Source organism: Microcaecilia unicolor, chromosome 1 (assembly GCF_901765095.1).
Source record: "Microcaecilia unicolor chromosome 1, aMicUni1.1, whole genome shotgun sequence".
In the NCBI taxonomy this organism is placed as follows: Eukaryota; Metazoa; Chordata; class Amphibia; order Gymnophiona; family Siphonopidae; genus Microcaecilia; species Microcaecilia unicolor.
Window position 1 is genome coordinate 153,900,039 of NC_044031.1, and position 288,358 is coordinate 154,188,396.

Here is a 288,358-nt window from a genome sequence, read left to right on the forward strand (position 1 = left end):
AAGAAAACTGGCAAATTCCACCTAATAGACAATTTGTCATACCCAGAAGGTTCCTCTGTTAATGTTCATGTAGGAATTTGTGGGAATTTGCACAGAATTTGTGCATAGAAAATTCCTTTAGGTTCCTCCAGTGTAAAATAAAAGAAGGGTACTCTTCAGTAAGCTGCAAGATCATGTCAACAGCCAGAGGAAATGGGAGAGTCCCAGCCCCTAATTGGTAAAAGTTAGAAAGGAGAAGTTTTATTCCTGGAGGGAAAGTTAGAGAAATATAAAAGGAATTTGTCTGTTGGCTTCTGCAGCACGAGCCCTGAACTATGTGAAAGGAACAGCCCTCCAGCAAGATGTCTCCAACCTTTTAGACACAGAAGCAATACTTACATCAGTGTTGTACTAACCAGTCCACACATTTAAGCTGTTTCTTTCTACAGACAGGACTCAGAAGTGCCACAGAGACCTCTGGCCTGCCTTTTTTACCTAGGACTGTGGTTCTCAAACTGGTCCTGGAGTCACCCCAGTCAGTCTGGTGTTCAGGATACCCACAATGAATATTCATAAGATAGATTTGTATGCAGTGGAGGCAGTGCATGCAAATCTTTCTCATGAATATTCATTGTGGTTATCTTGAATACCTGACTGGCTGGGGTGCCTCCACGACCAGGTTTGTGAACCACTGGCCTAGGCTGTGAGTCTGAAAATGGGGCATCCACCTTATTACCTTTGGGCTGATACTTGAAGGAGAAGAAGAGAGTATCTGTGTCTCAATATGCTAAACCTTTAAGCATCTTCTAGCTACCAACAAAAACACTGCAGAGTCTGTCAGAACCCAAATAACCAGCTGGGAGAAAACAACTTCTACAGTTTCTGAACCAAAACACCAGCACTTAAAATGTGAGTATCTTATTGGCCTCCCAATTCTTCAAAGGTGGCAAGAACTAGCACTGCATGGCTCAACAACTGTAACTGTATCAATTCCTTGTTAATACTTACAGTGATGGCATCTGTTGCTGCATAACTGGAGTGTAACTATACTCTGGAGGCATAGGCGGTCGGTGGCCCAACTGTTTGGGGAGGCTAAAGGGGTGGGGCCAGGGGTGGAGCTTAAATCCATAATTGTCTGATAACACGCAGAAAAAATAAATAAATAAAAATAAAGGTAACAATTAATACCTTTTATTAAATTTAGATATTAGATATGTATCATATGTCAAAGAATAAAGTGGTTGCTCAAAGCATATTCTAACCACAATCGTTCAACTGCAAAACACTATGCACAACTTTGTCCAAAAACACACTCAGAACCTTACTGTACCATAAATATTACACTGGGCAGACCTAATACACCAATATACCACCCATACGGAAAATGCAGACTGTCAACAATATGAAACAAGGGATCATATCATCACAATTTTCATGTAGAGCCACAAAACACCCTAATTCATGTTTAATGTGGGATAAAATGCCATAAATAAGTAAATAAATATAAACTTTTAATGTTGAGCACTTGATTCTCAAAGTGGACATATTCCAAACACTATAATGAAAATAAAATGATCTTTTCTACTTTTGTTGTCTGGTGACTTTTTCTGATCATGCTGGCCCAGTATCCGTTCTGCTGCTATCTGTCCTCAGTGCAGGTCAGGAAGTCATCCTCCTTAAATATCTCCCTGGAAACCCAGGACACCTCCAGCCAACCCCCCCTGCTTTCCCAGCAGTAAAGTAAACAAACCATAAACCAATTTCTACAGCTGCTAGAGGGCTTTCACTGCAGCTCCTTGTCACGCTTGTGCCCAGGTCCCTGGCTCGCAGTCACCTCAGTCCCCGGGGTTTAGACCTGGGGAATGCTGCGAAGTGATGGTTTACCGTTTCCCGTGTTCCAGAGGATATGCTGGTCCGGTCCGGATCTTCCAGCTCTCTAGATTGTTTTGGGAGTTTTTTGGAACCAAGCAGCACCCATACCTGGTGAACTCCCTTGTGACCTGCCTTTATTAACCACCTGGTAAGGTTCCTAGTTGCCTTGCAACAGTGTTCTTCAGAGGCGTTCCTTTGGTGTGAAGTGTTGCAGTGCCTTTGTGCTTTTCATGTTGGTGACTTTTACTCTGCTTGCTTTTTGGACTATTCTTCTGCCTGCCGCCTGCCCAGACCCGGATTGGTTATTGGACTATTCTTCTGCCTGCCGCCTGCCCAGACCCGGATTATTTATTGGACTATTCTTCTGTCTACAGCCTGCCCTGACCCAGCTTGTTTCTGGATTGTTCGTTTGCCTGCTGTTTTTCCTGGAACCCAGCGTGTTTCTAATGTTCCTGTTATTTGTCAGCCTGCTGCTGTGTCCTGCCTTGTCCTGCAAGTCCTACCGGCCGCCTGAAGCCCAGAGCTCGACTCTTGGTGAAAGGTGGGCAAGTGTAGGTGAAGCCCTACTGAAGTCCACTGTGTTCCAGTTCCGGTCTGCCTTATCTGGTGTTGGGGTGATTCTCCTGCCACTGCTGTTCCTCAGCAGTGGCCCAAGGGCTCAGAAACTCAGGTTCCTGCTGTGTATATGTGACACTCCTTGCTGTGAGGATGGAGGTAAATCAACAATTTAATCCCCTCAGAGCAGCTGGACTCCACAGCTGATCCATTCTGCTGCAGTAGGGGGGAGGCTTAGCCTCTCCAAGCCTCTTATACCGGGCGCCTATGTCTGGAGGACAACTCCATAATTCTCAAGAGAAGGGAAAGGGGATGGTATTTGATATACCACCTTTCTGTGGTTACAATCAAAGGGAAGGGGAATGGGACTCGATATACCGCTTTTCTACAGTTTTTGCAACCACATCCAAAGCGATTTATCTGGGACAAGGGAGGGTTAAGTGACTTTACCCAGAGTCACAAGGAGCTGCAGCGGGAATCGATCCCAGTTCCCCAGCACCAAAGTCCACTGCACTAACCACTTGGCTACTCCGTTTACATACTATATACAGGTACTTATTTTGTACCTGGGGCAATGCAGGGGTTAAGTGACTTGCCCAGAGTCACAACGAGCTGCAGTGGGAATCAAACCCAGTTCCCCAGGATCAATGTCCGCTGCACGAAGGAAGTGTCTGTATATGAAGATTGACTGGCCTACATTTATATTTAACAATTTTTATTGATGACCACACCAACAGTACAAAGCCACCGGAACATGTCAATCTCGAAGCATTTGTATATAACTCAGTGGAACATCACTTAAACAATTATCAGTACATACAGCCATCAAATTTTGTCATATAACATTGTCCCTCCCTCCCCCCAACCCCTATTCTGTATTTATTTTAATAATAAAAGAAACTATTGTATTGATATTACATTCAATTGCAAATATAATCAATAAACAGTTACCTGATACAACTCTTCGTCTGTTTTTTCCGTTTTGTTTCTTATCATAATCTAATCTAGAATGTCATCAAAGGTTTCATTAAATGTTCCTTTCCCCCCCTTCCCCCCCCCACCCCTCCCCCCCTGTACCTATACCATGTAATTCTATATCAACGTTAACCATGTAACATATAGAGCCATTTATCTTCCCCTACCTTCCTCTCCCATGAGTGTGTTCACCAATAAGCTGCGAGCTCTGCTTGATAAAGCCTGTATATATGGTTCCCAGACTTCCCAAAAACGTTGTCTACTTCTAGGACTACAAGTCATAGCGCGTGCTTCCATTCGCACCAAGGTATGAAGCGAGCTCCTCCACTGCCAGTAGGAGGGCCCTATGTCTTGTGTCCAGTGTTGTAATATACATTGTTTCCCAACTATTAGTACCTTATAGATAAATATGTTTTCTTTATGTCGTAGTGTTGACCCTCTTCCTCTTACTCCAAGCACTACAGTTTTAGCCTCTAACCAAAGCTTCTTGTGCAGCACGGCTTCACAGTATTCCAGCACTGAACCCCAGAACTCTTGTATGGCTGAACATCCCCAAAACATATGATACAGTGTTGCTCTCTGAAAATAACATTTACTACAATGTGTTTCTTGCAATCTACCTGCATAATAGGCCTGTATGGGGGACATATATGCCCTCAGAACAATTCTAAATTGTATCTCCCTATATCGGGCACTCACCACTTTATGTACTATCTCCTTTAGAGATTGGACTATATCTCCACTGCTGATCTCTACCTTTAAATCCTCAGACCATCGTCTTGCCACTGCTTCGTAACTACGATGCTTGGCTATCAAATTTAACTGTTTATATAGTAAGGATACCGTGGTCTGTTCTCTTCCCTGTGGTAAAAACAGATTCACCAGCATCTCATATATCCCTCTATCACATTTTTCCCTATGTAGTTTCTCAATATAGCTGTGGATCTGGCAGTAATCATACCATACCACATTCTCTACTCCCACCATGCCCTCTAAGGTTCCTCTTGATATAATCTTTCCCGTGTCCTGCATAACATCGGCCACTAGTACCACTCCCTCCTGTGCCCACTTGGCAAAGTTCGGGCACGTATTCCCTGGTTCGAATGCTCCATTCCCAACCAGTGGGAGGAGATCCGTACATCGTGGGTTTTTATTAAGTCTCCTCAATATGTACTGCCATATACTTCTCATTGGGTGCAATAAAACGTGATGTTTCCATTCCTTTGGTATCTTTGTACTCTCAACATGCATCATATAATAAGGGTGATATGGTCTAAACAGTACACTCTCAATATTCCATTCCGTATGCTCTTCTGTTTCCATAATCCAATCTGCTAAGTGTCTAGCTAGACAAGCCCAATTATACTGTTTAATGTCAGGCAACCCCAATCCTCCCTCAGATCTTTTCCCATAGAGATATTCCAATTTAACTTTAGCCTTTTTCCCACTCCAACAGAATCTAGTCAACATTCCTCGAATCTTCTTTATATCTTTAGTCTGTATGACTAGTGGCAATTGTCTTAGTACATACAGCCATTTTGGGAAAAGTATCATTGCAAACAAACCCACTCGCCCGCTTAAAGTTAAGGGCAGTCCCTCCCATATTGCTAATCTATGCCGCGTATATTGCAGTAACTGGTCAATATTCTGTCTATATAAGCTACTCATATCACTTGTCAATGTTATGCCTAAGTATTTAAATTCTTTGTTCGCCCATCTCAATGGGAACCTACCCTCCCATTTCTCCTTTACCCGAGTTGTTGTGGGCAATCCCTCTGACTTTTGAAAATTCAATTTAAATCCCGAAAAGGCCCCATATTCTTCAAAAACCTCCATCAATACCGGCAACGATCTCTCCGGTTTAGCTAGGTGAACCAAAAGGTCATCGGCGAACGCCGATATCTTAAATTCTCTGGTTCCCAGATTTATACCTTCAATCTCAGGGTTACTCATGATGTCTCTAATCAACGGGTCTAGCGTTATAGCAAACAGTAAGGGAGACAGAGGGCATCCCTGTCTGGTACCTCTATTAATTACAAAATTTCGAGAGTACGCTCCGTTAACCAGCACTCTCGCCATAGGATTCTTATATAATATAGATATTGCTTGTGTAAAGTACCCTTCAAATCCGTACGCTCTTAGTGAAGCAAACAAGAACTCCCACTCTACTCGATCAAACGCCTTTTCGGCGTCGAAACTGATCAATAAGGATTCTCCACCCCCTCTGCGCACATTCTCTATTGATGCCAGTATCAGTCTAATATTTTTCCCACTCTGTCTCCCCTGTATAAATCCCACCTGAGGGGTCGCCACTATGCTTGGTAGCACTTTTGCCAATCTTGAGGCCAGAATTTTAGCTAACAACTTAGCTTCATAACTAATCAGTGAGATTGGTCTATATGAGTCTGGTATGGTCGGATCTCTCTCAGGTTTTGGGAACACCACAATATCCGCTAATCGCAGAGATCGTGGAAGTTCACCTAATTCGACTGATCTATTAAAGAACTTTGTTAACGGGCCTCCTATGTCCTGCATTAGAATTTTATAGAATTCAGCCCTATAGCCATCTGGTCCCGCCGCTTTATGCAAGGCACTGGCTTTAATTTCTTTGAGGACCTCCTCCGTCTCAATCGGTTTATTTAGCTCCCTCTGCTGTTGTTCTGAGATCTTCGTCTTATTAATATTTTCTAAATATATATCAGGGTCTAGATCATCGTCATCATTTTTGGCATATAGCCTGGCGTAATAATCTTTAAATACATCTCTTATCTCTGTGTCATTATGCACTAGGTTCCCCCTCTGTGTCTTGATCCCCAACACTCTCCTCTGCCCCTTCATCTTCCTCACCAGCCCTGCCATGAGTTTCCCGGGTTTATTCCCAAATCTATGCAATTGATATTTATAATATTCAACAGATTTTCTGGCTCGCTGATGTATCAGTTCATTTAAATTTACCTGAGTAGCTAATAGTTGCTCTCGGATATGATTTGCTACCCCTTGTCCGTATGCCCTCCTCAATTGCACCAACTGCTCCCCCAATCTAATGATCTCTCGATCTCTTTGTTTTTTCTTTCTGACACTGTATGCTATGATCTCACCTCTTAACACAGCTTTCCCAGCCTCCCAGAACAATATTGATGTATCCCTATGTGACTCATTATTTAGTTCATATTCTTCCCACTTTCTCCTAATAAATTGCCTAAAATCCTGATCATAATACAGATCTAAGGGGAATATCCATCTGAACTCTCTGCTTTGCGAATTCAGATCTTTAAACTCAATCGATATTGCCGCATGATCCGAAATTATCGTGGGATCTATTGTTGCCTCTAAGATGTCTGCAAAGCTGTCTTCATCTATCAGTATGTAGTCTATTCGCGATTGCGTGTGGTGAGCTCTAGAATAGTGCGTAAAATCTTTAGTAGTAGGGTTAAGAACCCGCCACACATCAACCACTCCCACAGCCCCACATATCAAATTGATACCTTTATCTATCCCTCCCATCGCACCTGCTATATGATGTGATTTATCTATGGTGGGATCAGCTACTACATTGAAATCACCCCCAATTATCTTCTTCGACACATTAAATTGCTGTATCTTGCCTATAAGAGAATGGAAGAATTTCTTACTATACACATTAGGGGCATATATGTTGCTAATGAGGTAGGTAGTGTTATTCACCTTGACCTGTGCCAGAATATATCTCCCTTCGGCATCCATACATGTCTGTCCCACCTCGACCTGGAGTGATTTATGGAACAATATCACTACCCCAGCCTTCTTTCCCACCGCTGGGGTCTCCAGTACTGTTCCCACCCACCAGGTTTTAAGCTTAAGGTGCTCCTGAGACGTCAGATGTGTCTCCTGGAGAAGTGCTATATCCGCTCTTTTCTTTTTAAGACTATGTAATATTTTCTTTCTCTTAATGGGAGATGATATACCCCCCACATTCCAAGAGTATATCCTTAATCCCATCAGTCTCCTAAGTCTCGCTTATGCATCCGCCACTGTTCCACATTCACATAAGAGCAGTCGCGGTGTCCCAGCAGCACCACTCCCGCTGTTTGTACAAGCAGCCACTCCTCATTCAACTCACTCATATTTCTCTTCTGACTCCATATGTCTAATTGAGGTTCTGTTAACCTAATTTTATGTATCCCCCTATCTCTCCTCCCCCCCCCTCTCTCCCCCCCCGCCCCTATCCTTCAATGCCTCCCTCCCTCCCTCCTGTTCCTAGAACTAGTCACTTATTAACCCCTACACTCACCCTGCCGTGATTATTAACCCCTCTAACTCTTCCCAGTCTTAACCACCAACTTATTCACAAATTCACTTAACATTTTCGTATACCAGTCTTTGATCATCTGCTTCCACCACATCCTAGCAATGGTTCAGCACCCTGTGCTGTGATTCAGTTCTGTATATTCTTTCGGTCTCATATTGCGTTCCGCCTCTCCATACACATACGACCCTTGCAATTCCATATTATATTCCACAGTCCATGTCTGATTCCTCTGTTGTATATATATATCAAATCGTCTACAATATCCCATATATTCAAGCATTGATCAGGGCGTAGCTGAATCTCTGTTTCATCCTTCAATGTTCCATCCTAGAGAAATCAAAAAAAAATTTTTTTCCGGGGAGGATTCCCCATAGCAAATTAGTTTCAAGTAAGCCCCCGTCTTGTAGAGCTCCCTCAAATGCTTCTGTAGTTATATCCTTCCCATTAGAGGATCTGTTCTCCACCATGTTGTTGAATGTATGTTTTAGCTGCTTCAACTGTGTCCAAAAATTTTGTAACTCCATTTAGCGTGAGACGCAGCTTAGCCGGATACAAGAGCGCAAATTTTATTTTTTTATTGAAAAGGTCCGTACATAAAGGGGCAAAGGACTTCCTCCTCGCCTGCACCTGCTGAGAATAATCCTGAAAACAAAGGATCTTCTTATCTTGGTAGGTGAGAGTTTTGCCTCCTCTTATCGCTTCCAGAATTTGTTGTTTATGCCGAAAGTTCAGAGCTTTTAGTATGACTACGCGCGGCCTGTTCTCAGGCTGTCTCGGAGGTCCAACTCTATGGGCTCGTTCAATACAAAAACTCTGTAATTTGTCCTCTATATGTAATGATTTCGGCAACCAATCCTCCAAAAAGGTAGGCAAATCTTTATCGATAAGCGATTCTGGCAAGCCAACCAAACGCAGGTTGTTTCGCCTGCTCCTATTTTCCAAGTCATCGATCTTTGTCTCCAGATCCTGTACTTTCCTCTCCAGTTTCTTGTTGATCTCCTTCTGCGCCCCCACCGTCTCCTCCAACTCTGTAATCCGCTGTAATCCTTCATCTAGCTCCATATTTATACTGTCTATACGCTCATGAGCCTCCTCCGCCCTATCGAGCAATTGCTGAAGCTTTTTGTCCAAAGCGGCCTCGACCGCCGCTGTAACCTCGGCCATGATCTCCGTCAGCCATGCGGAGCCCACCGCTAATTCGCCAGGGTCTCGCTGGTCGGCCATCTTGGTTTCTGGCGGTTTCGATTTGTCTCGCTCTTTTCTCACTGATTTCGCTGCCATTCTCGATTTCTTCACTCAATCTCTACTCGCCAATCGCTTTCCCACCTTTTAAGTTCAAAATTGTGGCGTTTCGCTCCCTGGGTAAGTCAAATTATCTGATTTCCGGGTGAGTGTGCGCGGAGCTTAGCTTTCCAGCGTCAGCCCCGCACCATGGCGTCACGTGACCTCGACTGGCCTACATTTAAACTGCATCTGCCACAAATGCCTCTGATGACATCTGCCTATTTTTGAAGAAAATTATTATTGTGGTTCAGAGCACATCAATTGTGTGGTCTGCATTTATTTGGTATCTGAGTGACTGTGAATGTGGGGAACATAACCTTATTTGGCCTCCTGGGGGCTCTCCAGACCGGGCCCATGCCCTGAAACAAAATATTGTGTACCTAATTAGCTTTCATGTGCCAGAGCACAAACTAGGCAGTCACCTATGGTGACCCCAGAGATCAGGGCTTACATTCATATTAGCCCTCAACTCTGCTCTGTTCAATATGCCCCCATCAACCTGGTGATTTAGTTAGACTACCACCTTGGTGATCGAGACCAGTTGACAAAAGCTGATAATGAGTCTGCTTTCAGGCTTCTCCCACTGCATGGAGTAGGGGAGTAGTTGAATGGTTAGTGCAGTGGCCTGACAGTAACGTGGAGGGGCATAATTGAATGGGGCCGGTCATCTCTAATGACAGCCCCATTAAGCGGCGTACCCGACTGTATTATTGAAACAAGATGGCCGGCCATCTTTTGTTTCGATAATACGGTTGGGGCTGGCCAAATCTCAACATTTGGGCTGCCCTTAGAGATCGCCGGCATTAGAGATGACCGCCTTTGGTTTTCGCCGATAATGGAAACTAATGGCGACCATCTCAAACCCGGCCAAATCCAAGCCATTTGGTCGTGGGAGGAGCCAGCATTTGTAGTGCACTGGTCCCCCTCACATGCCAGGACACCAACCAGGCACCCTAGGGGGCACTGCAACGGACTTCACAAAATGATCCCAGGTGCATAGCTCCCTTACCTTGGGTGCTGAGCCCCCCCAAACCCCCCCAAACCCACTCCCCACAACTGTACACCACTACCATAGCCCTTAGGGATGAAGGGGGCACCTACACGTGGGTACAATGGGTTTCGAGTGGGTTTTGGAGGGCTCCCATTTACCACCACAAGTGTAACAGGAAGAGGGGGATGGGCCTGGGTCCACCTGCCTGAAGTGCACTGCACCCACTAAAAACTGCTGTTATGGAGCTGGGTATGACATTTGAGGCTGGCAAAAAAATGTTTTGTAATTTTTTGGGGGGTGTGAGGGGGTTGGTGACCACTGGGGAGTAAGGGGAGATGATCCCCGATTCCCTCTGGTGGTCATCTGGTCAGTTTGGGCACCTTTTCAAGGCTTGGTCATGAACAAAAAGAGACCAAGTGAAGCCGGCCAAATGCTTGTCAGGGCCGGCCTTCTTTTTTCCATTATCGGCCAAGGCCGGCCATCTTTTAACCACGCTCCCGTCCCGCCTTCGCTACCCTGCCGACACGCCCCCTTAAACTTTGGCCAGCCCTGTGCCAGAAAGCAGTTGAAGCCAGCCAAAATCGGCTTTCGATTATACCGATTTGGCTGGCTTTAGGAGAAGGCCGGCCATCTCCCGATTTGTGTCGGAAGATGCTGCCCTTCTCCTTCGAAAATAAGCAGGATAGTAACATAGTAGATGACGGCAGAGAAAGACCTGTATGGTCCATCCAGTCTTCCCAACAAGATAAACTCATATGTGCTACTTAATGTGTATACCTGACCTTGATTTGTATCTCCTAAATAGTAATAGAGTGGTAGTGGGTTAGCTGTCATATATTTATCTACATTAAATCTTTCCCACTGCTTCTGTAGGAAGAAACTCAAATAGAACCTAACTTTGGTGGCTTGTTATACCAGCTTGTAGGTATTGAAAAATTTTTTGTTTGAAAATTGGGGGGGAAAGCCTCAAGGATCAGCATCTGATTTCACTCGCAACACTTACTCCGGTTGGCCATTATGCTGATCATCAGAGGATTCATACCTCATCATTGGCTAAAAATCCACCCCAAAAGTTTTTCACTTTAATGTGGGAGAACAGAACTCTTATTGTTCAGTAGTTTAGTAACGGTCGTGAAACACTTAGCTTATCGGTCAGAATTTTGATCCCGATGGTTGCCTCATCCACCTCTTCCGCGGCCGACGTTGGCCAGCGTTTTGCTCTATACAGTGCTGACTAAAGCTGCATCAGGGTCCTCTACGGAAGGTGGGTACTTTAGCTGCAACACAGAACATGTTATAGTTACTGCTGTCAAGTTCTCCAAGTAATAACGCATCTAGTGTATAAACTTCATACATAATCTACTGACACACACAGTCTGGTCAGAAGGGCAACACTCTTTCATTCACAAAATGGCTGATATTTACTCTCCCTGTATGTGACGTCAGACGCCTACATCTCATGCAGCCAATCAGCAAATAGTGGGCTCTCATAGAGCAACTGGAGATAAAAGTTTATTACAGGTCACTGACATATATAAACAAGCTGGTCATTCCCTTTATAGGAACTGACTCCATTCTAAATGGGAATTCAATCCATTTGATTCGTTTCCAGACGAAATATCCATCGCTGTTCTGTTTGCACTAACAATTTCCTAAAATCTCCTCCTCTTTTTAGGGAAGACGCGTTGGATAACCCAGCATTGTAAATCGTCAAAGGTGTGTTGGTTGTTGTTACAGTGAACTGCTACTGGGAAGTTCAATTTCTTAGTGTTGATAGAACTTCGATGTTCTGTTAGTCTAATGTGTAACGCTCTCGAGGTTTGGCCCACTTGCAGCTTATTACAAGAGCATTTTAAACAATATATGACCCCTTCGGTTCTACATGATGTTTGATGTTTCAAATGATATGTAATGTTTCAAATGATATGTGATATTAATTGGAGAACTTGAAAGCAGTAACTATAACATGTTCTGTGTTGCAGCTACTATTACTTGTAAAGAAGTACAGGACTACACTTGTTACTTTTACTTTTACTTAAGGAATCATTTCACACTACTTTTACTCAGTTACATTTGATGCTTGCAGTTAAAAGTAAAAAGTAAGAGCGGAAATGAGATATAAATGATTATCCTTCAGTAAACCAAATGAAATCTCAAAACCTCAAACAGGATTTTGCTATTGTAAACCTCATCAAGCAAACAGTGGATCATCTCATCCTAAATTTTGTTGTTCAGGGAATACAACCTATGAGAACAGCAGATGGTGGCTACCACTGGTCCCAGTCGCACTATGTCAGTTCCTGTTTCTACCCCTGGTCACTGTCTTCGATGGGGTCACATGATGGGAAGTGATATAAAAAAATCCTGACACTGCCCGCTACAGCCGTAGAGGAATGTGCTTACTTGCAGCTTAACCTATAGCCATTTTGTTTTCCTTTTATCATTTTTTTTCTTTCAAAAGGATACCTTGTGCTTGTTTTTAAAGCTGTTTTTAAGAACGACAGGCTGATTACTAAATTAGGTTTTAAAACAAAAGAATTGACCCTTTATCCTCTTTGCTTTAAAGGGCACACATAGACAAAAGCTAAGCTGTTTTGAGATTAATTTACATAAAAAACCATACGGGGTCTGGCTCGTTAGGCTTTCAGATCCATTGAACTTGTTACTGGTCTACAGCTAAACAGATCAATGATGAAGTGGGCCACTTCGAAGTAGAAATGAAGCTGAAGCTGGTTGCAATTCTTGGTGAACAGACATATGTCTCTATCACAACAGACTGCTAGTCATCCCATGGAAAATGTTATATTAGGATGACTGTCCACTGGATTGACAGTCTTTAAGAAGAAATCTCTTGTCTGGCCTGATTGAAGGGTTTGTACACATTAGATGTTCTTCCATCAATTTTTGAAGATATTCAAACAGACGTTTTGCCATCAGATGAAAAATTGTTAGAATAAGAACAATGATTGTAACTTTGTGAAAGCCGTCTCGGTAATTGGACAGCATGACAATACTAATGAAGATGAAGATGCAAGTGATGAATTAGACAGCACTACTTCTAATGCAGATGATAAAGACAATGATTATAGTAAAGCATTCTTTGCTATAAGGAAGTCAAGTGTTTCAGAGATTCCCTTGATCAATACCAGCATACCCAGTCAGAAGACATCAGTAATATTGAAACTTCACCTGAACTGAAGGAACTTTTTATCAGACTGAACAATCCACTTCCTACCAGTGCAGTTGTTGAACACCTTTTTAGCTGTGCTGGATTAATGACTCACAAGGGCACTTGCGACAGCCATTTTCAAAATTTAGTTTTACTGGAAGTAAAGTAGATTGAATTATAGAGAAATAAAGTTGTTGGGATAAAAACATTAACAAAAGTTGCATTCATTGCAGTTGCGGTACTTTTACTTTTTACTCAAAAAGTATTTTATTAGGCAATAACATTTTTACTTTCACTTAAGTAAATTTTTAATGTGTTCTTCACTGTACTTTTACTTTTACTAAAGTATTAAGATATACACTTATTTTTATTTTACTTAAGTAGTTTGACCTAGTACTTTGAACAACACTGCCCCCCACCCAATGCTGCTGCTTTTCCAGCCCTCCCCCTGCTCAATGCACCTTCTCTAACTTTCCCTCCTACTCTATGCCAATTCTCCAGCCTCCCCAGACAATACTTCTCTAGTTCTTCTCTCCACTTCCATGTTGCTTCTTCTCCAGTTCTCCTCCCCCACCCAATACTGTTTTTCTAGTCCTTCCCCCACAAGCCCCCCTCCTGAGGACCCCTGGGCCTACCTGATAGAAATCCTTGTGGTCTAACGTAGAGCAGGCAGCAGCAATCCCCAGTCACTGCTGCCCGAGCTGGGTCTGGGTTCAAAATGGCAGCCAAGACCACTAGCAGTAGTCTCGAGACTACTGCTAGAGGTCACAGCCTCCATTTTGAACCCAGAGCCAGTCCAGGCAACAGTGACTAGGGATTGCTGCTGCCTGCTCTACCCTACACTATCAGAGCTATCATCAAATAAGCTGGGGGCAGGGGTCTAAGGGAAGGTGAGTGGGTGCACTGAGGGCAGAGGAGCTCATAGGGAGAGGAATAGAAGCTGCTAGCTAAGCAGGGCAGGCAATGGATTGGGTGCACTGAGGGGAGGGGAGCTCATAGGGAGAGGAATAGAAGCTGCTAGCTAAGCAGGGGAGGCAATGGATTGGGTGCAACCCTGCCTCCTTTGTGCACTGTGTGGTGATGGGACAGAATCAGGAGCCCCTCAACCAAGAAAGAAGGGCATCACCAAAAGGGGGTTTGAGGATCCTTCAAACTGGAAAGAAGTGTATTCCCAAAATCAACTCTCAGAGTGAAACACTGAGATAAAAACAGAAAAATTCCCTGCTGTGAGAAAGAAGTAACAAAAGTGCTAGCTGAATTATTTGGCCAAATTATTCAGTTAAATAAATCTCTGTCAAAGCTTCTATAATGCTATATTGGCTTTGTACTAGCAGGAGGAAAGAAAAGTGAGAGATCAAGAGGCATTGAAGGGACCACAGAGAAAACCCAACCATACACAGCACCGTAGTAAGAAGAAATTTCTTACCTGGTGTCCAGTGGTAACTGGTATCCCTGGGCAATCCAAAGCAGTCCAATTCAAAGTCTCCAGACTCCCATCCACCGACACTGGTAGAGAATTAAATAAGCAGTTTCTGTAGCATTATAAGAAAGTGTTTATTGTATCAGTGTTGAGAGACAGGGATTCAGCAATCATGTTCTCAGTCTGAATTACAAAGGGAAATGGGACTTGATATACTGCCTTTCTGAGGTTTTTGCAACTACATTGAAAGTGGTTTATATATATTCAGGTACTTATTTTGTACCAGGGGCAATAGAGGGTTGAGTGACTTGCCCAGAGTCACAGGATGCTGCAGTGGGAATTGAACTCAGTTCCACAGGATCAAAGTCCACTGCACTAACCACTAGGCTATTCCTCCACTCCACACAAAGCATTATGTTGCATCTTTTATAGCATTACAATATTGTGATTTCCATAAGTATAACCCAGGATAATACATACATGACTTGTTAGTGCATACACATAATACTGATTAGCATGGGTGTAGTTTGGAGGTGTGATGGGGGGGGGGGGGTAGTGCCCCCCCAAACTAGCTGCCCTTACCAAAACCTCATTGGACATAACCCACCACTAGCTTCTGTTCTCCCGGCCGCTGTCATGGCAGCCTGGAGGAACTATTTGTGTATCTAAAAGGTAAACCTCTACAAAACAGGAAGATTTGATTCCATGTGCCCCAGTGAATGGAGAGTTTAATTCTACTTCAATTTAATTTCAATATATTCAATCATCTTTATAACACCAGGCTGCCCAAGGAACAGTTAAGATGAACCCACCAGGAAACAAGATATTCTCACTGAAATTTGGCCATCTGTATTGTATAGAACAGCACAAACTAGAGTTTGTAATTGCTGTTCCTCTACCAGCTACAATACGTTTTGAAGCTGTTTTAGTTTTTTGTTTGTTTGTTTCATTTGTACCCTGTGCTTTCCCACTCCATGGCAGGCTCAATGCTGCAGTGGAGGGTTAAGTGATTTGCCCAGAGTCACAAGGAGCTGCTTGTGTCTGAAGAGGGAATTGAACTCAGTTCCTCAGTTCCCCAGGACAAAAGTCCACCACCCTAACCACTAGGCCACTCCTCCACTCCATTCAATTGTTACTTATTTTCTCCTCCACATTTTAACGCACTGCCTATCCAACTGAAAGAGCTTTAGACTTGTTCAGCTGGACCAACAATAAAGAACGATAACGCGGATGCAGCAGCTCATAGGTTTGCTTACTTTGTTTTGAGTGTATAGTAATGACGGCAGCGAGGGGGAGTGGAAACAGAGATTAACCAAATTGGCTTCCTTGCTTACAGTAGACTAGAAAGGTTCACTTCCACTCCTGTCTATTAAACCTCCTTCGATTCCACGTTCTCGGCTGCCGCAAGTGGAGGCGGAGAGACAAAAAAGGAGGGAGGAGCTTGGGCTGCTGTCAAGCTCCTGTCAGTGGGAGGTGCGTGATTGGACTTAGAGCAGCACAAGGTTGACGGCCGCAGTAGTTTGAGAGACTTTGAGGAGTGTCCGGAAGAGTCCAACGTGAGGTTGTGGCCAGCGTTCGCTGTGCATCTTGCTGGGGAGGTTGGGAAGTAGCAGCGACGTTCTTGCCGGAGTGGTTTCGCGGCCAGTGACGGCGGTCTAGGAGATTTTTTTAAAACTTTTGCCACGGTGGCGGTTGGAGTCTGGAGAGGTGCGGGAAGTTGGAACCTGACGGGCTGCGGGTGACGTTTCTGGCGCGGCGCGCGCGCGTGGGAGTCTCTCTTCAGGGCTCAGCTTGCCGATGAGGCGCGCGGCTGCTGCTCTCCGTGTCCGGGCCGTGAGCGAAGCGAAACTCGTCCCACGCTAATAGCGCAACACAGGCCGAGTGCAGTTGGGTACTGGGCGCGCGGCGCACCTACCTTCCCCGCCCCTTCACCTGGCCCGCGGGAGTTCTTGCTGTTTGTTGACTCTACAAGTCACTTGGGGGATCTACCCCGCCCCCTTTGGTTCTTAACGTAGTTATATAAATAGTTTTTTTTTTTGATTTTGCAAATTCTGCTAAGTTTTTGGCTTTTTGAAACCGAAAAGGATGTAACTTTTTTTGAAAATCGGTAAGAAGGGGGAAACGGGCACTGCATTAAATATTTACCAAGCATTGGGAGTTACGGCTGCCTTCGTTGGAGGAGAACAGGATGAATACTAACATTATTTATGCAAGTCGAAAGCGGCGAAAGCCTGTTCAAAAAGCGTAAGTGCTTCTGTTTTTATGTTTTGTTGCTGTGTCTTGTGACGGATTAATGTCTCCTTTTAAGTGTATGCATCGGAGTAGGAATATCTGCTGCTTATAAACTTCAAACAGTGTGAACGTTTCTAACTAAGGCGTTCATCCTGTTTAAAAAGAGCTGAAATGGCAAGTTATCGCTCCAAACTTATCAGTTGTCATTCGCATTTGTTTTTCCTTTGGCTTGGCGCACCGTTACTCTGGATTGTCCAGCGTTAAAATGCCGTCTCCACAAGTGACAGGGTGATGATATCTGTTACAGAAAGTAGATGAGAATTGTCATTTTAGATGTTGAACAGTGGCTATGAGAAGTGAAAAAAAAAAATCTGCTTCTCATCCTGGGCTAGGAGTGCAAAATTTCCTAGTCGTTTACTAGTTCTGGATATCGGAGGTACTTCAAACGACTGAAAGTCTGGTATTAAATAGATATGTTCTTGTTATTTTTAAATGGATGAAGCAGACAGCAGTATAGTGTGTTGATGATCGTAGCGTTAACCTGGATTGCTTCAGAGCAGTTTAAAGGTACATTATTTTTAATACTCTATAAAATGACTGACATATATCATAAACGTGCTGATGCATTTGGGTTGAATAGCACTCGAAATTAAAATTAAAAACTTGACTAAGAGCAGCAATTGAAAAAACAAGTCTGGCTTGGACTAAAGGCAGCTGAATTTGAATTTCTAATATTTATTTAGATTTATTTACTGTCTCTTTGAAGGAATTCACTCAAGGCGGTGTACAGCAAGTATAAGTCAAACACAAGCAGTAGGCAATTACAGCAGTAATTTATTCAAACAAAACAAAGTATGACATTACGCTACAATTGAATGAAAACACAATAACACATTTAAATAGTATAGGGTGTAAGCAAAGATGGAACATATTGATAGGGTAAGAGGATTAAGAAAATAAGGGACTAGTTTAAAGAAAGTTGCAAATGAGGTCAGAAAAGTGCCTGAACATTACCTTAACTAGGGTAGGAATGGATAAACATGCCTTGCTTTAGTATATGCAGCTGGTGTCATTTACTTCTGTTAAAGGCCTGGTTGAAGAGCCCTTCAACATTTTAATACAATTTTTGTAAAATTATAAATTTAATGAAAAATGGACCTTAAAAGAAATTATTTTAATTTAGGAACATTATAGTGTGCTTAAAAATCTTCTGTATGATTGCAAGAGAACAGGAGGTGTTTTTTTTTTTTTAATATCTGTGGTGTAATAACTGTGGTGTTTACGGTTTGACAGCATTGTAGAGGTGTAAGATCAACAATATGTAGTGTACTTGTTTTAATATAGACGTTCTTTGTTTAGTCTGGAAATAATTCTTTTATTTTGAATGTATACATAGTGGAGAAAACATTATTAAATAAGGATATGTAGATGTGAGAACATTATTATCTTTTGATATAATAGTGCTCAGATTTTGATTTGTAGAAGGTCAAGGTGCAAGGTAAGTGTTTTTATTAAGTCTAGTTAAGCTAAATCCTGTCATAAATATAATGTATTTAATTACTGCTTTGTTTCTGCAAGTATTTTCACAAATAGGGAAAATAACATTTTGTAAACTGAAAGTGTGTACTTGAGTGAACACATATTCTTCCATTAAGAAGCAGAAAAACATTTTAGTTGCTAAAAAGATGGTTTAAAAGATGTCTTAAATGAGCTTTTAAATGATCTATCTGAATGTGCATTTATATGTGGAAACAATGTGTAACTTGTTTAATAACTTCTAAGATTCATCTTTTTAGCAACCTTGCATTGCAATAAAGCAAATGCATAAGTAATGTATATGGAGTTTATAGGTCATTACATTATTCCTGTTCCCAATAAAATTTATATTTAGTGAATTATGTAACAGCTATTTTGTTAAAAGCATGTTACATATGTGACACACTTATAATTATGTATATAATATGGATACCAATTATGTTAGAAGATTGAAGGGCTGAGTTAACCAAGTTGACGTTGCTTCTTTTCTGCATAGCTACAAACACCTTAATCTAACCCTTGGGCCTCGATTCACATTAAGTTATATAGAATAGACTGTTTTCTGTTGACATTTTTGGTACAATATTTATTAAAACCAAAATAAGCAGAGTGATACTGTCTATATATCAAAAAATAACAATGGGGGAAAAAGTCTCAAGTGCAGCAATATTTATAGCAACAATATTTATTAAGACACATGTCGCTTGTATCTATATATGTGTATGTATGTATATATATATATATATATATATATATATATATATATATATATATATATACACAAGGTTCTGTAGCTGAATTAGTATATAATTCAGCCGCAGAACCTTGCATAACCAAGATTTTTATATATATATATTTCAGTATTCCTGGAAAACAAATATAGTCTATATATTTGTTTTCCAGGAATACTGATTTATGTGTAAGACAAAACATACTGGGCTTTTTATGTTTCGTAATGATTCACCTTGTGAAAGTTGGGTTTGTGCATAATAGGCACATTAGTAAATCTCCTTGGGATAGAGAGGTATAGCCCTGAACTGGCCTAAGTGTCTTCTTGTAATCTAAGGAAAAAAAATTATAGGACATGTAATGTTTACATGTACTTCATTTTTACAGCTCAGAAATTTTATACAGTTGAGGCATGAATAAGTATTCTGAAAATATTCTTTCCTTTAGTGTAGCTGAACTGAAACAGTCTTTTTATTGGTTTGTAGGGTCAGATTGGCCTTGCCTTCAAAGATCATTATATTTTATTTTTCTGTTGCATTTATTATAACGAATGTGTGTATTTTGGATTTTGTATCATGTTGGCTTTCTTTACATTGTTAAGGTTTGGATTTTTCTGCCTCTTCAGTTTAATTATGGGGCAAGTATTGTTTGAGAAATGCTAACGACCCCACCCTCCCCCAAAACCTGGAAGTTTGTTTATTTATTTGTAATTCTTGTTTAGCTCATATTTTATTTAATAAGAAAGAGACAACCTCTTTGTTCCTCGTTAAAAATGAGTGATTCATTTTTTAGGGTGCAGAAAGCAGGCTAGTCTATTTTTGACCAGTCTTTTCTGAGGTCTTATTAGTATAATGTGAAGACTAAAACATTTGTGTTCAGTATTTATGCTTTCAGTACTCTTTTTCTCTCCCCAACCATTTTAAAATATGATGAAGGGGGGGAGGGGTTGGTCGGGGGAGGAGAAGATTTGGGAGGCCTGTTTTATTTCTATGGTCTCTTTGGTAGATAGAAATAAATGATCTCTTTTGTGTTAGCAAACAGAACCTGATAGATTTATTATCTGCCTTTATTTTAGTTCCCCTAAATTGAAGTCCAGCACATCTGTTTTACAAACAGTAAAAAATAAAAATTCATTTTCAAACATGCTTTGCTTTTAGGGGGAAATGCTCAGTTACATCTGCATATATTTAAATAGAATCTGAAACTTTGGAGAGCATTTTGATTAGACATGTTTTTTTCTCTTATTTTAATCATGGCATCTGGTATGTATGTGAACTGCATTTATTTTATTTTTTTACTTGAAATTTATTTTCTTTGTATTTCTTGTTCAGCTCATATTTCCTTCAGTAAGAAAGAAAGGAACTCTTTTTCTGTTCCTCTTGGGATATTGAGCAATCTGCAGTTTTACAGAAAGGGGTGGAGTGGGAAGAGGAAACAAACTGATTTTTTTTTTTGTCTGCTCCAAAAATAAGTTGTCTTTAATCTTCTAAGCACTAGCCTACACTTGTAGATGGAGGATATTTTTGTGGACTGCAGAAAAAGTTTTAAGGTTGTACCAGAAACATAACATGTAATGATTTAATTAGTATTCAAGTTGCTTTTTTCAACTGTAAATGCAAATCTGTTCAGCAGTTCTTTTTGGAAGGCTGAACTGCAGCTCTTTAGTTACACTGTAAATGGAATGCTCATGGAAGAGCTGAATACCAAAATAACTGTTTCATTTTCAGGATACCTACAACAGTTTACAGTTCTGAATGCTTTTTAATAAAATGTGTACCAGAGGTACACTTTTTTTTATATATTTTAAAGGTATCAACTTGCAAGTTCATTGCTACATGCATTTTGATACTGATTCTGCCAGGCTCTTGAGAGCTGGATTGGCTATGATAGTGTAACATTTCTAAGATGTTTATATTTTCTAATACCTTACAGTTTAATTTTTATGAGCAGCATGGACTTGCACATGTAGTCCATTATTGTATTTTATTACAAAATTTTTACAGTTTTAGTAGCATTTAAAGTCCTTACTAAGCGTGCTCTAACAGTGCATGCTAAATAAGATGCCCATAGGCATATAATGGGCATCTTATTTAGTGCAGACTACTCATTAGAGTATCAAGCTCATTTTCAAAGCACTTAGCCTCCCAAAGTTCCATAGAAACCTATGGAACTTAGCCTCCCAAAGTGCTTTGAAAATATGCCTCATAGTATACTACTTACAATGTCAACACAATATGTAATAGAACATTTTGATTGATAGTGAAGGATAAAGGCCTGGGACTTTACTAAGCTTTTTTTTTCCCCCTCCCAAAATGTGGAGTAGGAGAAAAGGCTTTTAATGTTATCAGACTTGGGGCCTCTCTTATCAAGCTGCGCTAGTGTCTCCCAGTGCAGTAATGCCAATAAATCCCGTTCACTTTGAATGGGTTCCGTCAGCATTGCTGTGCAGGAACCACTAGCGGCGGCTTGATAAGAGACCCTTAGGTTAAAAGCGATATAATTGTATTTAACATTGAATAGCAAGGTTTAAAAGCCACACTTTTATTCTCAGCATCATTTGTGTAGGAATACCAACATCTGTCTCTATCAGTATTTTAAATAGTGTATAACACAACAGTATAGAGTAGTGGAATACATCTCTGCTGCCCTTTGGGAAGGAGAAATTCAGCTTTGGAAATAGATATGGAATGCCCTCATGATCTGGCACAAGAATCAACTCCTTTGTACAAGCAAAAATGCATTCAAAATAAATAGCAACTTGAGGAATCCTTTTACAAAAGCTTAACATATGCTAACAGACATTAGAATGCACTAAGGGCCACGTGGCCCATAGATATAAAATAGGATGCACAACATTTAGCACACACTAACCTCCCCTGTTTACTAAGCTGTACTGTTGGCATTTCTGTGTGGCTTAGTAAACATGAGGGTAAGCTTTGGTAAAAGGGTCCCTGAATTACATTGAAAGAGCTCTTGATCTGATGCACTATATACATTATATATATATATATATATATATATATATATATATATATGTTTTTTTTTTTTTTAAGAGTTTTGTGTGTGTAACATTTGCTGTTATCTTTTGTTATTGTAAGAGTGTAATGTAGGTTGTTTTAAGAATGCTCCTTTGAAGATCATTTTAATTTTTTTATTTTTTTGCATTAAGAATACTATAGTCTTCAGTGTGAATATTATTTAGCATCCATCTTAATAGAATGAATATACTGGAACTGTACTGCAGTTTAATGTGTACGCAGTTCCTCTATACTTCAATAAAATATATATAATTCAAAGTTAAATAAGTATAAAAACATTGAGAGCAAATCAAATGGAATTAATTTTTTAAATCAGATTTTTAGTGAATAGAAACCTTACATTGTAAATATCTAGCATATTGCCATTTCTAAGATATTTTTTGGGAATAAGCCAAGCATTAGATTAAGACGTGGGTTTAGGATGGACAAGTTTTGTTGTTGATGCAATCTTTGTTCCCTCTATATTTCTCTCTGCACTTTCCCCAGGTTCTCATCTGTATTTTGGGCATTCTTTTTGAGAAGTTCTGTATCAGATTTGTCCTTGTAGATGACAAACTGATCTATGACCTATGACTGAGGCTGTGATATAAATTTGTTTTCATTTTAAGAATATTGATGGAAATAGATTTACATTTGGAGGGCTTACTAAATGCAAATCAGATATTCTAACTCACATTCTTTAGAATGCATAACATACAATTTGAGTTTAACCTACTATCAACACCCCAAAATCTCAACGGCAGTCCCAGTAATCATAGTTGTCTAGCCACACTGAGATGCAGCATCTGCTGAAATGATAAATTTATTGCAGGTGTGGCAGCGAACTTGCAGGAACAAACTGGAAATGGCATGGCATTGAGCCTATGAAGTTTCTATGAGGGTGCAGTTTCTTATTCCATTTCCAGTCAGTTTGTGAATTAATTTCTACAGAGTAGCCAGGTCTTCAGAATTGCAGATAATGTTAACTGTTTACTAAGCTGCGCTAAGGACGTGTTAGTATTTTTAGCATGCGCTAAACAATATCGCCCATAGGAACATATGGGCAACTCTAACATTTAGTGCGTGCTAATTTTAGCACGTGCTAAAAATCCTAGTGTAGCTTAGTTGGGAATAGCCCATATCGAGCCTTTAGACCCTTTAATTGACCCCCCCACTAAACTCAAAATGGCTTCTTTAAGTAACTGTTGTGCTGTTGTGGGGTTTCCAAAGTTTACAGACGTTTCAGTATGTGAAAAATTATAGGATGTGGAAGTTTTGCATGATTTGATCTTATGCAGTGGTATTCTGTGTACCTTTTCAATTTTATAGGGCTGTTCTCTGTCAAATTTGGCAACACCTCTTTTGTAATTCAACTGGTTTGGTACCTTCAGAATTCTGAGCACTTGAAGTTTGTTTCAGTGAGGTCTGTTACAGTCTTCCCAGGTCTTATCTAATTGTGGGTAGGATCTCTCTTGTCTGACATTGCAGCAAGATAATCTGCTTGGAGACAGTTACGATGATATGCTTTTTCATGTCTTATATTTCTATCTCTGAAAGTGCTTCATGGTTCTTCTTTATTAACTTTTTACCTTTTAGTAACTTCATTAAGGAGTGCAGAGTTATTTGGGAGTCTGTGGTCCCTGCTATTTGAATGGGTTATAAAGGGTTAGGTTTTGATGACTTCAGTTGAGGCACTGGAGAAGCCCAACTTGTTTGATGTAATTAATGCTCTGTCTGCAAAGTATTTGGACTATTTTTATCCGCAAAAGAAAGTATTTAGGTGGTGAAAATTACTTTATGCAGAGCTGTTCCAGGATCACCATTCCTAAACAAATAGGTTGATTGTAAATGCCCCATCCAGCTAACTGTACTTTATCTTGCTGTAACTTGCCTTGAGCTGTACAGGGGAACAGATATTATTAATTTAGTAAATTTGGCATCTGTTTTTGATTTGGTGGGTTATGATCGCTTGCTTCAACTGTGCCAGATGGGAATAGTAGAGAAGGCCCTGCAATGACTTGGATCTTTTTGTTCAAGATTCCACAGCACATATAGTAAATTAGATGACTGTGCCTATTGGGTTTCATTATGGGGTCCCCTCAATGGTCCTGATAATTTCCTCTTGTTTTTAAAATATTTTTTGTAGCCTTTTTGGAGATTTAACAAAAGTTGAGTTTCATTGCATTTATGTATGCAAGCAATACATAGTTGGTGTTTTTCTTTTGGGAAGGATCATGCAAAAAACATAGGTTAGATTTGAATTAGGGGTTGATAGCTATTGCAGGTTAGTTGACTAGTTCATTCCATATGCCAAGAAAGCAGAAATTTTGTTAGTGGTGGATGATCTGGGATCATGTATGACACAGGTTGCCATACAATAGGGGACATATTCATTGGTGAAAATAGTAAGGGATTTAGGGGTGTTATTTGGACCAGGAATTGATAGGGCAGCTGAACACCAGAGATTTTGACTTTTTTTTTGGGGGGGGGGGGGGGGGGGGAATCTGACATGTTTTGTCGATGGTGTCACTATTGGTGCATACTGTTAAAGGTTGCTTCACTGTTTGCAGATAGCTCATAATCTGGCAGCTAGGGTAACCTTGAAACAACCAAGATGATTATCAACATTCTCTTTGGCTGCCTGTAAGAGTAAAGATTCATTTTAAATTACTTTTTTCATGCATACAGAGCCCTGCAGGGAAAAGGAACAATATACCTGAGTTGGTATATGGGTAGTAGACTTAGAAGTAATGTCAGAAAATTCTTTTTCATGGCTGTGGTTGTTGCCTGGAATGCCCTCCCAAGGGATTTTGTGGAGAAAAACTCTGGAGGAATTCAAAAAGGCGTGGGATGAACACAGAGGATCTCACTAATTAGAAAATGAATGGTATAAAAAGCAAAACTTTAAAGGGTTTCATATGTTTACATGTCAAGTGGTGCTTAGATAGCAGCTCTAGCTGTATCAACTAAGGCCAGTGCTAGGTTGACTTGTACGGTCTGAGTCCCGCATATAGTAATCCAGTTTAGGATGGGCTATAGAGAGCTTCGGAAACTGCTGTGGGAATTAAACACATATCACCAAATCCAAAAAGGAGTTGGCAGTGAGTGAGAGGTATATCTTGTATCATAAGAAACGTGACTAGAACAGTAAGAACCTACCTAATCCTTCACTACCGCAATTGGAAAGGTATAAAATACAAATCTTCACATGCCGCTAGCCTCTCGTTTATAGGCACACTACTTTGGAACTCACTACCCAAAGACATGAAACTCACAGAAAATTACCTACAGTTCAGAAAAAACCTGAAAGCACATCTTTTCAAGAAGTCTATCTTCCCCCCCCCCCCCCCCCCACAGATCTGCCTAATCCCACACCACCAAACATCACAAAAAGTTCAGAAATGGAAAACAACAATATTAACCTCTCATAATATGCTAATATATCAACTTAAGCGTTTATTGTACTTCTCTATTATGTGCTAGACTTCTACAAATCTAAATTTTGTAACCGTCTTTTTAGCAATATGTAAGCCACATTGAACCTGTCATACGGTGGGAAAATGTGGGATACAAATGCAATAAATAGCACTCTAGAAATATTTTGTAAACCAAAACTTTATGATACTAATTAATAGTCCAAATGTTATACTTAATGCAAACTTATACTGAGAGTAGTAGACACAAGGCTCAGATGTTGTTATAAAAAAAGGTAAAGCTGTTTATTTGATAGTACTGGCAGCAAATAATAATGTAATCAGAGACAATGAACCATGCAAATCACTTACAGGCAGATGATCAAAAGCCCCACGCTGTTCCAAATAGCACTCTAAAAATAGCGCTGGAACAGCGTTGGACTTTACCGGACCTATGATCAGAGATAATTGCATGCAAATTTTAAGCACGCAATTCTCTCTGATCATGGGGTAGAAGTGCAGGAGGATTGTGCCTGAGCATGCGCTCAGGCACCATCCTTCCTCACTTGACAATCCTCCCGCACTTGTTTGACAGTTCTGGGCGTCTAACACAGGGGCTGGAGGTCCATGGGACCACCAGACCCCAACTACCCTCACCTGAACGAAGCAAAACGGGGGCTGGAGGTCCGACGGACTTCCGGTCCCCCCGATCCCCCCCCCAAGAGACACAGGTTCGGGGGGGGGGGGCTGGAGATCCGGTGGGTCTCTAGCCCCCCCAAACCCCCTCCACAGCATCCCTCTGATGTCCCTGGTGGCCCAGTGGGCCGCGGGTAAGTCCCACTACCACCTAGTTATCTAGCAGCCCTACCCCACCCCCTACCTGCAATTGGAGGAGGGAAGTGGCACTATCGGAAAATGGTGTTGCCCAGCCCTACCCAGCGCATCCTGGGATGCGCTATGCAGGGCCTCACACCATATAAGGGGGGGGGGGACTGGAGGTCCGCTAGACCTCCAGCCCCCTGTTGCTGGGGGGAGGGGGGTCGGGTTAGGTCAGGGTTCCTGCCGGGGCTGCTGTATTGAGGGGAATGAGGACCAGCTAGCATGCAAATGCATGCTGGACAGGGCTCACCATTCCTCCCCAATGGTCTGCAAACCCTAACGCCAGCTCTGAGCTGGCACAGGGTTTGCCGCAGCCAGAAAGCCAATCTTTGGTTCGCTGGTTACTGATCATTGGGGATGAATAGGTTTAGTATGCATTTGCATGCTATTTGCGTTCAGAGCCCACAAGCTCGTTGTTTCACGTGCTTGGGGGCTCTGATCATGGGGCGGTAGCAAACGCAGACGACAGTATGATGCTAACAACCTCTAGCGCCTGCGTTTGCTTCTGTTCATTGGCCCATTAGAATGGTAGAAAAGTGTCTTAAGTACCTATCAGGAAAACTAGTGGTAGCACACACTCTCCTAATTCTGAAATATTAGGATGCCTAACACCCCCGGTCACTTACAAGCACTAAAGAGATAACTGTACCACCTGATAGATGATACCACTCAGGAACACTGGATGCGGAGGCAGCACAGAACTGATGATACTGGATCAGGACTCAGGAACTCAGCAGGTGGACTCTTCCAGCCGGGAAAGTCTTCAGGCAAGCGATGCCACAGACTAACGAGCCTTCATTCTGGTGGCTGGCTTGGATCCAGCTGATGGCCATTTATCAAGGCTTAGGCAGATAACTGTTTGCGTGCCAGCTAACTGAACACCTTCAAAGATGGGGTCTTTATACCTTTCTTCCCAAGTCTTGGTGTCCTGGAACATGAAGTCCATGCTGATAACAATAGAACAACAAAAAGTTGTTTTGTCCAAATTGTTTTGCTTTTAGCAGACTGAATGACTCCTTGTGGATCTCGAGGCCTTTACATGGTACCAAGCCTCTGCATTGGGTCTGAAAATGGTTGTCTGTAAAAGTCAGGTTGATGATGTAGGCTAGTGCTGAATTGTAGTGCCTTGATGCAGGTTTTTAGCCCTACAATCCAGTAATTTGGAACGTGAGGACGGTGCCTTGCAGACTTTTACGGTCTATATCCTACAAATGACAGGAAGGATTTAGATAGGCTGGAGTAGGTTTTGACATCAACTCTAGTATTTGGAATAAAAGGACAGAGCCGAGCGGATGTCTCCAGTCTATGACCCAGTAACAATAAACATCCTGATCAAGTATATAATATCACATTCATTGTTGCTTTAATCTTGATTTGAGAATGAATGCGACTGTTGGGCAGACTGGATGGACCATTCATGTCTTTATCTGCTGTCACTATATATGTTCAGTAGGCAGCTGGATAGACTACGGACAAGGGGATCTGAGAACAGGGCTTTTTCAGGGATTGTCCCAATGCTACGAAAATGAGTTTCAGGATGATTAGAGTTGAACATTACATAGAAAGTTGGAGACCTGTTTTTTTTTTCCTTCCTTCCAAGATAAGGAGCTATTTCTGCTGCTGGTTTCAAGGATTTGAGATTGGTGGTGGGGAGAATGTGGGAATACTTTTTGTGTTGTAATTACGTTGTTGTAAACTGGTTCAGTTGTTTCCTTGAAACGGTTTAGTAGTATAGAATTTTGAAAATATGCTAAGGTGGCAAATAAAAATTTGTCAGTTGTTATGGAGTCTTATTGACTCTTTGGTTTGGAAATGAACTTTTGGAGGAAAGTAACAAAAGCAGTTGCTATGGCACCTGAGTGGTGCTACTGCTGAATGATGATGTTAATCTTAGCCTTAACTGGAGTATTGTGTGATCCTTCTACTGCGGCCCTCTATGTGCAGAGAATCTTGAGCATAGATATCAAGCTTTGAATGTCAAGGGTCAGTGCTGCCACCCATTCCACTGAGGAATTCTGAACATTATTGGAGAGGGAAGCATCTCCATGCCCTCAAATTATCTAACTGTGTAGAAAGGGCAGTCAAATCATGGATTACCACAGAGTAGATTTGATTTTAAATAGGTCAAGAAGTTTCTGCATTGATAAAAGAAACTATAAAAGGAATTCATCACAACAGAGTAGTCCTCCACACGCACCCTAAGTTCCACCCGAAGGTGGTGTCTGAGTTCCATCTGAACCAGTCAATTGTCTTGCCAACATTTTTCCCCCGACCTCATGCCCACCCTGGCGAGTGCAGTTCGTACACCTTGGACTTCAAGAGAGCATTGGCCTTCTACGTAGAGCGGACGAAGTCCTTCAGACACTCCGTCCAGTAGTTTGTTTCTTTCGATCTGAACAGGAGGGGAGTTGCTATCGGAAAAAGCACAATCTTAAATTGGCTAGCAGATTGCATATCTGCACTTATGCCTAAGCTGGGCTGACTCTGGAGGGTCATGTTACAGCTCATAATGTTAGAGCCATGGCTGTGTCAGTGGCTCACTTAGTCAGTCTCCATTGAAGAGATTTGCAAAGCTGCAACGTGGTCTTCAGTCCACACATTCACATCTCACTACTGCCTTCAACAGGATGCCCGACCTGACAGTCGGTTTGGGCAGTCAGTGCTGCAGAATCTGTTCGGGGTTTAGAATCCAACTCCACCCTCCTAGGCCCTTTTTTTGTTCTGTTCCAGGCTGCACTTTCAGCTATCTGTATATAGTTTCAGGTTAATCTATGTTATGTCTTAACCGTTGCGAGGCCCAATTGACCAGTGTTTTTTGTTTTGAGTGAGTCTGAAAGCTAGGGATACCCCATATATGAGAACAAGCAGCCTGCTTTTTCAGAACGCTGGTTCCTGGCCGACGTGGACTTCGACCCACATGTGAGAACAATCGGCCTGCTGTCCTCGGAGAAAACCTGCTATAGGTAAGTATCGTCGCTTTATGTGAATGGTTTTGTCGAACTTTGAATCAACTTTACTTGTGTGAATTTGTAGTGGATGGAATATGTACTCTTAATTTTATAGAGTTCTTTTCCTGTTATTTTTTTTTTTTACTACTACTACTTAACATTTCTAAAGCGCTACTAGGGTTATGCAGCGCTGTACAATTTAACATGGAAGGACAGTCCCTGCTCAAGGAGCTTACAATCTAAAAGACAGGTGTACAATCTAGAGACAAGTGTACAATCTAAAAGACAAGTGTAGAGTCAATCTGATAGGGCATACTATATTTCTTGAAAGGTTAGGTGCCGAAAGCAGCATTGAAGAGGTGAGTTTTAAGCAGAGTTTTGAAGATGGGTAGGGAGGGGGCTTGGTGTAGGGGTTGAGGAAGATTGTTCCAGGCATAGGGTGAGGCAAGGCAGAATGAGCGGAGCCTGGAGTTGGCAGTGGTGGAGAAGGGTACTGAAAGGAGGGATTTGTCCTGTGAGCGGAGGTTACGGGCGGGAACATAGGGGGAGATGAGGGTAGAGAGGTAGTGAGGAGCCGCAGACCGGGTGCATTTGTAGGTAAGGAGGAGAAGCTTGAATTGTATGCGGTATCTGATCGGAAGCCAGTGAAGTGACTTGAGGAGAGGGGTGATATGAGTATATCGGTTCTGGCGGAATATAAGACGTGCGGCAGCGTTCTGAATGGATTGAAGGGAGGATAGAGGGCTAAGTGGGAGGCCGGTGAGGAGTAAGTTGTAGTAGTCAAGGCGAGAGGTAATGAGAGCGTGGACGAGAGTTCGTGTGGTGTGCTCAGACAGGAAAGGGCGAATTTTGCTGATGTTGAAGAGGAAGAAGTGATAGGTCTTGGCAGTCTGTTGGATATGTGCAGAGAAGGAGAGGGAGGAGTTGAAGATGACTCCGAGGTTGCGGGCAGATGGGACGGGGAGGATGAGGGTGTTATCAACTGAGATAGAGAGTGGAGGAAGAGGAGAAGTGGGTTTAGGTGGAAAGACGAGGAGCTCGGTTTTGGACATGTTCAGCTTCAGGTGGCGGTTGGACATCCAGGCAGCAATGTCGGATAAGCAGGCTGATACCTTGGCCTGGGTCTCCGTGGTGATGTCTGGTGTGGAGAGATATAGCTGGGTGTCATCAGCATAAAGATGATACTGAAAACCATGAGATCAGTGAGCCTAGGGAAGAGGTGTAGATTGAGAAGAGAAGGGGTCCAAGGACAGATCCCTGGGGAACTCCAACAGATAGTGGGATGGGAGTGGAGGAAGATCCATGAGAGTGTACCCTGAAGGTGCGGTGGGAGAGATAAGAGGAGAACCAGGAGAGGACAGAGCCTTGGAACCCAAAAGAGGACAGTGTGGCAAGAAGTAAATCATGATTGACAGTGTCAAACACAGCGGATAGATCGAGGAGGATGAGGATGGAATAGTGGCCTCTGGATTTGGCGAGGAGCAGGTCGTTGCAGACTTTAGAGAGTGCTGTTTCTGTCTAGTGTAGAGGGCGAAAACCGGATTGAAGTGGATCGAGGATGGCATGAGAGGAGAGAAAATCAAGGCAGCGACTGTGAGCTTATTTTTTTTTTAATGTATTATAAACTGTTCTGACTTGCTCAGCAAGTAGATACGGTATATGAAGCTTTATAAACGATACTTATGCCCAGGCTGGACTGACTTTAGAAGGTCTTGTCAAGGCTCACAATGTCAGCGTAGGTAGCTCATTTAAAGTTGGCCTCTAGTGAAGAGATTTGCAGGGCTGCAATATTTTCTTCAGTTCACACATTCACATCCCACTATTGCCTTGAGCAAAATACCCAATGTGTCACCTGTTTTGAGCAGACAGTCCTGCAGAATTTGTTTGGGGCCTAGAATCCAACTCCACCCTTCTAGGCCCGTTTTATTCTTTCTAGACTACACCTCCACAACAGTGTACATAAGTTTTCAGGTTAATTGACTTCTTGCACTTGCCGTTGTGAGTTCCAGTTGTCCTAATGTTGTTTTCGGTGAGCTTGATAGCTAGGATCCCACATGTGAAAATTAACCTGGCCTGCAGTCCTTGGAGAAAGTGAAGTTACTTACCTGTAGCAGGTATTGTCCGAGGACAGCAGGCCAATTCATCTCACATACCCTCCCTCCTCCCCTTGGAATTGTCTCCTTTTAGCCGTGTTATTGTACTAATGGTCCTGTGCTCGCAAGTCAGGTGAGAAGGCACCTGCGCGTGCGTGCTGAGAGTGCTGCCTCGGCTCTTAAAGAAACATTACGCTGGGCAGCGTTTCCACACTGGTATCTCTGAATATCACCCACGTGTGAATAATTGGCCTGTTGTTCTCGGAGAATACCTGCTACAGGTAAGTAGCTTCACTACAGTGAAACATGATAGAGAATTGCTGCTTTCAAGCTGCTTCCCTCATGTTCTTTATTCTCCTGGTTCTATTCCCTTCTTAACCCCATCTGTTGTAAATCGGACACAGTGAATATGCACAAGATTAAATGTGTATGCACTACCGCCACTGAATGCAAATTCATCTTGTGGGTATTCAGTGTTGGTATTGTGAAAGCCTGGCTGGCTTCGTATGCCTGAGGACTGTGTTGAGAACCAGTGCTGTGTTTCCCTGATCTTAAGAAGACCCTTGAAGCTGCCATGGGTTAAAAAAAAATCACTGGACATTTAGCATTGTATCCAGATACTGGCTGGTGCTGAATATCCAGAAATCGGTACTGACTGGTAGAACTATCTGGTTAGCAGCGATATTCAAACCGCTAACTGGATAGGTAGCCCAATAAAGTTAGGATTGTAGTGTGAATATTATTGATAGCCAGATAACCTCAGACTCTATCCAAGAACCACCACAGCACTGTCCAGATAGTACTAAGGCTGTCAGAAGGGTATTCAGGGCCACTGTTCAGTTAGTGTCACTGAATATCTTGCTTGCTGGTACTTAACTTACCTGTGGAGTTGTTTAGAGTTTGCTGTGTAAGACATACCTATATTTAATATAATGTTTTTTTTGGTTTGTTTAATAAAGTGTGATTGGAGGTTTTGGTTCCGGTTGGCAAATGATCGATGTTATGCAGTAGGTTCAAGGGTTTGGAATTTCTGAGCACTATAGGAGACCTAATAGCCTGGCCACTGAGAGTTTTAAACCGAATATGCAACCTAACTGATTACCAATAAATATCTCAAAGTAAAGGGGGTCACAGAATGAAAGCTTGAACAACTTAAAAATAAACTTAGCAGAGGCATTTTGCAACTAATTAATTTTGTGCATTAGCACCTTGTTCTGATAGTATAACTGTTTCTTCCTTAGCCTATGCAGCAGATGAATCCAGGAACTGGTGGCTTGTGTCATCTACCAGCAGATGTAGATAGAGATTACAAAGCTGATGGCAGTGATACCAGATGGTCAGCTCCTCCTCCTTCACGTCAGCATATCTCGATCTCTAGCAGGTGGTAGACGGTGTCTCTGCAGCTCCTGGATTTGTCTCGGGCCTGCTCCTGGACCTTTTGGCCAGTTGAGCTTAGGGGGTATTTGGGCTCTGTGCCAACTTTAGGGGCATACCTGGTGGCCTGGATCACTGCCTCACCCTGTGGTCCTTTTCCTCCTAGAGTTTGGCCTGTAGCCTTCCTTACTAAAAACAAACAAACAAAACACTTCTAGTCCACAACAGACCTCTGTTTGCTGCTGCTATCAGCTGTTAAAAAAAAAAAAAAGCAGCGATTTTGAGACACAGCCTCTGCAGCTGCAACAGGACAACAGGTTTCTAAGAGGAGCCTTGGGGGCAGCGTCTCTGGAGTCTCGCTGTATGTGTGTGTAGCCTGCTGAGCCAGTTTGGTGGCAGGCTTGCCTGGGAGGCTCATGTTCTGAGCAAGCGTTGGTGGCAGCGGGGGACATGTGTGCCGGGTGCACATAGGCACAGGCAGTCACCAGGGATTTATTTCTCTCAGGGATTCCCGCTCTGAGTCGTCGGGTGTATGCGCCATTTTCTTTTGACGCCTCCCGATGCGGCTCCTGCTTTCAGGCTGTTGGCTGCGTTGGCAGTTTCGCCTCTGCAATGGGGACCCCTTCAGGCTTTGTACCAACCTCTCCTGATTCGGGGGAATTGTTTTGTGCCCAGATTTCGTCGTCCTTTTTCTCCACGTCCACTGGTTGAAGTGGCTTTTGTCCCCTCAGCATTTGTCTGTAGCCCGCCCCTTTAGAGGGTTTCTTCGGGTACAGTAATGGCTTTGCTACCCTCTGCGGTAGATTCTGTGTTCCAGGAGAGGCGGCTGAGTACCATGGTGGAGATGGGGTCATTGGGACCTCTCTCTGGTTCCCTCTCAATAGTTTCGGGCTCGGGGGCAGATGGGTTCTAGATGGCAAGGTTTTCCAGAAGGAATCTGCTGGTCCTTCTGCAGTGTTCCTTGTTTTTCGGGATGCACCTCAGCCAATCTGGGGGCTTCTCTGGGGCTGGGGGCTTCAGACCTTCCCCTCTGAGTTCATTCTGCTGCTCTAGATGTCTATATGTTGCAGAAGTCTGGTAGGGGAACTGACAGCCTTTGGAGATTTCTGGCTTGTTCCCTGTCTCAGTCTCTACTGATGGACCCTGCTCCGAAGAGGGGATGTTTACTCTCCAGCTTAGCAGTAGGGTCTGTTGGAAGCAAGTGAAAGACAATGAGCTCCTGCCATTTGTTGTCCATTTGCTGTTCACATGAATGTGTGTATTAGCCTTTGAGAGACTTTTAGGATGCAGATCAAAGGAAGTTCCAGGTGTAGGGGGCAGGGTTGAAAGAGGAGAGAGAGATAGAAATCCTGTAATAAGGACTGGATAAGAAAACATTATTGCAGAAGGGGGAGAATCTCTCCCCTTTTAATATGGCCAAGAGACAGAATTCTTTCCCATGAGAAACAGAACTCTTTCCCATGCCCTTGGAAGTAAGGCTAATATATCCAGGACAGAATTTCCCTACAACCACAATCAGGTAACACCTTATTTCCTTCTCTGCCTAGAACAATTCAAACATTATCTCCCTGGTCCCTGGAGTCAAAAGCAATAGTTCTATTGACAAGAGAAACATAACACCTCTATAACAACTCTATAAGGAAACAATAATTAACCTTTTTCTCCTCTTTCAGAATAGGAGAAAATACTAATTAAAAGGTTTAAGAAAGGTATGTCCAAGACACTTGGACAGCAGACCAAATGCATCCTCAAAAGGAAATAGAAACAGATGCTATATATTTCTTTATTGTCCGGAGATCCTGCCTGAACATGGGATGCTAATTAAGGGGGGTAAGAAGAAACCCTTCCCCCTTCCTGTACTCCTCTGGTATTGAAAGGGAAAAAGAAATCCTATATAATATCTCTCTGCCAGACAGGAGGCAGGTCAGTGTGCAGTGCTCCTGTCTCATGCCAGAGAACTGGGAGTCTGCCCTGGCCTACTTTTCATTTGTAATTTCTATTTCTGTAATATGTTCTTATTTCTACCATATCCTATGACTATCTTCTTAATTTTTTTATCCTAATCTCTGGATAATTAAATAAACCAGTGTTAACCCCGAGAAGCGCTTCTCTGGTCCTTTTTTCTTTATTTCAGTCTAAATAAGTTTTATCCGCTGTCCAGCTCTTAAGATAACGATTGGGAGGAATTGGATTGTGTAAGTAGTGTGGACCGTGATTAGAGACTCTGGAGGCCACACGAAAAAGCACAAACAGGTCCATTGCTCCCATGTCTTTCTCTATTCAGAGGGAGTCTTTTCAGGGCAGTCCCTTTCTGCACAGAGGCAGCAAGAGTCACCTGAGCTGGAATGCCATGTTTGCCTAAGTGAATGCTTTAATGGCAGTAGTTTCCAGTAGGCCTCATTGTTTCTGGTGAGTTAAGATTTTCTTATAGTTCCTGCATTGGCTAAAGGCTGTTCCTGGTGTTGGAAACAGTGAACAGCATCAGAGCAGGGCTCCTTGTGTGTTGGCCCTCTGAAAGGGCCTATTTCGTATTTTTATTTACAGACTTTTCAGTCCCCTCAGTTTTTTCTCTGAGGGCAGTTGCTTAAACACCCTGAAAATTTCCCTCACTTCCTTTGTGGAACTCTTTATTTTGGCAGTATAGTTATTGCCTACGGGCACACCATCCTGAATGTGCCTGATCTCCTCTAATCTCGGACGCTCAGCAGGGTTAGGTCTGGTTTCCACTTGGATGGGTGACTGCCTGGGATTATCAGGTGCTGTAGGTTTTCTTTTTTTTCTGCACCTTTACAAGGGAGGTTCTAGGCTTAGTGCCTTTTGCTTCAGGTTTCTGTGGGAAATTACATATTGTTATTTTCTGGGGCTAATGCTCTGGTCTCCATGGTAAACATGGCACCTCAGTGCTTCCATGGGGTCTTTATCTCCAGGTTCAGTAGTTTCAGCAAAATAGTTTTATTTTTCTGGCAGATGGTTGGCTTTCAACCTGAAGGTCACGGGTTTAGGCTGGTTTGTGCATCATATTAGCAGCTGTGGCCTTTGGCTTCTTTTCATATAGGTCATATTTTACTTCAGTCTCCCATATTGCTTGCCTTGACAAGCAGTTCTTTGGATAGCTGGGACGGCTTATACTATGCTACAGTGCCAAAGGTTAGCTGTGGTGGTTTTCCACAGCATCTCTGCTCTTCTAGTATTGCACTCTGACACTGGTCAAACAATTGCATACCAGCTCCAGCTTCTACTGTATCTGTGGCACCTTTGTGTTGGACAGCTTGCCATATTGCAGATCTACTTCAATTTATCACTCTTCCCTGTACTTCTCTAGGAAGTGTTTCTGCTCTTTCCTCTTTGGCCCCCCTCATCTGTGGTTTCTCTGATTGGCTGTTCTGGACCCCCATGTTCAGTTTGTCTTTGCCTTTCGGCATGGCTATGGCTTCATGCACCTTTTCCTAGGTTTGGGAGTATTGCGGCATTCTCCGCAAGGGCGGCATCAGAGTGGACCCCGCTCAAGACGAGTACCAAGAGTTAATCTTCCCAGGTCTTCTTGCTGTTGGAATCCTTGGGCTGGGTGGTCACCCTTCAAATGAGCCACCTCGTCCCAACCCAGACAGCTCTGGTACGATTTTTTTCTTGACCGAGGACTGGAGGATCTAGCTTCAGATTCAGGTACGAAGTCTGTCCGGTGCGCTGAGTCCTCGGGCCTAGCAGTGCGTTCATGTCTTGGGCTCTGTGGCGGCTATTTTGGAGGTAGTGCCATGGGCTGTGCTCACATGCGACATCTAGAGCTCTCGTTTCTAGGCAGGTGGTCTCCTTTGTCCCAGGAGTCTCAGCGGCGTCTTCCGTGACTGTTCTCGGCACAGCTTCGCATGATCTGGTGGTTCTGCAATTCCTCCCTGTGAAGGGGATGCCTTGGCGCCTCCGCAATAGATGGTGGTGGTGGTCACGGATGCAGTCTTTCGGGCTGGAGACTCCTTTGCCTCCCGCTTCCACCTCTGGGGCAGTGGATGGCACGGCAGATGGTGTGGACGATCTCTTATCTGGACCTGTTTTTGGTGCTGTTCGTCTTCTAGCCTTTCAGGACTTATTGCGGACCAGGCAGTGCTTATGCCGTTGGAGACCAGGGTTGGACTCAGAGTTGGGCCCTGGGCACCAGGGCATATTGTCCCCATGGATTGGGTAGAGGACCTTGTGTTCCATTTCTCCACGGCCCACTTCGCGGGCTTTTCCTACGGTGAGCTTTCTTTTTCTGCTGTCTTCTGGTCTCGGTGGAATGGTTTTTCCACACCAGTGCTTCTTCAGTTTGGCCTCAGAGAGCTGCAGAGGTGGATCTGATGGGATCCCAGCTGGACACCAAGGTTCCTTCTTTCTGTCATCGGAGAGAGGGCAATTCGGCAGGGCTGGTTCAGCTGCTTCTTTAGCTGGAGGACGTTCTTCAATAATGTTTCCTCCATGGCCTCTCAGCGTCCGAGTTCTTTACGGATTGCTCGCCACCAGAGTGAAGTCATTCTGGTAGCTACGGATGGGCCACTGCACCCTTGGTATGTGGATCTGGTGCAACCTCCTGGTGGTGCCTCCGTTTCGAATTCCACTCAACTCCGGGCTCTTCCTTCAGGGTCCATTACAGAGTGGAGGATCCCTCTTGCTTTGGTCTTACTAGTTTTTTGAGAGGTTTACTCTGTTCCTCATAGTTCTTTGGACACAGTGATTACTTCTCTATTGCAAGCTTGTATGCGGTTCACTTCGGCTGTGTATTCTTGGGTATACAGGATTTTTTGAGGTATGGTTGTGGCCCATGCTTGGTCTCCATTGCGGGCATCTGTTCTTCAGTGATTGATTGATTTTCTTTCTGCAGGACGGGTTGCATAAGGGCATGGCCTCTAATTTGCTTCGGGTGCAGGTCGCGGTAGCCTGCATCTGGAAAAGAGTGTTGGGCTCTTCTCTGGCTTCGCACCTGGATGTGGTGCATTTCTTGCACAGTGCTTTGCTCCTGCGCTGCTGCGACCTTGTTTGCCCTGAAACCTCATTCTTGTTCTCCGAGCCTAGCTTAAGGCTCCTTGTCTACCGAGCATTTCTTCAGACTCCTTTTGATCCTTTGCAGAAGGCTTCACTTAGGAGCTTATTCACAAGCGGTGTTCTTGGTTGTCAATTCTTCTGCACGCAGAGTATCTGAATTTTTAGCACTGCTGTGCCGATCTGCTTTTCTGCAATTTGTTGACTCTGGAATGATCTTGCATACGGTTCCTCCTTTTCTTACCGGCTGTGGTTTGGCTTTTTTTCTTTTATCAGTCTCTCTTTCCTCTTTTCGGGAGGGGGATGTTCACACGGAGTAGGTGACGCTTTATCTTCTGGAGGTTTCTCCGGCATTCGCTGATGTTTCATGTTTTTCAGTGTTCTGATCTTCTTTGTCCTTCTTGCTGTTTCTTGTCATGGGACGGTGGCCTCTGATCCAGCTATTTCTCGTTGGATTGCAGATAGTTTGTTTCCATGGATTTTTTGGAGGTCACATCCCGCCGGTGGTGTTGCAGGCTCATTCTACGAGGTTGCTATTTACCTCTAGGGTGGAACATAGTAACATAGTAGATGACGGCAGAAAAGACCTGCACGGTCCATCCGGTCTGCCCAACAAGACAACTCATGTGTGCTACTTTTTGTGTATACCCTACTTTGATTTGTACCTATGCTCTTCAGGGCACAGACCGTATAAGTCTGCCCAGCACTATCCCTGCCTCCCAACCTCCAGTCCCGCCTCCCTCCACTGGTTCTGGCACAGACCGTAAAGTCTGCCCCGCCTCGAACTACCGGCTCTGCTATCCAATCTTGGTTAAGCTCCTGAGCATCCATTCCTTCTGAACAGGATTCCTTTATGTTTATCCCACGCATGTTTGAATTCTGTTACCGTTTTCATCTCCACCACCTCCCGCGGGAGGGCATGCCAAGCATCCACCACTCTCTCCGTGAAGAAATACTTCCTGACATTTTTCTTGAGTCTGCCCCCCTTCAATCTCATTTCATGTCCTCTCGTTCTACCACCTTCGTATCTCCGGAAAAGGTTCGTTTGCAGATTAATACCTTTCAAATATTTGAACGTCTGTATCATATCACCCGTTTCTCATTTCCTCCAGGGTATACATGTTCAGGTCAGCAAGTCTCTCCTCATACGTCTTGTTACGCAAATCCCATACCATTCTCGTAGCTTTTCTTTGCACTGCTTCGATTCTTTTTACATCCTTAGCAAGGTATGGCCTCCAAAACTGAACACAATACTCCAGATGGGGCCTCACCAACGACTTATACAGGGGCATCAACACCCCCTTTCTTCTGCTGGTCACACCTCTCTCTATACAGCCCAACAACCTTCTAGATACAGCCAACGCCTTGTCACACTGTTTCGTTGCCTTCAAATCCTCAGATACTATCACCCCAAGATCCTTCTCCCCGTCCGTACCTATCAGACTCTCGCCACCTTACACATACATCTCCCGTGGATTTCTATTCCCTAAGTGCATCACGTTGCATTTCTTGGCATTGAATTTTAATTGCCAGACCTTAGACCATTGTTCTAGCTTCTTCAGATCCTTTTTCATGTTTTCCATTCCCTCCGGGGTGTCCACTCTGTTACAGATCTTAGTATCATCCGCAAATAGGCAAACTTTACCTTCTTAACCCTTCGGCAAGGTCACTCACAAATATATTGAACAGAATCGGCCCCAGCACCGATCCTTGAGGCACTCCACTACTCACCTTTCCCTCCTCCGAGCTAACTCCATTCACCACCACCCTCTGGCGTCTGTCCGTCAACCAGTTCCTAATCCAGTTCACCACTTTAGGTCCTATCTTCAGCCCATCCAGTTTATTTAAAAGCCTCCTGTGGGGAACCGTGTCAAAAGCTTTGCTGAAATCTAAGTAGATTACGTCCATAGCTCGTCCCTGATTCAATTCTCCTGTCACCCAATCAAAGAACTCAATGAGATTCGTTTGGCACGATTTCCCTTTGGTAAAACCATGTTGTCTGGGATCTTGCAACTTATTGGCTTCCAGGAAATTCACTATCCTTTCCTTCAGCATCGCTTCCATTACTTTTCCAATAACTGAAGTGAGGCTTACCGGCCTGTAGTTTCCAGCTACTTCCCTATCACCACTTTTGTGAAGAGGGACCACCTCCGCCATTCTCCAATCCCTCGGAACCTCTCCCGTCTCCAAGGATTTATTAAACAAATCTTTAAGAGGACCCGCCAGAACCTCTCTGAGCTCCCTTAATATCCTGGGGTGGATCCCGTCCGGTCCCATGGCTTTGTCCACCTTTAGCTTTACAAGTTGTTCATACACACTCTCTTCTGTAAATGATGCTGTATCCACTCCATTTTCATTTGTACTTTTTCCAGTTCATCGTGGTCCTGCTCCAGGATTTTCTTCTGTGAAAACAGAACAAAAGTATCTATTTAGCAAATTTGCTTTTTCTTCATCACTATCTACATAGCTGTTCGCAGTATCTTTTAGTCTCACAATTCCCTTTAGTCATTCTCCTTTCATTAATATACCTGAAGAAATTTTTGTCACCCCTCCTTACATTTCTAGCCATTTGTTCTTCCGCTTGCGCTTTCGCCAGACGTATCTCTCTCTTGGCTTCTTTCAGTTTCCTCTGGTATTCCTTCCTGTGTTCCTCTTCTTGAGTTTTTGTGTATTTCTGGAACGCCAACTCTTTAGCCTTTATTTTTTCAGTCACTTGTTTGGAGAACCATATCGGTTTCCTTTTTCTCTTGCTTTTATTTACTTTCCTTATATAAAGGTTTGTGGCCCTATTTATAGCTTCTTTCAGCCTGGACCACTGTCCTTCCACTTCTTGTACTTCCTCTCAGCCCATCAGCTCCTTCCTCAGGTATTCCCCCATTTTAGTAAAGTCAGCACACTTGAAATCCAGGACTTTGAGTTTTGAGTGGCTGCCCTCCACTACAGCAGTCATATCAAACCAAACCGTTTGGTGGGCACCCACTCGGACATTTGACACGCTATCCCCATTTGTGAGCACCAGATCCAGCGTCGCTCCCTCCCTCGTGGGTTCCGTCACCATTTGTCTGAGCAAAACACTTTGGAAAGCATCCACGATCTGTCTACTTCTCTCCGATTCCGCCGACGGAACCTTCCAATCTACATCCGGCAGATTGAAATCTCCCAGCAACAGCACCTCCCTCTTCTTTCCTAACTTTTGAATATCCGCGATCAGATCCCTATCTAGTTCCTCCAGTTGTGTCGGGGGTCTGTAGACAACACCCACGTGGACTGAGGTTCTATCATCTCTTTTTAAGGCGATCCGTATCGCTTCTTCTTTTCCTCAGGTCCCTGTCATTTCAGTCGCTGTGATATCATTTTCCTATTTGGATGCTGCCTTTGCAGCGGCTGTTCTGTCTTGGGGCTTGGCGACTTCTCACCCTAATTAGGGATTGCTTTGGTACATCCCACCAGTTCTTGGATTCATCTGCTGCATACGCTAAGGAAGGTAAAATTATGCCTTACCTGCTGATACTTTTCTTTCCTTTAGTAGCAGCAGATGAATCCAGGACCCTCTGTCAGCTGCGTTTGTTTTGCCTGTCCTTGTTCTGGTCTTTAGATTAAAAAAAAAAAAAGAGAGAGAGAACAGAAACCACTGAAGAGGAATCTTATCGCGCTCATGGTTTTTCTAAGTCAGACTGATTAGTTTCTGTTGGGTTTGGGTTGTGAGGAAGGCTTCCTGGTTTCTTGTCTGATTTTGCTTGGTGATGAGACATATACTGAAGTGAAGGAGGAGCTGACTGTCTGGTATCACTGCCTTCAGCTTTGTAATCTCTATCTCCACCTGCTTGTAGATAGACACAACCTACCAGTTCCTGGATTCATCTGCTGCTACTAAAGGAAAGAAAATTATCAGCAGGTAAGGCATAATTTTACCTTACTCAGTATATACCTCTCTCTGTTACCTCGTCTGCAAACTGAATAGCACTTACCTATTTAGCTATTATAGGAGTCATTCCAACCCCATAATCATTTTCATTGCCCATTTTCTAGTTCTCTGGTATCTATCTAAGTTGTGTGTTGAAATAGGTGATAATATGTAATTTTTCAATTTGTATGTTGTATTCCTTATCTTTTCATTGATTTTTATTCTTTAAATTTTTTAAAGGCTGCATTTAGATTTAATTGCTATTAATGGTATGTTATTATCGTATTTTTCGGACCATAAGACGCACCAGACCATAAGACGCACCTAGGTTTTAGAGGAGGGAAATAGGAAAAAAAATGTTTTCCTTTTTCCCTCCTCTAAAACCTAAGTGCTCCGGTGCGTCTTGTCCGAGTTCGGGATCGCCCTCCCCTACTTACATGACACGATGTTCCCTGGTGGTCTAGTGACGTCAGGGCAGGAAAGAGCCCCCTCTTTCCTGCCCAGCGCACTGCTCTCCGTCCTCCTGACTGGTTCCTGACGGTCTCGGCGAGATTCAAATGGCCGCCGTCTCGGCGGCCATTTTGAATCTCGCCGAGACCGTCAGGAACCAGTCAGGAGGACGGAGAGCAGTGCGCTGGGCAGGAAAGAGGGGGCTCTTTCCTGCCCTGACGTCACTAGACCACCAGGGAACATCGTGTCATGTAAGTAGGGGAGGGCGATCCCAAACTCGCTACCTTCGGACTATAAGACGCACCCCCCATTTTCCTCCCAAATTTTGGGGGAAAAAAGTGCGTCTTATAGTCCGAAAAATACGATATTTGGCTTTCACTGCCTTCTACTCTCTGCGCCCTCTTTCTATGACTGTCATTTAAAAATCATATGTCTGTGGGTCTTTCAGCTTCTTCAACCGGCAGAGGAGTAGGAACCTCTATCAGCTGTAACTTTACTTGCTAACTCCAACTGCTTCTTACAGCTCCATAGGCATAGCTTCTGTGTATATGCACAAACAAAACTGTATACAATTGAACAAATGGGTTAGCAAGCAGACAGAACAGATTGAGCCTCAACAATAGGAATTAAAGAACGTAAAACAGCATACAGAATAGCTATAACCAGCTTCACAGTTTACACAGCCTACTTCAGAAAAGTAAGCCTAGTTATAACCCCTTATCCTCTCAATCATTATTTCCCCTCACTGTCAAAAACAGTCCCCCATCCATGCAGTCACTCATACTACTTCTACTCATCACTCCCCTATCTTTTTCTTCATTTAGTTTTTGTCAATTATAACCCCCATCCGCATTCTGGCTCACACAGTCACAGGCACGCCCTCCCCCTGGCATTTACTCCCTCAGTGAAACACGCCTTTGTGCTATGATTAGAGAATTCACTTTTTAAGATTTTTTGACCGGAACTGCACCCAATACTCATGTGTAACATTGACTGATAATAGAGAATTGTGTTTCCAATTTTTTTTATTCCTTTCCAAACAGTTCTTAACATTTTGTTTACCTTTGCATACTGTGTTGAGGATTTATGTGTATTATTATTAACAGTAGTTCTCAACCATTTTTCAGTAGGACACATTTCAAAGACGGCGCTTGCATCAGTGACACACTGCGTACGTGACCCTCACGGACCTTTGGTCTGTTACAGAATGTCAGTTCTTATATATTACTACTACTACCACTACTTATCACTTCTATAGCGCTACAAGGCATACGCAGCACTGTACACCATACATGAAAAGATAGTCTCTGCTCAAAGAGCTCACAATCTAAATGTAAACATATTCTGCATCCATAAAACCCTATCTCTCCACCCCCATCAACAGGTGTAGATCATAAGTACACATTTTCTCCATGGAAGTTAACATACAAAAAAGTATATGATTCTCACGTTCTAAGTAATAAATACATCTCTTCACAACCAGGCACATTGTGAAATAACACAATGACTGAAATAACATAAACCCTGAAAAAATCCTAAGACATTATCGAGTCTGGCAGTAGAGAGTGACCATTTCTGCGCTAATCAGCACATCTATATTACCTTGTGCTAACTGATTACCACAGAATTAGCTTGTGAGCCCTTACTGCCTAAAAAATAAGTGTTGGTAGGTGCTGTCGTGCTAATGGCAAAATTTAATGCATGGCCATTAAATCAGAAAATTGGAAAATCAGCCATTTTTTGGCTGTGGTAAAAATGGCCTTATTGTGTGGAAAAGACCCTCTCTAAGGTCACTTTTTATTGTAGTTTAGTAGAAAGACCCCTATTTCTTACCTTATCATATTACATTGTCTTCAAATCATGCCTCAGACTGTTCTTTAAGCTATTATTTGTTTTTATAATTTTATTTTGGCACTGGAATATGCGAGTCAAAATATTATATGTACGGGTACTTCCTGATGGAAACTTGCCTGCAGTTATTGAATGTAAAACACCTTGTGGGAAACCCATCATAAATCTATTCAGAGAGGGTCCAGAGGTTTGGAACTCGCTGCAAAGCATTTGACAAAATCATTCATCTTACCGTGACTATAAAAATCTTGGGGATCACCTTGGATTCACATATGTCTCTTGAAACACATGTTGCTTTTGTTATTTGAACCTGCTTTGGAGCTTTACATCTAGTAGAGTTGTTTGGCCATTTGTAGATAAGCTATCTTTATATAAGTTGGTTCACACATTAGTCCTGAATAGATCATAGATTATGGAAATTTTCTATTTAATGGGCTCCCAAGCTATGCTATTAATCATTTGCAAACTATTGAGAATTATTCTCATCAACCTTATCATAGAAGCTCAACAATTGGATCATGTAATACCTTATTTAAAAGAGGCTCTTGTGGTTTTCACATGAAAGGGCCCTTTTACTAAGGTGCGGTACATTTTGTTTCTCCCTTTCCACCCTGTATTATGGCAAATTATAGCATGGTAAATGTAAAAATGTTGCGGCAAATGCAGGGGGCATGCCCAGCAGCTGCCCTGCATTTACAGCAGCCATCTCACATATTCTGTGTTAGCGCAGGTGGCTGTGCTATCTGCCAGAGCATGTAATGTGGGAGGAAGCTGAAGAAGTTTAAAGAGAGAAATATCTTGAAGGCAATTCCAATGGCGGTGCATCTACCCACCCCCCCCCCCCCCCAACAGTGTCAAAAACATAAGAATCAAAAGGAAAGGGGAGAGGGGGAGTTGCTGGACTATAATGGGGGAGGGGAAATGAGGGGACATAGAGATACTGCACCGATTTTTTTTCGACCTGGGGGGCAAGTCAAGATGGCAATGCAGTCGGATGTTGAGTGAAACGCTCTTGACAAGCTGGAGGCAGAATATATTTTTCTTTATCAAAATGCCACATACTAAACATAAAGGGATGGTGGGAATGGTGCCCCCGCCCTCCTCAACCTCCACGCCGACCCAGCCAAACATAGAGCGCTTCCTCACCGCTTCCTCGTTTAGGGAAATGGATCCCATAGCGGGGAGGAATAAAGAAGAGGACCCGCTGCTGGGAGAAGAAATTTCCCTCTCTCCACCATCAGTGTTGTTACCTCCATGTCCGGCGTTGACGGCAACGCTAGGGGTGAACCATCAAACCCACCGGAAGTGTGGTGAAAGGATTACCAAGCGAGGGACTAATGCGGCAAAAGACGCCGAGCTCCGAGGCTGAGTCCCGGGAGAAAGTGTCAGAGGTCAATCTGGCGAAAATATGGCTGATGTTGAATAAAATGGATGCAACATTGCAAAAAAAACATCAGGTTTTAATCTCAAATTTGAAGAGTTGAAGCTAACAGTAGATTCGGTTAAACAAGAATTGGCATCTAAAGTTACAAATTTACAACAAGATGTCGAATCTTTGCAAGTTTTTAGAGATACGGTAGCAAAAGATAATACAGACATACGTCGGAAGATTGAACAATTAGAAAATTTCAATCGACGTTTCAATTTACGCCTCTTAAACTTTCCTAAACTTCCTGCATGTACCACAATGGAACTGTTTAAAAGATATTTGAATGAGAATTTGAAGTTTCCTTTAGATGCAATACGTCCTATAAATAAACTGTATTATATTCCGAGTTCCAGAAAAGGAGTTGGGATCCCTTTACCCGGTATCATACACTGTGTGAACCCTTACTTGAAAGTTGGACTATTGGCCCCAGTCGGACTGTCATTCATACCCTTGCATTGTTTGGAGGAAGTTTAGGTTTACAAGTGGAACAGACTGAAGTGCCCCTAGTGAGACCAGGAACTCGTGAGGTAGTAGATTTCTGGTTAATCACGTACGGTGTGCTTAACACTGATTGGATACCCTTTCTATACATTAGAGAGGTAGGATCAAGTCCTTTGGAGGTATTTAGCCTCTTTGAAACAGGTAGTCCCACCGAAACAGGAGCTACTAGAATCTATCCCCCTTACACAAGTAACACCTAATGATATATCAGTTCTTGGTGTATTTTGGAATAGTGATTGTTGTAATTGCAGCCCTTGCTAAAACCCTAGGACTAATTTTGTTACACTATTCATTACTCGTCAATTGCCATTCTTACAGTCCTGATATGGTGTTTAATCATGAAAACTGCCAACATGATGTGCCTAGTCCTCCTATTATGTGTGTTCACCATGCCCATTGTACAAGGAATGCAGACACTAGAAAGTTTAATTCAGAAAATGATACCCAATAACAAAATAACATTAGCTACAACTAAGGAGACGATTACAATAACCCTCGATGTGTGCGCTTACACTGCGTGTGGTGAATATCCTGTACAGCTATATCTGTCAGCTTTTGAGATATACCTGTGTCCCTTTTCCACATGTGGAAGTTGGGCAGAAGTATGGTGGTACACAGGTACATGGGTTCCCTATTCAGGTAAAGAGATTCCAGAACTCAAAAACAGTATTTCTATTATGAAACCAGGAGTAACTGCTGTTACGTATAGAACCTATTCCTTAGGAATAGATACCACAGGCAGGGATCCTATTGGCATATTTCAGATTATTCCCCCTCCCCAACCTGCAAGAAACCCCTTAATGCCAACCAAGATCCCAGAAGAAAAGATTCCCTATCAAGTTGTACCGATTAATAACTCCAAAGATTTAGTTGCACTAGAAACTGGGTTTGGGGATACAAATCTGTGGCTCGAATGGGCCCACTATACTACAGCGAGTCTGAATGTTTCTTATTTTTGCGCCCATACAAGGGCAGAACCTACAGTAGTCCCTTTTCCTTTAGATCTTTACAATGATCCAGATGGTTTTTGGTGTATGTTAGAGCTACTGCAGATAAAAGAAGAAATTAATCAGTCTTGTCAACATCTTGACAAACATCACCCCTACTTGCCCCCTCGGCTGAGGGTACCACCTGCATTCAGAATCCCAGACCCTGCTACAAGGTATCATACATGTCTGGACAGACATGCAGTTAAAAACCCACGGTTTCTGGGAAATTTGACCAATTGCAATACCACCCTAGGAAAGGGGGCTCTGCGAGGTCTGAACCTCACAGACTTTTCACAGGCTAGAGCCGATGTATGGTGGTATTGTGGAACCCACACCATCCACCATACACTTCACAGAAGTTGGACAGGCAGATGTGCCCTAGTCAAATTGGTAATTCCAATCATTATAGTATCTTTGATTCCTCCTCATAGCAGCTCTTCCTCACTAGTGAAGAGACATGCAATGCCTGGATCTTTTGATGATCGGGTCTATATAGATGCAATTGGAGTTCCAAGAGGGGTCCCTGATGAGTTCAAAGCCAGAAACCAGATTGCTGCAGGATTCGAATCTGCCTTCTTTTGGTGGTCAACTATCAACAAGAACGTAGATTGGATTAACTACATATATTACAATCAGCAGAGATTTGTGAATTATACCAGAGATGCGGTTCAAGGAATTGCAGCGCAGTTAGACGCCACTAGCAGAATGACGCTTGAAAATTGATTAGTGCTTGACCAATTGCTAGCGGCAGACGGCGGCATATGCCGCAAAATAGGTACACAGTGTTGCACCTTTATCCCCAACAACACTGCCCCAGATGGGTCAATTACCAGAGCATTGAAAGGCCTTACCTCACTGTCAAAGGAATTGGCTGAGAACTTGGGTGTTGATACATCCTGGACTGGTTGGATGGACAAAGCATTTGGTAAATGGAAGACATTTATCATCTCTGCAGCCACCACCATAATCATAGTGGTTGCAATTTTTGTATTAGTAGGATGCTGCATAATCCCGTGTGCTAGAGGCTTAGTAGAACGCTTAATTGAAACTGCCATAACCAAGAAAGCAGCCACAGGACAATATGTCCTGTACGAAAATCTCCTTCCCAATACCACAGGAGACAACACATTGGACTATCTCCCTATGAGATGGACCAATCGCTATGCAAATGTTAGAGACACTGTAGAGATGTCTGCAACTGTATAATCGATTAAGAGCACACAGGGATGCAATATAATGATGTAATGCTTTATAAAATGATGTGATCAATAATCAATATGACTATGTAATCAATGCAAACGTATACTTAGCATATAATCAGTATATAACCAAAGAATTTATGATTGTTAGCAATATATATACATACATATGTAAAAGCAAGATTTAACCTGCATATTAATAGGTTGAAAGATATTATCTTTGTAATCATAGTATGTTACTTAATCGCAGATATGGGTAAGCCCCAAGAAGGGTTAGAATAACAGAAACGGTGTCTATGTTGTGACCTGAATTCCAAAATCTTGGCCATACCAGCTTTTAATCAGACTCTCTAATCCGATAGTTTTACAGGATACCTTCTGGAATGGATGGTACCATAGTAGGATAACCCTGGTGTCACCCTATGAGATAGGGTGAAGAGGGGAATGTTAATATGTGTCCCAGCTTGAGACCCATCCACTGGAATAGTGGTGGGCCGAGTTACATAGCTTAAACTGCTGAAAAGCACTGACAAGGCCTAAAAATCTGATGGCCTTGTTGCTGAGCACCTGCAGAAGCAGGACTGCTTGATAAGCCTTATTAGAATTTAGTGTGACATTCAAAAGCAGTGCAAAAGCCAAGATCAAGGAATTGATGGCTAAAATCCTAAAAAGTTTGGTTCAGAACATGGAGTCTGTTGCAGTTAAAATGGCTCCCAGAGTCACAAGATACAAAAAAACCTGATCTCTCTGTATTAGGAGAGATGTTTACAAGTCCGGAAATTGACGTTATTAAGTAATATCAGAAAGGAGGAGCAGGTGGGCACCTGACCTGCGGTTAAGTATGATTCATAGATGAAAAAAATAGAAAAAAAGTCTTTCTCCATTGAGTTGTATGGACTGCAAATACTATATAAGGACTGTGAATCTGAGTTAAAATCGGAGTCCTTCCCCTACGCTTGTCAGACGGTGAAGCTACGGTCTGTTGAACCCAGAATTTGACTGATGTGTGCAACAGCTGGCAGTTTCATTTGGTGAGAATAAAAGACTATCTTTATCACTAAACTTCTCCAGCCTCAGTTTCAGTCTTTTCATTATCTATTTGTCTCTTTAAACTGTTTCACATAAATACTACACACATATCTTTCACTCATGTAGACATTATGTGGGGAAAATAAATGGCCAAAGATTCACATAGATCCTAGAAGACAGAAAGTTGAGGTCATGGGAATTAGATTTGAACTGCGCCTTCTGTCACCCCCTCTACACCTCCGTGTCCGAAGGCGGTCCTTTGGTCCCCTGTTCACCTCACCGTGGAAAGGGGTTCCATGGAGGTCTAGAGAGGGGTGGATAAAACAACTCCTGAAAAAACAGGAGGGGTGGGAGTAGCGCTAAAAGAAACTTAGATTTGAGTAATAGTTCAGAATTATTGGAACAATCTTTAGAAGGAACAACTGAAAGGTCTACACTTATTGTCTCATTTGTATTCGAACAGGATCTCAATTCAGTTATGAGACTTTATTTTAAGAATGCTAAAACCCTCTTCGGAGGTGAGAAAGTGTGGGTATTTCCTGATGTTACAAAACAAACCCAGCAAAAAAGAAAAATATTTTTAGCTATGAGGAAAAGAACTGTGGAGATGGGGGGGGGGGGGGGGGGGGGGGGGGGGGGGTCTTTTTTCTAGCTTATCCATTTAAGTGTATAGTAAAACGTAGGTGAAACAAAATTATATATTTTATTCACCAGAACAGCTAAAATCTTTTCTGGATATGAAATAACTGTAAAATAACATTGAATAGATATTCGAGGAATCGCCGCATTGTTAATTAGTAATTGTTTATCTTATATAATCTCTATTCATTATGCCCCCCTTTGTATTGGGGTCTAAGGAAGCAGAAAATTGAACTTGATATGAATAAGTTTTTTTTTTTTTTTTTTTTTTTTCTTTTTTTCTAATAATTTCTTAATGATCGAGATGATAGGTTTCAATCTCGATTTAAAATTAAGTTGAGTGAAAACTATTTTTCTTTATTGTGATTTATGCTGTATTGCTTTGACAAGTTTATTCTTGTTAAATATTTTGGAAGGATAATAAATATTAAAAAAAGAGAGAGATACTGCACCATAAGGGAAAGAGAACAGGGAGTTGTTGGACCTTAGGTTTAGTGGAGGAGGGAAGAGAAAACATGGAGCTGCTGGACTAATAGGGGTGGGAGAAGGGAGGACATGGAGCTGCTGGACTAATAGGGGTGGGAGAAGAGAGGACATTGAGCTGCTGGATTATAAGGGAAGGGAGAGGGACACAGAGCTGCTGCACCTTAAGGGATAGGGGACAGAGAGTTGCTGGATTGTAGTGGTTGGTAGTGTGGTGGGAGAGAGGTAACTGTATCCACATAACATGATTAAAGAGACTATCCAAATGGCACTACCAAACATCTAAATGTCTCTAATATGAACAAATAAGCAAACTTTCAGAAATTCAGTGCAAAACTTGAAAATGTATAGATGGGTCATGGGTCATTCCATGCCAAGTGGTCTAAAATTAAAAAAAGTTCCCACCATCATGTTCTCCAATTTTGTTCAAATTTTCTCTGTTGCGCGAGTCAGGTGTTAAACGAAGTTTCCCAAAATTTGAGGTCTCTTAACTGCAATAGTTGCAGATCTAGACCCCCTTTTCTGAAAGGTCAGTCCATGAGCGCGCGACATTTACCAAAATGGGGTATAATAAAATCCAAACACATTTATAAGAATGGCTAAAAAATTCAAATCCTGTACAGTTTTTTGATGCTAATTCCAATGAAATACATTTTAACATTATGGATGCAAAATACAATCAAACAAGTTGACTCAAAGTGTGCATCAAAATTGGTCGCGACTCATCGGAACATATTTGGACCAATATTCAGACCGCAACAACTTCCATGCAAACAAAGATACGGACTTGAAATTTTGAACAAGCATTATGCTTGTGCTGGACATAATACTGTCAGATTTGCAACTAACCAGCATCTATAACCGCCCTGCAGGATCTCTTCAAAGTTGGCACTGTCAGCGTAAATGGTAAAATGTACCAAAGTTCATAGCCAATTATTAAAAAAGAGTCTGCCTGAATCAGCTTGTGAACAGTATCATCTGAAAGAGAAAATTGTGCTCTACAACACTATGTTTTTGTTTTGCAATGCCACCTTAATGACCTTTACAATCAGAGACTGCAAAACAACTGTCTTCTATCAATGACAACAGTGTCATTATGCTGAGACTTGTACACATGCATTTTGCTACTGCAAGGCCCACAATGTGGAATAAATTCCAAGGACATTTAAGACTTTGTGTAAACATTAGTAAAAGTACACTGTTTTGGGAAGCTGAAATTTATTGATTGGACCGGAGCTGTGATACTCAGTCTAGTGTGGTAAGAGTGTTTTCTGACTCCTCCGGGGTGGGCCCGCGTTCGGGACGTTTTTGGCGCGAACCACCATTTTTGAATTTTACTGCCGTTTTCGGCGATGGCTGCGGAGACTGTAAAGCGCTGTTCTAAATGTGGCAAGCGCAAATCAGCAGCGGGGCTCTGTAATTCGTGCTGTACAGACGGTAGAGCCGGCCCGAGCATGGTGAGCGGCGATCTTTTGCGCTCTGAGCTGGCAGCGGACGCCATTTTGGATTTTTCACATGGTGTGGCCTCCGTTGCGACGGAGAGCCCTGAATCCGGGGGGGGGGGGGGGGGGGGTCCTCTGAGTGAGGCTAATAATAGAGCTGATAGCCCTGGGCAGGATCCGGGCGGTCAGGGAGGGTTTTCTCCCCTGATTTTGTTTTAATGCTGCATAGGACGTACATGCTTAAAAGAGCTCTTCCACAGGGATTTTCGGACCCTCTGCCTGCCCCCCCGGTGGATCCTGGCCTTTTGGAGTTGGCTTTGCCTGTTTCTTATCCTTCTGATAAACGCAGAAGGCTATGAGGATTCTGAGGGGTCTGGCAGAAGAACTTCTTGCACTGAGGAGCCAGAGTCGGGTGCAGAATTGCCACAGGAGCTTGATGATCCGTCTGCGGTGAGGATTTTCCACCGCGAGGAGCTGCCAGCGCTTATTTCAGAATGCGGACCTCCGACAGATGCTGTTGGAGGCTCCCTTTCCGTTACCTCTGGTTCCGCACCTGTTGTCACAGGGTCCGGTGGCCATGGAGGACGCCTGCCGCTTTGGTCTTATGGCATGGCGATTGAGAGGGCGCAATTGAGAGATAAAGGCTACTTAAATAAGGTAATTTCCACTCTCCTGCAGGCCCGTAAGCGCTCCACTTCCATGGCTTATGCCAGGATTTGGCGCCAGTTTGAAGTCTGGTGTGTTTCAAGAGCGCTTTCTCCGTTGCGGGCTCCTGTCTCGCTGATTCTGGACCTTTTGCAGGATGATGTACACAAAGGCTTGGCCTATAATTCCCTGCGGGTGCAAGTGGCAGCATTGGCCTCCCTGAGTGGCAAAGTTGAAGGCGTGTCCTTAGCTGCTCATCCAGATGTGGCACGGTTTCTCTCAGTACATGAGGGGGTTGCTGCTTCCCCAGTCGTTGACCCTGGGAAGGTCCTCCTCGAGCCTGCTTTGGGAGGTGGTGTCTATGGATACCAGCTTCTCGGGCTGGGGAGTGCCCTTTGCTGGGGTTCCTTGGTGCAGGGCTCTTGGTCTCCAAGGAGGGCATTGGCCCTCAATCCTCTGGAGCTGCATGCAGTGAGCTGAGCTCTGGAGGCCTTTGCTCCACTGTTGGGAACGCCTACAGTTGGGCCCTTTGGTCTTGCCTGCGGTGGTTGCCTTTTTTTGCCTCGCAGAGGGGGAGACTTCTAGCAACCTGCTGGCGGGGGAGTCCAGCTTGTTAATGGACGGGGCAGTGAGACTTTGGTTGTGCCTTTGGCTGGTTTGCGGGGTCCCTCAATATGGAGACAGACTTGCTCAGTCGATACGCTCTGGTTTCCAGCAGAGGGAGTGGTTGGTCAAGCCGTTTTCAGCTGGTGGCCTAGTCCTATGTCTAGGTTCCTTGGTGTTTCAGCCACCGCCAGGCGTAGGACTCTAAGGATCTATTCACCCTGTGACAGTTGTGTCTGAGCGAGAGACCTCCGTATGCCTTCCCCCATGCAGATTTTAGGCCGGCTGTGGGGGAGAGTGGCAGACCTTTGGGGCAGGGTGATCCTGGTCTCCAGCCTAGCCATGGCTTCTATGGTATGCAGATCTCGTGAGGCTCCTGGTTGGGGAGCCATTGTGATTCCCTCAGTGTCGAGGTCTTTCTGTCGGGGCCTAGTGGCCATGGAGGTTCCCTCCCCCCTTTCCTTTGCTTCTGCGGCCTGGCCCTGAAGAGGGCTCGGTTGAGGAAGAAAGATTATTCACTTTCAGTGGTGGCTTTCCTGCTTCGTGACGGGAATAGCTCTTCCTCATCAGCGTCTGCCAGAATGTGTTTCTAAGTCTGGCGTGCTGTGAGGTTTTGGGTTGCCTTTGCGTCCTTTTTGGGCCACTTTCTGGCTTTTTGGCAGGAGGGAAGTTCATGGGGCTAGTGCTGTAGGTCCAGTGGGGGTCCTGGCTTGCTTTCAGGGCTGCTTGCAGGAGTCATCGTTAGCTCCTCCTTCTGGACTGAGTCTTTTTTTGGTCCTTCAGGTGCTTCAGCACTCCCCGTTTGAGCCTGTTGATAGGTGGCCCTCGTTCTCTGGCACCATGGTTTAGTTGGCTAATGCACTCGTCTAGTTCTCTCTTTGTCCACGGTGTTCTTTGAGGTGTTTCTGTCAACTTGTTGCTTCTCGCAACTTCAGTCTCTTTCTCTCTTGGAAGGTCCCTTTTATCTGTTTTTCAGAGGCAGGGGTCTCACTTGGGGCAGTACCATGCTTCTTGCCTTAGTGTTTGTTGGTCTTTCTTTTTCCGTAGTCATTGGTCTGTTTTTTGGAAGCTTCTGGTCTTAGCAGGGCGTTCTTGCATTTCACAGTTCCCAGTGTTTTCCGCCATTCGTTTGGCCCCATTGGGCTGTTTGGTAAATAGCAGGGGGGTCTCATGCTGCCCAAGGCTTTCTTTGCCCAGTGAGTGAAGGTGGCTGTGGTCTCAGCCTGTATCCTGGAAGGCGCTTCTCAGGTTGAAGACTCCTGGACGTGTGGCTACATCTTGGGCGGAGTCTTCGTTGTCTTCTCTGATGGCTAACTGTAGGTCAGCGGCGTATGCTTCGCTGCATACTTTCAGTAAGTATGGGAGAATGGCTGGTGCCGCTCAGGCAGCAGCTACATTTGGGGCGTCGGTTCTGCGTATGGCAGATTCGGCTTCCCACCCTCGTAGGGATAGCTTTTGAACATCCCACTTGTCCTGTAATAGTGGGAATGAACGTAATGGAAGGAGAAATTAGGTCTTAACTGATAATTTTCTTTCCATTAGTTCTTCACACTGTTCCAGGAGCCTTCCCGTGGTGTGACGCCTTTGTTGGTGGCTCTGTGTACTGTCTTTGTATCCTGTTTTCAAGGGGCCTTATCTTTGAATGGTGCTTGGGGTTGGATAGGTTGATTGCTGACCATGTTCCTGATTGGGTGTGTTTTCTTCCTTGCTTGAGGACGGATACTGAGGAGTTGAGCTACTAGCAGGGAGCTATGTAGTGGTGCTCAGTTCTGTATTCTCTATCTCCACCTGCTGGTCAATGGACATAACTACCCACTTGCCCACTTGTCCTGGAATAGTGTGAAGAACTAATGGAAAGAGAATTATCAGGTAAGACCTAATTTCTCCTTTTGTTTTGTGGAATGCAGTGGTATATTATGAGTATGGACTTAATATTGTTTATTATTAAAAGAAACCTATTAAATGAGGGCAGAGCTACACCTTCATGCAGAAGTCCACAGTTAATCTAAATGTGCCAACATTCCAGTTCTGTGATTATATATTTATTTCTTCTTTAAGTCATTTTTCAACAGCATTTTCTCAGTTATTACCCAAACGCGAACACAATTACAATGTTAATTAAAAAGTTTTAGATAATACTGAATTCTGTTATTCTCTCACTGTATTTCCAGTTTTGGCACAGTATAAATCATCACAAGGACAAAATGTAAGAAAACCAATGGACTTTATTAGGGGCATGTAGCCCATTTGTTAATCAAATGAGAGATCTGCATGAAAGAAAATTATGTATTTTTATTATTCCATAGCGCCCCACAGATCAATCCAGAGACTTGTGTCCCTCTACCAGCAGGTGGAGATGAAGAGAACCTCAGAGGTTTGCTATATGTGGACCTGTGCAGCCAAGTAAACCTCAGTATTCTCTCTGACTAGCAGGTGGAGGGACCTCTCTGTGCAGCTCTGATTTGATCTGGCTACTGGTGTCCTTTGGGCCTAGTTTAGCACAGTCAGGGGTTGAGTGGCTGTTTGTAGCTTCTGGTGTACACCTGGTGGTGCCAGTTCCTTCCCGATCCCCCTCTTCCTTTCCTCCATCGCCCAGGGCTGTGGGCCTGATTGTGTGTTGCCTTTGTCTCCTGAGGGAAAAAAAAAAGTAAGCATCTCTTTAAGAGACTTTGTTTTTATTTTTATTTAATCATACGGAGGAGCTAGACGGGCTGATGAGTCTGTTTGAGGGACAGGCGTTTGTGGAGCATGTCAGTGCTTTCTGAGACGGCTAAGCGCTGCTCCCGGTGTGGGGGCCAGAGAGCAGCGGAGAATCGTAAGTTGGAGACTTGCTTGAAGCTGTCCTTTGAAGTAGCGGCCCTTTCCCTGCACGCTTCAGTTTGTGGTTCCTATGCAGCGCGGGCATGCTTATCGTGGGTACAGAAAGCCTTCTCTTTGGAGTACCTTGTGTCTGTTTTGCCGGCCATAGAGTCCAGTTTGGCTTTCCTTGCAGATCTTCTTTATGTTCTTTTCAGGGCTTTGGCGAAGGAGGTTTCCCTAGCGGTCACCGTGCGTCGCTGGCTGTGGTTGTGACATTGCAGACGTGGCCTCTAAGTCACAGCTGGCAAGGCTTCCTTTTAGGGGAAAGCTTTTGTTTGGGACAGACCTAGAACACATTGTGAAGGACCTCGGTGATTCTAAGGGCCAGCTCCTCCTGGAGGACAGGTCCAAATTTGTGCAACCGGCGGGACCTAGACTTAAGTTTAGGGATACACGTCGTTACCGTTCAGGTCGCTGGTCCTCTTTTCAGAGAGTAAGGTCTTCTCCGAGACCTCAGCCCTTTCGAGGTGACAGGCGGGCCTTCCTGTCCGGTAACAGAAACCAGCCCGCAGCCAGGCCCGCCCAATGATGGCGCCCTGGTCCATCTCCAGCCGGTTATTGGGGGCAGACTGTCCCTATTCCTGGTGGAGTAGACCAGGGTAACATCCGACAGATGGGTCTTGGAGGTTATCAGAGACGGCTACAAGTTAGAATTGGCTCGTCCAATAGTAGACTAGTTTATGGAATCTCCTTGCAAATCTCCCGCCAAGGTGCGGGCAGTTTGTCAAACCCTCCTCAACTTACAACGACTGGAAGCCGTCCAGCCTGTACCCCCAGCAGAAAGAGGGTGTGGTCGATACTCCATTTATTTTGTGGTGCCAAAAAAGGGCGGTTCTTGACGACCCATCCTAGATCTCATGTGCGTTAACAGGTCCTTACGGGTTCAGCATTTCCACATGGTTACCCTCCGCTCGGTGATCGCAGCGGTACAGCCAGGGGAGTTTTTGACATCTCTCGAGCTCAAAGAGGCCTATTTACACATTCCAATTTGGCCTCCCCACAGGCGTTTTCTTCGCTTTGCAGTGCTCGGCCGTCATTTTCAATTCAAAGCGATGCCCTTTGGCTTAGCCACAGCACCTCAGACTTTTTCCAAGGTCCTTTAGTGGCAGCCTATCTCAGAAAGGAAGGAATTCAAGTTCATCCTTATCTAGACGACTGGCTTGTGCAGGCGTCTTCTTTCGAGGAGAGTCGATGGGCAACCGACAGAGTGATCGGGTTGCTTCAATCGCTTGGTTGGGTGATTAACTTCCCAAAGTGCTGCCTTAGCCCTCCCAGATGCTGGAATACTTGGGAGTGTGTTTCGATACCCGAACAGGGATAGTTTCTCTTCCTTCAGCTTGAGCACAGCGGTTGCAGGGTCAGTTGCGAGCTCTGTTCCAAACTCCGAACCCACGGGCTTGGGACTATGTACAAGTTCTGGGTTCCATGGCCTCCACCTTGGACGTCATAAAGTGGGCCAGAGCTCACATACGCCCCCTAGAGTTGCACCTTCTGAGCCGTTGGTCTCCACTCTCGGAGGATTACGAGGTTCGGGTGCCATGTTTGACCCGTCTGCACAAAATCATGCACTGGTGGTTCATTCAAAAGAATCTGGTGTTCCTTCGTTTGATTAAATAATAAAAACAAATACATTTGGAAGTGGTGAAAGTATGTTGGGCATTTGGTCTGACAATGTCAGGAGAGCTTTCTATTGTTTCCACTCCACTGCTTTGGTATCGTTCATACTGAGGTTTACTTGGTTGCACAGGTCCACATATAGCAAACCCTAGAGGTTCTATCTATCTCCACCTGCTGGTAGAGGGACACAACCCACAAGTCTCTGGATTGATCTGACAAATGGAAAGACAATTATCAGGTAAGAATTAATTTTTCCTTTTTGACTTATAAAAACCACTTGCCCCTGAATCATGCTCAAAATAGAATAATCCATTTGTACAAAAGAGATGAGGTGAAGATGTGATTCCATGTGCCCCAATAAAAGGAGAGTTTAATTTTACATCCAATCTTAACACCAGTCTTCCCAAGGCAGTTTATAACAACAGTTAAGATGAATCCACCAGTAAACAGGATATCCTCACTGAAATTTGGCCATGTATTACTGTATTGTTTAGAACAGTGTAGAAAAATGAGCACAATATTCAGCCTTTATTACTGCTGTTTCCACCAGCTACAATAATCTTTGAAGCTGTTTTAGTAATATTCAGTTTTGATTTCATGTTATTTATATCTACATTTGGGACACTTTCAAATAAATTAAAAAGCTGTCAAGTAACAAAAAAATAATAATCTTGTCCTCCACCTTTTAAGGCACTGCTTATCCATTTGGAACAGCTTTTGACTTTTTACAGATGGACCACACATAGGCAGTCCATTATTTCTAATAATCTTTTGCTATTGCTTTCGATAGCATTTGCTATTGTTTTGAGTGTACTTGTGACTCCGCCCACTGTCAGCAAGCTACACTTACTGGTTTGAACCCGTATAATGGGCTTGATAGGCTCCTACAGTCTCCTATTCTCAATCTGTCTTCCTTGTGTGAGAGTTAACTTGATTGAGTGGATAGTGGAGGATTGAGGGATTTTGGAGGGGGCAGGGTGTGGTGACCTGCTGTGTAGCAGCAGATTAAAAAAATGTCATTGTCAGTCATGAGTAGGTCACCACTCTTGCACTGAAGGGGGGCATTTTACAATGAGCGTCAGATTATTGCTGTTGTATTACTATTTTTGTCTGATAGTACACACTTTTGAACTTGGCAGTAATTTGCATGCTCGTTGATTACTGCATTTTGGTGGTAAGCTGTGCAGTGTCTCTAACTACATTGACTACATAGTGCAAAAGTAATAATAGTCTTGTGCCTGCTGGACAGTACAAATCAGTTGCCTTCAATTAATGCTTGTTGATACTTTTATACTTTTTATCATCTCAATTTTTATAATGCACTATTTTATTAATACTCAAATATTTATTTATTTACAGAGTAAAGCCTTTCCCGGTTGAGGGAACCAAATCCAATCCATCAAAGAGACACAGAGACAGACTGAATACAGAGCTGGATCGGTTGGCTGGCTTGCTACCTTTCCCCCAGGATGTTATTTCCAGACTGGATAAGCTGTCAGTGCTGAGGCTTAGTGTCAGTTATCTAAGGGCCAAAGGCTTTTTTGAGGGTAAGAGACAGGGGGTTAATGGGTGGTGGCTTTTTTTTTTTTTTTCATTTTGTGGCTATTGATAAACAGTTGTGATATATTTAAAAAACTTGAGTGTAAGATAAAATTTTTAAAACTGTCTAATTATATAACTTTTGTTTTTGTCCACTTTCCCCTACTTTGTACTCTTTTTCTCTTTGCTAAATGGTTTCTTCCCTTCCTCCTCACATTCAGTTCTTTCTCTTCCTCCCTTTAGTCTGTTTCTCACCAGTCCTTTCCTCCAGTCTTTTTGCCTACCTTCACTATAGTCTCATGTGATTGTGGGTTGTGGGTTTGCCACAATGACTCTAGTTAATTGTAAGAGAGTTTGTCCTATCACAGAATTTAGGTGGCAGAAAATTTTAGGCTCATGGAATTTTCCACTCCTGCTGATTAAAGAGTGCTGTTGCTTTGTTTTAGTCTTAAACTGTGGCATCTAACCAGGTTTTTATCATATTGAATACAGATTCCCTCACACATGGTGGTTTAAAAACCAATATCCTGCTCATATTGGCTTTGGCATTTTATATTACATTCACAAATGGATTTGTTTAGCTTTGGAAAGTTTGGAATTGAAATATTTTCTTTCCTTAGTGATTCTTCCAAAAAAAACCCCATTTTTAAAAGCTCAGATTGCCAAATATTTTGTATGTCTTCCTTCCAAGAAATGATTTGATAACTGTATGTCTTCCTTCCAAGAAATGATTTGATAACTGTTCTGTTGAACTTTTCACTCCAGTAGTGTTAGTTTGCTATAGATTACTTTTAGTGTAAAAAAAAAAAAAAATTCTGCCTCTTGTCAAGCCAAATAATTTCTCTTCAGTATGATGGTCATCCACAACTTAGTCCTCAGCTTGTGTGTATGAAGAAAACTGCCATAAATGCTTAAATACTATTGATGTCAGATTTGAACAATTACACAAATATATAACTGGAATTATTTGGTTTCTATCTCCACAGTAAAAATAGTTCCATATCCTAGGAAGGCTTTATATGATATCTTTTGAGTCGGTAAAATTCTGGTTCTTTTGATACAGACTGTTAGCTCTTAAACTGACCTCTGAATACTAGTAAAGTTGGTTGTTTAAAGATACCAAAAGTAGTGTAATCAAATTTGCCTATTTTTGACAAGTGGCCACACCCACTTTTTGGCCAGTCTGTATTGAGGTTTTGCCTGTGCCCTGCTCATTCTCCACCGTTTTGATGACATCACCAGATTTTGATTACACCCATAACCACTACTACTACTACTAATCATTTCTATAGCGCTACTAAACGTATGCTGTGCTATACATTAAACTTGTATGAGACCATCCTTGCTCGACAGAGATACAATCTAATCAAGACAGATTCAGGACAAATAAAGAATCAGAGAATTAAGTATGGTTGTAATGATTAAAACAGACACAGGGACTGAACAAATGAGTAGAAGTTAGGAATTAAAAGCAGCCTCAAAAGGTGGACTTTTAGCCTAGATTTGAATAGAGTCAGAGATGGAGCTTGACATATCGACTCAGGAAGTCTATTCTAGGCATACAGTGCAGCAAGATAAAAGGATAGGAGTCTGGAGTTGGCAGTGGAGGAGAAGGGTATATATAAGTGATTTATCTGATGAACAGAGTTGCCAGGGAGGAGTGTAGGGAGAGATAAGAAGAGAGATACTGAGGAGCTGCAGAGTGAATGCACTTGTAAGTCATTAAGAGGAGTTTAAACTTTTATGCAGAAACAGGTGGGGAGCCAGTGAAATGACTTGAAGAGAGGGCTAATGTGAGCATAGAGACACTGGCGGAATGTAAGTCTTGCAACAGAATTTTGAACAGATTGAAGGGGGCAGCAGATGGCTTAGTGGGAGTCCTGTAACCACATCTTTATTTGTTGACATATCTAAGATGGTAGCTTCCAGAAGCGTCTGTTCACGCTTTCCAAAAATACTAGGACTAGGGGGCATGCGATGAAACTACAGTGTAGTAAATTTAAAACAAATCGGAGAAAATCTTTCTTCACCCAGCGTATAATTAAACTCTGGAATTCGTTGCCGGAGAAAGTGGTGAAGGCTTAGCAGAGTATAAAAAGGGGTTGGACAGTTTCCTAAAGGACAAGTCCATAAACCGCTACTAAATGGACTTGGGAAAAATCCACAATTCCAGGAACATATATAGAATTTTGTACGTTTGGGAAGCTTGCCAGGTGCCCTTGGCCTGAATTGGCCGCTGTCGTGGACAGGATGCTGGGCTCGATGGACCCTTGGTCTTTTCCCAGTATGGCATTACTTATGTACTTATGTAGAAACCCATATAGACAGGAAATGGCATCATCAAGGTTGCTGTCTCTATCATATGGGGTGTGAATAAACTGCATATATTGAGTGGAATGAGTGGGGCTAAGATGGGTCCTCAGCACTGATTGAAAAGACTAGAATTAGGCATGGCCACCTGTCAAGAATATATTGCCATGAGTTCATCAAATCCAGTGTTCTGATTGCATGACATCTCTTTACATGATAAATCAAATGATGGCAAAAAAATCGGTTTCCATTTGTTGCTAATTCCGCAGCAGGAAGGATTTCTTTCTGGTTCCAAATATGATGCTAACTCAGATTTGCTGAATTAATACTACTTTCTAGTGTTTAGCTGCATCATTTTTATATTCAACAATATCATTGTCCTCTAAAAATTGCTCTAATTTTGATTTGATTTGATTTTAGAATACTTTTGTACTAATTAGCCTTAAAAGCTGCACGGTAATTGGAGTTACAATACTGGCTTTAATGCTGGTGGTACACTATCAGGCTTATTTTCGAAGAGAAGGGCGCCCATCTTTCGACACAAATCAGGAGATGGGCGTCCTTCTCCCAGGGTTGCCCAAATCGGCATAATCGAAAGCCGATTTTGTGCATCCTCAACTGCTTTCCGTCACGGGGATGACCAATGTTCACGGGGGCATGTCGGAACCATAGTGAAGGCGGGACTGGGGCGTGCCTAACACATGGGCGTCCTCGACTGATAATGGAAAAAAGAAGGGCGTCCCTGACGAGCACTTGGGCGACTTTACTTGGTCCATTTTTTCTTACGACCAAGCCTCAAAAAGGTACACGAACTGGCCAGATGACCACCAGAGGGAATCAGGGATGACCTCCCCTTACTCCCCCAGTGGTCACTAACCCCCTCCCACCCTAAAAAAAACTTTTAAAATATTTTTGCCAGCCTCAAATGTCATACCCAGCTCCCTGACAGCAGTATGCAGGTTCCTGGAGCAGTTGGTGCAGTGCACTTCAGGCAGGCGGACCCAGGCCCCCCCTACCTGTTATACTTGTGGTGGTAAATATGAGCCCTTCAAAACCCACCAGAAAGGAGCTCTGCACCTGGGAGCAATTTATGAAGTCCATTGCAGTGCCCCCTAGGGTTCCCGGTTGGTGTCCTGGTATGTGAAGGGGGACCAGTGCACTATGAATTCTGGCTCCTCCCACAACCAAATGGCTTGGATTTGGTCGTTTCTGAGATGGGCGTCCTCGGTTTCCATTATGGCAGAAAACCGGGGACGACCATCTCTAAGGACGACCTAAATTTCGTGATTTGGACGTCCCCGACTGTATTATCGAAACGAAAGATGGATGCCCATCTTTCGATAATATGGGTTTCCCCGCCCCTTCGCCGGGACATCCTGCGAGGACGTCCTCAGGAAACCTTGGGCACCCCTTTTGTTTATGCCCCTCCATCCTGTAACACTTGATACACTAATTTAATTTACAAATAGCGTATCTGTCTCAATAGTGTATGGGTTATAGGTGTTGTGCAGCCCTTAAAATGCTTAGTATTTCTCTGTCGCCAGTGGATGACAATAGGTTGACTCTGCAGCTCCTAGGCTTGTTACTGAGGCAGTCTTTCACCCAATTGTAGAACTGGGTGTTATGTGAGCACAGGGGTTCCTCTGTTGAGATTTTATGCTCCATTAAAAAAAAAACAAAGCAATTAAACCTGGAGCAGGGATAATTCTCTGAGTTCTTCTCCCTTCCTCTCCCTCATTCACTGCTGTTTTCTTCCTTCCCTGAAAGGGTTTTAAATAATTGGATGGGAAGTTGCTTCCGCAACTCAAGACAGAAGAACTCTACAGCATTTGTTCCAGTAGTAACAGGTGGAAGTATGCAACGTACCACAAAAAGGGAGGGTTGGCTTTCTTTCTTTGACTAGCCCCAGAGGAGCTTGGGTTAGAGGTAGAGTGTTCAGACTGGCAGGAACATTTCTTTGAGCAACTAGGCTGAAGCACAAATCTTTTCTGCTAGTTCAGCTCACACTTCTGAAGTAATTTTCAGGATAGACCTGGATGCAGGCCTTGGCAGAGGACGGTAACTTAAAGGAGTCAGAGCTCCTCATTCCCCCCCCCCCCCACCCCTACCCCCTTTTATCTTCAGGCAAGCAGGGGTGGAGGTTTAGCACTCAACAAAAACAAGCAGGAGAGGTTCCCTGGATCCCTGTGTACGTGGAGTAAGACGTGGCACCCAGAGTACCCTTAAGATCAGACTAGTCTTGTGATGCATGAAAACTTTCTGCAGCCTGAGACAGATATAGGGAGATAACCTGTTCAGAAAGGGATAGTGCCTGAGTGAGGAGGTTGTGTGGGAGAGAGAAGCTGGTGACCCTTATTTTGTAAGGCTTAATCTCTGCATGGCTCTCAAATGGGCCATGAGAGATGATGTTCTTTAGGTAGATCCTATATTCCTCATCCCCTCTCCTCAACCCCCAAGCACTTCTTGGTACATCTGTGAGCTGGAGGTGGAATCTCCTCAGGCTGTGATAACTGATTCTAGTCTTAATTAGTCAAAGTCAAGGATGCTTCTGTTAAAGAGAAGAATAAGGTGTTTAGTCATCTAGGGAGTTGTCTTCATGCAAAATCATCATTAGAAGGAAGCGCATTATTCAGAGACCTTGGTGGCAGACAGATTTGAGTCTCATGAGGCTTATATTTTTAGGTGTGAAAATTGTCTACAACTCACTTTCTTTTCTTATTGCTGTACTTCTCACTTCCAGAGCTGCAGGTCTTTTCTCCTGCAGGTGTATGTGAATTGTGTAGGGGGTTATCTTGAACATGTTATCTTAAAAGGTAACTATTCTGGCATCAGGGCTTTCTCCAATATTGGATCATCACTAAATTATGGCATTCTAAATGTTCACTCTCCCTCCTTCCATCCTTTCTCATGTTCCTGTCGTCTGAGAGGCAGAATAGCTCCTCCTGTAAGGTGACTGCCTTCCCACTTGGAAGTCATATTAAGGCTGGTTTGTCCGTCATAGCTATTATCAGTGGAAAAGAATTCTAAAATTTAAGGGAAATAAGAGAATTCTCATGTTTCAGCTATGTCCTGACAGTTCAGAGTGTCTGCCGGTATATTTGTCTCTTCCTTACATCATCTTCCAGTATGGCTAGATATAGAGACAGCTCGCGCACTGAAGAAAGGTCTTAACCAGTTTGCCATGTTTACTGGTGTATATGGCCTAGACTGGGAAGCACATGGTCAAATAAATGAGCCATTTCTCTCTTTTTCCCTTCCAGTATGTCTGTGAATGAGGAGTGTGATATGCTACAGCTAAATCATGGCAGTTAAGCAAGTTAGCTGGTGCATTTCATCTGGCTTAGGAGTGCATGTCTAGAGACAAGTTTAAGGTGAAATCACACAGGTTTCCCACTTGTTCTGTGACCTGTATGCTCTATTAGAAGTAATACTGGTTGGTGCTTCTGTTTTTCATAAATTACTAGTCTTTTTATTACTACTTGCACTGCAGGTGCATAACTAATGCATGCCATACTTTCAGCTCCCATATTTCTCCTTTTAGAGAAAGGGAAGGTTCATGAAAACTATATACCCGCTTTAGACGATATTCCTGTGCAGCGCTAATCTATATATATAAAAGGCACCACCAACGTTCTGATGAAGCCTCACTTCCGTTTTGCATGGTGGTGTAGATATCTGGTTTCACGAATCATAACCACATCCATTCTAGAGGGGCAGGAGTAGGGAAACACGCTCCGCTCTGCTTGTTTCCCTACTCCTCCTCCAGCCTACAAAGCAACCCTCACTGCTCCCCTCCCAAACGAAACACCCCGAACCCAAGCCCCTACCCCCCATTTGCCCCATCACACAACCCCCTACCCCAAATACCCCCCTCGCAGCATCACACAAGCCCCTGCCACATCAACAAACCCCCTAGGAGCGCCTACAGAGACGACAGTCCCCCCTACACCCCCTCTCCCAGGTCGCCGCCGCGTCCCGCCCACACACCCACCCAACAGACCTGCTGTGCCGCTCCGATCTCTGCCCGAAGCTGCAGTACCCGACGAACAAAAACATCAGCTTCGTGTAAACAGCTCTGCAGTCGCTCCTCTCGCCTCACGTCACTCCTACAGGGTCCTTCTCCAGGGGCACTGACGTCCAGGCGCGAGGATCGGCTGCACAGCCAACTGCCAGTCCTGATGTCTTCCTGCGGTGCCTCGCCTGCTTCGTTCAAACACCTGATGCTGATTTTGTACCGCCGTGCCGCCTCTGTGGATGTAGAGAGTTGCTGGCCACACGGAGAGGGGGAGCAGCAGTGGCGACTTGGTGAGGGCGAGGGGGACAGTGGCAGCGCAGACATGGGGGGGGGGGGGGGGAAGCGGTGCTAGCGCCCATTTCATTCCTCTCTGAAACGGGCCTTTCACAGTAGTTTTCTAATGAATTAATATGTCCATGAGTAACATGACATATATGTTAGAGTTCTTTTCTCCTTCTCACTGTATATTATTATTCCCATCCTCCTTTGTCCCGTGGGAGGAGGAAAATACTTCAGCCTCAGGGGCTGGGAAAAATAAGAGAGAGAAGCAGACTTAGGTGTTTTGGCGTAACCAGCAATAAATCTTTTATTGGTATATCACTAAGTCAGATACAAAATAAATTGCTCTCTCTGGAGCAGGTTGTCACAGAAAAGCAAGACGCAAAAACTGGCTAACAAAATCTGCTCAGCTCACACCTCTCAGTGATCACATATATACTGTCATAAGTTCTATTTCTCCCAAATCATGTGATTTCCCATAAACTAGAACCATTAAGTAGCCTTATACTATATGTGGATTGGTCATGTATTCTATCAGTCTCTCCTGGTGGGAGTTCACCTGCAAAGTCGGTAGCTATTGGCTAGTCAGTTATCAGTATAGCGTGCAGTTAGTCACAGAGCAAAAAATTGTGTCCCCTCACCCCAAATCTGAAACATTCTAGGCTCACTGTGTCCTCAGTCTGTTGTTCACCAAGGTTACATTATTATATACAGTTTATATGAAAAGCCTAGTCTCAGCTCCAGTAAAGTCAGCAAAATGCGTATCCCTGAAGTGTCCGCAGCTCCTGAGAAAGCAGTACTGTATGTTACATGTGAGAACCAAACTGAACAAAGTACAGGCCTTAGGCCTAGCCCTTAGGAACAGGCCTAACAGAGAAAAGAATATAACATCACTCTCGTCTGCTTGAGGTGGCTAGTGGGGACAGCTGTAGAGTTGACTTTCAACACCTTTTATAACGAAGTTGGCACCATACATTACTAGGATTAATTTAAAAAAAATAGTAGTAATCCAAATATACACTGAGAGTTGATAGCCTAGTCTTGGATATCCTGGACTTTTTTTTGACTTGGCAGACTAAATTCTGACTGGAGACTCTGATGGGTTGATGTAGTAAGATGTAGCCGTTCCTCCATTTCCTCATTTCTTCTCTGAGCCTAATGCTCCTGCCCTGTGGGCACAAGTGTATGTTATTTTCATAGAAGTATGTTTATTATGGATTTTCATGTTCACCTGATTTAAGTACTTCTTTGCTACATCCCATGTGTTCTGGACTGGTCTGGTATGGATGTGGAGGGAGAGAGAAACTATCTTACCTGATAATCTTCTTTCCTTTAGTCCTACCAGACCAGTCCAGAAACCCTCCCTAGTTGAATATTACTAAACTTACTTCCATTCTGGATTGTTATTCTGTTTCTTATTTCAGTGGTTTCCAAACCTGGTCTTGGAGGCACCCCAGCCAGTCAGGTTTTCAGGATAACCACAATGACTATTCATCAGAGATATTTGCATGCACTGCCTCTACTGCATGGAAATCATTTATGAATATTCATTGTGGATATCCTGAAAACCTGACCGGCTAGGGTGCCTCCAGGACTAGGTTTGGAACCATTGTCTTATTTCATAGTTTGAAGTGTTTCTGTTTTGAAATTCCTCTAACTTATTGGAATTTCAGGCAGCTCCTGACCCAGTTGGAGAACTGTGTGTCGGTGTATAATAATAGTGCCTTATGGGTAGTCATTATTTGACATAAGCCCTATTGCTTGGTCATTCAAAATGTTGAGCATTCTAAGGCTGCATGATGTCCTTAAGGGACAAATCACGCAGAACTACTTTGTTTCTCTGTCTTCATCTGCTAGTTGATGGACATAACCCACATGTTCTAGACTGGTCTGGTAGGGCAAAAGGAAAGGAAATGATCAGGTAAGACATAATTTGTTGTCCTTTCCTAGTCCAAAACTAAATAAGGTATTTAACTCAGATACAGAAAGTGACAGCATTACCGTGGGCATTTTAAAAATCGTACGGTCATGCTGATGCTGCATTTGACAGCTCAGGTTTCCCTGTGCTAACTAATTCAGAAGGCAAGGACAGCTTAAACTGGAAAGTCTACGGCTTCATCTATTCTGTGTCTGGGGGGGAAAGAGGCTTAGTGAATCCTCTTAAGGTGTGCAGTTCATTATAAAGTCTTAACACCCTTCTACATTTTTCACATTCTGCTTTCTGAAAAATAGAATTCACCTTCCTTTATATTAGGAGCAAACCCTTTAGTGTCCAATGTGCCCATCTTTCCATCAGTCTGTTCCCATATGGCTTATTACGGGAACATTGGACGCTGAAGGGTTAAAAGTGTACAGTATTCTATGTAGACCTTTGAAACAATCATAAGGAAAGTGTAGAAATATTAAAAAAAAAACTATTCAAAATAAGTCTTCTGCATAAATCTTCACACCCTATATCTCAATAATTTGTAGAAACTCTTTATTGTAACACTAACAGCAATAAGTAATTCAGGATAAGTGCTAAGTTTGCACTATGGGATCATGCAAACTTTAAAAGTGGTAGCCATCTTAGTCTGGTATGACAAAAATGACAGAGGCATGTGGCATCTTATAGACTAACCAACTTATTAAAACATTAACTTTTGAGGACCATAGTCTGCTTCCTCAGATGGACCCAGCATCCTGTCCATGACAGTGGCCAGTCCAGTCCAAGGGCACCTGGCAAGCTTCCCAAACGTACAGATGCAGTGTTTGTTCATTAATCTTGGCTGAATAGCTTAAGATCTCTCACATTGCCTGGGGATTCTATCTGTGGACTAGAGTCTTTGTCTTGCTATTGATTTTCTGTTGGATTCAGCAAGGAGGCTGAAGAGAACAGGAGACGGAATGCCTTCCAAAGGTTGAAGCCAATTTGGTTAGTCACTGTTTCTCATTCCCCGCATGCAGTCGTCATCTAGTAAACTCAAAACAAACCAAGCAAACCTATGAGCTGCTGCATTGTTGTAGTATTTTTATTTAATCTTGCTTATATTTTCAAACATGCCAGCTTGTGCAGCATACGGATGTACACAGAGGAAGTATAATAACGGAATAGCTTTTCATTGGTAGAGTAGTAATTTGTTATAAATCATAATCGGTGTGTCATTTGGAGGTGTTGGTTATAAGGACACCTTAGCTTGTGTTATATTCGTGCAGAGATTTTATTTTTCTCCTGATAAAGGGCTACTAAAACAGACGTCATGTTATGAGAATCAGGTGCTCAACATTCAATTTCTTATCTATCTATCTATTTTATTTATTTATTTATGGCAGTTATATCCCACATTAAACATGAATTAGGTTGAAACCTGGGAACATTTAAAATCTTTTTTTTTTCCCTGTGCCTAGATCAAAAGAGAAAGATGGTTTGTGGGAACTTGTGCCTTTTGTTTTGTGGAATTCAGTGTTATATTATACAAATGCAGTTTATATTGTTTATTACTACTATTTATAATTTATTTGTTACATTTGTACCCCACATTTTCCAACCTATTTGCGGGCTCAGCGTGGCTTACATAGTACCATACAGGCGTTCGCCAGTCGGTTGATAACAAATACAGGTTATATGCATCCACTCATTACCTCTCCTCTCTCATTTCTCCCTACATTCCTCCCCGTGAACTCTGCTCTCTGAGCAAGTCTCTCTTGTCGTCCCCCTTCTCCTCCACCGCTAACTCCAGACTTCGTTCCTTTTATCTTGCTGCACCTTATGCCTGGAACCGTCTTCCCGAGCCCATACATCTAGCTCCATCTCTACCTGTTTTTAAATCTATGCTGTAGGCTCACCTTTTCACTGCTGCCTTTGGCTCCTAGCCGCTACTCATTGCCCTCCTCCTCCCCTGTTCCTCTTTACCCTGTAATTCCCTTGCCTGTAATGTCTTGTCTGTCTGTTTTACCTAGATTGTAAGCTCTTTGAGCAGGTACTGTCTCTCTATGTCAAATGTTCAGCGCTGCGTGCGTCTGGTAGCGCTATATAAATGCTATTATTAGTAGTAGTAGGTGTGTATCAGGCACCATGAGGATGGAAGGGATGAAGATTGTAATTTGTCCAGTACGATCATTAGTTGTGTTGTGTTGCTGGGTGTGGGGATTTACGTTGGATTGGTGGGGTAAGCCTTTTTGAAGAGGGTGGTTTTTAGTGATTTCCTGAAGTTTAGATGGTCATGGATTATTTTCACAGCTTTTGGCTGTAATTAAATTCTTGTATACCTTTCTTTAAAGTAAGCCAAGATCATTTGGAGGAGTGTTAATTTTTAATTTTTTTTTTAATCTCTGTGTCTCGGGGGCAGTAATAGCCCATCAGCTAGGCAGTTCATTGCTGCTTATAGAAAAATGCTTGTGCATATAACGATCTGCAAGATATTCTCCGAGGTAATTGCCTTCCTCTGGAAACTTCGCATTTTAACTGCATCAAGAAATTACCTAGCCGAAGTAAACACTCTCGGCATCAGTTCTTAACAATTCTACCGATAGACACAGTCTCATTGATCTTGTTGAAAGTGTAATACCAGACCATGATTACACCTATATCCTAAGACCTGACCATCTGGTTATGTGTTCAGAAAAAATTGTTGTATATATTGCTGGATTTGTTGTTTTTTTTAAGTTTCAAACATCTCTACATAGTGAACCCTTTGAGTGATGATAGTGGCAGTGAACTGTGTTCATTGATACAGAAAAGGTGGCCTTATTTATCCCTCAACAGATGTTATTGAAATTTGTATGAAGTGTGGAAATTCTTTTAGATGCTATGTCTCCAATCCAGCTAGCCCAGACGTTTCCCTTACAGGTTACATGTATGAATATGATCCTGTAGAAAATCATGCACCTTTGTTAATTAAAGCAGTGGCAGAAACATTTTGCAAGTCAATTTTTATTATGCAAGCAAACAAAACCCCGCTAAAATACAAAACAGCAAGCAGCACAGTATTAGGCACCAAGTTCATGGTTAATTATCTTCAGTTAAAAATAAATCTGTTGGCTGACTGCTATATGAATATTTCATCACTGTTTCATATTTTTCTACCAAGTATTACATATTTAAGGCATATGACTTAAATGTTGTTTAAGTTCATTTATATAGACCTTACATGTGCATGGTATTGCTTGTTAAATCCAAAGGCAAAACTAAAGGTGGTTAAACAATTTGGTGTAAACTGTGTTGTTTATGACTTTACTTGTTTTGTACTGCTTTGAGTCTTACTGATCTGTACATCTGTTGAGTTATTTTGGTTGGTGGAAACATTCAGATGGGCTTACAGGGAGGTAGGGGAGTACGGGAGGGGAAGGGTTCTTGGGGTATGCTTTCTGTAAAACTTTATATTGCGCCATGTTGAATGATTCACTAGTTTTTCTTTTGGTTGTTACTGAATTCGACTGTCTCATGGTATTTCCAGTTTTGGCACAGTATAAGTCATCACAAGAACAAAATATAAGAAAACCAATGGACTAGATTAGGGGCTTATAGCCCATTTAGTTGTGTTTCAACAAATGAGAGAGATGTTTGAAACAAAATATTTATTTTTATTATTTTGACTTATAAAACCACTTGTCCCTGAAACATGCTCAAACAGAATAATTCATTTGTGTATCTCAAATGAAAATTTGTACAAAAGAAATGAGGTGAAGATGAGATTCTATATTTACTTCCATTTAACATGAGTCTATTCCATCTGTGTAACACCAGGCTTCCCAAGGCAGATAGATTACAGCAACAGTTAAGATGAATCCATCAGGAAACAGGATATTCTCACTGAAATTTGGCCATGAATTACTGTATTGTATAGAACAGTATAGAAAAATGAGCACAACATACAGTTGTTTCCACCAGCTACAATAATTTTTGAAGCTGTTTTAGTGATATTCCATTTTTATTTCATGATATTTATATCTAGATATTGGAAACTTTCAAATAAATTAAAAAAACTGTCAAATAAGTAATAAAAACATCTTTTGTCCTCCACCTTTCAAGGCATTGCCTACCCAACTGAAACAGCTTTTGACTTTTTATAGATGGACTATGCATAGACAGTCCCTTATTTCTAATAGTCTTTGGCTATTGTTTTGGGTGAACTAAAATGGTGTCAAGCTCCACTTACTGACTTGAGCCCGTATAATGGACTAGATAGGAACACCCCATCTCCTGTTTTCTTCAGCCTCCTTGGGATAACTCGGTCAGTCAAGAATATTCACTTTCTTTTTACATTAGCTTTTTGCATAGCATGATTGTCCTGCTGAAAGGTGACTCTTTCCCCAGTCTGAGGTCTTTGGCATACTGGAACAGGTTTTTCTTCTGGATCTGTGTATATTTTGCACTATCTCCTTTCTCTTAGTCTTCACAAGCCTCCCTATCCTAGGTGATTCAAATCACCCCCCCCCTCCCCCTCACTTCTCCTCTAGTAAGCTTCATGGATGGTGTTAGTGTAATTTGCTGGTTTGTTTCTTACCACAAGCATGGTCCTGAAGACCAAAAAGTTCCACTTTGGTCTAATCAAACTTCAAAATCTTCTCCTACATGTTCTCTATTTCAATTTTTGATTGCAAATTATATGGCTTCTTCAGAAGTAGCTTGCTTCCTTGTCTCCCTCCCTTAGAAGCCTTGATTGTGGAGTAATCTTGAAATCATTGAACAGTCAACATTTTCCCCAGTCTTAGCCAAAGACCTCTTTAGTTTCTTTTAAAGTAGTCTCGGGTCTCACATAGGCTCATTTTCAAAGCACTTAGACGAGTAAACTATGGAAATTTGTAAGTCAAAATTCTTTGAAAATATGCCTCGGTGACCTTCCTCTTTAGTTTCTTTAACCTACAGCTACAGATTTTGGAGAATGGGCGTCCAGCCTCTGTCCTCTAGGGTCACAGCCTAGTTGGATTTTCAGGATTTCCTCAGTGAATATGCATGAGATTTGTTTGCATGCATTTCCTTCATTGTATGCAAATAGATCTCATGCATATTCATTATGGAAATCCTGAAAATCCAACTGGGTTGTGACCCTCAAGGGCCAAGGTTGGACACCCCTGCTTTTAGAGTAACAACTGATGCAGTATCTTGGTAGTGGTAAATTGTTTCCACTTGACAGTGATGGATCTGACAGTTCCCAAAGAGAAATTTCAACAAGCTAATTTTTTTGTATAATTTCCCCCAGTTTTTATCTTTGAATCTCGTTATCCCAGAAGTCTTTCAGTGACTCTGTTTTGGCATGTTTATACTTTTATTTCAAGTTCAATTCATACAGTAGAAACAGTTTTGACACTCTGTACAAGAGTATTCAAATTTGCTCAGTCAGATTGGATGCTGATGGGATCTGCTTAACCTGTTAGGTTTAAGGCAGTTTTTGAAACATTTGGGTTTGTTATGACAAAAGGAGTGAAGGCTTGTATATTCCAGATATTTTGGTTGTATACTTTTGAATATTTCTGTTTTGTTTTCATGTTGAATGTATAAAATCGGTTGTATAGATCAGTGAAACAAACTCCTACTTTAATTCATTTTGAATTGTGCTTTTACAGCAGCAGAATATGAAGTGTACAAGGGTTTGAAGACTTACAAATCACTGTATTGAGCTTTAGTTGTCTTTGACTAGATTAAGCTTCTTAGATATTAATGCTGGATGATACATTCAGTGTTAACATGTGATGGATTTAAGTTATCTCATATCTGTCTATGGATTTATCAATTGTAAAGAATCTACCTAAATAGAGTGTGAACCAATGCCCCAAATTAAAAATGCATTAGTTTTACTACAGACAAATCAATAGTAGCTCTAATGTGCATTTTCTTATATTTGTTAAACATATTAAAAAATACTATAATAGTATCTGTTTTGTGGTTGGTTGTGTACCATCCCATGCACTGGTGCCAGCCAACATCTTGCTCTTCATTAAATTTGTTTGGCAATGTATCATGAGTGAAGACCCTTTCCAAAGTTTTTCTGTGGTTTTTGGAGATTTTTATTAAAGGAAAACATTAAGGACACGTTTCTCTCCTCGCTCCCACCCCAGCTTGTTTGGAAGAAAAACAAGAATGCATGTCAAGAATGTTATATTTTGCAGTTCTCTGGTGAATTTCTTTTTTGCTTAAATTTAGTGTTTGCCAGGTCCAGTCAAGCTTTTTTAATACTTAAATCCTTAGCGTAACCAGGCTGATGTCCACATTGTAATCAATTTTAACTATTCCTTAACTAAAGGATTCAAATACTGTTTAAAGTATTGATCTCTTGGTGCCAGAAGCACCGGGCTTTTACTTCTACTACTACTAAACATTTCTATAGCGCTACTGAGTGCATAATTTTCAGTACTTAAGCAAAGAGGATCAAGAAACTTGCTTGTATTTTTGTAAGTGTCATTGAATGTATGTACTATTACTTCTGGGGGAGTTCTGCACTAAAACAAAATCAACATTTTTATCAGAATATCACAATATAACTACTGTTCTACATCTACTCCTCCTATACTGCCACTCTGTAGTCTCCTATAATTTGAGGACCAGCTTATTTCTCTCAGAATGGAAGCAGGCACTATTCACCCACATTTGGAGGTTCCTAAAGCTTACCTTACCATTCCATCTACCACCCAATATCTAATTTGCCGTTCATATCTGAACTTACCAAGAATCTAGTAACAAGTTGATTCAAATCCTAGTCACCCACTTGGGGTTATCCCGCGGCCACTTAGAGGGTCTATCCCCAGCACAGCTCAGGTCCTCCTGCACCTGCCGCTTGTGCTCTACACTAGCATCCTCCTCCCACCGACTGGGTCATAACTGCCTCTGGGTTAGTCTCTGTCTCCTGCTCCGAAAGTATCCCCAGTGATTTCTATGTTACTAGAGGCCACACACCCAGTGGGCCCACAGTTCCCAGAAAGCACTCACAGACCCAGCACACAAAGCACCAGGATTCTTTATCAGTCCAGACAAGGAGAGTGAACAAACAATTGTGTTTATTCTCAGAACTTGAAACAATGGACAAAAAAAATGTGCAAATAGCAAACGGTAACAAGAAACTGAAAAATGGATCAATTAGAAAACTAACTAAACATTTGCAAACTGACTAAACAGTACCTGGGAAGATCAGGACATAATTCACTGAGCCTCAGCAAAGAGATCTCTGTCTCCTTTCTTCCTGGCTAAGACTGAACTTAAAACCAGTAAAATCCAAATGAGATGAGCTCCTGGGCTAATGGGAGCCCATTAAATAAGATTTCAAATATACACTGCTTCTTGCTTTCCTGTTTGTGCCAAACTAAAGAAAAACACTCATGTCTGTGTATCAGCTTTATGCATAAGCATGCACTATCTGCTTGCCAAATAGGAGAAATACACTTCAGATGTAATTAAAACAGGAAAATATTCAATACATTTTACAGGCTTAAAACACACTTTCTTCACAATGATTTATTTAAAATTTTATTTACTACCTAATTCGCAATGCAAGTCAAAGCGGATTAATGATAAAATTACATAGTAGAAACAGAAAGGAATTCCATTATTAGACAGGAGAGCAGCCCATTCAATCCAGATACAGACAAGCAAGTACACCTTTTCACACAATTGTGATATGCCATTCATAACACTTTCTGCATTAGCCAATCAGTCGCATTAAAAAAGAAATAACAACAGACTAATCTTTGTGGATTCTCTAAATGCTGTTCTAAAAAATGTGTTTTAAGACCTATCCTAAATTGCATCAGTGGAGATTCAGACTGAAGACACAGGCAGCGTATATCATAATGCAGGGGCAAGGGAAAAGCTGAGTTTTTAGTCTTGTCCCATCTTATGTTCCTTGGGCCTAGGATGACCATTCTGGGATTTTTTAAAGAGCAGAGAAGATGTGAGGGCATATATGGGATTTGTTAATGGTGCTAAATAGCTAGGGTCACCAGTATGAAGAGCTTTATAGGCTGTAACCAGAATCTTAAACTTTACACTGCAATCCACTGGCAACCAATATAACTGTTTCAGCAAAGGTAATTACATGGCCCCTACAGTTTGCCTTACAATTCAAATGGGTTGCAGTATTTTGCAGGATCTGCAAGCACTTAAGATTCATCTTAGTAATACCTATTTCCTTGTCATCAAGCAGATGAATCCATTACGAATGGGTTGTGTCCACCTACCAGCAGGGGGAGATAGCACTGAAAAACCATAGTGCCTCTTGGCCAGCTAGCTCCATCTGCCACTCAGTATTCTCTATCTCCCCAGCATGGTTGGACGCAGCTTATTCAGGTCCTTCAAAAATCTGCCTGGGGTGGCTCCTGGGCTTTTGCCAGTTGTAGCAGGGGTGTTGTGGCTATTGCAGCTTCACTTTAAAGGCACATAGGTTAGTCCTTTCCCTGCCTTACCCTTCCCCCTATGTGGATGCAGGCATATAGGTTTGCCCTGTCCCTGCCTTTCCCACACTCTTCTATGTGGATGCAGGCACATTGGTATGTCCTTTCCCTGCCTTTCCCACTCTCCTGGACCTCCGGAGTGCCTCTGTAGCTGTTGCCTCTAACTTTCCTCACCGCGTTAAAAAAAAACGCGCTTGTTAGTTCTGCGATTCTGAGGCTTCCGTCTGTCTGTGCAGTGTGACCGGAGCTCTGTGACTCGGTCTGGTGAGGCAAGAGAGTCTTGTAGCTCCTCTGGGGAGGGCCCGCGATCGGGACGTTTTTGACATGAATCCGCCATTTTGAAATTTTCCGCCATTTTCAGTGATGGCTGCGTAGGTTGTTAAGCGCTGTTCACGTTGTGGCAAGCGCAGATCCACAGCAGGGCTCTGTAAATCATGCTCTTCAAACATCAGGGCCAGCCCGAGCATGGTGAGCGAGGTTTCTTCCCGCTCGGTGGAGCTGGCAGCGGGCGCCATCTTGGATGCGCGGCATGGCTCGACCCCCCCCCCCCCCCTGCAGGAGCAGAAGGGTCTGAGGCCAGAGGGGAGCCTCGGATGGAGGCTACCAGAGGAGCTGCTTACCCCGGATTGAAACCGGGAGGCCAGGGTGAGCCTTTCTCCTCTGAGTTTGTGTTGCTTTTATATAAAGCGTTCATGTTAAAATGAGCTCTGCTGCAGATGTCTGACTCTGCGTTGCTACCTGGTTCCTCTACGGTGGAGACCGGCCTGGGATTGCCGTCAGGTGTTTTTTTCCCCAGACAGTTGGCCGCAAGACAAGTGCAGAAGGGTAAATTCCCCTTTAGAGAGTGGCGCACCCCCTTCCCCCGCTCCCCCCCCCCCCGGTGGTCGGGCTGTGGGGATTCTGAGGGGTCTTGCAGGCCTTCGTGGTCCGAAGAGCCAGAGGAAGGTGTAGGATGCCACTGGATCCAGATGATCGCAATGCGGTTAGGATTTTCCACCGCGAGGAGCTACCAGAACTTATTTCTGATGCCTTACAGGCCCTCTCTATTGAAGATCCTGTGATGGGCGAAGCCTTCTCTAGTAATCTGAGGATGGCAAGTACTAGGAAGCCTGCTTGAGCCTTTCTTTTGCATGACTCCATTCAAGAGCTTATTTCGGCTCAATGGGCTGACCCTGAGGGGCCTTTGAAAGTTGCCAGGGCAATGGGGCACTTATACCCTCTGTGAGGAGCACTTGGCACGCTTGGCCATGCCTAAAATGGATGCCCTAGTCATGGCTGTGACGAAAAAGACTACCCTCCCAGTAAAGGGAGGGGTCGCCCTGAAGGACATGCAGGACCGACGTCTGGAATCAGCAATCAAACGGTCCTTTGAGATTTCAGGCCTAGCCTTACGAGCATCTGTGTGCAGTTGTTATGCTGCTCGAGCCTGCCTCAGTTGGTTGCAACAGGCAGTGGAACAGACCAGGGATGGAGCGGAGCCCCTTGTGGAGGTGGCACCGCGAATGGAGTTGGCCTTGTCATTTTTGTCTGATGCCCTCTATGATCTGGTCAGAGCTTCGGCTAAACAGATGGCTGTGGCGGTGGCCGCTCGCCGCCTTCTGTGGCTACGGTATTGGGCGGCTGACATGCCTCTAAGCAAAGGTTGGTGAAGTTGCCCTTCCAGGGCCTTCTCCTATTTGGTGAGGAGTTGGAGAAAATTGTTAAAGGCTTGGGGGAAACTAAACCCCAGCGCTTACCCAAGGATAGGCCGCGGCCTTCTTCCAAGGGTCAGGCGGTTCCCGCCTCTTCCAGACCTCGCTTCCGTGAAGCTAGAAGGTACCGCCCGGGGCATTCTGCTGGGTTTACGTCACGTGCCCGCTTTCAGCAGAGGAACTCCTTTCGCTCAGCCAAACGTTCCGCAGCGGCTGGCTCAAGACCTGGAGTTCATGGGCGACCCTCTCAATGATGGTGCGCCGGCCCACTCCTTGAGTCCTGCAGTTGGAGGACGTCTTTCCCTCTTTCTCGAGGAATGGGTCAAGATGACCTCAGATCAGTGGGTTTTGAACCTGATCAGAGATGGCTACAGATTAGAATTCAATGCCCCGGTGAGAGACGTGTTTGTGGAGTCCCGATGCAGCTCTGCCGTCAAACAGGCGGCGGTAGAGGAGACCTTGCAAGGCTTGTTGCACCTCGGGGCGGTGGTCCCTGTGCCTCCCGCTGAGATCGGCTACGGTCGTTACTCCATTTACTTTGTGGTGCCGCGAAAAGGCGGGTCTTTTCGGCCCATACTCAACTTAAAAGAAGTCAACAAGTCACTAAGAGTGCGGCATTTTTGCATGGAAACCCTGCGCTCCGTCATTGCGGCGGTACAGCCAGGAGAGTTTCTCACGTCTCTGGACCTGAAGGAAACTTACTAGCACATTCCTATTTGGTCCCCGCACCACCGGTTTCTCCAATTTGCGATGTTGGGAAAACATTTCCAGTTTTGGGCCTTGCCTTTTGGCCTCGCCAGAGCTCTCCGAACCTTTTCCAAGGTAATGGTGGTAGTAGCTGCCTTTCTCAGGCGAGAGGGTATCCGGGTTCATCCGTATCTCGACGACTGGCTCATCAGAGCGAACTCTGCAGAAGAGAGTCATCATGTAACAGCCAGAGTGGTCTCAGTACTTCAATCTCTGGGCTGGGTCGTTAATATACCCAAAAGTCACCTGACCCCCCCCCCCCCCTCAATCTCTAGAATATTTGGGGGATCCAGTTCGACACAGCCTCTGGGTTTGTCTTTCTACCCGAGCAAAGGCGGTGCTAGCTAAAGAACCAGGTCCGTCTGCTCCTGAGGATGCCTCGCCCGCGAACTTGGGACATAGTCCAGCTGTTGGGGTCGATGACGGCCACCTTGGAAGTGGTGCCATGGTCGAGAGCGCACCTGAGACCTCTGCAGTGTTCCCTGCTTCAACGATGGTCTCCAATATCTCAGGATTACCAGCGCAGACTCAAGTGGTTCCCTGCGGCCCGGCTCAGTATGGAGTGGTGGCTCTCAGACAGCATGCTGCGGCGAGGAATGCCGCTAGCGCTTCCCAATTGGTGCCTGATGGTAACAGATGCCAGCCTGCAGGGCTGGGGGCACATTGCCAGGAAAGGCATGCCCAGGGTCTCTGGACACCCGAGGAATCGGAGTGGTCCATCAATCGCTTGGAGTTGAAAGCGATATTCCAGGCGCTTCTGGCCTTTCACACGACCCTGGAGGGACTGGCTGTCAGAGTTTTGTCGGACAATACGACAACAGTGGCCTACATAAATCGACAAGGAGGCACTCAGTACAGGGCACTAGCCGCGCAAATTTGCCACTGGGCCGAGCTACATCTGCAGTTTCTGTTAGCAGCTCACATTGCAGGTCAGAGCAACGTGCAAGCCGATTATCTAAGCAGGCATCAAATCGACCCAGCGGAGTGGGAACTGGCAGACGAAATGTTCCTTCAGATCTGTGCCAAATGGGGGATGCCTGTAGCGGATCTTATGACGTCAAGCGCAAATGCCAAAGTCCCGTGCTTTACAGCAGACGGAGAGATCCTCGCTCGGCGGGGTTGGATGCCTTGGCTCAACCCTGGCCTCAGGGCCTCCTGTATGTGTTCCCTCCATGGCCCTTGATAGGGCGAGTACTCCTGCGTATTTGCCCCGGATTGGCCCAGGCGGCCGTGGTATGCGGACCTCCAGCTATAAATAGGGCTGCAAACCTTTATGTAAGGAAAGTAAATAAAAGCAAGAAAAAAAGGAAACCGATATGGTTCTCCAAGCAAGTGGCTGAGAAAATAAAGGCTAAAGAGTTGGCGTACCAGAAATACAGAAAAACTCAAGAAGAGGAACACGGGGAGGAATACCGGATGAAACTGAAAGAAGCCAAGAGAGAGATACGTCTGGCGAAAGCGCAAGCAAAAGAACAAATGGCTAGAAATGTAAGGAGGGGTGACAAAAATTTCTTCAGATATATTAGTGAAAGGAAGAAGACTAAAAAGGGAATTGTGAGACTAAAAGATACTGTGAACCGCTATGTAGATAGTGATGAAGAAAAAGCAAATTTGCTAAATCGATACTTTTGTTCTGTTTTGACAGAAGAAAATCCTGGAGAAGGACCGTGATGGACTGGAAAAAGTACAAATGAGAATGGAGTGGATAGAGCACCATTCACGGAAGAGAGTGTGTATGAACAACTTGAAAAGCTAAAGGTGGACAAAGCCATGGGACCGGACGGGATCCACCCCAGGATATTGAAGGAGCTCAGAGAGGTTCTGGCGGGTCCTCTTAAAGATTTGTTTAATAAATCCTTGGAGATGGGAGAGGTTCTGTGGGATTGGAGAACGGCGGATGTGGTCCCTCTTCACAAAAGTGGTGATAGGGAAGAAGCTGGAAACTACAGGCCGGTAAGCCTCACTTCGGTTATTGGAAAAGTAATGGAAGCGATGCTGAAGGAAAGGATAGTGAATTTTCTGGAAGCCAATAAGTTGCAAGATCCGAGACGACATGGTTTTACCAAAGGGAACTCGTGCCAAATGAATCTCATTGAATTCTTTGATTGGGTGACAGGAGAATTGAATCAGGGACGAGCTATAGACGTAATCTACTTAGATTTCAGCAAAGCTTTTGACACAGTTCCCCACAGGAGGCTTTTAAATAAACTGGATGGGCTGAAGATAGGACCCGAAGTGGTGAACTGGATTAGGAACTGGTTGACGGACAGACGCCAGAAGGTGGTTGTGAATGGAATTCGCTCGGAGGAGGGAAAGGTGAGTAGTGGAGTGCCTCAAGGATCAGTGCTGGGGCCGATTCTGTTCAATATATTTGTGAGTGACATTGCCGAAGGGTTAGAAGGTAAAGTTTGCCTATTTGCGGATGATACTAAGATCTGTAACAGAGTGGACACCCGGGAGGGAGTGGAAAACATGAAAAAGGGTCTGAGGAAGCTAGAAGAATGGTCTAAGGTTTGGCAATTAAAATTCACTGCAAAGAAATGCAAAGTGATGCACTTAGGGAATAGAAATCCTCGGGAGACGTATGTGTTAGGCGGGGAGAGTGATAGGTACGGATGGGGAGAGGGATCTTGAGGTGATAGTATCTGAGGATTTGAAGGCAACGAAACAGTGTGGCAAGGCGGTGGTCCTAGCTAAAAGGTTGTTAGGCTGTATAGAGAGAGGTGTGACCGGCAGAAGAAAGGGGGTGTTGATGCCCCTGTATAAGTCGTTGGTGAGGCCCCACCTGGAGTATTGTGTTCAGTTTTGGAGGCCGTATCTTGCTAAGGATGTAAAAAGAATTGAAGCGGTGCAAAGAAAAGCTACGAGAATGGTATGGGATTTGTGTTACAAGACGTATGAGGAGAGACTTGCTGACCTGAATATGTATACTCTGGAGGAAAGGAGAAACAGGTGTGATATGTTACAGACGTTCAAATATTTGAAAGGTATTAATCCGCAAATGCACCTTTTCCAGAGATGGGAAGGCGGTAGAACGAGAGGACATGAAATGAGATTGAAGGAGGGCAGACTCAAGAAAAATATCAGGAAGTATTTTTTTCACGGAGAGAGTAGTGAATGCTTGGAATGCCCTCCCGTGGGAGGTGGTGGAGATGAAAACGGTAACGGAATTAAAAAATGCGTGGGATAAACATAAAGGAATCCTGTTCAGAAGGAATGGATTCTCAGGAGCTTAGCCGAGATTGGGTGGCAAGAGCCAGTAGTGGGAGGCGGGGCTAGTGCTGGGCAGACTTGTACGGTCTGTGCCAGAGCCGGTGGTGGGAGGCTGTGAGGCTGGACTGGTGGTTGGGAGGCGGGGATAGTGCTGGGCATATTTATACGGTCTGTGCCAGGGCTGGTGGTTGGGAGGCGGGGATAGTGCTGGGCAGACTTATACGGTCTGTGCCCAGAAAAAGACAGGGAGAAATCAAGGTAAGGTATACACAAAATGTGGCACATATGAGTGATCTTGTTGGGCAGACTGGATGGACCGTGCAGGTCTTTTTCTGCCGTCATCTGCTATGTTACTATGGATGCTGGTGGAGGCTCCCCTTCCTTTGCCTCTGGTACCGAACCTGTTGTCACAGGGGCCAGTAACCATGGAGTACGCCTGCCACTTTGGTCTTACGGCATGGCTATTGAGAGACAAGGGCTATTCCGACAAGGTAATCTCCACTCTCCTTCAGGCCCGCAAGTGTTCCACTTCCGTTGCCTATGCTCGGATTTCGCACCAGTTTGGGGCTTCGTGTGCTGCTAAAGCGATTACACCCATGCGGGCTTTGGTCTCGCCGATACTTGACTTTTTGCAGGATGGTTTACAAAAAGGCTTGGCCTATAATTCCTTCGTGTTCAAGTTGCAGCCTTAGCATGTTTTGGGGGGAAGGTGGCTGGCCTCTCCCTGGCTGCTTATCCGGAGGTGGCACGGTTTCTTAGAGGGGTGCTTCAGCTCCGTCTTCCCGTGCGGGCTCCATATGTGGCCTGGAACCTGGGGTTAGTTTTAAAGGCCCTTCAGTGTTCGCCCTTTGAGCTGCTTAGGCGAGCTTTGGAGAAGGATGTGACCCTAAAGACGGTCTTTTTGGTGGCCATTACATCGGCGAGACGGGTGTCTGAGCTCCAGGCACTGTCCTGTCGAGACCCATTTCTGCAATTGCACCTTCTAGATGTGCGAAGGGCTCTGTTGCAGTATCTGCGCATGTCAAATGCTTTCAGGACCTCTGATCATCTTTTTGTTTTGTTGTGAGGTCCTCACAGAGGGTCTCCAGCGTCTAAAGCTATTTTTTCAGCATATCTGCTGTCTGGCTGGTCTCCGCCTGAAGCCTTTAAGGCACATTCCACAAGAGCGATTTCCTCTTCTTGGGCTGAAACTGGAGCACTCTCTTTTCAAGAGATATGCAGTGCAGTGACATGGGCTTCTAAGCTCTCATTTGCCAGACATTACAGGCTGAATGTGACTGCCAGGAGGGATGCGCATTTTGGAGCACAAGTGCTGGTGCGTGGTGTCGCCTGTTCCCACCCTATCTAGGGATTGCTTTGATACATCCCATTCATAATGGGGTTCATCTGCTTGATGACAAGGAAGGGAAAATTAGGTTCTTGCCTTGGTAATTTTCTTTCCTTTAGTCATAGCAGATGAATCCATGAGCCCTCCCTGATTGATTGATTGATTGATTGATTAATGCTGTTTTGGGTTCAGTTTTTCCTGTAGATATGTTCCCTCATTGGGAGAAGTTGGAAAACAGTCTTTAGGATTTCTGTTCTGTTACAGGAGGTTGAGTTCGTCCCTCCTTTGAATTACTGCTCCTGTTCTGGGGCGTTCATTCGCTGTGAGGAAAGTTCATGTTATTCTACTTTGCGGTGTAACACTGCTTTGGAAGCTTCAAATACTGAGAGGCAGATGGAGCTAGGTGGCCAAGAGGCACTATGGTTTTCAGTGCTCTCTATCTCCCCCTGCTGGTAGGTGGACACAACCCATTCGTAATGGATTTATCTGCTATTGCTAAAGGAAAGAAAATTACTAAGGTAAGAACCTTATTTTCCCTTTACAGTGACAGTATGTTAAGTTGGGTTACTAGGTAAAGGTGTGGTGTATTAAATGAGGGACTGTTTCACTTAGATATTCCAACTTTGTTTTAGAAGTGGTGCTATCGGTCTTTTCCTGAGGGGCTTTCAGGCCCTGAGGCGCTAGGTAGCATCGGCAGTGAGCTGGATGCCAGAGTTTCCCATGCGTGGGAGTTGCGCTCTTCTATACAGTCTGTTGGCAAATCCACAATCCAAAAATGAATCCTAATGATACTTTAAACTAGAACAAAGCAAGTAAGCTTATTGCATTGTGTCCATTACAAATAATCAAATGAGCTTAACCAGCAAAAAAAGTCATAAGATTCACTTAGCTGGAACAACCGTCCATACGTCCATCGATGTAGCTCAAGCCAAGCCTCTGTATGCAACATTGAACAGTGCACTGCTAGTTCTACTTGATATTTTTACATTGTGGAATGGTACTCTACTAGGATTCATTTTTGGATTATGGATTTGCCAACAATTTACTATTTTTGTTGTGTGTGTGTTCGTTCACTTTGGTCTATGTATTTGAAAGAAGAGGCATTTTTTGAATCAGAAGATTTTCTCCATGGATAGGGAGTTCTTGATGCTAATTCTTTTTTTCCTCTTTCTTTCCTTAAAGTGTACCTATGATAGTAACTTAATGGTTTTTGTAATACTATAATAAATACTATAATAAAGGTACAAAAATGAGTGAAGGTTTGGATTGCATTATAAGCAAGGCTTTTTTGTATTAAAAAAAAAAAAAAAAGAAGCTTGAGAGACACCAGCTTATTACTCTTAGAGAATTCTGAGCAAAATCTATGGAAATTCTATGCAAAATGTTTTAAAATTTAGCATTTTTTTTTTTTTTAGACTTTCTCCCTCAAAGCGTGCTGCTTCCTCCTCACCACAGGCCTGACACTTCTCTTAACTTTCTCTGTTCAGGCTGGACTCACCACAAGCTCCATTCTCCCAAAGCATTCTCTTTCTCTCTTCTCTCTCCCCCCCCCCCCCCCCCCCCCCCCCCCGCCCGCTTTCCAACTTAAGTTAATCAGCAAACTAAGCTTGATTTTCCATCACCTCCTGCAAATTGAGCACAGCTTTCTTTACCCTGTCTCGCCTAGCTTTGTGTTCCTCTTCTCCCCCATCAGCCCTCCAGTAAGATGCCCAGATCTTTCTCTGTTCCTCTCAATGTTTTTTCCAGTCCCCCATCTCACTCTTCCATTCTGCTGTGCATCCCAGCCCCTGTATCCTCATCTGCTGTCTCCTCATTCACTGTCTTGGTCATAATAAGAGGAAGAGGAGACTGGCTGCACACAAAGCTGCACTTTGTTTTTCCTCTGCTATCCAGAGTCTGATTGCTGATTTGAACCACACAGCTGTATGGTATGGTATTCCACACAGTTCAAAACATTTAGGCCTAGGTTGACAGTGGAGGAGGAGAATATGGCTCCCTGTGCAGCTGTTCTTTGTGATCAGCATGGGAGGGGAGGGGTGTAACAAAGGGCAGGGAACCAGTATTTATTAGTGGTCCACTTCCCTCATGCTGCAGCTTTCTCCTGGCCATGTGAGCCATCAGTTCTGCAGCTACCTTGCCAAATTCTTTGCTGCAAATCCAGAGTTCTGCACGGGAGAGACATACAGTGTGAATTCTGCATTGCACAGTTTTGCAAAATTCACATGAGTAGTTTATGCTGTAGAGACCAGGCATTCCAGTTCATGTTCAGTTCATTTTTCAGTAGATGAATAGAAGCTCCAAGAAATGTGTGGTGACAGTTTTAAGTTCTGGACTGAGCCAGAGGCTGTTATTAAAACAGATTGGCACATGGAAGGGAAACACCCAGTGAATAACAGGATGCAAATAGGGGTGTGTGTGAATTCCTGCGGAAAGTAAAATATAAACAATCATGTGATCTTTCTTGAAAGGAAGCTCAAGTTTGTAACAGAACAATAGGTGCTTTTTTTTTTCCCCTTAAACAACCCCTTAGTTCATGTGTAAATAGTCCACAATTGATGATGTCCTTTTCTAAAAGCACTGCAGTTCATGAGACATGGGGTAAAGTATTACGATATCTTGAAAGAACAACCTCATTAAGAAAAATTTATTATCCAATATCTGCTTAGTAAGTCTGTCATTGATAGATTGTCTCCAGATTTGCATGTGGTTTTAGCAGGTGCTACTGAACAAAGGAAATTGTAATGCAATTCATTGATTATATAATCCTGTTATGACTATGTCAACTACTACTACTACTAAATAACGTTTAGGTGTCGGTACAAGGTATATGTAGTATTGTACAGATACACGAGTCCCTGCTTCTTGGGGCAGGAGCCTGATGAGTCTCGGGCTGGGTTTACAGCAGCTGTGCCGCACACATGGCAGGAGCAGTACCCATATCTCACTGTAACCAGAACAATTTCAGCCCCCCATATGGCTTGGGGTTCATGGGACTATTTCTCTTCTACCCACTCCGGATCCAGGGGCGGATTGGATGCAGCAAGTGGTCTTGCTGGTTAAACAGGCTGTGGCAGCTGACCTTTAGCAGGAGGGCACTCGTCAGGCCTTATGGACTACCTCTCATATGAAATAGAGTAGAAGTGATCTGGTCCTGACAAAGGGGTCCTTTGACCTCCTTAGAAAGGAGGTCAAAAGGACAAGGGAAATATCTCAAGACTCTTCATCGGAGGAGAAGTGTTCCTAGTGATCCGACTTCTCAGGCAGGAAGAGCTTTACTACCGTATTGACTGTTGCTGAAGTCCTTGGCCTCTCCTCCTTGCGGAGGTGGAGCCCATCCTGTAGGTGCTGTCTGGGCCCCTGAGGGCCTTCCCACTACACAAGCCCTTGTTGTGCATTATGATAATGGTATGGCAGGTCCAATGTTCTGGACAGGCTTTAAGCTCTCAGAGTCGATACTCTATTCACAGCTATGATGAAGAAGGCTGCCATCCTGGTGGAGGAGGGTTTGGACCTCAGAGGTGCACAAGAAGGTGGAACAGCTTTTAAAGCAGGCTTTCTCCACAACCACTGCCAAGAGCCATGTTCATTGGTTGCAATAACTCCCTGAGTCCCTGGAAGTGGTCCGTTTGGAGTTCAGGTGGCCTTTCTTATGAATATGCTTTGACTTGGTGCGGATCTCCTCTCACTTGGTGGCCTCAATGGTGGTAGCCAGGAGATTGCTTTGGCTGCACCATTGGGCAGCGGTCACTGTTTCCAGAAGTGACTGGGCCAGCTTCCCTTCACGGGCTATTTGTTCTTCAAGTAAGATTTGGAGAAGCTGGTCAAAGACCTGGGGCTAGCTCCAGAGAGTACCAGCCTATATATCGGTGAGGTCACGGGAAGAAATCAGTTTCTATACCTCTATTAGTAGGAACCCACTTGTGCAGACTGGTGCAGCAGGACTAAAGGAAAAGAAATTAATTGGTATAATTACACTTCACCATAGCATCATCAAAGAAACTTTTATGTTTGGAGCCATGCACAACTGGAACAACCATTTTACAAAAATAAAGCAAAAAAACCCAAACAAAAACTAGAATGGCATCACCAGGGGCTTTATGTATGTAAGTAGTGCAACAGTGCATGAATAAGCGATGATTTCGCTCCTTTACACACTGCATTTTTTTAAATCACTTTTGGGTGGCAGAGCTGGTGGTGGGAGGCAGGGCTAGTGCTGGGCAGATTTCTACGGTCTGTGCCCTGAAAATGGCAGATACAAATCAAGGTCAGGTATACACATAAAGTAGCACATATGAGTTTATCTTGTTGGGCAGACTGGACGAACCGTACAGGTCTTTCTCTGCTGTCATCTACTATGTTACTACGTTACTTTTATCTTTTTTACAAGATTCAGGTGTAAAAAGGAAATACAGAGAGATATTCCTTCTCATCAAGCAGATGAATCCATTACGAGTGGGTTGTGTCCATCAACCAGAAGGGGGAGATAGAGAGCACTGAAAAACCATAGTGCCTCTTGGCCAGCTACCTCCATCTGCCTCTTCAGTATTCTCTATCTCCCCAGCAGGGTGATTGCAGCTTGTTCAAGCTCCTTCAGAAAATCTGCCTGGGGTGGTTCCTGTGCTTTTGCCAGTTGTAGCAGGGGTGTTGTGGCTGATGGTGCCCACTTTAAAGGCAAATAGGTTAGCCCTTGCCCTGGCCCTGTCTTTGCCCACGCTGTGGATGCAGGCACATAGCTTCGCCCTTTCCCTGCCTTTCCCACGCTACTGATCCTCCGGAGTTGGAAATTTGCCTCTTTCGCTGTTGCCTCAAACTTTCCTCACAGCGTAAAAAAAAAAAAAAAAAAAGTTGTGGCGCTTTGGCGCTGCGATCCCAGAAAAGAGGTTTTCTTCTGATTGTGCAGCGTGACGGGAGCTCGGAGACTCGGTCTGGTGAGGTAAGAGCATTTTGTAGCTCCTCCAGGGAGGGCCCGCGTTCGGGACGATTTTGGCACGCCATTTTGAATTTCCGCCGCTTCGGCGATGGCTGCTGAGAAAGTAAAGCGCTGTTCCATTTGTGCCAAGCGCAAATCTGCAGCGGGGCTCTGTAAGGTGTGTTTTTCATACGGTAGAGCCGGCCCGAGCATGGCAAGCGATGTTCTTCCCGCTCCGTGGTTCTGGCAGCGGGCGCCATTTTGGAACAGCATGGCGCGACCCCTGCTGAGGCGGAGGGGTTTGAGCCTGGAGAGGCGCCTCTTGTAGAGGCTAAAAAAAGAGCTGTTTCCCCCGGACTGGAACCAGGAGGCCAGGGTGAGCCATTTTCCCCTGAATTTGTTTTATTGCTGCATAATGCATACATGTTAAAAGAACTCTTCTGCAGGGGTTCTCTGCGGCCCTGCTTTCTGTATCCCCTCCAGTGGAGTCTGGCCTTGGATTACCGTCAGGCGCGTTTCCCCCCGACAGATGGCCGCAAGACAAGCGCAGAAGGGTGGATTCCCCTTCAGAGAGTGGTCCCCCCCCCCCCCGTGGTCTGGCAGGCCTTCGTGGTCTGGAGAGCCAGAAGATGGTGCAGGATTGCCACCGGATCCAGATGATACTTCCACGGTGAGGATTTTCCACTGAAATGAGCTCCCAGTGCTTATTACTGATGCCTTGCAGGTCCTCTCTATAGAAGACCCTGGGAGTACTGACACCTCCTCCGGTAATCCGAGGATGGCAAGTACTAAGATGCCTGCTCGAGCCTTTCCTTTGCATGACTCCATCCAAGAGCTTATCACGGCAATCCGAGGATGGCAAGTACTAAGAAGCCTGCTCGAGCCTTTCCTTTGCATGACTGCATCCAAGAGCTTATCACGGTTCAATGAGTTCACCGAGGGGCCTTTGAAAGTCGCCAGGGCTATGGGGCAATTATACCCTCTAAGTGAGGAGCATTTGGCGCGCCTAGCAGTGCCTAAAGTGGATGCCCTGGTCATGGCTGTGACAAAGAAAACTACCCTCCCAGTGGAAGGAGGAGTTGCCCTGAAGGACATGCAGGACTGTCGACTGGAGGCAGCTATGAAATGGTCCTTTGAAATTTCAGGCCTATCCTTACGGGCATCTGCATGCAGCTGCTATGCTGCCCAAGCCTGCCTCGCTTGCTTACAAGAGGCAGTGGAACAGCCCGGAGATGAAGCGGAGCCCCTTTCGGAGGTGGCACCGCGGATGGAGTCGGCCTTGTCATTTTTGGCTGATGCCCTTTATGATCTGGTCAGAGCTTCGGCTAAACAGATGGCTGTAGCGGTGGTGGCTCGCCGTCTTCTGTGGCTACGGCATTGGGCAGCTGACATGGCCTCTAAGCAAAGGTTGGTGAAGTTGCCCTTTCAAAGGCCTTCTCCTGTTTGGTGAGGAGTTGGAGAAAATTGTGAAAGGCCTGGGGGATGCCAAACCACAGCGCTTACCCAAGGATAGGCCGCGGCCTTCTTCCAAGGGTCTGGCGGTTCCCTCCTCTTACAGACCATGCTTCCGTGAAGCTAGAAGGTACCGCCCGGGGCGTTCTGCTGGGTTCACTTCGCGTGCCCGTTTTCAGCAGAGGAACTCCTTTCGCTCGGACAAACGTTCCGCAGCAGCAGGCTCAAGACCTGGAGTTCAAGGGCGACCCTCTCAATGATGGTGCACCGGCCCCCTCCTCGGTTCCTGTGATAGGAGGATGACTTTCCCTCTTTCTCGAGGAGTGGGCCAAGATTACCTCAGATCAGCGTGTCTTGGACCTGATCAGAGAAGGCTACAGAATGGAATTCAATGCCCCGATAACAAATGTGCTTGTGGAGTCCCGATGCGGTTCTGCCGCCAAACGGGCGGCGGTAGAGGAGACCTTGCAAGGCTTGTTGCACCTTGGGGCAGTTTCCCCCGTGCCTCCTGCTGAATGCGGCTCTGGCCGTTACTCTATTTACTTTGTGGTGCCGCGAAAAGGAGGGCCTTTTCGGCCTATCCTAGACTTAAAAGAAGTCAACAAGTCTCTGAACGTGCGGCATTTTTACATGGAAACCCTGCGCTCCGTCATAGCGGCGGTAGAGTCAGGAGAGTTTCTCACGTCTCTGGACCTGAAAGAACCTTACTTGCACATAACAATTTGGCCCCCGCACCAGAAGTTTCTGCGTTTTGCAGTGATGGGAAAACATTTCCTGTTTCGGGCCTTGCCTTTTGGCCTCGCCACAGCTCCCCGAACTTTTTCCAAGGTAATGATGGTAGTAGCTGCTTTTCTCAGGCGAGAGGGTATCCGTGTTCTCCCGTACCTAGACGACTGGCTCATCAGAGCAGACTCTGTAGAAGAGAGTCATCAGGTTACGGCCAGAGTGGTCTCAGTACTGCAATCTCTGGGCTGGGTCGTCAATATAGCCAAAAGTCACCTGACCCCCTCTCAATCTTTAGAATATTTGTGGGTCCGGTTTGACACAGCCTCGGGCATGGTCTTCCCACTCGAGGAAAGGCGGTGCAAGCTTCAGAACCAGGTCCGTCTGCTCCTGAGGATGCCTCGCCCGCGAGCTTGGGACATAGTCCAGCTGTTGGGGTCGATGATGGCCACTTTGGAAGTGGTGCCTTGGCCGAGAGCGCACCTGAGACCTCTGCAGTTTTCCCTGCTTCAGCGGTGGTCTCCAATATCTCAGGATTATCAATGCAGACTCACGTGGCTCCCTGCGGCCCGGCTCAGTATGGAGTGGTGGCTCTCAGACAGCATGCTGCGGTGAGGAATGCCGCTAGCGCTCCCCAATTGGTGCCTGGTGGTAACAGATGCCAGCCTGAAGGGCTGGGTGCACATTGCCGGGGAAGGCATGCCCAGGGTCTTTGGACACCCGAGGAGTCGGAGTGGCCCATCAATCGCTTGGAGTTGAAAGCGATATTCCAGGCGCTTCTGGCCTTTCAATTGACCCTGGAAGGATTGGCTGTCAGAGTTCTGTCGGACAGCACGACAGCAGTGGCCTACATAAATCGCCAAGGAGGCACTCAGTGCATAGCACTAGCAGCGCAGGCCGTACAGATTTGCCACTGGGCCAAGCTTCATCTGCAGTTTCTGTCAGCAGTTCATATTGCAGGTCAGAGCAACGTGCAAGCCGATTATCTGAGCAGGAATAATATTGACCCAGCGGAATGGGAACTTGCAGACGAAGTATTCCTGCAGATATGTGCCAAATGGGGAAAGCCCGTAATGGATCTTATGGCGTCAAGCACAATTGCCAAAGTCCCGTGCTTCTACAGCAGACGGAGAGATCCTCGCTCGGCAGGGTTGGATGCCTTGGCTCAACCCTGGCCTCAGGGCCTCCTTTATGTGTTCCCTCCATGGCCCTTGATAAAGCAAGTACTCCTGCGGATTCGGCTCCACCAAGGAGAGGTGGTTCTTATTGCCCTGGATTGGCCCAGGAGGCCATGGTATGCAATTCTCAGATTCCGGAGTAATGGTACGTATGGTGCCTCCCTTCATGCCTAAGGTGGTTTCAGCATTTCACCTAAACCAGCCTATTTTCCTGCCCTTTTCTAAAGAGAAGTTTCCAGAAGCCTATGGGCAGTTGCACCTTCTGGATGTGCGAAGGGCTCTGTTGCAATATCTGCGCATGTCAAATGCCTTCAGGACCTCTGACCAACTTTTTGTTCTTTTGTCTGGTCCGCGCAGAGGGTCTCCAGCGTCTAAGGCCACTATAGCCCGTTGGCTCAAAGAAGCTATCTTTTCAGCATATCTGCTATCTGGCCGGCCTCTGCCTGAAGCCTTTAAGGCACATTCCACAAGAGCGATTTCCTCTTCTTGGGCTGAAACTGGAGCACTCTCTCTTCAAGAGATATGTAGTGCAGCTACTTGGGCTTCTAAGCTCTCGTTTGCCTGACATTACAGGCTGGATGTGGCAGCCAGGAGAAACGCGCATTTTGGAGCACAAGTGCTGGCACATGGTGTGGCTTGTTCTCATCCTATCTAGGGTTTGATACATCCCACTCGTACTGGATTCATCTGCTTGATGACAAGGAAGGGAAAATTAGGTTCTTACCGTGGTAATTTTCTTTCCTTTAGTCATAGCAGATGAATCCATGAGCCCTCCCTCAGTGGTTCATTATTCGATTCATGTTACTTTTATGTTCAGTTTTTCCTGTAGATATGTTCCCTGATTGGGAGAAGTTGGAAAACAGTCTTCAGGATTTCTGTTCAGTTACAGGAGGATGAGTTCATTCCTTCCTTTGACTTAATAGCTCCAGTTTTGGGGCGTTCATCCTCTGTGAGGAAGGTTCATGTTGTTATGCTTTGGTGTAACACTGCTTTGGAAGCTTCAAATACTGAAGAGGCAGATGGAGCTAGCTGGCCATGAGGCACTATGGTTTTTCAGTGCTCTCTATCTCCCCCTGCTGGTTGATGGACACAACCCACTGGTAATGGATTCATCTGCTATGACTAAAGGAAAGGAAATTACCAAGGTAAGAACCTAATTTTCTTTTCCCTAATCCTTTAGGCTCTACCCCGATCTGTGAAGATATTGGTAGATAATAGGTCTTATTAAGCGGAGGAATAGCCGTAGAAGAATATTGTAAAATTCCAGCAAATATTTTTTAAATAAATCAGTTGAACTTATTCGTGTAGCCATAGGGAAATTTAAAATCCTTAAATTCAATCGCCTGTTATAATTCTCAATTTGCTCTATTTTTCTACAAGTCAAAATTTTATCTTTTATTAATAGTTCAGTAGTAGATTTTAAATCTTTATCTTTTTGTTGCATAGATGATATTTGATTCATCGAGTCCTGTTTAACTTTTTCCAATGAAGTAGTTAAAGTTTCTACTTTACTCACAAGAAGAGCCGTTTCTTGGGCTGATTTTGAAACTGCTGCTGTTAAAGCCTGTATAGTCTCCAGTGTAATCTCTGTGGGAGCTGCAAGCTCCACGATCACTTTTCCTGCGGTCTGGGCTGGTGCACTGCTGAACAAGGCCCCACCGCCATCGACTCCTGATTCAGGTGGGCCCTCTGCACTCCTCCCAAAGAACGCAGGACACTGAGGAGGATTAAGGTTTGGAGGTGATAAAGATGTCTGTATCCCCAACATAGGCGTAGACTGGGGGGGGGCGAGGGGGGGCAATGCCCCCCCAAACGACGACGAGGCGCCGCCGCGCCATTAGTTAAAAAAAAAACCCAAAAAACATGCAGGCACGCGCTCCTCTCCATCCGCTTGGCTTCCCTGCCCTCTCTGCGTCCCGCCTTCCTCTGACGTCAGAGGAAGGCGGGACGCAGACAGAGAGGGCAGGGAAGCCAAGCGGACGGAGAGGAGCGTGTCCGTCTACCCCTCTCTCTTCCTCCCTCCCTCCGGTGCAGGCAGCAGTCTCTTTCAGCGTTCCTGGCAGCGGTAGCGATGTACACGGTGCCTTCGGCTCTGCCCCAAAGCCTTCTCTTCAAGTTCCTGTTCCCGCTGAAGACTGTTGCCTGCGCCAGAGGGAGGGAGGAAGAGAGGGGGTAAACGGAGTCATGATCTTGGACCTCGCGGGGGGGGGGGGCAGTAGAAGGAAGATGGATGGAATTGGGAGGGGTGGGGAGCAGAGGGAAGATGGATGGTACTGGGAGGGGTGGGGAGCAGAGGGAAGGAGCAAGAGATGGAGGGGTGGGGAGCAGAGGGATGGACCAGGAGATGGATGGGATTGGGAGAGGTCAGGCACAACAGAGGGAAGGAGCAAGAGATGGATGGGACTGGGAGGGGTAGGGAGCAGAAGGATGGACCAGGAGATGGATGGGATTGGGAGAGGTCAGGCACAGCAGAGGGAAGGAGCAGAAGATGGATGGGACGGAGGGATGGTGAGCAGAGGGAAGGAACAGAAGATGGATGGGACTGGGTGGGGTGGGGAGCAGAGGGAAGGAGCAAGAGATGGTTGGGACTGGGAGGGGTGGGGAGCAGAGGGAAGGAGCAAGAGATGGATGGGACTGGGAGGGGTGGGGAGCAGAGGGATGGACTAGGAGATGGATGGGATTGGGAGAGGTCAGGCACAGCAGAGGGAAGGAGCAGAAGATGGATGGGACGGAGGGATGGTGAGCAGAGGGAAGGGACAGAAGATGGATGGGACTGGGAGGGGTGGGGAGCAGAGGGAAGGAGCAAGAGATGGATGGCACTGGGAGGGTGGGGAGCAGAGGGAAGGAGCAAGAGATGGATGGGACTGGGAGGGTGGGGAGCAGAGGGAAGCCTACTGGAAAGAAGACACTGCATAAAACAGAAGACACTGGGACCAAAGCGAATAGAAAAACTAAATGATCAGACAACAAAGGTAGATAAAAGTATTTTATTCATAATTTATTAATTGAAATGTGTCAGCTTTTTGAAATATGCATCTGTGATATTTTGCCTGTAAATTTCATTTCCTTCCTCCATATTAGCATATTAATTTGCATATGTATATATGCAAATGATATGCTAATATGCTCCGCCCATTCTTTGCACCCCCAAATGAAACAGTCAAACTACGCCTATGATCCCCAAGAGAGCCGACGCGCCTCCTTCGGCTCTCAGCTCGGGATCTACCATTCCGGTAGGTGGGATGCTTGGATCGGGGATGATGATCTGGCCAGTGGCAGTTGGACTTTCACTGTCCCTTTCCTTTTAGTATGAGGCATCGAAATAGGAAATTGAAGAATAGAAATGCCAGCAAACAACTCTGATCAGGCAGCAAACGTGCTCAGGACACCATCCTGACACGCCCCCTCCAGATCCTCTACACAGTGGATTTTAAAGGTGTTTTTGTGCATATGTGCAAATATGCGTACATAAAAGACCTTTTATAAGATTACCCCATGGGTAACAGTACATTCCGGGCCAAGTAGGCATGTACTTTTTACATGACTCAAGTGTAGGTATGTATGGGGCAGAGCATGGGCAGCGTTGCAATTTATACTTGGTCTGTGACTGTTCTCTTGTGCTTGACTGCTTAAATATTTTAAATTTAAATGCTTTACTTTTTGTCTATTAGATTGTAAGCTCTTTGAGCAGGGACTGTCTTTCTTCTGTGTTTGTACAGCGCTGCGTACACTTTGTAGCGCTCTAGAAATGTTAAATAGTAGTAGTAGTCCTGTGTAGGTATATGTAGATGTATGTGGGTCCATTTTAGCTGCATTTCTTTAGGTTTTGTGTTGGTATCTTATATAGAGATTTAAAGATACTTACAAGGATAATCACTTGTTTGAAATCTTCAGAAATATTGCAAAAGAAAATCAATAAACAGAGACATAAAAACAGAAATAATTCATACATTCTAGTCCATGACATTGTGGGGAGAAATCAAGTAGAAAATCACAAGAAAAATCTAAACAGCATATAAGCTAAACAGGCTAAGCAGAGGTAAGCTCTTCACCATTAATCTTATCTTGCATATTTCAAGTGGCAGCTCTAAGCGGGGAACTGGTTACTACCCTCCTACTGTTTATAAATGCAGAGAGCTGAATAGGTTCAAACAAAACATACTTAACTGACTGTAGTATCACAATAGATTTACACGGAAACTTAAGGAAGAAGAGTGCCCCCAATTGGAGTACACCCAGTTTTAACAATAGGAAACTTCTCCTTTTTTTGAATCTCTCTAGTCAGCTCAGGAAAAATCCTGATCTGAGAATCCAAAACATAGTAACTTAGAGGGGCATAATTGAACAGCGCCGGCCAAATCGATGGCCGGCCATCCTCGGGGCCGGCGCTGTAAGCGGGCGGAGCCAAGCGTATTTTCGAAATACGCTTGGCGCCGGCCAAATCGTTTGCCGGGTTTACAACAGGATCGCTGGCGGATCGCCAGGTTTATATGAGATGGCTGGCTTCAGTTTTCAGCCATAATGGAAACCGGGCCCAGCCATCTCAAACCCAGCGAAATCCAAAGCATTTGGGCGTGGGAGGAGCCAGCATTTGTAGTGCACTGGCTCCCCTGACATGTCAGGACACCAACCAGGCACCCTAGGGGTCACTTACACAAATTTAAGAAAACAAAATAAAAATAGCTTCCAGGTGCATAGCACCCTTACCTTGTGTGCTTAGCCCCCCATTGAATTTTAATTGCCAAACCTTAGACCATTCTTCTAGCTTCTGTAGATCCTTTTTCATGTTTTCCACTCCCTCCCGGGTGTCCAGTCTGTTACAAATCTTAGTATCATCCGCAAAAAGGCAAAAAAACTACCTTCTAACCCTTCGGCAATGTCACTCACAAATATATTGAACAGAATCGGCCCCAGCACCGATCCCTAAGCACTCCAGTACTCACTTTTCCCTCATCCGAGCGAATTCCATTAACCACCACTCTCTGGTGTCTGTCCGTCAACCAGTTCCTAATCCAGTTCACCACGTGAGGTCCTATCTTAAGTCCGTCAAGTTTATTCAAGAGCCTCCTGTGGGGAACCGTGTCAAAAGCTTTGCTGAAATCTAAGTAGATTACGTCTATAGCACGTCCCTGATTCAGTTCTCCAGTCACCGAGTCAAAGAATTCAATGAGATTTGTTTTTCATGATTTACCTTTGGTAAATCTCGGATCTTGCAACTTATTGGCTTCCAGGAAATTCACTATCCTTTCCTTCAGCATCACTTCCATTACTTTTCCAATAACCAAAGTGAGGCTTACCGGCCTGTAGTTTCCAGCTTCTTCCCTATCACCACTTTCGTGAAGAGGGACCACATCCGCTGTTCTCCAATCCCACGGAACCTCTCCCATCTCCACGGATTTATTAAACAAATCTTTAAAGAGGACCCGCCAGAACCTCTCTGAGCTCCCTCAATATCCTGGGGTGGATCCCATCCGGTCCCACGGCTTTGTCCACCTTTAGCTTTTCAAGTTGTTCATACACACTCTCTTCCGTGAATGGTGCTGTATCCACTCCATTCTCATTTGAACTTTTGCCAGTCAATTGCGGTTTTTCTCCAGGATTTTCTTCTGTGAAAATAGGACAAAAGTATCTATTTAGCAAATTTGCTTTTTCTTCATCATTATCTACATAGAGGTTCGCAGCATCTTTCAGTCTCACAATTCCCTTTTTAGTCTTCCTCCTTTCACTAATATACCTGAAGAAATTTTTGTCACCCCTCCTTACATTTCTAGCCATTTTTTCTTCCGCTTTCGCCAGATGTATCTCTCTTCTTTCAGTTTCATCCAGTATTCCTCTCTGTGTTCCTCTTTTTGAGTTTTTCTGTGTTTGAGGAACGCCAACAATTTAGCCTTTATTTTCTCGGCCACTTCCTTGGAGAACCATATCGGTTTCCTTTTTCTCTTGCTTTTATTTACTCTCCTTACATAAAGGTTTGTGGTCCTATTTATAGCTTTTTTTCAGCTTGGACCACTGTCCTTCCACTTCTCGTTCATCCTCCCATCCCATCAGCTCTTTCATCAGGTATTCCCCCATTTTACTAAAGTGAGCATGCTTGAAATCCAGGACTTTGATCTTTGAGTGGCCGCCCTCCACTTTAGCCGTCATATCAAACCAAACTGTTTGATGGTCACTGCTGCCCAGATGGGCACCCACTTGGACATTTGTGAGCACCAGGTCCAGCGTCGCTCCCTCCCTCGTGGGTTCCATCACCATTTGTCTGAGCAGAGCACTTTGAAAAGCATCCACTATCTCTCTACTTCTTTCCGATTCCACAGACGGAACCTTCCAATCTACATCCGCAGATTGAAATCGCCCATCAACAGAACCTCTCTCTTTCCCAACTTTTGAATATCTGCGATCATATCTTTATCTAGTTCCTCCAATTGTGTTGGGGGTTTGTAGACAACACCCATGTGGACAGAGGTTCTATCCTCTCTTTTTAAGGTGATCTGTATCGCTTCTTCCTTTCCCTAGGTCCCTGCCATTTTGTTTGTCCTTTTTACATTTCTTTTAGTATTTTTGTATATTTACATTATAGTTTGATTGTGACCCCTGAGGCAAGTGGGTTATTCTGCCGAAACAGACCATGCTGGGTCCTTCCACTAGTACTGGGAGTGGAGAAGCAGCCTAGTGGTTAGTGCAGTGGACTTTGATCCTGGGTTTGATTCCCACTACAGCTGTTTGTGACCTTGGGCAAGTCATTTAACCCTCCATTGCCCCAGGTACCAAAACTTAGATTGTGAGCCCTCCAGGGACAGAGAAAGTACCTGCATATAATGTGTACAGCGCTGTGTATGTCTAGTAGCACTTTAGAAATGATTAGTGGAAGTAGTCTGAATAAAGTGTGATTAAGCAACATCTCCTGTGGTAGTTTGTCTTTTGGCCAGCCTCTACTTTCTCCTGTCTTACTGTTGGTCAGGACATTTGAGAAGTTAGAAATTTATCTTCACATATTTCAGATTTAAGCACACTTGCAATATGCTAACATTTTCTCATCTACTCCTACTGTACCTGAAAGTAATTCATCTTGAGCTACCAGTGAAACAAATTTTAAGATAAAAAGTTCCAGCAAAATGTTTTTTGCAGACGTGTAAAGTAATGCTTTCAAATTGGTTTTAGGATATGTTTAAAGGCCAGAACAGCTGGTGTTTCCCTTGCTCTTGTATTCAGTAGGCTAATTTAGACACTGTAGCTCTGTACTTTATGTACCACTCCTAGATTTCCAGAATGCCATACGTAGGATACTCTGGCACCAAGATAAGACAGAAAATAAGAACAGAAGACTTTCCATACTGGGTCAGACCAAAGGTTCATTTAGCCCAATATTCAGTTTGTACCAGTGGCCAATCCAGGTCACCGGTGCCTAGAAGAATTCCAAAAAGTAGCAAGATTCCATGGTATTTACCCCAGGGATAAGCAGTGGCTTTCCCCAAGTCTCCATTAATAATAGTTTATGAATCTTTTTCCAGAGGAGAAAGAAGACCGCAGAAGCGGAAGACTGTGGTCCACTACATATGAGAATCCAAACAGAAGAGTAGTGCGACCAGCAAGGCCTTTCAAATAATAGGACGATGGAACTACAGTACAAAGAAACTTTATTCTGATAATGCCAGACACGGCACAGTGTTTCGGCCAAGTACCTGCCTCAGGGGCCTAAAGTGAACAAAAAGATTATATGAATGAATAAATAAAGAAATAAAAACATTGATACAAAAGTATATGTATACATAAGTATGAGCATGTAAAGATGCATGTGTACATCTATATATTAATAGTGATTAAAAAAAACATAAAAATAAATGCCGGATTATAAAACCACAAAATATACATATAAATGTTGTTTATGACATATAGCATAAGAGAAAATTGCCATGTTGTTGAATGGAACACGTATACATGTTGTCATAAATGCCATAGTTTAAATCATGGTGAAAGTAAATAATTCAAATCTAGAATGTACATGTACCTTTCCTCCAGGAATTTGTCCAAACCTTTTTAAACCCGGCTGCACTAACTGCTTTTACAACAACCTCTATCAGTGGCTCACGTAGCAGGGGTGCTCTATGTTCAAGCAGATTTTCTCAGTCGTCACATACTCGATCCTGGAGAGTGGTCATTAAGCGAAGTGGCGTTTCGGCTCCTGGCCGATCGTTGAGGGGCTCCCAGGATAGATCTTTGCCTCCTCCGGCAATGCAAAACTTCCTCTGTTCGTCAGTCGTCGCAAGGACATAAAAGCGCAGGGTGTGGACGCTCTTCTTCAATCCTGGCCAGCCGATCTAATGTATGCCTTTCCTCCATGGCCTCTGAAAGGGCGTCTTCTTCAGAAGATCGAGACGCACAGGGGACGTCTGATTTGGTGGCACCGGATTGGCCTCAAAGGCCGTGGTACGCTGAACTTCGACGTCTTCTTGTGGATCTTCCCTTCAGGCTTCCGGTCACGCAAGATCTCTTGTCACAGGATCCGGTCGTTCATCTGGATCCAGATCGATTCTGTCTTACGGGCCTGGCTCTTGAAAGGGCTAAACTGATTAAGAAAGGTTATTCTGCTCAGGTCATTGCTACTATGCTTCACTCTTGTCGCCGTTCTACCTCTTTGAATTATATGCGCACTTGGAGGATATTCAAGGACTGGTGTAAGGAGTTTCGCCTATCTCCTTTTAGTACTTCGGTTTCGCAAATTTTGGATTTTTTGCAGAGGGGTTTTGACAAAGGTCTGGCTTTGGTTTCTCTTAGGGTGCAGATTGCGGCTTTGTCTTGTATTCGTGGTCATATCTAAGGGAAGTCTCTAGCTAGTCATCCGGATGTGGTGTGTTTTTTGAGGGGAGTTAATCTCCTTCGTCCTCCCTTGCACTGTTCTTTTCCTCGTTGGGATCTGAATTTGGTGCTTACAGTTCTTACTAAGCCTCCTTTCAAGCCTTTTTCGTCCTGTACTTTGAAGGACTTGACTCTGAAGACAATATTTTTGGTGGCCGTTCCTTCGGCTAGGCGGGTTTCAGAGTTGCAGGCGTTGTCGTGTAGATCGCTGTTCTTGGAGTTCTGTTCGGATCGGGTAGTATTGCGGCCAGTTCCTTCTTTTCTCCCCAAGGTAGTAACTCGGTTTCATGTTTCTCAGCCAGTTGTCTTGCCTGTGTTAGGTTCTTTTTCCGACTCGAAGGAGCAGCGGCTTTTGAAGTGTTTGGATGTCAAACGGGTGTTAAAACACTATATTAAGTCTACTGATGGCTTCCAGCGTTCTGATCACTTGTTCTAATTGGCGGTGCGCGCAAGGGATTCATGGCTTCTAAGCCCACTATTTCTCATTGGCTTATCTTCCCTGTTCCAGAACGTGTTAAGGCTCACTCTACAAGAGGTCAAGCAGCCTCTTGGGCAGAGCGTTGTTTGGTGCCTCCAGAAGACATTTGTACGGCATCGACCTGGTCGTCTTTGCATTCTTTTTCTAAGCACTACCGTTTAGACGTCCTTAGTCGTCGTCAGGTTGCTTTTGGAGCGTGCGTTTTATCGGCGGGGCTGCTAGGGTCCCTCCCATAATTTCACTGCTTTGTTACTTCATCAGTCACATTCTGGGCTGGTCCGGAGGGACGCTAAGGGAAGGGTAAGTTAGACCTTACCTGCTAATTTGCTTTCCTTTAGTCCCTCCGGACTGGCCCAGATCCCTCCCTTCACATATCTGTGTTTTTGAGTTTTTTTCTTTGTTTGGAGCTGTGTTGCTAGTTTGTTTTTTCTATTACAAACGATTATATAAATAGATAAATAACAGAAATGTTGTTCTGTTTTGAGGGACCCTGATATGTTTATAGGCACTCACCCTTTGTTGGCAATGTGCCGGTGGCTGCTCATGTTTTTTGGATGCACAGTTTGTTTTTTTTCTTCTTTGGCTTTACTTCTGCTTTGGTACTTTATTACTGGATCTTTCTCTAGCTGGCAAGGGCTCTTATTGGCTCGCTAGAGTCACAGCTTTTTTTTCTCAGTCTCCACCTGCTGGAAGGCGTGCAGAACCCATCAATCACATTCTTGGCTGGTCCGGAGGGTCTAAAGGAAAGCAAATTAGTAGGTAAGGTCTCATTTACCATTTTGCGCAGCTGAAAAATGGCCGATTTTCTGTTTTCCAGATTAATGACCATTCACATATGGCCATCAACAAAAATTAACACATGAGTACTTACTGACACTGATTTTGTACTGGTAAGAGCTCATCTAATCTAATCTAATTTATTTATACTGTTGAATTCCCATAAGGATCCAGATTGGTTAACAACAAAGTAAGATCTCCGTCCCCCAATCTTACCCCCTCTGCTGGAAAATAAAAATTATTTTTTAGTGCATGATTTGTATGTACACATTGTAAACTAGATGCCTCAGTTCGTCCCACAGTAAGCCCTTATAGAGGCAGATGCACTAAAGCTAAATGAGCCTTTAATGACCCTCCAACGAGGAAAATTTGATCCGTTGCATGCATCAAAGGGCTTTTACCGAGGAAGCCATCAGCTAACGAAAACGGAATGGAGATGAGCAATTAGTGTGAAAACCCCATTGAAACGACATGCACTAACCTTTTCCGATTGCCTTTACGCAGGAAAAAGGCAGGAAATCTAACGAGAGGTCTGGACCTCTCGTTAGGACAGCTCTGTGCCAGGAAAAATCATTAAGTGAAAAAATAAACAAACTTTGAGCCAATCCCAGCGCATTAGCAGAGCTAAAAGCGTTGTGATTGGTCCAAAGGACGTCAGAAAACACATCAAATAAAAAAAGGATCGGGAGGGGGCAAGGGCGCTCATCAGGAGCGTCCTGTATGGACGGCCTTGCCCCCCCCCCGCTGCTCCCCACTTTCCGCCGCTCCCCCCCCCCCCCCCCCGAAAAAGCAAAATTCTAGCAGCCCCGGCCCCCCTCCCTTCCTCACTACTCTGTCTCCCCTCAGCTCCGCCTCCCGACATCCTCTGCCCTGTGCCCCGTCCCGTCTTGGGGTCGTCACCGCCATTCCCCTCCTCCATCGGGCCCCCCTCCCTCTTACCGGGCCCGTGCAGCGCCTCTCTCCTCTGTCTGAAGGCGCTGCACGGGCAAGAAGAAAGCTGATGCCTGCCTTCGCCCAGCTTCTGTCGCGCGTCTCTCTCCTCCTGGGCCCGCCCCTGTCTGACGTCGGTAATCTACGTAGGTTACTGACGTCAGACAGGGGCGGGCGCAGGAGGAGAGAGACGCGCGACAGAAGCTGGGCGAAGGCAGGCATCAGCTTTCTTCTTGCCCGTGCAGCGCCTTCAGACAGAGGAGAGAGGTGCTGCACGGGCCCGGTAAGAGGGAGGGGGGCCCGATGGAGGAGGGGGAATGGCGGTGACGACCCCAAGAGGGGACGGGGCACAGGGCGGAGGATGTCGGGAGGCGGAGCTGAGGGGAGACAGAGTAGTGAGGAAGGGAGGGGGGCCGGGGCTGCTAAAGGTACGTTTGCTTTTCTTCTTGCTTTTTAATTTAGAATGCAGGGGGAAGTGGGGCGGGGGGAACGGCGACCACGGGGGGGGGGGGGGGGGGGGGGAGGGAGCAAGGACGGCCATACAGGACGCTCCTGACCAGCGCCTTTGCCCCCTCCCGACCCTTTCTTTTTATTTTTGTTTTGATTTGGGAGCCATGTGCTTGTGATTTGACTGTGTTTTGACTGTTTGTGGCATGCGCAGAGCAGCTAACATAACGCTTGGCTGCTCTGCGCATGATTTGGGGGCCGATTAACGATGTGTATTGTGATTCTTTGATACATTGTACGTTTCAATACCGATCTCAGCATGTGTGACTTTTTTTTTTGGTGCATTTTTCGTTATTTTAAAATCGTTAGGGACTTTAACGATTTAGATTTTTTTACGTTTGGTTGCTGCATCTGCGTCTTAAACTGCAGTAAGCAAGGGCTAGTGCTAACCGCAGCATTCCATATCATCATGCTGATCAATCCATAGACTGGTGGGTTGTGTCCATCTACCAGCAGGTGGAGATAGAGAGCAAACTTTTGCCTCCCTATATGTGGTCATGTGCTGCCGGAAACTCCTCAGTATGTTCTCTATCTCAGCAGGTGGTGGTCACACACAGCAGCAGCTCTGGCTAGGCCTCCAAGCCTAATTTTTAGGTTTTGTTGAGTGCCTGGGGTTGAGGGCTCTTCTTGAGCAAGTGCAAACCTGGTGGCGCCAGGTCCCTCCTTTTCTCACCCCTCCCGCTGGCTCCGTTAAAAAAAAAAAAAAAAATTTGAACGTCCTTAAAGGCGTTTATTTCGACGTTTATTTAAACGTTTATTGCAGCTACTCACTGGGACACCAGGTCGTTACAGCTCGGAGCGGAAAGCAGGTAATTTTTACCTTTTATAGCGGGCAGGGGGTTCCCCGATTGGTCTCCACGTGGCCTATGGCGTCGGAGGGCGAGGGCGCAAGAGTCGCTCCCCGGATCGCGTGTGCGCTTCTAGAGGGGATGCGGGGTCTTAAAGTCTGATTCGCCCTTGTTGGGTGACAGTTTCGTGACCGATGAGTGTCCCGGTCCTTCCTCCGGTGTGGCGTTTTTTTCCCGCCATAAACGCCCATCCCCCGCAGCTCGCCTCCGCCATATTGGCCGGCCACGCGGCTCGGACGGCTTCTTCTTGGGCCGCCCTTGAGGTGGGAGACATTGATGCCATGAACGCCCTTAATTTGGGCGACGGCACAAAAGCGGCTAAAGTTAAGCGCCATTCTTCCCGCGCGGCTCCTTCGCGGATTGTCGCGCCGGACGCCATCTTGGATGCGCAGCATGTCTCTCCCCCGCTCTTGCGAGCGCCGGTTGAGGGTGCGTCTAGGGCTGTAGCCCAGGCTGCGGAAGTGCACAGTATGGGGGGTTTCTCCCCCGAGTTTGTTTTGCTGCTGCATCAGGCCTTCCTTATGCATAACGCTGCCCCTGCTCCCTCGTCTGGTAAAGAGGTTGAGGCCCCCGGAGGTAAACGCCCTCGGGTTGATTCCCAGACCTTGGAGGACTTTGTCTCCTCCGATGTAGATGAGGGCAGCGTATCTGAGTTCTCCCAACGGTCCTTTGCGGATTCCTTGGAGGAGACGGATCCCCGCTCGGATGGAGCGGATGACCCCTCTGCAGCGCGGCTCTTTAGCTCAGAGGATTTGCCCAACCTGTTAATGCAGGCCATGGGCATTTTGAAGATTTCCTCTCCGGAGGACGTCTCTCCCTCAGCCCCTGTTGGCTCTGCCATTATGCTGGGGACGAAGCGCCCGCATAGAACCTTCCACGTGCATGATGCCATGCACACCTTAATTTCGGCTCAATGGGATGTCCCGGAAGCGAGCCTTAAAGTGGCTAGGGCTATGTCCCGCCTCTATCCTTTGCCTGAAAGTGAATGTGAGGCCTATCTGTGGCCTACCGTGGTTTCTTTAATCACTGCGGTGACTAAGAAAACGGCGTTGCCGGTGGAAGGTGGCACGGCCCTAAAGGACGCCCAAGACAGAAGATTGGAGGCGGCCTTAAGCCTCAGTTTGCGGCTCCTATGTGGCCAGGGCGTGCCTGACTATGGTGCAGCGGGCTTCCCCCTCGGATCATTCCTTGAGGGCTGATTGGCCGGCCCTGGAATCGGGCTTAGCCTATTTGGCAGACTTGCTGTATGATGTCTTGAGGGCCTCAGCTAAAGGCATGGCTCAGACAATCTCTGCGCGGCGGTGGCTTTGGCTGAAACATTGGTCTGCTGACCACGCCTCTAAATCCCGCCTGGCTAGATTGCCTTTTAAAGGCAAGCTGCTCTTTGGGGTCGAGCTGGACAAAATCGTGACCGATCTCGGCACGTCTAAGGGCAAGAAGTTACCAGAGGTCAGGGCTCGGGCTAGTACTCGTCCCAGTACCTCCAGAGGACGGTTTCAGGAAGCCCGTCGGTACCGCCTGGGCAGGTCGGGTTCCTCTGCCCCCTCTTCCTTTAAGAGGAATTTCTCCCCCAAGCAGCATTCCTTTCGCAGAGACCGCCGTCCCGGAGGTGCTCCCTCCGGTCCTCCCCCAGGGTCTCGTACCCAATGACGGGGCCTTGGTCCACGCCCCAGTGCAGATTGGAGGACGGCTGTCCTCGTTTCTGGGCGAGTGGACTACAATAACTTCAGACGCTTGGGTGCTGGAAGTCATCAGAGACGGCTACAAGCTAGAGTTCTGCCGACCCTTAAGAGGCGGGTTTGTACTCTCTCCCTGCAAGTCTCCGGTCAAAGCTGTGGCAGTGCAGCAGACTTTGGACAATCTGATCCGCCTGGGTGCGGTCGTTCCGGTGCCAGAAAGTCAGCTTGGCAAGGGGCGTTACTCCATTTACTTTGTGGTACCAAAGAAAGGAGGTTCTGTCCGGCCTATCCTTGACCTCAAAGGGGTCAATCGGGCCTTGAAAGTGCAGCACTTTCGCATGGAGACTCTCCGCTCTGTTATAGCGGCAGTGAAGGCAGGGGAGTACCTGGCATCCTTGGACATCAAGGAAGCGTACTTGCATATTCCCATCTGGCCTCCTCATCAACGCTTTCTGCGTTTTGCAGTCCTGGGCCGACACTTCCAGTTCAGAGCCCTCCCGTTCGGGTTGGCTACTGCTCAGCGGACCTTTTCCAAAGTAATGGTGGTCATCGCGGCCTTCCTGCGAAAGGAAGGAGTACAAGTCCATCCTTATCTGGACGACTGGTTGATCCGAGCCCCCTCTTATGCAGAGTGCGGCAAAGCTGTGGACCGGGTAGTTGCTCTTTTGAGCTCCCTGGGATGGATCATCAACTGGGAGAAAAGCCAGCTGCGCCCGACTCAGTCCCTGGAGTATCTGGGAGTTCGATTCGACACCCAAGTGGGCAGAGTGTTCCTGCCAGACAATCGGATTGTCAAGCTTCAGGCTCAGGTGGACCAGTTCCTAGTAGCCTCTCCTCTTCGGGCTTGGGACTATGTGCATCTGTTGGGCTCCATGACGGCCACGATGGAAGTAGTGCCCTGGGCCAGGGCTCATATGAGACCACTACAACAATCTCTGCTGCAGCGCTGGACTCCGATGTCGGAGGATTATGCTGTGCGCCTTCCCTTGGACCCAGCAGTGCGCAAGGCGCTGAGCTGGTGGATGCAGACAGACAAGTTGTCTGCGGGAATGCCTCTGGTGACCCCGGAGTGGATTGTCGTCACGACGGACGCCTCTTTGTCGGGCTGGGGGGCCCACTGCTTGGGAAGGACAGCGCAGGGGCTCTGGTCTCCTGCAGAGGCAAAGTGGTCTATCAACCTCCTGGAACTCAGAGCCATTCGGTTGGCGCTTTTGGAGTTCATCCCGGTACTGGTGTTGAAGCCGGTACGGGTCCTGTCGGACAATGCCATGGCTGTGGCCTATGTCAACCGCCAGGGAGGTACCAAGAGCGCCCCTCTAGCCAAGGAGGCTATGAATCTATGCCAGTGGGCAGAAGCGAACCTGGAGCAGCTGTCAGCGGCCCACATTGCCGGAGTCATGAATGTCAAGGCGGACTTTCTCAGTCGCCATACCTTGGAGCCCGGAGAGTGGCAGCTATCTGCTCAGGCGTTCTTGGACATCACGAAGCGCTGGGGCCAGCCGAGCCTAGATCTGATGGCGTCATCGGCCAATTGCCAAGTGCCGCGCTTTTTCAGCAGAGGACGGGACCCTCGATCCCTGGGAGTAGATGCTCTTCTCCAACAGGGGCCGACACAAGAGCTTCTCTATGTGTTCCCGCCCTGGCCCATGTTGGGCAGGGTGCTAGACCGGGTGGCAAAGCATCCGGGCCGGATAATCCTGGTGGGTCCGGATTGGCCCAGACGTCCCTGGTATGCGGACTTGATCAGGCTCTCAGTGGACGAACCTCTGCGACTGCCAGTGGAGCAGGGCCTGTTACATCAGGGTCCCGTGGTGATGGAGGATCCCTCCCCCTTTGGTCTTACGGCCTGGCTATTGAGCGGCAGAGTCTGAGGAAGAAGGGCTTCTCAGACAAGGTCATCGCCACTCTGCTGAGAGCTGGGAAGCGCTCTACTTCTACTGCTTACAGAAGCAGGTTCACTTTCTCCATTTACTGCTCCAATTTCTTCAGTGCTGGCGTTCCTGCAAGAAGGTCTGGAGAAAGGCCTGTCGCTCAGTTCCCTGGAAGTCCAGGTAGCGGCCCTGGCTTGCTTCAGGGGCCACCTGAAGGGTGCTTCCCTGGCTTTGCAGCCAGATGTGGTGTGTTTCCTCAAGGGAGTTAATCACCTGCGCCCTCCTCTGCACTCAGTGGTGCCTGCGTGGAATCTCAACCTGGTGCTAAGAGCCTTACAAAGCCGCCTTTTGAACCCTTGTCGAGGGCATCTCTGAAAGACCTGACGTTGAAAGCAGTCTTTTTGGTGGCTATCACTTCAGCCAGAAGAGTTTCCGAGCTCCAGGCACTCTCTTGTCGAGAGTTTTTTCTGCAGTTCACTGAGGCAGGAGTGACTATTCGCACAGTGCCTTCCTTCCTACCCAAGATTGTTTCTCGCTTCCATGTGAGTCAGCAGCTCTGTCTCCCTTCCTTTCGTAGGGAGGACTACCCAGAAGAGTATTCTGCTCTCGAATGTCTGGATGTGAGACGGGTCATCATCAGATACTTGGAAGTGACCAATGATTTCCGGAAATCGGATCATCTGTTTGTCCTGTTTGCAGGTCCTCGTAAGGGTCTGCAGGCTGCTAAGCCTACAGTGGCAAGATGGGTCAAGGAAGCCACTGCAGCGGCTTATGTGGCCGCGGGGAAGGTGCCGCCGATTCAGTTGAAGGCCCACTCCACTAGAGCTCAGGCGGCCTAGATGGCAGAGGCCGGGTCCGTCTCCTTGGCAGAGATATGCAAGGCGGCAACTTGGGCATCGGCCCATATATTCTCCAAGCATTACCGCTTGACTGTGGCTGCTCGGGCGGAGGCCCGGTTTGGAGCTTCAGTGTTGAGGTCAGGGATTTCAATGTCCCGCCCTGGGTGAGTACTGCTTCGGTACATCCCACCAGTCTATGGATTGATCAGCATGATGATATGGAAGGTAAAATTATGTATCATACCTGATAATTTTCTTTCCATTAATCATAGCTGATCAATCCATAGCCCCTCCCAGATATCTGTACTGTTTATATTCTGGTTGAATTTTAGGTTCAAGTTTAGTCTTCAGTTACTTCAGGAGGACTTCGTGTTCAAGTTTTTTCACTTGGATTCTTCAAGAGTTGAGACGAGTTTGTGTTACAGTGAGCTGCTGCATTCCTCTCCCCTCCGTTTTACGGGGCTGGATTGAGACTTAAATTCTGCCGGCACTCCCTCCTGCTTTGTGCGGCTGTAGGGCAGCTTTGTACCCCTCTCGCTTCGGCGGTGTTAGGGTCAGTCAGCTCCTCCCGCGGTTGCGGTTGCAGGATAAGCCAGATCCCCCCGCATCGGCGGGGTGGTGTCCCTCCCCCGCTCCGCGGGGATGAGCTGGACGGATTCCCCTCCCCCACTTGTGTGGGGATGAGCTGGGTTAATTTCCCTCCCCCGTTTCGGCGGTGGTGAGCTGGGCAGAGTGTCCCTTTGTGGGTGTAATTCTCTAAGTGCTGAGTCCTGCGGATGGAGCTTTGATATCGACATACTGAGGAGTTTCCGCAAGCACATGACCACATATAGGGAGGCAAAAGTTTGCTCTCTTATCTCCACCTGCTGGTAGATGGACACGACCCACCAGTCTATGGATTGATCAGCTATGATTAATGGAAAGAAAATTATCAGGTATGATACATAATTTTACCTTGTAAAAAGGAGCCCTTATACCATATTTGTTAATTCATCTATATTTCTTCTTTTTTATTTTTTGATATATATATGTTTCTTTATTTCTATCATTCCACCCCTTGGAAATTTTAGAGCTTCAGAATATAATTTTGCATTTCCATTTGATATTTTAAGGACGTGTAGGGGCATAATCGAAAGGGACGCCCAAGTTTTCCTGGGGACACCCTCACAGGATGGCCGCGTGAAGGGGCGGGGAAACCCATATTATTGAAACAATACGGTCGGGGATGCCCAAATCCTGAAATTTAGGTCGACCTTAGACTTGGTCGTTTCTGATTTTCGGCGATAATGGAAACCGAGGACGCCCATCTCAGAAACGACCAAATCCAAGCTATTTGGTCGTGGGAGGAGCCAGCATTCGTAGTGCACTGGTCCCCCTGACATGCCAGGACATCAACCGGGCACCCTAGGGGGCACTGGAGTGGACTTCACAAATTGCTCCCAAGTGCATATCTCCCTTATCTTGTGTGCTGAGCCCCCCAAACCACTACCCACAACTGTACACCACTACCATAGCCCTTATGGGTGAAGGGTGGCACCTAGATGTGGGTACAGTGGGTTTCTGGTGGGTTTTGAAGGGCTCACATTTACCACCACAAGTGTAACAGTTGGGGGGGGCCTGTGTCCGCCTGTCTGAAGAGCTCTCTGCACCCACTAAAACTGCTTCAGGAACCTGCATACTGGTGCGAGGGACCTGAGTATGACATTTGAGGCTGGCACAAAATATTTTTAAAGTTGTTTTTTGAGGGTGGGAGGGGGTTAGTGACCATTGGGGGAGTAAGGGGAGATCATCTGGTCAGTTCAGGCACCTACTGAGGCTTGGTCATAAGAAAAAAAGGGACCAAGTAAAGTCGGCCAAGTGCTCGTCAGGGACGCCTTTCTTTTTTCTATTATGGGTCGAGGGCGTCCATGTGTTAGGCACACCCAAGTCCCGACTTTGCTATGCCTCCGACACGCCCCCGTGAACTTTGGTCGTCCCTGCAACAGAAAGCAGTTGGGGACGCCCAAAATCGGCTTTCGATTATGCCGATTTGGGTGACCCTGGTAGAAGGACACCCATCTCCCGATTAGTGTCGAAAGATGGGCGCTCTTCTCTTTCGAAAATAAGCCTGATAGTGAGTTAGTGTGGAAAAAGAGCTAGAAAGGGACATCCCAACTTCACAAACAATACTTTTTTGGCATTAATTTTAAATATAAATATTATTCCTTCTCATCAAGCAGATCAATCCATTACTAGTGGGTTGTGTCCATCAACCAGCAGGGGGAGATAGAGAGCACTGAAAAACCATAGTGCCTCATGGCCAGCTAGCTCCATCTGCCTCTTCAGTATTCTCTATCTCCCTAGCAGGGTGGTTGCAGCTTGTTCAAGCTCCTTCAGAAAATCTGCCTGGGGTGGCTCCTGTGCTTTTGCCAGTTGTAGCAGGGGTGTTGTGGCTGATGGTGCCCACTTTAAAGGCAAATAGGTTAGCCCTTTCCCTGCCTTACCCGGTCCCCGATGTGGAAGTAGACAAATAGGCAAGCCCTGTCCCTGTCTTTGTCCACGCTGTGGATGCAGGCACATAGGTTCACCTTTTCCCTGCCTTTCCCACGCTACTGATCCTCCGGAGTTGGAAATTTGCCTCTTTCGCTGTTGCCTCAAACTTTCATCAGAGCGTAAAAAAAAAAAAAAAAGTTGCGTCGCGCTTTGGCGCTGCGATCCCAGAAAAGAGGTTTTCTTCTGATTGTGCAGCGTGACGGGAGCTCGGAGACTCGGTCTGGTGAGGTAAGAGTATTTTGTAGCTCCTCCGGGGAGGGCCCGCGTTCGGGACAATTTTGGCACGAATCCGCCATTTTGAATTTCCGCCTCTTTCGGCGATGGCTGCTGAGAAAGTAAAGCGCTGTTTCGTTGGTGGCAAGCGCAAATCTGCAGTGGGGCTCTGTAAGGCGTGCTTTTCATACGGTAGAGCCGGCCCGAGCATGGCGAGCGATGTTCCTTCCCGCTCCGTGGAGCTGGCAGCGGGTGCCATTTTGGAACAGCATGGCGCGACCCCCGCTGAGGCGGAGGGGTTTGAGCCTGGAGGGGCGCCTCGTGTAGAGGCTAATAAAAGAGCTGTTTCCCCCGGACTGGAACCAGGAGGCCAGGGTGAGACATTTTCCCCTGAATTTGTTTTATTGCTGCATAATGCATACATGTTAAAAGAGCTCTTCCACAGGGGTCGTCTGCGGCCCTGCTTTCTGTATCCCCTCCAGTGGAGTCTGGCCTTGGATTACCGTCAGGCGCGTTTTCCCCCGACAGATGGCCGCAAGACAAGCGCAGAAGGGTGGGTTACCCTTCAGAGAGTGGCGCACCCCCCTCCCCCCCCGGCCCCGTGGTCGGGATGTGAGGACTCTGAGGGGTCTGGCAGGCCTTCGTGGTCTGGAGAGCCAGAAGATGCAGGATTCCCACCGGATCCAGATGATCCTTCTGCGGTGAGGATTTTCCACCGCGATGAGCTGCCAGCGCTTATTACTGATGCCTTGCAGGTCCTCTCTATAGAAGACCCTGGGAGTACTGAGACCTCCTCCAGTAATCTGAGGATGGCAAGTACTAAGAAGCCTGCTCGAGCCTTTCCTTTGCATGACTCCATCCAAGAGCTTATCACGGCTCAATGGGCTCACCCCGAGGGGCCTTTGAAAATCGCCAGGCAATTATACCCTCTAAGTGAGGAGCATTTGGCGCGCCTAGCAGTGCCTAAAGTGGATGTCCTAGTCACGGCTGTGACAAAGAAAACTACCCTCCCAGTGGGAGGAGGAGTTGCCCTGAAGGACATGCAGGACCGTCGCCTGGAGGCAGCTATGAAACGGTCCTTTGAAATTTCAGGCCTATCCTTACGGGTGTCTGCATGCAGCTTCTACGCTGCCCGAGCCTGCCTCACTTGCTTACAACAGGCAGTGGAACAGCCCGGAGATGGAGCAGAGCCCCTTTCGGAGGTGGCACCGCGGATGGAGTCGGCCATGTCATTTTTGGCTGACGCCCTTTATGATCTGGTCAGAGCTTCGGCTAAACAGATGGCTGTAGCGGTGGTGGCTCGCCGTCTTCTGTGGCTACGGCATTGGGCAGCTGACATGACCTCTAAGCAAAGGTTGGTGAAGTTGCCCTTTCAAGGCCTTCTCCTGTTTGGTGAGGATTTGGAGAAAATTGTGAAAGGCCTGGGGGATGCCAAACCCCAGCGCTTACCCGAGGGTAGGCCGCAGCCTTCTTCCAAGGGTCAGGCGGTTCCCTCCTCTTACAGACCTCGCTTCCGTGAAGCTAGAAGGTACCGCCCGGGGCGTTCTGCTGGCTTCACTTCGCGTGTCCGTTTTCAGCAGAGGAACTCCTTTCGCTCGGACAAACGTTCCGCAGTAGCAGGCTCAAGACCTGGAGTTCATGGGCGACCCTCTCAATGATGGTGCACCGGCCCCCTTCTCGATTCCTGTGATAGGAGGATGACTTTCCCTATTTCTCGAGGAGTGAGCCAAGATTACCTGAGATCAGTAGGTCTTGGACCTGATCAGAGAAGGCTACAGAGTAGAATTCAATGCCCCGATAAGAGACGTGTTTGTGGAGTCCCGATGCGGTTCTGCCGCCAAACGGGCGGCGGTAGAGATCTTGCAAGGCTTGATTGACATTGGGGCGGTTTCCCCCGTACCTTCCGCCGAATGCGGCTCTGGCCGTTACTCCATTTACTTCGTGGTGCCGCGAAAAGGAGGGTCTTTTCGGCCTATCCTAGACTTAAAAACAAGTCAACAAGTCTCTGAACGTGCGTCATTTTCACATGGGAATCCTGCCGGCCGAGCTTCATCTGCAGTTTCTGTCAGCAGCTCATATTGCAGATCAGAGCAACGTGCAAGCCAATTATTTGAGCAGGAATCAAATCGACCCTGCAGATATGTGCCAAATGGGGAAAGCCCGTAATGGATCTTATGGCATCAAGCACAAATGCCAAAGTCCCGTGCTTCTACAGCAGACGGAGAGATCCTCGCTCGGCAGGGTTGGATGCCTTGGCTCAACCCTGGCCTCAGGGCCTCCTTTATGTGTTCCCTCCATGGCCCTTGATAGGGCGAGTACTCCTGCGGATTCGGCTTCACCAAGGAGAGGTGGTTCTCATTGCCCCGGATTGGCCCAGGAGGCCGTGGTATGCGGACCTCCGGCGGATGCTGGTCGAGGATCCCCTGCCGTTAACCTCTCGTACCGAACCTGTTGTCACAGGGCCCGGGCTGTTGAGAGGGCGCAATTGAGAGACAAGGGATATTCCAGTAAAGTCATTTCCACTTTCCTACAGGCTCACAAGCGTTCCACTTCTGTGGCTTATGCTAGGATTTGGCGCAAATTTGAGGCTTGATGTGCTTCTAAAGCGATCACACCCATGCGGGCTTCTGTCTCGCCGATACTTGACTTTTTGCAGGATGGTTTACAAAAAGGCTTGGCCTATAATTCCCTGCTTGTTCAAGTCGCAGCCTTAGCATGTTTTCGAGGGAAGGTCGCTGGCCTCTCTTGGCTGCTTTCCCGGATGTAACACGGTTTCTTAGAGGGGTGCTTTGGCTCCGTCCTCCCGTGCGGGCTCCGTGTCCGGCCTGGAACCTGGGGTTAGTTTCAAAGGCCCTTCAGTGCTCGACCTTCGAGCCGCTTAGGCGCGCTTCGTAGACGGATGTGACCTTAAAGACGGTCTTTTTGGTGGCCGTGTCATCGGCGAGACGGGTATCTGAGCTCCAGGCACTGTTTTGTCGAGACCCATTTCTGCAATTCTCAGAGTCCAGAGTAATGGTACGTACGGTGCCTTCCTTCATGCCTAAGTGGTTTCAGCATTTCACCTAAACCAGCCTATTTTCCTGCCCTCCTTTTCTAAAGAGGAGTTTCCAGAAGCCTATGGGCAGTTGCACCTTCTGGATGTGCGAAGGGCTCTGTTGCAATATCTGCGCATGTCAAATGCCTTCAGTACCTCTGACCATCTTTTTGTTCTTTTGTCAGGCCAACGCAGAGGGTCTCCAGCATCTAAGGCCACTATAGCCTGTTGGCTCAAAGAAGCTATCTTTTCAGCATATCTGCTATCTGGCTGGCCTCCGCCTGAAGCCTTTAAGGCACATTCCACAAGAGCGATTTCCTCTTCTTGGGCTGAAACTGGAGCACTCTCTCTTCAAGAGATTTGTAGTGCAGCTACTTGGGCTTCGAAGCTCTCTTTTTTTCCGACGTTACAGGCTGGATGTGGCTGCCAGGAGGGACACACATTTTGGAGCACAAGTGCTGGCACGTGGTGTGACTTGTTCCCACCCTATCTAGGGATTGCTTTGATACATCCCACTCGTAATGGATTCATCTGCTTGATGACAAGGAAGGGAAAATTAGTTTCTTACCTTGGTAATTTTCTTTCCTTTAGTCATAGCAGATGAATCCATGAGCCCTCCCTCAGTGGTTCATTATTCGATTAATGTTACTTTTATGTTCAGTTTTTCCTATAGATATGTTCCCTCATTGGGAGAAGTTGGAAAACAGTCTTCAGGATTTCTGTTCAGTTACAGGAGGATGAGTTCATTCCCTCCTTTGACTTATAGCTCCAGTTTTGGGGCGTTCATTCGCTGTGAGGAAAGTTCATGTTATTATGCTTTGCGGTGTAGCACTGCTTTGGAAGCTTCAAATACTGAAGAGGCAGATGGAGCTAGCTGGCCATGAGGCACTATGGTTTTTCAGTGCTCTCTATCTCCCCCTGCTGGTTGATGGACACAACCCACTGGTAATGGATTCATCTGCTATGACTAAAGGAAAGAAAATTATCAAGGTAAGAACCTAATTTTCCCTTCCAACCTAAGACAAAAATAGACTATTCAGTATTTTTTGAGACCAGATAATATAAAGGGAGTATTCCTGCCCTTGTATACATGACAGGGTTGAGTTTGGCACTACTGCTAGATAAAAGTACAGTCCATACTTTTTCTTCATCCGTTTTCATTTACAGTTTCTAATTTGTTTTTAAATTGAATGTATTAATTCATTGATAGTTTTAGTGTAATTTTGTTGATTGTGGCATTAAGGATATAATAACCATGTTTATTGGATGCTCGAAGTACAGCTTTATAATATACTAGTATAAAAGGCCTGTTTCGGTAGGCAATGAAACGGGCGCTAGCAAGGTAATCACCCCCTGCAGCGTCCTTCCTGTCTCCCCTGCTCCCCCTGCAGCCACCCATCTGGTCTCAGGACCCCCTCCCCACCAACCCTCCTCTACCCCTGCAGCCACGCATGTGCAGCGGCCCTCCTCTCTCCCCTGCTCCCCCTGCAGCCACCCATGTCCAGTGACTCTCCTCTCCCCCTGCCCCCCTGCAGCCACCCATGTCCAGTAACTCTCCTCTCCCCCTGGTCCCCTGCAGCCACCCATATCCAGTGACTCTCCTCTCCCCCTGCCCCCCTGCAGCCACCCATGTCCAGTGACTCTCCTCTCCCCCTGCAGCCACCCATGTCCAGCAACCCTCCTCTCCCCCTGCAGCTACCCATGTCCAGCGACCCTCCTCTCTCCCCTGCTCCCCCTGCAGCTACCCATGTCCAGCCACCCTCCTCTCTCCCCTGCTCCCCCTGCAGCCACCCATGTCCAGTAACTCTCCTCTCCCCCTGCCCCCCTGCAGCCACCCATGTCCAGTGACTCTCCTCTCCCCCTGCCCCCCTGCAGCCACCCATGTCCAGCAACCCTCCTCTCCCCCTGCAGCTACCCATGTCCAGCGACCCTCCTCTCTCCCCTGCCCCCCCTGCAGCCACCTATGTCCAGTGACCCTTCTGTCTCCCCTGCCCTCCCCTGCAGCTACCCATCTGGTCTCAGGACCCCCTCCCCACCTCCCTCTTCCCTGCCCCCCCCTGCAGCCATCCATGTCCAGCAACCCTCCCCTCTCCCTGCCCCCCTCCAGCCACCCATGTCCAGCGACCCTCCCCTCCCCCTCGGCGCATCACCCAAACCCCTACCCCCCCTCGGGCACATCAACCCCCTTGCCACCCGCAGCCGCCAATACTAACTCTGTCCGGCCACTGCTGCGTCTCCTGTTGAGCAGCAGCGGCCGGTACAAAAAGAAAAAAGCCAAAAAAAAGATTTTAAACCTATGGCATCTGGCATTGGCTGTCATCTCTGCGGGTGGCGAGGGAGTTGATGTGCCCGAGAGGGGGGGGGGGGGGGGGTAGGGGCTTTGGTGATGCACTGGGGGGAGGGTCCTGGGTGATGCGTCGAGGGGGGGTAGGGGCTTGGGTGCTGCGGAGGGGCTTGGGTGTTGCGTTGAGGGGGGGGCACTGAGAGCTGATTGGTAGGCAGGAGCGTGTTTCCCTACTCCTCCCCCTGCCTGGCTCGCGGTTTTGCAGGGCAGGGGCTTGGGTATTGCGCCGAGGGGGGGGGGGGGGCACTGACAGCTGTTTCCCAGGCAGGGAATCAGCTGTCAGTGACATCACTGATGTCAGTGCATCCTAAACTGCCTAGCAGACCACCTCCGAGGGAGCCACGGTACCAGGCACATTAGAATGTTGGAGGTGAGAATTATTATATAGGATAGATATAAATATTACAATATGTAGACATAAATATTGTAACAAGATAATCAACTGATTATGTTTTAACACATGTTGTCTTAAAGAGTAGTCTAATGTATCAGGGATTTGAAAACTCTACTAGATTATTGTAGCCTATATGATCCAGATGAGTTAAGAATTTTTCACAGGCAGTCTTGTTTTTCTGATTGTTCCTGAAATAAATGAAGTAATAATTACAAAATGGTTATGTGTTTACTCAGGTTCCATTTGTCTAATATTACATTTTGTTTAAATATCAGAATCCATTCAGTGTGACACATATGCAGTAATATGGGAAATTGGAGTGGGGAGGGGGACCTTTTCACATCCTTGTATACAATTCTATAGAAACACTGGTTGTAAGTTTTCCAAAATACTGTCTGTTTTGTTTTTCAGTTGCCCTAAAATCTTCAAAGTTAGATGGAAATGGCACTCATGATAACAGTCGAAAATCAAAGCCTGGTGAAATACTTCATCTGCAAGAAGGTGAACTATTACTACAGGTTAGTTACACAGTGTACTGGTATAAGCTTTTCCTTGTCCACACTTTTATCCATTTAGGTAAATCTCTTTCAATTGAAACAAAGCTCTGGAATGAAAGGGCATAGGATGAAGGTGAAAGGGAATAGGATCACTATAAGGCAGTGGTTCTCAAATCTGTCTTGGGGGACCCACCAGCCAGTCGGGTTTTCAGGATAGCCCTAATGAATATGCATGAGAGATTTGCATATAATGGAGGTGAAACATGCAAATCTCTCTCTCGGGCATATTCATTACTACTACAATACTAAGTTGTCCTTACATAACTTAGTCATGGAATTACTCTTCATATCATTAGACTAATCCACACATCTGAATATCAAACCAACTAACATTTATTAACTAACAAGGATGTTACTTTCTTCTCCGAGGAGAAGCAGGCTGCTTGTTCTCACATATGGGTGACGTCCACGGCAGCCCCAGGTCCGGAAAATCTTCCTAGCAACAAAAGTTGCTAAAGGTTTCGACCGCGCGCGGCCATCTTCCAGCTCGTCGCGCGAGAGTCCTGCTTCAGTCTTCTTTTTTCTGCGGTCAGGAGCGGTTTACGGCGGTTCTGTGCCCCAGTAAAAGAGAGCCTTTGTTTTTAGCCGGCTTTCGCGTTTTTTTCTTCTCCGTTTGTGCTTGTTAATGAGCTGTTTCGTTTTTTCTTTAAAAAAAAAAAAAAAAGTTTCCCTTAGTTTCTTTAGTTTTTCCCCTCAAGTTTCCTTTTGTTGTCGTGTGCGGCCATTTTGGCCGCCCGTACGGGTCTTCTCCCTTTTTTGTGCCTTTCCTTTGGCACCATCGCAAATTTTGATTTTGCCGCCGCTATTTTTCTGTTGATGACATCGAGGCTCACCAGCAGCTTCAAGAAGTGCACTCGGTGCAGCCGGGCAATCTCAGGCACCGACCCTCATGCGTGGTGTATCCAGTGCCTTGGGCCCGACCATCGCCCAGACGCATGTAAGTTGTGTCTTAGCCTTAAAAAGCGGACACAAGTGTCGAGACAAGCTCAACGGGAACGCCTGTTTGGAGCTTTGCCCAGTACTTCGGCGTCGGCGGTGTCGATGTCAGCACCGGAGAGTGCATCGACCTCGGGCGCGCAGGTAATGGCTGTCCAGAGACTATCACATGCTGGCAGCAGTGAACCGTCGAGTGGGTCTCCACCTGCCTCGAGGGCTCCTGCGGTGCAGGCCCATCGGGACCGACCCCTTTCGGACCCGACCCCGAGGAAACGTGTGGATTCCACTTCCTCCTCGTCGGTACCCAGGGGTACCGGTGACGTGCCTCGAGCGAAGGCAAAGAAGCACCTCATCGGTCCCCTTCTCATCACGGTACCGAGAGTTCCGAGGCGTCAAGGGAATCGGCACCAGTGAAGTGTCGACGCTGGGAGGACCGCTCACCCTCCATACACGAGGTGTCGATGCGCCAGTCTCCGTACAGCCTGGTACCGCCTCCTCCTCGGCAGATTTTGGCCTTGACTCCTGCACCGACTCCACAGCTTTTCTCGATAGACACTCTTGATGGGCGCCTCCGAGCCATTCTTCCATGGATCCTGGAAGGGCTGCTGCAACCATCTGTTCCGGTACCGGGGGTGCTTGTGCTGTCGGTACCGTCAATGGATGTGCCAGCTGGCTCCCCACCTGTGGTGAGGCCTTCGATGTCTGTGCCGCTTGCGGCATCGGCTGCCACCCGAGTTGACTCCACGTCGATGGAGGGAGCTTCGTCACCGCCGGCACGGGAGTCAACATCTCGGCATTGCCATCGAGGACGTAGTTCCTTGGCGTCGAGACAGGCTCAGCTTCTGACTGCAGTCAGAGAACTCCTATCCGATACTGAAGGAGAGGCCTCGTGGGAGGCAGAGGAAGATCCAAGATATTTTTCCTCAGAGGAGTCTTGTGGCCTTCCTTCTGACCCCACTCCTTCACTGGAGAGAAAGCTTTCTCCCCTGGAGAATTGTCTTTTTTGTCCGTTGTCTGGGAAATGTCTATGGCCATTCCCTTCCCGATGGTAACTGAGGATGAGCCCAGTTCTGAGATGTTCGAGGTCCTGGACTATCCTTCGCCACCTAAGGAGTCGTCCACTGTTCCTCTCCATAATGTCCTTAAACAGACACTGTTAAAGAACTGGATGAAACCATTATCTAACCCCACCATTCATAAGAAGGTTGAGTCCCAGTATAGGATTCATGGGGACCCAGAGTTGATGAAGGCCCAGTTGCCTCATCACTCGGAGTTGTGGATTCTGCTCTCAAGAGAGCCAAAAGTACGAGAGATTTAGCCTCGGCGCCCACGGGACGGGAGGCTCGAACTTTGGACTCTTTTGGGAGGAAGGCCTACCAGTCAGCTATGCTCATTTCCAAAATCCAATCCTACCAGCGCTACACAAGCATTCACTTGTGGAACAATGTGCAGCAACTGGCGGACTTGGTCGATCAGCTCCCTTCGGAGCAGGCCAGGCCTTTTATTTATTTATTTGTAGCATTTGTATCCCACATTTTCCCACCAATTTGCAGGCTCAATGTGGCTTATATTTGCCGTAATGGCGGTTGCCATTTCCGGGTAATAGAATTACAAATGGTATTGCGTTAAGGTGCATGCATACATGGCAACAAATATGGAACATAACATTAAACGAACAAATCATGGTATGTATATGTGTGTGTGTGTGTGTGTATATATATATATATATATATATATATATATATATATATATATATATATATATATATACTATACATACATGCATACATGGTAAGGAAGAATAAATTATGGTATTGCATGAAGGTTCCTGAATAATAAATTGGATTGTAACATACATTAGGTCATCGACTATAGAGAGACTTTGTTCAACTTAAGGTTTAAAGTGGTATTGCTTGATCATTAATATCAGAGAGGTTAATCAGTCATTTGGTAAGAATTCGGTTTTGTATAGATCGTGTATAGTGTTGTTGTGTAGTGTTTAAGATGGATGTTTATGGTATGCCTTCTTGAAAAGATCTGTTTTCAGTAGCCTTTGGAAGATGGTTAGATCTTGTGTCGTTTTTATGGCCTTCGGTAATGCGTTCCATAGCTGCGTGCAGATGTATGAGAAACTGGTCGCGTATGTGGATTTATATTTTAGCCCTTTGCAGTTAGGATAATGGAGATTGAGTAATGTGCGTGATGATCTTTTTGTATTCCTAATAGGCAAGTCTATAAGGTCTGACATGTATGTCGGAGCTTCTCCGTGAACGATTTTGTGGACCAGGGTGCAAACTTTGAACGCAATATGTTCTTTTAGTGGGAGCCAGTGTAGTTTTTCTCTTAGGGGTTTGGTGCTTTCGTATTTCGCTTTCCCATATATGAGTCTGGCTGCTGTGTTTTGAGCGGTTTGAAGCTTCTTAATGATTTGTTCTTTGCATTCGGCATAAATGGCATTGCAGTAGTCTAAATGACTGAGCACCAAAGATTGTACTAGGCTGCGGAATACTTCTCTTGGAAAGAAAGGTTTGATTCTTTTAAGTTTCCACATTGAGTAGAACATTTTCTTTGCTGTATTTTTCGCATGATCTTCGAATGTGAGATTTCGGTCAATTGTGACGCCCAGAATTTTCAGGCTGTTTGAGACCGGAAGGGTGTAGTCTGGGGTGTTTATGGTATTGGGTTTGTTTGTGTTGTATTGTGAGGATAGGATGAGACATTGTGTTTTTTCTGCATTTAGCTTTAGTTGGAAGGCGTCCGCCCATGAGTTTATTATTTGGAGGCTGTGTGTGATTTCATTTGTGATTTCAGTTATGTCTTGTTTGAACGGGATGTATATCATGACATCGTCTGCATAGATGTACGGGTTGAGTCCTTGGTTGGATAGTGATTTGGCTAAAGGTATCATCATTAGGTTAAAAAGGGTTGGTGAGAGCGGTGATCCTTGTGGTACTCCGCATTCAGGTTTCCATGGTGATGACATTTTTGAGTTTGAAATTACTTGATAAGTTCTTCCTGTTAAGAAGCTCTTAAACCATCTTAGTACGTTTCCTCCGATACTGAAGTAGTCTAGAATGTTCAAGAGTATTTGGTGGCTGACCATGTCAAACGCACTGGACATGTCGAATTGTAGGAGTAGCACATTGTTTCCAGTTGCAATTAGTTGTTTAAATTTGGTTGTGAGAGTGGTTAGCACTGTTTCATTACTATGGTTGGATCAAAATCCTGACTGTGATTCATGTAGTATTGTGAATTTGTTTAGGTAGTTGGTGAGTTGTTTGGTTACCATACTTTCCATTATTTTTGATATCAGGGGGATGGATGCTACTGGTCGATAGTTGGTTGTGTCATTTAGTTTTTTCTTTAAGTCTTTGGGTATGGGTGTAAGTAATATATTTCCTTTGTCCTTAGGGAAAAGTCCGTTTTGTAGCATGTAGTTCAGGTGTGACGTAAGGTCTGTTATGAAGCGTTTGGGGGCGAACCTTATTAGGTTACTGGGGCAAATATCCAGTTTGGAGTGGGTTTTGGAGAATTTGTTGAGTGCTTGAGTTACGGTTTCTTTGGTTAGCAGGTCAGAGTCATTCCAGGTTCGATCTGCTGGGTATTCACCGGGAGTAGGGTCCAGGCAATCCATAAATTTTTCTTGATCAGTGGTGTTGAGTGGTAGTGTGGATCGAACTTTTATAATTTTCTCATTGAAGTATTTGGCAAGTTGATCTGCCAATGGGGTGTCTGTGCTGGCTGTGGTAACCGGTGTGGTGTCTATTAATTTGTTCACAAGTTGGTAGAGTTTATGTGCGTCTTTGTAGTCTGGTCCTATTTTGGTTTTGTAGTATGCTCTTTTGGTTTGTCTTATTGTATATTTGTATTTTCTTTGCATTTGTTTCCAATCTTTAAGTGTATGTTCATTTTTCATTTTTTGCCATGCGCGTTCGAGTCTCCTGACTTGTGTTTTTAGTTTTTTCAGTTCTTCGTTGAACCAAGGTGTTGAGCTGTGTCTTCGTGTGGTTCTTGTTTGTAGTGGTGCAGTTTCGTCTAGTATGCTCCTGCATCTGTCATCCCAATTTTGGAGATAGTGTTTGGACTCTGTGCGAACCATTCATTTTTGTAGCTCTGTTGCCAGAAAGTAACAGGATCGATCTGCCCTCTAGTGGTGTAGGTTGTGCTTTCTTGTTTGGGGTGTGTGTCTTTTTTCCACTATTGTAGGGCTACGCTTAATTTATTGTGGTCTGACCATGGTACGGCCGTCCATTTTGTATCTGATAATATAAGGTTTGAGTCTAAAGATAGTTTGTGTGTAAGGAGGTCAATTGTGTGTCCTTTAACATGTGTAGCTTGCATATTAGGCAGGTTAAGGTCCCATAGGTGTAGGAAGTCTTTGCAGTCATGTGTATTGGTTGCATTAGGGTCTTCCAGGTGTAGGTTTATGTCCCCTATTATGAGTAAGTTGAAGTTGGATATACATGTATTCGATATAAAATCCATGAAGTTTGATTGGCATTCTTGCCAATTTCCTGGTGGTCTATAGAACAGGACCACATTTAGATGGTCGAGCAAGGTAGCATGGTGGATTCTAACTGAGGCAATTTCGAGTTTTGGCGTTATAGACTCAGCATTTGGTGTTACGGTGAAGTGTGATCTAAATATTATTGCTATTCCACCTCCTCTTTTTTTCTTTCCTTGTCCAGTGTGTGATTTTGTAGCCTGGGGGGGGCAGAGTTCTAGGATTATGGGGTCCTTGTGATCGTGGATCCAGGTTTCGCTGATGAGTACTAGGTCAAGATTGTCTGCTGTGATCCAGTCATTGTTGTAGTTTTATTTACTACTGATCTGGTGTTTATGTATCCCACCTGAATTGTTTGGTAGGGGTCTTTTGTGTTCGTAGTTGTGATGATTTTCTTGTCTGTTCTCCTGTTGTGTAGGAGGTGTTTCAGGAGGTGGTCAGGCAGCTGAAGGCGTGTCATAAATTCCTGTCCAGGGGTACTTACGATTCTTTTGATGTGGCGTCCAGAGACTATGCGCAGACTCTCAATGGCTGCATGCCTCTGACCTCGACAATCGGGTCCAGCAGCGGCTTGCGGATGTTCCTTGCTGGGGGGGGGGGGGGGGGTAATATTTTCGGCGAGAAAGTCGAACGGGTGGAAGAGCCGCTCCACCAGCGGGAAACCGCATTCGACAAACTCTCCCACCGGGCGCCTTCAGCATCTACCTCATCAGGTAGCGCTCAGTCCTTCAGCTTCCAGCACAGGCAGGTACTTGCAAAGGAACTCTCCGCTCTTTCAGCGCTAATGCGGTCGAGCCCTTGCCACCAGGGCAAGAAGGGCTGGGATTCTATTCCAGGTACTTCCTTGTGCAAAAGAAAACGGGGGGATGCGTCCCATCCTAGACCTAAGGGCCCTGAACAAATATCTGATTCGAGAAAAGTTCAGGATGCTTTCCCTGAGCACCTTTCTTCCCATGATTCAGAAAAATGACTGGCTATGCTTCCTGGACTTGAAGGATGCTTATACACACATCCCAATACTGCCAGCTCACAGGCAGTATCTTCGATTCTGTCTGGGAACACAGCACTTTCAGTATTGTGTGCTGCCCTTTGGACTCGCCTCTGCGGGCTCGCCTCTGTGCCCCGGGTGTTCACCAAATGCCTGGTGGTCGTTGCAGCGTTGCTACGCAGGCTGGGAGTGCATGGGTTCCCTTCTCTCAATGATTGGCTGGTGAAGAACACCTCGGAGGCAGGAGCTCTTCAGTCCATGCAGATGACTCTCAAATTTCTGGACCTACTCGGGTTTGTTATAAATTACCCAAAGTCCCATCTCCTTCCAGTTCAACAACTAGAATTCATAGGAGCTCTGCTGGACTCTCAGACATCTCAGGCCTATCTTCCCGAGGCGAGGGCGGACAACCTTCTGTCCCTGGTTTCCTTGGCCAGAGCGTCTCAGCAGATCACAGCTCGGCAGATGTTGAGACTTCTGGGCCATATGGCCTTCACAGTTTATGTGACTCCCATGGCACGCCTTCACATGAGATCTGCTCAATGGATCCTAGCTTCCCAGTGGTATCAAGCTGCAGGGGATCTAGAAGATGCAATCCTGTTTTTCACAACTCCCTGATATGGTGGACAATTCGATCCAATTTGACCTTGGGACGTCCTTTCCTCAGCCTCAAAAAGTGCTGACTACGGATGCATCTCTCCTAGAGTGGGGAGCTTATGTAGATGGACTCCACACTCAGGGAGCTTGGTCCCTTCAGGAATCAAGTCCTCAGATCAATCTCCTGGAGTTGCGAGTGTTCTGGAACGCTCTAAAGGCTTTCAGAGATCGGCTGTCCAATCAAATTATCCAAATTCAGACAGACAACCAGGTTGCCATGTACTATGTCAACAAGCGGGGGGGGGGCACCGGATCTCGCCCCCTGTGTCGGGAAGCCGTCCAGATGTGGCTTTGGGCCCGTCGTCATGGCATGTTTCTCCAGGCCACGTATCTGGCAGGCGTAAACAACAGTCTGGCCGACAGGTTGAGCAGGATAATGCAACCTCACAAGTGGTCTCTCAACAGGACAGTTGTCCGCAAGATCTTCCAAGCGTGGGGCACCCCCTCGGTGGATCTTTTTGCCACTCAGATCAATTACAAGGTTCCTCAGTTCTGTTCCAGACTTCAGGCCTGCGACAGGCTAGCCTCAGATGCCTTTCTCCTACATTGTGGGTCAGGCCTTCTGTATGCGTATCCTCCCATACCTCTGGTGGGGAAGACTTTGCTGAAACTCCAGCAAGACCGCGGAACCATGATTCTGATTGCGCCCTTTTGGCCGTGTCAGATTTGGATCCCTCTTCTTCTGGAGTTGTCCTCCGAAGAACCGTGGAGATTGGAGTGTTTTTCAACCCTCAGAACGAGGGGGCGCTTCTGCATCCCAACCTCCAGTCTCTGGCTCTCACAGCCTGGATGTTAAGGGGCATAGATTTCGCCTCCTTGGAACTTTCTGAGGGTGTCTCCCAAGTCTTGCTTGCTTCCAGGAAAGATTCCACGAAGAGGTGTTACTCTTTTAAATGGAGGAGGTTTGCCTTCTGGTGTGACAGCAAGTCTTCAAGCCTTGGTAGCCCATGCTCCCTATACTAAATTTCATCATAACAGAGTAGTCCTCTGCACTCACCCTAAGTTCTTGCCGAAAGTGGTGTCTGAGTTCCATCTGAACCAGTCAGTCGTCTTGCCAACATTCTTTCCCCGTCCTCATACCCGCCCTGCTGAATGTCAGTTGCATACATTGGACTGCAAGAGAGCATTGGCCTATGTGGAGTGGACAAGCCCCTTCAGACAGTCCGCCCAAATGTTTGTTTCTTTCGACCCCCAACAGAAGGGGAGTGGATGTCGGGGAAACGCACCATTTCCAATTGGCTAGCAGATTGCATTTCTTTCACTTACGCCCAAGCTGGGCTGACTCTTGAGGGTCATGTCACGGCTCATAGTGTTAGAGCCATGGCATCGTCAGTGGCCCACTTGAAGTCAGCCAGTATTGAAGAGATTTGCAAGGCAGCGACGTGGTTATCAGTCCACACATTCACATCTCATTACTGCCTTCAGCAGGATTGCCGACGCGACAGTCGGTTTGGGCAGTCGGTGCTGCAGAATCTGTTTGGGGTTTAGAATACAACTCCACCCCCCTAGGCCCATTTTTATTCTGTTCCAGGCTGCACTCTCAGATGTTTCTTCATAGGTCAATTTTTGTTATGTCCTCGCCGTTACGAGGCCCAGTTGACCTTGTTTGGAAAAGGTGCAGAGAAGGGCGACTAAAATGATAGCGGGGATGGGACGACTTCCCTATGAAGAAAGATTAAGGAGGCTAGGGCTATTCAGCTTGGAGAAGAGACGGCTGAGGGGAGACATGGTAGAGGTATATAAAATAATGAGTGGAGTGGAACAGGTGGATGTGAAGCGTCTGTTCACGCTTTCCAAAAATACTAGGACTAGGGGGCATGCGATGAAACTACAGTGTAGTAAATTTAAAACAAATCGGAGAAAAATTTTCTTCACCCAACGTGTAATTAAACTCTGGAATTCGTTACCGGAGAAAGTGGTGAAGGCGGTTAGCTTAGCAGAGTTTAAAAAGGGGTCGGACGGTTTCCTAAAGGACAAGTCCATAAACCGCTACTAAATGGACTTGGGAAAAATCCACAATTCCAGGAATAACATGTATAGAATGTTTGTACGTTTGGGAAGCTTGCCAGGTGCCCTTGGCCTGGATTGGCCGCTGTCGTGGACAGGATGCTGGGCTCGATGGACCCTTGGTCTTTTCCCAGTATGGCATTACTTATGTACTTACGTTGTTTTGAGTGAGCCTGGGGGCTAGGGATACCCATATGTGAGAACAAGCAGCCTGCTTGTCCTCGGAGAAAGCAAAGTTACTTACCTGTAGCAGGTATTCTCCGAGGACAGCAGGCTGATTGTTCTCACCAACCCGCCTACCTCCCCTTTGGAGTTGTTCTTTTCTTTGTTTTTGCTTCATAAGTTGACTGAAGCTGGACTCTCGCGCGACAGGTGGGAAGATGACCGCGCATGCGCGGTGCAGCACCCGTGCGCTCGAAGGCTTTAGCAACTTTTGTTGCTAGGAAGATTTTCCAGACCCGGGTCTGCCGTGGACGTCACCCTTATGTGCGAACAATCAGCCTGCTGTCCTCGGAGAATACCTGCTACAGGTAAGTAACTTCGCTATTCACAATAAATACACAACTCATACTATTCAAGAAGTGTAATGCCTATACACATATTATGCTACCTGAATGCAATAAACATTCTCCACTCAAAGTGGCTTAAACCATGTCCAACAAATAACTGTTTGTTGTTATAACTACAAACAGCACTATAGCCACATTTTGGATAAATGACTATGATTCCAGTCCGCTTAGTGTCCAATTTATCCAATGCTGTCTTCAAGCAGCCGAATCACATTCCTCCTTCAAGGCAATCACAAGTTGAACTTCTTCTGATGATTCACATATATTCCAACAGTGAGTCAAAATCTTTCCTCGGTCTCAACACAGGCCGTGTTCCTTATTACTTCATCAGGAGACCTGATACAAAACATATACAATTACATCCCAACCCATACTATATATTTCCCAAGTACGACTTCTAGTTAACTAAATATAACAAAATAGAGGTTGTTGAAAATAATACCTTGACCAGCCTCATTTAAACGTCAGGCACACCTCCAGCTACTCCAGCTTCTTGCGTATTGATATCATCACAATAAATCAGGTGATTTACCCTGTCTATGGAAACCTATACTAGCACTAGTGTGGTAATTAGCATCTGCGCTGCCCGATTACCTCCGGGAATGCCTACTCCCTGGGAAAGGGGCCGTGGAAGTATGGATTCTACGTGTGCTACCCATGCGGTGGCCCTACTGCCATTTTGTAAAAGGGCCGCAATGGCAGTCATTGCTCAAAGCCCACCTCTTCAATGTCTCCTTCGGCACCTAACCACTACACCTCTGTTCAGGAAATCTTGACTGCCCCAACTTGACATTTTGTCCTTTAGATTGTAAGCTCCTTCGAGCAGGGACTGTCCTTCTTTGTTAAACTGTACGGCGCTGCGTAACCCTAGTAGCGCTCTAGAAATGTTAAGTAGTATTAGTAGTATAAGTGGTGAATACAGTCTAAATAATGAGAAGATCATTGGCACATATACACAGAAGGAAAAATTAGGATAGCACTTTCCTATTGGTCATACATATTGGTCCTCGCACATGTAAAGGAACCCAAAAAAACATAGTAGAATATTAAAAACAGAAAAGTCAGGATATAAGCTAAACAAATATCAAAATAGCCTGAGACTTCATTACTTACTGACAGTTTCACTCTACATAAGCATTGCAACATTAATGTTAACATGTAATGCAAGCAAGTTTATATGCACCTTGTACAGGGTCGAAGGTGAAGGTTCTATAGAAAGTAAGAAACTGGAGCAATTAAAAAAAAAAAAGATATTTAAAAAATAAATAATAAAAGATGGTACTTATATGGTTAATCAAGCATTCAAAAGTTCTTGTCACCATGCAGCTGAAAAATGTGTGTACAGCAATACAGCTTCTAAATAGACCATTTTTGAAATGAATCAAAGGAGCACTCAAAACCTGAAAAAGTAATTGATCTGGATGTGGAATTACATTCCCAACAAAATCACAACAAACTTCATTCAATGCTGTGCATTCTAACCCTCATATCTTATTTTTTTAAATTTCTAGTATTTGCACAGACATTTCAAAGTATGTGTTTTGTTTGTATTTTATAGCTGCCTAGCAGTTGATAGGGATAATTTAGAATCTTTCAAATGTATTTGTCCTTTTCTTAAAAGCAGGTGGACTTCTTTTGTTTTGATTATATCCTTTATATCAGAACTAGTAAAAAAGCCCCGTTTCTGATGCAAATGAAACGGGGGGGCTAGCAAGGTTTTCTTCAGAGTGTGCATGTGGGAGTGTGTGTGTCCCTGCCTCTCCCCCTCCCTCTCCGAGTTCAGTCCTTCAGTGTTAAGTTTCCTGCTGTTCTGTGTTTGTGTTACAGAGAGAGTGAGGGCATCTCTCTCCACCCCTTCCCCCCTCTGATTTTCCTTCACTCATGGGGAAACCGGATATCTCTGGCGCTTCACACTTCCGGCTGGAGGCTTCAGTGGTGCCTTTTATATATATAGATTCTTGTTAACTTCCCTGGTTTGCTAGTTGTCTTCAAAAATAATATAATTTCATTCCATGGGCTGTTGAGTGACTGTTAGCGTTCCCTTATATTCTACTTTAAAGGCTGTTTTATGTCCCTTTTTTTAAGTTAGTGCCACCCTGGTTAAGATGGAGTCTGTTCTGAAAGAAAAGGCTCTACCTTCCCAAAAATGCTGCCAAATTCCTAAGAGACCTAAAGTTGTTGAAACCTTTAACATTGTCCCATCCACACTTTAGGATTCCAGAGGTTTGCATGTCTCTAGAGTCCTTCACACAGCATGGAGGGTCTGGATTTCAACTTCCTACCTAAAAGCCTAAATTTGTTTCTAGGCCCTTCCTCCTATACCTTCCTTTGTCATTGGTATCTGTATGCAACAACTGGTGCCTCCTCAAGTTGTCTAAAATCCTATCTAGGTGACATATGTGCTACAGACAGGCATGTTACCAGGTAGTCTTCATATCCACCAAGTATTCTGTATCCATATTTCTACTGATTGAATCACCAACTACAACTGTGATCCTTTCCCTGCAACACTGAAGTGATATTCTCCTTTCAGGTGATCTTTCACAGGGAAGACCAAACTGGAGCTGAAACCTTACTAATATGTACTTGTAAGTCTCCTCTAAACCTGTGCTAAGGAGGAGGATATGTTTAAAGTCATTCAGAATTTATTTGGTGTGTTCTAGGTTGATCATTCAATGACTTTCAAAAGGACTACAATTTATTCAGTGAAGGTTGCTCCTTTCTTTAACTGTTTCCCTCTTGTCCTTTTAATTGAGATAATAGATTAAATTCAGGAATATGCCTGGAAAAGGCACGTAAGACTATTTTGCACGAGGCAGTTTAAACAAGGTAATAATTACTTGGGCTTTTAAGAAAATTAAAACATAGAATATATCAATTTACCCACAATATTACTCCTCTCCCAAGTTTTATGACCCCACATTTCCCAGCAAAGCTTTCAGTACTCCTTGCTTTTTGCAAAATGAAAAACCTCTTGTACATGCATCCTGTGACAAAGATGGAGCAAAACTATGCCCAAATAAAGAGAGAGCCTCTAACCATAGTGTATGCGCAGGAGTGTTTTCATGTGTGCATCTACATTAGAGAAGTGACTGTTGAAACTGATAACAAGCCACTGGTCTCCATTGTAGAGAAACGCTGGCCACTGCACCTAAATGATTACACAAAACTCTGTAAGCCACATTGAGCCTGCAAAAAGGTGGGAAAATGTGGGATACAAATGCAATAAATAAATAAATAAATAAAAATAGAATAATATTTAGCCTTAAGACATAAACCTTTGAAGTACAATGCGTACCGGGAAATGAAGTGGTCATTGCTGACACACTAAGACAGGTTTTTACACTGACGACCCAACACAGAACACAATCGATTTTTATGGAAGAGATGGCCTTGCTTATCGATGAGGCATTTCACCCAGAGATATAGTGCTGGTCATGATGCTTGACATGATGGATGCAATGAGCTGGAGGAAGTGATGAGATCTACCAGACCGTAAAACAGCTGATCTGGAGATGATGGCTCACTGATGATGAGATATTGCCACTAGAGATTAGACATTTTCACAACTTCTGTGATGAATTGACTGTTGAACAGGGCCTGATTTACAAAAGAAAATGACTGTTCTAGGTGGAGCCAGGCAAAATATGCTTGAAAGAATTTATACAAGTCATATTGGTATTAACGGATGCATTCAACTTGCTAGAGAGGTACTTTTCTGGCCATCCATGAATGTGCAATTGAGAGCTTTGTCCAGAGGTGCTATATATGTGCTAAGATCCAGTTGGACATAACTACTTGAAAACTTCTATTCTCTCGTCTGTCACCTACTGGGCTATGGCAAAAGGTGGGAATCAACATATTTCAATTCAAGGAAGTGGAGCACTAGTGGTGGACTACTTGAGCAACTACTTTGAAATCGATTGCCTGGATAGGAAGAAGCGCAAAGACATTAATTGCTTGAAAAAGCATTTTGCACATCATGGTATTCCAGAAGAGGTGTTTACTCTCCATTCAACTCCAATTTACAAGACACCGACTTTCGACAGACAACATTCTTCCCCAAATACCGTCAATCAAATGGGAAGGTAAAAAACTATGTCCAAATGGCAAATTTTACAGAAAGCCTCAGAGGCCCAAGTCAATCCATTCCTGTGTTTACTGGATTGAAGGAATATCCCATCTGAGGCATTAGGAGAATCTCCAGCTCAAATCATGTTAGGGTGACGGACATAGACTCTTCTGCCTAATATCAATGCTTTGCTGGAGTCTCCATCGGCATAAATGATTCATCATCACATAGAGGCAGCTAAAGATACACAGGCCTACTATTATAGTAGGAGGGCCAAAGAAAGTCCAGTCCTGAAAGATGACTAGACCATATGGGTCAAAATTGATGACAACAATGGCTGAAGGAAGGCAGAGGTTACTAAAGAACTCCCTCATTGCTTGTTTGTGGTCAAAACGGAGGATACATCAGAGAGCAGAAGAATGTCCAGACATATTTGACTGAGTCAAGAGTCCTCAATTGCAGTAAAAGATCTGGATTGAGCTACTGGGGTAGGGGTACTACACAGCCAGAACACCCTACAAAAGAATACGCCAACTAAGAACCCAAGACACCCAGAAGTGTTGCATTTTCCAATACCTGGGCAGCAGTCATCCGTGGAACTGCCGCAGATCACAATACCAACAAGGACAGGTTTTGGCCAAGCGATAAGAAAACCAACCTGATATATAGAAAACTATTAAAGAGAGGGGGATGTGACTGTTCATGCTGGTTCAAATGTACAGCGCTGCGTACGTCTTGTAGCGCTATAGAAATTTTAAGTAGTAGTAGTTAATCGACTGTGTGACTATTCAGCGCTGGCTGGTTAAGTTAATAGCTTGCAAAGATAGGACTATTTATGTGGTCCGATTTGCCCGCTAAACTTAGTCGGTCAGATCATGAATTATTCATGGATAACCAGCTATCTCATGCTGATTATTAGTGGTTAGCCGACTAAACGCTGTTTAACCCGCCAGGAGCTGTTCCTGGCCGGTTAAATAACACTGAATATCATGGGAAAGTGACTGTGCTGATCTGAAAGGATGCACTTAGGTGGCGAAGTGCATAAATGCAAAGGGGGGGGGGTGGACGTTTACATGGGTGGAGCATGGGTAGGTTTGCCACTTATCTTTGCAACTTACAGAATACTGTAAATTATGCGGGTACCTGGCACATTGTGGCACCTGAAATTCTGCCAGGTCTGTGGCTGGTGTAACTGAGGGCCAGATGCCAGGCTATGATGATATTCTGTGACAGAATCTGGTGCCCAGATGCTGTTATATAATAAGCTCTCACTATGGGGCATCAGGGCACCTAAAGAGTCACCCACTTATAGAATTACCCCATAGTGTTAAACTAGTCCTTTCAGTAATGCCCTTCCCTCAATTGTGGAAGTAACGATGTGCATTTGTTATCTGTGTGTCAAATCAATTTAATCTTTTAATGCACATTAACCTATGAATTAATACATGTGTAGTTTGTGTGCGTTAAAGAAGTTTTAATCTATGTTAAACATTTTTTTATTAAACTAATATGTGAAACGTACTGAAAAACATCTGAAAATTGAGAAAACATTTGATCGGCAAGTGTACTTCTACCCACATATATTATAATGTGCTGAGCGATTTTGAAAACATCTATTTCTGCAGTTAAACACTAGTCTACCCATGGAAATTTCCTTGAAATTTATCCTCTCGAAGTCCAGAAGAAATTCCATCAATAAATGATGCTGTTTTTAATAAGGAAACAAAATTGCCTTTTGACAGAAACAGCGTTGTGGTTTGTTCAGCAGCATCAGTTGGGACATTTCTGATGTTTCTCATTCAAAATCCCTGCCCCCCCCCCCCCCCCCCCCCCCCCAAATTCAAAGTTATTTAACTGGCTAGACACGACCGCTGACTGGTTAAATAGCATATCAGCACCCTAACTCTGGATATTCAGCGGGAGGTAACCAGTTATCTCCTGCTAAATTTCCATGGCTAGCAGCTAGCTGGCTAGGCATGGATATTCAGTACTTAACTGGCTATGTTCAGCGGTTAAAATAGGCCTATCTTTAACTGCTAAAAAGTTTATCCAGTTAAACATTTTAGCAGCTAAACCCCCATCCCCACGCCCAATATTCAGTGCCAGCCACTGGAAACAGCACGGCATTGAATATCTGGGTTTAGTCAGCAAAAGTGCTGCTCACCGCTGGCTGAATATTGGGCCCTTTGTGGCTAAATGAGGCAAGCTGTAGAATTAATTTAGGTATTGCATCTGCTGTTAGAGTAACAGCTGGTAAAGAACCCCAATAGTACTGTTACATGATTTTTATTTTTGTTACATATGATTTTTCGAAATAAACAATCGTATCCACATTTCTCAATCTGTTGCTAGTTGGAGCTTGTATTTTGTATTGAACTTTGTAATACATTCACCTTTGAAGTCAGTTTGCTCTACTTTGGTAGTGTCTCATTTCTGGTTATCTAGAACTGTTAGTAAGTTGATGGCCTTATCAGTTTTATCTTTTTTTTTCATGTTTCCAGCAATGTTATTTTAAGAGGCATTGTCTGGGTTTGTGCCAATATTGAATTCTAGCTATCGGTCAAGAGCTTGTTTTTCCTACCATGTACCCAAAGCTGTCAGATGAAGTGGAAATGGTCAGTGATTTTTTTTTTTAAATGCTGGCCACTGTGCCTCAGTTTTGCTAGATATGCTTCAAGTTAACTTGTTCAACTGTATCAAATGTGTTCTATAGTGTTGGTCCAATCAATCTTCCCTCTTATCTGTTTTGAAGCCTAAGACTGGCTCTGTAGACACCAGAGAAAGGTGGTAGGGGCGAGGGTCTTATGTGTAACAATATATCTGAATTTTTCTTATTACGATTGTGTTTTAATGGCTCTTGTATGCTGTAATTTCTTTCTCTAATGTACAGTAATGACTCGTGTACTAATTTTTTCCCTAAATTTTATTTTGAAGCTTTTTATATATGTTCTGACCCCCCTTAGATGGCATCTTCTGTGGGTGAAACTAAGACAATTATATTTCACACTCGTTCATATTTTCAAAGAAGTGATGATAAATCTCCATCCATGTTAAATCAAATGTCACAAAGAATAAACATCAGTATAAATGTTTTGACTTTTCTATGAGATCACATCAAGAGGAAGCCAGAGTGACTTGCATTAAAAAAAAAAACCCGAGTGGAGAGGCAGGCAAGATGGCGATGGGAAGGAAGTGTTGAGAAGCGCTCCGAATCACGCACCTCTAATTTCCTGAAAACAGTTTATCCTTTTTACGCCAATATGCCTAAGAGGAGGGGAAGACAGAGAACCGGACCCGCGGTCTCTGCTTCGCCGGTACCTGGTTTGATTGAGCGCTTCTTGGTTCCAGGAACGATGTCGGGAGCAGGAGCTCTGCAGACGGAGACTGCGGGGAGAGGAGAGCCGCATTCCCAACCAGAGATGGAGACAACATTGAGCCCCGAGCAGAGGTCGGCTCCTCCCATGCCGGCAGACACGCCGAGGAGGGACCGGGAAGCCCCAAGTTCCCAAGTGGCGGCGGGGTCTCCCAGAACGGGACCCAACCCGGAAGTTAGCCTGCCGATGTTAACCGCACAGGCAGTGTGGGAATCGAGTGGAGGAGAAGCCTTGACTGAGGATCCATCGATGAGGGGAGCAGGTTTGATAGTGGAAATCTCACAAAGGGAGTTACCAAGTAAGTCTGCTTTAGGGAAAAAGCCAGATAATATCACCTTGGAAGCTATTGGGGAAGCTTTGAAGAGTTTGGAAAACTCTTTATCTAAAAAAATTTCCTATATATGTGAACAATCTCAAATTTTCCTAAATAAAATACCTGTAATGGAGACAAAGTTGCAAAATCTGGAATCACTAACGGAGAATAATTCAAAAGAGATTCAAACTATCCAACAATTACAAGTTAATTTGATAAAAGAAAATTCATATCTCCAGAACAAGATAGAAAATTTGGAAAATGCTCAGCGATCTAATACATTAAGATTGATAAATTTTCCAAAACAACCTATGATAGCACCTGCATTAACTTTTAAAAAATACTTGTGTGTGAAGTTCTGGAAATTCCTGAGACTGCATTTCCTCCTATATCAAAAATCTACTACTTATTACCATATAAAAGAAGGGAACAAGAACAAGTGGAGGGTCAAAGACCCAAAACGTCTTTTGATGTTTTGGATTTGAATCTAACACAGACACTAGAAGATGACAACTTAGGTTTGGTGCCAGTGACTTTAATAGTCTCCTTTGTGCTTCAGCCAGATAGAGATTGGATTCTTAAGCAATTTTTTATTCATAGAGACCAACTTTTTATGAACTTTAAGATAAGAATGTTTCCGGACGTTTCTAAGGCAACCCAGAGAAGGCGTAAAGAATTTCTTAAGTTACGACCTATGGCCTTTCAACTTGGGGCACTTTATTGGTTAAACTTCCCATGTAAATGTGTTGTTAAATTGAATTCCATTAGATATGTTTTCTTTGACCCCAAACAACTGAATTCTTTTTTGGACTCTAAAATAGCCTTGCTACCCTCAAGTCAGCCAAGACAAATAGTAACATCTACTCCGTAAATATTAGGAATCCCTGGAACTTCCTCCCCTGTCCCTAAAATTCCTAAAGTAAAGGTTTTCAAATATAAATAAAAGGGTTGAGATATGCCTTCACTGTTGTGGACTATAGATGTACAAATTTAGAAATACTTATATTCTATATTGCAAAATTGAATATATATTTTTGACTTTTCTTTTGTTAAAGTATAGACTTATTGATAACCAATATAGGATGTAAAATATTTGAGCTGTTTTCTTTTGTAAATCATCTTTGCTGATTTCAAGTAGTATCTTGAAGTTATTTGTAAAATTTAAAAAAACAACCCTGTAATCAGTATTTACGTGATCCTAGATAGTATTCGTAGATCACCTTCTAGTGATTATCGGAAGATTCTATTCTTGTGATTTATAGTCCACACTAATCTCATCAATATAATCTAGGCATATAACAAACCATAGACATCTAACCAGATACAGAAGTTTACAACAATCATAGATTAAAGTTTAGGCACCTGCATCATAATAACAATTAAATTAATAGGTATTTAAAACTTTTCTAAAAAGAAAATAATAATGAAATTACTCTTAATTCCACCAAAACATTATTCCACTGCTTCGTTCCCTGATATCCAAAAGAATTATCAATTAAGTATTTTATACGAACAGATTTTACTGTTTGGTAAGAGGAATTTATAAGGTTAATTGGAAATAAGAGATGGTGAGCTAAAACCTCTGAACCCATATCATATAATGTTTTATATACTAATGTTAATCAGTTTGAAATCAACTCTTTCCTTTAGGAGCCAATGCAATTGTCGCAAGAGCAGAATAACCGATCGTTTATCGTTTATTTATTTACTATACCGTTTCAAATTGCATTCACAAAGCAGAACGGTTTACATCATAATTTAAAATCTCGTATTAAAAAACATATAAGAAATCCATCAATTAAATAGAAAAGCACAGCAAACTAAAAGAACCCCAAAATAATAACATCATTGAGCAAAGACAATCATTCATAACAGACTATTTTTTAGCTCCAAAAACTAGACAAGCTGCCATATTTTGGAGCAACTGCAGTCTAGTCTGCAGTTTTCTTGTAATATCAAAGAATTGAAATAATCTAATTGAGGTAAAATGGTTTCCTGAACCACTACCTGGAAACGTCCGTAAGTTAAATATGGACAAATTGTATGCAATTGATGCAATCGAAAAAAAGTTTTCCTTTCTAGTTCATTTATCTGTGTCTCAAAAGATAATAGAATCGAGAACTATACCCAAAACCTTTTAATTCTCGCCTATATTTAGCCGTTCCCCAGAATGCAGCACAGTCTTCCAGTAATCCCATCTGAATTCCCAAAACAAACTAATTTGATTTTTTTTGCTTATTTAACTTCAAAAAGTTGTTACAAAGTTGTACAAAGCAGTGGTAATCCCAACGCAGGTTTACCACACTCTAATCTGGAGCTTCTGCCAGCCCAGCATGGGTGCCAGCAATAGTTCCAGCCCCTGTGTGTGCCATTTCCCGTGCTAGAGAAAATCAACCTATATTTTTTTAGCGCAGCACTAACCCAGTGGTATTCGGGCAGACACTAAAAAGCAAAGTTGAAAGAGGGGGAACCCTGCGGAACTCCACAATGACCCTCCCATGTTGCTGAAACTTCTTAATAGCTCTTGCTTCTGCCAGAAGAATAAGTGAACTTCAAGCTCTACTGGCAGGTTACACCAGATTCTACCACAACAGGGTTGTCCTCTGAACCTACTCCAAATTCCTCCCTAAAGTGTTATCGGAGTTCCACTTCAGTCAGTCCATTGTCCGTCCTCTCTTCTTCTCTAAGCCACACACTCATCCTGGAGAAGTAACACATCATACATTAGACTGTAAGCGTATTCTAGCGTATTATCTGGGGTGTATAAAATCTCATAGGAATTGCTCCCAGTTTTTTGTATCCTTTGACCCTAACAGATTAAGGATTACTATCACCAAACATACAGTCAGCCTACCAAGTAGGTACTGACTTTCCTAAACGTATACTTAGCCTGGGCTAACCCTTCATGGCCTGGTCACTGCTCACAGTGAGCCATGGCGGCTTCAGTAGCTCATTTCTGCTCTGCCTCCGTTGAAGACATTTGCAAGTTGGCTACATTGTTTTCGCTCCACGCCTTTACTAATCACTACTGTCTACAGCAACATTCTAGGCTAGATAATGGGACGGGGACAGAACCTGTGGGTATGGTGACATACTTTGTCCCCGTGTCATTTTCTGCTTTGAAGCCTGTTAATGAACTGGACAGCTATTCATGTTTAAGTGACGCAGCTCACAATATTTTGAGTTTTTTGAAAAATAAGCAAATATACTGGCCACAACTAGCAAAATTTGCACGGGGGATCCTGTACATTCCTACTACCAGTGCGTCTTCTAAGAACGTGTCTTCTGTTGCAGGAAGGACTGTGGAAGACAGGAGAGCTAGACAGAATCCTGAGATTGTTTGATGACTTATTCATCCACAGATTTAAAAAATCATAACAGTGCTTCATAGGGTATATTTCTCCCCTGCTAGGGCATATAGAACAGGTTGTATTTTGCACCTCTGGATATTTTAACAGGCTGGATTAGGATTCCTTGGGGTAGTAGAAGTCAGCTATTGATGGGGTTGGAAGGGTAGAGGGTGATGGTGGAGGGGAGAATATTATAGTTGCTCATTATTGTTTTCTATTTGTGATTTATAAACAGCTATTGCACAGCATATTGTTCCTTTTTATACTTTAATAAAAATATTTAAATATAAAATCGTGTTCGAGGATTCTTCAGATGAGGACAGAGCCCAGGGGGATGGGGTGGAGATGGAGACAGGGCCTGTGGGGACGGGTTGGGGACAGAGACAGAACCTGTGTGGATGGGGTTGGAGATGGGAGACAAACTTTGTCCTCATGACATTCTCTATTCTAGGCGGGATAGCTGATTTGGACAAGCAGTCCTGCAGAATTTTTTTTTTACTACTTAACTCAACTTTGCTCTCTGTCCCTTTTTTTTCCACCAGGCTCACTACCTACTTAATTACCAAATAATTTATTTTATCTTGTGAGCCTGGTTGCCAATGAGTCCTACGTGTGAGAATATTATGCCTGCTTGTCCTTGGAGAAAGCTAAGATACTTACGGTAGCAGGTGTTCTCAGAGGATAGCCTCTCCTTGGAGTTGTCGTCTTTAGCTTTTGTGCTGTACTACTAGTCCCATGCTCGAATGTTGGGCAGAAAGGTACCTGCGTATATGCGGTGGGGGCACTGCCTCAAAGATTTAAAGTGACAGTGCACTTGGCAGTGTCCAGACCGGTCTGCTTGGATGACGTCACCCATGTGAGAATATATGCCTGCTGTCCTCAGAGAACACCTGCTACAAGTAAGTATCTTAGCAGTAGGGGTAGGTACCTGCTTGAGACTAACTTTGTTCACTGATAAGTGTTCACTGTTCTCACATAGTATGCATGTCCAATAATTAATGTATGCATACACTTGCACAGTGGTTTGCATATGTTTGCACTATGTGCATAGAGCATGTACTATATACAAATAGTGTGCACTATTAATGTCATTCATTTCAAAGTAAAAAGATTAAAAAAATAAAATTACAATTTTCTGGCTGCCCATCTCTAATAAATAGCTAAATTCTTGTGTATTCCTGTAATTCAGAGTTTAGCACTGTGTGTTCCGTTATAGCGGACTCCGGTTTAAGTCTGCTGTCTAGTAGTCCCAACCAATATTGCAGTACCTTTCTGATGCAATATGCTTTAGTTGGGGAGGGAAAGTAGCTGATGCTATTGTAACTACTGCTACTGACTAAAAGTGGTGGTACTGTGACACATCATATTCAAGCTTTAGGTCTACTAAAAGTTCAGTGTTTTGGACATTCTGTCTGGAATGTGATTTTTTTTTTTTTTTTTTTTTTTTTTATTATATAATTATTTATTTGGTTTTCAAAAATACACAATATAATGTGACCATACAAATCACATTAAATCCATAAGTGAAAAAAAAAACATTTCATTTATCATAAAAGGAAACAACGAGAACATTTTTCTGTCCACATAAAAAGAAAAAAGAAATTGGTTCCAAGATTTAGGAAATTAATCAAAATAAAAGGAAAAAAATAACTAAATTAATACAAAGCCGCTACCTCTCTCTCTCATACTCCAGCCTGTTATGTGGGAGGGCATATAACATTCACTTCACCTCTAGCATCTAGGAAATCTTTAAGCTGTTTAGGGTCCACAAATTGAAATTGTTTACCTTCTAACATTAAATTACAAATACAGGGAAAACGTAACACAAAATTTGCTTTAATGGCCTCTACTCTGGGACGCATTTCCAAAAAGGCCCTGCGTTTCAGTTGTGTTGGCCTAGATAAATCTGGAAAAATCCTAACTTTAGAACCCATAAACACGCTATCTAAGTGTCTCAGGGAAAGTCTTAGCACTGCATTCCGGTCTGGTTCCAACGCAAAGGTAACCAGCATAGTTGTCCTGTGTGTAATTACTTCTAGGGAACTTTCCAGGAAGGAAGTAAGATTCATTTCTGCCTCCGTCCTTCGTTTAGGTAATTCTCCCATTATGGCTTTAGTGTTCCAGATGTAATAGGCCCGAGTTATAGGAGGCAGTGAGTCTTTATCCATTCCCAGTATATCCATCATATATTTTTTCATCATATCCACTGGGGAGATCAAAGGTGATTTAGGAAAATTGAGTAACCGAAGGTTAAGTCTACGAACTTGATTTTCTAAATATTCTAGGCGTTTGTGTAGAAAATTGCTATCTTTAACCAAAGTGGATTCCAAAATCCCCATTTCTTGAATTTTAGTGTCCAAGCTTCCAATCTCACAGGATTGCTGTGCAGTTACTTGTGCCTGTATCAGAGCGGCTTCAGAAAGAGTTCTAATATCATTAGTATTTTCTTGCAGCATTTTTTGCATAGAGGAGTGAGTGTCATGAACCATATCCCACAGTGACTCTGGAATGTGATTTTAATGAATAGTAACCTATGTGAGTGAACGAATAATCTATCTAAAATTTAATAAAATGCACAAAGCCATGAGTTTATCAATTTAGATGGCCAAAGGGGTGGGCAATTTTTAAAGTTATGTGAGATTCCATAATGTGTTGTGGCTAAAAGTGTGTGCAACAGGCATTCTCAGGGGCAAGTTTAGATCAGGGGAAGAAAACATGCATAGACTTTATTTTCAGATGTATGCACTTTATGCATCAAAAGTAAAGTCTTGCATAAAAAACAAGCACAAGGCCCATAGATGTAATGTTACCTGCAAACTTTGTCCCAGTGTAGGTAGTTTTGAAAATTCTTCTTCCCCCTCTGCACACAGTTGGTTGTAGTTTCCTAGTAAAGATTACTACTTTTAAACTGAATCTACTCAAAACTTTTATCTTTGGCAAAGAATGTTACTTTAAGGTGGTATTCAGAAGCAATGAGTATAATAAATCCAGCACATGTATATTTTTAAGTATGTAGTAAAGTATGAAATGCTGATGCATTTCCTGCTGTATAGTCAATGCCAACTCCCACTTCAAAATATTACAATTTCGCAATTATGTGTTTCTTTGAACCTCTAAGCTAACCTTTTATTGAAACTCCTGACTGGAAGTTCTGGAAGTTAATTTAAACCCTTAGATGAGCTGCCAAGTCGCAGATGTTCTGTTTGCTATCAAAACAGTTGTCACAAACCATATTGATTGTCGATTCAGATAAATGTTTTTTTGTGTAACTTTAAAGGAAGGACTAGGTGTGCTTCATTTATGGAATAAGAAATTTTGCCAAAACATAGTTAACTTGAGATTACCATGGTAGTTTGAAATTGTTGTAGCAATTCACCTTAACTAACATACTGTTTATATATGGCAGCATCTGGCATTGCATTCCTATGTAGCATGCACATTCCAATCAAAACTTGCAGCTCTAAGCCCTGATTTTTATTTTTAAAGGGCCCTTTTACTAAGGGATGGTAGGGCTACCACTTCGTTGGTATGCGACAAATCGGGCCTACCACTGGGCTACCACAGGAGCCCAGCGGTAGTCCTGGCCTCTGCCATGTGCCAACTTAGGGGCTAGAAATTTTTTTTATATTATATAGCACCTGGGGCTTACCTGGCAGTAATCGGACAGTGCTGTTCGCTGCCTGGTTACCACCAGAGTAGCTTGGCAGCCATGCAGCCTCCTCAGTGGGTGGTGGTAAGGGCTCCCTCAGAAAATGGCCGCACAGCAAGTGGTTCACTTCCCACAGGTGTATTTCCCTTAAAAAAAAAATAAAGCCTTTTATACATTGCAGTAAAAGGGGGCCTTGGTGTGTGGTGAATCCATGCGCTGATGCTACTACAAGGTCCCTTTTATCGCAGCTTAGTACAAGAGACCCTAAATGTGGATTGGCTATTAAATGACATCTAATGATAGCTGACAGTTAAAATATTCACGTTCTTTTCTAGAGAGCAGTATATCCATCACTGAAATTTAATGCTTTCTTTCCGGTTGAAAGGCAGAATCCAAGATGGTGTCTGAGTAGGACGCAGGAGTGGAACGCTCCTCTTATGAATTCTAAAAAGATACCTTTTTCCTCTGCTGAGCATGCCGAAGAGAAAAGGCAAACCTAGGGGACCTCCTCTCCTTGGGATAGAGCCTACCTCTTTGAAGCAACTTCCAATTTCTGCGTTTATGGTGTCCACACCGACGGGCGTGTCCGTGACTGAGGCGGGGAAGAACCCCGGTCTGGAGGGCGAATTTTTGCTCAGCCCATTAGGACCAGCAACTCCCCCACCACCGCACCTAGACGGAGCCGGGGTTCCGAGCGCGAAGGACAGCGACTCGAAGGAGCGGCAGACCCCATCGAAGGAAGCGGCGTCAGCATTCAAACTACAAGTGGGGAGTTCTTCGCCAGGCATGGCAGGAGAAGATACTACTGTGGAGGGGACCCGAATTGCTGACCTCGAGGAGGAATCTTCACTGCACGCCATGGCTCTACAACCCCTGGTGAAGCCCCAAGTAATATCGTTGGACTCCATTTGGTCAGCCCTTGAGGTCTTGCATAAGGTTTGTACATCATTTATCACTGTCTCATTGAAAAATGTGAAACAAAATAAGGGAGATAAAAGAAAATCTTGAGACTATTTCGATTAAGCAAAAATCTTTGGAAGGGGACTTAGTTAAAGTGAAAGAGCAACAGGCCCAAATGGCAGGAGATCGCCTTACAATTCATAGGAAAATTGAAAATTTGGAGAACTCTTCAAGAAATTTAAACCTCTGTATACTCAATTTTCCTCAAACAAAATATATTTCCGCAAGAGAAATGTTTCATAAATTTCTTAGAGATATTCAAATACCAAGAGCAATCTCTTCCTCCATTACAGAGAATATATTACATTGCTGATAAAAAGAATATACAACAGAATTGCTTACAAATAGTTTCCACTCAACAAGAAGTTCCATCAGAGACACTGGATTTAACAGGATTCCTTGAACAATCTAAAGAGGTAATTAAAACTAGAGCAACAGTAATTATTATGTTTGTATTTTTGCAAGATAAAGAATCTTTGCTCCGTTTGTATTTCAAAAATATTCAGCCAGAATTTCTGGGTAGTAAAGTCTTGATCTTTCTGGATATTTCTCGATGGACACAACAAAGGAGAGAGAAATTCTTGGAAATAAAACAGAGAGTTTTGGGGATTGGTGCGTCTTTCCAACTGAGATTCCCCTGTAAATGTTTGATTTTCCTTTAAAGAACTTAGATACATTTTTTAATGACCCAGAACAGCTGAATAATTTCTTAGAAGCAAGAAGGCATGACATGGATAAGAAGATGCTGGACTGATTAAAAATAGGATAACCGCCTATTCAATTGATTTGATTTATATTTTATTGCTTAATGTTCCAACTTCCTTTGGTAAAGCCTTGGATTCTTCCATACTTGTGGACTATAATACCGACGTATTTTTCCTAAAAACTTATATTGATATTGTTAATTGATCTACTATGTGGATTTATTTGAAGTTGGTGTATCCTTCAAAGATTTATTGGTCTTTGTATATATGAAAATTAATAAAGAAATTAAAGATAATGCTTTCTTTCCTAAAAAGTGTTTAATATTTTTTTGTAAAAATATCCTTGAAAACCCTGTTTTTTTCTCAGATAATTTTGAAAATAACGTATCAATAGAAATGAAAATAAAACATGGAAAAGAAAATAAGATGATACCTTTTTTATTGGACATAACTTAATACATTTCTTGATTAGCTTTCGAAGGTTGCCCTTCTTCGTCAGATCGGAAATAAGCAAATGTGCTAGCTGACAGTGTATATAAGTGAAAACATTCAAGCATTACTATGATAGTCTGACAAGGTGGGAGGATGGGGGTGGGTCGGAGGTATGCATGGGAACATCAAAGCATATCATTGATATTCTAGCAGGATGGGTGTGGATAATTGAGGGGTGGGGTGATCAACAGAGAAATACAGCTTTATGGTTTATAATGGGCTAGGAACCCCAGATCCTTGTTAAGTCCTTTCTGTTGGGTGTTAAAATATTCAATCATTCTGACTTCAAAGGTCTTACGTTCTTGTATGGTTTTAAAGTTACCTTTCAGGATTCTCACTGTGAAGTCACTGGTACAGTGTCCTGGTCCTGTATAATGTTGACCAACAGGCGTGGGAACCCTACTGGCACCAGTATTGTTCATGTGATGTCTATGTAAATTGAATCTTGTCTTAAGCATCTGGCCTGTTTCTCCAATATAGCATCCTTCGTTACATTTTTTACACTGAATGATTTATACCACATTGGAAGATGAGCAAGTGAAAGATCCCTTTATGTTGAATATCTTTCTTTTGTGGGTAACTGTGGGGTCCTGTGAAATATTTAGGCATAGTTTGCAACTGGATAGATTACAGGGACGTGTGCCCTTCTGTTCCTTTTCAGTCTGTGATGGAAGTTTACTTCTGATTAGCTTGTGTTTTAAGTTGGGTGGTTGTCGGAAGGCCAGTACTGGTGGGGATGGGAATATCTCTTTCAGTAATTCATCCTCCTGGAGTATAGGTTGTAGATCTCTTATGATTTTCCTCAGTTTTTCCAGCTCTGGATTGTATGTCACTACAAGGGCAATTCTGTCTGTGGATTTTTTCTCCTTGTACTGTAGCAGATTCTCCCTGGGTGTTTTGAGGGACATCACATGAACAATACTGGTGCCTGTAGGGTTCCCACACCTGTTGGTCAACATTATACAGGACCAGGACACTGTACCAGTGACTTCACAGTGAGAATCCTGAAAGGTAACTTTAAAACCATACAAGAACGTAAGACCTTTGAAGTCAAAATGATTGAATATTTTAACACCCAACAGAAAGGACTTAACAAGGATCTGGGGTTCCTAGCCCATTATAAACCATAAAGCTGTATTTCTCTGTTGATCACCCCACCCCTCAATTATCCACACCCATCCTGTTAGAATATCAATGATATGCTTTGATGTTCCCATGCATACCTCCGACCCACCCCCATCCTCCCACCCTGTCAGACTGTCATAGTAATGATTGAATGTTTTGACTTATATACACTGTCAGCTAGCACATTTGCTTATTTCCGATCTGACGAAGAAGGGCAACCTTTGAAAGCTAATCAAGAAATGTATTAAGTTATGTCCAATAAAAAAGGTATCATCTTATTTTCTTTTCCATGTTTTATTTTGTTTGATTTCTATTGATAACCTTAAGAGTGGACTAACACGGCTACCACACTCCTCTACTGAAAATAACATAAATAGTGTAATTTTGTTATTCACTTCACTTTGTTATTCACTTATTACTTTCTTACATCAGAATAAATATGTCAGTATATTAGTAGTAAACGGTGCATTGGTATGCACTGAGTTGGGAGTGGATGCAGGGTAGAAATGTCACTGTTTCATGACATTGGGCCTTTAGATTCAATCACATTGGAGCTACATGTTCAAAAGGTAAATCTGCATTATAGAAAAAGAATATAAAAAGGGACTCTGCTTTATAAAATTACTCCCTATAAGATTATTTTCAATTTTTAAAGCTTGTTTTATGTACAGAAAGGGTCTATTATAAAACCACTTGGAGGTAGACAACAAAAGGTAGCACCAACTGCACATATATATTTTTGGCATCTTCATTTGGGTGGAGCAGTGGCCACAGTTGGAATATATACATGCATTTTATATATATGTAAAAAAAAAAAAACATACACACAGACATTTGCACATTTGGAACAGGCCATATATTTGTGTACTATTTAGGGTAGTTTTGACATTATTTTATAAGGCAAATAAGTGCCTACGTTGCTTTTGTAAAATTTTGCTCAAATTAAGTTCTTTTTTAGAAATTGTGCGGAGTTACCCTTTAATGAAATTACTCCTATAAAAGGGGCATAAGTCCTTACATAAACCAAAACTATGTATTTTTAATCCTTCTCCAGCATCTTATCCTAATGTCTTTTGTATATGTATTTTAATAATGTGCCCTCGGGGCAGTGCTTCTCAGCTGAGACTTCAGAGCACACCCAGCCAGTTGGGTTTTCAGGATGTCTGCAATGAACATCCATGAGACAGATTTGCATGCATTGCCTCCTTGGTAAAAATCTCTTTCATGCATATCATTGTAGATATCCTAAAAACCTGGTTGACTAGGTGTGCCCTGAGGATTGGGTTGAGAAGCACTACCTTAGGATATGTTCAGGATGATCAGTTTACTAAAGGCAGTAGAAAGCATAATCTGAAGCTGTGTATAAGAAGCTGATTCTCTACTGCAAATAAAAAAAATATTATGAAATGTGTTTGTCATTAAAATATTTTAGGAGTACTATTATTCAAAATAGCTGAAACAGCAATATGAAGAATTTAAGATGGATTGATTTTTGTTGTCTTGAAATTTAATTCAGATACAGAAAACAATGTGTTATAATTGACACACTGAAGGGGAGAGTGTATTTAATGTATTCGGTTTTTATGTATTATACATAATATATTTTGTATTTTTCAGCAGCTAATCTAGTGATATTTAAAGGTGCTCATTTTCAAAGCACATAGACTTACAAAGTTACATAATGAGGCATATGTTCAAAACACTTAGATTTATAAAGTTCCATAGCAGCCTATGGAACTGTAAGTCTAAGTGCTTTGAAAATGTGCCCCATAGTAACCTATGTGACTTTGTAAGTCTGTGTGCTTTGAAAATGGGCCTCAAGCGTGTCAACTTGGTTTGCTAATTACGGTTCATTATCTTGTTTGTTTTTAAGTAAGCTCTCTATTACTTTGTTCCAGGCTCTGAATGGCTTTGTACTTGTGATTACCTCTGAAGGTCTTGTTTTTTATGCTTCATCTACCATCCAGGACTACTTAGGGTTTCAACAAGTAGGTATAATTTCTTCCTTTTTAAGTTAGGTTGGCTAACCCCATACTCAAGGGAGACAAATATAGGTTGGTTTTTCAGGACATGCATTTGATCATGTATAATATATATTTGCATTCACTGCCTCCGTTTGAGTTAAATTTATCATATTCCTTCTGATCTTTCAGAAGACCAGACCTGTGTGACTGTTAATCCTTGAGACAGCCACATCTGCTTTAAATTCTATTCTTAATCCTCAATTTCTATGGGGGTATTTTACTAAGCCGTGGTAGCGTGTTTAGCTGGCAGTAAATGTCGATGTGCCCATCTCAGCATTTACTGCCAGCTGATTTCTGCCACAAGCTAAAAATGCTACCGCAGCTTGGTAAAAGGCCCCCTAAGTTTTCAATGATTGTATTTTCTGTTTTAGTTAGTAGTTTGTCAAATTATAACTGAATATCTTGTATTTGATTACTTATTCCCTGAGTAAAAACTAATACTCTCTTTTTATAAATTTCTACCAGTTAACGAACAAGTTGTGTACAATGCAGTTTTTATAATAAAGTCCTTTTCTTATCAACAGCAGCTGAATCCAGAGACTTGTGGATTATGACTATCTACCAGCAGGTGGAGATAGAGAGATTGTAAGCTCTTTGAGCAGGGACTGTCTTTCTTCTATGTTTGTGCAGCACTGCGTACGCCTTGTAGTGCTATAGAAATGCTAAATAGTAGTAGTAGTGCTGAACTGCACTGTCTTATAGGATGGAATGCTCCTTGGTCAGTCAGTATTCTCTATCTCCAGCAGGCGGATGGAAGGTCTCTTACAAGCTCCTGGTCTTATCTAATGGTGGCTCCTGTTCTGGGTCTTTCAGTTCAGTAGAGCTGTAGGTGCATGGCTGAGCGGTGCCGGCTTTAGGAGGGCACCTGATGATACCAGGTCCCTCCTCCACTCTTCTCCCCTTTCCAGCCCTTCCTCCATTCTTCCTCACTGGAAAGAAATTGGGGCATAATTCTTTAAAGCCCACAGCCTTGGCTGCAGGAGAGATAATCGTTTGGGCCAGTATAAATGGCTTAAGTGATGGAGAGGGTGTGAGTTGGCTTCCAACAGCACTGAGTTCGACAGACAGAACTCCTGATGACTGGCTCTCCCCGGGTGAGCATATCTTTAAATTTTCTTTCACCTCTGGGTCAGTTGCAGTTTTACTTTTTTCTTTGCAATGCCTGCCTAAGTTGTTAAAAGCTGCTCCCACTGTGGGAAGCAGAGAGCAGCATTGGTGCAGTGACTGGGGGGCAATGTTCGGGGAGGCCTCATTAGTTTCCCACGTGGGAGAGATACGGGTTGGTTTTCCTCATGGGACCAAAGGTGATCAGACAGCCTTTTTTACAGCAGCACGATTCAGAAGCAGCAGTGCTGTCAGCGTTTTTTACCCGGTACAACTTCAAAGGTCCTTAAACATATGTGCCAAAGAAAACTACCCTCTCAGTGGAAGGAGGAGTTGCCCTGAAGGACATGCAGGACCGTTGCCTGGAGGCAGCTATGAAACGGTCCTTTGAAATTTCAGGCCTATCCTTACGGGCATCTGCATGCAGCTGCTACGCTGCCCGAGCCTGCCTCGCTTGGTTACAACAGGCAGTGGAACAGCCTGGAGATGGAGCCGAGCTCCTTATGGAGGTGGCACCGCGAATGGAGTCGGCCTTGTCATTTTTGGCTGACGCCCTTTATGATCTGGTCAGAGATTCAGCTAAACAGATGGCTGTAGCGGTGGTGGCTCGCCGTCTTCTGTGGCTACGGCATTGGGCAGCTGACATGGCCTCTAAGCAAAGGTTGGTGAAGTTGCCCTTTCGAGGCCTTCTGTTTGGTGAGAGTTGGAGAAAATTGTGAAAGACCTGGGGGATGCCAAACTCCAGCGCTTTCCCAAGGATAGGCTGCGGTCAGGCGGTTCCCTCCTCTTACAGACCTCGCTTCCGTGAAGCTAGAAGGTACTGCCCGGGGCATTCTGCTGGGTTCACTTCGCGTGCCCATTTTCAGCAGAGGAACTCCTTTCGCTTGGACAAACGTTCCGCAGCAGCAGGCTCAAGACCTGGAGGTCAAGGGCGACCCTCTTAATGATGGTGCGCCGGCCCCCTCCTCGATTCCTGTGATAGGAGGATGCCTTTCCCTCTTTCTCGAGAAGTGGGCCAAGATTACCTCAGATCAGTGGGTCTTGGACCTGATCAGAGAAGGCTACAGAATAGAATTCAATGCCCCGATAAGAGACGTGTTTGTGGAGTCCCAATGCGGTTCTGCCGCCAAACGGGCGGCAGTAGAGGAGACCTTGCAAGGCTTGATTCACATTGGGGCGGTATCCCCCGTGCCTCCCGCCGAATGCGGCTCTGGCCATTACTCCATTTACTTCGTGGTACCACGAAAAGAAGGGTCTTTTCGGCCTATCCTAGATTTAAAAGAAGTCAACAAGTCTCTGAACGTGCGGCATTTTCACATGGAAACCCTGTGCTACGTCATAGCGGCAGTACAGCTAGGAGAGTTTCTTATGTCTCTGGACTTGAAAGAAGCTTATTTGCACATACCAATTTGGCCCCCGCACCAGAGGTTTCTGCGTTTTGGTGTGATGGGAAAACATTTCCAGTTTTGGACCTTGCCTTTTGGCCTCGCCACAGCTCCCCGAACCTTTTCCAAGGTAATGGTGGTAGTAGCTGCTTTTCTTATGCGAGAGGGTATCTGGGTTCACCCTTACCTAGAGGACTGGCTCTTCAGAGCAGACTCTGTAGAAGAGTCATCAGGTTACAGCCAGAGTGGTCTCAGTACTGCAATCTCTGGGCTGGGTCGTCAATATAGCCAAAAGTCACCTGACCCCCCTCTCAATCTCTAGATTATTTGGGGGTCCGGTTAGACACAGCCTCGGGGATGGTCTTCCTACCCAAGCAAAGGCGGTGCAAGCTTCAGAACCAGGACAGTCTGCTCTTGAGGATGCCTCACCCGTGAGCTTGGGACATTGTTGATGACGGCCACTTTGGAAGTGGTGCCTTGGGCGAGAGCGCACCTGAGACCTCTGCAGTGTTCCCTGCTTCAACGATGGTTTCCAATATCTCAGGATTATCAATGCAGACTCACGTGGCTCCCTGTGGCCCGGCTCAGTATGGAATGGTGGCTCTGAGACATCATGCTATGGCTTATGCCAGGATTTGGCGCCAATTTGAGGCTTGGTGTGCTTCTAAAGTGATTACACCCATGCGAGCTTCTGTCTTTTTGCAGGATGGTTTACAAAAAGGCTTGGCCTATAATTCCCTGCATGTTCACAAGTGGCAGCCTTAGCATGTTTTCGAGGGAAGGTTGCTGGCCTCTCTCTGGCTGCTTGCCCGGATGTGACACGGTTTCTTAAGACGGTTGCTTCGGCTCCATCGTCCCGTGCGGGCTCCGTGTCCAGCCTGGAACCTGGGGTTAGTTTTAAAGGGCCTTCAGTGTTCGCCCTTTGAGCCACACAGGCGAGCTTCGGAGAAGGATGTGATCTTAAAGACAGTTTTTTTGGTGGCCGTGACAGCGGCAAGATGGGTATCTGAGCTCCAGTCGCTGTCCTGTTGAGACCCATTTCTGCAATTCTCAGAGTCCAGAGTAATGGTACATACGGTGCGTTCCTTCATGCCTAAGGTGGTTTCAGCGTTTCACCTAAACCAGCCTATTTTCCTGCCCTCCTTTTCTAAAGAGGAGTTTCCAGAAGCCTATGGGCAGTTGCACCTTCAGGATGTGCGAAGGGCTCTGTTGCAATATCTGCGCATGTCAAATGCCTTCAGGACCTTTTGTTCTTCTGTCAGGTTCGTGTAGAGAGTCTCCAGCGTCTAAGGCCACTATAGCCCGTTGGCTCAAAGAAGCTATCTTTTCAGCATATCTGCTGTCTGGCCAGCCTCTGCCTGAAGCCTTTAAGGCACATTCTACAAGAGCGATTTCCTTTTCTTGGGCTGAAACTGGAGCACTCTCTCTTCAAGAGATATTTAGTGCAGCTACTTGGGCTTCTAAGCTCTCGTTTGCCCAACATTACAGGCTGGATGTGGCTGCCAGGAGAGATGCGCATTTTGGATCACAATTGCTGGCTCGTGGTGTGGCTTGTTTCCCACCCTATCTAGGGATTGCTTTGATACATCCCACTCGTAATGGATTTATCTGCTTGATGACAAGGAAGGGAAAATTAGGTTCTTATCTTGGTAATTTTCTTTCCTTTAGTCATAGCAGATGAATCCATGAGCCCTCCCTCAGTGGTTCATTATGTAATTTATGTTACTTTTATGTTCAGTTTTTCCTATAGATATGTTCCCTCATTGGGAGAAGTTGGAAAACAGTCTTCAGGATTTCTGTTCAGTTACAGGAGGATGAGTTCATTCCCTCCAGGAGAATGATTTAATTCCCTCCTTTGAATTATAGCTCCAGTTTTGGGGCGTTCATCCGCTGTGAGGAAAGTTTATGTTATTTTACTTATTTTTGTTACATTTGTACCCCGTGCTTTCCCACTCATGGCAGGCTCAATGCGGCTTACATATACAGGTACTTATTTGTACCTGGGGCAATGGAGGGTTAAGTGACTTGCCCAGAGTCACAAGGAGCTGCCTGTGCCTGAAGTTGGAATCGAACTCAGTTCCCCAGGACCAGAGCTAGCTGGCCAAGAGGCACTTTGGTTTTTCAGTGCTCTCTATCTCCCTCTGCTGGTTGATGGACACAACCCACTCGTAATGGATTTATCTGCTATGACTAAAGGAAAGAAAATTACCAAGGTAAGAACCTAATTTTCCCATTGCTCCCCTGTCTCCCTGCCATTCTGAGGGAGTCATTTCAGAGCAGTCCTATTTACAGAGGAATCTGATGATCCCACAACATTTTGAGTGTTTCATAAGGAGGAGCTGCCCCAGGTTCTTAATATTTCTTCTTCTGATCCTGCTACATCTGCATCTGCTAATCATAAAATGGTGAGCACTAGAATTCTGCTTCATTCTTCTCCAGTGCATGAGATGATGCAAGAAGTTATTTCTGCTCAGTAGGTCACCACAGACAATGCCCTTCGAGGGGCGGCGGCTATGTCAAGTCTTTACCCATTTCCATGCCTGAGCTGGAAAATCTACATTTACCTAAAGTGGATTTGTTGGTGGCAGCCGTCACCAAAAGGCCACGCTGCCTATGGTGAGTTAAGATTTTACTTATAGTTCCAGAGTTGGTTAAATGCTGTTCCTAGTGTGAAAAATTTATAAATTAAAACAATAAATAATTAATTAATCTTAGAAATCATCTGCACAGAAAAGAGACAAGAACAGAGTAGAGTATACAAAACAAGACAGGGGAAAAAGTAAGAGAGCTGTAGTGGGTGTGGAGTTATTTCTAGTGTGTATCCCATAAACTTCCTTTTTTTTTCTTTTTATAAGGGGTATTCTGTCATTTTTATTTATTTGTTGCATTTGTATCCCACCTTTTCCCACCTATTTGCATGCTCAATGTGGCTTACAATTTTTCCGTCATGACTTATGCCATTTCAGAATACAGATACAATTGGTAATACATATAGAACATGGGTGATGTAATGTGAACAGTCAGGTAACACATATTTAACATGGATTACATACAATTGGTATCACATATTGAACGTGGATTACATAATGAAATTAGACAATACGATATAGGGAGAAAATAATCCGATTATTAAATGATGGTGAATTACGGTTCCAATTATGAGTTATCGGTTATGATTCAAAATCTTAAGTCATAAGCTTAATCGATCTAAATAGGATACCACTTAAGTCCTCTATATGGTATAAGCTAGCAGAGACTTAACAGAAGAGGAATTTCATAACTGCAGATTCCCTTTCTGTTAGTCTTTCTAGTTTGTACCAAACCAGCTCTGGTATAGATAACTGTGTGAGAAAATGTGGATTTGGTGTAGGTGTAATGTGGGTTAATGCTCATTCCAAGTGGTCTTGGTTATTTCTTTTTCCTCTCAGTATGCTTGTGCTAATAGAGAAGTGTTCAAACTGGCACAGGCAGGAACAGCAAAAGTAATTCTGGGAGTTAGGAATCATCATGAGAACTTTTAAGAAAGCTGGCATTATTTTTCCAAACCAGTAGAAGTCACTTGTATCCTTGTGATCCATACTGGAAAGAGATTAACATAATTACCAGGTAAGAAAATTTCAGTTTTCCATATGGCACAATATACAATTTGACAAAAAAATACATTGAACATAATGTAACACCGTACATGTTCTTACAATAGATTATTGAAATACTTATGAATACTTTGTTCCTCTTGCTCTTGTCAGTGAATTTCTGGCTTAGGCTTTCACAGTGGATTGTATGTGCTCTCAAAATATACTTGTAGACTCATATCCAGTCTTTCCAAATGCCCATTTTCAGTCCCCCACACTCCATATTCTTCATTGTTGCCTAGGTTGAGGATTGTTTCATCAGATTTGACAGCACAGCAATTGACAACTTTTATGATAAGAACAGCAGAACTGAGGCATCTATTTACATTTGTTTGCTTTGTGTCCTGTGAATTTCATTGTTTGACAAAGTTGAATGTTAGACTGTGAGAATTAAGGAAATTGTGAGCCTACAATCATAAACATTTTCTAACTCTAGATGTTAGATAAGTGTTTGTCAAGCTGAATTTATCAGTTTCAAGCATATTTCATGATTTTCTCCATATCATATTTTTGTTGGTAGTCTGATGTCATTCACCAGAGTGTTTTTGAGCTGATTCATACAGAAGACAGAGCAGAATTTCAGTGTCAACTTCATTGGGCATTAAACCCTTCACAAAACACAGATCCTGGACAAATATCTCAAGGTGAGAATCTTAGACCCATGTTAACAATTTAAGAGTTAAATTAGGATAACTTGTGTGCTGCAGTATGACACTTGAATTTGAAATTCTTGACTTCTGTTCACTGGGCTGTCAGGTACAAAATACATTGTAGAGACCATTCCTCAAAATCAACACCTATATGTGTCGTCAATGCCTATGAGAGATGTCAGAACCAGGTTGGAGGCACAAGTAAAGTCAAAATGTTATTAGGTGGTTTGAAATGGTGTCTGTTTAACTGATTTTCTCAAAATTGTATAGTCTTGTGTGTGTTCCCTCCTTAGTGATGCATAGAGTGTATGCAGAAAACATGGCTTTAGTAGTCCAAAGTTTGCATTTAGTGTGTCTTTAGCTTATGCAGTACAACATTTTGTTATTTTAAACTAGTTGACTTTGAAGCAACTGAGTGGAACTGTCTTGTGTGGCAAGTAAAGAATAATAAACATCCGTTTGAAGATAGTGAGTTATTTGGAAGACCACATAGTAACATAGTAGATGCTGGCAGAAAAAGACCTGCACGGTCCATCCAGTCTGCCCAACAAGACAACTCATGTGTGCTACTTTTGTGTATACCCTACTTAGATTTGTACCTGTGCTCTTCAGGGCACAGACCGTATAAGTCTGCCCAGCACTAGCCCCGCCTTCCAACCACCAGCCCCGCCTCCCAACCACCGGCTCTGGCACAGACCGTATAAGTCTGCCCAGCACTATCCCCGCCTCCCACCACCGGCTCTGGCACAGACCGTATAAGTCTGCCCAGCGATATCCCTGCCTCCCAACCTCCAGTCCCGCCTCTCACCACTGGCTCTGGCACAGACCGTATAAGTCTGCCCTGCACTATCCCCGCCTCCCAACCTCCAGCCCCGCCTCCCACTACCGGCTCTGCTATCCAATCTCGGTTAAGCTCCTGAGGATCCTTTCCTTCTGAACAGGATTCCTTTATGTTTATCCCACGCATGTTTGAATTCCATTACCGTTTTCATTTCCACCACCTCCCGCGGGAGGGCATTCCAAGCATCCACCACTCTCTCCGTGAAGAAATACTTCCTGACATTTTTCTTGAGTCTGCCCCCCTTCAATCTCATTTCATGTCCTCTCGTTCTACCGCCTTCATATCTCCGGAAAAGGTTCATTTGCGGATTAATACCTTTCAAATATTTGAACGTCTGTATCATATCACCCCTGTTTCTCCTTTCCTCCAGGGTATACATGTTTAGGTCAGCAAGTCTCTCCTCATACTTCTTGTTACGCAAATCCCATACCATTCTCGTAGCTTTTCTTTGCACCGCTTCAATTCTTTTTACATCCTTAGCAAGATACGGCCTCCAAAACTGAACACAATACTCCAGATGGGGCCTCACCAACGACTTATACAGGGGCATCAACACTCCCTTTCTTCTGCTGGTCACACCTCTCTCTATGCAGCCCAACAACCTTCTAGATACAGCCACCGCCTTGTCACACTGTTTCGTCGCCTTCAAATCCTCAGATACTATCACCCCAAGGTCCCTCTCCCCGTCCGTACCTATCAGACTCTCGCCACCTAACACATACGTCTCCCGTGGATTTCTATTCCCTAAGTGCATCACTTTGCATTTCTTGGCATTGAATTTTAATTCCACCAAAAAATACTTGGGAAAAATTAAACTAAATAACCATTCATACATATAATCGTTAATATAATTATTTAAATTTTAGATTGTGCTCAGTCCATATCCATTACACCCATAGCGTTCTCAGGGAAAGCATGTGGTAGTATTTAGATGGAACCATCATAGCACAGCCTGTGTTCCACCTCCTCAAAATGTATGCGCACACACCTACTGTTACTTGTAATGCAACTTGCAGTTAATGATGTTTCACATTTTTAAAATTCTTAATTCTTAAAAATTTGAAACATCATTAACTGCAAGTTGCATTACAAGTAACAGTAGGTGTGTGCGCATACATTTTGAGGAGGTGGAACACAGGCTGTGCTATGATGGTTCCATCTAAATACTACCACATGCTTTCCCTGGGAACGCTATGGGTGTAATGGATATGGACTGAGCACAATCTAAAATTTAAATAATTATATTAACGATTATATGTATGAATGGTTATTTAGTTTAATTTTTCCCAAGTATTTTTTGGTGGAATATTCATATTTGAGGACTTGGGTAGTCTATATGTTTTTTTCTTCCGGTTGAGTAGAGAATTGAATTTTAATTGCCAGACCTTAGACCATTGTTCTAGCTTCTTCAAATCCTTTTTCATGTTTTCCACTCCCTCCGGTGTGTCCACTCTGTTACAGATCTTAGTATCATCCGCAAATAGGCAAACTTTACCTTTTTTTTTTTTATATTTCAAGAAGTCTTTATTGAATGTTAAATTCAACACAAAAAGCAACACAGCCTTCCATCCTAACAAAATGTTTTCAATAAGAATAAAATAATACAGTTCCTTTCTGCATTATACATGGTACTATCATTTTGCATACAACAATATTGAACAGTTGAACTTCAACATTTTTAAAGTTTTAGAGGTATTAATTCCCCTTGCCTCCCCCCCTCCCATCCCTCCTCCCACCCCCTGCATGAGTATGGCTCAATGTTCTCCTGTCCACAGGATCTAGATATCCTTCTCCTTCCATTATGGATATTGTTCCAAGAAGGTACCCCAAACAGCTTGCCATTGATTCAGCTTGCGTTTTCGTTCTGCTAGTAACCTTTCCATTTCACAAACATATTTTAACTTTGAAATCCATCTCTCAATGGAGGGTACACCCTTCTGCTTCCAATAAGCAGCCAAGACCTGTCTAGCTACTCCGGTCGCCAGTCTCACCAGAATCTGTTGGCTATGTGTTAACCCTCCTACTTTAACAGAGAACAGAAAAATTTCTGGAGTCCACCTAAAGGTATTTCCTACCCATCTCTGCAGTCTACCATGTACTGTTTTCCAATACGCTTTAATTTTGCCACATGTCCACCACATATGTCCCATTGTTCCTTTTTGACCACATCCTCTCCAACACATTCCTGAGCCTGCTGGATATATTCTTTGGAGGCGTGCCGGAGTGAGGTACCAGCGGAACAATACTTTTATTGCATTCTCTTTTAACGGTACATGTACCGACACGCCTCCTGCCCCCTTTTCAATCCTTTCTCAGTCCTTTTCCCCCAGGGCCATTCCCAGCTCGCTATTCCAGCTCTTTCTATGGAGGCAGTATCGAGGAACCTGTGCACTAATGCATTTATATAATCGGCTGATCAATCCACCAGAGGACTCAGTCCCCTCACAGATATCCTCCAGACTAGACCTTTCCCGTTTTATGACCTCTCTCACTGCCTTTGTTTTGAGAAAGTGGGTCAGCTGGAGGTATGGTTATGTGTCTTCCTCCAATTCTGGATATTGTGATTGCAAACTTTGGAATGAGAGTATTTGCTCTGCTTCAAACATTTGGCCCCACTTCCTTAGACCTATGGCATACCATTGAGTAAATATCCCCTGTGTAGTTCCAGGCATAAAAAGTGGATTATATGCTATTGGAGATAAACTAGTGAGAATGCATTTCTTCTGAGGGAAGAGACTATCCCAGTAGTAGAGGGTTACCCCAATGGAAGGACATTCACCCACCCCCAATACCCTAAAAGGTTTAGGGGTCCACATTAACGCTCCCAGAGGTGTATGCCCCAAAGAGTATTGCTCCAGTTGGACCCATTGCCTGTCTGGGTATTCTTGGTACCACTCAATCGCTACTTTCCCTTGGGCCGCCCTATAGTACCACATGAGGTTAGGGACCCCCATCCCCCCCTTTCGTTTATCTTGATATAGTAAAGTACGCGATAAGCGTGGTCGCTTTCCTGCCCAGACGAACCGCATTATTTTATCCTGCAGCGTTGTTAAATATCGTCTGGGCATTAATACAGGCAGCGCTTGAAAGAGGTAGAGCAAACAAGGCAACACGTTCATTTTAACTATTGCTACCCGTCCAAACCATGAAAACACCATGTCCCCCCAGCGTTCTAGGTCTGCCACAATGTCCCGGCCTAGTCTTTTGTAATTAGCTTGAAAAAGTTCCGATGTTTCAGAGGTCAAATTAACCCCCAGGTATCGTATATACTTAGAAGCCCACCGAAATGGAAAAGAAGTCTTTAAAGATTCCAAGTCCAGAGCCGGCAGTGTAATGTTAAGGGCTTCCGATTTGTTCATATTGACCTTAAACCCAGACACCGCTGAATATTCTTCAATAGTGCGCAGAAGGTTAGGAAACGATGTCAGTGGTCGTGTAATGAACAGCAAAACGTCGTCCGCAAACAGCGCCAACTTGTGTGCCCTGCCTTCTATGGCCAACCCAAAAATACCCGGTTCTGACCGTATCCGAGATGCAAGAGGCTCCATTACCATTGCGAATAATAAGGGAGACAAAGGGCAGCCCTGCCGAGTTCCTCTGTGAAGAGCAAATAGCCCCGAATTGCCCCCATTGACTCTCACACATGCCCTTGGAGATTCATAAAATGCTTGTATCCAGCCTCTGAACCGATTCCCAAACCCTAACACCTCTAGTGTCTTATACATAAATGGCCAATGTACCCTGTCAAAAGCCTTTTCGGCATCTAAACTGAGAAGACACAATGGCCGCTGGCTTCGCTTAGCCAAATAGATAAGGTCTAATACTCTTCTAATATTATCCATAGCCTTACGGTGCGCAACAAAGCCCACCTGATCAGGGTGAATTAGTACTGGAAGCACCGGGGCCAACCTATTGGCCAAAACTTTGGCCAAAATTTTGACATCAGAGTTCAATACTGAAATAGGCCTGTAGGAGCCACATTCAGAGTGGTCTTTGTCCGGCTTAGGCAAGACCGCTATCCATGCCTCTTTCATAGATTGAGGCAATATCTCCCCCCTTCCTACCAGATTGAATAAGTCTGCTAATAGTGGTGCCAATTCTTTAGCAAACATCTTGTAGAATTCATTTGGGAGCCCATCCAAACCTGGGGACTTACAAGATGGCAAGCCATGAATAACTTCCTGTATTTCTAAGGGTGTAACAGGACTGTCTAGTTGGGCCTGCTGTTGGAAAGTCAATGGTGAGAGGTCACTGTCCGCCAGGTACTCCTCCACAGAGTCCTCGGCAGGGTGTATCTCCTGATCATACAAAGCTTGGTAAAAATCCCTAAAACGTTTACGAATTTCCTCTGAGGTACGTATCAGGCCTCCCTCCCCATCGCGTATCTGTGTGATTGTACGATCTACCTTCTGCCTTCGTAGCTTTATGGCCAGAAGGCGACCAGCCTTATTTGTGTGTTCATAGGACCCCAACCGCTGTCTATTGTGCAAGTGGCTCAGCTGTTCCGAGTAAATGGAATCCAGCAACATTCTCTGATCTTTCAATTCTTGTAAGATCTGTCGGGAACCATTTGCTTTGTGTTGTGCCTCCAGATTGTGTATACGGCCCATACACCCCCTAATCTGAGCTTTGCACATTCTAGATCTCTTACTAGCTAATTTCAAAAAATATCCCCTAGTGACAGCTTTCATAGCGTCCCATACCACATTGAGATCAGGCCCAGATTCCTTATTAAACTCCAAGTATTCGTGTAATACCGCTCTGTACCCCTCTGCCACCTCCCCTTCCTGTAACAAACTGGTATTAAGTGTCCATCTCTTATCCTTATATTCTACCTTTATTTTCGGAAGTACCACCCAGACTGGAGCATGATCAGATAGAGTTTTACTGCCTATTGCTGCAGTAGGGCCCCACTCCACTAGAGTTGTGTCTAAGAAAATGTAGTCAATACGTGAATACGTTCCATGTGGTGATGAATAGAATGTATAGTCCCTATCCTTCATGTGTGTCAGTCTCCAAATGTCCAGAGTGCCCAGGGAGTATGTGAAAGAACCCAACGCCTGTGAATCTTTAATACCCTCTAACTTATGTTGCCCTGAACGATCGAGACTAGGGTTCATCACTGTGTTGAAATCCCCCCCCACAATCAATGTGCCCCTAGTAAATGCTGCCAATGCCAGTTTCAGCTTCGCAAAAAACTCCACCTGTCCAACATTTGGGGCATATATCGATGCCAAAGTTAGGTCCACCTGGTCTATTTTGATATGTAAAAATATATATCTCTCCCCCCCGGATCTTTTTTTTACCTCTAGAACCTGTATTGCCAGGGATGAATGCATCAGTATTGCAACCCCCCCCTGCCCTTGAGCCCTCGGAGGATGCACAGTGGACTACTGGAAACACCGGATGAGTGAGAAGTCTCTCATGCTTTCGTCTTAAATGTGTTTCTTGCAGGAGGACTATATGGGGACTATGGTGTTGTAGCTCCTTAAATAGTTTCTGTCTCTTCTGTGGCATATTCAGACCTTTAACATTATAGGATAGTATCTTTAGGTCTGTGGTCATGTCTTAATCATACAGTTATAAACATAGCATTCTAACCTTACAGGCTTAGCTGCATACACTTTCCATATGGACTCCCTTCCTTTCAAGCCATTCCCTCCGCCCACCCCCCTCCCACCTCCCTTTGTTCTCCCCCCCCTGCCCACATTATATCTCCCCTTCCCCTAATTTGTTACACCACCCAGAGACTAAATCCTCCAAGTGGGATTAGAAAGAAATGACCCACCTCCCGGTTAAGTCCCCCGCCCGCCCCTCCCCCCATGGTGTCCTAAGCAGCTCTAAATCTTCGCTTACATTTAGAGTTCCTGCACAAATCATACTTTCTTACACCTCCTACCCCAAACCTTCAAACATGTCCCTAGTAGACAATACACATACTTTCTTAAGTCATGTCCTTACAGTCCGTGGACTCGCTAGACCAGTCCGGTGAAATAAGGACCAGTCCCTTGCACTATTCCTAGTGCAGCACAGATATTTCGTTACCAGATCGTATCTCGAATGCCCCTTCAGCGCTTAGAGGCTGCGCGCTTAGTGGGTTCTGGCACTCTCTTCCATTTTTGCAGCTTGGCTCTGGTTACTGGTGCTACTGTCCCAGGTGGTATCTGCTGCGTCACCAGTCCCCCTTTGAATAACGCTTCCCATGCTTCTGCCAGATTTAACGCTCTGCACTTTATGCCCTGTAGTTCAAAATTCAAAGAGAAGGGGAATCCCCATCTATACTGCCTTTGATTTTTAATCAATATGTCCAGGGCGGGTTTCATCAGCCGTCTCTGCTGGAGAGTGTACTGAGAAAGATCCTGATAAACAGAAACCTTAGCCCCTCCATATTCCATGTCTTTTGAGTTCCTTGCTCGGGCCAATATTCTTTCTTTAGCTTCATATTTCTGGAAGCGAACTATTATGTCTCTGGTTTGCTGTGCTTTCCGTGGGCCCAAGGCGCGATGCGCCCGTTCTAATTCTTCCGGTGCCGCACCGGCTTCAGCTCCCATCAGCATACTGCATATGGATTGGATAATCCGGGGCACATATTCAGTCTCGCCTCCTTCAGGTATTCCACGAAAGCGTAAATTATTCCTGCGGCCTCTGTTTTCTAAGTCATCCAATTTATATTCGAGGTCTGCATTGCGTGTTTCTAGCCCCTGAATCAGTTCTGCATGCCTGTTCAGATGTTCCGCGTGCTCGTCCAGCTTAACCTCGGCCTCCTCCACCCTGCCCCCCAGCTCCTTCAGTTCTGAGCTCAAGGTATCCATCCGCTCCAATATCTCATCTTTTGAGTTCTTAATCTCATGTTGTATATTAGACAAACAATTGCGGAGCTCGCCGGAGATACCTTTTTTTGATGGTGGAGAGCGGGTTTCTGCCATAGATAGGGCTGAATCTGAATCAGATGGTGAGGCCCGTTCAGGAGATTCATGGCGGTGTGCACCTTTTCCACCCACGCTTTTCTCCCGCTTTTCAAGGTCCTTTTTACGGGTGGAAGCCGCTTTGCTCATGACGATTTCGCTGCTTGGGGTGCAGGAGTCACTGAACTCCCCTTTTTTTTTTGATTCGGAGCTGCTTAAGATCGCTTTTGATCGCTGCAAACGGACTTTGGGAGACAGAGCAACGTGGCTAAGCGACCATCTCGGACGATGACGTCACTTCCTCGGCAAACTTTACCTTTTAACCCTTCGGCAAGGTCACTCACAAATATATTGAACAGAATCGGCCCCAGCACCAATCCTTGAGGCACTCCACTACTCACCTTTCCCTCCTCCAAGCTAACTCCATTCACCACCACCCTCTGGTGTCTGTCTGTCAACCAGTTCCTAATCCAGTTCACCACTTTAGGTCCTATCTTCAGCCCATCCAGTTTATTTAAAAGCCTCCTGTGGGGAACCGTGTCAAAAGCTTTGCTGAAATCTAAGTAGATTACGTCCATAGCTCGTCCCTGATTCAATTCTCCTGTCACCCAATCAAAAAACTCAATGAGATTCGTTTGGCACGATTTCCCTTTGGTAAAACCATGTTGTCTCAGATCTTTCAACTTATTGGCTTCCAGGAAATTCACTATCCTTTCCTTCAGCATCGCTTCCATTACTTTTCCAATAACCGAAGTGAGGCTTACCGGCCTGTAGTTTCCAGCTATTTCCCTATCACCACTTTTGTGAAGAGGGACCACCTCCGCCATTCTCCAATCCCTCAGAACCTCTCCCGTCTCCAAGGATTTATTAAACAAATCTTTAAGAGGACCCGCCAGAACCTCTCTGAGCTCCCTTAATATCCTGGGGTGGATCCCGTCCGGTCCCATGGCTTTGTCCACCTTTGTCCACCTTTAGCTTTACAAGTTGTTCATACACACTCTCTTCTGTAAATGATGCTGTATCCACTCCATTTTCATTTGTACTTTTTCCAGTCCATCGCGGTCCTGCTCCAGGATTTTCTTCTGTGAAAACAGAACAAAAGTATCTATTTAGCAAATTTGCTTTTTCTTCATCACTATCTACATAGCGGTTCGCAGTATCTTTTAGTCTCACAATTCCCTTTTTAGTCATTCTTCTTTCACTAATATACCTGAAGAAATTTTTGTCACCCCTCCTTACATTTCTATCCATTAGTTCTTCCGCTTGTGCTTTCGCCAGACGTATCTCTCTCTTGGCTTCTTTCAGTTTCCTCCGGTATTCCTTCCCGTGTTCCTGTTCTTGAGTTTTTGTGTATTTCTGGAACGCCAACTCTTTAGCCTTTATTTTCTCAGCCACTTGTTTGGAGAACCATATCGGTTTCCTTTTTCTCTTGCTTTTATTTGTGGCCCTATTTATAGCTTCTTTCAGCCTGGACCACTGTCCTTCCACTTCTTGTACTTCCCCCATTTTGGTAAAGTCAGCACGCTTGAAATCCAGGACTTTGAGTTTTGAGTGGCTGCCCTCCACTACAGCAGTCATATCAAACCAAACCGTTTGATGGTCACTGCCGCCCAGGTGGGCACCCACTCGGACATTTGACACGCTATCCCCATTTGTGAGCACCAGATCCAGCGTCGCTCCCTCCCTCATTGGTTCTGTCACCATTTGTCTGAGCAAAACATTTTGGAAATCATCCACGATCTGTCTACTTCTCTCCGATTCCGCCGACGGAACCTTCCAATCTACATCCGGCAGATTGAAATTTCCCAGCAACAGCCCAGGCCGGTAAGCCTCACCTCCCTCTTCTTTCCTAACTTTTGAATATCATGATTTTCTTTTGCCATCTCTAGAGGATTCTTTTAGCACTTTCTAGAACAGCGCTTGACAAAATGTTAACACTTTTACATAACCTCAAATGCTGAACAAAATGAAATAGTAGACCTCCACTTTCTCTCCTTCTCTCACCTACACTTCCCCAGCAGTAGTGACAGCAGCAGTCAACATGAGCATGTGAATGAACTTGTGCTCAAGGACCCTGACTCTCGGCACAGATTTTCATAATCACTAGGTCTGACAAAAATCTAGTAGCCTAGATAGGAGTGGAGGGAAAACCTATGATTGTACATGGACTGCCAGTTTGAGTGGAGATCCAGCGGTCTTGGGGGGTGGGGGGAGGAACAACCCTGTTTCTCATAACACCCATGCTCTTGTTTTTATGACCACATTTAAGGTTTCTGAACCCACAGGTTGGGAGCTGCTATACTAGAAAAATCTACTGGGTGTATGCAGGAATTATCATGCGACTCTTGATGCAGTTCTTCAGATTTTACTTTTTCCATCGTTAGTGAAGGAGCTCCTGTTGGACTATGGATGCCAACATTTTATGCCAACAGATAGACATATATTTTTTAACTTTATTGTTTTTACTATCACCAGTCCAACATGCTTTAATCCATGGGCGTAGCTACGGGTGGGCCTGGGTGGGCCCAGGCCCACCCAGTTTCGCCTGATCCTCCAATCGATTCCGTCTTAGGCTGCAGTGGGAGGAGTGCAGAGCCGTTAAGGAAATTGCCACGGCTCCAGCCTCATTGACTCTGCTCATAGCCACACATGCTGTCGACACGCAGCATGAAAAAATAGGAGCTTTCCTCTTCATTTATTTTCAACTACCTGCGAGGCTGCGACCAATTACCAGCCAAATTTGCAGGTCAGGTAGTCAACCCCTTTAGCGCCGCACCACCACTGCTACGACTGCCGCTGAAGCTGTTGAGTGCTCTGCTTCTCTAGCGCCCCAACGCCGATCGTCAGTCAGGATGCCTGCCTTGCCTTATCCCCGTTCCCCGCGGCATTTAGACCGGTGCCACAAGGAAATTTCTGCCGCCAGTGTTGCAGCTCGGCTGGAGAACACCCGGTTGTGCTGCAGCACTGGCAGCAGAACTTCTTGTGGTGCCGGCCTATGGAGCACGGGGGGAGGGGTAAGGCAATGCCCCCCGTGGTCCAGTCTCTCATTCCTCTTTCCTGCGTACTCCTTGGTTCACCACCAGTCCCCACCTCCTCCGACTTCACATTCAGCGTGCTAAATTCTTCTGGCGTAAACACCCCACCCCTGCTTCTAGCAATCACTTTCACTTACTACGCTGCTTCTTCTATTCAGAACTTTTCAAGTCTAAACATCAGTATTTCAATCGCTGCATTTCTGCCTCTGCAAACTACACACAGGCTGATTTTTGTATCCTGCACCAATTCTCCCCTGCTTTTGCAACCCCCCATCCTATGATCCCTCTGTTCTTCCACATTCCACCCTGGCAGATTCCTGGATGAGTAAAATGTCCTCCATCAGTCTCTCCCCCCACCTTTATAGATACCTCCATGTCCAGCTTCTGTTTTTTCCTCCACTTCTACAACTGTTCCATCTCCCCCTTCTCCTGCCCTCTGTGGCTCCTGGCACTTTCAAGCTTCCATCACTAGCCTCACTATCTTGTTCTGTGCATTCTCTTAATCTCGCTTCTTCACCGGCTGGACCCCTGGCCCACCCATTCAGTTAGTCAATTCCTTCCATTACTTACTCCACATCTCATTCCCATTCTCTGTGCTAGCCTCTCTCTTGGCGCAGTCCTTTCATCCTGGAAACATGCCTTAGTGCATCCCATGCTCAAGAAACCCAGTCTCCTCCCTGCCAGTGCCTCTTACTGCCTCATTTGTAATCTCCCTTCCTTTTCTAAAATTCTTGAGAAGCTAGTTCTCTCCTAATTTGACTGTCTTCTAGAACAAACGCCCTTCAGCCATATCAGTCCAACCTTCGTCACTCACATAGCACAGAGACGACTCTTGTAGCCCTCAATGACTCTATACGTACCTCTCTTGATTGTTTTCCTTGACCTTTCTTCTGTATTTTATATCATTGATCACTCCCTCTTCCTTACTCTGGGCAAGTCACTTAACCCTCCATTGCCCCAGGTACAAATAAGTACCTGTATATAATATATAAGCCACATTGAGCCTGCTATGAGTGGGAAAGCACGGGATACAAATGTAACAACAACAAAAAAAGACATGCATCCTTACTGACCGTCAGCAGAGCGCTCAACAGCTTCAGTGGCAGCAGTGGTGGTGTGGCGCTAGAGGGGCTGGAGAAGATGTTATTGGGCCTTTGCTGAGCTCACTCAGTCTTTAGTTGAGCCCTCATGGCCTCAGAACTCCTCTGTGGGCCCAAACAGGAACAGGACCCAGCCAGTACATAGAGCACAGCACAGTCAGCTGTCTGAGATACTTGCCACCACGTGTACACAACTTTTGAAAACTCAGACCCAGCTGCCCAGGTAAAATATATATTTTTAAATGTACAGTGTAATGCTGGTGGTGGGCATCTTGGCAGGTGTGGGTTATTCACTGCCTAGAGGAAAAAACTTTTAAAATCATTAAATATACCATTCCCCCCCCCCCCCCCCTAGACAGTGACGAGCCCACCCAGAAACCCACCAACAAATTTAAATGTGTTTTTGGGTGGGGGTGGGCTCAATGCCCAAGTTTTTAAAAAAAAGTTGTATTTTTTTATGTTTGTGGGTTTTTGGGTGGGGAAAATCTCTGCAGTGCCCAGGTTATAATAATAATAATAATATTATTATTATTTAAAAGCTTTATATTTAATGTGGGCAGGTTTCTGGGTGGGGGTGAGGGGATGCCATACTAGGGAGTTATGGGTAAGGGGGTAGGACAGGGCTAATGCTAGGCTGCATGCAGGGAGGGGTGGGGTAGATACCTAGTTATCAGATGAATGGTGGGGAAGGGAAGGACTGATGCTGGGCTATGGGAATGGATAGTGGGGGTAGAGTAGAAGGGCTGGATGGTGGGATAGGAAAAGGAAAGGCCGATGCCAGGCTACAAGGATGGATAGGGGGGTAAGGAAGGGAAGGACTGATGCCAGGCTACAAGACAATTTCTGATTTTTGGTCCTTAATTCTTTAATTGATGAGGGTTGGTCTGTGTTCTGCATGTGAACCAGCAGGTGAGAGATTTTGCTAGCATGTAGTTTGTGTGGGGGGATCTAGGAGTCTGACTTGTCTGGCCTTTCCAATGAGACTTTTTAAAGGTACTGTTATTGGCATTTGTATTCAGAATTGGTTAAGGTTTGTAACATAGACTCAAGAAGCTTCTTTGCAGGATTTTCTGTAACTTCACAAAGTACCTGAAGGTGAAGGAATTTTGTGTTGCTATTATTGAGGTGCTACCTGAATTTAAATACATTTTTCCTATGGAAAGCTATAAGAGGAAACATTCTAGCTATGTTCTCTATATGCGACAAATTCCATAGTAGGTAGAAGTCTTCAAAGGTATATTTACCACATTTTAAATGTTTGATTAATACAGCTTAATTAGGACATATACTTATTATAATGTAAAGTTGAAGGATATGTACCAAACCGTGGTCATTTTATTTTGTCAGCATCAGAAGGGAGATAGAATAGAGCTAGAGGAAGTGAAAAAGACTTCAACGTTTACTTAATCAGACATTTGTTATAAAGCAAAGTTTGAAGGATATATGCTATTGCTGTAATTATATTGCAGGATCCTGTCATGTGTATTGAGATGTTTGCCATTATTGCAGACTTATGTCTGGTCAAGTTTAAGATATGGGATAATGTAACTGTATTACCAATATCTATTTTTCTATTAAGTATATATGTGGTTTATATTGATGCAGGGCAGCTGTTGGGCAGACTACTTAGAAATCCATCATTAAGTGCTACTCATACCTATATACATAGTGCCCACCCATATTAGCTCCAGGCCCACCCAAAATGTCAGGTCTGGCTACGCCACTGCTTTAATCATAGTTTATTTTCATTAGTCATAAGTCTCATCCCTTAACATAGGAATCTTTAGTATTTCTCATTACCACGTGCTTGACACATGAGTTGTAACTTCAGCTTTGCAGTAACCCATCCACATTTGAGTTCTCTGTGCTTCTGCTTTAAGAATGACTGCAATTTTGATTTCAGGTTGACAGTTTTATGACCCATGGCTGAAAAATAAGCCATCCATTCCACAAGATGCCCATAATGTTGCAACTCATCAGGCTGACTTAAACAATATTCTGGATGAGGGCTAAGAGATCTCTTTATATGACTTCTATGTCAAGATAATTCTGAGAAATGTTTTGCTTCAGGCTGCAAATAATATCCATAAATTTAATTAATGTCCTTTCTTATGGGTATTGAAGGCCTTTAATAGGGTTCACCAGGAATATATGGATGCAGTATTAAGGTAGGAGTAGGAGGGATTTTTCGGAAGTGGTTAGGTGGTTTGTATTCATCCTCAAGGAGTGCGTTAGAGTAAATGTGTACAACTCAGGGATGTTTCCATTAACTAGGGAATTCTGCAGAACTGCCCATTATTCCCCGCCCCTTTTATTTGCTCTTGCTATGGAGCCTTTTGCTTTGAGATTTTTTTTTTTGGGGGGGGGTTAGGGTGGGAGAAACTAAATTTAAACTTTTGGCAGTTGATGTCTTCTTGACTCCTTCCCTTGTGGTGACCCTCCCAAAATTGGTAGCTAAGATGGAGGCTTTTTTCTAGGGTGTTGAGGTTCAAAGTAAATATGGGAAAACTGAAGTTTTGAATCTTACTCTATCAGATGATATGGTCCAGTTGCTAAAGATATCCTTTCCTCTTTGGTGAGTACAGGGGGATATGAAATATTTGGGGGTGTGGATCATAGCACAACATGGACAGCTTTTTGAGGCTAATTATGTGAAGTTATTCAGGGTTGTAAAATCAGACTTAGTTTGGTGGAGAGATTTAACCCTTTCATGGTTTGAGAGAGTGGCCACTGTTAGAATGAACATTTTGCCAAGTTTTCTTTATCCTTTTCAAGTGCTTCCTGTAGCTTTACCGAGAAAGTCTTACTGAAATTCATTTAGAGGGAGGAACATCCTCGATGTACTAGAAAGATTCTTTTTCTGGCTAGGAAAAATGGAGATTCGGGGGTGCCACATATGGAAATGTACTATTGGGCAGCTCAGGCTAGGGCGACGATAGAATGATTTCAGAGCTGTTCATATAAGCTGTGGATATCTTTGGAGCAGCAGTTAGTGGACCAGGTCCCTTTGAGTTACCTTAATTGACTTCCCACTAGGTGTAGATCTTTAGGATCAGGTATTTGCTCTGTTACACTCCATACGTTAAAGATCTAGGATGGTACGAGGGGCACCTAGAGACTTTCAGCTGTCCAGACATATTCCAGTTTGGTTTAACCCTTTGCTTAGGATGGGGCAGAATCTTGGTGTCTATCAGCAGTGGGAAGTCTTAGGGTTATCTTGCTAGGGTCAAATTATAAAGGACTCCAAAGTAGCTCTCTTTGATACATTGTTACAAGACTATTAGATCCTCATGATTATCATTACATATATGTTCAGGTGGTGCTTTTTCTAAAAAGTAGGCCTATTAAATCATTAAAATCATGCATGGTACTGGAAGATTGGAGGGAGGCCAATGTAATGCCGATTTTTAAAAAAAAGGTTCCAGAGGTGAACTGGGAAATTACAGACCGATGCGCCTGACTTCGGTGCTGGGCAAAATGTTAGAGACTATTATAAAGAACAAAATTACACAGCTTATACATATAAGCATGAATTAATTAAAGAAAGCCAACATGGATTTAGCAAAGGGAAATCTTTGTCTCACTAATCTACATTTTTTTGAAGGGGTGAACAAACATGAATAAAAGTGAGCCAGTTGATTTAGTGTATCTGGATTTTCAAAAGGCATTTGACAAAGTACCTCTTGAAAGACTCCAAAGGAAACTGGAGAGTCATGGGATAGGAGGTAGTGTCTTATTGTGCATTAAAAACTGGTTAAAAGATACAAAACAGAGAGTAGGTTAAAAGGTCAGTATTCTCAATGGAGAAGGGTAGATAGTGAGGTTCCCCAGGACTCTGTGCTGGGACTGTTGCTTTTTAACATATTTATAAGTGAACTAGAGATGGGAGTAACTAGTGAAGCAATTTAATTTGCTGACTACTCAAAGTTATTCAAAGTTGTCAAACTGCAAGGGGACTGTGAAAAATGATGAGGACCTTACGAGACTGGGAGACTGGACATCCAAATGAAAGATGACATTTAATATGAACAAGTGCAAAGTGATGAATGTGGGAAAGAGGAACTAGAACTATAGTTACGTGATGCAAGGATCCATATTAGAAGTCACCGACCATGAAAGGGATCTAGGTTTCATCGTTAATGATACGTTCAAACCCTCTGCTCAGTGTGCGGTGACAGCTAAGAAAGCAAATAGAATGTTAGGTATTATTAGGAAAGGAATGGAAAACAAAAATGAGGATGTTATAATGCCTTTGTATTGCTCCATGGTGTGACTGCACCTTGAATACTGTGTGTACTTCTGGTCACTGCATCTCAAAAAAGATATAGTGAAATTAGAAAAGGTGAAGAGAAGGGCGATGAAAATGATAAAAGAGATGGGGCAACTTCCCTATGAGGAAAGGCTAAAGCGGCTAGGGCTCTTCAGCTTGGAGAAAAGACTGTTAGGGGAGATATGATAGAGGTCTATAAAATAATGAGTGGAGTGGAACGGGTAAACGTGAATCACTTGTTTACTCTTTCCAAAAATACTAGGTCTAGGGGGCACGTAATGAAGCTACACAGTAGTAAATTTAAAACGAATCGGAGAAAATATTTCTTCACTCAATGTGTGATTGAACTCTGGAATTCTTTGCCAGAGAATGTAGTAAAAGCAGTTAGCTTAGCAGGGTTTAAAAAAAGGTTTGGCTAGCTTCCTAAAAGAAAAGTCCATAAGCCTTGGGCTTGATAGACCTTTGGTCTGTCCCAGTACGGCAACTTATGTTCTTATTTGTCATTCGAGCCACATGTAAATCAATTTATCAAAAAAGGTTTTTTTTTTTACAATGAGGAAACTAAGAAGAATAAGATCATCTGATCTTTAATTCTTTTGATCTGTAGCCCAGACTTTGCTCATATCTCAAATAGACTACTGTAATGCTATTTTTGTGGGCTTGTCTGAAAGCCTATTGAAAAGGCTTCAGACATTTCAAAACATTGCAGCTAGGCTTATTTGTGGGTCATTGAAATTTGAATCTGCATCTCCTCTCTTGGTATGCCTTCACTGGCTCCTGGTCAAGGCTAAAGTTGTTTTTAAGCAGTGCGCCATGAGATTTTTTTATTCTGTATGAGTTAGCACCAGGCTATTTAACAGATCTTGTTAGTCTATCTCAAAGAAATGGTTATATGTAATAGACTTCAATTATTACTATAGCATCCTAACCCTAAACATATAATTTACAAGACTGTTTTTAATGGTTTGTTTTCTTTACAATCTGACAAATGGAGGTATACTCTTCCACTAAATATTAGACAGATAACCCGTTTTACTTTATTTAAGGTGGCTCTTACAACTTATCTTTTTCAGCTATTCGATAAGTGATGTTAATTGTTTTTCTATTTTTTTCACTACAATTTTAACTTTGTAGCTCCCTGGGAATGCCTGTTGTCCCCTAGCTCCCACACAGATGCCAGCAAGCCAGTGAGACTGTGGATACTAATGACAGATCCTATCAGCAGTTAAATACCACTGGTACATAACCTTTACATTATGTTCTTGTACATTGGCAGCTATGGCAATCTTGGCTAGCACAGACTCCATTGCTTTCCCTTCAGAAGTTTCAGAGCTAACTCCCAACTCCAATTCCCAATTAGTTCCACGTTGAGTATCTGGCTGCTGCAGTTCTCTAAAGATATCTGCATAAAACAGTCATCTGATACTTCGTAAACCTAAAATCCTCACAGATCTCTTCCAGGGTGGTACTCTAGAGAGTACCACCCTGGAAGAGATCTGTGAGGATTTTAGGTTTACGAAGTATCAGATGACTGTTTTGTGCAGATATCTTTAGAGAACTGCAGCAGCCAGATACTCAACGTGGAACTAATTGGGAATTGGAGTTGGGAGTTAGCTCTGAAACTTCTGAAGGGAAAGCAATGGAGTCTGTGCTAGCCAATATTGCCATAGCTGCCAATGTACAAGAATTACATATTACAAACAATAGTTCTGCAAGTTCATTTTTCAATTCTGTCGGTACTCTGGAAATTATACCATCCAGTCCAGGCGATTTGCTACTCTTCAGTTTGTCAGATTTTGCCCCATTACATCCTCGAGGTTTAAAGAGATTTTATTCAGTTTCTCTGACTCATCAGCTTTGAATACCATTTCTGGTACCGATATCTTTCCCAAATCTTCCTCAGTGAAGACTGAAGCAAAGAATTCATTTAATCTCTCCGCTGTGGTTTTGTCTTCTCTGAGTACCCCCTTTACCCCTCGGTCATCTTGCGGTTGAACTGATTCTTTGGCCAGCTTCTTGCATTAATATACTTTAAAAATTTTTTTTACTATGTGTTTTTACTTCCAACGCAGTCTTTTTTTTCCAAAGTTCCTTTTTGCCTTCCTAGCATCATTACCTCCTGCACCAGATCATGCGCTCCACTAAGGACTAGGTTTAGAATTTTTCCTTCTCTTGGCTCCTGTACCAGCTGCTCCATAAAGCAGTCCTTGATTTCGTCAAGGAATTTTACCTCTCTAGCATGCCCTGGTGTCACATTTACCCAGTCAGTATCGGGGTAATTGAAATCACCCATTATTATTGTGTTGCCCAGTTTGTTAGCCTCCCTAATTTCTAATAACATTTCTACATCCATCTGTTCATTCTGGCCAGGTGGATGGTAGTACACTCCTATCACTATCCTTTTCCCCTTTACATATGGAATTTCAATCCATAGGGATTCGATGATATGTTTTGTTTCCTGCAGAATTTCTTTAACATACAAAACTACCCCTCCACCAATTCAATCCACCCTATCACTACAGTACAGTTTGTACCCTTGTATGACAGTGTCCCACTGGTTATCCTCCTTCCACCGGTTCAGCACAGATGATTTCACAGGCTGCCTCTGTTCCTTTACCAATGCCCACCTCGATGAGCAGTTCTGGAGCATGCTCTGAAATGAGCTGGAGCAGTTGCTGCAGGGAGCTCCCACTTTGGCATCGAGGGTGCTTGCGCCCCCAGCGCTAGGCCTGCTCCGAGGCTCCATCGATGCCGGCACCTCGCAGGGTGTCACAGCTGAGGCTGCGCATGCAGTACCCCACCCCCACACACGCTCACTAACAGGGGAGCAAGCTTCTCCAGAGTGTGAGAGACGGACTGCTCTTTGATGCTCTTCAGAGTGTGGACGCCATTCCACTAGGTCAAGGCCAGTACAGACTGTCTCCTGAACGTCCAGATGATGAAGAGTCAGAGTAGGGACTGCTCAACAGAATCTGATAAGATCCATGTTACTTCTTGGAGGGAGGAGTCATATGGCGGGACATTTTCAATATGCCGACTTTGGACGTTTTGCAAAAAACATCCAAAATCTGAATAGGAAAGAAGATCATTTTCAAAAAGAAAACCATCTATCTTTTTATTTCCCCCGAAAATACTGTTTTGAACAAGGTTTTATGATTTTTATTGTTTTGTTTTGTTTTTTGGTCCATTTTCGGAAAAAAAAAAAAAAAAAAGTCAAAGTGCAAAACGCACAAAATCAAGCCTTTGGGATTTAGGAGGAGCCAGCATTTTTAGTAGACATCCCCCAGATATCCCGGGAATGCAGTAGGGCACCCTAGGGGCACTGCAGTGGACTTCATAAAATGCTCCCAGGTACACACCTCACCATTGCTCCCTTATCTTGTGTACTGAGCCCACCCAAACCCCAGTACCCCTAAATGTATACCACTACCATAGCCCTTACGGATGAAGGGGGCACCTGTATGTGGGTACAGCGGGTTTCTGCTGAGTTTTGGAGGGCTCACAGTTTCCTCCACAAATGTAACAGACAGGAGGAGGTATGGGTCTGAGTCCACCTGTCTGCAGTGCACTGCACCCACCACTAGACTACTCCAGGGACCTGCATGCTGTTCTAATGGACCCGAGTATAACATCTGAGGCTGTCATAGAGGCTGGCAAGTAATGTTTTTCATCACATTTTGGGGGGATGAGAAGGGGGTTAGTGACCACTGGGGAAGTAAGAGGGGGTCATCCCTGATTCCCTCCAGTGATCATCTGGTCGTTTAAGGCACCTCTTTGTGCCTTTTTCATTATAAAAACAGGTCTAGCTCAAAACGTCTTAGTTCTAGTTCTGAACGATTTTGTTTTGTTCCATTATGGCTGAAAAATGTCCAAGTGTTGGGAATGCCCAAATCCCACCATTAACTCACCGCTGACATGCCCCCTTGTGATTTGAACACACTTCTGACAGACTTCATAGAAAAATGTCTAAAATATGGTTTTAAATACCAATTCGGGCGTTTTTGTGAGAAAAACGTCCAAATGCAGATTTATGCCACTTTTTGGATGTTTTTCTCTTTTAAAATGAACTCCATGGTATCCCATCTGATCCTTCACCACCTCAAGAGAGACGAAAATCTCCTTCAGAGGTACTCTTTTACTGGTTTGGTTCGGGAGATGACTACAGCCTTCCCATTTAAGTTGGAGATGGAGGAGCCTAGCGCAGAGATGTTATCTGTTCTGGGTTAAAAGTCTCTTCCTAAGAAAGGAATCACCGTGCCACTATCCTTAAAGATGCACTGATTAAGAACTGGGAAACTCCTCCCTCAGTGCAGGTCACCCCTAAGAAGGTGGATATGTAGTATTGTATCCAGAAGGCTCCCATTTGCGAGAGAGCCCAGCTGTCTCATCACCGTCTGGTAGTCAGATCTGCTCTCAAGCAAGCCAAGAGTACTCGGTCTAATACCTCAGCACCCCCCAGGGCAAGAGGCCAGAATTTTGGATTCTTTTTGGAGGGAGACTTTTCAGGCCTTGATGCTCATTGCCTACATCCAGTCCTACCAGCTCTACACAAGCCTTTACTTTGGAGTCTTTGGTGAACAGCCTGCTGATCTTTGCCAGTTGGCCAATAAGCAGATGAAGTGTCTGCATTATTTGGCCGGGGCAGCTATAATTCTTTTGATGTTTCATCCATACTGTGGTATGAGTGTGGGGATGGGCAGACTCTCCTGGCTGCATGTGTCTGACCTGAAACAGACAGTTCAAGAGAGGTTAGTGGACATGTTGTACCGAGGGGACAATTTGTTTGGAGAGAAAGTGGAAGAGCTCGCTGATCTCATTAAGAAGCATACTGACACCATCCACACACTTTCTTGGAAGCCTCCATCTGCATCTTCTTCAACAAGAAGATTTTTGACAGCAGTGCCGACCCTACCACTCTCAAAGGCCTAGGTACCAGCCTTTTACTTGGTCCACTCAGGCAATTCAGGACCAATGTCCCAGACCTCACCAGTCCCAGCCGGCTCCCCAGTCAAAGCAGGGCACGGGCTTTAGACTGGCTCCAGCATAGCATCCAAATTGCCTACCAGGAGCGAATTACATCAGCTCTCAGCACAACCAAGTACTTGTGGAGGAAATCCCTTGCAGGCATGAGCGGTTGAACCAGTACCATCAGGAGAAGAAGGGAGGGAATTCTGTTCCAGGTACTTTCTTGTCACCAAGAAAATGGAGAGATTCTGGCCCATCCTAGACCTAAAGGCTCTGAACAAATATTTGGCAAAGGAAAAGTTCAGGGTGATTTCCCTGTGCACCTTACTCCTCATCCAGGAAAATGATTAGCTATGCTCTCTGGATTTAAAGGATGCCTATTCCCACATTTCAGTACTTCCAAGTCACAGGAGGTATCTCAGATTTCAAGTGGGAAAATGCCACTACCAGTATCATGTTTTGCCATTGTGCCTAGCATCTGCCCCCTGAGTTTTCACCAAGTGCCTGGCAGTAGTCACGGCATATCTACGCAAACCAGGAGTGATGTTTCCCTACCTATACAATTGACTGGTCAAGAACACATCTCAGGAGGGGCCAAACGAGTCAATACGGATGACTATTCAGGTGTTGTAGTTATTGGGGTTTGTCTTAAATTATCACTAGTCCCATCTTCAGCCAATTCACCAATTGGAGTATATAGGAGCCTTGCTAGATATGGCGCAGGCTCAGGCCTTCGTTTGTCAAGCAAGAGCTGGTGATGCTTGCCTCACAGGTCCACAGCAGCCAGCAGGTTTCAGCTCGGCAAATGTTGAGAATTCAATGGGCCACATGGTTTCCACAATGCATGTCACACCCGTGGCACAGTTCCGTTGGAGAACGGCCCTGTGGACCTTAGCATCCCAGTGGTCTCAGGAAATGTCATCTGCATTCCACTGGAGCTGGCTCACACCCTTCTCTGGTGGGCAATCTGGTCCAACTTGACTCTGGAACTTCCATTTCAAATTCCACCATCTCAAAAGGTGTTGATAATGAATGCGTCCAATCTGGGCAGGGGAGGTTCAATTTCACATCAGTCTCCTCAAGCTCTGGGCCATTTGGAATGCTCTAAAGGCTTTCAGAGAGCGACTTCAGAACCACATTGTTCAAATTCAGACAGACAGACAACCAGGTTGCAATGTTCTCTCTCAACAAGCAGAGGGGGTACAGGCTCCTACCTCTTGTGTCAGGAAGTGGTGGGCATGTGACAATGTGCTCTCCTTCATAGGATGTACCTCTGTTTCACTTACCTTCCCAGCAAGAACAACTGCCTGGCGGACAAACTGAGCAGGATATTGCAACTGCACGTGTGGTCTCTCAGCATGGGCGTAACCTGGGAGATGTTCTGAGAGTGGGGCACCCCTTCAGTGGATTTTTTTGCCAGTCATCTCAACAACAGGGTCCTTTAGTTCTGCTACAGGCTAGGGTCACATGACAGACTAGCGTCAGATGCCTTTCTTCTATACTAGGGACAGGGTCTTCTGTATGTGTATCCTCCCATACCTCTCATAGGGAAGACTGCTGAAACTCAGACAAGAGCAGGGCAGCATGAGTCTGATCACTTCTTATTGTCTGTGGCAGATTTGGTTCCCTCTTCTTCTGGAACTGTCTTCCGTAGATCCGTGAAGATTGGACTGTTGTACGATCCTCATCACGCAGAACAAGGGGTCCCTTCTACATCCTAAACTCAAATTTCTGTCCCTCATTGCTTGGATGTTTAGAGCATAGAGTTTGGATCACTTGGCTTGCCTGAGGATGTCTCCCATATCTTTCTGGCTTCCAGGAAAGATTCCACTAAGAGGTGTTATTCTTTTAAATGGAAATGGTTTTCCTTCTGGTGTGAGGGCAAGGCCTTAGACCCCTTTTCTTGTCCTGCACAAAAACTACTTGAATACCTCCTGCAATTCTGAGTCTGGTTTGAAAACCAACTCCGTAAGGTTTCATCTTAGTGCAATTGGCACTTATCATCGTGTAGGAGGTGAGTCCTTCTTATCTGTACAGCCTTTAGTTGTCCGCTTTGAGAGGTTTGTTTTTGACAAAACCCCCTACCAAACCTCCAGTTGTGTCATGGGATCTCAACATAGTCCTCACCCAGCTGATGAAAGCTCCCTTTGAGCCGCTGGATTTCTGCCATCTGAAGTTTTTGACCTGGAAAGTTGTGTTTCTAGTGGCGGTCACTTCAGCTTGCAGAGTCGGTGAGCTCAAAGCCCTGGTAGCTCACCCACTGTATATTAAGTTCCATCACAGTGGAGTAGTCCTCCGCACAAACCCTAAGTTTCTTCCTAGGTAGTGTTGGAGTTCCATCTTAATCAGTCAATTGTTCGTCCAACAATTTTCCCTAGACCTCTTGCCCATCCTAGCGAAAGTGTACTGCATACTTTAGTCTGCAAGCGAGCCTTAACTTTCTATCTGGAGTGGACAGTCCACCCAGCTTTTCATGTCTTTTGAGCCCAACAGGTTGGAGGTGGCTATCAGCAAATGTTCACTTTCAAATTGGATAGCAGATTGCTTTTGCCCAGGTTGAACTGACTCTATAGGGCCATATCACGGCTAATAATGTCAGCTATGTCGGTGTCTGTAGAGCACTTGAGATCAGCTTCTATAGAGGAGATTTTTAAGGCTGCAATGTGGTCTTCAATCCACACATTCACATCTCACTACTGTTTGGATCAGGATACCCAACGCAACAGTCGGTTCAGACAGGCAGTTCTGCAAAATTTGTTTGGTGTCTAGAATCCCTCCTAGGCCCTGTTTTGCTCTGTTTCAGGCTGCACCTCCACTGCTAGTATTTATATAGTTTCAAGTTGATTGACGTTTAATGTTTAAAAACTCGATTATCATAGCTTTCTTGTTTTCGGTGAACCTGGTAGCTAGGGATTCCCATCTGTGAGAACAGGAAGGCCTGCTTGTCTTTGGAGAAAATGAAGATATGTACTTGTAGCTGGTGTTCTCTGAGGACAGCAGGTCAGCTATTCTCACATACCCTCCCACCTCCCCTTGAAGTTGTCTGTAGTTAGATTTTTGCTTTTTATACCTGACTGGAGGACCCATGGTCACGCATCGGGCAGGAAGGCACCAGCACGTGCGGTGGGACGCTGGTAGAAAGTTCTACGTTTTAAACTAGTCAACGTCCGCACTGTCTCCATCGGGATGGTGTCACCCATCTGTGAGAATAGACGACTTGCTGTCCTTGGAGTAAACTAGCTACAGGTAAGTATCTTTGCTTAATTGTAATTCTGCCAATGTTCTGGCCAAATTCTTTCCCTGAGCATGTCTGCTGTACAGGTACACTCCAACATGCCTTGTGCCTACTTTCAGGTATGACCTAATTTTATATGAGGGTAAAGCACCATTTTACTTGTGAATATGGTTTATAAAATCACCCTCTAAATGTTAGTAACAAGAGTTTTCAGGGATTTTTAAAAATATCTTAATGTATTTATTGCACATAAACTCCACAGGAGATGATGGCTTTTCCCAGACTGTGTCCTATTACAACCCAGACCAGCTTCCTCCAGAAAACTCTTCCTTCATGGAAAGAAGTTTTATTTGCCGGTTGAGGTGCCTCCTGGATAATTCCTCTGGATTCTTGGTGAGTAGTGCAAATATTTTATACAGGTTGCCTTTTGACTGGTAAACTCATAGCATAAGTATCTCACGTGGCACTCGTGAATAATTATATCGACACTTGGCTAAACACCACTAAAAAGATCACCTGCCTATCTGTTAATTCTCTGTGATTGGCACTACATGCCATGAGAACAGAAACATATCACAATACATGGAGCATGGTGGTGATGACAACCTTTGATACACATTTTAGTTTGAAGTGGTGCAGTGATAGCTTCAGTAATTTCTGACTTTGAATGTAAAATTCATTTGGTAATAAGATTTCATGTTTCCTCAGTCACTTCCGTTTAGTGACATGCCTCCCTTTTTAAAGCCTTGGGATTTTGTGCTGCCATGCCATGTTATGATGTCATAGAATTAGGTTGACCGCACCAAAATATATGAATGATAATAGTTGATAGAGTTATATTCTGTTTATTTCATTCTTGCTCAGTGTAATTCAGACTTTGTGGCTAATATAAAACCAAAAAAGCCAAAATTGGACAATCTAAATTAGGATTGTCTGGCAAATTGTCCTATATGAGAGTAGGGTGACTAGGCTCACAGTGCACATAGGCACATATGTTGTGCCTTTTTATAATAGCAAACCAAAAAGTAATTGTGAAAGCAAAAATAAAGCAGGAGCTATTTCAACAGTATCTAAACCATCTAGCGCCACATATCCATTTGTCAATTGAAGGGCTTATTTCCAAAACCCGCTAAATCTACGTTCGGCAAAAATGAGCTATAGTTTTGTATAGACAAAGAATATTATTATCTACCAGTATAATTAATTGTTGAAATGAAAAGCGTGTTTGTCATTCTTCTGCAGCCAAATTAAAATAAGATTTGTTTTCAACATCAGCTAAGTCCAGGTGGATGTGAATTCAGCCAGTTAAGTCTTATATTCTGTGGCTGTAACATACAAAGTATGATGGAATGCTGCAGCCAATAATGTAGTATGCTAGTTTTGTCACATGTAGTGGCATATTTAGATAAAAAGGCAACAGAAAAATGTTTGGACCAACAAGGAAAGAGAGGGAAACCAAAGTGCACAATACAAAACAAAAAAGAACAGCACTAAGGGCCTTCTAACCTGCTATACTAGTTCTGTTCTTCCAATAAAAATCTACCTGACATCTCTGTTCTGGGGGCTCTTAGCGCTGTTCTTCTTTTCAATAGAAAAAATGTTTTGCAATTTTAATCTTAGTTTTATATTTCTAATATGTTGCACCTAACATATTTATATTATTCAATTTCAAGATTTATGTGATAAGACTGACATAGAATGAAATGCATAGGTTTCTCTAAAATTCAATATTTTTTACGTATATAGCACATAATTCATGCAGTATTTTAAACAAAACTTAATTATGTGTTAGCTTTTTGAATGTATATTTATTCTACCTCTTGTGGGAAATGAAAAAAAAAAGTTTACTTTAAAAATTGATTTTTCTCTGATCCAACTAGAATGGACTTAGCAGGTTTTGGAAATAAGCCTTTGAATTATTAAAAACTCAGTTTGTTGAACTATGGACCATCATAGGGTCAAAGAGAATCCCATTAAGTTTGTGTTAAATGTGAGTGAGGGTGGGCTGTGGAACTGGGTAAGACAAGTCATACACACACACACACACACACACACACACACAAAATTACGTTGAAAGCAAATAGTATTTATTAAAGGTATCCCTTAAGGGCTCCTGTTCACTTCACAGGAAGGTAGGAAACAGTACTCAAAGCTAGTTCTGTAAACATAAGTGTCCTCTGGTGGCCTGCTCCTACAGGGCCACAGTATACATGAATATGTCTCAGCAGAAAGAGAAATACAAAGGGAGAAAAGGGATATAACAAGGAGTGCAGGAAGAAAGATGCCACAGCATTTGGAGGCAGCAGTGGGGAAGGTTTCTCTGATAGATGCAGTGGAGATGGAGAAGAGGAGTTCCAGAAATGCAAGACAGCATGGTAAATGAGGGACAGGAACAGAAGCCAACTAAAGAGGAAGAAGCATTGCAGGAGAAGGACCCAGAGGTGGAAGAATTAGCAGTTGAGCTGATGGCTTGTATAGAAATAGATAAATGCTGGGCTTCTGAGATAGAATGGTTACCGAAGTTGAAGGGGAGGTGTACTGAACTATGAGTAACAGCTGAACAGGCAATTTTTTGGATCCTCCCTTGACGTAAGTGTTGGGACCTGAGGCCCTGTATCACCTGGGCTGAGCCGCAGTACACATCCCCATGGGCGTATGCCTGAAGGGGTCTAACCAAAGGGGCAGATCGAGCCTCTTTGGAGCCTACAGGAGAGAATCTTTCCCTGTCATGGGAAAAACAGGAGAGCACAAAGTTCCAGAAGTGGGAGTCCTAGAAGTTCATCAGTTCTTGACCCCATGGATCAACATGTTAAATCGCTCCCTTTAATTGGTAGCATCTGCAGCAGTGGCTACTTCCTCTCCTAATGAGGCTTCCTTCTCTTCGTTTGAGCGTACCCCGCCTCCTCAACCAGGTATGACTTTGGTTAGTGGGACAGCTTGCCAGAAACGGAGCTTGACGATTCTCACGTTTAACTTTACAAGATGGATCTTTGGACTTCCGCGGTGCTGGGAAGCTTAGTTAAAACTTCACTACCAACAGCAGTCCAATTTACCTCTGAGTCAATATAGGAAGGTACTGTTTTGTCTGATAAAATGGGTTTTTTTTACAGGATATGTGGCAGGTTGTTAGAAGGATTGAACATTCGGTTCAAAGGACTTTTCCTTTCTTATGTAAATTTACACAAGAAGGTTCTGTTAAAATTGCACAACATGAACAGAGGAATTAGAGGTGGAAACTGCATTGCATAAGTCTAAGCAATCTATAACAGCCTTGCAATCCACAGCTGTTTCGACAGTTAAAGACAGTAGTTCAATTCACTTTCAGCTGGAAGTGTTGGAAAAAAAATTGCGCACTAAGAACCGTAGGATGCTTAATTTTCCAGTGACTCACTACCTGGCTCCTTTAGAGCCATTAAAAATGCATTTAAAGGGGCAAGATGGCATCTGAATAGGACGTGTGTGAAACAGCTCCTCACTCAACTCCCTCTTGCTGTTTTATTTCCTTAAAAAAATACATTTCCATGCCCAAGAGACGGGGCAAACAGAGGGCTTACCCTGCTCCCTCTGCAAGACAGGAATTGGGACCGATGGACCGTTTCACTGTTCCCAGAGTAGAATTGACTGGGCAACAACCCTTGCTGCAGGAGGGATCGATGAGAGGAGAACCGACCTACCTGCCTGAGGGAGAGACCACTCTGAGCCCAGAGGAACGGAGTCCTCCTTCGATGCCGGCAATGCTGGCAGACCAGAGCCCTGGATTGACTAGACCCGATGAGGAGATGTCTGATCTGGGAGCAGGGGCAGACTCTGCTAGCAGAACGCCAAGTGCAGCAGTGCTGGTGGTTACTGGTGAGAATACCGAAGGAGTAGGAGTTGAATCACAGGAGAGCAAGACTGGCTCTGAGAAAGGAGCTCAGGAAGAGGTAACATTGAAATTATTTCCTAAAAAACCGGAGAAAATAACCCTAGAAAAAATTTGGGATGCTTTGGAATGTTTAGAAGATTCTTTAACCCAGAAACTATCTCCAGTAGTTAAAGTTACTCAATCAAATCAAGCTAAAATAGCAGACTTGGAAAAACAGTTGGAACAATCTAAAACTTTTGAATAAACAATTATACTTGAAACAAATCAAATTAGAGAGAGTCAAATAACTTTAATAAAAGAAAATGTATACTTACATAGGAAAATAGAAACTTTAGAAAATTTACAAAGGATGAAAACATTGAGATTTATAAATTTTCCTAAAGTTCCAGCAGTGGCTCCTTTAATAACATACTATCTTTCTGAAGTATTAAAAATTGCTGAACAATTGTTTCCACCTGTAGCAAGGATTTATTATTTGGCTCCCTATGTTAAGAAACTAAGTGAGCGCATAATACCATCTATGGAAACCCCATTTGAGGAGCTAAATTTGAATTTATCACAAACAATTGAAGATGAACTATGTGGAGTACAACCTGCTACATTAATTATAGACTTTGTTCTACAGCCGGATCGGGACTGGATCTTGAAAACTTTCTTTAAACATAGACATGAAATCTTTCTGAATTGCAAAGTCAAAGTATTTCCTGATATTGCTAGACAAACTCAGAAAAGACGTCAGTCTTTTTTGAAACTTCGTGATCGTGTATTGTCACAGGGGGGAATTTTCTGGCTTAATTTTCCTTGCAAATGTGTTGTTAAATTTCAATCAATTAAATATGTTTTCTTTGAGAGTGATCAGTTAGCAAAATTCCTGGACTCCAGACAAGAACCAGCCGTAAACTCTCTTGTGCTTCCTCCATTAGTATCTACTCCGTGATAGGATAAGTGGGAACATGTTCTACTCATTTTTTCCTATGTTAACCAATTTTTGAATTGTGCCTTGCCTATAATTGTGGACTTTAGCAGTAATTATCATTTAATAGATTTTCTTTATAAAATATTTTCTTGTATGGTATGGTAATACTCCTTTTCTGTACAAGTGTTTCTTGTAAAATTCATTAAAATTACAAATAAATTAAAAATAAATAAATAAAAAGCATTTAAAAACTGTTTTATATTCTCAGGGTGATTCTTTATCAGTTGAGAGTACATATTTTGTTATGAGAATCTCTACCCAGTTTAGGGAGGAGGGTGGATTAGACCAGATTGGCTATGCTGAAAGTCTCGATGTATCTCTTGGAGTGATCAAAAAATTTAACTTCTAAAAGGGCTACATTTGTTGGTTAAATTTTGCTCTTGAGATTGAGAAGACCGCTATACTTAAACTGTCTTTTGCAAAGAAGAATACGCCTTTCTGTGAAGAGCAGATTGCCTAGGCAAACACAGTTACATAGGAAACAGTTCCTGTAGCTGAAGTCTAAAGCTTTAGCTGTAGGGGTGACCTTTTTAATAAAATGTCCATGCACGTGCCTGGTCACATATGGGAATATTAGGTATATGTTTGTTGATCCCTCTCATTTAGAATCTTTCCTTTTAGATAAACTGGTTCTTCAAGAAGATATTAGTTAAGGCATTATTGGGTTGTGTATGATGAATGTGGATGCGTATGCTATGTATTTTTCTGCCCTCTGTTCAGTTCTTTTTACTTTTCAAATGTAATGTTTTTCGTTGAACGCTAGTTGTTTTCAGCTCTCGTGATGTGGACTAAATAATATAATTTCTTTAATGTATCTTTCCTTATTGGTTTTGCTTATTTTTCTTTAGTGTGTGTTGTAATAATTATGGATAATTAAAAAAAAAGATACTGAGGAAGATCCAAAATATCAAATTGAAACAAGCTGTCAGTATTGAGAGCAACACAGGTGATTATAAAGGCTAAACACTGAGAACCACAGAAATACAGGAACCTGGTTCATTCTGCACAAGTCAAATATTCAGACTTGAAAGCCATTACAAATATATACAACAAAAGCTGTCCCATGCAATGGGCCAGCACACCTACAATATGCTCCCTTTTATGCCCATGCATCCTGTAGTATACATATTTAGATAGCACCATTGTAAAATTGACATTTTATATGTGCACACAATTTAATCATGTGGATGATACACAAAGCTTCTAATATGTCTTCCTATACCTCTTCCCACGCAAACTATAGATCATAACCCCCTTGCCATGTGCCACTCAGAATTTGCTCCTTCCTGCTTTTGAGCTTTCTCACTTTATCCCTGTCCAGTGGAATCTATTTTCTTTTCCTGGTATCCAGGATATTTCTTTCCCATTCTCTTTTAAATATGAACTGACAAAGGTGGGTTTCTGGAATATAGCATCAATGGTGGATTAACATCAAAAATTCTAGAGGCTAAACAATATCCTTTTGATGTTGCATGTGAGATCCCATGATTTTAGTGTGACTGTTTGAATTCTATCCATAACATTTAACCATTGTTTAATTTACCCTGCTCTAATACTCTTCATCTTTTTCTGAATATTTGTGGAATTCTCCTGCAGACTGGGTTTCTCAATAAATAACCTGGTTGATATTCAAAATGATTTACCTGGCTAGAAACAGCTGCTGACCAGTTAAATCACTTGTTCGGGGCGGTCGATATTCAAAATGATTTACCTGGCTAGAAACAGCTGCTGACCAGTTAAATCACTTGTTCGGGGCGGTCGATATTCAAAATGATTTACCTGGCTAGAAACAGCTGCTGACCAGTTAAATCACTTGTTTGGGGCTATCTACAGATTTTCAGCAGCACTTAACCGGTTATCACCTAAATGAAAACTAGCTATTTGGTAACTGCATAAATAGGACTGTGTTTTATGTGGTCCCATCTTTATGTGGCAACCCATGGCAGGTTAAGTTCTGAAAATCGCTTAACTGGCTATGTGTTAGGCAGTGCTACATAAACCAGATATTCAAAGCACCAGCACAGGGCCTGGCATTGAATATCCAGGAATAATGCCGGCGGCAGTCAGCAAATCGGTCACTGCCACCGGCTGAATATTTACCCCAACAATTATAGTGGATAGATTGAAAGATAAGTTCAAATATAATGAAAATAGCACTGGGTTGTATTGTCTAAAACTCTTGAAAGATCCAATAGCACCAGGATTTAGGGACACACAACAAAAATGAGTTGGCATAAATTACTTTTTTTTTAAATATCATATTAGCTAACCAAAGCACTTATATCCACTGATAACATTTCCATAATGAAAGTGCTGTGATAACAGGCTTTAGAGGATTTATTTCGAATGTAAAATTGTAAGTATCAACATTTTTTTTTTCTTCCTCTCAAGGCTATGAATTTTCAAGGACGGTTGAAGTTCCTTCATGGACAAAATAAGAAAGGAAAAGACGGATCAGTGATTCCTCCTCAGCTGGCACTGTTTGCATTCGCTTCTCCACTGCAGTCTCCATCTATCTTAGAGATTCGAACCAAAAACTTTATTTTCAGAACTAAACATAAACTGGACTTTACTCCCATAGGTTGTGATGCAAAGTAAGTGACAAATCAGATACATAATATTAAATTAACTAATTTCTTTCCTTAAACTCAAATAGAATTATCTAAGCTACCAATAAATAGTGCAGTCTTGTTGCATGTACAAGTATATTCTGTTTTTATTTAACTACAAACTTGACTTCTGTTGTACAAATGCTTATCATAAAATTAAAATGAAAATATAAAAAGGTGACAATGAAATCTCAGTTACTGGAACTGCAGAAAGTCACAGTAATGTGACATGGCTGATTCATTCAAGATAAGTAGTACAATATTAACAGTACCCGAAAAATAATTTAAATGTAGTTTTGTTACTAGTAACTAGTTCAGAGTACTTCTTACAGTATTGAAACTTTTTTCTACAAAGTATTAGAATTTTATAAATGTGGTTATGCTATTAGTGTCATCCACATACATGTCCTTGGTGATAGCTCACTTGAGGCCTGACTTATTAACATGCCCGAATCAGTTAACCTGGGAGTTTGTGAGTTTTTAGTATAGGCCCATATTAGCAACACCGTGACTTGAAAGCACACACTAATTCCCAATTTAGTTGTCAAATGTAGAATGGGAGAAAGGTCTGGACAGAGACTGCACCTTACAGTTTCCACAGAGATAGTTACCACATATTTATTGCTAATAAAGCAGTAGGTGGCGTAAACTGCATCCACATTCTCTTAAGGGCAAGCAAGATAGCTAGTCCTTACAGATAGGTGATTTTATCTAAGATGGTATTGAGTCATTGTAGGCAAACACTGAAATCTGCCCAGTGTGCAGCTACAGCCCAACAAAATGCTAGAAATTATTAGGAAAAGGATGGTAAATAAGACAAAAGTATTATAATGCCTCTACCACTCCATAGTGCGACTTCACCTTGAGCACTGTGTTCAAGTCTGGTCGCCATATCTCAAAGAAATAGTGGAATTAGAAAAGGTTAAAGGAGAGAGACCAAAGTAATAAAGGAACTGGACCTCCTCAAATATAAGGAAAGGCTACAGAGGTTAGGACTCTTGAGCTTGGAAGAGAAATGACTGCGAGGAGATATGATTGAGGTCTACAAAATCTTGAGTAGTGTAGAACAAGTAAAAGTGAATTGATTTTTTTTTTACTCTTTCAGAAAATACAAAGACTAGGGGACACACAAGTTACATATAAATACAAATATGAGGAAATATTTTTTCACTCAACGTATAGTTAAGCTCTGGAACTCGTTGCTAGAGGATGTGGCTAGCGCATCTGGATTTAAAAAGGATTTGGACAAGTTCTGTAGGAAAAGTCCATAGTTTGCTATTAAGATAGACATGGGGAAGCTACTGCTTGCCCTGGGATTGGTAACATGGAATGTTGCTACTATTTGGGTTTCTGCCATGTGTTTGTGATCTGGATTGGCCACTGTTGGAAACAAGGATACTGGACTAGATGGACTATTGGTCTGACCCAGCATGGCTATTCTTTTGTATAGTAGATTGTTCCAGAAACCTTTGAGAGAGAGCACCTGCATGCATACACCTTCCTGTTCAGCACTATCACTTGGACCTCCCCCAGTCTTCATTTTTCCATTTAGCCTACCAGATGCCTCTTTTTGCTGCACTCTCACGATAACTTTTCATACTTTTTCATCCTGTTATGCAAACCTATTTAAAATTAGAGATTCTCGCTTTAGAGGGGGCGTTTATGAGCATCCATCAAGATGGCTGCTTAGGCATACACTCTGGATCTTGATTCATCAGAATCTAACCTTCTACCCTGAAAACTTCACCTATCTTAGGCAAAACTGCAGTTTTCAGGAGCCTAAAATGTCTGCTCCAAAGCCTGCAAAGCCAGAGTTTGCTAATATAACATCCCAGGAGGTAAAGGGTTCAAAACAGGTGCCTCCATCTCCACAGAATTTATTTATTTATTTATTTATGCATTCTTGTATCCCACTATTATCCAAAACCAAATTTTGTGCAGTGTGGCGAGGGCATCTGTAGTTTGTGTGGTTATTCATAGAGTTTTTGAAGAGGAAAAGATAGTGGTAGTGTGTGTGTTCATTTTTAGAGTTTTGGTGATGTTTTTTTCATGTAGTTTTTGATGAGGTAGATTTGAAAGGAAGGCGACAGTATCTTTGTGATTAGCTGTAGAATTTGTTGAAGTAGGTTTTTATTTCTTTTCTGAACTGGAGGAGGTTTGTGATACTTCTTATGGCTTTTGGTATTGAATTCCACCATTTGGAATCCTAGTAGCTAAATCCTACTGTGTAGATAGTTTTGTAGATGGTGTTTTTACAGTTGGATAAATGTGTAGGAGTAGGTAGTTTTACTGGGATGGCATTTCTTGAGGATAGTTCAATCATGTTAAGCATATGTTCGGGTGCCATTCCATATAGTATCTTGAAGATTAGGGTGCTCGCTTTGAAAAATATTCTTGCCCTGACTGGTAGCCAGTGTAGTATTTCAAGCAGTGGGGTTGCTGTTTCGTATTTTGACTTCTTGAAAATCAATCTTGCTTCTGTGTTTTGGACTTTTGCAGCAATTTTAGTGTGTTTTCCTTGCACCCTGTGTATGCTGCATTGCAGTAGTCTAGTTGTGATAGTATTGTTGATTGGACCAGTATCCAGAAAGATTGTCTAGGGAAATAGTCTCTTATTCTTAATTTCCATAGTATTCTGAATCATTTTGATGTTACTGCTGATATTTGATTGTCCAGTGTTAGAAGTTGTCGAGAATGATTCCTAGTATTTTAAGTTGTTTCGATGTGGTATGTTTGTTTTTGAATTTTTAGTAGGATGTGGGGTTGTGTGGGCTGGATAGTACTAGGAATTTAGTTTTGTCTCTGTTCAGTTTGAGTTTGAAAGTTGTTGCCCTTTCTTCCATTAGTCCAATCCTTTTTAAAAATTTTGTCTCGTATGTTTGTGATATTTTTTTGGAAAGGTATGAAGATGGTGATGTCATCTGCGTATATAAATGGGTTGAAACCCTTTAATTCCAGTTTTTTTCTGAGTGGCGTCATTAATTTTGGTTATCCCTACCTGTGATTTTGGGCATCTCTCCACCCCCCCCCCCCCCCCCCCAATCCTTGTCTGTCCTTGTCACTGCATTTATATCTATCAAAAAATATAAACTGTTTTTATCTGCTTAGTTAATATTGTGATTGTGATCTGATCTCTTTCCTTTTGCCTATCATACCTTGTTTACCTTTCCATGTTCAATTCACATATTCTTAAAACCTTACTATTACTTTTTATTACAATTTATAATATTCTCCTTCAATACTTTGTAATTCTATTTACTATGTAAGCCGCATTGAACCTGCTGTGTGTGGGGAAAGTGCGCGGGGTACAAATGCAATAAATAAATAAATTACATTGAACAGTATTGGTGATTATGGGCGATCCCAGTGGTACCCTGCACTCAGAGATCTATGAGGCTGATGTTTGGTTGTACATCTTTACAATGTAGGATCTGGTCTTTAGGAAGCCATTGAACCAAGTTGCCACTTCACCACTGATTCCTATGTTGTCAAGCAGTGTCCTTAGTGCGCTGTAGTCTACTAGGTTGAACGCACTTGACATGTCAAATTGTATTAGTAATATATTTTGTCCTTGGCATATTATGCTTCTGAATTTCGTTAACAGGGTTGCTATGACTGTCTCAGTGCTGTGTTGTGGTCCGAAACCTGATTGGGGTTTATGAAGTATTGACAATTCTGTTAGTTGTTGTATTACTAGACCTTCCATCGTTTTGGTCAGTAGTGGTATTGAAGCTACTGTTTGTGATATCACTGATCTTGCTGATAGTGTTATTGGGGATAGGTGTGAGTACTATATCGCCTTTGTCGGTTGGAAATTGACCTCTTTCAAACATGTATATGATGTGTTTGAGGTACTCGATGAACCAGTCTGGTGGGTTTTTCATTTGTCAAGTAGGCAGTATACATGCATGTATTTTGTCAGTAGTGTCTTTAGTGTGTCTAGTTGGGGTGGTTTGAACATGGTCCATATTCTGTCTGCTGTGGTGTGGTCGTGTGTTTCACAGTCCTGTAAGTAGTCTATGATGTTTATTTGTGGTTTCGCAAGGTTTGTTATTTTGTTTTTGAAGTATTGTGCAAGCTCATCTGCAGTTGGTAGTGTTTCAGTTGTCACCAATATGTTCTGGGTTTTCAGTAGTTTGTTTATGAGTTTGAATGTTTTTTTCATATTGGTCTGGTCAAGGTTCATATATTTCTTTATGCTTTCTTTATGCTGTTTGTGTATGTTCTTATGGCTTTTCTCTATATGGTTTTGTTTGCGTCTGTTACTCAAAAGTATCAGTGATGCACATGTAGTAAGACTTTGTTCCAACACAAGTGAAATCCCTAGGTCAAGTGGAAGAGTTGGTGGAAACGCAGATGCTTGCTTGAGAGGAACATTATTAAGGTACTTTAAAAGATGATCTTTTTACTGTTCCTTGATTTGCCACCAGATTCAGCAGCTTGCAGGTATCTCAGTACCTCAGGCTGCTGAATCCAGTGAAAAGAATAATGCTGCTTGCTAGCCACCTTGCAAGCAATGTTATTCCAGCAGCCTTCTGCTCCTAGGCCAGAGATTGAGGGCTGTCTGAGCTTCTACCCCCACCCTTGATCAAAGTCCCAGCCCACTGGATAAAGTTCCTCCCATGAAGCCTCCAACCTCCATAATTTCCCCAACCCACCCCATGCCCGTATCTATGTTCCCTGGTGGTCTAGTGGTCCCTAGACAACAGTGATCCCCAGTTGCTAGGGGCCTGCACACAGGGGACTAGGAATCATTCCTTCCCAGGGACCACTAGACCTCCAGAGCACACAGGTATGGGGAAAATTATAGAGGTTGGGGGCTTCATCAGGGAAGTAGAGACTTTGATTGGGGGAGAAGGGAGAAGCTCAAGCCCTCAGTCTCCGAATCAGGAACATAGGGCGAGTAATGCTGCTTGTGAGGTTTCTTGCAAGCAACGTTATTCTTTTAACACAAGAATTATGGAGGTTGAGAGCTTGATGGGGGGGGGGGGGGGTCCGGAATTTGCACCACAGCCCCTTTAAACTCTAGCCAGGAACACTGGACTGTTTGCGTTCCAGTGGTCCTAGCACCATAAAATACTATCATTTTCTGCCCATAGCACGACTTATATTGTATCACCAGAAGTCACGTTATCCTTTTTACATAGTTATGAGCTGCTTTATGTGCATTTGCATGTTTTGCATCTCATTACTATTTAATCTGCAGCAACAGATTCATCACCACAGTATAATAGGTCAAGCTGTGTTGGGGCCCTTTAAAATATACAAAAGATGAAGGCAGATAAAGACCATATGGCCTGTCCAGTCTGCCCATCCATGCTGTCTACTCTCCCTTCCATTTCCTTAGAGATCCTATATATTTGTCACATTAAGGTGCAAATAATGCACCTACCCTAGCTGAGATAATATTTAACCATTTCTCCTACCTCATGTGCACCTTTCTTTAAATTAGTCAACTTATTTTCTAACGCCTCTTACTCTCTTACATCTATGGGAGTCTTTTACTTTACTAAAGCTTAGCTTGAATTATCTGCTGCAGGGCCCATTTTATTCCAATGGGCTCTGCTGCAGATAACTCCAGCTAAGCTTTAGTAAAAGACCCCCTATATGTTAACCATCTCTCTGGCCTCGTGTGCAACTTTCTTTAAATTAGTCACCTTACTTTCTAACTCCTCTTACTCTCTTACATATCTATATGTTTCATCATTGCTTATACCCTACACCATCAGTTAAAATGTTCTATTATTTATTGTGTTGGAATTGTAAGTAGTATACCATACTTTGTATTGTTATGTGAATGTTTTTACCTCTGTAATTGTCTATTGCTCATGTTTGATTTATTCTTATTGTACACCGCCTTGAGTGAATTCCTTCAAAAAGGCGGTAAATAAATCCTAATAAATAAATAACTTAAAGACCTGACACAGCTTGATAACAGCTCCCCTTAGTCTATTTGGCAGGAGGGCCCTAAGAAGCTGCATATTTCGGCAACAGCCATGCTAGTAATTGTGGTTAGAAACGGAAAGGGAGTGGTTCTAGGTTTGAACTAAGTGGGAAATTGTGTATGCTCATCTTCCCGGTGTACAAAGGAAGAAGATGATGATAAAACTATTTCAGATACAGAGAGAGAGAGTTTATAGGTAATCATACTTTGGCTTGAAGCTGGGATATAGCCTTGCAGTGTAGATGGGAATAACTGGGCAGACTAAATGCTCTCATGGACTGTGTTAATAGAAAGTTGTGACCCGCTATGTTTTTTTGATCTCACCATAAATTGTACTGTACATTATTATGTTGCTTTTTCTGTTGTGCTTGATTGTTTTGATTCTTTTTTGTTGTTGTTATAGAGGGAAACTTGTGCTTGGATACACAGAAGCAGAATTATGTATGAGAGGAACAGGATATCAGTTTATTCATGCTGGTGACATGCTGTATTGCGCCGAGAACCATGTCCGAAGTAAGTTGCATTCACTTTATAGATATGCTGCATGTAATACAATGCAAACAAAAAAAACAGCACCACGGGCCTTTAAAAATGGAACACAGTTCTTTAATGAATGAGCCTTGACAAAAAGACCCGACACGGGCCGTGTTTCGGTGACTAGCACCTGCGTCAGGGGTCTACATAGAATACAAAACATAGAAATAATATATTTTTAAAATTTTTTTTAAAATATAATGAGTAAAACCAAAGATTAATATTTAGACTCATCAAGCATACATATATAAGCCTATATAAACACCTAAAGCATTTAATATTTTAACATTGCATTTAATATTTTAACATTCTCATATATTATTATATAGTAATTTGAAAATAAATGGATAATTAATCAAAACAGTTCTAAATGTTCTTCTATAAATATGAAAATAATGATTTAAAGGAAGAAGACTACCTCTGAGTCCAAGTTTGATCATTTAAAGACTTTAACTGGACAATTAGCTCATCTGCCAAAACATTTTGGCGCTCAAAACACATTGACTCGGCTAGGCGAGTTTCTGAGTTGCAGGCGTTTTCCTTTTGGTCTCTGATTTTGGAGTTTTCTAAGAAATGGGTAGTTTTGTGCCCTGTCCCTTCTTTCCTTCCTAAGGTCGTATAAAGATTTTATTTGAACCAAACGGTGGTTTTGTCCTTACTAGGCTCTTTCTCTGGGTCAGAGGAACAGTTACGTTTGTGGAAACTGGATGTCAGAAGAGTTCTTAAGCAATATTTGCAGTCTGTGGCGGAATTTAGATGCTCAGATCATCTTTCCTGGCTTGTTGGGGGTTCCCGCAAAGGGCTGGCGATGTCTAAGGCCACTATTTCTAGGTGGCTTAAGGAAATGATTGCTTCCACTTACCTTCTTTCCGGGAAACCTGTTCCAGAAGGAGTGAAAGCTGCATCATGGACTGAGTGCTTCTTAGTGCCTCCTTTAGAAATCTGTAAATCAGCAACGTGGTCTTCCTTACATTCTTTCTCTAAGCATTGTACACTAGATGTACAGTGTTATCAGGATGCAGTTTTTGGTGCAAGCATTCTTACGACAGGATTACGGGTTCCTTCCATAAATGTACTGCTTTGTTGTTTCCCATCAGTCACTTTCTGGGCCAGTCCGGAGGGACGCTAAGAAAGTAGAAATTAGATCTTACCTGCTAATTTTCTTTCCTTTAGTCCCTCTGGATCGTCCCAGTTTCCTCCCTCTGTTTGGGTTATGTAGTCGGGGGGGGGGGGGGGGGGGGGGTTGGTTCTCTCGGTTAGCCATAGAGCTGCTTTGTGCATTTGAAGTTTCTTTATTTAAAAACAGACAAACAAACAGACACAATCCAATTTAATATATGCAATATCTATTTGGTTGTATGCCATCAGTGGCTGTTTGAGTTTCCTGGTTGCACAGAATGTTATTCCCATCAGTGGCTGTTTGAGTTTCCTGGTTGCACAGAATGTTATTCTTCACACTCTTCTCCTGCTTTATTAGGAAAATACTGAATCTATCTCTAGTTCTCCGAGGACAAGCAGGCTAAATATTCTTACGTATGGGTCGTCATCTGCGACGGCCCAGAAGACCGGAACTTTGAAAAGAAAGAGAACTCTCCAGAACACACCGTCGCTCGGACCGAACACACTGTGCATATGCGAACGGCTTCCTGCCCGTGACGCGAACGTGCCTCAGTTCTTTTTTTTTTTTTTTTATCTGCGACTGGGAAACTTGTTGTTTTGCCTCGTTCCCTTCTTGGCTCAGGAGACGTTTCCGGCGTTTTTCGTCTATTTTCACCTATTTTTTCTTCTCTTTGTAAAATATAAAGAAAAAAGATCCTTTTTCCGTTAATTTTCTTAGTTTTCTTTTTCTTCTTAAGGTTTCCTTAATTTTTCGATGCGGCCATTCTTTAGGCTACTCGGCCAGACTGTTTTCCCCTTTTTGTGCCACTTTTTCTTGGCACCATCGAGCCTTTTGATTTTGCGACTGCCGTTTTCCCTCCATGTCATCGAGGACACCCAGCGGCTTCAAGCATTGTACTCGGTGCAACTGGACCATTTCAAGTACCAACCCCCACACGTGGTGTCTCCAGTGTCTTGGGCCCGGCCATCTGCCAGCTTCTTGTAAGCCGTGTAAGTTGATGAAAAAGCGGACCCAGGTGGCTCGAGAGGCTCAGCGTGAGAAACATATTCCAGATCGGTCCGGTCCTACGACGTCGGCATTGGTACCGAGGTCGGCGGCGTCGACATCGGGAGTCCAGGTAATGGCTGCCGAAAGACTGCGTCGGACCCGGCCCCGAGGAGGCGTGTGAGGGTTCCACGTCCTCCTCTTTGGTACCAAGGAGTGTCGATGACAGGCGTCGAGCGAAGGCTAAGAAGCACCGTCATTCGATCTCCTTCCGTGCACGTTACCGAGAGCTCCGGGGAGCCGAGGAAGTCAGCACCCGAGAAGCGTCGGCGCTGAGAGGACCACTCACCCTCCATTCAAGAGGTGCCGATGCGTCGGTCATATGGCAGCCTGGTACCGGCTCCCGAGCTCCTTCGGACTCTACAACCGACTCCTGCACCGGCCCCCCAGCCTTTACCAATGGAAGCTCTCGACGAGCGTATCAGGGCCCTTCTTCCAGAGTTTCTGGAAGGGTTGCTTCGCCAGTCAGCATCGGTGTCGGGGGTGCTTGCGCCTTCCGTACCGACTGCAGAGGCGGCATCTGGGCCATCGCCTGTGAGGAGGTCCAAGCAGTACCGGCGTCGGCTGCCACCCGGGTTGACTCCCCCTCAACGTCGGTGGAGGAAGCTTTGCCAGAGTCCAGGCAGGGGTCGACTTCTCGACACCCCCCCACGAGGTCGTCGATCCTTGATGTCGAGACAGGCTCGGGTTCGGGCTGCTCTTAGGGAGCTCTTGTCCGATACCAATAACAAGCACTCGTGGGGAGATGAGGAAGACCCCAGATACTTTTCGGAGGAAGAGTCGTGTGGGGTTCCCTCTGTTCCTACTCCGCCAGTTGAGAGTAGAATGTCTCCACCTGAGAGTCTCTTTCTCGTCTTTTGTTAGGGAAATGTCTAAGGACATTCCATTCCCTAGGAGGTTGTGGATGAGCCCAGGGCCGAGATGCTCGAGTTCTTGGATTATCCTTCTCCGCCTGCTGAGGTTGCTACGGCCCCCTTGTATAACACACTGAGGGAAGTGCTTATATGAAATTGGTCATGCCCTCTTTCTAATCCAGTTGTCTCCAAAAAATCTGAATCCCAATACAGAGTCCATGGAGAGCCTGTAACGGTGAAGGCCCAACTTCCTCAAGATTCCATGGTGGTGGACTCTGCTCTCAGAAGAGCCAAATGCCTATTCTCTTTTCATTTCCATTATCCATGATGTTTTGTAAGCCACATTGCGCCTTCAAAGAGGTGGGAAAATGTGGGATACAAGTACAATAAATAAATGAGTACTAGAGACTATGCCTCGGCACCCCCAGGCAGAGAGTCTAGGACCTTGGATTCGTTTGGGAGGAGAACGTATCAGGCTGCTATGCTCGCCGCCAAGATCCAAACGTACCAGCTCTACTCGAGCATCCACTTGTGGAACTCGGTGAGGCAACTGTCCAGTTTAGTTGAAGCACTTCCTCCGGAGCTTGCTGAACCTTTTCACCAGGTGGTTAGACAGCAGAAGGCGTGTCGAAAATTCCTGGCCAGGGGGGTCTTACGACACTTTTGATGTGGCATCCCGAGTAGCTGCTCAAGGTATAGTGATGCACAGACTCATGGCTGCGTGTCTCTGACCTGGATCAGAAGACCCAGCAGCGAATGGCGGATGTTCCTTGCCAGAGGGATAATCTTTTTAGAGAAAGTAGAGGACATGGTCGATCAGATTAAAAAAACATCATAACGCCATGGATTCTCTCTCCCGCCAGACGTCTTCTGCTACTGCCTCCTCTTCTAGGAGGTTTTTTGGAGGGAAGAGGAGTGCTCCCTATTCCTATAACAGGCGTAGGTACACTTCTTCTCGGCAGCCGGTTCAGGCTCAGTCCCAGCATGCGTGTTTCTGTCAACGCAGTGCGCCTAAGGCCCCTAGGGCTCCCCAGCAAAAGAAAGGGACGGGCGTTTGATTGGCTCCAGTGCAGCGTAGCCTCGGAACAAGTGACCATGCCGGACGGCTTACCCGTCGGGGGAGGTTGATATATTTTCACCAAAGGTGGCCTCTTATAACCTCCGACAGGTGGGTTCTTCAAATAGTCCGGTTAGGATACACTCTCAATCTGGTATCCGAGCCTCCAAATTGCCCACCGGGAGCTCAGTCCTTCAGCTCCCAGCACAAGCAGGTACTTGCAGAGGAACTCTCCACCCTTCTAAAGCCAATGCAGTCGAAGCCGTTCCACCAGGGGAAGAAGGGCTGGGATTCTATTCCAGGTACTTCCTTGTGCAAAAGAAAACGGGGAATGCGTCCCATCCTAGACCTAAGGGCCCTGAACAAATTCCTAGTCCAAGAAAAGTTCAGGATGGTTTCCCTGGGCACTCTTTTTCCCATGATTCAGGAAAATGATTGGCTATACTCTCTGGACTTAAAGGATGCCTTATACTCGCATTTCGATACTCTCAGCTCACAGGAAGTATCTTTGATTTTGGTTGGGGACTCAGCATTTTCAGTACTGTGTACTGCCCTTTGGTCTCGCATCTGCACCCAGAGTTTTCACAAAGTGCTTGGCAGTTGTCGCAGCATCGCTACGCAGACTGGGAGTGCATGTGTTCCCTTATCTTGACGATTGGCTGGTGAAGAGCACCTCAGAGGCAGGGGATCTACGGTCCATGCGGATGACTGTTCGACTGCTGGAGCTATTGGGGTTTGTAATCAATTATCCCAAGTCCCATCTTGTCCCGGTACAGAAATTGGAGTTCATTTGATCCCTCTTGGACACACGGGCGTCTCAAGCTTATCTTCCACAGGCAAGAGCAGACAATCTCCTGGCCCTGGTGTCTTTGGCTCGGGCGTCTCAACAGGTCACAGCTCGGCAGATGTTGAGACTCTTGGGGCACATAGCCTCCACGGTTCATGTGACTCCCATGGCACGCCTACATATGAGATCAGCTCAGTGGACCCTAGCTTCCCAGTGGTGCCAAGCCACAGTGGGTCTAGAGGATGTAATCCATCTCTCCACCGTGTTATGCAAATCCCTTCACTGGTGGACCATTCGATCCAATTTGACCTTGGGATGTCCATTCCAAATTCCACAGCCTCAAAAAGTACTGACGATGGATGCATACCTCCTGGGGTTGGGAGCTCATGTAGATGGGCTTCACACTCAAGGAGCTTAGCTTGGTCCTTTCAGGAAAAGGATCTTCAGATCAACCTCATGGAATTAAGAGCGATCTCAAGGCTTTCAGAGATCGGCTGTCCAATCAAATCATTCTAATTCAGACAGACAATCAGGTTGCTATGTATTACACCAACAAGCAAGGGGGCACCGAATCTCGCCCTCTGTGTCAGGAAGCCATCCGGATGTGGCTTTGGGCTCACCATCACGGCATGTTTCTCCAGGCCAAGTATCTGGCAGGCGTAAACAACAGTCTGGCCGACAGGTTGAGCAGGATCATGCAACCTCACGAGTGGTCTCTGAACATGGACGTTGTCCGCAAGATCTTCTGAGCATGGGGCACCCCCTCAGTGGATCTTTTTGCCACTCAGACAAATCACAAAGTCCCTCAATTCTGTTCCAGACTTCAGGCCCATGACAGACTAGCATCAGATGCCTTTCTCTTGCATTGGGGGTCAGGTCTTCTGTATGTGTATCCTCCCATACCTCTAGTAGGGAAGACTTTGCTGAAACTCAAGCAAGACCGAGGAACAATGATCCTGATGGCTCTTTTTTGACCTCGTCAGATCTGGTTCCCTCTTCTTCTAGAATTGTCCTCAGAAGAACTGTGGAGATCGGAGTGTTTTCCGACCCTCATCACCCAGAATGAGGGGACACTTCTACATCCCAACCTCCAGTCTTGCTGGATGTTGAGACCTTAGAATTCGCCTCCTTGGGGCTTTGAGGATGTCTCCCGAGTTTTGCTTGCTTCCAGGAAAGATTCCACGAAGAGGTGTTACTCTTTCAAATGGAGGAGGTTTGCCATCTGGTGTGACAGCAAGGCCCTAGATCCTCTGTCTTGTGCTACACAGACCCTGCTTGAATACCTTCTACACTTGTCAGAGTTTGGTCTTAAGACTAACTCTGTAAGGGTTCACCTCAGTGCAATTAGTGCTTATTGGCGTGTAGAGGGTAAGCCTATCTCTTGGCAACCTTTAGTTATTCGCTTCATGAGAGGTTTGCTTTTGTCAAAGCCCCCTGTCAAACCTCCACCAGTGTCATGGGATCTCAATGTAGTTCTCACCCAGCTGATGAAAGCTCCTTTTGAGCCACTGAATTCCTGCCATCTGAAGTACTTGACCTGGAAGGTCATTTTCTTGGTGGCTGTTACTTCAGCTCGTAGAGTCAGTGGGTCCCGAAGCACAGGAGCAGGAGAGAGAGAGACCGAGGGAGCAGAACCTTCTGGCGCCGGGCTCCCTTTCTAGGCCGGGCCCCGGGGAATCTTGCCCCCCTCCCCCCATCAACAGCCCTGGGCTTTGATGGGATTACCAAGTCAACCAAGAAGGGAGACTGTAGAAAATCCAGAACTTGGCAGCAAGACTGCTCCTTAGAAAACTAAGACCAAGCCTCTGCTTTGTGGTTTGCATTGGTTACCTATGTGAGCTTTAGTGTGTTGGTTGTGACCCTGAAGAATGCTGTATTAATAGCTCTAAAGAAAAAGATGAGTTATTTGGCTTCTAGAAAAGGTAAAATCTTAGCTGTACAAAAGGATTACATGAGCTTTTATTTTGACTAGACTGCTACTTGGCTTTGGCCATCTGTTTTTTCACTGGCTGCTGTAGGTTCTGCTGTGAGGTTACAGGGGTACTGGGTTTTTATGTATGTATTTACGTATGTTTTTATCTTTTTAATGTGATGCTGTTTTATTTGTTTTTATGTAAATAATTTTGGTGCCTTTTCTGGTCAGGAGAGTAGGATAAGAATTAAATAAATAGATCTTCTTAATTTGGTCATAAAATAATTGACTGTACCTCAGTTCTAGAATCATTCCTTCCTTTCCTCAAAGAACACATTAGTGCATCTGTTCAGTGTTGAGAAGAAACCAGTGAATATGTAGTAGTCAAAACCAGCTGAGAAAGAGAACATCGTATTTTTTTGCCTGTCAGGAAATTAAAAAGCAGTAGTTGCTTTTTAAGAAATAGTAATTTTCTAATAAATTGTGACATTCATATTTATTAAAATCTTAATTTTTTATTTTCTCTTTGATTCCTTTGTATAAATTCATCTCTTAATTATAATGTGACTTTTCCAATTCTAGTGATAAAGACAGGAGAGAGTGGCATGACTGTCTTCAGACTTCTTACCAAAGAAAATGGATGGACTTGGGTTCAAGCAAATGCACGCCTTATTTACAAAAATGGAAGACCAGATTACATAATTGCTACTCAAAGACCTCTTTCGTAAGCATTGATTATAGGATAAGAAAGTGTGTTTGTTTCAAAGATTTTTGTTTTGAATAAGGTATTTTATACTGTTCCCTTAAATAATGTATTTATTTGATACTGTATGTGGTTAGATGAGGGCTACAATTCAATCAGTAACTCCAAGGAAGTTCTTGTCAGCTTGACAAAGATAACTGGTTTTAGTCTAGTTCCCTCCTAGTAGTTGAGTATCCACATCAGTAAAAAATTACAATTTGCTGAAAACTGCTATGCTGCAAAGATGTCATTGATTGAATTGAATTAGAAACAGGTTTCTCCAAGAAAAAAACTCCTTTACTCAAGCTTTTGAAAGCATTCTATGATTGTGTGTGACTTCCTGTATGCAAGACCTTGCCTGTCGCCATTTTTCCATGGAATTCACCAGTCATATTTTACTTGTGCTTCCTTATAGCTTTGCATCTAGTGACTTTTTTCTAAGATTGTGTGTTTCCTTTCTTAAGTTCTGTATTGTCATGCAGTGTCTTTTTTCCTATTTGCCACCTTTTTGTTTGTTGTTTTTTCATCAACTCAGTTGTGACTGACTTAGGCCTTGAACACCTGGAGGCTCATTTTCAAAGCACTTAGCCTCCCAAAGTTCCATAGAAACCTATGGAACTTAGCCTCCCAAAGTGCTTTGAAAATATGCCTCCTGATCAGCTAATTTTGATCACACATCAGTTGATTTTGCTGTGGCTATTTCTCCAAACAAGTCCCAGAAAAAAGTTCCCACTGGCTTCAAAAAGTGCTCCCAATGTGGCGGGACCATATCCATAACAGATACCCATTAATGATACCTGGGGCCTGATTTCAATCCCTTTATTGTATTCTGTGTTCACAGATGGAAAGATGGGTATTTGTGGTAAAGAGAAGCAACTTGAAAAAATTTTAGGGTGCTGATAAGACCAGTCCAACTTCAGCATTTGAAACATCAGTCTCTCTGGCTCCCAGAGCTGCAACGAATACAGGGGATGCATTAGCATGGAGTGTCTTGATCACCTTCAACTTCAAGCTTTGATAGAGGCCATCAGGACTGGTCATCGTTCTCACCCGAAGAAGGAGGAGAATTTATCCAAATCTTCATTGGCTCTGAGGATCAGGGATTCGAGACATCAGGCGGAAGCTGGGATGCACCAGCACCAAATCCCTTCAGAGCACATTGTTGAGAGAGCACTAAGATCATCCGTGTCCTCAAAGCACCCCCAATGTGAGGATCATTCATCCCCCATGGTATCAGAGGGGGTACAACAGCCTCCACAGAGCCATGACCTGGCTTTCAATATTCCCCAAGAGACTCAGGAGAGCATGGCCACTCCGATAGTGGTTCCCATGCCTTTTTTTCACTTAACAAATAGTTAAGCTCTGGAACTCATTGCCAGAGGATGTGGTTACAGTGGTTAGCATATCTGGGTTTAAAAAATTTGAACAAGTTCCTGGTGGAAGAGCTCATAGTCTGCTATTGAGATAGACATGGAGGAAGCTGCTGCTTGCCCTGGGATCAGTAGCATGGAATCTTGCTACTACTTGGGATTCTCCCAGGTACTTATGACCTGGATTGGCCACTGTTGGAAGCAGGTTACTGGGCTAGGGGGACTGTCGGTCTGACCCAGTATGGTTATTCTTATGACATTGAAGCCTCTAAGGGGTTCATAATCAATGCCTGCTGCACCAGTGTCAATCTCCAGTCCGTCAGGAGAGGAAGCTTCCAAGTTGCATCAGTGGTCTCTAGGGCCTCAACAGCCCTGGCCCAGGCCTGACCAAGAGGTCAGTTGTTTGAGATGGGCAGAGACTCGGACGTCTCCTGCTGAGTAGTGATCACCCCTATGTATCTGAACAAGCGTCACAGATTTTTTTTAGAGATGGAGAAGGAACCCAAGGCAGAAATACATATTCTCCGATTCTGTGATCTCCTAAGAAAGCTGTAGCATTGCCTGCTTACATATATATATATATACACGCACTCCTTATACAGAGTCCAGAATGCTCTGGGATTCAAGAAACTGCAGCTTCCTCAAAAATTCAATGCTGGTTTAAACTGCTCTCAAAAGAACCAAGGGTTTGAAGACATACCCCATACCCCTCAGCACCCCAGGAAGAGAGGCTAGTACCTTGGAGTCTTTTGGGAAGAAGTCCTTTCAGAATGCTATGCATGCATCCTGCATAGCATCTTACCCAGCTCTTCATGTACATGTACTTTCGGAACATAGTGCACAGTGTAATGGAGTTTGCTGACACTTTTCATCAGAAGAAAGCTGATGAACTTCGTGAACTAGTAGCCAAGGGAAAAGAGAGTGGAAAATGGTCTGCACAACTTGTGATAATGCATTGAGATCCTCCACAATGGGAATCAATGCCCACAGAATTGCCTGGTTGTGTACCTCCAATCTTAACCCAGAATTGTAGGAGAAGCTTGCTGATATGCTCTGGCATGGGGAGAATCTCTTCAGAGATAAGGTACAAGAAACGTCTACCCTCATCAAGCAGCGCTCAGACACACTCAAGACTCTTTCCAGTCCCAATCCTAATTTGGCCTTCTCTTCTAGGTTTTTAACAATAGAAGACATTGAAGAGCCTATTACTTTCCTAAGCGTACGCATCCTCCACTCTCCCGCTCTTCCTAACCTTCTCAGGGATCTTTCCTTTGTGTTAGATAGCTGAGGGCCCAGAAGTCCCAATCAGCTCTACAGTCAGTACCAAGGACAGGGTTTTGATTGTTTCCAGTAGAGCATATCTTCAGTCTCCATCACCATCCTGGATGACCTTCTAGTTGGAGGAAGGCTGAAGTTTTTTGCTCCAAGATTGCCCTTTAAAACAGACGAGTAGATTCTCAAATTAGTCCCAGACAATTACCATCTGCTGTTAGAGACGAGCATGCCAAATTGCCCACTGAGACCATCAAAGATAAGCTCTCTGCATCAGGAATTGCTTACCAAGGAACTCTCTTCTGTCCTATAGGCCATTTTCCACCGAGAGGAAAAGAACAAAGATTTTATCCCAAGTACTTCATGATCAAAAATGAGGGTTTCATCCCATCTTAAACCTAAGGGCCTTAGACAAGTATCTGGCCAAGCAAAAGTTCAGGATGGTTTCTATAGGCACATTCATTTCCATACTTTGAAAAGGGGATTGGTTGTGCTCTCTAGACTTAAAGGATGTTTATACCTACATACACATACATTCAGTTTACAGGAAGTAGCTGAGATTCGTTGTAGAGAAACGCCACAACCAGTACCATGTAGTTTCCTTAGGCCTCATGTCAGCAGCAAGAGTATTCACAAAATATCTCAACAACTCTACACTGACTGTGGGTGTACGTATTTCCCAGTTTGGACAATTGGCTAGTCAGAAGCACATCAGAGGAAGGAGCAAAAGAATCAATGCACATGACCATTCAGATACTGTAACTGCAAGCGTTCATCATAAACTATCCCAAGTCGCAACTCAGCCTGTCACAAAAATTGGAATTCATAGGAGCCCTGCTTGAAATAACTCTTACATCTGCTTTTCTTCCACCGCACAGGATATCAATTCTTGTGTCTATAATAAAAGAAGGTATCAGCTGATCAGATGTTGAGGATGCTGGGGCATATGTCCTCCACTATTCTTATAACACCCATGATAGGCCTTAATTTGAGGCAACCTAATGGATCTTGTCAACTCAATGGACATAAGCCATTTGGAGTCTTAGATATGACAACCCAATCACAGCTCCTTTCTGGGACACTGGTCTGATGGATAGTTCATTTCAATCTGAATATAAGAATAGAAATACTTGTTCAGATCAATGATCCATCTCGCCCAGTATCCTGTTTCCAGCAGTGGCCAATCCAGGCACTCATCCCACACTTCCCTTGCATCCATGTCATCGATGCATGGGAAGAGTCCATGTTGCAGTGACCGCTGTACATTGAGAGCCTTTGAGGACTTGTAGATCTCCTACACCTTACATCTCGGGCTACATCCACACCAGCTTTTCAGCCGATACACCAATCTGATGTTGAAAAAAAAAACTCCTCTGCCGGTGATATCTGCATCATTCGGGTATGAGCCGGTGTACCGGACCTCTCCCTTGACTGTTTCTCCGATGTATCCATGGGCTGGAGTGAGGCAGGTGCAAACATCTTGTATGCCTATAGAGACTGCGACTGCAGTAGCCATGAGAGCTCTTCCTTTAGGAAGGAAAGCAAGAACTTTGGATTCTTTTAGCAGAAAAACTTTCCAAGCTACAATGCTAACAAATCGCATTTTAGACTACCAACTTTATTCCACCATTTCTCTTATACAGAGTTCTTTATCGTTTGAAATTCTTTGAAGAAAGATTCAGCAAACACTTCACAAAAAGCTCCTTGCCTATCGTAAGTATCTTTCTAGACAGGCCTTTGATGCTTTTGACATCTCTTCCTGTGTCTCTGCTATAGCAATAGTGGTGCAATGATTGTCTTGTTGCAGTCTCTGAACTTGAATCTGCTGTCCAGGAGCACTTAGCAGATGTTACTTGTCATGGAGACAAGTTGTTTGGGGACAAGGTTGAGGAAGTGGCCGATCTAATCAAAAAACATATAGATGCAATAAAAACATTATCTAGGCCACACTTCTACACCTCCCTCTTCTGCTAGAAGGTGTCAAGGAGATTATAGATGCTCTAATTATTATCCTTCTAGTCATCTTTATACCTCCTACGCCGCCTCCTCTTCCTCAGTGCTCTACACCTCAGTGATCCTGTCTGAGACAGCAGCATGGACAAAAGTCCCAAATGTCTCGGTCAAAGCAACAGCCTAGTTTTTTTGACTGCTTCCTAGAGAACATTACCACCGTCCAGTTGTCGATACCAACAAACCTTTATGTTGGAGGGAGGCTTCTTCTATTCCATCAAAGATGGACTCTCATCACCTCCCATTTATGGGTCTTACACACAGTCCAACATAGCTACACTCTGCATTAGCAAGTAAGACCCCCAGGTCATCCACCAAAATATTTCATTTCAACTCCTTCCAACTCCAGTTATTATGAGAGGAGATTTCAGCCCTCCTCCAGCAGAATGCAATAGAAGTAGTTCCTCTGTCTGACAGGGGTTGAGGGTTCCTCTCAAGATATTTTCTGATTCACAAAAAGACAGGGAGAATTTGTCCAGTTTTTGATCTATGAGACTTAAACAGATTTCTCCAGCAAGAAGTTTTGTGTGGTATCTTTGGAGTCTCTACTTCCCATGATACAACTCAATGGTCAAATTTACTCTCTAGACCTCAAGGAGGCATATACTTACATATTCTATTCTACCCACCCACAGGAAATATCTTCGATTCTGCTGTGGGTCTCTACACTGTCAGTACAAGGCCTTAATGTTTGACTTGGCCTCGGCACCTCGAGTCTTCATGACATTTCTAGTAGTCGTAGCTGCAGCACTTCAGAGATGGGGTATCCATGTCTTCCATTATCTAGACCACTGGTTAATAAAGGCAGCTACTCAGAAATCCAGCATGATTCCATGAAGTTAACAGTACCTCTCTTAGAACTCCTCAGATTTGTAGTCAGCTACCCCAAATCGTATCTTCAACCGGTACAGACTTTGGAATTCATAGGGGCTCTTCTCAGCAGAGGGCAAACAATATAATACATCTCACCGCTTAAGTATCCCAGGGGACTCGTATATCTGCATGTCAGACGCTCTGCCTTCTTAGTCACATGGCCTGAACAGTTCATGTGACACCATTGGCTGGCCTTCATTTTCAAATTCCTCAGTGGATGCTATCCTCATAATGAACTCGGACCAAGGGGCACCTTTCTGCCCATATTCAGGTGACTCCACCTCTCCACCACTCTCTTCAGTGGTGGATGGGATCATACAGTCTAACCCGAGGTCTCCCATTCCAACTCCTTCCACACCGCAAAGTTCTCACCACAAGTTCTTCCATGACTGGTTGGAGAGCACACCTCGATGGTCTCCATACAAAGTGTTCTTGGTCCCCCGCAATAACAAAGGTATCATGTCAATCTCCTGGAGTTGCGAGCAGCCTGGAATAGAGAGCTGCACAGGAATGGGGATTGCAGGAATCCAGCGGTGGGGAGCATCACAGATAGACCTGTTTGCTTCTCCTCAGAACAACAAACTTCCCCAATTCTGTTCCAGACTCTGTGCTCCCAACCGCATAGCCCCAGATGCCTTCCTACTTCACTGGGGGAACGATCTTCTCTACACTTCCCCTACTTCCCCTAATCAGGAAAACACTTCTCATACTCTGTTGAGACCAAGGAACTTTGATTCTAGTTGCTCCTTACTGGCCTTGACAAATTTTCCTCCACTCCTAGAGTTGCCATCCAAGGAACCATTCAGGTTAGATCCTTTTCCACCCCTCATAACACAGAATGAAGGATCGCTGTCATGGCATGATACCTGACGACGTAGAATTGTGTTCTTTAAACATTCCCCATGCATTCTCTCAGATACTTCCTACTTCCAGAAAGCCCTCCACAAGAAAATGTTACCACCCAATTTGAAAAAGGTTTTCTTTCTGGAGTGCCTCTAAGTCACTCAACCCTATGTCATGTTCTCTGCCTACTCTAATAGAATACCTCCTCTATCTTTCCAGTTCTGTGAGAATATATGGCTCCTGTCCTTGGAGAACACCTGCAACAGATCAGTAACTTAACTTTTCTTTCTAGCTTTCTCAAGTTGCATCCATCCTAGCCTGGGCAGCTCATGTAGAGGGGTTTCACATTCAGCGTCTCTGGTCTGCTCAGGAAAAGCTTCATCAGATAAACTTTCTAGAGCTAAGAGCACTTTATAATGCTCTAAAAGCTTTTAGAGATTGATTACCAAATCAGGTCATTCTAATCCAAACAGATAACCAGATTGCCATGTATTATATCATAAATTACACTTCAACTATAGTGCTCACTCGAATTCTAACAATTAATACCACTAAGGCACTTTACTCTTGTCAACACAGTCTTTTAAATCGTTCTCATAATCTTGACTTCAGATTTCCGGTGTGTTTATTTTGCTTCATAAACTACACCTCTCCGCTGTATCGTATTTCTAACAGCGGGAATCCTCATTAGTCTTGATTAATGATTTTTTTACTTTTTCACTTTTTTAACTTAGCACTTATCTTATCTTCCCAGCTTTCTCACTGGTTTGCTCTACAGTGCGCTTCTGTTTCGTAACATCTTCATCTGGAGCTATAACTTTTATATGCCAGTTCTTGTGCCAGTTAAGTCTTTTCGGTCTCTTTACATTTAAGTAAAGAGACCGAAAAGACTTAACTGGCACAAGAACTGGCATATAAAAGTTATAGCTCCAGATGAAGATGTTACGAAACAGAAGCGCACTGTAGAGCAAACCAGTGAGAAAGCCGGGAAGATAAGATAAGTGCTAAGTTAAAAAAGTGAAAAAGTAAAAAAATCATTAATCAAGACTAATGAGGATTCCCGCTGTTAGAAATACGATACAGCGGACAGGTGTAGTTTTTGAAGCAAAATAAACACACCGGAAATCTGAAGTCAAGATTATGAGAACGATTTAAGACTGTGTTGACAAGAGTAAAGTGCCTTAGTGGTATTAATTGCATGTATTATATCAACAATAGGGAGGCACAGATTTATACTTTTTAAGTTGGGAAGGAGTCAGAATATTTTGCCCTCACAACCACATATCTGGCAGAGAAAACAACTGTCTGGCAGATTCTGCAACTTCACAAATGGCCTTTAGACTTTGGCATTGCCCAAAAGATCTTGTGGAAGGGGGGCACCCCCTTGATAGACCTTTTTGCCACTCTGTACAAAAAAACCTCCCTCAGTTCAGTTGCAAACTAGGATCACGCAGCAGACTAGCCTCAAATGGCTTTCTCTTCCATTGAGGACTGGACCATCTGTGTACATATCTTCCTGTATTTCTCATTGCAAAAAACTCAGATAGGATCAGAGAACTATGATCCTAATGGCCCTTTATTGACCAAGACTTGTGGGTCCCATCTTTCCTAGAGCTTTGATCTAGAGAACGTTTTGAGACTGGAGTGTTTTCTAGCACTGATTACTCAGGACCCAAGGTACTCTTCTACATTCCAACATTCAGACCCTGCCTCTCTCAGCTTAGATGTTGAAAGGGTAGTGATGTATTCCCAAACATGAGGTCTCAGGTTCTGTTTGCTTCCAGAAGAGTTTTCACTAGGTCTTTTTTTCTTCAAACTATTTTATTGGTGATCAAGGTACAGAACCACAGCCTTACAAATATAATTCCAAGACATAATGACAAAATCTTACTGTTTGCCATCTTACATTAATGTTCTTATTATTTTAAATGGAAGAGGTTCACCATCTGGTGTGAGAGCAAGACCGTACATCCATTTTTCTGTCCCACAAACAAACTGCTTGAATACCTTCTACATATTTCAGAATCAAGTCTCAAAACCAACTTTATTAGGGTTCAACATAGTGCAATTGGTGCTTACATCTTCAACTAGAAAGTAAGCTCATCTCTGTTTAGCTTTTAGTTCACTTTATGTGAGCCTTGCTTTTACTGAAGCCTCCTGGAGTGTCATGGGATCTCAATATTTTGTCCCAGCTGATAAAAGTTCTCTTTTAGCCTCTAGATGCCTCCTGAAGTGCCTGCATGGAGGGTCCTATTTTTGGTGGTAATTACTTCAACCACAATGTCAGTGAGCTCCAGGCCTTAGTAGCTGATCCACTTTACACAAAGTTCTTCAACATCAGAGTGGTCTTGCAAACACATCCTAAGTTCCTTCCTAAGGCACTATTAGAATGTCATCCCACCTCCAGTCTGGTAGCCCCTGTACTACCTTGGAGGAGAGAGGTCTCCTAGAAGGAGAGCATCACCCTGGTGAAGTAGGAAGTACTCCTGTAGCCAGGACCTGCCCACCGGGGGATGTACTATCCTCTCGCAGCGAGGCTATGTCTCCAAGTGCTGCCCGGGAGAGAAAGGTTAGGACAGCTGTTGTAGTTGGTGATTCGATCATTAGGCATATAGAAAGCTGGGTGGCTGGTGGATGTGAGGATTACCTGGTGACTTGCCTGCCTGGTGCGAAGGTGGCAGACCTCAAGCGTCACCTACATAGGTTTTTAGATAGTGCTGGGGAGGAGCCGGCTGTCTTGGTACATGTGGGTACCAATGACATAGGAAAATGTGGGAGAGAGGTTCTAGAAGCCAAATTTAGGCTCTTAGTAGAAAGCTCAAATCCAGATCCTCTAGGGCAGCATTTTCTGAAATGCTACCGTTCCATGCGCAGGGCCTAAGAGACAGGCAGAGCTCCGGAGTCTCAATGCGTGGATGAGACAATGGTGCAGGGAGGAGGGTTTTAGATTTGTTACAAACTGGGCAACATTCTGGGGAAGGGGGAGCCTATTCCAAAAGGATGTGCTCCACCTTAACTAGGGTGGGACCAGGTTGCTGGCATCGGCATTTAATGGAGATAGAGCAGCTTTTAAACTAGAAATGAGGGGAAGGCCGACAGTCATTCAAAAGTGCATGGTTCAGAATAAGGTATCTTTCAAAGATATCACCAAAACAGGGACGATAGGGTATCCTGATAGTGAGATTGCAAAAAAGACCGTAGTAGATCAGGTGTCCTTAAATAAAAATAAAAATCAGACAGAAGATTGCAAATCAATACTGTCAAGTACTAAGCATGATGTAAATAGGAACAACAAACATATTTTGAAATATCTATATGCGAATGCCAGGAGCCTAAGAAATAAGATGGGAGAGTTAGAATATATTGCACTAAATGAAAAATTAGATATAATAGGCATCTCTGAGACCTGGTGGAAGGAGGATAACCAGTGGGACACTGTCATACCGGGGTACAAATTATATCATAGTGATAGGGTGGATCGAATTGGTGGAGGGGTAGCATTGTATATTAACGAGAGTCTTGAATCAAATAGATTGAAAATTCTGCAGGAAACAAAACACGTCTTCGAATCACTGTGGATTGAAATTCCATGTGTAAAGGGGAAAAGGGTAGTGATAGGAGTGTACTACCGTCCGCCTGGCCAGGATGAACAGACTGATGCAGAAATGTTAAAGGAAATTAGGTACGCAAACAAACTGGGCAACACAATAATAATGGGTGACTTCAATTACCCCAACATTGACTGGGTAAATGTAACATCAGGGCACACTAGGGAGGTAAAATTCCTTGATGAAACCAAGGACAGCTTTATGGAGCAGCTGGTACAGGAGCTGACGAGAGAAGAAAAAATTCTAGACCTAGTGCTTAGTGGAGCACATGATCTGGTGCGGGAGGCAATGGTGCTGGGGCCGCTTGATAACAGTGATCATAATATGATTGTATTTGATATTAGCTTTGAAGTAAGTATACATAGGAAATCAAATACGTTAGCATTTAACTTAAAAAAAAAAAAAAAAAGGAGACTATGATAAAATGAGAAGAACTGTGAAAACAAAACTTAGAGGAGCGACTTCGAGGGTCAAAAATTTACATCAGGCGTGGATGCTGTTCAAAAACACCATCCTGGAAGCCCAGGCCAAATATATTCCACGAATTAAAAAAGGAGGACAGAAGACCAAATGACAGCCAGCGTGGTTAAAAAGTGAGGTGAAGGAAGCTATTAGAGCTAAAAGAAAATCCTTCAGAAAATGGAAGAAGGAACCGACTGAAAATAATAAGAAACAGCATAAGGAATGTCAAGTCAAATGCAAAGCGCTGATAAGGAAGGCTAAGAGGGACTTCAAAAAAAAGATTGCGTTGGAGGCAAAAACCCATAGTGAAAACCTTTTTAGGTATATTAAAAGCAGGAAGCCGGCAAAAGAATCGGTTGGACCGCTAGATGACCGAGGAGTAAAAGGGGTGATCAGGGAAGACAAAGCCATAGCGGAGAGATTAAATGAATTCTTTTCTTCGGTCTTCACTGAGGAAGAGTTGAGTGGGATACCGGTGCAAGAAATGGTATTCAAAGCTGATGAGTCTGAGAAACGTAATAAATTCTCTGTAAACCTGGAGGATGTAATGGGGCAGTTCTACAAACTGAAGAGTAGCAAATCTCCTGGACCGGATGGTATTCATCCTAGAGTACTGATAGAACTGAAAAGTGAGCTTGCGGAGCTATTGTTAGTAATATGTAATTTATCCTTAAAATCAAGCATAGTACCGGAAGATTGGAGGGTGGCCAATGTAACGCCGAGTTTTTTTTAAAAAAACGTTCCCGAGGCGATCCGGGAAATTATAGACCGGTGAGTCTGACATCGGTGCCGGGCAAAATGATAGAGACTATTATTAAGAACAAAATTACAGAGCATATTCAAAAGCATGGATTAATGAGACAAAGTCAACATGGATTTAGTGAAAGGAAATCTTGCCTCACCAATTTACTACATTTCTTTGAAGGGGTGAACAAACATGTGGATAAAGGTGAGCCAGTTGATATTGTGTGTCTGGATTTTCAGAAGGCGTTTGACAGAGTACCTCATGAAAGACTCAAGAGGAAATTGGAGAGTCATGGGATAGTAGGTAGTGTTCTATTGTGGATTAAAAACTGGTTAAAAGATAGAAAACAGAGAGTAGGGTTAAATGGTCAGTATTCTCAATGGAGAAGGGTAGTTAGTGGGGGTTCCCCAGGGGTCTGTGCTGGGACCGCTGCTTTTTAACATATTTATAAATGACCTAGAGATGGGTGCAACTAGTAAGGTAATTAAAGTTGCTGATGACACAAAGTTATTTAAAGTCGTTAAATCGCGGGAGGATTGTGAAAAATTACAAGAGGACCTTGGGAGACCTGGCGTCTAAATGGCAGATGACGTTTAATGTGAGCAAGTGCAAAGTGATGCATGTGGGAAAGAGGAACCCGAATTATAGCTACATCATGCAAGGTTCCACATTAGGAGTCACTGACCAAGAAAGGGATCTAGGTGTCGTCATTGATACGTTGAAACCTTCTACTCAGTGTGCTGCTGCGGCTAAGAAAGCAAATAGAATGTTAGGTATTATTAGGAAAGGAATGGAAAACAGAAATGAGGATGTTAATACCTTTGTATCGCTCCATGGTGCAGCCGCACTTCGAATATTGTGTTCAATTCTGGTCGCCGCATCTCAAAAAAGATATAGTAGAATTAGAAAAAGTGCAGAGAAGGGCAATGAAAATGATAAAGGACGACTTCCCTATGAGGAAAGGCTAAAGTGGCTAGGACTCTTCAGCTTGGAGAAAAGGCGGCTGAGGGGAGATATGATAGAGGTCTATAAAATAATGAGTAGAGTTGAACGGGTAGATGTGAAGCGTGTGTTTACGCTTTCCAGAAATACTAGGACTAGGGGGCATGCGATGAAGCTACAATGTAGTAAATTTAAAACGAATTGGAGAAAATTGTTCTTCACTCAATGTGTAATTAAACTCTGGAATTCATTGCCAGAGAATGTGGTAAAGGCGGTTAGCATAGTGGAGTTTTAAAAAAAGGTTTGGACGACTTCCTAAAGGAAAAGTCCATAGACCATTAGTAAATGGACTTGGGTAAAATCCAGTATTTCTGGGATAAGCAGTATAAAATGTTTTGTACTTTTTTGGGATCTTGCCAGGTATTTGTGACCTGGATTGGCCACTGTTGGAAAGAGAATGCTGTGCTTGATGGACCTTTGGTCTTTCCCAGTAAGACAATACTTATGTACTATCTTAACTAGTCAGTTGTTCTGTTAACGTTTTTTCTGAAACCTCATGCCTACAACGGTTAATACACACTGCACACTTTGAACTGCACGAGAGCCATGGGCTTCTACTTGGAGCAGAGTAAGCCTGTAAAAAGTCCACCCAGCTTCGTTTCTTTTGACCCAAACAGGATGGGGACTGCTTTTAGCAAATACACTTTTACAAAAAAGAAAAGGGGTTACAATGATAACTGAATATCTCCCTTTAGTCAAGTCAAGGAGACTTGCACATGCATCACTCAAAATTATTCCAGAGAGAATTAATGTGTAAAAAGCTGTTCTGATCAGTGAATCACAGATTGCTGCATCCTAGCATTCGCTGCTTTTCAGTTTATAGGTATTTTTTTCCAACTTGCTGGGACCCTGTGGTGCATGGTACTGCCTGGGAAAGGGAAATAAGAAAGGATTTTCTTTCTCTAAACTAGAAACAAAAGCCAAAGATGTTCTTAAACCCATTTCCACCCCTCGCAGTGTCATGAAAGACGAGTTCAAGTCCCACTGCTGCCCATTGTGATCTTGGGCAGTTCACTTAACCCTCCATTGTTCAGGTACAATGTTAGATTGCAAGCCCTCTGGGGACAAGAAAATAACCTCCTACATTTCAACGTAACTCACCTTGAGCTACCATTGGAAAGCTGTTAGCTAAATTCTAAATTGGCTAGCAGACTGTATTTCCTTTACTTACGCCCAAGCAGGCCTTACTCTTGAGGGTGATGTCACAGCTGATAATGGGCTATGACCACTTAGATAGCCCACTTGACATCAACCTCCTTACAGGAAATATGCACAGCTGCAACGTGGTATTCATCCTACACATTCAAATCAAAGTCAGTTTGACCAAACACTACTCCAGAATTTATTTGGGTTCAACTCTTATCATCCTAGGCACAATTACTTTTTCTTCCAGGCTACCTTTCAAAAATCCCCATGTATCACCACTTGTTAGGCCTTGCATATTGTGAGACTTGTACTTTATTGTCCTCTTGGGTTTTTTTTCTTGAAGGCAGCCAGTAGCTAGAGAGTTCCACATATGAGGACATCTGTATCCTGCTTGTCCCTAGAGAAAGCAAAATTAATTACCTGTAGCAGGTGTTTCCGAGGACTGCAAGATACATATCCTCGCACACCCTCCCTCCTCCCCTTGGAGTTAAATCTGTTTGCTAGAAATTCAACTAATGAGGTCTTGCATAATAGTGGAAGGTAGGAAGGCATGCACATGTGCAGGAGATGTTTTCAGAAGCCTGAGTAAAGCTGAAGAGATGTTCACTTACAGGGCTCCATCAGATGATGTTGCCCACATACGAGGCTATTTGTCATTCTGTCATTGGAGAACACATGATACAAGTAAGTAGCATTGCTTTACCTTCCATTCTTCTAAGTTGGGTTACTCCACAATAGAATAGGTGTTAATTTGCAAGATAGTCTCAGGAGTCATAAATGGTTATTGTTAAAAGAAAAAAATTGCAATTGGAATGTACTACTAGAACAGATCTTCTCTGTCCAGTCAGCTGTGGTTGATACCACCGCTTCCTTCATGTTGTCGGTGATGGTTGTGGTCAGACCAAAACAGCAATACTAAGGAGCCTGTTTAGTACAGTGTGGTAAGCAGTTGCTGCAGGAACTGGCACATGTTAGCAGTTACTGCTTGGCCAGAGTAGCAGTTGCTGCATAGCTGTGGCAATTACTATGCATTAGTTCCTTCGGTAACTGCTTGGCCTGACAGGAGGCAGGAAAGGGATGGAGAATGAGCGGTTATGGGTGCTGACAGTACTTGCAGCATGATTGAGAGTACAATTTATCTTGTCCAATGCCATCCAACTTCTGCTTGGGGCCTGTCATTATGATTCTGTTCTCCCCCTTCTTAAGTTGTAACACTGGTTTCTGCTCAAATCAAATTCAGAATTTTAATATGGATCCACTCCACTCTGCTCTGTATTCTGATATGCCACTGTACCTCTGCCAATGCCATGTATTCTGTCTCCCCCTTTCTGGCTTTTTTTGTGCTCTGCTGCATCAATTCTACCTCTGTCTAGATATCTCTTGTGCCTCTTTGGCATTCTTTTCCACTCTGCATCCACCAGGAAACCTCTTTCTCCAAGTACAAAAAAAGTCTATCAAAATTTGGCTTTTTAAACTCATATTGACAAGGGCTCTGATGCCAAGGGGTGATACAGAAAGCCCTGCTCTTTTCTTATCTTTCCATCTTTATCTCTTTTGTGCATTCTGTTGTCCTGTTTCTGATTCATTGTTTACTTTGAGGCATATTTTCAAAGCACTTAGCCTTCCAAAGTTCCATATAAACCTATGGAACTTTGGAAGGCTAAGTGCTTTGAAAATATGCCCATTTGTAAACCTCCCTTGTGTGCTTTCTGCCTGAAAGATGGTGTGTGCAAAAATAAATAAATTTGGAGGGGGGGGGGTTATTTTTATTTTTTTAATTTACTCAATGTATTTACCATGCGGTAAGTGTCTACCCTTTGCAGTAACTGCAGGGCAGATGCTAGGTATGCCCACAACAGTTAGAACACAGGCTTAGCACTTACCATTGAATCATGACTCATCAAAATAGCTCACAACAAAAGAGCCCCAACAAAGTAGCTCAGACAAATAAATCCACAACAGAATGGCCACGACAAAAGTCTCCATTTATTATTTTATTTTTATATTATGTTATATTTTCTTCGCTAAAGTTTTCTTTCTCAACTCCCTTAGGGCAGCATTTCCCTGGAGTAACCCTTGCCAGTCATGTTTTCAGGATATCCACAATGAATATGCATGAAAGAGATCTGCATATAATGGAGGCAGTGTATACAAATCAAGTTCATGCATATTCATTGTGGATATCCTGAAAACCTTACTGGCAAAGAGTACTCTAGGACTGGACGTGGAAAACACTACCTAGACATCTCCAGCTTGTTGTACTATCCATGTGGCCACCTTAATGCCCGTTGTGCTAGCAGACTGCCATAGAGCCCTGGGGTCCTTGCAGTAGCACCTACCTTAAGAACATAAGAGTAGCCATACTGGGTCAGACCAATGGGCCATCTAGCCCAGTATCCTGCTTTCCAAACAGTGGTCAAGCCAGCTCACAAGTACCTGGCAGAAACCCAAATCTTGGCAACACTCCATACTCCAAATCCTAGGGTAAGCAGTTGCTTCCCAAGTCTATCTCAATAGCAGACTGTACTTTTCCTTCAGGAACTTGTTCAAACATTTTTTAAACCCAGATACACTAACTGCTAGAAAAGAGTTTTAGAGCTTAACTATTCATTGAGTGAAAACATATTTTCTCCTATTTGTTTTAAAAGTATTTCCATGTAATTTCCTCGAGTGTCCCCTAGTCTTTGTACTTTTGGAACGAGTAAAAAATCGATTTAGTTCTACTCGTTCTACACCACTGAGGATTTTGTACACCTCAATCATATTTCCCCTCATCTATCTCTTTTTCCAGGCTGAAGAGCCCTAACCTCTTTAGCCTTTCCTCATACTAGAGGAGTTCCATCCGCTTATCTTTTTGGTCGCTCTTCTTTGAACCTTTTCTAATTCCACTGTATCTTTTTGAGATATGGCAACCAGAACTGAACGCAATACTCAAGGTGCGGATGCACCATGGATCGATACAAAGGCATTATAGTATTTTTTTTTTGTCTTATTCACCATCCCTTTCCTAATAATTCCTATCATCCTGTTTGCTTTTTTGGCTGCCACCGCACACTGAGCAGAAGATTTCATCATATTATCTACAATGACACCCAGATCTTTTTTTTGAGTGCTGACTCCCAGGGTGGACTCTAGCATCAGGTAACTATGATTCAGATTATTCTTTCCAATGTGCATCATCTTGCATTTGGCCACATTAAATTTCATCTGCCATTTGGATGCCCAGTCTTCAAATTTCCTAAGGTCTTCCTGCAATATTTCACAGTCCACACACATGTTTAACAACCTTGAATAGTTTTGTATCATCTGCAAGTTTGATCATCTCCTTCGTCATTCCGATTTCCATATCATGTATAAATATGTTAAATAGTACCGGTCCCAGTACAGATCCCCCTATAAGGGGGATTCTGTCTGTGGCTTTTTTTTCTTTGTACTACAGCAGACTTTCCCTGGGTGTTTTGAGGGAGGAGGCAATATTCTTGGAGATTATTTTGGGGTTGTAGCCTTTCTGTTCGAAGGATGCAGTCATGATTTCAAGGTGTCTGTCTCTGTCCCCTGGGTCAGAGCAGATACGGTGGTACCTTGTGGCTTGGCTGTAAATAATGGATCTTTTTATAGTGATATACAACCCAGAGCTTGAAAAATTAAGAAAAATCATAAAAGATCTGCAGCCTCAACTCCATGAGGATGAATTACTGAAAGAGATATTCCCATCCCCACCAGTGCTGGCCTTCCGACAGCCATCGAACTTAAAACACAAGCTAATTAGAAGTAACCTCCCAACACAGACTCAAAAAGAAAAGAATGGCACACATCCTTGCAATATATCCAGCTGCAAGCTATGCCAAAACATATCACAGGACCCCACGGTCATTCACAAAGGAAAAATATTCAACATTAAGGAATCTTTCACGTGCTCATCTTCCAATGTGGCATATATCATTCAGTGTAAAAAAAATGCAACGAAGGCTGCTACATTGGAGAAACAAGTCAGATGCTAAAGAAGAGATTTAATTTACATAGACACCATATGAAAAATGCTAGTACCAATAAAGATGTCACGTCTGTGGGGCAGCACTTTACAAAACCAGAACACTGTACCAGTGATTTCATGGTAAGAATTCTGAAAGGGAACTTTAACACAATACAGGAACGTAAGACGTAAGAGTGGAGGAGTGGCCTAGTGGTTAGGGTGGTGGACTTCGGTCCTGAGGAACTGAGTTCAATTCCCACTTCAGGCACAGGCAGCTCCCTGTGACTCTGGGCAAGTCACTTAACCCTCCATTGCCCCATGTAAGCCGCATTGAGCCTGCCATGAGTGGGAAAGCGCGGGGTACAAATGTAACAAACAAAAAGTCAGAATGATTAAATATTTTGACACCCACCAGACAGGACTTAAAGATCTGGGTTTTCTAGCCCATTATCCTATATAATAATTCTCACCACCAACGTTCTAATGTGGGACTGCCTGTGTCCGTGGCTCCTGGAGTTGCTGAGCTAGGCTCCGTAGCCAGGATGACATCACTAACAGCTGATCCTACTCCTCCCCCTGCCTGGGAATCAGCTGTCAGTGCTCCGCTCCCTGCCACTTCGGAGCAAGTGGCAGGGAGCGGCGCATCAAAAAACTGCAAGCGCGGCACCACAGAACCCCCCCCCCCGGGCACATCAAACCCCATCGCCACCCGCAGATGCCAATAATAACGCTGTCCGGCCGCTGCTGCTTCTCCTGTTGAGCAGCAGGGGCCGTTACAAAAAGAAAAGAAGCGATAAATGTTTTTAAACCCAGCCCAAATCATTTGCAAATGCCCGAGTCTTACAACGCAGTCTCTGCAGCTGCTCCTTCTCTCGCCTGTCACGTCATTGCGCTCCTCCGGGGTCTTACTCCAGGGGCAGTGACGTGGAAGCGAGCGGCTGCAGAGACTGCGTTGTAAGACTCAGGCATTTGCGAATGATTTGGGCTGGGTTTAAAAACATTTATCGCTTCTTTTCTTTTTGTAGTGACCGCTGCTGCTCAACAGGAGAAGCAGCAGCGACTGGACAGCATTACTACTGGCATCTGCGGGTGGCGATGGGGTTTGATGCTCCGGGGTAGGGAGGGTGTTTGATGTGCTTGAGGGGGAGGGGAGGGTCGCTGGACATGGGTAGCTGGAGGGGGGAGGGGAGGGTCGCTGGACATGGGTAGCTGGAAGGGGGGAGGGGAGGGCCGCTGGACATGGGTAGCTGCAGGGGGGGGGCAGGGGGAGAGGAGGGTTGCTGGACATGGATGGCTGGAGGCGGGGCAGGGGAGATGGAGGTGGGGAGGGGGTGCTGAGACCAGAGAGGTGGGGTGGGGAGGGGGGGCTCTGCGAGTGGGGGGGTGGGGTCTCTCACATACACTGTCTCTGACACACTCCCTGTCTATCACACTCTATCTCTCTGTCACACACACAGACACTCTCTCACACACTCTCTCTCACACAAACACACACACACGCTGTCTCTGTCTCTCTCTCATTCTCTATGACACACACAATCCATCTCTCACACACACTCTCTCTAACGTACACACTCCGAGGAAAACCTTGCTAGCACCCGTTTCATACTAGTAAACCATAAAATTGTACTGCTTTTGTCACCCTCCTGTCTCCATGCATATCTCCCTGTCCCTCATCCACCCGACTCTTCCTGTCTCTCACCTATCCACCCCCATCCTGTTAGACTATCACTGAAATGCTTTGATGTTTCACTTATATATACTGTCATCTACCAACATTTGCTTATTTCTGATCTGACGAAGAAGGGCAACCTTCGAAAGCTAATCAAGAAATGTATTAATTTATGTCCAATAAAAAAGGTATCATCTTATTTTCTTTTCCATGTTTTATTTCTATTGATGATTAGCTTTAAAAGTGGACTAACACGGCTACCACACTCTCTACTCAACGACAGGTTACATATTACTAACAGCTGATCAGCAATTTCATGGTTGAGTTCTTTGAATACAGTTCAGATGATTTACTACCTTTTAATTTGTCAGTTTGGCTTAGTACATCTTCCAGGTTCAATGGTATTTCTTTTAATTCCTCCACCAGATCACCCTTGAAAACCATTTCCGGTACAGGCAGATCTCTTACATCTTCTTCCGTAAAGACAGAAGCAAAGAAATTCATTTTCTCCACTATAGCCTTGTCCTCCTTGAGCGCCCCTTTTTCTCTTTCGTGATCTAACGGTCCCACGCATTCCCTCGCAGGCTTTCTGCTTCTGATGTACCTGAAAAAGTTGTTACTGTGATTTTTAGCTTCTGCGGCAAGTTTCTCTTCATATTCTTTTTTAGCCTTCTTTATTAATGCTTTGCATCTGACTTGCCAGTGCTTATGTTGCTTCTTGTTTTCTTCGTTTGGGTCCTTTTTCCATTCTTTGAAGAACAATCTTTTGGCTGTAATGGCCTCTTTTACTTCATCTTTTAACCATGCTGGCTGACGTATTCTCTTCTTTCCACCTTTGCAAATACGTGGAATGCATTTGGTCTGGGCTTCCAAGATGGTATTTTGAATAATGTCAACGCCCAATTGAGTGTCCTAATCTTTGCAGCCAATCCTTTTAGCTTCTTTTTAACCATTTTCCTCATTTTATTATATTCACCCTTTCGAAAATTAAATGCAGATATAGTAGATTTCTTTTGTGGGTTCATCCCAGATAGTAGCTCAAACTTAATCATGTTATGATCACTGTTTCCTAGGGGCCCCAACACTGCCACCTCTCACACTATGCCCTGCACGCCACCAAGAACCAATTATTCCCTTATATTTCCTCTGTGTACATTTGTATGCTGCACAAGCTGGCATGTTTGAATATATGTGAAATTAAATAAAAATGCTAAACAACAAAGAATGACAACGTGGATGCAGCAGCTCATCATAGATTTGTTTGCTTTGTTTTGAGTGTACGCAGAATGACAGCTGAGCAGGGGAGTGGAAACACAGACTATCCAAATTGGCTTCAACTTTTTGATATCATCCAGTCCTGTCTCCTGTTTTCAATATGTATTGAAAACAGGAGACTGGACCGTATGAGGTCAACTTCTTTGCTCTCTATCCCTGGGTGGGTGCCCTCCCTGAACTTCCTGGTGGGTCTAGTGTGGCAGGAAAGATCCCACTCTTTCCTGCTCGCTGCGCTGCCGCTGATCTGCTGCTCGCTTCCGGCTCCCGCTTTGTCTTTAAAATGACTGCTGAGAGATCTTGAAGTCTTTCGGCAGCCATTTTAAAGACAAATTGAGAGGCAGAAGCGAGCAGCAGCAGGCAGGAAAGAATGGGGGGATCTTTCCTACCTGCCCCACTAGACCACCAGTATTGAGGTATGTTTGGAGAGGGGAGGACGGCGACCGACAGCGACACCAAGGCTGACGATGTTAGTACAGATTGGGATCCCTCCCCATCCCCAGTGGGGATTCCCCAATCACCACAATGATCGGTCATCCTCGTTGGGCCCCAGTTCCTTTGCTCTGGCTACCTTCCACCCTGGACCCTGACTCACAATTAGAGTGTCTGGACTGTGCTGCTGGTGTGCGTTAAGGAACACTTTCTTCTCTCTGGTGCCGGGTCCCTGTCCTGATGGATCTGCATTCTGATAGTCAAAGAGCTCAGCAGATCATCAGGCGGAGAGTGGGCACCCGTGATCATTTCACATAGAGTGAGAGGCTCAGAGAGAGTATCTGGAACACTTGAGATGGGAACTCAGGAATGGGTACGCGGGATAGACGGCACCAAGTATTTAAAGCAGGCTAGATCCTCTCTCCCTTGCCATCCTGTTGGTCAAATTTAACCAATAGAATTGGTAAGGTGAAAAATCCACCAACCCTCAGGAAACCAAACAATTCTGCGGAATTGGCAACCTTACTTAATCTCTCCTTCCTGTGACTAGAGCAGCTTTCCCATTGGCTGGATCCTACTACAGTCTCTGCACTGGAAGGGCAGTAGAGGAGCATTGGAGAGCTACAGAGGGCTAAACTCTGCAAAATATCCAGACCCTTTAGCCATCCTTCTGTGTTTCAGACATTAACTTTAAAAATCTGTAGATTGTGAGCCCTCTAGGGACAGAGAAAATACCTGCATATAATGTGTACTGTGCTGCATACTTATTTATTGGGATATGTTTACCGCCTTTTTGAAGGAATTCACTGACGGAGGTGTACAGTAAGAATAAATCAAACATGAGCAATAAACAATTACAGCAGTAATTCAAATAACAATATGTCTAGTAGCACTATAGAAATGATTAGTAGTAGTAGTTACGAAGCTGAAAACATCGAAAGAGTTGGCAATACTAGACTCCTGAGTACATTTGAGAGGCCTCCCTCCCTTAAAACTTTTGGGCCTCAGGCACATGCCTAGATTTCCTATACTTTAATCCAGTTGTGTACATAAATTTGCCTGTGCCTATCAAAAATAATGTTAATGGAATCAACAGCAGCACTTGTACATATAGATGTTATTAGTTATTTCAGTCTAAGTATAATTTGTTTCTTAAATGATGGTTGTTCAAAGTTGTATTTAATAGATACTTGAAAAACACAGATTTTTCTAAAGAAGGGAATTTTAAGTTAGTCCAGCCTACCTTGGACTTTTCTGTTTCTAATCTCATGATATTTTTTTGTTTTGTTTTGTTACATTTGTATCCCGCGCTTTCCCACTCATGGCAGGCTCAATGCGGCTTTCAGATTTACTATTCTTAATCGTCATCTTGTGAAGTACCTATATAGTGAAATGGTGGGAAAGGAAGTTACTTTTATGGTGGTGATACAGAAAATAGATGTTGAAATAATTCTGTCACCCCATATATTGATTGTCATGATCTCTGCTGGCCTATAGTAATCAGTGAGGGAGAGAATAGCACTCCTCCCTTTAGCTAAGGAGAGGTGAATAAGCATCCCTTCTTGAAAGATGACAGTATTTTTAAAATTTGTTGTCCAGAATGCACAGAGAAAAATCTGACTATTTAAATTATTTATTTCCCCTCTTCGATGTTTAAAGAAAATATTGAAAGTGTCTACTAGTTTATCTTAGATTAGATTACATTAACAGTATCCTAAAGAAATATAAGTGTAGAAGGTTTGCTAGTTTGCCTGTTGCAGCTAATTCGAATGTGGAATTATGATCCCTGCAATATCTGGTATGTATCTTGATTGTAAATTTATATGTGATACAGGAACAGTAGAAGTTGACACTAAAAGTAAGTAAACAGATACCAGTAGATTATGCTGGCATACTCAAAACAGTGGTTTATGTGGAAAGATAATTTGAGTCTTTATCAATAAAAAGAATGAGAAGTCCTATTAAAAACTGACAAAATTATGTTATGCTTGAGGGTAATTTTCAGGCTGCTTACCTTACTGCAATTTCTAGGGGCACTTTTGACTTCTGACTTTCCGTTCTCATAGTACATATATGTTTTCACTTTGAAAGTTGCAAGGAAAAAGTACCCACATATTTGTGCCTATTTTTTCTTTGGGTAGATTTTCCGTAGTAAACCTCACGTAGTTTTAAAAATACAAAACCAGACATGATATAGCAGTTCCTGTCCTTTCCCTAATGTCTGCTAACACCTTTGCTGAAAAGAAAGAAGATATGCATTGTTCCACCCCATGAATACTTTTGCTCATTGCAGCATGAAGCTCTCAGATCACCCTTGTACCTGTGTAAATGACTTTTCAGAATTGTCCTCTTTATCTTTACAGTGGTTTTCTGCTTAGGAATCTCTCATTTGTGATCATTGCCAAATTTCAGATTTTATATGGATTAAACTCTACAATATTATAGGCTTGAAGACTTCTTACCATGTGTAATTCACCAACCTTTCAAAAAAGTCTGCAATGACCAACTAAAATTAATAACTACTAGCACAATGCATATTGTATATTGAATTAGGTCAAATTGAGGAAAAGACTTCAGTTATACCATTGCCTTAGATTATCCGTTCAGGCACCTGGTAACCACCATCATGAGTCATAAAAACCTCCATCTCCCTTAATTTTATATGGAACAAATTTTTGAAATTTTCTTTAAAGAATTAATAGACTTGAGTTATTGAGCCTAATTTCAATGTATTGCATCCCTTTATTCACTAGAGGGGCCATTTGCTAATAATGCATGCTAAAGTCGTTAGTCCATGTTAACTGCTACAAGGCCCATTGCATTTCATGGTAGCATGTGGGAAAAACTGATAAAATGACACAAAAACTGATAAAATGACACATGGAGTTTGAAAATGGGCCACATTGGTCTAGAGATTGTAGAGGAGCCAGCCACAAAATGGCCCAATGCATTGCTATGAAAGAAGCAATTCCAACGTCTGCAGCATACAGACTCAAATATGGTGAAACTTGAAATGCAGTGGGCCCTGCAGCAAATAAAAATGTTTCTATTGCTCATAAATGACCCCTTTAATTGAGCATGATTATTTATCTGTACTTTAATTTTGTAGCACCCCTGATTGATTTTTTTTTTTTAATTTGCAGGGAAGAAGAAGGTACTGAAAATTTGAGGAAACGAAACATGCAGCTTCCCTTTATGTTTACCACTGGTGAAGCTGTGTTGTATGAGGTAACGTTTCCTATAGCTGGCTTGATGGCATCCTCACAAACAAAGGGGAAAGGAGCTGCGACAAAAGCAACACAAAGTCAAGGCTCCGTAGATCCAAGTTCCCTTCTGGGTGCCATGTTGAAGCAGGATGAGTCTGTGTATATTTGTCCTCCAGCACTAAATAAGTTTTCCTTTGAGAACTTTTTTAATGAGACCAGGAATGAACGAAGCAATATTATTTCCACTGATTTGCAAGACAATCTGGCAGCCCTGGGAAATAATACCATGAAACAGGAACAAACAGAGGTTCCTTTAGATACCAATCCATCCGTTCAACAGGACAGTGCAGGACTCCTTGTTGACCACAAAAATAGTGAATTGTCTAACATCATGAGAAGTCTGGGCATTGACTTTGAAGACATTGAGCTTATTCATCAAGATGAGGGATTTTTCAGGAATGAATTTGACTATCCAGATATTGGGGACATTGATGTAGCAGAAGAAATTTTTACATATGTACAGGATTTCTTAAACAATAGATCAGATTGCATGTATTCCAATGTCCTTCAACAGCAACCCACTGTACAAGACTCAAGCTGTATAGCACAAGTTCTAGAACAACAGAAACTTGATCAAAACTGTCCTAATCAAGTGGTACCACAACAACTCTGTCAGAAGATGAGTCACATGCAAGTGAATAGTATGCTTGGAAACTGGAATACCATCGGTGGTATGCCACTCACCTACCAACAGCCACATCCTGAGGAACATAATCTCTCAGGCTTGCACACAACCACTCAAGAACTTTCCTTTAGTCCAAAAGATAATACTGCTCCTTATGCATACCAAAATAAATTTATGCCCTACCAGCCACCTGCTACAATGGTAATGCCAATTTCTAACCATACACAAATGGACTTTCAAGAAGGATGTGCTGCTGTGAAGTCAAAATACCCTGAACTTTCCAATTTGGAAGGATTTCTAAATTGTTTACAGAAAGTCCCTGTGAATCAACCATATGGAGTAAACTCACATCCAGTTATGCAGACACCTCAGACCTACTATACAGGTGCTGTGTCTATGTATCAATATATGCCAGAAACTCAGTCTGCCTGCCTGAATCAAGCACAATATGAGCCTCTGGTGCCAGATCAGCAACCACTAATAAACAAGGTAAATAATGGTGTGATGTTGCACGCTTATCTTTAACAGTATAATATGAAGTTCTCTTTACATGTTCTGATCTTATTGTTGGACATTTATTCATGATTTTAAAATATATATACAGTGGTGGAAATAAGTATTTGATCCCTTGCTGATTTTGTAAGTTTGCCCACTGACAAAGACATGAGCAGCCCATAATTGAAGGGTAGGTTATTGGTAACAGTGAGAGATAGCACATCACAAATTAAATCCGGAAAATCACATTGTGGAAAGTATATGAATTTATTTGCATTCTGCAGAGGGAAATAAGTATTTGATCCCCCACCAACCAGTAAGAGATCTGGCCCCTACAGACCAGGTAGATGCTCCAAATCAACTCGTTACCTGCATGACAGACAGCTGTCGGCAATGGTCACCTGTATGAAAGACACCTGTCCACAGACTCAGTGAATCAGTCAGACTCTAACCTCTACAAAATGGCCAAGAGCAAGGAGCTGTCTAAGGATGTCAGGGACAAGATCATACACCTGCACAAGGCTGGAATGGGCTACAAAACCATCAGTAAGACGCTGGGCGAGAAGGAGACAACTGTTAGTGCCATAGTAAGAAAATGGAAGAAGTACAAAATGACTGTCAATCGACAAAGATCTGGGGCTCCACGCAAAATCTCACCTCGTGGGGTATCCTTGATCATGAGGAAGGTTAGAAATCAGCCTACAACTACAAGGGGGGAACTTGTCAATGATCTCAAGGTAGCTGGGACCACTGTCACCACGAAAACCATTGGTAACACATTACGACATAACGGATTGCAATCCTGCAGTGCCCGCAAGGTCCCCCTGCTCCGGAAGGCACATGTGACGGCCCGTCTGAAGTTTGCCAGTGAACACCTGGATGATGCCGAGAGTGATTGGGAGAAGGTGCTGTGGTCAGATGAGACAAAAATTGAGCTCTTTGGCATGAACTCAACTCGCCGTGTTTGGAGGAAGAGAAATGCTGCCTATGACCCAAAGAACACCGTCCCCACTGTCAAGCATGGAGGTGGAAATGTTATGTTTTGGGGGTGTTTCTCTGCTAAGGGCACAGGACTACTTCACCGCATCAATGGGAGAATGGATGGGGCCATGTGCCGTACAATTCTGAGTGACAACCTCCTTCCCTCCGCCAGGGCCTTAAAAATGGGTCGTGGCTGGGTCTTCCAGCACGACAATGACCCAAAACATACAGCCAAGGCAACAAAGGAGTGGCTCAGGAAGAAGCACATTAGGGTCATGGAGTGGCCTAGCCAGTCACCAGACCTTAATCCCATTGAAAACTTATGGAGGGAGCTGAAGCTGCGAGTTGCCAAGCGACAGCCCAGAACTCTTAATGATTTAGAGATGATCTGCAAAGAGGAGTGGACCAAAATTCCTCCTGACATGTGTGCAAACCTCATCATCAACTACAGAAGACGTCTGACCGCTGTGCTTGCCAACAAGGGTTTTGCCACCAAGTATTAGGTCTTGTTTGCCAGAGGGATTAAATACTTATTTCCCTCTGCAGAATGCAAATAAATTCATATACTTTCCACAATGTGATTTTCCGGATTTAATTTGTGATGTGCTATCTCTCACTGTTACTAATAACCTACCCTTCAATTATGGGCTGCTCATGTCTTTGTCAGTGGGCAAACTTACAAAATCAGCAAGGGATCAAATACTTATTTCCACCACTGTATATGTTCGGAAAGTCTAAGAGTAGCCATACTGGGTCAGACCAATGGTCCATCTAGCCCATCTATTCTCCATGTCTATTTTAGGGATAGAACATAGCTCCATTTTGCCTGGGCCCATTTTTATTATTCTGGGTTGTCTTTTGTTTGAGAAAAAACCCCCACTGAAGACCACGCCATTTACCGCACTTTGATAACTCCCTTCCCACCCCCCAAATATTTAATGCAGACTTTAAATGTTTATACTTATATTACTTATATGATACATTTTTATCACACAGTAGTTAAAAATGTAAGCTAAATCCAAAAGACAGTAAAATAGTGTGTTAAAAATGACATGTTAACTATGCTTCTGTACTCCAATGGTTAGAGTTTGAAGTTACAACCAATATCTGTTATATATTTTGGAAATGTATGTGTGCATGTCTAGAATTGGCTCCTGAATTGTTGAAGCTAGGATGAAACTTGGTGCGCTGGTACATTATGATCTGGCAGTGATTCCTAGATAGATTCTAATTTGGATGCCCTGATGTTTTGTCAACTAAGCAGGAAGTTGCAGTATAGAGGGCGGGATGCAGCAGAAGGAAGGTCACGGAGCCAGCCTGTGGGAATCACTTGCTGGGCCACAGGAAAATGTAAACTGCAAACAGTGGTTAGAAAGCGATGCCAGACCCGTGGGGAGGAGGACAGGAAAGGAGAGAGGTGCTGACTGGGACCTGTTGGGGGATGTGGAGGAGAGAAAAAGGTGCAGGACCCATGAGAGGAGGGAGGGTAGGGGAGAGGTGTTGGATCCATTTGAGAAAGAGGGTAGGAGAGAGGTGTTGGATCCATGGGAGGAGGAAGGAAGGGAGAGAGGTGCTGGACCCAAGGGAGGAGGAGGGGGGACTAGAGAGATGGGTGCTGGACCCATGGGAGGAGGAGGAGGGGGATGGAAGGAAGGGAGAGAGGTGCTGGACCAAGGAGATGAAGGAAGAGGGAGTCAAACACAACACACAGTGGGAAGGAGGGCAGGCAGGTGAGCCAGATGCTGGAAGTTAGGGGGGAGAGAGAGAGAAGCATGGGTGGGGTTAGAGAGGAGAGAAACACATTGGTGAGGGAGAGGAGAGAAACTGGACACAGGGAGGTAACAGATAAAAAGGGGAAATTATATGTATGGGGGCATAGAGAAAGGGCACAAAGGGGAGATGCTGCGTGGGGATGGTGTATGGACACGGAGGGGAGATGTTAGACATAGAGGAGAATTGGAACACAGAAGGGAGATTGGGGGGGAATAGAGGAGTGATGTTCGACACAGGGGGAGAGGATAGGGAGATAGAGAAGTGATGAGGGATGCCACAGCATTAACAGATCGTCTTTAGAAGGCACAGAAGGGCCCAGTTCAGTCCTCATTCCCACCCAACCCTAGGTCAACTCTTCATTTATAGTCAGTTATTCTAATTAGGACAAGAGGGGAGTTTTCATTAGAGTTTTAATTATATGTAATTAGTTTCTAAGAAGCAAACTCTAAATAAATTAGAAATTACACCAATCTTTTTGTTTTATTAATGCTTTTACAATTCCATTTACAAGTTATACACAAACTTGAACTGGTAATGCAGACCTATATATTAAAGCAATTATAAATTTTCCCAAAAGAAATTATTATACTCTATTCTCTTTAGACCACTATATTGGGGGGTCACATGAAGGAAATGCAACAGGAGAAGTTTTAAGCAAAACAAAATCAACTTATATAGCCTAGCACTCATCTAACCATTCTAAATATCCTCAAACTAGTTCTAACCAGTAGCCAATTTCTTTATTTTTACAAATTCACTAAGATGTTCAAGTTGAAAAAACACATATTTTATCCCTAGGAATTTAACTACACATTTACAGGGGTAATTAAGATAGAAGGATGCTCCCAGAGCCAAAGTTTCAGCCCTAAGAGAGAGAAAAACTTTCCTTCTCTCCTGGGTTAATTTAGTTACATCTGGGAACATCCATACTTTTTTACCTAGGAAAAGTGACTTTGCATTTCTAAAATAAAGGCATTTGACCGCCTCTAGATCTTGTTCAAATGCAAAATTCACTAGCAGTGTCACTCTTTCAGAATCTTCAGTAATAGAGGTTTCTAGAAAGTCAGTCAAATTCATAATATCCTTATTTTTTGATGAGTCAGAAGTCTCTGGGTCTGGTTGTACATCAGCTACTTTCTTTGGCTGTATATCATAAATCTTGTTTATTGGTGGAAACATTTCTGGGGAATAATGTAATATTTCCGATAGGTATTTCTTAAATGCCTCCAATGGACTAACCCCCAAAGACCTTGGAAAATTCAAAAAACATAGTGTTAATCTACGATGAAAATTTTCAATCTGTTCTATTTTTCGATGAAGAAAAGACCTGTCTTAAACTATTACTTTAAACTCCTGTAAAGTCTTCATTTCTTGTTTTAAGTCCGTCACCTGCAAGTTAAATTCTTGCTTTGTATTTTCCATAGTTTTAGAAAGTAAATCCACTTTACTTACAAGTGACGAGATTTCTTTCATAGAATTGGCTACTGAGGTATCCAAACGCTGGAGAGCGTCCCAGATACTCTCCAGCGTCACCGCCACTGATCTGGTAATCAGAGCTGTTGGCTCAGGAAGGGAAAATTCCTTTCTCTTCCCTCCGTCGGTTTTCGCTGCCTCCACTCCTCGATCCGTGGGTCCTTGCATTACCGCTTCCGGTCCCAAGGACCCACGCTGAAGGTGGCGTCTTCTGGGTTGTGGCGGCGGTTCGAGTTCCGGGGAAGATAAGGTGACATCAAGTCCCAGGCCCCGATGGTCTCCTTCCAAAGAGGCAGCAGGACTATTCCTGAATGTCGTAGTAGATGTAATTGTGGCGTATCTCTCCATCGTCTGTTGCCCTCCGGGAGGTCTGGGCATTGAGGTCTCTCCTCTGACCGACCCGTTTCGCTTAGTATGGGGCATTCTGGAAAAGAGGTAAATGTTTTGGCAGACAAATTTCAGGATCTCACAAGCCACAAACTAACATTCCGCCATCTTGTCACATGACCCCCCCCCCCCCCCTGAAGATTTACCAAAATTACACCAATCTTAAGGCTCATTATATTCATCTGATGTCCCTAGTACCTTAAGAAGTTTTAATTAAACAACTCTATAATAATAAGATGCAGACGGTAGTCCAGCAGCAAGAGGGGTACTATCCAGTCTTTTGCATTGTGTCACATGTATGATTATCTCCCATTTGGTGAGATGTCATATGTGTGTGCTCGATGCAAAGATCTCCTAGCTCTCAGAGAACAAGTCTGTTCTCTTGAGGCTAGAGTAACAGACTTGGAGGAGCTGAGGGAGACAGAGAGGTACATAGAGGAGGCCTACAGGGGCATTGTAGAGAAGTCCCATCTCCAATTTGGCAGCCCTTGTGCTGCCTTGGAGGAGGGAGGCCTTCTAAAAGGAGGGCATCATCCTGGTGCAGCTGGAAGTAGTCCTGTGGACAGATCAGCACATCAGGGAATGCAATATCCTCTCACACTGAAGATGTGTCTCCAGGAGCTACTGCCCAGGTGGGAAGGGTTAGGACAGCTGTTGTAGTTGGTGATTTGATTATTAGTCATGTAGATATCCGGGTGGCTGATGGATGTGAGGATCGCCTGGTCACTTGGCCTGCCTGCTGCGAAGGTGGAGGATTTCATGCGTCACCTAGATAGGATTTTAGATAGTGCTGGGGAGGAGTCAGCTGTCTTGGTACATGTGGGTACCAATGATATAGAAAAATGTGGGAGAGTATGGAAGCCAAATTTAGGCTCTTAGGTAGAAAGCTCAAATCCAGAACCTCTAGGGTAGCATTCTTTGAAGTGCTACCTGTTCCACACGCAGGGCCCAAGAGACAGAGCTCCAGAGTCTCAATGCATGGATGAGGTGATGGTGCAGAGAGGAGGGGTTTAGATTTGTAAGGAACTGGGCAGCATTCTGGGTAAAGGGGAGCCTATTCCTGAAGGATGGGCTCCACCTTAACCAGGGTGGGACCCATGCTGCTGGCATCTGCATTTAAAAAGGAGATGGAGCAGCTTTTAAATTGGAATCTTGGGGAAGGCCGACAGTCATTCAAAAATTCATGGTTCGGAACAAGGTATCTTGAAAGATGTCGCCAAAACAGGGAGGATAGGGTATCCCTATAGTGAGGTTGCAAAAGAGACCATAGTAGATCTGATGTCCTTAAATAAAAATCAGACAACAGATTGCAAATTAACACTGTCAAGTACTGAGCAAGATGTAAATAGGAACAACAAACATAGTCTGAAATGACTATGCGAATGCCAGAAGCCTAAAAAATAAGATGCAAGAGTTAGAATATATTGCACTAAATGACAAATTAGATATAATAGGCATCTCTGAGACCTGGTGGAAGGAGGATATCCAGTGGGACAAATTATATCGTAGTGATAGGGTGGAGGGGTAGCATTGTATGTTAAGGAGGTAATGGTGCTGGGGCCACTTAATAAGAGGAGACTATGATAAAATGAGAAGAACGGTGAGAAAAAAAACTTAAGAGGAGCAGCTATAAGGTCAAAAATTTACATCAGGCGTGGATGCTGTTCAAAAATACCATCATGGAAGCCCAGGCCAAATGTATTCCGTGTATTAAAAAAGGAATAAGGAAGACCAAACAGCCTGCATGGTTAAAAAGTGAGGTGAAAGAAGCTATTAGAGCTAAAAGAAAATCCTTCAGAAAGTAGTAGAAGGAACCGACTGAAAATAATAAGAAACAGCATAATTAATGTCAAGTCAAATGCAAAGTGCTGATAAGGAAGGCAAAGATTGCGATGAAGGCAAAAACATGTAGTAAAAAAATTTTTTAGGTGTATTGAAAGCAAGAAGCCGGCAAAAGTATCAGTTGGGCCGTTAGATGATGAGTGGGTAATCAGGGAAGACAAAGCCACAATGGAGAGATTAAATGAATTCTTTGTTTCGGTCTTTACCGAGGAAGATTTGGGAGAGATACCAGTGCCAGAAATAGTATTCAAAGCTGACGAGTCAGTTCAACTGAATGAAATCTCTATAGACCTGGAGGATCTATTGGGGCAATTTAACAAATTGAAGATTAGCAAATCTCCTGGACCAGGTGGTATTCATCCAAGAGTACTGATAGAATTGAAAAATGAACTTGTGAAACTATTGTTAGTAATATGTAATTTATCTTTAAAATCAAGCATAATTCCGGAAGATTGGAGGGTGGCCAATGTAACGCCGATTTTTAAGAAAGGTTCCAGAGGAGATCCGGGAAACTATAGGCTAGTGAGCCTGACGTCGGTGCCTGACAAAATGGTAGAGACTATTATAAAGAAAAAAATTACAGAGCATATTTGAAAGCATTGATTAATGAGACAAAGCCAACATGGATTTAGGTGGATAGTGGGATTCCCCAGGGTTCTGTGCTAGGACTGTTGCTTTTTAATATGTTTATAAATGATCTAGAGATGAGAGTAACTAGTGAGGTAATTAAATTAAAGGTACAGAGAAGGGTGATGAAAATGATAAAGAGGATGGAAAGACTTCCCTATGAGGAAAGGCTGAAGCGGCTAGAGCTGTTCAGCTTGGAGAAGAGACAGCTGAGGAGAGATATGATAGAGGTCCATAAAATAATGAGTGGTATGGAACGGGTAGACATGAATCGCTTGTTTACTCTTTCCAAAAATACAAGGACAAGGGGGCACACAATGAAGCTACAAAGTAGTAAATTTAAAATGAATCAGAGAAAATATTTCTTCACTCAACATGTAATTAAACTCTGGAATTCGTTGCCAGAGAATGTGGTAAAAGCAGTTAGCTTAGCGGGGTTTAAAAAAGGTTTGGATTGCTTCCTAAAAGAAAAGTCTATAAGCTATTATTAAAATAACTTGGGGAAATCCACTTCTTATTTCTAGTATAAGCAGTGTAAATTGTATTGTACTGTTTTGGGATCTTGCCAGGTATTGTGATCTGGATTGACCACTGTTGGAAACAGGATTGCTGGGGTTGATGGACCTTCGGTCTGTCCCACCCAGTGTGGCAATACTTATGTACTTATGAGCAAACAAGATTTCTGGTATTTATAATTTTGAAGCTGCCTTCAACAGTGCATATACAGGGACATATTGCACAACATTCTCATACAAAGAGGGGCATAATCGAACAGGGCGCCCAAGTTTTCCTGAGGGCGTCCTCGCAGGACGTCCCCGTGAAGGGGCGGGGAAACCCGTATTATCGAAACAAGATGGGTGTCCATCTTTTGTTTTGATAATACGGTCGGGGACGCCCAAATCTCAACATTTAGGTCGACCTTAAAAATGGTTGACATAAATATTGAGATGGTCGACCTTAGAGATGATCGTCCCCGGTTTTCGGCCATAATGGAAACCGAGGACGTCCATCTCAAAAACGGCCAAATCCAACTCATTTGGTCATGGGAGGAGCCAGCATTTGTAGTGCACTTTTCCCCCTGATATTCCAGGACACCAACCAGGCACCCTAGGGGACACTGCAGTGGACTAACTGATGCACTAACTGAACGGAAAAAGCCCTTCCCTTACCGATCCCTTAGCAATTCGGAAAGGAACGGGCATGCATGAAGGAAATCACATGCAAATGAGCTGCTCACTGTTAGCTCATTTGCACACGATTTCCTTCCTAAGGAGGGGAAGCCAGTGCAGAGCAGCCAAAGACGGCTTCATACGTGCAGACAAGCTTGTGTGTATGATAGCTGTCTACAGCCTTAAATAAATTGCCATCTACGACCTTAGAAAAATACAAGTCCAGGTGAAAACGTCCAAGTGCTCGTCAGGGACATCTTTTTTTTTTTTTTTTTTTTAAGAGTATGGGTGAAGGACGTCCTTCGCTATGCCTCCGTCCCTGCAACGGCAGTTGAGGACGTCCTTCGCTATGCCTCTGTCCCTGCAACGGCAGTTGAGGACATCCAAAATGTGATGTTTGTGTCAAAAGGACGTCCATGCCTGCTATGCTTCTGACACCCCCTTTATTTATTTGGATTTTGGATCACAAGTAGCAGCAGTGGGATTTGAACCGGCCACCTCTGGATTGCAAGACCAGTGCTCTAACCACTAGGCCACTCCACTCCACTCCTTTGAAATTTGGCCATCCCTGTGGGGGGGGCAGTTCAGGACATCCAAAATGTTTGAAAGAAGGACGTCCACGCCTTCGCTATGCCTCCGCTGACACACACATACCTCCCCTCCCAGGGACCTGCATACTGCTGCGATGGACCTGAGTATGACATTTCAGGCTGGCAAAAAAAATTTTTTTGTTTTTTTCAGGGTGGGAGGGGATTAGTCACCACTGGGGGAGTCAGGGGAAGTCATCCCCGATTCCCTCCGGTGGTCATCTGGTCAGTTTGCGCACCTTTTTGAGGCTTGGTCATGAAAAAAAATGGACCATGTAAAATTTGCCAAATGCTCGTCAGGGATGCCCTTCTTTTTTCCATTATCGGCTGAGGACGCCCATCTCTTAAGCACGCCCTCAACCCGCCTTCGGTACGCTGCTGACACACCCCCGAGAACTTTGGTCATCCCCGCGACAGACAGCAGTTGAGGACGCCCAAAATCGGCTTTTGGTGATGCCAATTTGGGCGACCCTGAGAGAAGGACGCCCATCTCCCAATTTGTGTTGGAAGATGGGCGCCCTTCTCTTTCGAAAATGCCCCTGAAAATGTTACTTAGAACTGTAATATGTGTATAATGTACTACATTTTATAACTATTTCAATTTAGCGATGGTCATAGGCAAAAAAAAACCTTCAGTGTGTCATACATCCTTGTGAGTGGAATTTTGCCTAATTTTCAGAAAACACAACTTTTAGAAAGATAATGTATTCATATGTTTTTTTCCACAGGGAATTTGGTGTTTTCAGTGGGGGGTGGTGGCAGGGAGAGATGGAACTCAGTTTGCTTTCCAAGAGCCACTAACAATTTTGGAAAAGCATCTTGAATGGTTGACATTTCCCATATCTTATCCATAGACCTCTGTAGTGGTGGTTTTTTTGTGTATGTATGTGGGTTTTGTTTTGGGGGGGGGGGGGTTTGGGGGGGGAGGGGTTAATAGTGGAGGAGTAGCCTAGTGGTTAGTGCAGCGGACTTTGATCCTGGGGAACTGGGTTCAATTCCCACTGCAGCTCCTTGTGACTCTGGACAAGTCACTTAACCCTCTATTGCCCCTGGGACAAAATAAGTACCTGAATATATGTAAACCGCTTTGAATGTAGTTGAAAAAAACCTCAGAAAGGCGGTATATCAAGTCCCATTTCCCTTCACAGTAACTTTTCTTAGTAGTTTAATCCACAGCCTACTGACCTTGGAGGGATGGCCTGATCAAGACACTGTATTGATGGTATCAGACTTTTTGCTTTACAATGGTGAATGTGACAGGATATTCAAATTTACAGTCACATGTTCTTATATCCTGAATTGTACCTTTGAATAACTTCATCATGGAGTTTTCTCAGGAATTCCATGTTTGGATCTCCAAATTCACTTTGGATACTGTGATTGGATACAAGTGGACTCTATTTAATGTATTATGGGTCTTGTTAAGACAATTTTTGGAAACGGAGCTGATTTGGGTTTGCTATAAAGTGTAAAGACTTATCCAATCGAGACTCTTTGCTATCTCATTCTTAATTATTGGCCCTTACTAAGGCGCGTTAGCATTTTTAACACGCCTACAATTAGCGTTTGCGCTGTGTAGGTGCCTATAAGGGATATTGTAGGCGCGTACACAGTTAACGCACGTAGATGGTTAATGCGCGTTAAAAATGTTAATGAGCCTATAACGTGGCTTAGTAAACAGGGCCTGCATTTGACACATTTCTATAATTGTTCAAAGTGTAGAATAATATGCAGTGTAGATGAATGAAGCAAACTTTGCCTTTTGATTTTTTGTTTGTTTTTTAGACAATGTGAAACATGTACAAGTGTGAAGACTTAAAGGCATTTTATGGTTCAACTTTCTCATGGTTAGAGTACAAACCATATTGCATTTGCTTCAAGCACGACCTGTCCTCCGCCTGCCCCTCGCCTTCCTGCATGCTGGCTGTAATTTAAAATTTCTTACCTCGGGGTCTGTCAGAAACGGGCCTCTTTTACTAGTTTTATATAAAGACTAGTAAAAAAGGCCCGTTTCTGTGAGAGATGAAATGGGCACTAGCAAGGTTTTGGTGTCCAGTGAGCCTCCTGTCCCCCGGGCCCCCCTGCAGCTACCCATCGTCAGCGACCCAGCTGTCCCCCAACCCCCCTCCAGACACCTGTCCGCTCCGTGATGCAGGTTCCGTACGAAAAATGGCCGCCGAGGGGCAGGGGGAGATGGCGTTTCATAGAGTGTCAGTGCTCCGCCCTCGTCGTCATCATGTTGTGACACGAGGGCGGGGCACACAGTCTTGGGCAAAAAGGATATCTCGACGCCTCACACTTCCGGTTGAGGCTTCTTTTAGAACGTTGGGGTTGTGAATTATGTGCGGATGGGGCGTGGCTGAGGGCGGGTCTCTGAGTGACAGTGAGTGGTGCATGAGTGAGAGTGAGTGTTGCTGACAGTGCAGGGCTTCAGTGTTTCCCTCCCACAGAGTGAGCTTCAGAATGTTGCAGGTGAGAATTATTTATATAGATAATATTTTCAAACATTGTTTTCAGAAAAGAGAGAGAATGAATTCCATGCTGTTGCACAATGTCATAGAATCTACTGTTTTCACCATGAAAACATTCACTTCACAGTAAGATATCCACCATGAGTTATATTTTCTGAAAGCAGATACACATTTTAAGAATAGGTGACATTTTTCTCTGCAGCTACTTTGATTTAGAATATTTACTTTTGGAAGAATTCTGCACTATTCCGCATTACAGATTTTTGTTTGTAGTCCCACAAAATTCTGCACAGGGAACATTGAAGCAGTAATAGCACCCCAATCATCTTACTATTCTGCTGTACTGTTTCATCTCTCTCTTCCTCCCCCCCCCCACCCACCCACCCACCCAGCGGCACATGTGAGTTTCCCAACATGTTTGTTGTACACACACTCATTCCCCTCATCCCTCTTTCCGCCCACGGGCCTTCCATTCAGATATGCAGTCTGTCTGGCACTGATTAGGAACAGAAGGAGAAGGGCCATGTATCAGGCTGTATCCTTTATTTATGCTTATTGTGAAGTTGTGCCAGAAGACCGGGTGGGAAGGAGAGTGAGAGATGTATGGAGGTGTGTGCCAAAGGAGGCGGGTTGACAGCTTGGGAGCATGTGCCAGAGGATGGAGAGCTGAGAGCCAGTTATGGTGGTGTGTTGTGGAGGAGCAGGGTTTGAGAGAGAGATCTGTTCAGGGGTGCTGGAGAAGTGGGGATGTTAAGAGAGTGATATGGGGGTATATGTTAGGGGAGGAGTTGAGAGAGTTATGCTGGGATGTTCCAGAGATCTATGAAGGTATGTATTAGAGAGAGGGGGATCGAGTGAGAGCTATGGGAGTTGAAAGTGAGCTTGGGAGTGTGTGCGGGAGAGGTTGAGAGAAAACTATGGGGAAGAAGGGAGGTTGAGAGGGAGGTGTTCATGTGCTATGGGGAGGCTGAGAGAGAACTAGAGGAGGATGTATGTATGCCATGGGCATGCACTGAGAAAGAAGAGGAATGGATGGAGAGAGAACTGGATGGGGGGAGGGAGTCTTGCTAGGAGACAGGCAGAGAGAAGTAAAGTAGGGGTACGCCCACCCTGGCAAGGGGACAGAGAATACTGGGGATTGAACCCAACGGGGATCAGGAAGAGGGAGATTGTCTGGAAGGGGATCCAGACTAAATTACAAATGAGAAGGCTGGGAGGATTGAAACTCAAGCAGAGAGAAGGCTGGAAGCATCTGGGGAGCAGAGAAGCCATGCCTTATGATAGGGGGAATACTACACAGAAAAATACAAATAAAGTGTGCAGAATTTTGTAGAACTAAAAAAAAATCCCTGTGCTCAGAATTTTCAAAACTGTTGTGCTGAATTTTTAATTCTCTTATGCTGATTTCCCACAGGAGTATTACTGAAAATCGCTACCTACGTTCCGCTCCGCAGAACGCCTCTGGCTGAAATCTCGTGCCCTTGCTGACTTCTCACACTTCAAATTCATGTTGACCTCCTTCCAATCTACTCTCTTGCTTGCCAAACAGGACTACTACATCCAGCTGACTAATTCTCTCGGCTCTAACCCTCGACTTCTCTTTGCCAAACTAAACTGTCTCCTCAAAGTGCCTCCAACTCCCCCCTCACTATCTCACCAAACCCTAGCTGAGTTCTTCCATGACAAGGTTCAGAAGATAAACCTCGAATTCTCTACCAAACCACCCCCACCTCACCCTCACCCTATTTCCTCAACCACTCCGTCCTTCTCCTCCTTTCCTGAGGTCACTGTTGAAGAAACTTCACATCTTCTCTCCTCCTCAAAACGAACTACCTGTTCTTCTGATCCCATTCCTACCCACCTTCTTAACACCATCTCTCCTACTCTCACCCCTTTTATCTGTCATATCCTCAATCTCTCTCTTTCCACTGCGACTGTTCCTGATGCATTCAAACATGCTGTGGTCACACCGCTCCTGAAGAAGCCTTCATTTGACCCTACCTGTCCTTCCAACTATCGACCCTCCTCCCCTTCCTTTCCAAGTTACTTGAATGTGCCGTTCACTGCCGCTGCCTTGACTTTCTCTCATCTCATGCTGTCCTTGACCCACTCCAATCTGGCATTCACCCTCTTCATTCAACTGAAACTGCACTCACAAAAGTTTCCAACGACCTGTTCCGGGCCAAATCCAAAGGCCTTTATTCTATCCTCATACTTCTCGACCTATCCGCCGCTTTTGACACTGTTGATCACAACCTACTCCTTGATACGGTGTCTTCATTTGGATTCCAGGGCTCTGTTCTTTCCTGGTTCTTCTCCTACCTCTCGCTTCACACCTTTAGTGTACACTCTGGTGGATCCTCTTCCACTTCTATCCCTCTACCAATTGGTGTACCTCAAGGTTCTGTTCTCGGTCCTCTCCTGTTCTCCATCTACATCTCTTCCCTTGGCTCTCTGATATCATCCCATGGCTTTCAATACCATCTCTATGCTGATGACTCCCAAATCTACCTCTCTACCCCTGAAATCTCAACTGCCATCCAGAGCAGTGTCTCAGCCTGCTTGTCTGATATTGCTGCCTAGATGTCTCGGTGTCACCTGAAGCTCAACATGGCCAAAACCGAGCTTCTCATCTTTCCCCCTAAACCTACCTCCCCTCTCCCCCCTTCTCTATATCGGTGGATGGCACTCTCATTATCCCTGTCTCATCTGCTCGTAACCTTGGGGTCATCTTTGACTCCTCTCTCTCCTTCTCTGCTCACATTCAGCAGATTGCCAAAACCTGTCGTTCCTTTCTCTACAACTTTAGCAAAATCCGTCCCTTCATCTCTGAGCACTCCACCAGAACCCTTATCCACACTCTTATCACCTCTCGTCTTGATTATTGTAACCTACTTTGCTCCGGCCTCCCTCTTAGCCCTCTCTCTCCTCTTCAATCAATCCAAAACTCTGCTGCATGACTCATCTTCCACCAAAGTCGCTATGCCCACATTAGCCCTCTCCTTAAGTCACGTCACTGGCTCCCTATCCGTTTCCATATTCAATTCAAACTTCTCCTACTGACCTATAAGAGTATTCACTCTGCCGCTCCCCAGTACCTCTCCACTCTTGTCTCCCCCTACGTCCCCTCTCGAGTACTCTGTTCTGTAGATAAATCTTTCTTATCTGTCCCTTTCTCCTCTACTACTAATTCAAGACTCCGTTCCTTTTATCTCGCTGCACCTCACGCCTGGAATAGACTTCCCGAGCATGTACGTCTAGCCCCGTCTTTAGCCGTTTTCAAGTCCAAACTCAAAACCCACCTCTTTACCACTGCATTTGACTCCTAACTCACTTACGCTGTCCTTTATCCTTACCTCTTCATTCCCTTACCCTTAATTGTTCTGGCTGTTTACCAGTCTTATCTAGATTGTAAGCTCTTTGAGCAGGGACTGTCTTTTGTGTATGGTGTACAGCGCTGTGTATGCCTTGTAGCGCTATAGAAATGATAAGTAGTAGTAGCTTTGTTCCACTCCATTCCACAGCAGAAAGCTTTCTAATTCATTCCTAGCATTTTTGTTTTGTGTACTGTCAGTTAATATAGGTGGCTTACGGTACTCACAGAAGTGTGGGATCATAGACCAAGTCACACTCATTTATAATGTCCAGGAGTCCCTGATTCAGAGCTGTTGGGCAGGTAGTCAGAAGGGTTCAGGGGACAGGAAGTCTTCAATTTGGAGATCTTATGTCAGGGTGACCCTGACTTTGGGAATTCCAGGTCTATGGGTGGGTGATTTATTAATATGCATTTACTTCCAGTACAAGTACTTCCAGTACAAGTTAAAGAATAATAAAACTTTAATGCATCTCAAGAATTGAACAGCAAAGAAATCAGGACTAAGGATAAGATGCACTAAACTTAACGAACACGTTAACGACCCTTTAACGAACAGTTATCCTACCCTGGCATGCATTAAAGCCCAATTTCCAACAACGGTAGCAGCAAACGAAAATGGAATGCAGATGAGCAAATTGTGTAGAAACCCTATTAAAATGAGATGCACTAAAGTTTTCCGCTTGCCCTAACGCTGGAAAACTACCGGAAAGATAACGAGAGGTTACTTATGTCAGATGAGGGCGGGCCCAGGAGGAAAGGAAGGACGTCCAAAGACTCAGCGAAGAGGCGATCAGCTGTTCTTGCCCGTGTAGCGCCTTCACACAGAGGTGAGAGGCGCTGCGCGGGCCCGGTAAGACGGAGGGGGGGCCTGGTGGAGGGGGGGAGTGGCGCCGACGACCTCGGGGGGGGCGGCGGGGGGGGGCACGGGGTCATAGGATGGCGGGAGGCAGAGCTAGGGAGAAAGAGAGGAGAAGAGAGGAAGGCGGGGGGGCCGGGGCAGCTTAAAGTTATGATTTTTGGGAAGCGGGGAGCAGCAGCGACCTCAGGCGGGCGGGGGCAAGGACATCCATAAAGGACGTGTTTGGGTTTTTTTTTTTTTTAATTCTTACGCACATTAGCCACGCCGATAACGTGTGCTTTCTGTGCACATGCGTTTCCTACTTCTCTACGGGGGATTGCACCAGATTAGCGAAACTTTCATGCATCCGACTTGAATACCGCACTGAACATTTCTGAGGTGTGTTTTTAGTGCGTTCTTCGTTTTTTTCAAATTCGGTAAGCACTTTTATGTTTTAGATTCTACTTTTAGCATGGAGTACAATATGCAGTTCATTACTGTACAGTTTGCTTGAAAAGTGTTATAAAATTCATTTTTTACTTTCATTGTAATGCACTTTTTTTGAAAAAAAGCCTGTTTTACCTTGGAAGTAAATAGTGCACATTTTGTGAGTGCTCAAAAATGAAAGTAATAAGGTATGTGAAGACTAGCACACTTTACTGCATTGTCATCTGTTTTCTAGTCATTAACAATCAGCCTTATGCTTTGTGATTGTATGTAGCAAGTTCATCTATATTAGGATTCTAGTGCTTTTCTAGGCATGGATTTACATGAATGGTCATTGTACACCTGTGGCAGTTGCCATTGTATTCATCTGTTCTTCTAACAGTTACTTAGCACCTTTACAGGATTGTATATGATAATTAGGGATCTACATTCCAAACTCTTATCAGGATTGTTTATTTTTTTTTCAGCAGTTCCAGAGTGGTTTTCATGGAAGTATAAATGGAGATTATCTATCACGGATTCATGATATAAATAGCACTCAAAGTACACCTTATCTTCAGCCACCTCATCTACAACATCCAACAGAAACCAGATCTTACCCAGATGTTTCATCCAGTGGATTTGTATGATTGAGTACCAGAAATACATGGATTTGGTCACACGCTTTGCTGTGCTCACATTTGAAGTATGGCTTGATAAGACTGTGAATGTCAGAAGTCCGGAAAAGCCAGTGTGACTTTTGAAGGCTTTGAGACAGACTTTATTGCATACAAGGGCCCTAGTTTTCTGTGATTTTGCAGATGAATAATTTGCCATAGCTTGTCCCTTTAAAACATTTTCATATAAACACTATTAATATCTGAGTGACAATAAGAACGTCTGAAAATGGTTCCATATCAGTTTCTATGCTTTATAATGCACACCAAGTTCCGTTTTTTTTTTTTTTTAAAGGCTAACACATCAAAAATATTTACATTTTCTGGTGCAAGTGAAGCAGTCATGATTACAATAATGAGCTGTAAAGTACTGTCTTTAGCTGAACTAGTGACTGATAATTTTTATGCACTTAAAAGCATGGGAGGATGGGGGGGGGAGGGGGAGGAACACATTTTAAAATGAAGGCTTGTTTAATGTGTATTTAATCTAAGTATTTTGCTTAAAAAAAGAACCTGCCCCAGTAAATAAAATAGGAATACAATTTAAGGGTGACCCAGTGAACTTTTTTGGTGGTCCCAGTGCGAACTTTAGTAACTGCAAAATGGTTTTTAATAATGAATTAGAAAAAAATTTCTTTCTTATGGAATGGCTTTTCAAATCAGAGGGTTGTTTCATATACCCTGCCATAGAATCTGCCCTCAAGCTGCTGCAGGTTGTTGCTGCAGGGACTTTTTATATATAGGCTGTCTACTATAAAGTTTAACTTTTCATGAATGTCTATATTCCTCAGTTTAAGGCCTGCAGTCCAAGGGGTTGATAATCATAAGGTTTACTACTACATTTATATAGCACTACAAGTTTATAGGCAGCATTGTGCCGATACACGCAAGAGACAACTTTTTCACCATTGAGTTTACAGTCTAGTCAAGGTAAATCACTTCAGGCAAACCGGGGTTAAGATTTAAATTCTCAAAGGCTAATTAATAGGGTGGAGTTAAATTGAATACAGGACCACTTTAATTCAGTTAAAGCTACAAAAATTTAAATCCGTTCCAAATAAAAATAGTGATATCAACAAACCAGCAAAAAACTTCCCTTAGTGTTAAGGAAAATTGGAGATTTTTTTTTTTGGGGGGGGGGGGGGGGGGGGGAGGTCACTACTTCCTTTTTCTGAAAACCAAAATAAGCAGGTTAAACAAATTGAAGTTATTTGCAGAAATCCCAACTGAATTGCTGCTATTTGAAGGAAAAGCAATAAGGTTATCTTAAAATCAAGTTTCAGCCAGATAAATCTACTTGTTTGAAAATTAAGACCCTTTAATAAGATAAATATGTGAAGTTAAAATGTCACATATTTAGTTGGATTAAAAAGGGGGCTTGGTCAGGGGTACACATAGACCAGGCTTTCAAATTTAACCAGTTCATGAAATATTTAGTGTTAACCATCTACATTTAGCTGGGTAACACCAGAAACACAAATAAGCCTGGCTTATTTACCTAGCTATTTAGTTACATTGCTATCCAGGTAAATGTGGTTGAATATCTGTGTAAAGGTATCATGTCGATTTAGTCATGTATCTTACCCACTCAATGAGTGTTTGAACATAGACACCCAGGTATACAAATGATTGGCATTTTGTATATTTGCAGCGTTTCTTCTGTTATTTCTGATGGTAGAACGTACATTAAGGCAAATGCTTTCTTTTTAATTGGGAAACAAATTTTCAGTTTACTATCTTTTTTTTGGAATGCCATGTGAAAACTGATTTTTCCAAAAGTATTAGAACAATACATACAGGATTCTGGGCTAACAAAGCAACAGTCATTGGATTACAAGTTTTTGCCTTGGATTTCAAGATCTCCTTGTCCTCCTTTGTTTAAACTACCAGGCTGTTGCGTGATGTTAATACACAAGTTTGAAGTTTGTATGGGTGAAGCTTTATTTAACTTGGAACTGTCACATTCTTCCCTTATGTTCCAACCTCAAGTGCCTCACAAACTTCTCTAGATGTTTTTTCAAGAGCTCCAATGGGTAGCCCGCAACTAGTGTGCTCCTGAAATACTTTACCTCATCCCCCCTTTTGTTCCCCTCCTCCCCCCCACCACAAAAAGAAAATGTGTACTACCTATGTCAATTCTTCTGAAAAGTGGAATTTATTGCAATGGCCTCTTCACAGTTACAGTACTAATAAATGCAACATTACAAATATTGTCAACATCAACAATGCTTTTGCCTAACTTACCGCTGTATGAGGTCTCCACCTTTCTCTCCCACCCCCAACCATCCAAGTCAGGGGTGGTGATTTTGGTGATCTCAGCTGATCGCCTTGTAGTCTTTTACAAAACGGGTGGCCCCTCCCACTTCACGTACACGTATTATGAAATCAATCACCCCCATTCTAGAGGTTGTCTCCCTGTAATATGCAAACTTTTGTCTGGCCCCTTTTTTTTTTACATGTGGCCCTTGGCTACCTCCCCTAGCCGCTGTTCTGTGACAGGCATTCCCTGGCAAGGCTCTAAGGGCAGGTTGAGTAGGTGCATTGGCATCCGCTGGCAGAAAACCAAGTGGTGTCTGCTCTCCCTCAATTTAAAAAAAAGATCCCTCTTTTCCCTTCCTGTTGGCTGTCCTGCCTGCTCCTAATTGGTGAACCTACCCCTCTTCTTCCCATTAACCCTTGTGCTGCCACCCCTTTTGTGGGAGCCCTGCATTCTCCTATACATTAAAATCAATAATTTGCAGCATATACATGCTTTTTTTATTCTTTAGGGTTTTTTTGTAATAATGGAGCTTCAAGAACTTAATTCACCCAAAATAAATGTTGCCTCTAAAGACATATCAGAAGAATGCAGAATTTTAACTTTCATATCAGTGGACACTCAAGAGATATCTAGAAAAACAAAAGGGTATTTGAATCAACCTAAAAACATTATGTTACTGGTATGCAGACAAAGGCCAGCATTGATTCTGTTCTAACACACTTGCTCTTTCTATGGACAGTCACCAGATTATATATGTGCTTTGTATTCATATCTATCATTTTCCCCACTTATATTCCATATGAAAGATTCTTTTAAAGTTCAGTGCTTCTTTTCTCAGCAAGTATATCAGTTTGCAGCTTCAAAACATACATTTGTCACTAACATTATCATATATGACATTGATCCCTGTTTCCTTTTACTGAGAGCATTGATCTCTCCTCCCCACTCCCATATTCATACTCGTTCACAATTTTCACAGTAATACTTGCACTTTATACATTTTTGAAATGGGTATAGATCAATGACATATTCTCTAACAGCGTACTCCATGAAACCATGGCTCTCCCAGGCTATACAGTATTATATTATACAGCTCTGTTAAAAAAAAGCATCCCTCCCCAACATTGAATAGTCACAGTACTCTGTAGCAATAATACATCGTCCATATCTGTAGTACACAAGCCTCCATGTATATTTCACTCTTACTCTTTTTTTTAAGATATAGAGCCAAAGCATGCTCAATTCACCACTTTTTTCTATATTGCAATACAAAGCAATTCATGCAAGAAGTGACACCAACACAAATTTAAAAACTTTTCAGATGTGACTTTTTCTACTCAAGCGAGGTATAGAAGATTCTTGCATCTTTGACAGGAAGGCTTGATGGTGGAAGCTTTGTTTATTGTGAGGTACCCTTCCCAGTATAAATGATTTTTCGTGGGGTTGCTTACTTTTTGAGCTAGGTTACTTTGTAGATTTTCTAACATGCAAGTCTAATGTGCAAGTTGAAGATAAACTAGGCATGATAATGGATAATAACTGTTGGATTCTTCTGCTTTCTTGTCATTTCAGGTTGTTTATATTGTGGTTATCTTGCTATTAAGTTAACATATTGTTTTTTTCATTTCTATTGAACTCATACAGATATTCTAAACAGTAAAATTGTGCTTTATTGTTAGATTATTTAAACAACGATAAATTTAAGGGTTTAAGACAATTTTAATTTTATCCCGCAACTATTTTTCTTGCTATTAAGCTTTGATAAATATCTTTTTATTAAGTACGTCTAATTTGTTCTTTTAATTATAATTTCTATATATTGCTTTCTGAATGAGAAGGAAACAGCTGCTATATTCTAGTTTGTTGAAGACCACGCGTGATATACATATAAAAGTGCACATAACGATACTATACAACAGAATTATAGTAAAGGAGATGATTCACCCATACTAAGGGGCCCTTATACTAAGCAGTGTAAGCATCTGTGTGTGCACAACGCGCGCCAAAATGGAGTTACCACCCGGCTACCACGGGGCTCTTGCAATAATTTCATTTTTGACGCATGTCCAAAAAATAATTTTTATTTTCGGGTGCACATATTGGGCGTGCGCCAAGTGTCATTTGATGCACGTAGGTCATTACTGCCCGGTTACCGTATAAGACTTGACCTGCTAAGTCAATGGCTGGCAGTAAGGTCTCAGACCTAAAATGGATGCACGGCAATTTTCATTTTGCCGCACAACCATTTTTGGCAAAAATTTTAAAAAGGCATTTTTTTTTACAGGTGCACTAAAAAATGATTCTGCATGCGCTCCACGCATCTACACTACCATTTTTCAGAGCTACTTGGTAAAAGGGCTCTCCAAATCTTTAAGGCAGAAGGAAAAGTAGCATTGCATACGTTGATATAATTCTTGTATCGCCACTGCCCCTGATAATTCAAGTCATATCTTACATGCTTTCCAACACAAAAAATCTCACACAGGAGCTAATACTACCAATAGGAAACATAGCAATGTATATGAATTTTATTTAACAAAAATAAAACAGCTTTTTATCTGTCAAGTATGCTTAGGTCCCAAGGTCCTTCTGCCTATAGATTCTGTGCCTCTTCTGAGATGGGATGTAGCAGGGAACTGTTGAAGTCATTGACGTTCATTTTGGGATAAGTAATAGGGAAGCATATAATTATGTGATTGCTAGAAAAGGAAAACAACACAAGCACTTTCTCAGACCCTACATAGCCAGCTATAGCATATCTGAATATTCACACATATAAACAAAAAAGCAGAAAGTGTGATGGCTAAAATTGTAGAAATGATTACCAAGAAAGGAGGCAAAAATTGGAACATTTCCCAAGTGATAACAGTGTGACCAATGAAATCATAGCAAACGGGAAGGAAAGATAGTTGCACATAGAACACATGCAAGTGCAGAACAGAATTATAAAGTTTATTCCTCTTCATGGTTAATGTGGCAAGCATGCATTACCAAACAAAACCTACTATGATCCTGCACATCCGATGGAAATCAGGTTTGTTTTATGACTGTTCTACCCATCATATATAAAAAGTGAAAAAACTCATGCTATCTTTAAAGCATGTGTTAATCATCAGGACAACATTTACACTGACAGCTAAACAGCAGAAAATCAAGCAAAGCCCAAAGTGTACTGATCTGCTGTACATTGTCCTACAAGCCTGTACTTTCAAAGCAATCTGGGTAAGGACTGGGATCATTCCAGAAACCATGCCCATCTACTAATCATACCATTAACAATTTTTGGTGTGATTCTAATTTGGGTTAAACTGAAACTACATTGCTTCCGATTCAAACCAATGGAAATTCATAAACTACTTTTGGAGCATACAAACCACTAATTGTCCACAGAGCCAGAGACTTAGCTAACCAGTTTAATTCTAGTTCGTATGAGGGAATTTAGGAGAAATAGTCACATTATCATCATTTGCAGAATGGAGTGGAGCAAGCCAGTAGGTCTAAATTTAATACCACTAGTGCCACCCATAAAAGCTATGATGTATATCTTTTTATTAAATGTCTAATTGATTCTTTTATTTATAATTCCAAATACATGATAAACCTGAAATTCTTTTTATGTGTAGTGTTAAACCCACAACAAAAAATCCTTACAGATACTGATTTATTTTGCTTATTCTGTTTCGGAACCAGATTTTTAAGCAAATATATATTCTGAACTGGATGGTAATCTGGTTTTGTTTTGCGTTTTAAGTTTGGTAGCTTTGTTCAGGCTCCACAGATTCTATTCCAGTTTAAGGAAAAGAAAATAAAGGTTTAGTACTTTTTTTGGTTAAAGTTTAGACTTAGTGTCACTGTCTGGACAGTGTCAAGGCAGTCGGATGGCGTATTCAGCAGCACTGTCCAAATAGTGCCACTGAATATCCTTCTTACCTGCATTTATCTGGTTAGCAGCACATGCTAACCAGATAAGGAGCCCTTTTACTAAGCTGTGTAAGCGTCTACGTGCGCCCAGTGTGCGCCAAAATGGTGTTGCTGCACAGCTACTGTGTGGCTCTTGCAGTAATTTTTTTTTTTACGTTTGTACCCCGCACTTTCCCACTCATGGCAGGCTCAATGCAGCTTACATGGGGCAATGGAGGGTTAAGTGACTTGCCCCGAGTCACAAGGAGCTGCCTGTGCCTGAAGTGGGAATTGAACTCAGTTCCTCAGGACCAAAGTCCACCACCCTAACCACTAGGCCACTCCTCCACTTCTGGCACACGGCTGAAAAATAATTTTTAGTATCGGACGCGTGCGCCAAGTGGCATTTGACGCATGTAGATCATTACCGCACGGTTAACCGTAGTAAGGTTGCAGACCCAAAATAGACATGGAGCAATTTTGATTTTGCCGCATGTCCATTTTCGGCAAAAAATTGTAAAAAGGCCTTTATTACAGACACGCCCAAAACCAGCACCTATACTACTGCAAGCCATTTTCAGCACACCGTAGTAAAAAGGACCCCTGAGTGTCTTGAGAAATCGTCCCCATAAAATATGAATGCACTGATAGTGCATTAGTTACAGATGAGTCATTTCATGTCCTCCATACAAGTAGTTAAATCTAAAATAAAATATTACAATATAAAGAACAGTGGAGTTAAATATAAGACCTCTGCAAAGAACTTTCTCTGATTCCAGGTGAGATAGCTCAGCTCTGGCCCATATACAACAAATTATATGGTCTGTTGTGCCATCCAAATTAGTCATACTGTGATAAAAGCCCACCACCTGCTGTGCTAACATATACATAACCACAAGAGCAGCACTACAGAGGAATTTTAAAAACCTAATCAGTTTCACATAACTAATACAGATGAAGGGAGGTTATTTGAATAAAGAAGAAACCCAGGATGTGGTGTTGGACTAACTTGCTCTGTCAGAGATAGATTATATTTGGTTATTGCAGCATATGGTGTCATATGAAAAAAGCAAATTTATATGTATAAGTTGACATATATGTAATAGCAGCTTTAGAAAAGGCACTAGCTATACACATAGGTAGCAGTGCTCAGGGATTTAGAGGAAGCATGTTCTGGGTATGTGTGTGCAGTGTGTGTATATATATATATATATATATATAATGTGTGTGTGTATATGTATATACAGGTCTTTTTTTGAGGGGGTACTGAGTACCGGCTCCTTTTCCATTGTCTGTTAAAATTGTTCTATGGACCCCAAGTTTTAATGAAAGAGCTCAGGCTCTACACACCAATTCTGTCTTGACATAGATTCTGTGTCTAGTTGCAGGGTCCTGGCTATTGTGGGGTGGGTCCCTCGGTGATCACCCCACCCCTGAAGGGTGGCCTAGCATTTGAGTACCAGCACCTTTTTTGCTGGGAAAAAAAAACACACCTGCTTTGAGCCATTGAACTTCTATTTTAAACCTGGAGCTTGGAGGGATGCTTGAGAGGGAAAATGTCTTCATCTCTAACATTCAAAACCGTTTTATTTGGGATAAAGTTTGAATTTGGGAGGATAGCTCCCTAACTAGCTGCTCTTGCATATGCAGATTTACAAAATCAACCACATCTATAAGTGGTGGCACATGTATGTATATGTAATGAAATATATCTGCTACCACCACTTATGTGTCCTGTGGGGCCACCGCCCTTATTTAATTGAAGGTATACATTCTGAAATGGCACTTCCTGTTGTGAGTGGTTCCATTTCTGCATATATCTCCAGCAGCACTGGATATATTTTATAAAATACTGCCCTAACTTTCAATTCACAGACCTAACCATCCGTTTTTTGCTTTTACATCCTATACAATGTTATCCTCTGCATCAAGAAGATCTAACATTTTTAAAGGCAGTATGTTTGTGGTGGCTTCTGTGATGTGCAGATCTCTTAGCTGAACATAGATCACATTTCTATAGTCTGTTAAGCTTGAGCATGATGCTGGTGTGTAGTTGTACCATTGTTCCAGTTCTTGAGGCCCTTTTGTGCTTTTTTTGTGCTGCTTTACTCTGTGTACTTTTGGACCCTCTCTTTGGTTGCTCTCTGTGTAGTTTAGGTGTCCAGTTTTTCACCATTTGATTTATAACTCTCCCCTTATTGGATAGTTGAATAGTCAAGTAGTAGTGTATAGTTTAGATATGTGAGTACCTATTATTCTAGAAGGGGTAATGAAGTGCTACAGTTGTGCAGAGCAGAGATGTTCGTGAAAGGAACAGGTTACATAGATATGTGTGTTTGTGTACATACAGTGCTACATAGAAGTGGTACTAGGATTTTTAACTTCTACATACATCATCCTTCCCAAACTGTTGTGGCCTATTTTCTGGAACTTCTAGGCAAATTCCTTCATTCTATAAGAGTGATTTTTTTCTTCCCGTTTCATCTCTTTGGGACAAGTGTTTTTTCAAGAGTTTATATAGAGTTCTGTGATGTTGGGCCTACACCCTTCATGTTGCTGCCATGGCACGAACATGCTCAATATGCTTCCCTTTACTTGGTTACAGTACCTGCTAATATAAAGACAACTTTATTTGTGTCAAAGATAATCAGGGTTATGTGTAGTTAAACAAGGCTGCTGTATTTTGTTCAGAGCAGAGACTGATCAAAAAAACCTACGTAAAGAGGGTTATGCCTTTTTCTTATTTTTTTTTTTCTGTATCTGTGCAGGGCCTCTGAGCACTTTTTTTCTCTTGTTTTAATGTAGCATGATTAGTTTTTTTCTGCAGAGTCAGAAATATTTTCCTGATGGAAATGTTTCTGTATCACAGATTGCAAATTTGAGTGAATTGATCCTCAGCTTTCATTATCGGCTGTGCTGCTGTTTATTTGGATAAACAGGGTTAATTATTTCTTTATGTATAGTGCTGAATTCTTCTTTTTTTTCCCCCTAATTGGAAATGCTGAAAAACTGCCTTACTTTGTGTTAATTTCTTTGGAAAAAAAAACATTTATATAGCTGTTTTTATTGTATTATGAAATGCATTTTACCATGGTTTCTTATAGTTTCAGTATGATCGGTGTGGTAAACCATGAAGCAATAGTTATACTTTTGTAAAAATGTGTATGTTGAAATACAGTTTAATTAGCAATAGTCTCTATTTTCAGGGATGTGTTATTTGTAAACTGTTACATGCTATCATACCTTCTGACATTTACCCTTTTATAGAAAAAAATATATAAATTATATTCGGGGGGGGGGGGGGTAAACATTTGAGCGACAACTCAATTTCTAGAAAGTTCAATTTAAAAAAAATCTGGTGCATCTTGCAATGTTTTTCTTGTTTGAATTAATAATAAAAAATACTTCACCATAAAAAAAACTACTTTAATTCCCTTTCCTTCTATTTAGTAGGAAATACTGACATGTACAAGGTTGTGTCTTGCATTCGGAAGCCTCAAATCAGCTAATCGGTTTTGCCAAAACAAGGTTTATAAAGACATAAGGCATCCTGCACAATAAGCTATATTTACTAAAAAGCACCAAAGTGTAGCTCCATGTTTAAATGTATTAAAGTACGTTATTAATCACAGGTTCCCTTTATTCTGTGAGGCCTATTTACTAATAATGTACATGGGAATGACATCTTAGTAAATCTAGCTCTGTTTGATTTATTGCTGAATTGTGCAGAATTAGTTATCAAAAATGTCTTAAATGTAATTTGCTAAAAGGAAGAAAATTTTTAGCTGAAAAGATTGTTAAAATTGTAGTAACCCCCATGTTTGAAGTAGATTTCAAATGAGAAATTCACCTTTTTGTACATATTTATATTGAAAATTTCAATGTGCTATTTATGTGCAATGAACAAAAGTAATATCCTGTGTTAAGTAATTTTAAAAAGTTAACTTTGTAAATAATACCACTTCTGTAATAAAGCATTTACATATATCCTCTGTAAATAACCTGAAAATATATGAAAACAATCTGTTCAAACATTGATGATTTATACTGTTTGTCTAGACAAACATTCAAGGTTGAAGTTAATTTCACTTGATGTTTTCAGACTATTTTTAAGTGGGTAGTCTTCGATTATCATGAGAAAAATAAAAAGATTTGGATTTTTGAAGTGGTTTTGAAGTCTGCACTCAAAATTATTTACAACGAGGTACACAAGTTATTGCTCTGCCCAAGAAGGCCTACGGTCTAAGGGACTCATTTGTTAATGTGTTGTTAAATAATGCAAGCCTCAATAGAACCTATTTATTAATTATGCATTTAATTCAAGTTAATGTACTTTAACGTGCATTAATACAGGTTAATAAATGGCCTTTAGTTTTAATGTCTGAGACAATGAAGAGTGAAATAACTTGCCTAAGGACAAAGGGAGTATCAGAGAATTTGAACTCTGGCTTCCCTGGCTCCCAACATGCAGCTGTAACCAAAGGCTACTCCACTTTAAGCACCAGATGCTATGGACAAATGACAATTTGAAGCAAAATATTGCATTTTGTAGGAGTATTTCCTAGATTTTCATTTGTGTGTGATGTGTACACTAAGGAGGAATTTTTTTATGACTCATTCTCTGCATGTAAATTATGTTCTATGTGAAGAAAAGGACTCTTGGGGAAATTGTGTGGCTATATATGTATGTAAAAGTTAGGGTGCAAGAAAAGAATGTGCCTATGTTTGTTCTACGTGCACATAGACCTATAGGGGGCATAGATTGGACAGAGCAGGAAGCAGAGTTGTGATTCACTTGCCTGTTGTATAAAATGCACGTGTAGAGTACATGCACACATTCACAATTTTCTCAGAGCAGCTGTAAATTTGTGCATTGATGGTTGTGAACTATGGTCTTGAGCCTACAAATAAAGGCACATAGGTGACTGCATTGTCTTCATAAAATAGGTGTCTTGTACTTTTCACATAGGCACCCTCTTATAAAATTATCTTGTTTATGTATGTAATAAACGTTAGCCATTTTCCTTCCACATAATTGGATCTAAAGTGTAAGAGAGGGTTTTTTTTTGTTACAAAGTGTAAAGCTTTTTAAATTAATGGTTGATATTTTTCATCGTTATTAATGGATATCATGTTTGAACCACTTTCTGGATTTGTATTTAGTATGTGTCCTTTTCTTTGTTGTACAATGTTGGAATCTGTAGCTGGAAAAGGTTTAAATGACTGATTCTCTGAAAAGCATGTTGTGAGGGTAGAAAGAGAGAGTTTACAGTTATTGCATCTACATTTGTGTACAAAATTATGAACACCCCTTATCAAATCATATGTTTTTAATGAATTTCTAAGTAAACAGAGGCAGGCACAACCTCTGCTTGGTATGAAATTAAACCCAGCATGTTTTTGTAAATTTTAATGCATAAATATTTGCAAGGGGTATTTTTTTTAACACAGATTCAATATTGTTTGGATACCCTTTAAGTTTAGTACTTTATTCTTTGGTAGAAATAGCAGCTTCCCAATATTTTCTGTAGACACCTAAGGGGCCTTTAAAGCATAGTAAAAATTTGCAGTTACCATGCATTAGTTGTAAACACTCACACACCATTATTGTTGGAGGCAAACCCAGCATCTACCCGTAAATTACCGCACAGAAAAATAGTTTACATCACTTTAGCCCCTTCATTCTATAAATGATGGTCTAAATTAGGCACCAATACGCATGCTTAAGTTATAGAATGGTAGCACTTATTCACGTGACTGTTACACTCATAAGTGCTAGATGGCAGTAACCAGTGTTGTGTAACTTTAGCACACAACTCGCTAAGGGGATGAATTCTAAAATTATTATCCCTTTAAAATTCCACCAATCTCAAAATGCAGAAAAAAAAAACTTTTAAGGGGCCCTTTTACCAAACTGCAGTAAAAAGTGGCCTTAGTGTGTCTTTGTGCATGATTCCCAAGTGCTATTTTTCTGTTTTCTATTTTAATGGCCATGTGCTAATTTTCCCATTAGCGTTTGGCCATTAGTGCATGAGCCCCTATCGCCTCCTATTTTGTAGGCAGTAAGGTCTCATTTGAGAACCACACGCTAATGGGTTAGCATTCGGCAATGTGGCTGCGCTAACCAATTAGTGCAGAGCGGGCCCAATCCCCGCCCCCAAACCTGCCCACAGTGTGTGGGTAGTGTGCTGTGGTCACAAAATTACCTCAGGGTGCCTGAGTGCCCCCCTCCCCCAAACACATTCATTTTTAGCTGTGGTAAGCACACAGTGCTTACCGCAGCTTAGTAAAAAGACTCCTAAAGTACTTATCTTTAAAGCTTTTAAATCCTCCACCAGCCCAACCTATTCTCATAGCCTCTTAATGTTTTGAGAATCCTATATGTGCATTGGGGGCCAAAATATCATACATTCTAAATGAACACTTTATCATTTTTTCAATCTTTTAAAATTAGATAATAATAATTATGCATTAAATTTTGCAGAAAATTGAGTTTAACATATGTACCATGTAATAGTTTCAGTTCCTTTTCACTCCTAATTAATTGGAATGTACAGTTTGAGGAAAGGTGCCTAAAATGTTGCGGACAACTGTATATGGATTGGATTAATATGATATAGTTAAAAATGTTCAAATCTTAAATGTACATTGCAGGGGCGTATCTGCGTGGGGCCACAGGGGCCTGGGCCCCCGCAGATTTCGCCCTGGCCCCCCTCCCCGCCGTCAACCCTCCCCCGCTGCTTACTTTTGCTGGCGGGGTCCGACCCGCAATCTTCATATTTCGGCTTCCTCCGTGGCCATGTGCTTCCAGGAAGTAACGCTGCAGCGCTGATTCGTTGAATCTAGTTCGGCGTCTGACGTCCCAGCACGTCAGACGCCGAACTAGATTCAACGAATCAGCACTGCAGCGTTACTTCCTGGAAGCACATGGCCACGGAGGAAGCCGAAATATGAAGATTGCGGGTCGGACCCTGCCAGCAAAAGTAAGCAGCGGGGGAGGGTTGACGGCGGGGAGGGGGTGGAGAGAGGCGGCGGCGGCGGGGGGGGGGGGGGAGGCAAAAATGTGCCCCCCCTCTCTGGCTCTGGCCCCCCCTACCGCCGGATTCCAGATACGCCCCTGGTACATTGCCCACACCACTAAGTGCCAAGCATGCAGTTCTTGTAGAGCACTTCTTTATTACAGTTTTTAATTTGTAATTCTTTATGCACAATGTAAGCATGTTCGTGTTTGCAGTAGTAGCTGAGCCTAAAAAGGAATTCAAAGATAACATAACTATGTAAGAGAACACTGTTAATGTATATCAAATTGCACTTCAGATATACACATGCATTTTTGTTTTGTTTTTTATTTATACTTTATTATAATTTCAAATATATACAACTTATCCAAGAAGTATGCAAAAACAATAAACAGCAAAACCCAAATCATTATTTTGAGACAAATAACAAAAACTGTCTCACTTAAGGTAATAAATCATACATTTTCGACCCCCCATTTTTGTTTTGTTTTGAAGACTGATAGCTCTCCTGTTCTGACTGTTATAAGATATAACTTAGTGTTAAGCAGTATTACTATGTAGAGACATATATTTTGTAAAAGTTTTGCTGTCTTGTTTTCCCTTTCCTGTGCCTTGTTTAATTTTGTCTCCTATATATTCTGCTTGCACATGATGTGCTTTCACAGATTTTTAAGGTATTTTTGTAGTTCTTATGTTTGCCTTCAGAATGTATCTGTAAAACATAATATATGTAAAAATAAAATCATTACAACTATTTGTGTGTCACTGCCAACTAACTGTCCATTAACCAAAAAATCTATGTGGGAGGGATTGATTTACCCAAAATATTTATTAATAAAAGCATCATGGTTAAGACCCAACAATTCTCTCAGAATGAAAGCCCTCTTAATTTTCAAAATTATAGTCACATTATGGAGTGGAAAACTTTTAGAGCAGTAGACTAAAACCCAGGCTCAAATCCCACTGCCACTGTTGCGAACTTGGATAAATCACAACTTTCCATTGTCTCAGGTACAAAAGTAGATAATGAGCCTTCTGGGAACTTCAAAAGTAGATATTGAGCACGTTGGGAATATGAATATACCTATATACCTGAATTTAACTCGCATAAAAGAAGTGTGACCTATTGTATCGATATATAACTGACCTTGACCTACCCCTACTCCACCCCACCCACTGGGACTAGTTAGGACAGAACAAGGATGAGCTACCATACTTGTCCTGTGAACTGCTTCCAGACTGGTGACCCACCATTAGCAAACAAGATTCTAGCACAGGAGATTGTGTGGGCCGCACATCACTGGGCAGCCCACCATGAGAAATCAAGGCTGTCAGCTGTCTGCATTGGTTGTGCCCTTATCAGGAACCCCATCTGCTGCTATGCCCTCGCTGTGCTTTAGAAACCCTCGTTGTAGGAATAATTGGCCCTCCTGCAAACTAATAACAAGTGGACCCAATGGATTTATACAGTTGTCAACAGGAGGAAAAGACCTCAGACATTGCCAAGAATTATCCTCCTATCTTGCTATTAACAAGCTAGTGATCTTATAGTGACTGCTGTAATCATCTGTCAAAAACCTTCCTGTCCAATATTTTAAGTAAATTTACTTAATGTCAATACTTTTTCTATAATCTTCAATACATGCAGGCTATTTGCAAATATTTATTCATAGCTGCAAAGTCTGTATCGTAGTTTTTTCTGAATACTGTTAAACAGCTATGAGAGAAATGCTTATCTGAAGGTATGCCTCCTGCAATCTAAACCATTGCCCCCTTAGCTTGGGTACTCCCATGCCCACCCTAGATAATACTGTGACAATTCCAGAAAGTAATATACTCAAATAGTAACAATACAGAGAGAATGACAACGGTGTTATAATGTCAGGCTAGACAAGGCATCTTCCTAATAAATCGCATTCCTACTATCAGACAATGGAAAGGTGAGTTTGCAGTTTTGGCACCTGCTTCTTATACACCCATACTGCCTAACTCGGCCACATCCTACACCTGACATTTGAATCATAAACTGCATTGAATGATTTAGCAAGTATTGCAAGAGGGAGGGAGTGTATCACGGTTTGCTCATGCTGGGTGTGCCAAAAAAAAGGAAGGAGCCACTGATGTTTCAGCACAGTGGCAGCATTCCATTTTAAGTTATTGATGTTAGTTTATAAAATTCTATATGGATTAGCCCCAAACTATCTTCATAACATAATCTCTATATATTCAGCTCCCAGGGAACCAGGCTCCCCTCAGAAAATCAGATTAAGAGGCTCATTTCAAAGCACATATACTTGCAAGTTACATAGGAACCTATGCAACTTTGTAGCTAAGTCTATGTGCTTTGAAAATGAGCACCAAAATATGCAGTCAGTATCAATCTGTCAATAATTGATTACTATAAACCAAATATAACATGATACTAATCTATCGGCAATAAGCAGACTGCTTAATAAAAAGGGATAGACAGGTAGTTCACCAAGATTGTCTTGTTTTGATGAAGGGGTAGCATAAGACTTGATCTTAATTTGATCAGAGGGGGAGAAAAAATTATGAGACTTTTATGAGCTATTATATCACAGGGGCTTATGGGTTGAATTCTCTTTTTACCCAACACGTGGGTGATACCCTCCTGTGGCTCATATAATCATTGACAAAAACTTCCTCCTTCCAAATGTCGATCTAGAGTTTTTTGTATTTTTTATTTTCTATTTTCTATTTATACTGTTTTTTTAATGCTATAACTCTTCAGTGTGTAGTCACTCATGAAATAGCAAATAACAGGTTGTAGGCATTAGACATGAAAGTGGAATCACTTATCTGTGTGTCAGCGCATCAGACTGTGACAGGCACCCATTTCACAAATGTTTTCTCAAGGGATCTAGGCTGGTACAGTCCTGCTGAGAGAAACTAACAAAGGAGTTCTGTGTCAAATGGTGAACTAAATTAATGCAAATAACTGGCTCTGACTTACATAAATTTGATCCACTCTCCGTGCATGTCATTGTGTTCCTGGGAGCTATGGCGGTGGTGTTTTTAATGGTAAGCTAACCGGAAGCTGAGTAACAGGAACTGACAACTGATCGGAGGCAACATTGAACTGATCACATGTAACATCCCCAATGCATATTGGTGTTAAGGCCAGTGGGTTCTGTTGATTGAAAGTGGTAAATCCAGAACAATTCTCTTTGCAATAATATCCTATTAATGCCACCTCCACGTTGTGAGGGAATTATGCGATCGCTTGCTATACACAGCAGATCCTTGAACTCATGTGAATATTGAACACAATGTTGTATTAGCAGAGCCCCTATGAGTCGTTGTGCAATAAGGGAATGGTGTTCAGTCATCTGTATATGTAGAGACCTGCTGGTTTTCCCAATGTATCTTATTGCATGGACATCTTATCAGGTAAACGATGTTTGTGGTTAAACAAATAGTGTGGTGTTTCAAATGATACACCTGGTTGTCTACACAATTGGAGAAACTGCTGGTTTGTATGGTTATTGGACAGGTCTTGCAATTGGATTTGTTGCATTTGAAGTGGCCAACGGGCTGCTGATTGTCGGCCATGGTCACATGTGCCTCAGGTATTTCAGCCAGACTTAGTAATTCTTTAAGATTCTTCGAACGAGAGAACGCAACATGCAAGTTTTGATCGGCAAAAGCCGGATGTGTTCTCATGATGTCCCAGTGCTGCTTGATAATACCAACTCCTGCATCACCTCCTGATATAAAGCGTGTGACAAAAGTAATCGTAGAGTCCATAATAACCAATAAAATAAGACTTGGATTGCACACAATGCTTGATTGGGCCAACTCATTTAAATTCAAACAATACTGAGAAATATCATTGCCTAATACTCTCCTCTCCCTATAACAAATTTACGCCCCCAACATTAATCACTGCTGAACTTGCCTTGCCAATCTCAGAGACCCTAAAAATATTAGATGTCATTGTTGATAGAAACTTAACACTGGAGCACCAAGCGAACTCTACAACCAGACAAATGTTTTTCTCTCTTTGGAAACTAAAACATATAAAACCTTATTTCCCTAGAGAAGTATTTTGCAAGTTAGTTCAATCACTAGTCATAAGCCACCTTGATTACTGCAATGGAATATATGCAGGGTGCAAAGATATGCTTCTAAAAAAAACTACAAACTGCCCAGCATACAGATTCGAAAGTTCTAGACCACTGCGTGAGAAACTGCACTGGCTTCCTGTCAAGGACCGAATCGCTTTTAAAATTTGCACTCTGGTGCATAAAATCATCTACGGTGAAGCCCCAGCTTATATGGACATCCTAATCAACCTGCCACCTAGGAACTCTCACAGATCAGCGCATTCGTACTTAAATCTCCATTACCCAATATTTTGTGGCCTCAAGTATAAGACCACCTATGCATCCACCTTCGCCTATATTAGTGCTCATTTGTGGAATGGTTACCTAAATTGGTAAAACTTACTCCTGATCACCCGACCTTCAAAAAGTGCCACAAGTCCTTTTTATTTGGAAAAGCTTACGCTCCAAACCTGCCTGGCATCTCTTACTTCTGAACTGTAGCAGTCATAGCGACATATTGATCGCCACTACTCTTTCTTCTTTATCCTCCTTTACTATTACCCTTTCTGTCTTTCACTTCTATGAAATTGATTGTTTGCTGAATTGTTGTATGTTTTTTTTATAGACTGTTGTTAGCCACATTGAGCCTGCCTGTGGGTGGGAAAATTGTGGGATATAAATGCTATAAATAAATAAATTTGTGTATTCTTGTTTGCCTTGCAGCAGATGGTCTCTGTTGTTATACTTAGCACTTTGGTATGCGCGCCGTAGCACTTGCTATGGATATTTCCTCTCTCAGAGATTCTGGTGAAACCTGCCAGCCCGCATCCTGAAGTCTTGATCTTGTGTACAAATGTGGCGAAACCGCAAAAATTGGGAAAAAGATAGACTCTCTCATACTGTTCTAGGATGACAGCTGTTGAAATTCAGGATCGTGTTCCTGTCTGTGGGTTTCACATACACTTTTGTCGAAAAATCCTGCTCAGTGACTTGGATGTCAACATCTAAAAAGTGAATATGTGAACGTGAACACGATACTGTGAACTGGATGGCTTGGTGACAAGAGTTTAGCCAAAGCATGATGTCTCTTAAATTGGTTTCGTCTTCCAACCAGAGCATGAATATGTCGTCGATATATTGATGCCACAAAAAAAATGCTGGAGATGAAAGGAGATTGTGGGAGCCATTTGCCCTCAAACGCAGCCATATATAAATTTGCTATAGTGGGAGTGAATGTGGCTCCCATCACCACACCGGATGTTTGTAAGTACAGTGCACTCCATTTAAGCGCATGTTGGATAAGTGCATGCTCTGTGTAACTGTATGCCGTGCTTCGGTCCCGTTTTTGGTGCCATCAATTTCTATGGGGACAAACTTCGGTTTAGCGCACCACTGATAAGTGCAAGATTTGCTTATATGCATGGTTTAAGACTGCTTCTCTGCAGGGAAGACTCCGCATAAGCGTGCGCACAGAATACGGAAGCCGATTGGCACGTAACAATCAACGAGATTTCAAATTTACCACCCCTTTAGCTGCCACAGGCAGAATAAGCGAAAGAATGTTGTTAGAGTGTACACTGGGGTCATCGTCGTCATGGCGGAACTCTAAGACTTTAACACTGGCTGAACAAATAGAAGTTCTTTAAAAATTAGAAAATAAAGTCAAGCACCCATTGCTAAAGAATATGGTGTCAATCCCAATCAAATTTCACGTGTCTTGAAGCAGGAAGACTGGCAAAACACTACAAATCCACACAGGAAAGGAAAACGGGCGGGAAAAGCTGAGAATGTAGAAGATGCTCTTCTTCTGTGGTTTTCTCGAGTCAGGAGCAGACAGTTTCCTGTCAGTGGTCCACTGCTTATGGAGAAAGCTAACCAGCTAGCTGAAAGTCTTGGACTAACTAAATTCAAAGCCACCGTTGGATGGTTGGAAAGATGGAAGGAGAGGAACAACATAAAATTCAAGAAACAGCATGGTGAAAAACAAAACGCTGATGACTTTGGTGCTGAAAATTGGGTTGTTTCAGTTCTTCCTACCATCTTGAACGAGTTTGCACCTCATGACATTTTCAATGCTGATGAAAACGGTCTCTACTGGCGTGCGATTCCTGATGGAACACTTGCATTCAAACATGCCGAAACTACTGGAGGTAAAATGTCGAAGGACCAACTGACGATCCTCCTTTGCTGCAATATGGATGGCAGTGAGAAGTTGGAACCCCTCATCATTGGAAAGAGCAAACAGCCCCGTTGCTTCAAGAAAGTTAAGCGACTTCCTGTGTCATACGAGGCTAATACAAATTCATGGATGACTAGGGAAATTTGGAAGCAGTGGCTAAAGAAGTTAGACACTAGAATGCGGGCACAAAGGCGTCAGATTTTGTTGCTTGTGATAATTGTGCTGCATACAGGAATGATGTCAGGTTGTCCAACGTCAAGGTGGTCTTCCTGCCACCTAACACTACCTCTCTGATCCAACCTATGGATCAGGGCATAATAGCCAATTTCAAACAACATATTACAGGCTATTGTGCTACGTCATCTGATGAGCATTTTGGATGACCAGACTGGCAAGGATAAACGTGCTGTTGAACTGGCTTGTAATCTATCACTGTTGGATTCCCTACATATGCAGAAAGAAGCCTAGAATCATGTTACACAGGCAACCATTGTGAACTGCTACAAGTGGGCAAGCTTTGTTAAGGATGTGGAGAGGGATGAAACAGATGCAGCTTTTGCAAACGTGTCAGATGAACAGGTTATTGACATCCCAGCCGGTGTTACTAAAGAGGAGTTTCATCGCTACGTAGCTGTTGATTATGATCTACAAACAGCTGACGACAGCACTGATTTGGAGATATGCGCCTACACGCAGGCAACAACGGCTGATGATGAAACAGAGGCACATGCTGACAAAATTCACCAACCTCCACCTGTCACTTTTGCAAGAGCACTGGAGAGTCTCAACACCGTGCGGGCCTATCTGGAGGTCACTGGATGTCAGTGCTATGACAGTTTTTACCGTCTGGCAGACATAGTCTATGGATCTCACAGACCCATTAGTGTACAGAGGACTATAACTGATTACTTCAAGTAAGCCTAAAGTCAGTCTATCCCCCCTTCAATCTGTTCAGAACTCTGCGGCACGTCTCATATTCCGCCAAAACCGATTTACTCATATCACCCCTCTCCTCAGGTCACTTCACTGGCTTCCAATCAGATACTGCATTCAATTCAAGCTTCTCTTTCTTACCTACAAATGTATTCAGTCTGCTGCCCCTCACTACCTCTCCTCCCTCATCTCCCCCTATGTTCCTGCCCGTAACCTCCGTTCACAGGACAAATCCCTCCTCTCTGTACCCTTCTCCAACACCGCCAACTCCAGGCTCCGCTCATTCTGCCTCGCCTCACCCTATGCTTGGAACAACCTTCCTGAGCCCTTACGCCAAGCCCCCTCCCTGCCCATCTTCAAGTCTTTGCTTAAAACCCACCACTTCAATGCTGCATTCGGCACCTAACTCTTACCATTCACTAAATCCAGACTGCCCCAATTTGACCGCCCCTATCGGACTGTCCGTTCACTTGTCTCTTAGATTGTAAGCTCCTTGAGCAGGGACCGTCCCTCTATGTTAAATTGTACAGCGCTGCGTAACCCTAGTAGCGCTTTAGAAATGTTAAGTAGTAGTAGTAGTGTACAGAGGACTATAACTGATTACTTCAAGTAAGCCTAAAGTCAGTTAACGGAGACTGTAAACTGTATGTATAATAATAAACAGTACTGTACATATGTTTATCAGATGTCAAGCTTCTTTGGGTCACAACAGTTAAGTGCACGCTCCGGTTAACTGCATGCATTTCTTTGGTCCCAGACCCTTGCACTTAAGTGGATTGCACTGTATATGTGATCTTGAAACAAGAAATAATTCTCGCAGAGTGCCAATTTTGCCAGCTCATATAAAAAAGACGTGGGAACTTCATGTGGTTTGGGTCTTGATTCAAGCGTGTCACTGATAACCTTCAAGGCTTCATCCTGGGGAACTATTGTGTAAAGGGACTTAATGTCCAGTGTTACCATCAAAATCGGAGCGTGCTTAGGTACTTCTATTTCCGATAATATTTCAGGAAGTGCGCGGTGTCTTTGATATAAGAAGGACTTTCAGTGACCCGTGTTTTCAAAAAAGTGTCAAGAAACATTGACAATGCCTCTAAGAGAAATCCTTTGGAATACGTGATAGGCTATCATTTTTCACAGTACTTAACAGGTACTTTGTTTGGAGAAATAAGAAAGTGATTTGAAATTATATTGTAATTGGAGGTATGTTCTCTCCTGTGTTCCTTTAATCTGTGATCCACCTTGAGCCGACTGGTAAAATGGAATAGAATTGCCCATATTAAAAATTAGATTGGCATGGTGAAATGTCAGTGGATCCTTCTAACTGGTTATACACAACCTAGTTCTCTGCCCCCTCACCTCACAAACACATACACCCATGGTGGCAGCAGTCTGTCTTGTTCTAGTTAATTCCCCTTCAGCCAGGTGTGCAGATTCTGGTTCCATGCAGCATCTATGCATCCAACACAGTGCATCCATTATGCATGTAGCAGCAGGGGAAAAAATATGCATGTTTTTTAACATGTTATATGTTGCCTTATGTAATTTCTATGTAGGGTATTCGGCTGTTTCAAAATAGGGGAAATAATTGCTCCATAATCCTTGCTTCATCTCTCCATAACACTACAGTAATGTGTGTGCCGCTTGCCTGTGTGCTTCTGAGTTCGGGATCCAACCTGGCTGGAGCCTCCCAAAGGCAGTCTCCATCAGACCCTTCACTATCCTGGAGCTCAGTGCTTCCACTTCGGAAAGGAAGCATTTGCAGGTGTGATTACCCTCTTCTCCCCCAGAAACCCCCAAAAGAAGTCCAAATGCAGACTCTGGGAAACAGAACTGACTGTGATGCTAGGCAGGCTTGGGAGTCCTTCATATTCTCCCAAGTCCAGAAACCACACTGGAGTCAGCAGTTCATCAAACTCTATTCCCCAACTCTGAAACTTCAGGAACATCAACCAGGATCAACTCTCCAACATTTAAGGTAAGTCTTTTAAAACCATAATCCTTCTGTTATTCCCCAGTGGAACTCCTTTATTCTCCTTCCTTGTATATACCTATAGAGTCTTTTCAGCAGGACTAAACATTTTACAGACTCCTGTCCATGCCTATCCCAGAGAATAGTGTCCCAAAGGCTGTGCTCCTCTCATTTTTACAGGTCCAGATTCTCTTGGCCTGACCTCCTTCCACAGTGATCTTTGTGTCAGCTCACCTGATCTTGGGATGGGTACTCCCTGGATCCTATCCCATACTCCTGGGCTGAGTCTCTCTTCTACCCACAGTTGCCCCTTTGCTGAGCCACACCTCCTCTTTACAGTCAATGGTTTACTTCTCTTAAATGGGATTCCCCTTATTCCTCCAGGTCAGTAGCAGGGAGCCATCAGGCAACCAAAGACTACCACCATAAAGGGCAAACACTTCTCTTTATCTACTCCTGATCTCCTCCCCCCCTCCCCCCAGTTACTCTTCATCTCGGGGACGGGGTACTATCTTTCTGCATTCTATTTCCAAAATTACTCCACTTGAGCTGGGCTTCCTCCCACCTAGGGACCTCCCAGCCACTTCCCCCAGCAACTCAATAGGAACTTACTCTCTTAATATTCCCAAACTAACAGGAGATTACATGTGTGTTCGGCCAGATCAAGGGTGCACAAGATCTGACCTCAAAGGTCTCAGGTCACATTTTACAGAATATCCCTAATGAATATGCATGAGATTACCACATATGCTGCCTCTATTGTATATAAATCTCATGTATATTAACTAGGCTGGGATATCCTAAAATTCTGATCTGATGGTTCAGTTCTCAAGGGCTACAAAGACTAGATCAATTTTTTCCAATGTGCCTTCTAGCCCATTCTAGATCATAGGAATTATGCTTGGTTATTCTGCTAGATTGTCTGAAATTCTGATGTTCACACCATTTTACAAATGCTGCTTTATACAGTTACTTCAGTTTTTCTGCTTATGATCTTAGCTATACTGGCTTAACTAACTAGCCAGATCTAGGTGATTTACAAAAAGAGAAAAAAGAACTGCAATAAAACAAAAGGATAGTCATGCATTCTACCACAATTGTAGCTAAGATAAAATAGGGGAAGAAGGGGTAGAAAAAACTGGGAAAGGAAGAGGGGGACCGGGGAAATGATCCAAGCCAAAGGAACCAGCAGGAATCGGCAGCAAAACAGGTCATAGCTTGGGTCTTAGTATATCCTTAACTAAAGCTTTAATCCTAACCCATTATTACATACAGTGGTGGAAATAAGTATTTGATCCCTTGCTGATTTTGTAAGTTTGCCCACTGACAAAGACATGAGCAGCCCATAATTGAAGGGTAGGTTATTGGTAACAGTGAGAGATAGCACATCACAAATTAAATCCGGAAAATCACATTGTGGAAAGTATATGAATTTATTTGCATTCTGCAGAGGGAAATAAGTATTTGATCCCCACCAACCAGTAAGAGATCTGGCCCCTACAGACCAGGTAGATGCTCCAAATCAACTCGTTACCTGCATGACAGACAGCTGTCGGCAATGGTCACCTGTATGAAAGACACCTGTCCACAGACTCAGTGAATCAGTCAGACTCTAACCTCTACAAAATGGCCAAGAGCAAGGAGCTGTCTAAGGATGTCAGGGACAAGATCATACACCTGCACAAGGCTGGAATGGGCTACAAAACCATCAGTAAGACGCTGGGCGAGAAGGAGACAACTGTTGGTGCCATAGTAAGAAAATGGAAGAAGTACAAAATGACTGTCAATCGACAAAGATCTGGGGCTCCATGCAAAATCTCACCTCGTGGGGTATCCTTGATCATGAGGAAGGTTAGAAATCAGCCTACAACTACAAGGGGGGAACTTGTCAATGATCTCAAGGCAGCTGGGACCACTGTCACCACGAAAACCATTGGTAACACATTACGACATAACGGATTGCAATCCTGCAGTGCCCGCAAGGTCCCCCTGCTCCGGAAGGCACATGTGACGGCCCGTCTGAAGTTTGCCAGTGAACACCTGGATGATGCCGAGAGTGATTGGGAGAAGGTGCTGTGGTCAGATGAGACAAAAATTGAGCTCTTTGGCATGAACTCAACTCGCCGTGTTTGGAGGAAGAGAAATGCTGCCTATGACCCAAAGAACACTGTCCCCACTGTCAAGCATGGAGGTGGAAATGTTATGTTTTGGGGGTGTTTCTCTGCTAAGGGCACAGGACTACTTCACCGCATCAATGGGAGAATGGATGGGGCCATGTACCGTACAATTCTGAGTGACAACCTCCTTCCCTCCGCCAGGGCCTTAAAAATGGGTCGTGGCTGGGTCTTCCAGCACGACAATGACCCAAAACATACAGCCAAGGCAACAAAGGAGTGGCTCAGGAAGAAGCACATTAGGGTCATGGAGTGGCCTAGCCAGTCACCAGACCTTAATCCCATTGAAAACTTATGGAGGGAGCTGAAGCTGCGAGTTGCCAAGCGACAGCCCAGAACTCTTAATGATTTAGAGATGATCTGCAAAGAGGAGTGGACCAAAATTCCTCCTGACATGTGTGCAAACCTCATCATCAACTACAGAAGACGTCTGACCGCTGTGCTTGCCAACAAGGGTTTTGCCACCAAGTATTAGGTCTTGTTTGCCAGAGGGATTAAATACTTATTTCCCTCTGCAGAATGCAAATAAATTCATATACTTTCCACAATGTGATTTTCCGGATTTAATTTGTGATGTGCTATCTCTCACTGTTACCAATAACCTACCTTTCAATTATGGGCTGCTCATGTCTTTGTCAGTGGGCAAACTTACAAAATCAGCAAGGGATCAAATACTTATTTCCACCACTGTATGTAAGTGAAACAGAAGGCTAAATTTTACACCAGTGAAAGAGAAATCTTTTGAACTCTAGTGTTTCTGGCTTTGGTATGCACATAAGCACTGAGAATCTATGCAAAAGAAGAACTTAGGGACCCTTTTACTAAAGCTTGGTAAGTGCTTTTGAACAATAGTGAACAATAAGTGTTATGTGGCCCATTGGTATAAAATTGGACATGAAGCATTAAGTAGGCACTAAGGGCCAGATGTTATGTAAAAAATCCACATGGAAAACATTTCCGTCTAAGCGTATTCTATAAGTGGTGCCTATATTTAGGCATGGTAAATAGAATATGCTTATTTAATACGCTAACACCTAAAACTACGTGCCTCCATTTATACCAATGAAAATGTGGCATAAATTCTGGCATGTAGATTTAGGCACAGAGGGCCATATTCTAATACAATGCGTGTACATTTTGGAACGCTCACAAAACACCCATAACTATGCCCCTTTATGCCTGCATGCTTTAAAATTTAGGCGCAGTGCATTGTAGAATACACTTCAGGAATTGTATGTGTAAATTCTAATTATCACCAGTTACTGCTCATTATTGCTTGTTAAGCCAATTAAGCTACGATCATTGTTACAGAATATGTTTGGATTTCAGTGCAGAAAAGCTAGGCGCACTACATAGAATCTGGGGGTAAATCTGTTAGTAAAAGGGCCCCTTAATGAAGCAGACTGTAGACTGTTACAGCTCCAGGTTCTCTAGTATTCTTTTGAAAATGTAAGCATTAGAACAGTTACAAGTATTTGCTTTATGAAAGAGAAAAGGAGGTTGTTTTGTTCTAATGTAATCTCTGCAAGAAACTCATGTTTTGCTTTTACATGCAGTCTGTGCCTCAACGCGCTAGGTTAATGCTTTGGCATTGTTACTGGAACTACTTGTTCTTCAGGCTTTTGCAAGGGCTGTTTATATTCCCTAATTCTGTTCTAAAATAATTTAAGTTTCTATTGCTTTATTAGTCTGCAGCCCTCTGGCTGCCTTTGTGCTATTTGGGTTTTTCAGAGGCTCTTGGTGGTAATTTGGGGCCTTCTCTGTTTGAGAAAGTTAAACAGCTATTCATCCAGGTGAAAAATCACTGTGTTGAACTCTGTTGTTGTTGTGCTAAATAGAACAAGGGCAGTTAGGTTTATCTTTACATATCTGCTTCAGAAGAAATCGCCTTGATGTCTTCAGTTAAAGGAATGGAACAATCAACTTTGATTACTCCTACATGACATGTAAGTGTTCATAGGTCTTGGGGTTACCATTTACTGCTTTAAGGACAGTGTGCCCTCCATGAATGATGTGGGTGGCCTGGGAGAAGAAAGAATGCCAGCTATTTCCTGAACAACCCGTGGCACTGAAATGTTCAGTCATAGAGGGAATACTGTCCTTAAAACGATAAATAGCAACCCCAAGACCTAGGAACACCTACATGTAGGAGTAATCAAAGTTGATTGTTCCACTCATTTGACTGAAGACATCAAGGCAATTTCTTCCTGAAGCAGATATGTAAAGATAAAACCTAGCTGGCCTTGTTCTATTTAGCACAAACAGCGTTCAACACAGTGATTTTTCACCTCGATAAATAGCTGTTTACCTTTCTCAAACAGAGCAGGCCCCAAATTATCACCAAGAGCCTCTGAAAACCTCAAATAGCATGAAAGCAGCCAGAGGGCTGCAGATTAATAAAGCACTAGAAACTTGAATATTATTTTAGAACAGAATTAGGAAATATAAACAGCAGTTTGGCCTTAATGAACAAGGACTGGGATACTAACCACTGGATTCTGTACAGGTCATCCAAGGTTGCGTGTGGATCACAGACTCGTGTGTAAAAAAAATTAGCTAATCAGGTGCTAATGGCATTAAGCACTTGATTCACAGTAATTAGGAGTTATATACAGATCTGCCCCGTGTGCTGTATTCATAACATGCAACGCCAAAGGCAGCATAGCCCTGGGATGGGCATGGGTGGTGCAGGGCATTACCAGAAATTGGGTGAGATGTTAAAGACAATTATTAGCACTAATTAGCATATTAGTCTATTAAATTGCACGCGCAAATTGGGAGAGTGCCTAAACTTGCACACACAATTTATAGAATCAAGGGATAACTTATACTATAAGTTACATGTATCAGTGTGAGTCCCACCTATGCTCCAGCAAAGTGTATGCCCATCTGTCAAATAAGCACTATGTAAGATATGCATGCATTTACAGAATAGGGCTTAGGCAAAGAATTTTGGTATTTACTCGTGCCATTTTTCTAAATATTTACATGTATAATTGGTGAATAATGTTAGCACCCACTTTATAGAATTACCCCTAAGGGCGATTGCCTAAGGAGGGTGCAATGTTGAGGCACGTGAATGTGTCTACATAACTAGAATACTAGCATATACATGCATGTGTGCACATAACATGTAAATTCCAATATCTCAGCTATGCATTAGTCTATAAAAGTGATGCTGCATAGTTTGAAAGTGGGTATACCAGTGGCATAGCTATGAGAGGTTCTCGGGGGGCCTGGGACCCCTCACTTTGGAATCAGAACCCCCTAAAATTGCACCATGCATCTGATGAGGATCTCCAAGCCCCACCAGCCGAAGAGGTCCTCTGCCGATGGCCTGGCAGTCAACGACACTTTCTATAGACTGCTACACCTTTGCTGACCTTCCCCCCTGCACATGTTCAGTTTTCACAAAACTGAGTGTGTGGGGAGGGGGGACCTGCCCTACGCTTTAAACTGAGCATACGCAGGGGACGAGGGAACAGTATGGTGGAGGCAGCCCAAAGAAAGTGTCATTGACTTCTGGGGGACTTCGGCTGGTCGGCTTGGGAATGGCCGCCAGCTGTTTCAGGTATTTTTTTTGGGGGGGGGGGCGGGGAGCATGAAGAGTAGGGTAAACTTTAAGTGCCCACTCCCTTTGGGCTCAGGTTCCTCCAAATTGATTGGCTAGGCTACGCAGATGGGGTGGGCATATGGCCAGACTGTGGTCAAAGCATGAGCAGGCAACAGTTATAAATATAAATTATAGAAAACAATAATTCTTGTGCTTTTTATTTTTCATTTTAGCAATCTAGATGTGGGTATTTACACCAGCTTTATGGCCTTCCACATTCCTACAGCACTGCAACAAAGCCAAGTTAACTTTATGAATGGCAACCTAAAATTCAACCAATAGCATTCAATGATGTGAAGATTGGTACCAGACAGATAAATGTCTTCAATTTGAAACACTTGATGTTGACTGGTCCTTCCAGAACAGAGACTACCATTTAAACTGTGACTTTATAAAACTGAGGCACTGATTTTTTTTTTTATTGTGGTACACAATTTTAATGTTGTAAAAAATGCACAGGTCAATATTCAGCAGTACAGACTTTGCTAAAGTTCAAATGGGTAATATGTTTCATGTTTTAAGTATTTTAAGTGATATTTTATATTAACCGCCTTTATGAAGAGATTCAGTCAAGGCAGTGTACAGCAGGAATAGTTTAACATAAAACTTACAATTTTGTTACAGCATAACTACTACTACTACTACTTAACATTTCTAAAGTGCTACTAGGGTTACGCAGCGCTGTACAGTTTAACAAAGAAGGACAGTCCCTGCAATAGTAAAATGACTAAATATAAATACAATAAATGAGATAAACTTGAAAACAGCAAATTGAAACCTAATACTATGACTACCATGGAACAGGATTAAAAATATACCCATTTAACAGCACTAAAGCCAAATAACAGAGAAATAATATGTCAGCATCATACTAATGAAACGCCTAGGGCCCTGTTTACTAAGGTGTGCTAGCATTTTTAGCTTATGTTAAACGCTAGAGATACCCATATATTTCTATGGGTGTCTCTAGTGTTTGCCCATGCTAATTTTTAGAGCATGCAAAAAAAATGCTAGCATGCCTATAGCATAGCTTATTAAACAGGGCTCCTAATAAGCACACATTAGAGCATTCAAATAACATAGATACGACGCTAACGCTTTTCTACAATACAGCTTCCCATATAGCTGAGGGGCCAAGTCCAGATATGTAGTTGGGGACAAGATGCGTGATACAGAGGCATATAAGAAACGAGGTTACCAAATTGGTTTACCACTAAGATTTGTTTTTGCACTGTTTAACCTAGTTATTAATAACTAGGTCTCCCTGCATTAAATGGGACCTTCTTGAGTTAGTGGTAAAATAACACATCTTAATGGTAGCCCGTGTTGATAACTACACTCAAATGGCCTAAGTTATATATAAAACTGCTAGAAATTTTTTTTAAAGTTTTTATGTGATTGGTGCTGCTGCCAACTGCTTAAGTGCTTTTGAAGTCAGCCTCAGTTTGTTTCTCCTTTCGAGGTTTCTTTGGTTTTGCTTTCAGAATCCCATATTGGCCTAATTTTTCCTAGTTGTGTGCTAAATCAAGTTTCATAGGAGGAGGATCCAAAATATAAAGAGAAGTATTTCTTTTCGTACTCTCTATTTTAACTAGGACAGCGTATTTCAATGTATTTAGATATTTTTGTAATCTGCTAGCATTGTTTTAAAGGGTATTAATTTGCATGTTTTAATTGGTTTAATGTAAAGTTCAAGTTCAGTTTGTTATACTACAAAATTTAGCAAAAAGAAATCTAAGTGTTTTACAATACATAACCAATTGGGGGAGGGAAGGAGTAAAGGAACAACACACTAGGACAGAAAGCAACACAGAATACAAAAGGGCAGTGGAAAAAGAAAAGAAAAAGTTATATGTAAAAAAAAAAAATAATAAGGAATGGGGGGAGAGAGAAGAACAATAGGAATCTTGGAACTGTCTCATTCTAGTATCCCAGAGCCAAGTCCCTAGGGAAAGGGGGAGCAGAGTCAAGCAGCAGTTTGACAGAAGGCCAAAGAAAAATAATCCTTTAACTGGGACTTAAAAAGTAGTAAAGGACTTCTCAAGGTGCAAATATTAAGGAAGGGACAGTGCTTAAAAAACATCCCGCAGAACCTGATGAAAAGAGGGGATCACAAGAAGGCCCTGGCCGGCTGCCCGGAGAGATCTCAAAGGCACATAAGAGGTCAGGAGACCAGCCATAAAGATGGCAGGCTGGAGGACTGAATCTGATAGGATAAGATGTTGATTTTAAAGGAAATCCTGTGAATGACAGGGAGCATATGTTCAGCCATGAGAAGGGGCATGACATAATCATACTCCTTTTGGTTATAAAGAAGTTTTACAGTATTTTGTAGGTTTACCTGCATATCAACTGGTGCAGTTGATATGCAGGTAAACCTACAAAAACAGAATTACAATAATTGAACTTGGACAAGATAAGAGAGTGAAGGATAATACGGAGAGAACTAAAATCCAAGAAAGGACAAAGAGTGTGAAGACATCTGAAAGCAAAAAAAAAAAAAAAAAAGAAGAGGAAACCATGCATGAGACGTGAAAGAAAGAAAGGATGCTATCCAGTGTAAATATCTCCCCCCCCCCCCCCAATTCTAATGGAGGAAACATAGGGAAGGGAGTCACCCCTGATAGAAAAACTTAGAAGCTTGATAATAGGAGCACAGAGGGAAAAAAAATCATAGTTACTGACTTGGTGGAATTAAGTTTTAGGTGGTTCTGATGTAACCAATCAGCAACAGTCTAACGTGCTAGAGATAACAGAATTGTAAGAAGCAGAACCAGAGTTAAAAGTGAACAAAAGCTGTATATCATTAGCACATATGAAAAAAGTAAAGCTCAAAGATTGACGGAGAGAAATGAAAGAAGCCAAGAAAATATTAAACAGAGTGGGTCCTAACATTCATCCTTGGGGATCACCAGAAAGTAAAGTATGGAGAGATGACGAAGAACTGGAGTAATGGACTATGTAAGAATTGTCAGTCAAATAAGAGTGAGACCACTAACACCTGCCCATAATGCGCAGGTCCCTAAGGTGTGAGAGAAGGATCAAATGGTCTACTAAATTGAAAGCTGCTGACATGTCTACTGAAAAAGAGCAACGCCTATGCTGATGTACAAAGGTCAAAAATATAGGGGCTCTTTTACTAAGCAGTGCTAAAATGTGGCCTGTGCTATCCCCAGTGCGGGTCTTTCCCATGCGCTAAGGGCACTTATAGCGCTGTCGGTAAGGGGCCAATTTCCCTATTTCCGAAATAATGGGCAGGTACTAATTTTCCTATTAGTGAATGGCTATTACCTCATGAGCACTTACTGATATCTATTTTGTAGGCAGTAAAGGCTCACACAAAAATCCTATACTAATTAATGTGTGGCAAGTCCCATGTATAGCCACGCCCACTCTCTACCACCAAACATGCCCCCAGTGCAAAAAAAATTATTTTATTTTTTAGTGCAGGGGTAGCATGCACACATGTAAAAACTATGGGACACCAGAGCGCTCCCCATGGTAGTTCATTTTAACCCAAGATAAGCACACATTAGTGCTCACCACAGCTTAGTAAAAGGACCCCATAATATCAAGTGATAACACAATGAGACCACAAATAGTAAAATCAACCTAAATAATCCAACATACACATATAATAAAACCCACATATCAGTATGATGCATGTGGACATCATTTTGTGTTGTTTTTTTTTAATGAGAACAACCCTGGGTGAAGCCACCTAAGGCTGGAACCAAACCCAGATTCTCCTACTGGCAGACCAAAGAGCTTAATGATTGGGCTAGTGGGTAGATACTGAAAATATTCTCAAAATACTAACCCAACTTACTTTGACCTAGATCCTGTGTTGGAGGCTGTATAGCAGAAAATTGGGGTAGGGTAGCACCTTGAATTTGTTGCATTACCTATGGTAGCTTTATTGTTTAGGATTTTAAGGTGCTGGCTTGAATATGTAAGTGGTCTTAAAAGAAGCTGTTTATTTATGTATCCAATTGTAATCAAAAAACAAGTCTTGGTTCAAAGTGGCTTACAATTTACATTTTGGTACAATAGTGTTATGCAATTTGGGGGCATCTATAGTTCATGTGGTTATTCATAGAGTTTTTGAAGAGAGAGATTTGAAGTGGAAACGGTAGTGGTAGCTTTTGTGTTCAATTGTAGAGTTTTGGTGATATTTATTCATATAGTTTTTGAAGAGGTAGATTTGAAAATAAGGCAATGGTATCTTTGTGATTAGCTGTAGAATTTTTTGAACAGGTAGGTTTTCATTTTTCTGAATTGGAGGAGATTTGTGATAATGCTTATGATTTTTGGTATCAAGTTCCACCTTTTAGAACCCAGGTAGCTAAATCCTGCTGCGTGGATAGTTTTGTAGATGATGTTTTTGCAGTTGGGTAGGTGTAGAAGTAGGTCATTTCTGTTTCTGAGCTGGCATTTCTTGAGGATAGTTCAGTCATGTTAAGCATATATTCAGGTGCTATTCCAAACAGTATCTTGAAGATTAGGGTGCTCGCTTTGAAAAATATTCTTGCCTTGACTGGTAGCCAATGTAGTGTTTCAAGCAATGGAGTTGATCTTTCATATTTTGATTTCTTGAAAATCAGTCTTGCTGCTGTGTTGTGGACTGTTTGCAGCAATTTCATTGTGTTTTCCTTGCACCCTACTTATGCTGCATTTCAGTAGTCTAGTTGCGATAGTATCATTGATTGGACCAGTATCTGGAAAGATTGTCTAAAGAAATAGTCTCTTAATCTTCTCAGTTTCCATAGTGCTCTGAAGCATTTTGAAGTTACTGCTGATATTTGGTTGTCCGGATGCTTGCTGAGAATGATTCCTAATACTTTAAGTTGTGTTTCAATGCGGTATGTTGGTTGATTTTGAAGTTTTGGTAGGATGTGGGGTTGTTTGGGCTGTATAGTACTAGGAATTTGGTTTTGTCTCTGTTCAGTTTGAGTTTGAAAGTTGTTGCCCACTCTTCAAGCAGGCCAATTCTTTTTCTTATTTTGTCCTGTTTATGATATTGTTTTGGAAAGGTATGAAGATAACGTCTGCATATATAATTGAGTTGAAACCTATTAATTCCATTTGTTTTCCATGTGGCGCCATCATTACATTGAACAGAATTAGTGATATTGGTGATCCCTGTAGTACCTCGCACTCAGAGATCCATGAGGCTGATGTTTGGTTGGATATTTTTACAATGTAGGATCTGGTCTTTAGGAAGCCATTGAACCATGTTGCCACTGCACCGTTGATTCCTATGTTGTTGAGCAGTGTCATTAGTGTGGTGTGGTCTTCTAGGTTGAATGCACTTGACATGTTGAATTGTAGTAGTAATACATTTTCTCCTTGGCATATTATGTTTTTGAATTTCATTATCATGGTGGTTATGACCATCTCAGTACTGTGTTATGGTCTGAAACTTGATTGGGATTTATGAAGAATTGAGAATTTTATCAAGTATTCCATTAGCTGCTGTGTTACTAGACCTTCCATCATTTTGGTCAGTAATGGTATTGAGGCTACTGTTCTGTAATTTGTGATATCACTGATCTTGCTGATAGTGTTTTTGGGGATAGGTGCGAGTACTATGTCAAATTTCTCTGTTGGAAGTTGATTTCTTTCAAACATGTATGTGATGTGTTTGGTGAGGTACTCGATGAACCGGTCTGGTGGATCTTTCGTCATGTAGTTGGAGCATTTGTCAAGTAGGCAGTATGCATGCACGTATTTTGTCCATAGTGTCTTTACTGTGTCTAGTTGGGGTGATTTGAACATGGTCCATATTCTGTGTACTGTGGTGTGGTTTTCATGTGTTTCACAGTCCTGTAGGTAGTCTGTAGCATTTTATTTATGCTTTTGCGAGGCTTGATCTTGTGTGTGTGACTTTGTTGTTGAAGTATTGTGCAAGCTCGTCTGCAGTTGGTGGTGGTTCAGTTGTCGCCAATATGTTCTGGGGTTTCAGTAGTTTGTTAATGAGTTCAAATATTTTTTTTGTATTGGTCTGGTCGAAGTTTGTATATGTACTGTAGTGTTCTGCTTTTACTTTCATTATGCTGTTTGTGTATATTCATATGGCTTCTCTCCATATGGTTTTGTTTGTGTCTGTTTTGTTTTTGGCCCATGCTCTTTCAAGTTTCCTTCAGAGTTTCTTCATGGGTAGTAGTTTGTCATTAAACCAGGGACGTGGTTGTTTTGTGATTTTTTTGTTTTTTATTTTGATTGGTGCTATCTTGTTTAGTGTGTTTTCACTTGTTTCGTCCCAGTTTTTCATGAAGTGTTTATCTTACCCCCACACCACCACCACCACCACGAAAAAAATATCTCAGCTGGCGGGAAAACACTTCTTTCCACCTTGGCAGTCTGCAGCAGGCGTACGCTGAAAACTGAGCATGTGCAGCTGCCAGTTATCATGGACAGTAGCGTTTTCGTTACCATCAGGGGGAAGTCTTCAGCTGGCGGAGCTTGGGATCCCCATCAGCTACTGCTAAACATGCGCTACTGATGGATGGGCCTGAGCCCTAAATGTGTGGGCCCCGGCCCACCCAGGCCCACCTGTGGCTATGCCACTGCTTCAGGTGGTATGTTGTTGAGTTCATTTATTTTTGTTGTCCAGAATGTGTGGTTGTCTACTTTTCCTCTGGTTCTGAATGTGTGTTTTTTTTTTATTTGTACCCTATGCTTTCCCACTCATGGCAGGCTCAATGCGGCTTAGGTACTTATTTGTACCTGGGGCAATGGAGGGTTAAGTGACTTGCCCAGAGTCACAAAGAGCTGCCTGTTCCTGCAGTGGGAATCGAACCCAGTTGCCCAGGACCAAAGTCCACCACTCTAACCACTAGGCCACTCCTCTTAGCTCTTTCTTCTTGCCGTTTTTTCCACTGTAGTGTGAAAATGAGCTTGCTGTGGTCTGACCATGGTACTTCTTCCCATGTGTGGTTTGTGAATATGTGGTTGTTACTCATTGAGAATCTGTGGGCTAGTATGTCTAATTGGTGTCCTTTTGTGTGCGATGAGACTCCTTGTGCTGTTGTGAAGTTCCATTGGTTTATAAAGTTCATTAGTGTTCTGGTGTTTGTATCATTTTGTTTTTCTAGGTGCAGGTTTATGTCACCTATTAGGACATTTGGGTGATTGGTGCAGATGTTTGATACGAAATCCATGAAATCATCTTGGTCGTTTGTCCAGCTTCCTGGAGGGCGGTAGAATAATGTGTTGCATGGTTGGTCAGTGTTTTATCAGTGATTTTGCATGCCAGGATTTCGATTGCTGAGGATGTGTGTTTAGCGACAAGTTCTGCTGTGAAGGAGGATTTGTATATTATTGCAACGCCTCCTCCACTTCTTTTGGTTCTGTTAATATGTATTACTTTGCATCCTAGTGGGCATAGGTCTAGTAGTGCAGGGTCATCTTCAAGGTGCAGCTTTGTTTTAGTTATGAGCAGTAGTCCAAGTTGTTGGACTAAGGGACTGAATAGAAATGGAAGTTGTTCCATTTCTATTCAGTCCCTTAGTAGTGTTGTCTTATTTACTGACAATCTCACATTTATGTAATCTATTCGTATTGAGACATACGTGTTGCAGTTAATGTTGGTGTTTTTAACAGTTTGAAGTTGTACGTGTGTTTTGCCTGTTTTGCTGTTGTGGTTTTGTTGGGTGGTGGTCATGTTTGGTTTCATGTTGCTGGTTGGTTGTTTGGCCACTGCGTTGTTGTTTAGGTGGTGATTGGACTCTTCCAGTTGTAGGAGTGGGCTTCTTCCTATGATGCGTACTAATATTTGTTCCATTCGGTTGGAGTTGTTGCTGGTATCCCAATTATCCCTATTGTTTTTGTATAGTAGAAGATCCATACCCTTAGGTTGGTCATTTTGGGGGGTTACTTCTGGCTTGGGGGTGTTTGCTTGTGAATATGTGTGTGTTCGAGCTCTGAGGTGCTTGTTTTTGTGTGTTGCATGGGGCTGTTTGTTTTTTTTTCTTTTACCTTGGCTGTGGGTTTGCCTTCATCAGTGAGAATGATGTTTGATTGCACTGCCGATCCGCATCTGCGTGCTCTGGTCCACTGATGCTGACCTGCTCTTTTGTATACCAGAGAACTTCTGTGTAAATTATAAAAATGTCTCAATGCAGCAATAGTTTCAGACCACAAAGTTGAGCCTGGCAATGTACTACCACCTTCCTGTCCAAACACCAAAATAATGATGGTTGAAAAAGGGGTTAAAAAGTAATAACACAGGCACCAAAGCAAAAACAGCTTTCTGACAGTAAATCTCTTGAAAATAATGATAGTCTCCAAGATCCAAGCAGTGTAAGAACACACCAGATGAAACTTAGAGACTATCTTTATATTTGAATAGATGAAGACACTCCCATCTGTGTCATATTTTCTTCTTGGGGGAGATCTTTTCAGTTATAAAATCCGAGACTTGGCGATTGACTGATGTCATTGTTCTGTTCTACAGAACAAGCTCAATTACATAAAAATGTGCAGAACCATACCAAAACATAACCCTCTGGGAGGGGGGGAGGGGGAAAGAAAAAGCTCATAAATCCTTGGTTATTACTGAAAATACAATGCAGTCATCAGGAAACATGCTGGGGCGAGTTTGTCCTCTCCAGGGCATATTGTGCTGGTTTTGTTTCTCTCAGCATTTTCGTGCGCCTACAGAAAAGCTTTGCATGTTTGTGGCATGTGAAGGGTAATACAGGAGAGATGAAATGTTGTCTTTGTTCAAGCAGAAAACACTTAAAATATGCATTTTTTTCAAAGCCTGTCTCATTTTTTATCACTATACACCACAGGTCTGGATAAAACATAAATTTTAGAATGGAAAAAACATTTCATAATGTAACATTTGAATTTTTATATGTAAACACTGGGAAATTATTTATACTGATCTGTATTATGTGGTTGATAGAATGAGGGTGAGTTCAATCCATCATATCAGACTTTTCAAGGAGTTTTGTAGCCAGTTAACTCTCCATTGCCTCAGGTACAAACTTACATTGTAAGCCCCCTAGAAAAAGGAAAATACCTACTCTATTAGAATGTAACTTGCTTGAGCTACAACTGAAAAGGTGTGAGATAAATCCAAATCCCTCTCCCCTATGATCTCATTTACCTGAGCAAGGCAGTTGGTTACCCTTTACTTTTAGAAGACATCTTCTATTGCAGGAGGGACTGTGGAAGACAGGAGAACTAGACTGAATACTGAGATTGTTGATGACTTCTTATTCATCTACAGATTAAAATATCTCCCCTCTAAGGCATACAGAACGGGATATATTTTGTACCCCTGGATAATTTAACAGGGTGGATTAGGTTTCCTTGGGGTAGTAGAAGTCAGCTATTGTTGGGGTTGGAAGGGTAGAGGGTGGTGGTGGTGGGAGAGTTATTCTAGTTGCTAGTTGTTATTCTTGTTTTCTATTTGTAATTTATACACAACAGTTGCATAGCATATTGTTCCTTTTTATACTTTAATAAAAAGATTTAAATATAAAATCATAAGTGTTTGAGGCTTCTGCAGATGAGAACAGAGCCCACAAGGATCGGGCGGAGACAGGACCTGCGAGGATGGGGTGGGAACGGAGACAGAACCCACGGAGATGGGGTGGGGGACTTCAACATTTGGAGTTTTTTTGGTAAATGATTTGTCCTTCGGGGAGATTGGGGTGAAGTTGTCAATTGAGGAATGGAAGGGAGAGAAGAGCAGCTCCTGATTGCCAGTGTTGGCCCCATGCTCTCAGGACGGAAAAATGTGAGTTGATTGCAAGCAGATTTATTCTTGTACCACAGAAGTGACTAACTTGTAGTAGTAAGCTACCACAGGTTAGTCACTCCCATGATAAATTAAAGAATAGTAAAAGCCCAACTTTTACCGCACCTTAATAACTACTCCCCTTAGTGGCAAGCTTTAAAAACATTATGATCATTATTTGCATAGCTTTACACCATCATTTTATATAGGCAATGCTTTACAGACCCTGCTGTTTGAAGCTTGCAGTCCAATAAGACAAACAAGTTTGAAGGGAGAGTGCTCTTATATTCATAGGTGCATCAGTGGCCATCACATTACAGTGATGAATAAGGTTGAATAAGGTTTCTGAGAAGGTGGCCATTGCTTCACCTAGGAGGATTTCTGAAATTCAGGCTTTGTCTTGCAGAGATCCTTTTTTTTGCAGTTTTCTGAAGCAGGGGTGTCGATCCATATGGTGCCGTCGTTTCTACCTAAAGAGGTTTCAGCTTTCCATGTCAATCAGGCGGTTTATCTTCAGTCTTTTCGAAGAGAGGATTATCCGGGGGAGTTTGCCTCGCTATGTTTCCAGGTATAGCCTCCTGTCTTTATAGCAGCTTTCTAAAATTGAAAGTATAAATTGGGGTGTAAAATCCAGTAATGTGCTGTGCTTGGGTTTTGCATCCCTTAAGTACTTGATCTTGTCCAGATATTTACGTATAAATATTTGTATTCAGCAATAGATAATTAACAACAGTCAACTGAATCAACCAGGAAATAAATACGATAATGCAAATTAAGCTGAACACCAAACAATGAGGGAAGTATGTCCTGGTGCATGGCTCATTAAGAAGTTAATCTAATCCATAGCATTTCAATGGGAAGGCAGCTGACAAACCTGTTTTTCAAGTAGGATTAGAAGGTACCTGTACACACCATTTTCAAAAAGTGATAGAGACTTGGTAGTATTTCCAGCTGTAGGTGTTACTGTCAATCTGATATGTTTTGAACAAAGGTAAACAGTAGTTAACATATTGAAACATAACAGAATTAGGACATTTTAGGCTCCATTCACTTATTTTATAGCCTTGAAGAAAACTGAGGCAATAGCTACTTGGGCTCGTTACACATGCTATGCAACCCTCAACCTAGCTTTACTGTTGTGACATCACAGTCTCATAACCCCTATTCCACACAAGACAGGAAGTTTAGGGAATATGGATTGCTAGAACCTTGTCTATCAAGCACAAGGTATTCATGATAGAATCACTTACTCTGGGTCCGCAGCAGACAGGCCATATCAGAACGAGTTTGGCTTTGATCATTCCAGTCTTGCAAGCACGCAACCAACTTCTACAACATTTCCATCTTACTTATTGGCTAGTATAGGAGGCATACCAAAGAAGGAAAAGCAAAGAAAGAAAAAATCTCCATGACCAAGATCAGCAGGAACAAAACAATAGTGGAGAACAAGAGCCACTTGCGGAACCAAAATGACTTTATTGCCAGCGTCAATAGCTGTGTATATGCTATTGGCTAGTATAGTCAGGGCCAGTGCAAGGATATTGAGCACCCTAAGTGGAACCATTAGCCTTATACCCCCTCCCATTCATTTACTTTTCAAGCTCCTAGCTCCCTGACACAGTTACAAGATTTTGATAATTAAACTCAACCAACATAATTATCCAAACACCACATCAATCCTGTAAAATTGCATAATTGGACATATTAATAGGATTAATTCTATAAAGAAGCCCCCTAAAGTTAGGCAGCATATATCCACATAAATGCTAGTATTCTAGTAATTTATGCACATAAGTGGCAATTTACATATGTAACTGATAATTATTTAGCAACATTTTATTCTGTAAATAATAGTGTGTACTTTATAGGTAGGTGTTCACATGGGAAGAATCTAGGAAACGTCTGAGTGGGGCTCACACTTACATGGGTAACTTATAGAATACTATGGGGCCAGTATTCAAAGTGATTTAAATGAGCAGGAGCCTCTTTGCCCGCTTAAATCGCTTCTCACCCCCTAGGTGGGGGATATTCAGGAGCACTTAATTGGAGAGTACCGCTGAATATCCCTACAGACCACCCAACTAAAAAGTGGACAGATCAGGAGCGGCACTAGGGGTGGCACTGGAGAGTAACCCAGGATTCTGTGTATGCCATCAATATTCAGTGCCAGCACCCACATAGCTAAGAGGCCTAATTTAGGACAGCTCAAAAGCTGTCCTAAATTAGACCACTTAGCCATGCGGGTGCCGGGACTGAATATCGGGCCGGCACCCACATAACTAATTTGTCTTTGAAACACACTCCCAATCCCTATCCGGCCTCTCTAACTCCTTTCTACCCCTCCCCCCATGTCTAAGTACCCCCCCCCCCCCCCGAGCCTACATGGCTCCCTAGTGGTCCAGCAAGGGCATTTAATGGCAGGAGTGCAGCCCCCTCATTCCTGACCCATCAAAGCTGCCAGTCAAAATGGCTGCCTCGACCTCTCAAGGCAATTCGTGGTACTTCCTGTAGCCATTTTGAGAGGTACTCAAGAGGGGGCAGGAGTGAGGGGCTACCCTCCTACCCTCATTGGACCACCAGGGAACCTAGACATCAGGGGTGGTTCATTCGGGGAGAGTGGAGGGACTTAGTGTATCCTAGCTGGGGGGGGGGGGGGGGGAATTGGGATGGTGCTACAAAGACAAATTAGTTATGTGGGTACTGGCCCAATATTCAGTGCCAACATGTGCATAACTTTCTTATGCAGGCCCAGCCCGCATAAGCTCCAGGTGGCCAGGCTGTCCAAAATTATCTCCTAATATTCAGTGCCAGTGCCTAAACATGGCCCAGCACTGATAATTGGGGGATAATTTAGCCAGCAACAATCACCATTTTTTAAAATGCTGACTGCCGCCAGCTGAATATTGAGGGATATAAGTTTTGCATGTATCTCTCGAATCAAGGTACAAGCATTTACAGCAGGTCCATGGCTGATGCAAATGCTCGAGCCTGAATTCATGTATGTGTATATACCTGATTATACTAGTATTCTTGGTGGAAAGTAGGTGCCTAATTTCCTTTACAGAATAAGCTCCACATAGGTGCTCTTAGGCACCCAAATCTAAGCACCCCTTTATAGAATTGCCCTCGTTATTTTTAAATGTTAAACTTTGTTTTGTGTGCATATGTATACTTTATAGAATTGCCCTCATTATTTTTAAATCTTAAACTTTGTTTTGTGTGCATATGTATATGTACAATCAGGGCAATTCCCAAAAGTCATTTACCAAGGTAAATGGATTATTTGAAAATCACTCTCCTCCCTGTAGGTAAAAATATATACTGATGGTTCTTTGAGTTGCGTGGCTGTTAGAATCTATTGTTCATCTGTTACCTTAGGTAATTGCTTAGTTTTGCCTAATGGTAAGCTTCTAGGCTAGGAAGACCTGCACACATCCTGTTATCAGTGCTCTGAATAGGGATGCATGTGAGCTAACCATCCCCTATTCAAATAAATAATCAAATCTGGAGGTAAAAAAATGATTATCACCAGAAACTCTGCTTGTTGAAGTCCACTATTTCTATCACCAAAGCACCCGGAGGCCCATGCAGAAAGCATAAACACCCATGTTACCTTCCAAGCAATGTAGAGAGAGCAAACTCCATGTTAAAGAGGCCAATAAGTACTCCACTACAATGCCTGAAAGATAATAGTAGGCTTTGATGCATGAACAATGCAGGAAATTTTCAGTGTGGTAAAAGGCATCATAGAAGGAGTGGTTGAGGGTGTCTAGTGGCACCCTTGATCCACCTGCCCCTCATTCCTTTTGGCATGGTCCCTGGTGCCTAGTGGTGCATTTCCTCCCCCCAACTGAGTCCCTGCCAAAATTAAAAATAAAAATCCACAGTGGTCTAGTGGTTCCCTTCCTCTTTCTTTCTTGACTCCCCCTTCCCCAACTTAGAAAAGTATTTCCTGCCATATGGTGGCCCCTTCCCTCCTCCTAATCCAACCCCATTTCCTCAACTTTAAAAAAAAAATTGCCCGTTTATGGCAGACTAACCCTGCCTTGTGCATCTCAGGATGCACCGCATGAGGCTAGGTGCTGCCATTTTTCAAGATGGCGACAGAGGTCAAGCGCAAGTGGGATTTGCTCCTGTCTCTAGTTAAGGTATGCACAGGAGAGGGTCAGGAAGTGTAGAAGATGGCTTTGATGGGGGTCACTAGACACTAGGGAAATTTGGGGCAGTGGCAGAAAGGTGCCACTAGCCATCAGGGCTTTTTAAAGTCAGGATGGAGGGAGGGAGGGATGCTGATATTGTAGTGGGGAGGGGGGATGTGCCAATGTCACTCATGTCAGGAAGTGGGTTGCCAGAAGACATCAAAGAAAGTTTTTTTAAAAATACTGGCCAGGGGAGGGGGAACAAGGTCAGGTTATATCAGTTCAGGCCAGGTTGGTTGGGAGGGGAGGGAGATTGGAGCCGATATAGACCATGGCAACATTTAAAAAAAAAAATGTCACCCACAGTTCCTGAGCCAATAACCACTCGGATACTGACAGGGAAGGGTGAAATTTCACAATGAGCTGTGGATTACTGCAACAATTTTAACATGGCAGTAATTTGCATGCTCATTGCTTATAGCACGCCTGCAATTATTTTGGAGCACTAATTTCATGGTAGAGCTGCAGCTCTACCACAACACTTTCTGCATTGGCCCAAAAAGGGGACTTGGACAAAATGGACTAGAGTACTTAAAAGAATAAGTTATCCCTCTATAGGCATTCTATAACCAGGCTCCCACACATTTACATGTCTATTGTGTGCGCCAAATTGCAGAATGCGTGCATAAGTGTACACTTACCTGTGAAATGCCAGCAGGACACCTAAGCACTGCTTTGTTAGGGCATGTGTAAGTGGCATAGCCAGGGGTGGCCCAAGACAATCTCCTGCCTGAGGCGAGGAATCCACTGCCACCACCACCACTACCCCCCCTTGAAGCGAGGAATAAGCTGCCACCACCACCACCCCCTGCCATGTTCTGCCATCTCCCCCTTCCTTCCCCAGCCCCCTTCCACCAATTTACCTTTTTTTTTTCTCGTTCTTCCAAAGGCAGCAGCAGCGATTCCCAGAGGCTGCCCTGCCGCCTGTCCCGGCCCCTTCTCTCTACTGTGGCCGTCCTCTCTGACATAACTTCCTGTTTCCTCGGAGACGGGGCAGGCCGTAGTAGACAGAAGGGCCCTGGACCGGCGGCAGGGCAACCTCTGTGAGAATCGCTGCCTTTGGAAAAACTAGAAAGAACAGGTAAATTGGTGGAAAGGGGATGGGGAAGTAAAGGCAGGAGGTGATGCTGCCTCAGAAGATTGCTGCCTGAGGCCCCCGCCTCAGGTGGCCTAAAATTAGGGCTGCCCCTGGGTATAGCATATAAATGCAGGAGGAGCAGCTGCATAAAAAAATGGTGAATGATAATTAACCAATGACAAAAATAAGGAACATCCAATAATAATTTATCCAATGATCTCAATGCTCTAGAGGGTCGATAGTTTCATATGCCAAATTATCAGAAGCCAGTGTAGCTCTTTTAAAACAGGGGACACGTGTTCAAATCTTCTACGTTCAGAAAAAAGCATGAAGCCTAATTTTGAGCAACTGCAATGAGCAAACTCGATAAGATTGTAAACTTAAATGTAGTGAATTACAGTATACAAAATCCAGCATAAGGTTAAGGAGGAAGCTATCAAAGTGAGGTAAAAGGCAGGCAATTACCACACCTTGATTTGCCACAGAAGACTTGCGGTACTACCACTAGTAACATAGTAGATGACGGCAGAAAAAGACCTGCACGGTCCATCCAGTCTGCCCAACAAGACAACTCATATGTGCTACTTTTTGTGTATACCCTACTTTGATTTGTACCTGTGCTCTTCAGGGCACAGACCATATAAGTCTCCATATAAGGGTGAATGGGGATTGCTTCTACCCATTCCACTTGAAACCAGAGATGGGCCCAAGGGCAAGAGGAGGGTGCTATGGGAGGGTGGGGAGGGGCTACTTTTAATTGAGGTTATTGTACTGGCTATACCACTGCACCTGCAATGTGAGATGACATTTTTATTGCTGCGTTAGGGCACCAGTTAAAGCCCTTTATCACAGTAAATGGCCAGCGTAAATACTCATTTGTTATGGTGGAATAAAAGAAACAAGGCCATAAGTGTCAACAAGATTTTTTTTTCTGCCTGTATTAGAAGGTACTTATTACAAGCACACAGAACATAAGAACATAGCGCAGGTTAGTGCCATACTGGGTCAAACCAAGTCCAGCATCCTGTTTCCAACAATGGGTCACAAGTACATGGCAAGATTCCAAAAAGTAGCTGGATTCCATACTGTTTAGGAATAAGCAGTGGTCATGAAATTGGTAGTAGAGGTACCAGCACGTAAGAGTGTTACTGTGTGTCACAACTGTCAGGAATGATGAGCCCTTGGACCAAAGCCAGAGCTTTGGCAGACAAATCACTGGGGCTGGCACAGGCAGGAATCAGAACAGACTGGAGTAGGATACACTAACAGACTCAACAAGGGCAGGCCAGAGGTAACTAAACACAATGGGCAACACAAGAACCGGATCCAGACGAGGCAAAGAAAAGAAAGCAAAGGGCCAGAACTGGAACACAGACAGGACAAGGCAAGACTCAGAACTGGATTAAAACTGGGACTGGGACCCAGACATGCAAGACAAGGCAAAACATGGAAGTAGATTAAAACTGGGTCCAGAAAAGGACAAGGCAAGGACTGGATCCGGTCAGGACTAGACTGAAAGAGACAAGACAAAGCACAACTAGACAGGCAAGACAGGGTAGGAACTAGGCAACGAGAACAACAGAAGCAAGACAATAAACAAGGCAGGGATAGGATTCAGGATTCTCAAACAGGCTTGGCTGAAACCGTTCTGAACAGGCTTGGCTTGGCTGGAACCGGATTCTGGAATGGACTTGGCTTGACTGGAACCGGATTATGGAACGGACTTGGAACCGGATTCTGGAACGGACTTGGCTTGACTGGAACCGGATTATGGAACGGACTTGGAACCGGATTCTGGAACGGACTTGGCTTGGCTGGAACTGGATTCTGGAACGGACTTGGCTTGGCTTGACTGGAACCAGATTCTGGACCGGACTTGGCTTCGCTGGAACCGGATTCTGGAATCGACTTGGCTTGACTGGAACCAAATTCTGGAACAGACTTGGCTTGGCTTGACTGGAACAGACTTGGCTTGGCTTGACTGGAACAGGATTCTGGAACAGACTTGGCTGCATCTAATGATACTCTTAAGACTTATATATGTATTTGTTATTGTACCTGTATTATTTTGTATTTTTCATTTTTGACCTTTTTACTGTTTTAATTATCTTTGGCGCATTTATCCTAGATTATGTGAAGGTTACTCCTGTATCATTGCTGCAATGTTTTATATGTATCCTCTTTTGCATTATTACGTATGGACTAGCTCTTATACTATTCACATTTTTATACTAAGTTGTAAGTTCGTTTTGGCCCTTTCACAATTAATCTGATTGTATTTGTATTTCCCTATGTAGGATTATACATGTACTAGTGTTTATATTATTTAACTTTTTTTAGTACTCTTATTTGTATGTTCATTTTGGTCTTTTGAAATCAGTTCAATCTTTATATTGGACATATGTCAAGTATCTTTTGTATAATTTATCATTTTAATACATGTCTATATGTCATGAATAGTTTAAAGACTTTGCCATATACTTGCTATGTATGTTTTAGATAGTTTTAAGATTTTGTCATAAACATGTTATGTATGGTCTAAAGACGATCAAATTCATGTCATATTTATGTTCTGTTTTGTTTTTAGGGACTCCTGAGGCAGGCCTGAGCGGCTGAAACACGACTCGTGTCCAGTCTAGATTTTATTAATAAAACGTTTGCTGTGAACTTTCTTTGAGTCCAGTAGAAGTTCTTTGACATCATCTGTCTCGTCCCCTTCGCTGTGACTTTTTTCTTTAGATATTTTATGCATCATATTACCTTTTTTTGTTCTCCAGGTCATATCCATGGAGAATTTTCTTGGATTTTGTTGTTTGTGAAATGGACATCCTCGGTTTCCATTATCGCCGAAAACCGGGGATGACCATCTCTAAGGTCGACCTAAATATTGAGATTTGGGTGTCCCCAACTGTATTATCGAAACGAAAGATGGCCACCCATCTTGTGTCGATAATACAGGTTTCTCCACCCCTTCGCCGGGACGTCCTGTGAGGACGTCCTCGGGAAAACTTGGATGCCCCGTTTGTTTATGCCCCTCTTTGTATAAGATTTATGATTTGTCTGTCCTATTTTTTTAATGTCATTCCTTTCAAAAATCTTTTATGCTTTGTATTAATTGTGAACCGCCTTGACTCAGTCTTGGAATTTGGAGGGTTATCAAGATTTAAATAAACATAAACATTAAAATGTCAGTAAATACAATACTAAAAAATTATATAAGCAGGAAACTAGCTGTGCATTCCAAGAATAATGTAAAGAGGTAAGTCTGTATTACATCTCCTGTCCAATCACATGAGGGTACAAATCAAGAAAGACTTTTCTGACTTTTCTCTAAATTTACATTCCTTGAGTCTAACCCTGAAACTGTTGCCTATCAACCTTACCAGTATATACATGCCTTAATGGTTATCTCACTTTACCTTCTGTTCTTGCCAGTTCTGTGTGAAAGAACTCCATTGTCTTAAATTTCTTGTGAACGTTTAAGAAGTTTGGCAATATGTGGGTAGAGTGATTTCAGCACTGTCTTTCTGCACCTGGGAGCACTCATACCATAGTATATGTACCATAAGTCAGATAGTTTTGGCTACCTGCCAGATGTCTTGCAACAGTCTGGCTGGCCTCAGTCTCATAATGCTTGAGATCAACTATACCCATGTGAAAGGTTTATGAAAATTGCATATCATGCAAGCATCTTTAATGGGATTTGGATTTGAATTTGGATGTAAGTCCTAATTGTTTTATTTAGGGAGGCACGGAAATGACATCATCAAAATTTGTGGACTAATGATAGTATCAGCACTATAGAGATGAAGTCAGCACTTATAGGAGATAAATGTAGTGGACAAGAAGAGAAATATCAAATGAAAAGCAGATGTGGAAAGATCGGTAGGACAGAAGACAGCAGAAAAGAAAGACTACAAAAAAATGCCTAGTCAACAAAGATAGACAGACATATTTTATTTTTAATTAATTAAACTATGTCAACTCTGGAAAATGTGCATCTCTTGTTTTTGTATTTTGCTCAGCACAAGAGGAAATATGCTTCCATTTCTATTTCTCTAATGCTGGACATGATAAGTTATATGAAGGCCCTTTTGCTAAAGCTTAACATGCTCGCATACAATTTAGGTAGTCAGTGGGATTATAACTGTGAAGATTTGTCCTGCTAACTTCCTGAGGTAGCCTGCCAAACCCTTTGAAGATAAACCTTATTTTGAATAGCCTG

At 43.3% G+C, this 288,358-nt stretch overlaps 1 protein-coding gene across 2 annotated transcripts; it reads left to right on the forward strand.

Annotated features, from left to right (window-relative positions):
* The first annotated feature begins 15,907 nt into the window (after positions 1-15,907).
* AHR (aryl hydrocarbon receptor) lies at positions 15,908-241,285 on the forward strand. 2 transcript variants are annotated; one of them, XM_030201479.1, is made up of 11 exons: positions 15,908-16,777; positions 58,761-58,948; positions 116,857-116,963; positions 146,601-146,690; positions 153,368-153,491; positions 178,111-178,241; positions 185,081-185,283; positions 191,646-191,755; positions 199,133-199,274; positions 223,116-224,352; positions 240,797-241,285. In XM_030201479.1, exons 1-11 carry the CDS (start codon positions 16,722-16,724, stop codon positions 240,956-240,958), a joined length of 2,550 nt encoding a protein of 849 aa, XP_030057339.1. In that variant the 5' UTR covers positions 15,908-16,721; the 3' UTR covers positions 240,959-241,285. The 2 variants fall into 2 exon arrangements, with proteins under 2 accessions (XP_030057339.1, XP_030057348.1); XM_030201488.1 differs by having other exon boundaries at positions 240,800-241,285.
* The last annotated feature ends 47,073 nt before the right edge of the window (positions 241,286-288,358 follow it).

Excerpts from the sequence above, each read along its gene's own strand:
- AHR (XM_030201479.1), top strand. The coding sequence starts at position 16,722 with ATGAATACTAACATTATTTATGCAAGTCGAAAGCGGCGAAAGCCTGTT. Across the intron at positions 146,691-153,367 it reads ACTACTTAGGGTTTCAACAA|TCTGATGTCATTCACCAGAG; the intron begins GTAGGTATAATT and ends TTTTGTTGGTAG. Across the intron at positions 191,756-199,132 it reads CGCCGAGAACCATGTCCGAA|TGATAAAGACAGGAGAGAGT; the intron begins GTAAGTTGCATT and ends TTCCAATTCTAG.